The 234,529-nt window shown below is 39.7% G+C and overlaps 1 protein-coding gene across 3 annotated transcripts; it reads right to left on the bottom strand.

Annotated features, from left to right (window-relative positions):
• Window positions 1–28,160: 28,160 nt before the first annotated feature.
• Window positions 28,161–208,954, bottom strand: Dock11 (dedicator of cytokinesis 11). Of its 3 annotated transcripts, XM_085838173.1 has the most exons (55): window positions 208,583–208,954; window positions 159,527–159,643; window positions 159,353–159,442; window positions 158,302–158,384; window positions 157,136–157,205; window positions 156,696–156,791; window positions 143,305–143,439; window positions 140,637–140,814; window positions 140,192–140,271; window positions 138,943–139,026; window positions 134,941–135,081; window positions 133,562–133,774; window positions 128,079–128,201; window positions 126,663–126,745; window positions 123,825–123,947; window positions 123,563–123,639; window positions 121,646–121,830; window positions 121,493–121,558; window positions 119,349–119,441; window positions 116,789–116,912; window positions 111,438–111,559; window positions 110,907–110,993; window positions 110,080–110,169; window positions 104,450–104,568; window positions 102,063–102,132; window positions 101,851–101,976; window positions 100,288–100,359; window positions 97,456–97,602; window positions 96,005–96,088; window positions 94,711–94,822; window positions 94,180–94,218; window positions 92,371–92,549; window positions 90,167–90,283; window positions 89,319–89,394; window positions 88,660–88,769; window positions 85,435–85,546; window positions 77,304–77,370; window positions 75,649–75,696; window positions 73,217–73,359; window positions 71,239–71,354; window positions 67,634–67,771; window positions 64,102–64,284; window positions 60,418–60,531; window positions 58,166–58,381; window positions 58,020–58,077; window positions 53,055–53,161; window positions 45,076–45,198; window positions 43,439–43,552; window positions 42,318–42,464; window positions 37,666–37,876; window positions 36,886–37,076; window positions 36,304–36,404; window positions 34,753–34,891; window positions 28,772–28,789; window positions 28,161–28,607 (listed from the first exon to the last, which is right to left on the bottom strand). In XM_085838173.1, exons 1-54 carry the CDS (start codon window positions 208,682–208,684, stop codon window positions 28,784–28,786), a joined length of 6,147 nt encoding a protein of 2,048 aa, XP_085694299.1. In that variant the 5' UTR covers window positions 208,685–208,954; the 3' UTR covers window positions 28,161–28,607; window positions 28,772–28,783. The 3 variants fall into 3 exon arrangements, with proteins under 3 accessions (XP_085694299.1, XP_029329284.1, XP_021009691.1); XM_029473424.2 differs by lacking the exon at window positions 28,772–28,789; XM_021154032.3 differs by lacking the exons at window positions 28,772–28,789; window positions 94,180–94,218.
• Between the last annotated feature and the right edge of the window lie 25,575 nt (window positions 208,955–234,529).

The raw sequence follows: 234,529 nt of genomic DNA, 5'->3' as shown, positions 1-234,529 counted from the left end.
CCAAAGCTGCATAGCAAAATTTTATTGTAGAAGAGAAAAAAGTGGGAGCTTCAAGAGGTAACGCCTAGGATCTGGAAAGATGGCTCAGTGGTTAAGAGCACTGGTTGTTCTTCCAGGAGACCTGGGTTCAATTCCAGCAGTTCAAATAACAGCTCTAGTTCCAGGGGATCTGACACCTTCGTGCATATACATGCAGACAAAACATCAATCCATAGAAAAGAAAAATAAATCAATCTGTTTTCAAAAGATCTTGTTTTCGTTTTGGTTTTTAAAAAAGGTGATGCTGGCTTTACTGGCAAAAGAGCCTAGCCTAATCAGTGAGTTCTAGGCCAAGTGAGAGACCTTTATTTCAGAAAATGGAATGGGTTCTAGAGAAAGAGCCAAGTAGTCAAGAACACTGGCTACTATTGCAGAGGACGTGGGTTTGGTTCACAGCACTCATGTGGTGGCCCTCAACCATCCATAACTCCAGTTCCCGGGCACTAGACATGTACATGTTACACACACACATGCAGACAAAAACATTCATACCTGTAAAATTGAATAAAATAATAAAAAAGATAGCATCAGTGGAACAACCACCAAAGTTGACCACTGGCCTCCAAACATGCCCCCTATTGCACACACATCCACGCAAAAAGGGAAAGATTTCAAATGGTATTTTGCTTAAGGCTTCAGAACTACACTCCCTACTCCCCTTTAAAATATTAACTGGCTCATGTATCCCAGGTTGTCCCCCAAATGGCTATGTTAACTGGGCATGGCAGCACAGAACTTTAATCCCAGCACTGAACGCAGATCACTGAGTTCAAGGTCAGCTTGTTTGACAGAGTGAGTTTCAGGACAGCCAGAGCTATACAGAGAAACCCTGTCTTAAAAAACAAAAACAATCCAAGGAGCTAAAGGGATCTGCAACCCTATAGGTGGAACAACGTTATGAACTAACCAGTACCCCGGAGCTCTTGTCTCTAGCTGCATATGTATCAAAAGATGGCCTAGTCAGCCATCACTGGAAAGAGAGGCCCATTGGACTTGCAAATTTTATATGCCCCAGTACAGGGGAACGCCAGGGCCAAAAAGTGGGAATGGGTGGGTAGGGGAGTGGGGGGGAGGGTATGGGGGACTTTTGGGATAGCATTGGAAATGTAATTGAGGAAAATACGTAATAAAAACAAACAAACAAAAATAAGCAAAAAAAAAGAAAGAAAGAAAGAAAGAAAGAAAGAAAGAAAGAAAGAAAGAAAGAAAGAAAGAAAGAAAGAAAGAAAAACAGACAAAAGGTTATGTAGACAATGATGACCTTGAATTCCTGAACTCATAATCCTCCTATGCCACTTCCTGAGTGCTGGGATTGCAGGTCATCATACCCTATTTATTTTGAGTGGGGAATCCTCCTCCTCTTCTTCCTTTCCCTCTTTTTATCTCACTATGTAGCCCTGGCTATCCTGGAACTCACTATATAAGCCAGGTTGGCCTTGAAATCAGAGATCTGCCTGACTCTGGTTCCCAAGGCCTAGAATTGAAGATATGAGCAGATTCTAGGCCTTGAAGGTATGAGCCATCACCCACATCTGGCACACCCAGGATTGCTTTCTTTCCAGTTTGGCAAGCACTCTACCAATTGAATTGTAGCCCCCAGCAACTCTGCTGTTTATTTAAAGAAACCGAAAGTTCTGTCCTTTATTAGATCTGTAGCCAAGTATACCAAGACTAAGGGGACCAAGCAGAGGTTGCATCTTGCTTCAGAGCACTTGCTACAGTCTGTCTGTCTTCAGACGTGCACTTGCTGCTGCTCCCTGGCTCAGCCAGCTTCCTTCCATCACTTGCATGGCTCCTATTTGTTGCCTCCAACATTTCTTTCCACACAAATATGTTTTCTTGGCTCAGAATCCTTTCCCCTCCGTCAGATGTCACATTTTTTTTTAGTAACCACTTTGTTCCCAACTGCAATTTTTTTCCTGCTTCTCCTGTGATTGTTGCGGGGGGGGGGGGGAGGGAGGGAAACAGGGAGGGGGAGAGGGGAAAGGGAAGGGAGGGGAAGGAGGGAGACATGGAAAGAGAGGGGAAAGGGAAGGGAGGGGAAGGAGGGAGACATGGAAAGAGAGAGAAGTTTTTAAAAAAAAATTTGCCACAAGATTCAGGCTTAGCCATGTGACACTAGATAGTCTAGGAGAAGCTTTTTCTGGAGCCATGTGTACAGAGCAAGTGGCCCTTTCTTACTCAGATTCTTAGTTTATCTGAAGTGGCTTCTGGAAGACATCTTCTGGCACCACAGAAAATACACAGATGACTGTAATGTGGTTAGTAGCACATGCCATGCTCTCATTGCTCATGTTTAATTTAATTGAAAGGCCTCTCTCTTTAGCAAGTGTTTTTCTTCTATAGGCTTGGTGGAATCCACTAAAGGGATTGCTGTTTGTGAATGAGGCATCTAATGGGACCCTTTTAGTGACATTTGAGGCACAGGAGGCATAGCAGGTGCTGCTGGGTCAGTGGTCCTTAAGCCTAGAGACACCTAAGCCTCCAAACTGAGATAATATCTTAATTTATGAATAAATCACACACATTACATGCTATGAAGGATTCTATGCTCCTAGCATAAACTTTGAAAAGTTACAGAAAACAATTAGAAAAAAATCATCATCATAATAATAACATATAATAATAATAATAATAATAATAATAATCAAGTGAAGAAAGTAATTTGTCTATGGGTCAAGTTCAGAAAAAAAAGTTGAGGCAGACAAAAGTAGTAAGGTTCGCTTTTGGAGGCATCATAGATTAGACAGGAATTGAACTAGACCTTCAAGAAAGGAGGAGAAATGGCGATGAGGAGGAGAGCAGAGGAGAGGAGAGGGGAGGGGAGGGGAGGGGAGGGGAGGAGTCAGCTTGTATGGCTTGATCTGATAAACAAGGTTTCCCAAAAACCAGTGGTGATGTAGTAAAGTGATGTTTGTAAGGGCTAGCTTTCTAAGACGAGTTACTAAGAATGTTTATCCTTATCTAGAGGTCTGAAGTTAGGGGGATATTTGAGATATTGGCAACCAGGCACAGGGGTGCCTCAAGGCAAGTTGTGTTCTTCCCTCCAGTGACAGCCCAGGGGATGTAAGACCTATGTCAGAATCAACATAGTGACCTCCATTAAACCAAGCAGTGTTATTTTATACAAGAGTATACTCCAGGGCCACGAATTCTGTTCCACACAAAACAAAACAAAACAAAACAAAACAAAACAAAACAAAACAAACAAAACCCAGAACATACCCAACTCTCTGGCGTCCATTCTTCCCTATAGTTGGCCCTGTTCTGCTTTCTAATTCCTCAGTCACTGAAAGAAGAAGGACCTCCGAGTGTTAGTGTACACAGGACCTCATTTGGCTTCTGGCACCAGCATCATTGGCAGGAGTCCAGCATCTCAGCAAAGACCACCAGTAGCCTTCTCAGTTTCCCCTCTCCACTCCACTCTGCATCTAAACCCTTTCCTGGCCATTACCATTGTCAATAAACCTTTTTTTTTTTTTTTTTTTTTTTTTTTTTGGTCAGTGTAGCTTTTCATTTAGAGCCTTAAACTCCAGGCAATCCTCCTGCCTCAGATTCCCAAATGATGGGAAGTTCCAGTTCTGAATTATCATACCTGGTTCAAGAGCAGCCTTTAACAGCTGAGTTAGTGTATCCTCCCTGATCTCTTTTAGCATTGCATTATTATCCCAGCCTCAGGGTTCTGTGTGTTTAAATATTCAAGTAAAACATTTGCACATTTGAGTTCAGCTCCTGCACCTTGAAAGCTTCCCATTGTTTGCTCTGAAAAGGAAGGATAATAATATTTACATTTAACCAAATAAAAGTCCAGTTTCAGACCTCGGTCCACAAAGGTTCTCTGAGTAGGAGTTGGCATACCAGTAACTCTTCCCCAAGAGTCAGGGCTCTGATTTGTATATCATCTTAACTGCATCCCCAGGGGCCACGTTGCATATCTGCCTTTTGGATAGATTCCCTAGGCAAACATGGGAATTTGAGGGTTCCAAGTTGAGGGTTCACCTTCCACTTGGAAAATATCAGACTTGGAGAGAGGAAAATAAAAACCTATCACAGGGCATCCCCCACCTTACCCTCATCTTTCCCACATCCCTTCAGTGCATTGCCTATTTGGATCCTGGGCAATAGAATAAACTGACTTCCTCAACAGCACCCTTTTATGCGGTGTTGTGGCTACACCAGCTTAGCTAAAAGAGAACTTGCCAGTTTTCACTTAGAAGCAGGTCTCAGTTATTCCAGTCCTTTGCATCTTGAGGATCTATGATGGTAGCAGTCCTTGCGAAATTGATGAAATTTGCTTCATGGCACAATGTCTAGTTTATTACTTTAAATAGTCTATGAGTGTTTGAGGAAAATATCTCTTCTCTATTCACTGGGCCCAGTATTCTGCATGTGTCCATTAAATTAAGCTCCTGAATTATTTGTGTGTTGGTTGGTTGGTTGGTTTACTTATTTGCCCTTAATTTTTTTTTTTCTGAGACAGAGACTCTATATAGCCCTGGCTGTCCTGAAACTCACTATGTAAACCAAGCTGGCTTCAAACTCAGTGTCTTACCTGCCTCTGTTTTTGTTTTCTTATGACAGAGACATGATGTGTATAGCACAAGTTCACCTCAAATTCATTATGTAGCCCAAACTTGCCTTAAAGTCATAGTTCTCCTGCCTCAACCTCCCTTGAGTGCCGGTATTATAATAGAGATCTGCATTTCTTTGGTTACTTGCTTTTTTTCCCCCTGCTGGACTTAGTAATTAAGAGGAGGCAAGTAATAAAATATCCTACTATGATATTATAGTTATTGTTTGTTCCCTTTTAAATGTGTATTTAAAGGCTATTTCATCAGATACATGAAAATCTTTAGAATTGCTATTGGTTTTTAGTGAACCAGACGTTCATCATTCAGTTAAATATTGCATTTTGCCTTTAAAGTTGGTTTTGACTAATCTGACTATACCTTCATAAGCTTTCCTTTGGTGTATGTGCTTGGTACTGTATTATTAAATTCAATATTTGCTCTAAGAAACATTATGAAGTGCAAATTTTCTTTCTCCTTCCAGCATGAAATCATTGCCATTTAACTATAGAATTTCATTTATTCACAATTATTCTAATATTTATTTCTGTCATTTGATTTTATGCTAGTTGGCTCATTTTATACTCCTTTTCATTTTCATCCTTTCCTTTCTTGACTTTTTTCCATGTTGTGAGGGGATTTTATTAATTTTTACCTCAAGATATTTTTCATCACATTAAAATAGGCATAGTAGTAGTGCTTTCTAGAAGGTTTGTTGTATTAAATAATTTTTGAAAGATAAAAACTCAAATAAATGTTTATCCAGTACCTAGTACATAAAACACACTAAAATGGGAACTATTATTAGAATTTCTAGCATTCTTTCATATTTCACTTTATAGTTCCCTCATTGCTTATGGTTCCGCATCTGTTGTTCTCCTTTCTGCTGGCATTATCTTATTTGTTTTCGGTCCTTTTTCTTTCATTTCTCCTTTGCTGCCACAAAGTTTCCTGTTTTTTCTTACCCTTCTATCCCCAGACCAGTTATGTATACAAGCTGAGGAAAAGGGTCCCTGTGAAGAATCACAGGAATAGGCAGGCTCTAACCCACTGATTTTCAATTCTAAATGAAAAGGGTAGCAAAGATACTGGCCAGCACACATCTAACTATGGAGGATGCTCTGGGTTGGCCATAGTAAAGCTAGCTTAGCAGGGGATATCCGTTTCTGTAGAAAGATATAAAGGCAATAGAGCTTCCCAACAAGGATGCAGTTCAATTCCCTAGTATATTCCCTACTTAATGAAGAACTACTCCATCCTTACTCTCCACTCCTAAGTAGTCCTGCTGTGGGAGAATGGGTGTCACTCCACTACTAATTTATTTATGTTCAGACCTGGGCCTGGAAAGAGGAACCATTTGTACTCAAACACATTGTGGTCAGAGGAAAATTTCATCATCACTTTTGTAACAAAGCTACAGCTAAGCATAGCAAGTGACATAAATATGAATGTGTGTATGTATGCATGTGTGAATGCATATGTGTGTATTCATGTCAATTAACGAAAGCAGTGAACTTCCTTTACCAAAAAGCAAAAAGCTCCCAAACTGAGAAATAGTCTCATCCTCTTTTGACATTTTACTGATGTAGAGACTCCTTACTCCAATTGCTTCAGATCTTGGCTTTTCCTGTGTTTCTGTGGCAGGACATTCCTCTAAGACCTACTGTGCCCCTGCAGAAACACTGGAGCTATGGTGGAGTTTTGGGTGCTTTTCTGTTCTCTGGTGGTTTCCACAATCAGACTGAAATAAATAGAGGCACTTCCATATTTACAGCATGTTTTACTCAGATTGGACAATCTAACATTCTAATGGCAATTATTTTATCCTTCAGGATACATTTTGAATAATGATGTTAGTGTTTTTGGAACATTCTTAATTATAGAATTGAAACTTTACCTAATGGTGTAGACAAATGGACGATGTGGCTGATTGTCAGCACTGTTGACCACACAATGCCTGAAGGCTTAGAAATTCTAGAAACCAAACTGAATCTAAACTCCTAAGTATCTTCAAAATATTGTCTGTATATTTATGGCAAATCCAGGAACAGTTTACAGAAAAGATCCAAGGATGGAGTATGAAATATTCATATCCTAGAAGTGGTACAGAAAAAAAATATGGGAAGGGATAGAATTTGGGGGAAAAATGGAGAAAAGTGTAAATGTCTCTTTTATTTCCTCTAAGGAAGGGATTAAAAGTGTTCCACACCTAAGCTATGTGAATACTCAGTTTGAGCTAAACAGAGCATTTCTTTCTCTGTTTGACTTATCTCTAGGCCTAAACCTGGAAGCATATAACCTCTGTACAATTTATTCCAATCTGACTAATTCAATCCAACTTCTCTCTGCTTCTCACTGAATTTCTCTCATACTTGGCCTCGTACTAACTCTGGCAATATTGTTTTCATCTTCTGGTTCCTTCTCATTTTCTGGCTTATTCTGTCTTCACCTGTGCCTAGCTTGTTCTCCCTGTAACCTGTCTCTGTAAAGCTGTCCAACTAAAACTGCCACACCTCTCTCTCTCTCCCTGTGCTGCTCTTAAGTAGCCTTTCCTTCCTGTGCTGTTCTCACATGAGTTGGCATTATCTTATCTCTGACTCCCTCTGTCAGATCTTTCTCTGATTCATCACTTTGTCTGCTCCTCAATTAGATGTCACTTTCAAACATGGCTGCTTCCTTCTACAAACTAACCTTACCTTCATTGGTAAGGATTAAAGGTGTGTACTAAGGACATGTTTGCATTCCAGCCAGATCACATGGACCTAGGAAGTCTTTTGATAAGATCTCCTGTGAGACCAGCCATGTTGTTGGATTAAAATTTTTCTACAGAAAAGAGAGAAACAGAAACAAAAAGGGGAGATGAGACATGAGAGAGTGGGTCTTTTAGTCTAAATATCTAGATAACTATTTGATTTGAAGTGATTCAGAATTTTGCATCTTTTAGTATGCTTTAATGGTGGTTCTTAAGTGTTCTGATCAAAGGGCTCTTTAAATGCCTAAAAAAAAATATTGAGGGCTAGGAAGATGGCTCAGTGGATAAAAATGCTTGCTGTGTAAGCGTAAGGACCCAAGTGTGAATTGCTAGTACACATACATAATGCTAGCCATGTCTGCTTGTGCCTGTCACTCCAGTGTTGGCAGGTGGAAACAGGAAGATCAGGGAGGCTCACTGGCTGACCAATATAGCTACTGGTTCAGTGAGAGACCCTATCTCAAGGGAATAGAGAGACAAGTGATAGAGGAGGACACTGAATTTCCTCATTTTGACTCTCCATATGTAATACACAAGGGTGTATACTTACCTACTCTCATAAATGCAATATGCCACAACACACACACAATGTTGAGCACCTGAATACTGCTTTCTTTTCTTCCCTCTCATAGGACTCCATCCTCTTGTCACTCCTTAACATCTTTACAGGGAGTTGACTCTGGTTAACCTAACCTGTGACAAGTATTTGGCATTGTCTGCTATGGTGATGTTTAAATTTTTGAAACAATTGTTTTTTTTTCAGGCACAGGTGCACTTGACTTTAAACAAGCTAAGTTTAGAAATTTGTATATATGTGGGAATTCTTTCTTTCATAAACAGAGTGTTTCATTCTTTTTTTGTCTTTTGCTCTTGTAAGGTGTTTATAGATTATCTAAAGCAAGAAAAAAGACAAACTATAAGGAATAAACCTTGGGGCAGTGCAAATAAAACTATAATTAAAGATACTACTTCTCAACTGTTAGCATACCTACTATTTAGACAGTAAATTGAAAGCAAGTCTGGGATACATGAGGCTCTGTCTCAGCAACAACAAACCAGAAATAATAAATGTTAACTGGACTCGATAGTACACACATGCAATTCCAGCACTTAGGAGCAGAGAGCCTTTTGCATATAACAAGTTTTAGGACAACTCAGAGCTACATAGTGAGACTTTGTCTAAAAGGTCTCCCCAGATGTGCTCCTCCTGCAAAAAGAAAACAAAAGAAAAAAAAAAAGAAAGTAAAAAGTGTCTGCAAAGACAATGAGGTATGGTATCTCTTTATTCATTATGATGAGGATGTAAATGGTATAAGTGCTATGGAAACAGTATGGAGATTACTCAAAATATAGGCAGTGCTGGAGATGCTATTTAATTGTACTGCACCTGCTTAACATGTCTAAGGTGTTGGGTTCAATCTCCAGCACCGAAAATAAGCTAGATGTGCTACTGTCCTGTTATCTAACAAGTATACCCCCAGGTATGTACCCCAAAATATTAAAAGCAGGCAATCAAAAGGCATTTGCATCCATGTTCTCAGCAGCACTATTCACAATAGCTCAATAATATGAATAACCCAAAGATTCAGTAGTGGATGAATAAAAAAAAAAAAGGTTTATATGTAGAATAAAACACCATCCTGGCTTGTGCTACAACATGGAGGGACTTTGAAGCCACTATGATACATAATAATACCTCTTCTCAATAAAATAAAAATGATAACATGGTAAATTTTGTTTTATTTATCTTTATTAGCATAAACATTTAGGGGTTGCTCGGTTGGTAGAGGGCTTGCCTAGTATGTACAAGGCCCTGGGTTGAATCCCTCAAGATTCAACTTGGCAAGATGGTGTACTCTAATCCCAGCATTTGGGAAGTGGAGGTAGGAAGAACAGAAGTTCAAAAGTTTTCAGGTACCTATAATTGGATGACAGCCTGGGCTACATGAGAGCCCATCTTAAAGAAAAAGTATTACAACATGTTTTTTAGGAACTGGAGAAATACTTCTGTCAATAAAATGCTTGAGTTCTGTTCCTAATCCATGCTTTTTTTTTTTTAAAGCTGGTTTCAGTGGTGAAGGTTTATAATCCCAGTACTATGAAGGAGGCAGAGGCAGATAGATCTGTGTAATTTTGAAGCTAGCCTGGTCTACATAGTGAATTCCAGGTCAGCCAGGGTTACATAGTGAAACTCTTGTATCAAACAAGCAATAAGTAAATAAATAAATAAATAAATAAATAAATAAATAAATAAATGACTTAAAAGGGTAAATATATTAGAATTGCTTTCTAAAAGTTGCTCTATGCATATGGGTGTTGGCTAACAAGTATAACTGAGTACCACTTGTGTGTTTTACCACACATGCTGGTGGAGGGCAGAAAAGTGTATCATGTCTCCTAAAGCCACCATATAGAATGTTGGGAAGTGAACCTAGGTCCACTGGAAGAGTAGCCAATGTTTTTAACTGCTGAGCTATTTCTACAGCGCCAAATATCTGAATTCTGTAAATTAGCTAGATTACAGATAACTTTGGTTGTAGCTCAGGTGTTGAAGAATTACCTAACATGCCCAAGGACTCAATTTCCATCCCCTAGTCCCATAAAAAGGGTTGAGTAATCATTTTTTATTGTCCTACCATGAAAACATCATGTTAAGTGAAAGAAGCTATTCAAAAAAACTATATACTATGCTATTTCATTACACAGAGATTTAGAAAAACTAATAAACAGAGAATAATTTAATAGTGACTTAAAGATGTGTGAAATGGTGGAAAGTGACTCCCAGTGAGCACAAGAGCATACTGAGCTCCCTTGAACTTGCTAGAGCTATCTTTAATAGGGTTGGATCTGAGGCTAGAATCCAGGGCATCAGGCATGCTAGGCAACTGCTCTACCAACTAAGCTATATCTCCAGGTCTGAATTCATTATGAATGAGTAAATCATACTAAAATATATCTGCTGTCACTGGACATGGTGATGCAGTGGTTGTCATGCCAGTGCTCAGGGGCCGTGTCTCTGCTACATAGTCAGTTTAGAAGGTAGCCTGAGCTCTATGAAATTCAACTTCACCCTTTGCCTCTACCCCACTCCTGAAAGCTGCTATTGACAAGAAGATAGCCAAGACTCCCTTGAGGACTGTCTTCCCTGATTTGTCTCAGAAAGTAACCTTTTCATGCTTTTGTGTGGAAGATTAGTAGTACTGAAAAGCCACGAGCAGACAGTTCTACTAAAGTTGTATTAATGACCTACTAAAAATAGTTTCTATCTGCCTTTGTCTATTACCTCATGGAAACAGACCTACTTGATGCACAGCAACAACTCAAAATACCATTGCTGCAAAAGTACTGATACTGAAAATAAGATTTTGTTATAGTTAAGGGCAAAGGCTCTGTAGCCAGAATGTCTGGTGTGGAATCCCAGCTCCAGCACTTATTGTTAGTGTGGTTGAATGCAAGTTCCTTGAATTCTCAGTGCTTCTGCTTCCTCCTTTAGATAATTATGATGACTGTGGCCCTCCCTTTGGATGTTATTGGATTGAACGTGTTCAAACATGGGAAGTGCTCAGAACAGGGCCCAGAGCCTAGCAAATGATCAATAAAACTATTAGCTACTGTTCTTTGCAGAAAACTGTGGGCAATTTCTTTGACAAATATTGATTTCCAGTCCACTGTAAAACCTCAAACATATATGTTAAAGGTGCTAAAGCTGTGAGTCTTTTTTGGTTGAAGCACATATGTTAAGGTGCCATTCAGGAACTGGGTACTATTATTAGTTCATGGAATATTTTTCATTTATTTATATTTTTGTTGTTGTTATTTTTTTTTTTCGAGGCAGGGTTTCTCTGTGTAGTCCTGGCTGTCCTGGAACTCACTTTGTAGACCAGACTGGCCTCAAACTCAGAAATCCGCCTGCCTCTGTCCCCCAAGTGCTGGGATTAAAGGTGTGTGCCACCATGCCTGGCTTTGGATTTTTTTGTTTGTTTGTTTGTTTTCAAGACAGGGTTTCTCTGTATAGCCCTGGCTGTCCTGGAACTCACTTTGTAGACCAGGCTGGCCTCGAACTCAGAAATTGTGAATTGTATCTTGGGTATTCCAAACTTCTGGGCTAATATCCACTTATTAGTGAGTGCATGCCATGTGTGTTCTTTTTTTTTTTTTTCCGGTTTTTCAAGACAGGGTTTCTCTGTATAGCCCTGGCTGTCCTGGAACTCACTTTGTAGACCAGGCTGGCCTCGAACTCAGAAATCCGCCTGCCTCTGCCTCCCGAGTGCTGGGATTAAAGGCGTGCGCCACCACACCCGGCTTGCCATGTGTGTTCTTTTGTGATTGGGTTACCTCACTCAGGATGATATTTTCTAGTTCCATCCATTTGCATAAGAATTTCATGAAATCATTGTTTTTAAGAGCTGAGTGTAAATGTACCACATTTTCTGTATCCATTCCTGTGTTGAGGGACATCTGGGTTCTTTCCAGCTTCTGGTTATTATAAGTATGGCTGCTATGAACATAGTAGAGCATGTGTCCTTATTAAATGTTGGAGCATATTCTGGGTATATGCCCAGGAGAGGTATTGCTGGATCCTCTGGTAGTACTATGTCCAATTTTCTAAGGGACTGCCAAACTGATTTCCAGAGTGGTTGTACAAGCTTGCAATCCCACCAACAATGGAGGAGTGTTCCTCTTTCCCTATATCCTCACCAGCATCTGCTGTTTCCTGAATTTTTGATCTTAGCCATTCTGACTGGTGTGAGGTGGAATCTCAGGGTTGTTTTGATTTGCATTTCCCTGATAATTAAGAGTGTTGAACATTTTTTCAGGTGTTTCTCAGCCATTCAGTATTCCTCAGTTGAGAATTCTTTGTTTAGCTCTGTTTCTCATTTTCTAATAGGGTTATTTGGTTCTCTGGAGTCTAATTTCTTGAGCTCTTTGTATATATTAGTTATTAGCCCTCTATTGGATGTAGGGTTGGTAAAGATCTTTTCCCAATTTGTTGGCTGCTGATTTGTCCTATTGACAATGTCCTTTGCCTTACAGAAGCTTTCCAATTTTATGAGGTCCCATTTGTCAATTCTTGATCTTGGTGTTCTGTTCAGGAACTTCTGGGGGAATCACCATCTCTGACCTCAAGCTGTACTACAGAGCAATTGTGATAAAAACTTCATGGTATTGATACAGTGACAGGCAGGTAGATCAATGGAATAGAATTGAAGACCCAGAAATGAACCCACACACCTATGGTCACTTGATCTTTGACAAAGGAGCTAAAATCATCCGGTGGAAAAAGACAGCATTATCAACAAATGGTGTTGGTTCAACTAGCAGTTGGCATGTAGAAGAATGCAAATTAATCCATTCTTATCTCCTTGTACAAAGCTCAAGTCCGAGTGGATCAAGGACCTCCACATAAAACCAGATACAGTGAATCTAATAGAAAAGAAAGTGGGGAAGTGTCTCGAGAAGATAGAATGCACTTTTAAATTCAGGCTTTTCTGTAATAGTCTTGGTTTCAAAGCCTTCACTCCTTTCTCCATATGTGTGTTGTATTGTTTAGTATTTGCTTCATCTGAAAGTAACAATGCTCCAAAATAATAGTTCTATAAACAAGACACACAATCTTTTCATAACAGTTCAGAAAAAAAAGGCAGTGTGAGGCTGATATAAAGTATTTGAGCTCCCAGTGATCTCGGGCACTTGGCTTTCTTCTTCCATTTTATTATTCCTTTCTCTGTAGGTAACGTCCTGGTCTAAGATAGCTGCTGTAGCTTTAGATTTCATCTTCATGGTCCAGTTAGTTGTTCTCCAACTATAGTGCTCTTCCAGCTAGCCTAACCTAATCAATGAGCCTCTGATCTCAGTGAGAGATTTTTGTCCAAAAAATAAGTGAGAGGCTCAGTGGGGTTACATGGCAGCTCACAACTCCAGTCCCAGAGGCTCTACACCTTCTTCGGATTTCCCTGAGCATGCAGCAAGCACTAAAGACAAATAAACTAAACTCAGGTGAGAAATATAATGGACAGCTTCCGAGGAACAATGCCTAAGGTTTACTTGTGGCCTCCACATGCATGTCCATATACATTTGCATATGAACAATGCACACAGACACATGCACATGTACAAAGAATTAAAATATATTATTTGACTATTGAATTGACTCCAGGTGGTGAAGGGTGGAGGCAGGGAGGGAAGCTCAAGGCCACTGCAGTTTGGCAGGCGTGAGATGAGGACTGTTTAGGCTGATGTAGTAGTATGAAAAGGGGCTGGTTAGGTGTAAAGATTTTATAGGTGGAGTCAAAAATATTTTACTGAAGGATCAGAAGGTGGGAAATACAGGGGGAAGTCACAGGTACAACATTTTGACATTTCTGCTCTAAGGACATGTTTGAGTGTTGATGCCACTTAGCTGAGATGGGAAACTCTTGGAAAAGAATCTGCTGGGGAGACAGAAACTGAAGGTATCTCTAGGCTTTGCAGCACAGGCCTGTAAATCTAGCTACTTGGAAGGCAGAAATAGGAGGATCAAAAATTGAGGAGTATATGAGCTAGAGAGTAACTGTAAGGCTACCCTGGACAACTTAGTAAAACCTTGTCTCAAAAATAAAATACTTGTCAAACAGAAAATGTTCCAGAGGTTGTCTACTTCCTGATTATGACCAACTTCCTGATACTCCTGCTGTCAGTTCCTTGATATTTTTCCACTAGAAGAGACAGTACCTTCACATTTCGAACCAGTGTAAAGTCTTCCTTCTTTAGACAGCTTTCGTGCAGTATTGTGCAAAGTCAACAAGGATGATACAGCACTGCTTACCTTCCTAAGCCATGGCCTGGGGCTCCATTGCCAGATTTTTATCTCACAAATCAAACAAAAACAGAAGTGAAATGAAACCTGGGAAGGACATGGACTGTGTTCGTAAAGCATCTTTCCGTGCAGCCTTCATCTTTGCTTAACTCGTCCCACTCAGAAAGTGCAATGGACAAAGGCATGAACTAAAATCGTATAAATGTGGGTGAAGTGGGGGATACATTTAACAACGACTTAGGAAGTGAGCTACATAGGGTTTGCATGATTAGATGTAAGGAAGGACAGTGGATAAGTATCCTGGAGGGGGGGGAGTAGTTCATGTGCCAAATCTGGTTTATCTCTGTTTATTGGAGAGAGTAGCCCAAGCTGGCTCCAGATCCAATAAGTAGCCAAGCATGACTTCCAACTCCTCCCCATCTTGCTTCTATAATTCAAGTACTGTTCTGACAGTACTTGGCTGTACATAACATACTCTTATGACAGGAATACGTCATAACACCCATCTTTCATTGCCTTTAATTGGAGCACAGCCCCACCCATTTGTTACATATTGCCGATGCCAGCTCTTATCCTGCTACAGCAGAGGTGAATACTTGTAACAAAGACTGTATGGACTACAGAGCCTCAGCTACAACCTGCTATCTATTTCCATGGGTTGTGAATATGTGGAGCCAATGGCTGGGCGAAGATATTAAAAAAATAATTGCAGCCATGCATGCTGGCTCATATCTGTAATTCCAGTGCTCAGGACACTGGGGCAGGAGGATTGTTAAGAGTTTGAAGCCTGTCTAGGTCACAGAGATCTATAGCTAGCCTGGGCTACAAGTTTAAAACTATTGTACCTCTACTGAGAATGAACACTGTTTTCCCCTCATTATTCCCCAAATACAGCAGTAAAGCAACAATTTGCATAACTTTTCATTATAAAGAGATGATTTAAATATATATGGAGCTGAAGACATTATTCAGTGTTTCAGAGCACTTGTTTTTAGAGAAGACCTAGGGTTCGGTTTCTAGCACTTACATGGTTGCTAACAATAGTATGTAACTCCAGCTCTAGGGAATCCGCTACCTTCTTCCAGTGTCTGTAGGCACCAGGTACTCACGTGATACACAGACATACATGCAGACAAAACACTAATAAAAAGGGAGTTTCAATGGAAATACCCTGCATGGACAGGCAACAATCCTGCTAGAAGACATTGGTCAGTAAATGAAAAACTCAGTGCCAGGCATAGTATACGTTGTTACAAGTTATTGGTCAGGAGGCTCCAGAGTCACCTAAAACAATACAGGCTACTGCCATTGCTTTGGTTGTACACCTTCCACAAAACTCTAATAAATACATTATAAGTAATGATTCTTAATAATTATTACTAATGATTAATATAATTTAATAAATAAGTATTGCAAAAGGTAGCGAAACACTGAGCCACCTAATTTAATACAAGATGAGTAAGTACTACTTATGTCACCTTTTCTTGGTTTCTTGTGAGTCAGTCAGAGTCTCACTAGACATGCTAAGAAAGGCATTATTATTATTATTGTTATTATTATTCAAAGACAGTTATTATTTTGGAATAGGCATTTTATTCTAGTCATTTTGAATACAAGACATAGAGAAACTAACCTGTTGACTAGGAAATGCCATACTGGCTAGCTTACGTAGTGTCAGAAGGTGTAATTTACATTGCTAAGGGAGAAAAGACAGCAATGATCTCAACTAGCACTGGATGCCGAATGCTACCATCTTGACCTGTCCGGTAAGATGCACCTACCTGTGCAATAGTGGTTTTCTGATTGAATATGAGGCCTGCTCCACAGGAGAGATTTCCTGCCTGGCAATGTAAACCTGGTCAAAAGCTCATGACTTGGGAGATCATGAGTCCTAGGAGGAACCTACTGTTGTTTTGCTAAATGGTCATTCTGTCAAACTGCTTTCTAAATATTTATGTTTATATCTATAGATTTATGTTGCTTCTAATCTTTTTGACTGGGAAGCTTCTTTTTGAAATGGGTAACGATTAATGCAGAGGCTAGTAATTGTTCGAAGTGAAGATCTTTGAGTTCTAAGCTGTGAATTAATCCTCCCCCTATCCAAGGCTCAGGGAACATCTTAGAAGAGTGGGCAGAAAGAATGTAAGAACTGGCAGATAAGTGGGGAAAAGTGTGGAATGTTGATTTCTGGACTGGATATGGTTTTTGCATACCCCAACTCACAGCACATATAAAGCCAGTGAAAGTTCCGACAGGAGTGGGAGAGCAATGTCTCACTTGTGGCAGAGATGCTGTTGAATCACTCCCCTGTGGGGACATGACTGCTAATAGACTGCTCATACTTCAGTGGATGGCTCTTTACCCATGCACATATAGGCAGTACTCATTTGACTTGGAGGTTAGCAATAACAACAAAAATGTGGGTGTCATAAATTTTGTAAGAACATTTTGAGGGGGACACTGAGGAGAACTGGAGGATGGGAATGGTGGATATGATTAAAATAGTCTATAAGTATGTAAGAATTTCAAAGAATAAATAACAATATAATCTTGTAAAAGAGAAGAGGTGGAAGCTGGAGAAGGCATGTGGTTGGCACATGTGCAGGGGCCACCTGAAGAAAACAACTCAGCAAACACTTGGCTATGTGGCTTAGGAACTCATGAAGGAGGCCCTAGCTGAAGACTGAGGAAGTGGATCTTGACACTCTTCCCCTTCTCCAGAAATAGGTTTATAAATGTCCAGACTTATCTTTCCACCAACTTGAAGGATCTAGAAACCCATTTCTATCTTACGTTTCGATGTTTGATTTAGTCATAAAGGTTTAATGTCTACAGAATGGCACAATGATTAATGTTGGTTGCCAGGCTAACGGGATTTGGAATCACTTAGGAGACAGCGCTGTGATTGCCTGGGTGGTGGTTTCCAGAGAGGTTTAACTGAGGACGGAGGACTCACCCTAATGGTGGGTGGCACCTTTGCATTGGCTGGAGTCTTAGACTGAATAATAAGGGAGAAAGGAAAAAGTGAACTGAGCACTGGCATTTGCTTCACTCTGCTTCTGCTGTTTCACCCTCTTGTTGCCATGGCAGAGAGCTCCAGTGTCCACCTGATAGCCAAAAATAAACTCATCTTCCCTTAAGCTGCTTCTTGTCAGGTTATTTGGTCCTAGCAATGAGAAAAAGAACTAATCATAATCTTATTCTAAAATTGAGAAACAATGTGGATGAAGACGGGGGCGGGGGCTCTTGAGAATTTATTTCAGGGGCTGGAAAATGGAAAGGAGGGGTATAATAGACTCTGGAATGAATCAAAATTGGCTTTTATAAGTTACATAAATCCTGTTGGTAGAGGGGAAGTGTTGGTTAAATGGCACGAAGTTGCAGCTAGAGAGAAAGAATAGAGTCTGTTAATCCTCCTGACCATGACTATAGATTAATGCATTATATATTTCAGAATTACTGCAAGTGTGGGTATTAGACAATCTTATATAAGGAAATAAGTATATGGGATGATAAGTATGTTAATTTACTTATTTTTATTGCTACAATATATAAATATCAAAACATTACATTGAACTTCAAAGAATATATATCTTTTGTCACATGGAAATGAAATATATATATATATGTATATATTTCTAGTAAGTTTTAAATGTTAACTTGACAGATCACATCCCATAATTACTAGAAAGGAGAAAGAATCTCAACTGAAAACTGTATAAATAAGATTGACCTATGGGCATGTGGTGGGGGTTCTTCATTTTTAATTGATGTAGAAAGTCCAGCCCATTGTAGGCAGCACCATTCCTGGGTAGATGGTTCTTGGCTGTATATATATATATAAAAAAACTAGACAAGCATTAGCCTGTGCATAACCAAGCAAACATCGTTTCTCCATGATTTCTGCTTCAAGTTCCTGCTGGAGTTCTAGCGCTGAAGTCTCTCAATGATGGACTATGTTCTGTAAGTAACCAACCAAAAAAATTTTTTTAAAGAAATGACAATAATAAAAAGAACAAAAACGAACGAATTTGTAATGGAAGTGAAAACCTTTCTTGGCATGTCTATCAAAACTCTGACTACTCCATCTTTATCAAGATGGTAAGAAACCTAGGAGGAGCCTTCTCTGGGGAGTAGTAGTTATGGGTGGTAAGAAACAAAGAAAAAATAAGCAAGAAACCAAGGGAAGGTGCCACAAGTTGTAGCCATTTCTTTTCTTTTCTTTTCTTTTCTTTTCTTTTCTTTTCTTTTCTTTTCTTTTCTTTTCTTTTCTTTTCTTTTCTTTTCTTTTTTTCTTTTCTTCTTTTCTTTTCTCATCTCTTCTCTTCTTTTCTTTTCTTTCCTTTTCTAGACTAGGGGGCTCAATTTTTATTCCCATTTTGGTTTTTCTTAGAGTGTATTAAAGATGCCTCATCCTCTGTTCACTATTGTTTTAATTGCATTTCTTGAAGTTTTGGCTGTGTGCCTTAGTGTTTAATGGCTGAGTTCTGTCTCTCTGTAGCCTTGTGTTTCTTTAATAATAAAGTTGAACATCTGTTTATATGTTTATTGGCCATTTGTACTGTCTTGCAAATTGCCTATTCATATTCTTTTCCTTTCTTTTTTGAGACTGGGTCTTATATAGCTGCAAACTTAACTATGTAGCTGAGGATGACCTTGCATTTTGGATCCTACTACCTCTAATTCCCAAGTGCTGACTGAGATTACATGTGTGTACCAATGCATCAGGCTTTATGTTAGTGGAGAAGCAACTCAGGGCCTTGAAGATAATGGACTAACGCTCTGAAACTGTAAGCTAGCTCCAATGAAATGTTCTCCTTTATAAGAATCCTGTGATCATGGTGTCTCTTTATAGCACTAGAAACCCTAAAACAGGGACATTCAAAAATTATTGGAGATTCTTTCCTAAAATCAAGTAGGAAACATGGTGGCATACAGGCAGACATGGTGCTGGAGAAGGACCTGAGAGTTCTACATCTTGATCCACAGGCAGTAGGAAGTGATCTGATGCTCTTCCTCCAACAAGACCACACCTACTCCAACAAAGTCACACCTCCTAGTAGTGCTACTCCCTATGGACTTATGGGGAACATTTTATTCAAACTACCGCCTATCAGCTGAGCTACATCCCCAGCCCCACTTGCTTTCTTTATTGTGGATTGAATCCAGGGCCTCACATATGCTACTATACTGTACATACTCTGGAACTGTATATCCATCTATATTTTACCCATTTTCTTACTGAGAAATGTCATCTTATTGTTTTGTAAGGACTCTTGTTATAGGTCATCTAAAGTTTTAGGCTTTTTCATGTTAAAAATCTGTGATCAATTAAACTCTCAAATTTTGTGCAAGTGCATAGTCAGTTGCTCTGATATTATTTACTCAGCATTTCCAAAGTAATATTAAAATAAGACTTGTTTTTGAACAGGGTCTTGCTATGAAGCACAGCTGGCCCAGAACTTGGCATCTTCTTGCCTCAGTCCTTTGAGTGGAACAAAGGTCCGCACCACCATATCTGCAATCACTTTTACATTTTATTTTTTTCCTAATAAAATTAGACCCACTTTGTCAAGTTTAATTTTTATTTTGGAATTCTTATTGGGATGATCTTAAAATGATAGAATTTAGGAAAGAAATTTTACCTTTATGAGCAACGTAAAAAGGGTTCATATATCCCTTGATTCTAGACTTTGTAGTTGTTTTTAAATCTTTCAATAAATAGCTCTCCTGCCCCTACCTACTGCTTTTCCTTCAGGATTAATAGTCTTGGCAGTTTTTTCCTTCTGTCTTTTTCAAGACAGGATCTCTCTGTGTAGCCCTGGCTGTCCTGGAACACACTCTGTACACCAGGCTGGCTTGGAACTCACAGGGATGCACCTGCCTCTGCCTCTGCCTCTGCCTGCCTCTGCCTCCTGAGTGCTGGGATTAAAGATGCACACCACCACACCTGGTTTAAGATTAATACTTTTAGAGGCCTTGTTTCATTTCATTTTCGTAAAGAAGAGAATTGCTTTTCAGGTGGCAACTTGTCTAGAATTAGCATTGCCTGCCCTAGTCAGTGCAATGATGGTTGCTAGTAATGAGAAAGGCTTCACTTTCCTGGACGGTGGGAGGGACAGCCAGCCAGAGATTATGAAGCTAATCTTAGTAGCTTCTGGTTGCCAAGTCTGGCTAACCTGAAAGTGAAGTGCTGAGTTAGGAACAAAGGTCACGTAGATCATCACTGCTTGTGATACAGAATGGGATAGATAGTGGGGACTGACTGTAGAAAAAAATCCAGGCATGCAAAAGTTCAGCAAGGCAAACAGTCCTTCCAAGACAGTGTATCTCATCTTTTGTGCTCTTTGCACCATCAATTACTTTAAGGATTTATTTTTATTATTTTAAATATGTAGATGTGTGTATGCATGTGTGGGTATGTTCCCATTGAGCGCAAGTGCTTGTAGAGGCCAGAAGCGTCAGAGGTGGAGTTACACAATTGTGAGCAGCCTGTTGTGGGTGCTGAGAACTGAACTCACATCCCCTGAAAGAGCAGCCAGTAAACCACTGTACCGTCTCTCTAGGCCCAAGTCAATGTTTTGGGTGCTGAGAGGGACTGCCTGTGTACAATAGGATGTTTAATAGTATTCTTAGACATTGCCTGTTAGATGTTGGTAGCAACTTCTCCACTCAGTTATGGCAACAGAAAGTGTCTCTGGGCATTGCCAAATGTCTAGTGGCTGGTGAAATCACCTCTAAGTTAAGAACCACTGCTCCAAAATCTAAAGTCTTGGTTTTCAACCTTTCTAATGCTGTGACATTTTGTGCTGACCCCCAACCATAAAATTATTTTCATTGCTACTTCATAGTTGTACATTTTCTACTATTATGAATTGTAATGTAAATATCTGGTCTTAGGCCACCCCTGTGAAAGTGTTGTTTGACATCCCCTCCCTCAAAGATATCACAACCCACATGTTACGGTCCACTGACCTAAAGTAGCAATCACTCCTGAGAAAAATCATGGAAATGAGCACTCCAGATCAACTAGGAGAGCATCAGTGGGAATGATGGAGCAATTTAGAGTTAGTTGGCTTCCCGGAAAGGGGAAGTGCAAGGCACCCCACCCCCACCTCAGCCACATCCTGGTAGCCTGGTGGGTGGTGGCCTAACTGGTATCCCAGGGATGTGTCATGATCACAGCTGGAGGAGAAAGAAACTGACTAGGGGCCTGGTTTTCTCATAGTCTTGTGAAAGAAATATCTCCTGCAGAGCTTGGGGCAGGCAAGGGGGTGGGGCTAAGGTCTAGAGGCATTACTCATGAAGAAATTGTAGGTCATTGTGAAAGGAGACACTGTAGTCAGAACTACTTCAAGACCTAGTGGAGGGGACTGTTCAAATACTGTTAATTTGTTCCAGTCACAGACGCCTTGACTTGTTCAAATGCCATTAGGTGTAATTGGCTTGAAGTTATGGGGGCATAGTTGTGGGGCTGCGTTCTGCTGGACAGTGGAAGCTGAGTAGAACACACAGCATGGGAATGTGGGTGTATTCCTGGAGAAAGGAAAGAACTAAGGGATGGGAGCCATGTGGCTCAGCAATGTTCAGGGAAGACAGGTTAAGTGCTTCACCAGAAAGGGAAGGAGAAGATGTACCCCAACCAAATGCACACTATCCAAGGTTGGTATTACATATCTGCAAACTGGTTGGGGCTGAGTTTTTTCTAAAATGCTTGTTATACAGAAAAATGAACTGGCTGTGGTAGCTCATGCTCATAACCTCAGTAGTTTGGAAGGAAGACTCCTGTGAATTGAGGCCAGCATTAGCTACATAGCAAGGCCCACTTTCTAAAAAAAAAAAAAAAAAAAGAGGGTGAGGAAGGGGAAGTCTGAAAACCTTCCCTGGTTCAAATCAAGGGAGCCACAGGATAGTTATGTGAGAATTGTCAGGGTAATATGAACAAGAGGCCTACATTCAATTTAAGATGACTATTCATGAGAGTTTTCTCTCCCAAACAGCTGCTGTATCTTTCTCCCAGTGGAAGGAAGCCAAAGTACGTTCCAGTAAGCAGTGAAGCAGGTAGAAGCCTGTGCAAGCAAAAGAAAGATACCTGGCTTCTGTTCAGCTAGGATGTGTGGTGCTGGTTGGTAACAGCCAACATTTGTATGTGTTTGCTGGTACACACACACACACACACACACACACACACACACACACACACACACACACACACACAATTACATGCCTAAATGGGGGCAAAGAACTCCACAATCTGGTGAGAGTAAGGGACTGTAATATCAAAAGTCAAAACGGCCTGATCTTCATCTAACCATGGACCATTCCATTTAAAATGCATTGGTTAAAACCAGATAGTGAGAGTATGATGGCTGTCAAAATTCTCTTAAGCTTTAGGGACAAGATCAGTCATAGCTCACATATAATGTACCAATTAGGTAGATGTAGCAAGCACCACATTTTTGTGTATGTGTATAAGCAGTGTTCCTATGTGGCTGGGTACAACTATTACATAAGCTACTGTGAAGGTCAGAATACAATCTTAGATGATGTCAGTTCCTTGAAAACACCTTCCACCTTTTGAGACAGGGTCTCTCAATAGCTTTTAACTTCTCCAGGCATAGTGTGGCTAACCTGTGAGCTTTGGAGATCTGACTCTAGCACTCCCATCTCAGTATTTTTGGAATTATAAGCACACACTACCATGCTTGGCTTTTTATATGGCTCCTGGGGTTCTAAACTCAGGTTGTTGTGCTTGCAAGGCACAAGGACTTTAGTGACTGATCATTGCCCTATTGCCCATAGACATTATTTTCTACATATTATACATGGTAATTTATTGAGCCTTTAAGGGTATAAGTAAAATTAACACCTCCATTTTACAGGCAAGAAAATGTAGGCATAGAAGGATTCAATAATATATTCAGTGGAGAGTCGGGAATTCTGACACAGCTACCCTACACTGAAAAATGCCATGATCTTCGAATGAAAGAGGCCAGCTAAAGCCCTGGGCAGCAGAGGTTTGGGGATGAGTTTCCTTAAGTGCTCCACATCAACCAAACTGTGTCATCTAGAATCACAGGGCTTTAATGAAATCTATCCAGAGGCTACTGTGGTGATTGACAGTTCTAATTAGAAATGAGACAAATTACAAGAAAGTTTAACCTACTGGGAGATTTGAAAAAATTTTTTTCTCCCAAATACTGTATTTCCAAGGCTAAAACTCCATAGAGAATGTTATGATATATATATATATATATATATACATATATATACATATATATATATGTATGTATGTATATATATATATATATATATATATATATATATATATATATATAATGTGTCTGTGTGTGTGCGCGCGCGTTTTATTTTGCACATCCTAAGCAGTGGTGATTGGATTTAAAGACCAGACTTCATATTGGAATTCAAATGAAGTTAAACATTTTCCATTTCCTGTTTAAAGTTGTGCCTAGGGTTTACTCAGCCATTTAAGGTAGTTATTTACTGTTTCTTTTTTTCTTTTTGTTTTTTTTTGTTTGTTTGTTTGTTTTTTGTTTTTTTTCAAGACAGGGTTTCTCTGTGTAGCCCTGGCTGTCCTGGAACTCACTCTGGAACTCACCAGGCTAGCTTTGAACTCAGAAATCCGCCTGCCTCCGCCTCCCAAGTGCTGGGATCAAAGGCGTGCACCACCACTGCCTGGCTAAAAGTATAGCCCAGGCTGGCCTCGAGTTCGTGATCCTCCTGCCTCTGCCTCCTTCAGCAAATCCTACTGGCGTGTGCCACCACTACCGGCTACTATTTCTTCGAACTGCAATATGTTATCTGTTTTACAGAAATAATATTTCCTATCTCCTTCAAGAACAACCTCGCTGAGGGCCAGGTTCTCTGTCTATGTCATTTTGCTCGTTACAAAGGGCTCCGGAAGCGTTAGATCAGTGTCTAGAACATAGACTTCTTCCCTTGAGACTCTTCAAGTGCTTATTCTGTGCAAGGTTCTCAGGAAATACATGAAACGTTTAGGCACAAATTTCACACCCGTAAAAAATTAGAAGATGAGCTTATTTTGGGTTTTCCTGGAAAGTCACAGAATATTAATGTAAGACATCATAGGAAGGAGTATAGAGTAGCTGAAAATATAGAAGCAGGATACCTTGGCATCATATCTGACTTTATGTAAACTGGAGTCTAATTTCTTCTTGATCATTTGTGTGTTAATTTCCATATAACATATAGGGATTCTATGGATAATTGAGCCTGATATGAAACATAGGAAGAACTGAATCCGCGAGGATACAGATGCAAATCATTTAGAGGAAACTTCCTGCACTACATTTTAAGAGACCTACTAAAACTGTACAACTGGCACCATACTGAAAAGGACTGACACACTTTCCCCAGAGATAAGGAGTAAAATGTTTGCTCTGACTACTGTCATTTCACATTGTTAGGGAGTTCTAGGGAGGTATGAGGTACGAATATAAAACAAAAGGTAGCAAGATTAGAAAGGAGCCTGGGTTGTGGGTGCACACCTTTAATACTAGCACTTAGGAGGTAGGGGCAGGCAGATCTCTTGAGTTTGAAGCCAGCTTATCTACAGAGTTTCAGGACAGCCAGAGTGATACAGAGAAACCCTGTCTCAAAAAAAAATTAGAAAGGAGGATTATAGGATATTAAGTGGAGGAAACCCAAATTACCCACTGAATCTAATTAAAGGTCACAGAATTGTCTCTACAAGCTAGAAATGAGCAAAAGAAGATAATTTCTTATTCAACAGCATAAAAACTAAAAAGCCCAAGGAATTAAAGAATGAAATAAAACATAAATGCAAAACATAGACTTTAAAACTCCCTAAGAATTAAGAAGGCATTGTTGCTCTTGCAGAGGACCTGGGTTCAGTTCTTACCACCTACATGGTGGCTCCCAGCCACCTGTAACTTCAGTTCCAGTGGGTCAAGTGCTACTTTCTTGACCTCCAGGGTACCAGGAGGCACATGGTACATAGACATACACATGGGCAAAGCACTCATGCATATAAAATAAATCTAAACTTTAAATGTGATATAACACTGTTGAAAGAATTAAAATTAAGATAAATGGAAAAACATTTTAAATATCAAGTGTTCCTGCACCCTTAATATTTTAAGATGGCCCTACTCTTATAGTTATAGAGTTACAACAACTTCTACACAAACTCCCACTGCCTTTTCTCTTTTTACAAAAATCAATAAGTTTATCCTAATATCCATGGAGAAGGAACAGAATAGCTTTTGAAATCTTGAAACTGAACAAAGTTAAAGAGCTCATACTTTCCACTTTCAAAACTTACAACATAGAGAAAGGAATTAAGAGTGTACACCCATGCATGTGGGGACACACATGAACACACACACACACACAGAGGTGAGGGGAGAGGGTCTTTTTTTTTTTACAAAAAATAAACCCCAACTTTGCTTCATACTGACTCATTCTGAAATTCTGCACTGCGGTGCAAATCAAGATGTGGGCCACACCTAAGTGGAGTGTTCTCTAGCTGTCAGGATTCAGCTGTCTCCCGAATTGCCACTGACAAGCTGAGACAAGAATATTGCTTAAACCTAGGCATTTAGAACCAGCCCAAATGAACTAGTAAGACCCTGTTGCTTTAAAGAAAAGCAACAGGAGACATATTCAAATAATATATGTGAGATAGAATGTTCTACCAAAAATATATTTAAAGAAAAGCAACCTTGCAACTCAACGATTAACAGATAAATGACCTGATTTTACCCTACTAATGAGGTACATCGATGTCGTTTCAGAAAGAATGGAAAACTGGTCACTATCCATGTGAAACAATCCTCAACTTTGTCATCTATCAGGCGAATTCAAATACAAACCACACTAATCCTACTGGGATGACAATCACAGATAATACTGCTGGAGAAGCTAGGAGAACATGGAACCCAGTGCATTGCTGAGGGGAACACAAATTGCTGTTGCTGCTGTGGGAAAGTTTGGATAGTCCTTTAAAGGTTAGGGTTACCATGTGATCCAGTAATTCCATTTGCACATCTATGCCTAAGAGGACTGAAAATACACCCACACGAGCACCTGGAAACTCTTGTTCAGATTAACAGTGTTCTTAAGAGCTCTGTAATGTAAATAACCCAAATGTCCAAGACTAGATAAAAGGCAGTATACTTATCTGAAAGAATATTATTCAGGCATGGAAGGGAATGGATTAATGATTGATATACGTTATATGAATGTGCTATGGACATGGACACCTTGTGCTATGTGAAGTAATCCAGGCACAAAAAGATACGTTACGTTTCCAAGAGGCAAATCTATAGATTTGGAGAACAGATTAACAATGATTGCTTGGTGCTGAGGAGTTGAATGGTGGGGGTAGAGGAGGAATTGCTAATGCATATGGGCCTCGTGGGTGAGAGAAACTGTTCTAAATTTGTGTTGATGCTTGTGCAACCCTGTGAATGTACTAAAACATCAAGTGAACTGTGTACTTCAAACAAATGAATGTGTATGGTATGTGAATTGTATCTTGATGAAAAGAAGCACTCAGAAAGTAACTGGAGACGTTGTCAAATGACACATACAGGCAAAGTCCTTGAAGAATTTAGCTTCAGTTTCCATTAGGATTTAGATAAACAGGTATACTATTACTCGGAGTGACCTTTATGTGTTTAGGGATTAGGAAAGTCGACTAGATAAAGTATACTCTTACTGACCCACTCCCAGGGCAGGAGCATAGTCTGAGCACAAACTTACTCACACCTGCTGTTCTTTTCATGGTCCTTCCTTTGTCTTTCCGTAGTTGAAGTATTATGTTGTTAGAACAAGGTGGACTGGGTTAATGATCAGTGATATATTTTATACTCAACAGATCAAAGCCCAAGGTTCAGGATGTACATTCTCTCTCTCTCTCTCTCTCTCTCTCTCTCTCTCTCTCTCTCTCTCTCCCTTCCTCCTCCCCCCCCCACACACACAGAAGATAGGGGAGGAGAGGGTAGGCAGGGAGGTAGAGATATTAAATCTATTACTGGATCCTCCATCTCAGGTAAACCAATGATGACTTGTGTAGTTTATCAGCTAGTGAGTCATCCTGAGTTCTATGGCGTGTTGGTCATGGTTCAAAGGCTGTTGCTAACACTACTTTCTATTTCATTTAAAAAAAAATGTTTATGCTACTTGTCGAGGGAGCCAAACCATATAAATAATGTAACAATAACAATTCCATATATAGGCATGGTGCCATCTGTGGTGTGCTACTATGAAATTTTGCATGAAATGAGCTGTTTTATCTATGCTTTTTCTACTGTTAAAAAGCTCTTTACACCCTGGGTTATCCCGGATTACTGAAGAGATCTGAGATTCCTTTGTAGATACAAATATAGTTCATGCTTGCCATTGTTAAATCTGTGTTTCTACACTAATCCAAGACATGCTCAAGTAACTACCAAGTTCTCTCACAGAGCTTGCTAATTTTGCAACTGGAGAAAAGAATCACCACTACAGTCACCCCTTGGGCTTCCTGGACACCTTTGAAGCTACATAGGATATAGAGACTACAGATTCTCCAAGGATGTTTGTTCAGCTTCATGGACATCCTCAAAGAGCAAGCTCAGGCAACAAATCCCTCCTGCTGTATACAGGAGAGAGATCAGCCCTGATGCCGAGTGACCTCAGATCAAATGGCAAGCAGTAAGGCTGGTGGTGTTTCTAGGCGATCCTTTTCTTTCCAGGTATTCCTGTTAAAGCATGGTTCTGTTTTGTTTTGTTTTGTTTTGTTTTGTTTTGTCTTGTCTTGTTTTGTTTTTCACCCTGGCTTTAACTCCTAACAGGCAGCAATTCAAATTCACTCCTCAATTACCCATGTCCTGTGGGTTTTTAAAAATGTTTTCTAGCCCAAGGATTTATATGATAATGAATTCAAATTCTTATCAATGATAACCCTAAATTCAAAGAATTATTTCCTTCACTTCGAATTACAAATAAGTTTGTTACCTTTTATTGGGTTCCATTATACAATTTTACATATTCTCATTATTAGTAAGTGGTAACTAAGCAAATTGAACGAATGGTTTTGAGCTCTACTTTTCAGCATATAGATTTACCTAAAAAAGTACAAAGCAAGCACAGTGCTGCAATTTTTCAGGCACTTTCGAGTTGCTTAAATATTTACAGATACGTAAGCACCCTGTATGAAAGCATGACAATTTTGGTGTCAGGAGGCAACACTCCACACATATCAAATCTCTAAATGCTAACATTTGCACAGCTCCAAATATTCCTGAGAAAGGTCAGTCTCATTGCCATTTCCTTCCAAATCTCTTCATACTTCAGCGTATCTTGGGGAACCATAACCTCTGTTACTTGATGTACCACTAATTGCACAAAATACATGTAATGTGTTGTTCATCCAGGGAGAATGCATTGTGTCTTCTTGTAGTATCTGAAACAAAGAACAAAAGCAAAACCCACACAATTATCACCAACTGAAACTATTAGTGCCAAAAAAGGGACTGTGTATATAAAATTACAGGCATATTTGAATTTATCACTGACACTGGGCTATTTAAAATGACGAAAAGCAGAAAGAGCAAAGAATAACATTACCGGCTTTAGTCTTCACAGCTGAGTTACAAAGGCAGCGTATCAAAAAAGCAGAAAAGATCTGGTTACTCATTAGGAAAATAAAAGGTCAGGAAATGCAAAATTCAATTAAAAGAGACAGGATCTGATCTTTGAATTCTCTTTTAACTTGTCACCACAAAAGCTTTGATAAGAGTAATGGATCATCCATGTACCTTCTAACAGAGTTATTCTCAGAATCACCCAGGGACTTTTCAAGTGCTCCTTCCCTGCAGACTTGGAATAATACTAAATGAAGGTAGGAATCAAAAGTGCCTATTTGAAATATGATTATACAAACTAATCAATATAAACAAATGAAATACAAAATGTGAATATTATATTTCAACATGTATATGAAGGTATACATTCATGTTGGTATACATATTTTAAAAATTAGCCAGTTAAGGTGGTCAAAAGCCAAAGCAAGAAAGGTTTTACGCTTAAATGAAATAGACAAAGGAAAAGAATAGTATACATATTATATTCCCTCTCTTTGAGTCAGGTCTTAGTTCAGGTCTGGTTTTTTTTTTTCTTTTTGGTTTGATTTGGCTTTCTAATATTGGGTTTTCAAAGCTGGAAAGATGCTCAGTGGTTAAGAGCACTTCCTGCTTTTTCAAAGGACCTGACCAGTACTCTCATTGGGAGGCTCACATTGCTTCTAACTCCAGCTCCACAGGATCTGACACCCTTTTTTCCTTGCCTCCACACTGTATACATGAGGCAGACACACACACACACACACACACACACACACACACACACATCCCTCCTTCTACCACATAACAGATACATGCATACATATACACACAAATGGAAAAAAATCTAAAATATATTGGGTGTGCTGGGTTTTTTTTGTTCATTTTTTTATGTTTGATGTATAAGATACATTTTTATTTTTTTTATTTTTTAATTGGATGTTTTTTTCATTTACATTTCAAATGCTATCCCCTTTCCTAGTTTCCTCTCTGAAAATCCCCTATACCCTCCCCTCTCCCCCTGCTCCCCAACCCATCCACTCCCAGTTCCTGGCTCTGGCATTCCCCTATACTGGAGCATAGAATCTTCACAAGACCAAGGGCCTCTCCTCCCACTGATGTCAAACTAGGCTATCCTCTGCTACATATGCAGCTAGAGACCGAGCTCTGGGGGTACTGGTTAGTTCATATTGTTGTTTCTCCTATAGGGTTGCAGACCCCTTCAGCTCCTTGGATCCTTTCTCTAGCTCCTCCATTGGGGACCCTGTGTTTCATCAATAGATGACTGTGAGCATCCACTTCTGTATTTGCCAGGCACTGGCATAGCTTCACAGGTGACAGCAATAACAGGGTCCTGTCAGCAAAATCATGTTGGTATCTGCAATAGTGTCTGGGTTTGGTGGCTGATTATGGGATAAATCCCCGGGTGGGGCAGTCTCTGGATAGTCCTTCCTTCCGTCTTAGCTCTTTACTTTGTCTCTGTAACTCCTTCCATGGGTATTTTGTTTCCCCTTCTAAGAAGGATTCTGAGCTTCTGGGCTAATATCTACTTATCAGTGAGTGCATATCATGTGTGTTCTTTTGTTCTTTTTAACTGAATACAAGCTACAGTCATCTAAGAAGAGGGAAACTCAACTGAGAAAATGTCCTCATTAGACTGGCCTTTAGTGATTGATATGGAAGGAAGATCCAGCCCACTGTGGACAGTACCAGCCTGGGCAAGTGAACCTAGTATATATTAAAGTAGGCTGAGCAAGCCATGGGGAACACATCAGTAAGCAGCTCATGATTCCTTTCCTACATAATGGACTGTGAGAGGTATGTGTGGGCCAAATAATCCCTTTGTGCCCCGTGTTGCTTTTAGTCAGACTGTTTTAACACAGTAACAGTATGCAAACTAGGACATTAGGTTTTCAAGTTGGCGTTGAAGCTTTAGTAGTAAGCCTTGGCCTACAAATGACAGTACTGTGTTCTATCATTTGTGTTGTTATAAATAATAGGCTTAAAAAGATCTTAGAGGAATTTGATCTTACAAAAATCTTAACTCATGACACTAATCTAAAAGCATGCTACAGATTTAACTGATGACGAATCAATTATTCATGTCTGTCAGATGTGACAAACAAATGGGGTGTCCATTGAGGCTGTGTTGAAAAACCTACCAGATCCTACAGTGGCTACCACCGACTCCACCTAAATAAGAAATCTACAATTAATAATCTTAAATTATTCTTTAAAAAAGTTTTATGGTCACAAAATTAAGGAAAACAAAAGTTAAAGTAAGTATACCAAATAATAGGTATAAAAACTTATTTTACACTTTGGTGTACTGTAAAAAATTATATTGAAAACTGCCAAGGAATATTAAGGCCATTTCTTTTTTGAAGAAATCAAGTACTGGGCTCAATAGAACAGTTCTTATTTCAGTATATACTCAAATACACTTTGTCTATTTTGTGGTAGCATGATCAATTTCAACAGATATGGCTGTTTTTATGTTCTTTTACTCTAATAGATTATGGAATATATTAATTCATTTATAAAATTTACTATAAAGTTAATGGTTTACATAAACATGCAACACATAGAAACAAAAAGTTTTCTTGGTTAGCTAATGTTAGCTCATATCAAGGGCCTAAAATATTGGTATTCAGCTAAGAAAAATACCAATAGTTTAACAAAGTAATTGATATAAGCAGGTGGGAAGTAGCCACCTGATTTGAAAAATTCATGCTTTTAGTGGAAAAACCTGACAAAATGACCATTCTAAATATCTTGATCATAGTAGTGGTAATAAACTGAATAATTTGCCTTGAATTTGAATAATTTAGGATTCTAGACTAGGCAATGCAGCTGCATGCAAATGAAGTAACTGTCAGACAGTATACAGGCTTAAAACAGCATGTGCAATTGTTTTCTATCTTCTGTGAAAGAGTCATTGTTACTGTTTTTCCCCATGTATTATGAGAAACGAGATTCATCAAGCAGACGGCTTCAAAGAAACAAACTATGTACACCATTTACTAAAAGTCATGCCTCAGGAGAGTGATGGTGCTTTTGCTGTTGTGCTAAGGGGTGAGGGTGAGATGCAGTCATGGAAGCAGAAAAGTCCCTGCCTAGCATCAACAAATGTCTTGCTATTTACATTCAGACCTAATAGGCTAGTAAAGGTGGCAAAAAGAAGACAGAGAACACTGAAAGCCCCTCAAGTCTTCAAGGTTCCAGCTACAGAACTTGATAAAGAAAATTTTTGCCCTGAATGTCTGCTGAATACCTTTGGTTTCTCATCCTCTTTCTATATCAAAGGTTGTCTTAATAGCATGAGTTCTGAGGAGTGGAAGGATTTGCTCAAGCATGAGGACCTAAGTTCAGATCCCTAGTATTCACAGAAAAAGCTGGGCATGGTGGTACCCTAGCATTGAGGAGTTAGAGATAGGAGGATCCCTAGGACTCACTGGCCAGCTAGTCTTGCTGAATTGGTGAGCTTCAGGTTCAAGTTAGATACCCTGTAGCACAAATCCTTTGTCTATTTCTTGGGAAGGCTTTGCAAAAAGTCAGTACTTTGGATGAACAATTCGTGACCCCATGTATGTGTAGATTCTGACACACAAGCAAAAGCTCTGTCCTACTAAGACAGTATCACACCAACATGATGACAATAATGAACCAAACCTTTGAAGCTGTAAGCCAGCCCCAAGGAAATATTTTCCTTTATAAGAAACAACAAACAAACAAACAAAAAGAATGGATATGTAAGACACTGGACTTGACCTCACTAACCACTTAATTCTGGTCCACCCTGGTTCTCCATAGTGAGCAGATGACAATGATTAGAAAAGTGAACTCAAAGTCACACCCAGTGATGAAATCTCCCATAGCTCTTTAAATTAAAGCATACCAAAGAAATGCAAAGACCTAGGAGGGTTAACCGAAAGCTAGCTAGCTTTTGTTGTCTGACAAGTCTTTCTACCTTTCACTGGGCCATACTGTAAGATAAACTTCTGTGTTGTGAGAGTCTCCCGCATGGAACAACTGCCTTCAATCACTAAAACCCAGATTCTAAGACAAATGAACTCTTTTTCTGGGAATAGTTTGTGAGTTTTTTCCTTCCCTGGGATGGTGTCTTGCTTATATAGCCCATGTATATAGCCCATACTATATAGCATGTAGTCCATATGTAATTCAGGTTGGCCTTGAACTCACTAACCTCATCCTTCAGTCTACTAAGCTCTGGAATTACAGATGTAACACACCATGCTAGACTGTAAGAATGAGCTTTCCAATTCTGTTCTCTGGAGCTTAGCATGGTGGCTCATGCCTATAATTCCAGCACTTGGAAGGTAGAGGCAGGCAGGGAGATTAGGAATTCAAACCTAGCTTTAGTTTAAGGCCAGTCTGGACTCCATGTAACCTTGTTCAGAGAGAAAAAGTATTATTTATTCCATGTTTTCATTCACGGGGAAAGGAAGAAGGTGTTATGATAACCTCAAATACTCCCAGTGAGACAGCAGATCGTTATGCCACAACTTTTACAAACATGATAAAAAGATTTAAATGGTTAACAGGGCAATCCATATGCAAAGTATATGTAAACACAAATTCTAGGGCCCCAAGAGATAGTCTAGGAACATGATCAGGATTTCTATAAGGATCAGTGGCTATGTAAAAGTGGTAATTACTTAATGGTGACAGAATTTGCCTATGAGCAAAGGATCAGGTGTTGACATTTTTTTTTCAAGCTGTTTTCCTAAGGTAGCTGTAGTTGATACTAACACTCAGTGATTCAGCCTGTCACCTACATCACACTGCCTTGTTAAAAAAAGCTGTAATGGTATTTGCTTATGTGTAATATATGTATTTGTTTATATGGGTGTGTGCATGGGTTCATGTGGGTGCATACCAGAAGGATGACAATGGGTGTCTTCTATTGGGCTCTACTTTGTTTCTGGAGACAGTCTTATTGAACTCGTGGATTTGGCTAGGCTGGCTGACTAATGAGCTCCAGGAATCCTCCAGTCTCCATTCCACTTCAAGTACTGGGGTTACAGGTAGGTGCTGTGTATCTGAATTCAGATCCTCATGTTTGTGCAACAGGCACATTGCTCACTGAGCCATTTCCCTAGTGCCAGTATCTAACTTTTTTTTTCTTTTTTCTGTTTTTTTTTTTTTTTTTTTTTTTTTTTTTGGTTTTTCGAGACAGGGTTTCTCTGTATAGCCCTGGCTGTCCTGGAACTCACTTTGTAGACCAGGCTGGCCTCGAACTCAGAAATCCGCCTGCCTCTGCCTCCCAAGGACTGGGATTAAAGGCATGTGCCACCACTGCCCGGCCTAACTTCTTTTTTTTTTTTAAAATTCTTTGTTTTTTTATTTATTTTGTTTTTTTTTCAAGATAGGGTTTCCCACTATAACCAGCCCTGGCTGTCCTGGACTTGTGTAGACCAGGCTGACCTCAAACTCACAGAGATCCTCCTACCTCTGCCTCCTGAGTGCTGGGACTAAAGGCATCCACCACACACCCTACTGCCAGTATCTAGCTTCTTATAGCTAAGATAAGAACATTATCTAGGAACGTAGCTACTAAGTTAATCTTTTCACCCCTTTGGGATTCTCCCCGAGAGACTCTTGTCAATCATTAGATCAATTTAGACTTGCTTAGCTAGTTGTCTTTGATGTCATAGCATAAAGAATAAATGAACCCACATGATGGAAGGAAAAACTGAGTTCTGAATGTTTTCTTTTTATCTCTACTCGTACACACAGGACAGTATAGGTGTCGTGTCACATGCACACTGTAGCACATATACAACACATAGCCACCTATTCACCCACACATGTATCCATTCATACAAAGAAAATAAATTACAATGTAATGAAAATTAAATATAAACTAAATAATTTTAGAGCAATACATTTCAAACCAATATATTTTGTTAAGAAGTACTTTAGGGACCCCAGTCGGTCCTTACTTTTAAGGATGTTAACACTTGCCTGCTCATGGATAATGTCAGACAGTTCTTTTACCATGTCTCTGAAATTTGACTTTAGCCCTTCATGGTACTCAATTTGATCCTCTTTAATTAGCCGCTCATTTAGTTCAAGTGCAATGCTGCATGCTTGTATGAATTTTCTGTGGAAGAACATGAAGATACAAAGAAGAAGAAACGTTACTTACTCTTACAAAGTATCACCATCCATAAGTTTGACAATTTACTTTGACAATGACTTTCTTAAAGAAAAATTGGAATTTTCTGTTTTTTTCCACTATTGGTTATGGTCACTTCCTTAGTTTGAAATACATTCAAATAACCTTTCTTTTTTATCTTTCTCTTCTGGTTTCTGGTCTGTTTTAAAACCTGGCTCAGTGCCTGGTGCATGCCTTTAATACCAACACTCAGGAGGTAGAAACAGGTGGGTCTCTGTGAATATGAGGTCAACCTGGTCTACATAGCCTGTTCTGGGCTAGTCAAGATTATATAGTGAGACCCTGTCTCAATACAAAACAAAAATAATTTAATACCTAGCTCAAAACATATGCCCCCTAGGAAACTTAATGGAGTCATTTAATGTCATTCATTCAAACACAATTTATTTGGGGGCTTACTATTTGACTAGTAGTATTGTGTGTAAAGTATTTGGCCTGGTAGGACTAGGGACAAAGTAGAGGAACTGCCATAAAAGTCTTTTCTCCCATTATTTCATATGTTTAAGTTAAGTTTCTTCACTTATTTTTTGTGCGTTTAATGCCCAAAATGAAGAGTGGATACACAGAGTGGAAAAGTACCTCATTGCCTACATATTTTGTATTCCTGTCATAGCAACTAGTAGAGTTCTTTGTATCTGCCAGGCAGACACTATTAATAAATATTGGTAAATGAATGAGTACAGGTTACTCTGCAACCTGGAATAGATGACGAGTCGCAGACAGAAAAAGTAAATGATTAAAGTCAGGAGCAAACGAGCTTATAGGTCACTATCTTTCTCCTTAGTCTATTTTATTCTATTAGTCATGCTTTGTAATTGATTTCTATTTACATATGAGTCAGACTTTTCTTTTTCCTGACCATTCAGTGAAGCCTTAGCTTACAGAGCTACTCACTGCAGACAAAGAAAGGCATTCTCCAGAGCTGCAGAGTCCAAGTGGAAGTAACAACACAAGGACTAGAAGAAAGCCTGTGCAACCTTTGTAGCCCCACTGCACCCCTTCCTACATGGTCTGAAATGCTAGACTGCAAGGTCAATCAGGCAACGAAGGAAATCGTGTAATGAATATAGCCTTGTGTTTGTGTCATTTAAAATATCCAAAGCAATAGAGTAAGCTGGTATATTTAATCCCTTGGGTCACAGGAGCAGTGTTAGTGCCTCAGAGTATGAAACAGATCGTATGGTTCCTGACCACTTACTTAAAGAGCAATTTGGAGATCGATTAATCACTGCAAATGCAGAGAATACCCTTACTTAGTGAATATTTTGATTTCCGATTTTTTTTTAACAGAAAATAGAAGAAAAGAATAGAGGTATGATCTGAAGACTAACACTTACCTAAACATGTCCTTCAACTCATTCACTTTCTTAGGTGGATACTTGTTAGCTTGACTTTCATTTAAGAAAGCCCTCGCATATGCTAATGGACCAGCATTGACCTAAATTACACATGAGAGAGAAATGATAGTGTGGCAAGCATGTAATCAAAAGGAGAGTTTGCATTTTCCTTTTCATTAAAACCCCCAAGGGCTGAGGGGATAGCAGATACACAATAAAATACCTAAGAAACCCACAGCTTAGAGATCTATTTTTTTCTCATGAGAAGTTTGTGTGAAAAACATTAACTAAGGGGATTAATCTGGCAAAATGATACACCAATAAATTAGTTAATGATTTCTGATGTAATAATACAGGTCATGGCCAGCCTTAGAGGTTTATCGTAATGTCTTCTGATATAATACAAAATTCGTATAAATTAAATGTGATTTATTTCTTATGTTAAAACAAGAATATTGATTTTTTTTTTGCTCTCAATAAGAACATAACATACAATAGTAGTTAATGCTTGCTCCGTGCCCTCACAAAAGCAAAAGAAACATCAACAGCTTTTTGTGCTTGTTGCGCAACCAATCAACATACCTGCACAGAGACACAGCCCTGCAACTTTAGCTGAAGCTGAATCATGTCCACGTCAACAGAGGAGCAGAGCTTGTGTAGCTCTGCAGTTTTATCTTTGATTTCATCAGTAGCAACATCAATTGGTTTTAAATTCACCTGCTGTTCACAGGTTATAGGTATCCTCTTTTTTACATATGGAAATGAGTTTGAAGCTATGAAATGCAAAGACCATTTTTTAAAGTAGCAATGAAAGAATTTTTTTCTTTGTATTTATTCCTCTCTCATATACTTCCCTCCATTCACCCCTCTCGACCACCTCCCACCTCCCTTCTCCCCCAAATTCACTGCTCCTCCTCCTCCGTTTCTCTTCAGAAAAGAGCAGGCTTCGCAGACCAGACAAGGCCCAATGAGCTACAATTGGACCAGGACCTCGTCATACGAAGGTTGGATGAGGCAGCACAAAACCAATTTTAGAAAATAATTTATTCAGTAGAATTCTAGGAAAACCCAGAATCAACTTGTTTTATGCCTTCCCATGCTTTTCTTAGAAAAAAATCCTAAGGGTGCCAACTAGTTCCTCCTGCTTCAGGATGAAAGGACAAAGTTATCTTTATGAGACACCTCTAAGCAATTAGGAGTAACATATGGGAAAACGATGGTTTATTACAAGGACATGTTTGTATAAACTTGTAAAATAAATGATTCACATTTCAGACACATGGTCCTGCTGGCCAGCTGGTACTTGTGTATATGAGAAGGGATCAAGACAGATATGAAAGTAACATATTGATTCCTACTCACTGGTCAAGATAGTACGACGTTTGCACTGTTCTTCAATGCAACCTTGTTTCTTGCCTGATAATGTGTATGGGGCCTCAAAAACAAATCTGTTGATATTATGATTCCTTTCAAACTCCGTCTTTCTTTCTGTGAGTTCTTTGTCATCAAAATACGGCTTCACATAAGTGACTTGTATATGAGCAAATTTTGGATCAAGCTCTTTGGCATTTACCTATAAAGAGATTTTTTTTTTAATCAATGAAAAGAAAATGATAGTACAGCTTACCGCTTTGAGGCCACACAAGAAACATGGCATTACAACTATGCTCCTGATCTATTGTACACTTACTGGGAGAGATTATAGTTGTGTTTTACAGATAATTTATCTTTTATTATAAGGAAGGTACAGAAACCTATAGAGACTACAGAAATATAGGAGGAACAGAGAACACCACTGCAATCTTAGTCCTCAGCAATTAGTGTTTTCTACATTTCACATATTTCTTTCCAATTGTTTGTATGCATATATGTTCTCAAAATTGAGATTCACATTGAACAGTTTTGTAATCTTATTCCTTAAATATTTATTAAAATAGTTGTACAATATGTGAGGTCTACCTCAATAAAAACATGCTGAAACTACTATAGTTTCTACTGGAGTATTGACAATAGCGTTAACACTATTTATTTATATTATTTGAGACGGGGTTCCACACTTTATCTCAGGCTACCTTGGAATTCTCTAGGTAACCCTCAATAACGTTAAACTTGCAGTTGTCTTCCTGGTTTGGCCACTTCAGTGTTAGGATTATAGGTGTGAACCACAAGTGGCTTAATATGACTTTAATGGTTGAATGAACACACATGAATTATATTGGTCATTTTCTTACATTTTGCTATGGAAAATCATGTTTTGGTGAACATTTAATGTTTAATGAATTTAAATGGTGTAGGGTTTTTTGTTGTTCTGATTGTTTGCCTTAGGATACATTTTTAGAAAACAATTATTTAGTTCAAAGATTTATATAGCTTTAAGTATTTTAATATATTACCTAATTATGCAATAAAGTAGTATATCAATTTGGCTATCCACAAGTAGTGTCTGATATCACAAGTGGATATTTTTGAAAGATTTTATTATTTTTATATTATATTTTATGTGTATTAGAGTTTGTCTACATGTGGGTATGTTCACAAGGACATGTTTGTATAAACTTGTAAAATAACAAATACTTGTAGTTCTTGCCAAGGCCAGAAGTGAACAACAAAATCACTGGATCTGAAGTTAAATGTGACTGTAAACCAGTATGTGTGTGCTGGGAACTGAGGCCTAGATCCTCCACAAGAGAAGCAAGTGCTCCTAACCATGGAGTCATCTCTTCAGCCTTCAAGAGTAGTTGTCCTTACCTACATCAGTTTAATCCTAGCCAGCAGAGGAAAGGGATCAAAAGAAAGAACAGTGATTCTATGTTGAAGACATAAAAGGTGGAGTGCTGGTCTAGCATGTGCAAGGTATTTAGTTCAATCCCCAGTGACAACAGCAGCAGCAGCAGCAGCAGCAGCAAGATAACCCAAAAGTCTAGTGATGGTTGCTGGTCATTTTATGAGTCATCAAACTTCTATGCCAAGAATTGTTGCTGCTGTCCTTGCTGAAGGTTCACTTGTGGATTCTCGAACTCTCTAGCATTTCTCCTTAACTCCAGAGAAAATTCGGGATTTGCTTTCAGTGTCTTCTCAACAAAATCTGCCTAGTTTCCTAGGTGACTTGTTTACTAGCTTGGTTATTTATCAGCCACAATGGTCTGTCTAGTGAAAGAAAAGAAAGGAAGGAAGGGAGGGAGGGAGGGAGGGAGGGAGGGAGGGAGGGAGGGAGGGAGGGAGGGAGGGAGGGAGGGAGGGAGGGAGAAAAGAAAGAAAGCCAACAAAAATCCAGCCCCCTAACCAGTCTCTGTATGATTTTATCCTCCATATATGTAGGCATAAAGACAGGGGACAGTAAATGTCTAACACTGTTAACCTCTTTAAATCCCTCCTATTTACTTAGGTTGCTCTGGAAACATTAACCTGTCTTTCTGATTATACTTATTTTAGCCAAAAGTCCCAAAAATAATTCTCTCACGTTTAAAAGCTGGAGTTTTAGAAAAAGACCTCAGTCAAAGCAATTATTTGGCTAAGATGAAAACATCAATAGAAAATAAAAAGTTCAAGTGGGATGTCAAATCCTAAAATATTTATACATGCACATATTAAGTAGTATACCGTTTATGTATAAATAGCAGGAAAGACTTCTTTTCAGTGAAGATTCTAGCCCCATTTATATATGGAGATAAGTTTGTATTGATTTAAATGTTGGGCCAAAGGACACATACATTTAAGATCCGGGAAGACACTGCTAAACTTCTATTCAAATTGCCTGTGACTTTAAGCAGATTTTGTTCTTTGGCAAACAAAGAGTGGTTTCTTTTGGTTTTGGTTTTGTTGTGCTTGGCATATTAGCTTAGGTCCCCAGCTTCCCCCCCGTCCCCCCTGCCCCGCAAGCACACACAAGAATGCCTTCAATTCTACTGTTATATATTAAAAATCAACTTCCCTATAAAGAGTGGCAAAATTGCTGCAGAGAACCTAAAAATTATGCTTCTGCATCTTTAAAACCATCTCGGGATGACTTGTGATCATACTACAACATAAACGCTACGCAACTGCTTGCTATACTCTCTTACTTAGGGAACAGTTACAAAGAAAACATCTTGCAGGTATGGTAATGTATGTCTATAATTTCAGCACTCTGAAGGTGGAGGCAGGTCCTGCATTTCAGTCCCACCTAGGTCAGATCCTGTTAAAAAATGTTTCGGGAAAAATAAATTTTGGCTAGGGTGAGTGTTGTGTAACAATTTCCTATAAGGTAAACAAAGCCCTCCATCTTGGTCTCCAAGATACAGGATATTCTAAAGGGAGGTGAAACACTGCAATCTTCAAGGACACTCCTCAAGAGACACAATGTTCTTGGATATAAAATATTCCATCTTGCAGGGAAGGTCAGTTAAAGAAGTAAACTACTCAGTAGCCTCATGGGGTTCCTGAAACTGACCACATTCACTCTATCTCTCCTTTTCTAAGCATAAATAAGGACTGCTGAGATACGTTCACAGATGAGCTGAGTTGTCAGGAAGAAGCTCAGCCCATATTAGTTGCCTGAAAAAGATACTTTCTAATCTGTGGAAGCTGTCTGCTTTTGTGAGCTGTCCTTTATGCTAGGTTGGGCTTTTGGTTGATACAGAGGTTGGGCTTTTGGTTGATACAGTGGTCTTTGAGTCATTTCTATTTTACTAAGTAACTTCTTATCTTGTTCCCATTTTAAAAAAAAATCCTGAAAAAACCTTACTATTCAATAAATTGCACTTTGTGGCACCCTTACTTTGGACTGCCATTGGTTTTCTTTCTGGGATGAGTAGATGCTTGCTCATGTCTTCCTGAGAATACTGACATACAACACTGGGTGACATAGGGAATTCTAGACTAGTCTGGGCAACAAAATAAGAGCTTGTCTCAAAACCAAGGAAAACAAAATAACAACAAAAAGTCTGCAACTCTTTGGTACAGATGCAGTGTTTTCTGAATAATTTGGATCCATGGTTGGTTGACTCTGTGGCTGTAGAAGCCACAGTTATGAGGGGGGACGATTGTATTTTATATGGATAGAAATAGCTTCGTGTATGTCACCTATGAGAAGTATAAAATAACATCAGAAGTCTGGTTGCCTCACAGTGGTTTTTCAGTAGCATCTGGGGCTAGGTTTTTAAAGCAGAATGAAGAAGAAAGACACATGTTGTCCAGAGAGTCTCACTAACCATCACCTATGGAAATGAGCTGAGACTCTGGTTGCAAGGACAGGGAATTTTCTACTGTCTTAATTCAATGAATCAAAACAAAATCGGTGAAACTTATAGAGAGGTATTGCCAAATACTGATCTGGAACTAATCGTGACATCTACTTTGAAAGCTCTTAAGCCTATGTTAAAGATTATAAAACTCACAAGAGATACAGGCGTTTCTAGGAAATAAAGAGGTGAGACTTTTCTTTGTCAACTGTTGTTGAGTTGACTTTAGGTGCTTTGTTGAAAGTTACTGAATAAATGTAGGCACAAACTCTGCACTGCGGAAGTCCTTTCTACCTGGGAAATGAGCTCTCATTCTGGGTACTGTGAGGACTCAAACACTCTGGCTGTTATTTCCCAATGGCTGTCTAGAAGGATTAGTGCGTTTCCCACAAAACAGTTAGACCTTTTACACCTTGTTATGATAGGGCTTAACAGGATAGATAATATTTAGGGTGAGACCCAAACTATCTCTTTGTAAACTGACTTCATTAGAAATGCAAATCTAGCCCATACTGTAATCCAAAACCAGGAAAAACTGCAGGGGGAACTATTGTGAGTTTGAGACTAGCCCTCCCCCCCAAAAAACAAAAAACAAAAGAAAACATTGGGGGATCAGGGATTCAGTAACAGCCTTGCCAGTGTAGGCAGAAGGGCCTCGAATGTGACCTCTTGGGCAGTGCACGTCTGTAATCTTAGTCCCAGGGAGTTAGAGACAGCTTCCCCCTCACAAATCAGGAGCAATGTGCTAGGCCTGTGAGAAATGAACAGTGCTTTCAAATGCATGGCACAAGTTACCTTGTCTGAATCCTGAATTATTTTGACATTTTCAGTACCAAATTTCTCCCCGTAAAGTTTCACAAGTCTCAAGGAAATCTCTGAAAGGCCAGTGAGCTTGGGTTCCTTATAGATATACTCCTTTCCGTCTTCTTCTTCAAAAAAAGACTATTGTAAAGGTAAACAAATGATACTGTGTGAACAAACATTCAAGGAGAATCAGCATGACTAGTGACAACATATTTGAATATACTTAAAATAATACTTATTAATATTAGTTTTAATATATTTATGTTGCCTAGTTTATGACATCTTGATATAACCTAGAGTAATTTGGGAAGTTGGAACCTCAACTGAGAAAATATCTTATCAGATAAGGCTGTAGGGCATTTTTTGATAGATGTTGATATAGGAGGACCAAGCCCACAGTGGGTGGGATCACCCCTTGGGCAGGTTGCCCTGGGTTCTACAGGAAAGCAGCACCCCTTCGTGGCCTCTGCACCAGCTCCTGCCTCTAGGTTCCTGCCCTGCTCGAGTTCCTGCTCTGACTTCCTTCAGTAAGGGAGTGACTTGAGAGTTGCAAGCTGACTTAGACCCTTCTTCCAAAAGTTGCTTTTAATTACTTGTGTTTTAACACAAAAATAGAAATTCTAAGACCATATTAATATTTTAATTTTAGTATATTAATAATATATTAAATTCCACAAGCATATAGTCAACTTTCTAACTTTGAATAAGTTGAGAATTATCAAAGGCACAAGCATACAAACATTATTGTCTGGAAGGGGATGATGTTATATGAAAATACTTTTATTTTTTATTTATTGTATTAATTATTCCCATGTAATATTTTCCTGTGTGTACTCAAATTCATAAGTATATAAACATATTTTTCGTAGAAGGAGGAAACTAACATGTATTTTTTTCATGAATTTTAGTAATGAGAAGTTCATACCTTGCATCCCTGACCTAAGTAGAGAAGAGAAGCAAAGTGAACTGGAACATTACAAAATGAGCGCCCTGCTGTGTACATAGCAAGAAAGACTTCTAGAAGAAACAACTACACAAAGGCCATCTAGTAAGTCAAAGGAAAACATTTTAAAAGTCAAACAACTTGATATACTTTGCTAAAGTACACTTACCTGGCCATAAAAGGCAACTCTAAAGAAAGTACCTAAAAGTCGTTTTTTGGTGTGCATAACCTCCAAAATTTTTGTGTAAGCGCCATGGAGAGTTCTATAGACTTGAGTCAGTTTCTGAAAAAAAAAAATGAGAATAGAGAATTTTGTGATTTTGGCAGTCATTAAGTATAATCATCAAGATCAACAGGCAAGAGAGAAAAAACTATCAATGTTTAGTTTTTACTATTATTTTGTTCTTGTTCCTTATTTATTTTTGAGACAGGGTATTACTCTACCCACTACAGTACCAGGCCATCCTGGGCTATTAGCAAGACTTCACCTCAAAAGTTGCAATAAAGGGGATCGGGTTGCAGCTGAGTGGTAGAAAACTTGCCTAGCCAGGGTTCAATGCCCAGAAGTGCAAAATATTTTAAATTATATGAACATGTGAATTTTACCTATTTATGTATACTTATTAACTTTCCTTTTTAAAATGAATTTTTCTGCATGTGATATTTTGCGTGCATGTATGCCTGTATACTACAGAGGTCAGAAGACAGTATCAGATCCCCTGGAACGGGATTTTCAGATGATTCTCAGCCACCATGGGAGTGCTGGAAATTGGACCCAGGTCCTCAGCAAAAGCCACAGGTGCTTCTTAACCGCTGAGCTGTTTCTCCAGTTCTATTTGTCAATATCTTCAAACATTTTTTTCTGTTGAATCAATGAGCTTTATGTGGTTTGCTAATAGAGGTATGGGTGAGATAAGCTCTTATATGAGCAAAAATGACTCAAAGACAGCTGTATCATCAAAAGTCTACCCTGGCGTGACTCATGAAAGCCCAAGAGAACTAAAACCCTGGAGCACACTTGCAGGTAGCTTAACTGGTTAAAGACTGTCTGTTTCAGAGATCTCAGTTGATCTGAGACTCTTCTGGACAGCTCAGATGGTCTGAGAGTGTCTTCCAGTAGTCCTTACCATTTATATTGGAGAGGGAGGGACTTAGCACCTCTGGTCAGCTTCAGGGACTTCCCAAAACCTTTGAGTTTAAAACAGGTTTTTGTTTTTGTATGTCACCACACTCAGATCATCCCACATCTACTCTCAAAATAGCTTGAATCCCAAGCCAATTTCTTTCCCCTTTTTGTACAGATGCAGTGAAAATTATGATATGGGCCAAAAGACTTGTATATTAAAAAATTCTGTCCCATGCACATGGCAGCAGCTCTTCACTAGAATTTATCAACAGTTTTCTTGGCAGGGCACATTGTTAGACACTCACAGCTGGCTTATTAATGCCATCATACTGTTTCTTCATCATGGTCAGCCAGTACTTTGTAGTCTCTGCACTCAAGTTCAAAGAAAAGACTCATGTTTTTAGGTCATTCTTGGTGATATGGAGATTTGGTGGTTTTGACAGTCCAGGGAGGAATGTTACAATCTGGACTGAGTCTTGGAAACAGAGCAATTATGCTCAATGTCCTATGCACCCTGGCACAAACAAAAAGGGTAAAATAAGAATACTTATTCTGTGATAAAATTCCAGTATTTTCATTAGAAGACATCAGAGTAAAATGATAGGGACAACATGATATTAGTGTTTTAACAAGACCAAAACAGTATAGAAGGCAATGATGGCAATGTGTCCATCCCCTACCTCAAACTCACGGCGCTTCTCATAAATTGGAATAATCAACTTGGAAATCTCAGAAATTACTTCATATCGCTCTGCTTTCCACAAACCATCCACACACTGTTCTAGCAACTCCAGCAAAACCTCCTGCATTAAGAGAAATACTCAATGAGGCATTAAAAGCATCTTTAGACAAAACAATTGTTAACCATTTTAACTTATTTTTTGTTTTTTTCTTTTTTAAAAATATTTTTATTAGATATTTTCTTCATTTACACTTCAAATGCTATCCCAAAAGTACCCTATACCCTCCCCTTGCCCTGCTCCCCTACCCACCCACTCCCGCCTCATGGTTCTGGCGTTTCCCTGTACTGGGGCATATGATCTTTGCAAGACCAGGGCCTGTCTTCCCAGTAATGGCCAAATAGGCCATCTTCTACTACATATGCAGCTAGAGACAAAAGAACATACCAAATGGGCTAAGTTCAAGCAAATGCACAGAAGTCTATTTGTATGACCACATCTTCCCCCCTGTTCACTTCTTTCTTCTGAATCAGTAAGCTATAGAGCTCAGGATTCCTGTACTCCTACTGGTGAGCTTCCTGCCTTAGTCTTGTGATTGCTGGGATTACAAGTATGCACCAGCACTACAGTTGAAAATACAATCTCAGAACTGTATTTTCTTTTTTTTTTTTTAGATTTATTTATTTATTATATGTAAGTACACTGTAGCTGTCTTCAGACACTCCAGAAGAGGGCGCCAGATCTCATTACGGATGGTTGTGAGCCACCATGTGGTTGCTGGGATTTGAACTCTGGACCTTTGGAAGAGCAGTCGGGTGCTCTTACCCACTGAGCCATCTCACCAGCCCCCAGAACTGTATTTTCAAAATCAAATGTTACAAGTACCAGGAAATTAGAAATGTTTCTAAAATATGACATTAATGTCAACAGTAAACTACATGTGTTCTGTTAAAGTGAAAATAGAGACTTTACTTGCAGATAGTATCATGCTGAATTGAATCCTTTGATTCAAATTATGGGCTCAGTTGATCTGAAAGTTGAAGGGTGATTTACTACAGGATGGAAATCATGCCAGGGTGTGACAGGGCAGGTGGTAAGGGTAGAAGTATGGTTGGATATCATCAACAAATGTTGTATGCATGTATAGAAATAGCAATAACATACAGAAATATCAATGTGCACACATGTTTTAAGAAAAAATAAGTAACTAAATAGACAATGCAAAAAATGCTTAACAAGGTAAATTCCACTAAGCTTGTATACCTCCATTATTTTCTTTCATATTGAAATAATGCATAGAACATTAAAGACAATGTGACAGCTTTTCAAGCTGTCACAAGTGATTTAGGTCTTCATTAAACTGAAATAATCCAGAGAACGAATTCTTCCTTCATATGATTTGAACATCAGGGATGGGCTAATGTCCTATGACAGAGAGCTCTTTTGCCTGTGAAAATCATAACAGCTGCTTGCCACAATTTTGTGAAGTATCATCTCATGTTCTCAACAATAAAAAAAGAGTAGGCCAACTGCTATGCTTCTGGCTGAGTCTTAATAACTTGTTTTCCACTAGATCTACAGAACTGATTGCCAAAATGATCCGTCTTTGTTTCTTAGATGACTGAATGCATCCTGTAGATCTCATTGCTATATAGCAGGTGGCAATATTCTATAAATTCTTAGCTAGAAAATGAGGTGCAATTTTTACTTTATCCTGTTATGAACTGAATTGTATTTCCCAAAATCAGTGCTTCTCAACTTGTCAGGTGCTACCCCTTGGGGGTTGTGGGGGTGGTGGTAAATGAGCTTTCACGGGGGTCATATATCAGATATTCATACTATAATTTGTAACAATAGCAAAATTATAGTTATTAATTAGAAACAAAATAATGTTATGGTTGGGAGTCGCTACAACATGAGGAGCTGTATTAGAGGGCTGCAGCATTATGAAGGTTATGAAACACTGCTCTAAACTGTAAGCTAAAGTTCTTACCTGCCTCAGAATGTGACCTGATCCAGAAAGTGTTATAGATATAATTGATTAAGAAGAATATAGTGAACAAATAAAATAATTAACTAATAAAAAGATGAATATACTGATAAAGGGTGAACCCTCAAGCCAATATGACTAGCACCCTTATAAGACACTGCAGGTATTCAGGAAAATAACATGTGACTACAGAGACAGAAACAGAATCCATATAGCTGCAAGCTAAGGAATGCTGAGGATCAACAGCTATCACCAGAAGGCAAGGAAGGCTTCTACCTTCTATTCTATTCTTCTTAGAATAGTGGAGGTACTGACCTCCTAGATGTTTTTCCTGGTCCAGGTAAGGAAGGCAATTACAAATAACTTGGTTCGCATTTTACTAATCAATCGGGTAAATATTTATAGTTCTACAAAATTTGCACACTGTCTCAATAGCTGACATTCCTAATAAACCATGATTCTTTAGAGATGGGAATATAATTATTTATCTAGTTTTCTTCTGTAACTCATATACTCCTCTTATATAGCAGTTGCTCAATCAATGTGACTACTTGAATAAAGAGTCAGCATATTAACATTCAATATCTATGTTAAGAAGTTTAGCAGGCACATGGTGGTACATACCTCTTTAGCACTCAGGCAGAGGTAAAGGCAGAGGGGCAGAGGGGCAGAGGGGCAGAGGGGCAGAGAGGCAGAAGCAGAGAGCCAGAGAGGCAGAGGGGCAGAGGGGCAGACAGGCAGAGGCAGAGGGGCAGAAGCAGAGGGGCAGAGGGGCAGAGAGACAGAGAGGCAGAGGGGCAGAGGGGCAGAGGGGCAGAGAGGCAGAGGTAAAGAGAGAGGGGCAGAGGGGCAGAGAGGCAGAGGCATAGGCAGGGGGCAGAGAAGCAGAGAGGCATAGGCAGGGGGTCAGAGAAGCAGAGAGGCAGAGGGGCAGAGAGACAGAGGGGCAGAGGGGCAGAGAGGCAGAGGTAAAGGCAGGGGAGCAGAGGGGCAGAGCGGCAGAGAGGCAGAGGGGCAGAGGGGCAGAGGGGCAGAGGGGCAGAGGGGCAGAGGTATAGGCAGGGGGCAGAGAAGCAGAGAGGCATAGGCAGGGGGGCAGAGAAGCAGAGAGGCAGAGAGGCAGAGGCAGAGGGGCAGAGGGGCAGAGAGGCAGAGGAGCAGAGAGGCATAGAGACAGAGGCAGAGGGGCAGAGGGGCAGAGGCAGAGGCAGGGGGGCAGAGAGGCAGAGAGGCAGAGGGGCAGAGAGACAGAGAGGCAGAGAGGCAGTGAGGCAGTGAGGCAGTGAGGCAGTGAGGCAGTGAGGCAGAGAGGCAGAGAGGCAGAGGCAGAGAGGCAGAGGCAGAACTCACAACAATCTTCTTTCCTCTTCCTGTAGACTGCTAGGATAATAGATGATGTGTATTGCTGAATATGACTCATTTTAATATAACTGCTAAATCATTGTCACCTGTTTCAGATATGAAAGCATGAGGAAACCCTTCTACATGAGCCCAAACTGGTACTTGGTTGAACACTGTGATCAATTTATAAAATTAAATAAATAAAAGTATGTATAATTATTGCTATAGAGCACAAAATCCCACTATGTTAACAAGGCTATCTCTAGAGAAAACATACAGCTGCTGTTTGGAAGACAAGGATAAGCTCAAGGATATATGTCCTGTGAAGTACTGTGTGTGACTGGGGCCACATACTAAAACCAATGGAATTCTAAATTATATCTAAGTCTCAGATTGTGAAAAGTGAAAAGATTTGTTTCCTTTCTTCTCCTTTTCCCCTTTCCCCACTTGAGACAGGGTCTTGTTCTGTAGCCAAGCTGGTTCAGGAACTAGGTACACTAGACAATTTTCATGGCAATACTCCTGCCTCAGTCCTCTGATAACTTGGGTTATCAGATGCCTAGCATAGTATATTCCTAGTACAATTTTTCTTTGGAGGTAGAGTCTCCTTATGTGGCTCAGATTGGCTTGGAATTTGAGATCCTTTGTGCTTCTGCCTTCCAAGATGGAGATTACAGGCATTTGTTGCCATACCTGCATCAGCGGCAACTGTTAGAAAAAATAGAATTTTGCCAGGCAGTGGTGATATACGCCTTTAATCCAAGCATTCATGAGGTAAAAGCAGGCAAATCTCTGTGAGTTCAAGACCAGCCTCTTCTACAGAGCTAGTCCTAGGACAGCCAGGACTACACAGAGAAACCCTGTCTCCAAAAGCAAAACAAACAAATAATAAACAAATAAATACATATTTTAAAAATAAAAAATGTAATTTTGTGGGATGATACACCACTTCAATCTCGGTGAATGTCACATTTGCCTTTTTATAAAACTTTGCATCTAGAATTTTATTTTAGAGGTGATATATTTCATTTTAAAATATTTTTATTACTGTTTCTTTATTGTCTTCTATGAAGTCAACAGGTTTCTTTGTGGCATTACCATGCATCCCTATCAGGTACTCCCCTCTTTTCTTATTCTTTATCATGTAAATAGAAAACTTTCGATAGTTAAATTATATAACTCTTTTAAAGATATTTACTGGCATATGAATATGATGATATTCATTCATTGATTTTTTGCATGTATCTTCCACTAAAATATATAATTAAAGCTCTTTTTTTAAAAAAAATCTTTAAGAAATTGCACTTAATTGTGCTACCCAGAGAAACCCTGTTTTGAAAAACAGCAACAGCTGGGCGTGGTGGCACACGCCTTTAATCCCAGCACTTGGGAGGCAGAGGCAGGCGGATTTCTGAGTTCGAGGCCAGCCTGGTCTACAAAGTGAGTTCCAGGACAGCCAGGGCTATACAGAGAAACCCTGTCTCGAAAAAAAAAAAAAGAAAAAAAAAAAAAAAGAAATTGCACTTATCACTCTCCCTATAAATAGCACCTATCATTTCCCAATTCCCAAACATCTCCAAGATACCTACAGATCATTCCCTTTCTTAAGCAGCAGTTCATTCTTCTTTCCTTCCTAATGTTATTTCCTATGGATTTTGGTTTTGTTTTGCTTTTTAGAAATTGGATATTTTATTTATTTACATTTCAAATGTTATCCCCTTTCCCGATTTCCCCCCAGAAGCCCCCTATTCCATTCCCCCTTCCTGCTTTTATGAGGGAGTCTTGAGAGTGGGTGGGTGGGTGGGGAACATGGGCTTGAGGCTCTTTCCTACTTTCTCTTCTATTAGTTTCAGTGTATCTGGTTTTATGTGGAGGTCCTTGATCCAGTTGGACTTGAGCTTTGTACAAGGAGATAGGAATGGATCAATTCGCATTCTTCTACATGATAACTGCCAGTTGTGCCAGCACCATTTGTTGAAAATGCTGTCTTTTTTTCCCACTGGATGGTTGTAGCTCCCTTGTCAAAGATCAAGTGACCATAGGTGTGTGGGTTCATTTCTGGGTCTTCAATTCTGTTCCACTGATCTACCTGTCTGTCTCTGTACCAATACCACACAGTTTGTTATCACAATTGCTCGGTAGTACAGCTTGAGGTCAGGGATGGTGATTCCTCCAGAAGTTCTTTTATTGTTGAGAATATTTTTCACTATCTTGGGGTTTTTTGTTATTCCAGATGAATTTACAAATTGCTCTTTCTAACTCTATGAAGAATTGAGTTGGAATTTTGATGGGGGTTGCATTGAATCTGTAGATTGCTTTCAGCAAGATGGCCATTTTTATTATATTAATCCTGCTAAACCATAAGCATGGGAGATCTTTCCATCTTCTGAGATCTTCTATTTCTTTCTTTAGAGACTTGAAGTTCTTGCTTGGTTAGAGTCACACCAACGTATTTTATATTATTTGTGACCATTGTGAAGGGTGTCCCTAATTTCTTTCTCAGTCTGGATATGCTTTGAGTAGAGGAAGGCTACTGGTTTGTTTCAGTTAATTTTATATCCAGCCACTTTGCTGAAGTTGTTTATCAAATTTAGGAATTCTCTGGTGGAATTTTTGGGGTCACTTAAGTATACTATCATATCATCTGCAAATAGTGATATTTTGACTTCTTCCTTTCCAATTTGTTTCCCTTTGTCCTCCTTTTGTTGTCTAATTGCTCTTGCTAGGACTTCAAGTACTATATTGAATAGGTAGGGAGAGAGTGGGCAGCCTTGTGGAGTCCCTGATTTTAGGGGGAATGCTTCAAGTTTCTCTCCATTTAATTTGATGTTGGCTACTGGTTTGTTGTATATAGCTTTTACTAGGTTTATGTATGAGCCTTGAATTCCTGATCTTTCCAAGACTTTTACCATGAAGGGATGTTGAATTTTGTCAAATGCTTTCTCAGCATCTAATGAGATGATCATGCGATTTTTGTCTTTGAGTTTGTTTATATAGTGGATTATGTTGATGGATTTCGGTATATTGGAGCATCCCTGCATCCCTGGTATGAAGCCTACTTGATCATGATGGATGATTGTTTTGATGTGTTCTTGGATTCAGTTTGTGAGAATTTTATTGAGTATTTTGCATCAATATTCATAAGGAAAATTCATCTGAAGTTCTTTCTTTGTTGGGTCTTTGTGTGGTTTAGTTTTAAGTGTAATTGTGGCTTCATAAAATGAATTGAGCAGTGTTCTTTCTGTTTCTATTTTGTGGAATAGTTTGAAGAGAATTGGAATTAGGTCTTCTTTGAAGGTCTGATAGAACTCTGCACTAAACCCATCTGGTCCTGCACTTTTTTTGGTTGGGAGACTTTTAATGACTATTGCTATTTCTTTAGGGGTTATGAGACTGTTTAGATGGTTTATCTGATCCTGATTTAACTTTTGTACCTGGTTTCTGCCTAGAAATTGTCCATTCATCCAGATTTTCCAGCTTTGTTGAGTATAGGCTTTTGTAGTAGTTTGCTTTTTGAGGCAGGGTTTCCTGTAGCTCAGGGCTAGCCTCTTACTCTCTACATACCAAAGGTAGGCTTGAAATGAAAACTTCTAATCCTCCCATCATTACCTCTGAAGTGCTGAAGTATAGGCATGGATAAACTTAACCAGTTTATGTGTAGCTGAATATCAAACTCAGGGGTTATGCATGCAAGACAAGTCCTCTGCCAAGTGAGCTACATGCTTACCCTGGGCCTTTTACTATTCTGGCTTATGACATAATTGCCACACATCTGGACAATAAGATTGACCTTCCCCAGACTCTGTCTCCAGATTATATCTAGTCACCTGTAATCCAGCTCTCATATCACAGCCATGTTAATCTCCTTACCTTATACCTCTGATTTTGCATATCACATACCTATATTATTTCAATGACTGTCTCCCGAGCAGAACTTGGAGATCATAGTTCATCATTTTACAGTCCTTTTATCTCAAGTCAATAGGCTTGATCTTATGTTGGTGTGTAACAGATCTTTACTGATGAACAAGCAAAGCTGTTTTCTAACCATCTGCAGTAGGAAGCAGGGCACTTCCATTCACACTACTTTGTTACAAATACCGTGCCTATTTTAAGTAAAAGACAATTTTAACTCTAGTTTTCTGGAGTCCCTTTTCACATGCTAGGTGGGATCTGGTCACAGAGATCATGGTATAAAGATGGTCAATAATGTAGGTTAAAAATAAGTTTTATTCATTTTATTTATATGAGTATTTTGCCTACATGTATGTATGCATACCACTTGAGTGTATGGTGTCCATGAAGACCAGAAGAGGGAATCAGGTCTCCTGAAACTGGAGTAAGATGGTTATGAACCACTATGTAAGTGCTGGGAATCAAATCTGGCTCCTCGGAAAGAACAAATGCTCTTAACCTCTAAACCATCTTTCTAGCCATCTAAATGTATTTTGAAACAAGATAATGGGAAGAGTTACTGAGACAAGATTCTATCCTGCCAACAGGAATTCCTTTGCCTAGACAGTTTTATTACTTAAAGCTCACCAACCCTTAATCATTTTTCAATTTAATCCAGATCTAGTAACATAATATAAATAAAATTCAAAATAGGAAATTTCTATAAATGATGATGCATGCCCTGGGATCTTACTTCACTGTAATGAACATCCATCATTCCAGCATCTTCTTTCATGGCTCCTTCTTCATCTATATTGGGAGTAATTTTCTTGAACGCTGAACACCCACTAGGGAATAATTCTGTGCAGAAAACCAGAAACGGACCATATTTATTACAAAAAAATTTGGTAAATAACAGATACCCTTAAGAGGATATGCTATTTTTAATAACAGAAGTGACTTTGGGTCAAAGTCATAAGTACATGTTTCAGCTGTAAAAGTAATTTCATATATTCCTCAGATCTATCGTATTCTATGGTTCTTCTTCCTGTACAAAGTGAGCCCAAATTCATTATAATAAGTAAGTTATGGTTTTGGTGCACGATCTGCAGTGGCTGGTGTAGATGATTTCCTAGTATAAAAATTTATTAAAATGCACATCTTTTCTACATTTGCTCTGTACATATCATCTAGACAAGAGGGTGAACAATTTTTGTTTAACCACTGAATGACCTTTGGTAATCATCTCTAGTGTTTAAATTTCACTGAGACTTGGAAAGGGAAGCCAGTTAGTTATTGGAAGAGCCTAGCCCAGGATTTATATGACAGACAGGAAGTGAAACAGATGGCAGAGATAAAACACCCTTGGAGAAACTGAGTGGGACATAGATTTGAAAGTTAGATGAGCCTGTGTCACTGTATGAATTTGGATGTTTGTTTCTCTAGTATTTATAAAGTTTTCCATCATTAGTACTACCACCACTACCATTATAGCAAGAATAATAATAGAGGTTTGTGAGAATTGCATGAACACTTGCTTGGAATAGAGCTTAGTGTAAAAGAAGGACTAAATGAATTATTATTGCTAACTAAGCCTATCAATGTTTTAAAGTAATTTTCTCAAGATAAAATAAAACAACTGCTGCCAGCTGGAGTCCTGGGAAGTTGCGAGTAAACTGTAGCTGAAAAGAACTTTTACAACTGTGACCTAAATTGTTATTGTGGAGCGAGAATCGAGGTGGAGAAAGTCACATGGTGTCCCTACAGTCTGTGTTTTCTAGGATCTTGTGATTTTGAGGGGAACAAACAGGCACATTTCATATATTGCTGGCATCAAACTTATAACCATCCTCCTGTCTCTGCCTCCCAAGTGCTGAGAATGTGGGTGAGGTACACTCCACCTAGCTTTGACATGGAATCTTGATCTTAATGCTTCATAGTTATTGCTTCTACACTCCCACAAGCCATTCTAGAGAAATAAAAATGGAAGCAGTCCAGGAAGGCACAAACAGTTTGAGTCCAAGTGACCCTGTGAAAGGGTGAGTAGGATTTTGGAGGATGGGATTGCAGCGCCAATACTTAATAAAAAAAATGACTGGCAGTCAGAAGAAGAGTAAGAGGTAAAATCTTGAGGGGTGAGCATTAAAGGGGAAGCTGGAACTAGGAACAAACAAGGGAATGAAGTACTTTGTGAAATTTTAGCTATATGACACTGGATCCAAAGACTTAGGAATAAAAACAGCATTACCCTATAAGGAATGAGAAAAAGAGATGCTATAGAGAAGGGAAATCACATATTTTGGGCTTATGGGAGAATCTGAAGCTCCAAAGTCTTGCTGAACGAGGATGTTATGTGGTGGTACAAAAATGCAGAAAACTTGACTCTTGTTTTCCCAGGGGAAAAGTGTTGTGCCCTCTCTCAGGAAAAGAGAAAAGAATGCCAAAGTCTTTAGAGAGTGAGATCCAGAAAATGGCAAGGTTCTCAGACAAAATGAAAAGAAATTCTGACTTGTGTTGTATCTTATATTTGAGGACAAGAAAGAGTAATATAACAAATTCCCCATTATCACTGCTTCCACTGACTTGGGCAAAGGGAAGAGCCTGAGAATCTATCTATAAGCTATCTCTGGTACAAAGACCAGGGACCTGTTGGAAGGTGGGGTGGGGTCAATTGCCCCAAAACAAGGAGTTCAAGATTACAACAGTGGTCCCTCACTTAAGGTGACACCCCTAGGGGCCAGGAAACTACCTGGCAGAACAAACTTTATTTTTATTAAAAGAAAGTCTAAATAAATGATAGAACATTTGGTTCCAATATGTCAGCTAATTAGCATTCTATTATGTCATGATTAAGAATATTTTTATAGTGCATTTCAAGAGAAATGGCTGCAGGGCCAGCTGAGGGTATAACTCAAAATAATGGAGGACTTGTGTACTATGTACACCACCCTGAGTTCCATCCCAGAGCGAGGGAGAGAAGGGTTGGGTGAAATGAGCTGAAAGTACAGTTCTTTGAGATGTCAGAAAACAAACTTTTGGTGCTGCATAGCAGTTAGGGATTTACAATGTAAATACTCTTTTTTTTTTTTTTTTTTGTCTTCGGTACTAATGGACAATTAATTGAAAACAATAAGTTCTAGTGTGTCTTGATGATCATTGCTAAATGTAATTTAAAGCATATTTTGCTTGAAGAGTCAAGTCTTTTTTGGATTTTTTAAATACTGCTGGGTTGCAGAGTTCTCACATTAGATAGTGGCTATCCCTGGGCGCCAGGAAACCACCAGATAGAAGAAACTTTGTTTTTATTTTAAAAACTCTACATGATAGAACATTTGCTTACAATGTGTCAGCTAGGCAGCATCTTATTCCATTTTCATTAAGAATATTTTTATAGTATGCTTAACTGGTTTAGCTTAGTTAAGTATCTTGATACTACTCTCATAGTTTAAGCAGATAATTTAAAAAAGCTGTTTTGGATTCCTTTTTTTTTTCTTTCAATCATTAAAACTAAGGTGGAAAAACCCCCGAGGATTTCTACTCCTGCTGCCCTTTTAGAATAAGGTTTTCTAGTTTAAGATCGTTGATTTCTACAGGTTCAAAAATAGACAGCAGCCATAAATAAAAATATAAACAGCTCTCAAATTTAACATTTCTTTGTTTAAAATGCAAAACATCATTTTCCCCCTTAGCTCTTTGAGGTTAATGAGAGATAAACTTGAAAGAACCTTAGGAATATCATGAACTACATCAATGACAAGCTTGGGCTACATCCACTTGTTAAGACAGGTCAGATTGCTGATTAAGGTATCTGCCTAATGCTGAAATAACTAGAGCAAGATACACTTTTTCTAAACTTAAGGGAGAAATCAATCTTGGTCTGAAGGTCTTTATACCTGTGAATAAAACAAGATTCTTGGGAAGAATTTCTAATATAATTACCTGTTTTCAAAATCGAAAGGGTTTATTCTTAATAGGCCTGGAACTCATATTTCAAGTGCCCACTAATTAGAAAGCTGGGGTAGCAGGAAGCCAGTTTCTCCAGAAAGCATTTAAAACCAAAGAATGGTGTTTAAGAACCTCATGTGTGTCAATGGATATGGAATGGCCTGTGTGCAACTTTGATTTGTATTTTTAGGGCAACTTGACAAACATATCACTGTTCTAATTAAAAAAGATGAATTGGGTCTCATTTTGATCAATTCTTTCTCCGTTAGAACTACTTGTAGGGACTGCCTGGACAGCTTGGTCCAAAAGCACATGCTTATCGTGCCTGTAGCCACTTTATCAATCCCCAGACCCCCTCACCCCAACCAAGGAGAGAATGAAAACAATATATAGATTTGCTTTCTTTTTGATAAATCATTCTTAATTTTTGTTTAATATCAAGTCTTTGTACTTGTGAGTAAAACAAGATTCTCAGGAAGAATCTCTAATATAATTATGTATTGTCAAAATCTAGAGAGTTAATTCCTAATAATTCTTAATGAGTCTGGGACTCTATTTCTGGTTCATACTTTGTAGTCCACCTTGACTTGGAATTCATCATGTAGCCCAGGCTCTCTTGGATTTGTGCAGTCCTCCTGCCTTAGCCTTGATGTGCTGGGATTATAGACTTCACAACCCCTAGCTGAGTATAACAATCTGTAAACTTGATTATTCAGAAGCATTTCACTGTCAGTTTAAAATATAAGTAAAATGCTGAAAATGTTGCTCAGGTATGCTTGCTTAATTAGCATTCACAAAGTTCTGGGCTTGATCTCCAACACTGCATGAACTGAGCATGGTGGTGCATGCCCATAGACCCAGGAAGTAGAGGCAGGATTAGCAGAAGTTCAAGGTCGCTCTTGGCTACATAGCAAGTCTGAGGTTTGCTTGGACTATATGAAATCTTACCCCTTCTCCCAAACCTAAATACCATGAATGCATAGTTTAATCATTCTAGTCATATTTGGGAAGAATCTCCACAGTGTCCATTATTTTACATATGAAATGAAAAATACAGACATTCCAGAGATAATAACAAAACATAGCAAAAAAAAAAAAAAGAGCAATATGACTCCTTTAAGTTGCTTTCATTTTGCCCTCATTGTGATAGATAGCAGATGTCTTGATTGCAATCGCCACTGCCAATTAACTTTTAAACCTTACTCAATTGTTTTGCTATTTGAGTATTTATAAAACTCACCAATATTATTTAGGGATGGGGAAGCTTTCAACCTGATCCCTGAATTAGGAATCTTGAATTAGAAATGCAGAACTGCTGATGTCCTTCAAGGGCCTGATTCCCTTTAACACTCAGGTATCACTGCATAAAAATAGCTCTAGATACCTAGTTCAATGACAGTGGTTGGTGAAGTTAAGGATGAGGGAGGGAAAGAAGCAATCATAAATCTGAAAGAATTACACAGAGCTTCTCTTGAGCCCTAAGAAGAACTGAATTTGTGGCAGTCATCCAGGGAGATAGACTTGGGAAATAAATACTGGGCAGCAAGCCCAGCCGTGTACTATTTAACTTATTCTTGTAACCTCCCACAGAAGCCAAAGCCAAAATGAGCAATCTAGTCTTCTTTTATAACAACATCTGTTTAGCACTGAATGAGGCTGAAGGTAAACATATTTTTAAGAGCTCAATTCTATCCCATTCACAATTGCACACTGCAAAGATAGAGATTATTTTGCCAGCTGAGAGTCCTCCCATCTCAGAACAGAAAGGTCTTACTCTTTCGGTGAAGAAATTCTGCAACTAGAGCCGCTACATGGACATAACACATTGCAGCCTAGAAGTGGATGACAAAGAAAGAAGTGTCAGAATAGGTTCAAAGGAGTTTGAAGAGTTCCAGTGGGAGCAAAATTTTAAGTATTCACCTCAGAAAAATCTCCATTTTTTATATGAATTTTGGCCATGCTGTCAAGCCAAGTTTTCCTCAGCTCTGGTGTGCTGGCATAAGATTTAGCTAAGCTATACTGGAGATCAATTAGCATTTCAGGGTCTTTCTCATGTTCCTTCATTTGGGCAGTGGCCATAAGAACGGTGCGGATCCTCTTGGTCAAATCTTTGACTTCTGTGGGAAAAGCAGTTGCCTAATTTCAAAACAAAAGAAAACAAAAAAACCCACATATTTAGCAGTATTGTCAATAGGATTGAAGCATGAGCATCCAAATGTGGGAACTATAACATGGCTTTTATTCCTTATTAACAGTTGGTAGTACTATATTTCATATGGCAAATCTAAAGGGTTTTTAATTAGTTATTTTATTAAAATTATGCAACTAGCCAGGCTTTAAAGGCTTTTGAACTTGATGGCAATACTCAAAGCCCATAAAAACATGATCTTTGAGGTCAGACTATCTGGCTTTCATTGTTAATGCTACATGTTTGGTTTATTTGTAACAGTAACTGAAAGTTATTGACAGCACATAGGTACTGGGTACTGATCTGGGTGCTTTATATGTTTTAATTAAGTTCTCTTCTTATGCATTTCCACCAGTGGGAAAACTGAGTCCCAGAGCAGTTGGGAAGCTCAGCCACCATCTCATGGAGACAGGACCTCTTATCAGACAATCTGGCTCCAGAGCTAGTGCTCTGCAGGCAACATCCCATAGTGAGAAGCATGCCTATCTTGCCCACTGACTATAACACACACCTTAGTGAAAACCCTGCTGCCAACTTTCCATTTCCACAAAAAGGAGAGGTTGTGAGTCACATCACACTCCAGAGAGGTTAAAGAGAACATTAACCTCTCAAAGTGTTTCTGACTCAAGATGGGGATGGAGCAAGTACACAGTTAGGGAACTTAATATGAATATAATATACTGTTCTGCCTTTTTGTCTACTTAAAAAAATCATTATTAGATGCATCTAACCCCCTTGTGTTCATTCACAGAAATTCTACTTCCTGAGGGAAAGGCTAACCTTTTTGTAACAGGGTTACAGGTGACCTTAGCAAATAAAACTAAGTCATTCACAAACGAGTAAAGGGAAGGCCAAGGGGCTCTTCTTGAGGAGAGCTAACATCAGCCCTATTCACTTGGAAAACATCATGCTAATCTACCTGTATAATATGGCTTTGAGCATGGTAACAACTAGAAACATAAATTCTTGGAGCACGAGGAAAATAGCTGAAATAGTACACGTTGCTTCTGTGCTCCTGGGATTAGCTGAACTGTATACTGATCCCCTGGGAAACCCACAAAGCTGCTTGAAGGCAAACTTTCCCAGCCTGTGAGCAGCTGGCACTACTCAGTGTTTTGCTCCCTGTAAGCAGCACTCCTATGGGAATGGTTTTTTAGTACATAGATTCTACACGTCCCAAACATCTAGCACGTTGTGACTGTGAGCTTTTGATTTTTTAAAAAGATTTCATTCACTATTGTCAAATATATGAGAATATGACTTTTCCTGAGAATGTGGACAGTTCGTTCCCCTGGGAGCATCTCAGAACCTGTTTCCAGGCAACACAGTAGGCGATGCAGGATTTTTTTTTTTTTAAACAATGCCCTAGTTTTTAAGCATGTAGTGCTTAGAATCCTAGGTTTGATTCTGATGGACTGGTGTTGAAGATGGACAATTTTGGACTGTTACAGCAAGCCACATTTGGTTAGCCTAACTTTTGAAAGTCACAAACCCAACAAATAATGAAACTCTTCTGTTCCATTTCTTATCTGTTGGCAATGGATCTGTTAGCCATCCTGAGAAGTGAAATTTCTCTCAAATTTCCAACTCAGTTTTTAATTAGCTGGTATTATAAATGGTAACAATTGTTAAGAAAGAAAATAAATATTTCTTTTCCAATCAAGTTTAGAAATTAAGCAGAAAAAACAACACAGATTTTATTACTAACAGACACACACTTTAAAGATTTATTTAGTTACTGCTGAATATAATTGCTAGAGATCCAGTGGTAAGTGAAAGCCACCAACTCTTAAAGCACACATTCTATGTTTCATACTGACAGTCACTGAGAATTCCACCACGGTTTAAGAATATAAACTCCTTTTTTTAGTTAAAGTGGTTTTTATTCGTTATTTTAGTGTTGGAGATTAAACCCAGTGCACTGTTCATGGTGAGCGCCACTGACTCAGAATTCCAGCCAAAGTGGTTTGAGTTTATCCCTTACCTTCATAGGTCTGTCGCTATTTGCAAAGTTATTGATAATGAATAAAGACTCCTGAAATCTCGATCCTCCACTTAGTGCTACGTCAGCTATAAGCTGACTCACAGCAATGATTATCTGTGGGAAGAAATAAAGGTTACTTTTTTCAAAAGGCTTAAAAAAAAGTGCTTCGAGAGGTGGGGAGGGGTATCACTATACTGTGTCCAGGCTAACATCTAACTTGCTTCTGTCTTCCTGCTTCAGTCTCTTCAATAGCTCAGACTGCAGGCTAATGGTTGTTTCCTTATCAATAACCCTTTCCCTAGTAAAGGGCTCTAATGGAAAAGACCAAGGCAGTGGAGATACATAACTAGAGATTGCCTATATTACATAGTAGACTACTGAGCCAAGAAGTCCCCACTGTGTTTAGATTTTGAGTTGTTTCATCAATTAATCACAATGATATGAAGATGGAGAATAATTATCACCCAGTGTGTTCTCTGTGCTGGAATGGTGCCAGCTGCTATATGCTTTTCATTTTCACCCTCATACTCATAACAATATAAGATGGCAAATAGTTGGCCTCATTTTACAGATGAGCAATCTGGTTCAGCTAGATTAAGTAACTTGCCTAGGGTCACACACTATGTATGTAGTTGATCTATGAGTCCAGCACAAGCAGATAGCTATTTCTATAAGTTCTGTAATTTCCACAAAATCTTGAGATTAATTGCACTTCTTTGAGACAGGGTCTTGGTATGCTATCCAGACTGATCTTGGACTTGTGGGCTTAAGTGATCCTCTTGCCTTGGCATCTCAAGTATATGAGAGTATACAGGTGCAGGCTAGCACTCCCAGGTCAATTATTTTTTAATTCCTGCTTTTTTTTTTTTGAGACAGGTTCTTCTTGTCCTGTAGATCAGGCTGGCTCAAACACGTAATCCTTTTACCCTAATCTTGCACATGTTTGGATTTTAGGCATGTGCTATCATGCTTGGCAATCTTTTGTTGTTAAATAAAGTTTTAACTGGTGCAAGCAAAACAACCAGAATCACCTGCCATTTACTATCTAATAATCTTATTATCTAATCATCTTACTTTAGGCTCACAAAAATTCTGAAGTAGAGTTTCTCCTATATTATATTTGAAGAAACTGAGGTACAGAGGCAAAAGAAGTCACCTGCTCCATGTCCAGACTGTCATAGAATCTGAACTAGAACACGCATTCTTAAGACTTAAACTCTAGAGTAGCTTTCTCCAAGAGAAAGAGAATGTGAGTCACATATATAAGTAGCTACAATGAAAAAGAGATGGAAGTGAAACTTATTTTAGTTTTCATATTTACTTTGTGTATGTGTGTATGTGTTCCACATGTGCTGCAGCTATACATGCATGTGAATATCAGAGGACAACTGTCAGGAGTTTGGTTGTTGGTGCTCAAAAGCAGGTCATCGGGCTTGGCAGCAAGCACTTTTACCCACTGAGTCATCTTAATGGCCCCAAATTTATTTTGATATATTTTAATTAATCCCCAAATTTGATAAATTATTTCAATATATAAACAATATAAGACACCTTAGATGCTCTATTTTTTAATGTACTTAGTCTTTATACTTTTGACACATCTCAGTTTGGGTCAGTCCCATTTCAAGTGGCAGAGAGCCACATGGTCTGAGCTATGGCACAGAAAGGAAAATCCAGATATTGATTTCTTTTGCAGTGCTGAGACTAGAACCCAGAGCCTTGTGCATGTTAGGCAAGCATTCTACCACTGAGTTATAACCTCAGGCCTCTTTGTACTTTTTGTTTTGAGATAGTGTCTTTCAGGTTGCCCTGGCTGGCACTGACTTCACACTATAGACAAAGTAAGACTTGAAGATGATATCCACTTACCTTAGTTTTCGATGGAGCTGTAAATGTTGCTCTTTGTGGGGAGCAGAGTGAGAGGTGGGTGCACACACATGTTTGCAGGTACACATGTATGCCTATGTGTGGAGGTTAGCCATTCTTCAGTTGCTGTCTACCTTTCTTTTTCAATTTTTTTATTAGATATTTTCTTCATTTACATTTCAAATGTTATCCCGAAAGTCCCTTATATCCTCCCCCACACCCTGCTACCCTACCCACCCACTCCCATTTCTTGGCCCTGGCGTTCCCCTGTACTGGGGCATATAAAGTTTGGAATACCAAGGGGCCTCTCTTCCCAATGATGGCCGACTAGGTCATCTTCTGCTACATATGCAGCTAGAGACATGAGCTCTGGGGGTACTGGTTAGTTCATATTGTTGTTCCACCTAAGGGTTGCAGACCCCTTTAGCTCCTTGGGTGCTTTCTCTAGTTCCTCCATTGCGGGCCCTGTGTTCCACCCAATAGCTGACTATGAGCATCCACTTCTGTGTTTGCTAGGCTCCAGCATAGTCTCACAAGAGACAGCTATATCTGGGTCCTTTCAGCAAAATCTTGCTTGCATGTGCAATCATGTCTGCTTTTGGTGGCTAACTATGGAATGGATTCCCGGGTGGGGTAGTCTGTGGATGGTCCATCCTTTCATCTTAGCTCACCAGTCACACCAGTCAGAATGACTAAGATCAAAAATTCAGGTGACAGCAGATGCTGGCAAGGAGGTGGAGAAAGAGGAACACTCCTCCATTGTTGGTGGGATTGCAAGCTTGTACAACCACTTTGGAAATCAGTCTGGCGGTTCCTCAGAAAATTGGACATAGTACTACCCGAGGATCCCGCAGTACCTCTCCTGGGCATATACCCAGAAGATGTTCCAACTGGTAATAAGGACACATGCTCTACTATGTTCTTAGCGGCCTTATTTATAATAGCCAGAAGCTGGAAAGAACCCAGACGTCTCTCAACAGAGAAATGGATACAGAAAATGTGGTACATTTACACAATGGTGTGCTACTCAGCTATTAAAAACAATGAATTTATAAAATTCTTGGGCAAATGGATGGATCTGGAGGATATCATCCTGAGTGAGGTAACCCAATCACAAAAGAAGTCACTTGATATGCACTCACTGATAAGTGGATATTAGCCCAGAAATTTAGAATACCCAAGATACAATTTGCAAAACACAAGAAAATCAAGAAGGAAGACCAACGTGTGGATACTTCATCCCTCCTTAGAATAGGGAACAAAATACTCATGGAAGGAGTTGCTGTCTATCTTAATTTGGGGGCAGTGGCAAGGTCTCTCACTGGCTTAGAACTTGCCAAATAAGGTTAGGCTGGCTGGCTAGTGAGCCTGAGGTTGGTCTGTCCCCATTCCCTCAGTTCTCGGTTGACAAGTGCATCCCACCATGCCTGGCTTTAAAACAAAAATGATTTCTCTCTATGTGTATAGTTGTTTTACCTGCATCTATATCTATGCCTATGAGCATCATGTACATGCTTTGTATACAGGAGGCCAAAATAGGACATCAGATGTACTGGGTTGGAGTTACAGGTGGTTGTGAGTCACACTGTAGGTGCTGTGAATAAAACACAGGTCCTCTGGAAAAACAGCCAGTACTCATAACCACTGAGCCATCTCTCCAGCCCCATACACAGCCTTTCGGATCAAATTCAGCTAGTCATGCTTGCAGAACATGCACTTTACCAACTGAGCTAGCTATCTTTCTAGCTATAGATGTTGATTTTGATGGAGGCCAGTGATTGAAGAGAAAAATAAAGAAGAGCTTTGATTGGTGCTCACCTGCAAGTGTGTCCTCAGAAAGGTTTTCCTCTTGGTATATTCAAAGTTGTTTCTCATCAAAAGATACAAAAGTGCAGATGCCTCATTTCTGGTTGAGCTAATCTTTGAAGTACAGCACTTTAAAACCTCATAGCAAAATGCAGCACACATGTTTACTCTTCCTTTGAAAAAGGCTGAGGGAAACTAAACAAGGAAAATAGAAATGAATATCTGAAAATCTAATGAAATCCACCAAATAATCAACTGCTGACTGTATCCTCTCCTAAAACTCAGAGCTTTCGAGGATAACAAATCAATACGAGGGCAGATCTCTGTTCTGAAGATAGTTTGAACTTGTTACCATATAGACAAGCATATGCCAATGATAGAACAAGTCAAGTCAGTATAGAAGGTACTGCAATAATGTGGAGGTACTTGGCATAAAATACTATCAATCTGAGAAGAGCCTAAGATAGTCCAAAACATAATAGGAACATATTTGATGACACACTGAATAAATGAATGACTGAAATGATGAATGATGGCCCCTGTTCTAAGGTTCCACCTGCTGAGAAAATCAGTAGTAGTGAAATGGATCCTTTTTATATATATATATATAAAATGGAGTTTATGTGAAGTGTTCATATATACCTGCCTATTTTCTACTCCACAAACAGTCAGTTAAGACATATTTTGAAATAGAGAAAGAGTGCCCAAGTGGTCACTGATTTTTCAAAACAACCAAGTGGCCTGGTGCTTTGAGAATGTATTCAGCCTGCTGCTTTGTGGAACATAAACTATATATCTAGTGTGGGTTTATTAGCGCCTCCTATCCTTGAAAGGTGAGACAAGCAAGCTGCTTTCAAGTGCACAATGGCCATTTTTTTAGGACTTCTAAAGCTTGAGTGTCAGCTACTCAAAATGGCTTCTTGGAAACCTTGAATTTTAATCTGCATTTCAGGAATCCATCTGCATTATTTTACCTTTTTTAGCAGGTGCAGTGTTAGGCAAGCAAAGGGTGTGTAACAAATGCTTTCTGATTGGCAAATTGGGAAATCTCATAAAGTTTCACAGGATTAGATCGACTCTTGCTGGACAAGATACTCTAGTATAAAAACATTTGAGGGCAGACATGGCAATGTGCAGTTAATCCTTACAGTAAGTCCTCTTACATTACTTGAGACGTGAACAATGGCCAAAGTCATGAGCAACTTCCTCAATGCAAGTTCTAATGTGCTCCTTTCATCTCACTTGGTACTCTTTACCTCATGAGGATGCACATACTCTGTTGCCCCTTGGTTTCTGTGACACTGTCCATTCTTGACCATTAGTTTGTTTGTTTATTTATTATTGCTACCTCTGTCACTTTTCTTTCTCATCTCCTTTACAGTTTTCTCTTTCAACCCTTTCTGTGTTAGTTTCTCTAATGTTCCAATCCTGATCTCTGTTTTCCCTCCATATCCTTCCCAGGGGAAGTCCAGTCACTCTGGCGAGTTCCAGTATCCCTTTGATGTTGATGTTTTTGTTGGTGAACTGGTGATAAAGTCAAAAAACTCTTGTTACCAGGTATTCTATCTCCATAGCCACACACCAGCTCCCCTTTCCAGGTCCTCATCTATTTTTTTTAAACTGTGTGTTTTGAACTACTCACAATCTCTCTCCTCCCCTCCCCTGCCCTCCCCTGCCCTCCCCTCCCCTCCTTTCCTTCTTCTATTCACCCCTTTGTGTTACCATGTATCTTTGAAGCTCTGGCTGGCCTGGAACTTGCTACACAGACCAGGCTGGTCTTGAATTCACAAACTTCTGCCTGTCTCTGCTTCTCAGCCAATGTCTCATTTTAGAGAGGTTCCCTTGGTCATACTGATTCTCTTTTAATATACATTGTTTTACTTCCCTGCTCAAAATATTTCCATGCCTGCCTGTTTCCTAAAAGATGAAGTCTAGCTCTTATGGTGACGACACTGTTCTACTTGCCATTTATACTTTCAGTTGCATCTTCTAAGTTCAAGTACTACTGAAGGGAAACTTTGATAAGGTACAGCATATATTTATCATTCTGTGTATGTTTTCATATATAGCACAGTAAGCCCTCAGGATTACAAGCAGTAACTACCTAGCAAGTAACTGTTAAATGATTTTTTTTCTAAATGTATTTCCATCCATTTATCCTAGCACGCTCATACAGAACTCACTTCACTATAGATTCCTTTATTATTAAAGTATATTAAAGAATAGAAAACTTTTAAAGCTTCACATTTACACAATTTCTGTTTTACATACAATGAAAGGTAAGGCTTGCTTATTTGGTCATATACTGGCTGCTTATGGTTCATTTGCAAGATATTCTATAAGACTCCAGAGTTCTAAAAGTTAGTTTCTGCTTTCAAAGGGCTTACACACAATTTTTTAAACAAGCAAGACTTGTGCCTCATTAGTACAGTAGGGGGTGTGTTAGTTTTATCATATGATAAATAAGATAAAGAAAAATTGGTTGATGATTTTAAAATGACATTGGAGCTAGGAATGTGGTGCCCTGGGTTGAATCTTGAGAGAGACAAAAGAAGATGCAGAGGGATAGTCTTATGCCAACCTGACACACAATCTAGAATTATCTGAAAGAGGGAACCCTAGTTGAGAAAATGCCTTCATAAGATCTGGCTGTACAGAGGGGTCAAGGACACCACAAGAAAACCCACAGAATCAACTAACCTGAGTCCACAGGGGCTCACTGAGACTGAACTGTCAACCAGTTGTGTAGCTTGATCTTTTTGTAGGACTCCCAACAGTGGTGATAGGAGTGTCTCTGACTCTGTTGCCTGCCTTTAAAACCCTTTCACACTAGTGGGCTGCCTCGCCTAGTCTTACTACAACTTGATATGCCATGGCTCGTTGATATTCATGGGAGGGCTCCCCTTTTATGAAGAGACAGAAGAAGTAGATGGGGAGTGGGGTGGAGAGGGGAGCCAGAGGGGGAGGAACTTGGAGGAGAGGAGGAGGAAAACTGCAGTTGGGATATGAATAAAATAAAGCAAATTATGTCCAGCTGTTGATGAGGTAGAGCCCAGCCCATTGTGAGTAGAGCCATCCCTGGGCTGGTGGTCCCGGGCTCTATTATAAATCAGGCTGAGCAAGCAATGAGGAGCAATCCAGTAAACAGCACCACTCCATGCCTCTGCATCACCTCCTGCCTCCAGGATCCTGCCTTACTTGATTCCCTCAATAATGAACAGCAATGTGGAAGTGTAAGCTGAATAAATCCTTCCTTCCCAACATGCTTTTTGATCATGGTGTTTTATTGCAGCAATAGAAACCCTAACTAAGACAGAGAGGGAGACCCCTGAAAAGGACCTACTGAAAATGTGAAGGTATGATGGTAAAAGGAAAGCCTGTTCTGATTTTACAGGATTATTGCCTGGTTCTCTCCATGATTTTGCTATGCTGTGCTCATCCGTACAAAGGCTGCAGTAGTTATTGGCTGTTTGTAGATGTCAGCACAATGATCCCCAGTCCTCCATCTTCCCTTGAGCTCCTAGCACTTTCAAGTTGTTCTTACCTTACTGATGAAAGATCTCAGTGAGGCAAAGACATGCTTCAGTGACACTTCAGATTGTCCATTTTTAAGAAAAGCAAGGTGAATATCAAATACTTTTTTCATTAGTGGGTTGTGACCATCATTATTTAAAAGTTGGTTCTATAAAACATGGAAAAAAAAACAGTTTATAGAAGCCTTCAGTTTGTCCCCTCTCCCCGACATATAAACGAACTGATTTTACTGCATCATCAATATCTGCCTATAAAATTTCAATATTTTCAGGATTTTACTTGAGAATATTCCTGTGATCTTCAACTTGAATGGGACATCTCAAAATACCATACAAACTAGATCTAGACTATTGAAACTCAAGCATTTAAAAGAGCTAAAAAATTACTCTTTCAATAGAGAACATCAAACTTCAAAATGAATTTGGGAAGAATATTTCTCCTTCAATACTTCCTCCCTTTCTGTCTTCTTTCCTTTCCTTTCCTTTCCTTTCCTTTCCTTTCCTTTCCTTTCCTTTCCTTTCCTTTCCTTTCCTTTTTCCTTTCCTTTCCTTTCCTTTCCTTTCCTTTCCTTTCCTTTCCTTTCCTTTCCTTTCCTTTTTCCTTTCCTTTCCTTTTTCCTTTCCTTTCCTTTCCTTTCCTTTCCTTTCCTTTCCTTTCCTTTCCTTTCCTTTCCTTTCCTTTCCTTTCCTTTCCTTTCCTTTCCTTTCCTTTCCCCTTTCCCCTTTCCTTTCCTTTTCTTCTCTTTTTCTTCTTAAAGTTCTCTCTTTGTAGCTCAGTGGGATCTAGAACTTGCTACATTCAAAAGCCAGTCTAGTTCAAAGTCACAATTCATTTGCTGGAACTATGCGTATATACAGTCATGACTGGCTAGGAAATGTTTTTTAATTAACTTACACATTCAGAAATCTAAAAACAAATACACGACACCTGGCCTTTATATTTTTCTGGGGGAGTAATAATTAGCATAAATACTAATTCTTTTAAAAATTGATTATCTTACTAACTTTTGGAAATATATTTTGTATAAGATATATTTATGCACTGGTTATGCACTGGTGACAAATTGAACCCTCCATAATATCTCATGATACCATGAAAACCGATACCACAACTGACTGTTTAAATGCCTCTTGTAAATGGGCATTAATAAAAACAGTAAACAGTGCAGTTGTACAGAGATATCAGTTGGTTCATGAAATTTGCTTTAAAATAAATTACCAAGAGGCTACAGTGGGAAAATGTCTGTCTGCTATGAGAAGGCCTCCCTGGGAGGTCCTGAGTTCAATTCCCAACAGTGCAAAAAAAAAAAAAAAGTGGACAAAAAAACCCAAAAATAAAAACAAAAACAAAATAAAAGCACCAGGGCTGGAGAGATGGCTTTGTGGGTAAAAGTGATTGGCATGAAAGAATTTCGTTCAAATTCCCACAAACCATTTAAAATCAGTACACAAAAGCAGTAGCAGCTAGAGTCCTAGTGTTCCTATGAGAGGCAGGAGGCAGAGACAGAATTTCTGGACGCTCATGTGCCAGCTAGCCTGGAGAACACAGTGAAAAAACAACAGAGACCCTGTACTGACACCCAGCGATATCCTTGACCTCCACACCTGGATCTGCATTCATACACATGAATGCACATATTCATATACAGCATACATATGTACACCCACACACACACAGACATATACACATACCAAATTATATAAAATCAAAACATTGGTTAACTTCTCCAGTTCTTCCTTTTTGACTTTCAAGAAACTAAGCAGGTTATAACAATCCTGCCCACCATACAGAACTAGACAAATTGGTGACAGGCCCATTGGTGGCCAGTACCTAGAACCATGGACTTCCATTATGATTGGTGTAGCTATGAATTTTGATCCCGCCACCGACTAGCTGTGCAATATGAACCTCCCTGTGGGCCCTTATTTTTATGAGAATGATACTAAGGCTATTATTAGTATTAAAAGTTAATTCATGGGGCTAGTGAGATGGCTCAGTGGGTAAGAGCACCTGACTGCTCTTCTGAAGGTCCAGAGTTCAAATCCCAGCAACCACATGGTGGCTCACAACCATCTGTAACAAGATCTGACGCCCTCTTCTGGAGTGTCTGAAGACAGCTACAGTGTACTTACACATCATAAATAAATAAATAAATCTTTTTAAAAAAAGTTAATTCATTATTTGTATTTAGTTTATGGGTATATAATTTGGGTTTCCAAAATGTCATCAATTTTAAGAGTCTAATTCAGTTACTGTTACTAGTTTGGCACCGGGACTGAATAATCACAATTCAACTTCAGAGCGGTTTCACAACTTCATAAAGATCATATGTCCTCTTATGCCATTACCTCCCTTTATTACCCCATTCTTCCAAAGAAAAGGGGAGGGTAACACAGCACCACAATATGTGCTTTGCATGCATGAGGTCATGGTTCAATCCCCAGCATGAAAAATAGTAAGTTAATATTTGTAAAATGCTTAAGAGAGTACCCGAGTTTTACCAAGAAATACACAAATATCTATTAAATAAAAAGTATCAGAAAAGCAGGGAGGAACGGAAGTCTAGTCATGAGACTCAGATGTCCTGTCTACTGACATGATGAAAAATAGATGTGTGTATTATTTTAATTAAAACAGACCTAATATTTTGTAAGATCATCTACTACAATTGATTAGTATATTATTTGATTCTCCTTTATATAATGTTTTTGAGAAGCATGGGGCACGTTTCCATAGTCTATCTGGAAGCCTATAGCAATTGACTATATTACTTAAGACAGGGGAAAAGGCAAAACAAACAAGCAAGCAAACAAACAGAAACAAAAAGAATCCCAAATGATATATAATTGAAGAGAAACAGGAGGTATGTTTTCTCCTTTCGGGTTCTAATACTTACGATACCTTACACTATGCTCATATAGTTTTTACTTTCAAAGCACTCTCACATCTACTGTTTTCTTTTACCCTTCCACCAAGCATGCTCACTAACTGACTTTCTTTTACAAATCAAAGGAATGATGATTTGGGTTGAGAGAAAAAAAAATCTGAGAAAAACCTGGACATAGTCCTTACAAGATATCTTGTTATAATGGGTATTTTGGCTAACTGATTCTCTCATGATTTCAGGTAAAAAGTAGTAATTTTAATAAAAACATGAAAGAAAACACACCCTCCCTTCTTTCCTTCCCCAACTTCTTTCTTCCCTCACCTCTTATCTGTTTTCTATAGAGCCTTCCCTGACCGGGAACTTGTTATACAGATGAGGTGCCCTCAAATTTGGCACCCCTCCTGCTTCTGTTGCCCATGTCCTGACATTATAGGCACGTGTCACCATGCCTGGCAGAAAACTGAATCTAAAGACAAATTTAAAACAATAGAATTTAAGAGGCATAGGGGGATTAAGGACATTTTAGTAGGAACACTTCACTTTATGGATGACTGAGTTTCAGTGATTTCCCAAGGTTAGTTAGCCAAACTTGGCTTGTCACCAGTGTTTTCTCACCGCCCCTGCCAGGTTATTTCAAACCGAACTATTGTTCCTCAAACTAGCTAGCTATTATAGTTTTTTTTTCCTTTCTTGCAATTGTCACCGATTGATTTCAAACTCATCTTTACCTTGAAGCACTGGGTGAAAAAGGAGATCGTGTCTAGTACTGTCAGAGATACTTCAGTAGCAGTATTGCCTTCCAGAAGTGCCTGGTGGAAAATGTCTGCTTCTGTCGTTGCAGAACCTAAGGTCAGAGAAGCATATTAAACCATGCCCAACCAGACTTACGTTATCAGCACTAAATAACTTCCTCCCAAAGCCACAGTGAGACAGTCTTGCCTTCTTAGAAGGCTCTCACACCATCAGACCTAATGAGCTTCACTGCAGTGATACCTTATTGAGAGTCATGGTCTGTCTTAATCCCTTCCAGTCACTCCCCCCCCCCCCCCGCCCCGCAGCATGTATTTAGCTGTACCCTTCTTTGGTGATGTGATCTCAGTAATGAGCTATGGTGATGGAATTAGGAAATCATGTGGGAGGTGTCTTCAGCTGTGTTGCCAACATGGGTAAAAAAAACTGACAAAGCCATGCAAATTCAGCATCCTCCAGTCAGATGTCTTCAGTTCTGCCAGTGACAGAATTCCAGGCTACTTATGGGCCTATGGAAGCAGGTTTGTTGCACTTTTACAGCAAGGAGAAACTTGAAAAAATTGCATCCTCACTGAGCCATCAACCAGGCAGCACACACCAGCTGATAAGAGGCCCCAGACATACACACCACAGAAGGCTGCCTGGTCTGGCCTTAGTGAGAGAAGGTGCACCTAACCCTTGAAAGACTTGAGGCCCCAGAGAGTGGGGAGGTCTGGCAGGGTGGAGGTGGGATGGTGGAGACATCCTCTTGGAGACATGTGGTAGGAAAAGGAAGTATGGAGGAGGAATGGACAGAGGGCAGACAGGGAGGGGGGTTAACGACTAGACTGTAAAAAAAGATTAAGGAACAATAAAAAAGAAATTACATCTACAGTCTTTTAGCTCAGGGCCTATCTATGCAGGACATTTATTATTATAATTAGGCTTCACAAAGCCAGTTTTCTTGGCCTCTTTTCCTGTGACCTTTGGATTCCTGAATGAAAATGAAAGTGTTCTTCCTCTGAGTTTTTTTTTTTTTTAATTAATATGTGCTGTCAGAGGGTACTTCCCCTTCATCTAGTCCCCTAAACGGCCCCAGTTAGGCAAGATTTTTCTTCTTATCCTAGGTGCCTTCTCAATGCTTTAGCCCATTTAAATATACCTCCAACAACTAGTATTTAGAGGTCATTATTACTATTTGATGCTACTGGGTATTGAATATAAGGTCTCATGCATACTAGGCAAGAGGCAAGCATACACTCTAGCAGTGAGCTAGGTCCCCAGTATGTATGTACTTATGTATGTATGTATACACACACACACACACACACACACACACAAGCTTTTTATTGTATTAGACAAGATCAAATTTGCTCAGGATGGCCTTGTGAACTTTCTGCCTCACCCCCCTTGGTAGCTGGAATTATAGGCCTGAACTACTAAGCCCAGCTAGAGTCGACTCATTTCCGTAATTAGCACAGAACATATATGTCAGTAGTCACTAAATGAACAATAATGACTCTAATTGAATATTTTTATATGCTATTTTATTATGACGTTAATACTTTCTATTAAAATTTAGTGAAGCTAAAGAGATGGCTCACTAATAAGAGCACCTTTTGCTCTTCCAGAGGACCTGCGTGTAAGTCCCAGCACCCACATTATGACTCACACTCATCTGTAACTCCAGTTTTGGGGGATCAAGCGCCCTCTTCTGGCCTTCACAGGTACCAGGCAAACATGGCACACATACATAGATTCAGGCTAAATATTAATACATATTAATTAAATAAAATAAACAAATATTAAACAATTAAAATTAAAATTTGACAGACACATTATACACATACACTTGCACCCACACAATGCTCATATCTGTATACACATCACACACATATATATACACATTGAATTAAAAAAAAAGATTAAATAGCATTACCATGCTATTTGATATGCCCTTGATCCAAGATTACTTACTGTGATTAAGTGTGAATGAGCTTTCTAAGCTGCTGAGATGTTGAAGCCGAGCTTGCATCACCCCTGATCTGTTTCGAAGAGCTGGCATAGTTTGTGATTTTCTATCTATTCCAAAGTGTTTGGATAGCCAGGCATCATGTACCCTAAAATAAAATTTTAAATCAATAACTGAAGTAAAGCCAGGCAATGATGGCATATTCTTTTAATCCTGGCACTTGGAAGGCAAAGGCAGGTGGATCTCTGTGAATGCAAGGCCAGTTTGTTCTTCATTGTAAGTTCCAGGACAGCCAGGGCTACATAGTGAGACCCTGTTTCAACCCCCCCCCCCCAATAAAACAAAAAACAAACAAACAAAAATACAATAACAACAAAAACTGAAGTGTTCCAACAATATACATCATTGTTTGATTCTTTTAAACTAAAATGTGATTTTTGTTGATGTGTTTCCAGATAAATATAATATGCTGCTCAAAGACTCTATCAACTATTGCTTTGATTAAATGAGGTATATTAGAAATGGTGAGCCATCTCTCTAGCCCCTAAATTATAAATTTTAATGGATCTTTAAAAAAGCATATACCAGCCAGGCGTGGTGGCGCACAGCACACGTGTGCCACCAGGCCTTTAATCCCAGCACTTGGGAGGCAGAGGCAGGCAAATTTCTGAGTTCGAGGCCAGCCTGGTCTACAGAGTGAGTTCCAGGACAGCCAGGGCTACAAAGAGAAATCCTGTCTCTAAAAAAACCAAAAAACATATGCTATTAGCTAAGGTATTTAGAAAGAGCCTTCTATCCTTCTTCAAAACAATGGAGCTAAGTAGACAACAACACTCTAATAATATTCAAGTTTGTTTTTTTTTTTTTTCAGGAAGTGAGGAAGGAGAAGCAAGAAGACAGACACTGAAATGGGAAGGGGCTGGCATCAGGCATCAGATATTCAAGAATGAATATCAATCCAGTTTCTTTCTGGATCACTTACAGCTGTGTCATGTGTAAACTCAGGAAGAAGTTTGTCCTCTTCTAACCATGAGGTCAGAGTAACAAAATCTGCGATGCTAAGGTCTATGGTGCTAAAGATCAGAGCAGCTCACAGTCACAGGGAACGATGGTAGCCACTGGAACATATATCACTTGAGATTTATTACTAGGCTGTTCCAGAGACGCAGTAATAAACCGAAGGCAAAGGCTTCAGTCTATGGTACTAAGCTTGGCATGGTATGCTTACATTTCCTATAATCCCAGCCTTTGAGAAGTCTAGGCAGGAGGATCAAAAGTTCAAGGTCCTCCCTGGAGACAGAGCAAGTTCAAGGCAAACTGGGGCTCCATGAGATCCTGCAGCCAAAACCCAAACCCAAACAAAACAAAGAAAAGAAAGAAACTGCTATGGGCTTTAACTTTGGAGAATAAACTATTTGGTGCTGGAAACATGGCTCAGTGGTTAAAGGTCCTTGCCACCATGTCAAACAAACCTGACCTGGATCCCTGGGACATGGTAGAAGGAGAGGACTAGGTCCACACCCTGTCCTCTGACCTTAACACATTTGCATGGCACGGGCATGTCCAAGCATACACACAAGCTTTTTTAAAGACTATATTTGGATTCCTTTAACTAGTAGTTCTCATTCATATGCACACAGAAACACTCATAATTAAACTAAGCAAGACTTTCTTTGCCGTCAACCATTTGCCTTCAGAAATTCCTGGTTGTATTTTTTCAGTGTAGGGGATTGAACCCAGGGCTTCAACATATGCTACAAAAGGACTCAGCTGCTAAGCCATATTCCAAGAACAAACGTATTTTCCTTGTTTTTTCTTTTTCTTCCTTTTTTTCTTTTTTTTGGAGTGTGTGTGTGTGTGGTCTTAGGAATTGAATCCAGGGCCTTGTGCATGCTAAACTAATGTTCTATCACTGAGCTATGCCCTAGAGCCCCTCAAACATTTCTTCATAAAGATATAAGAGGCAAAAGAATAAATAGATAATATATAATGTATGTCCTAATTACTGTTGAGGGTTTTTATTCACCTTAGTACTTGGGATGTTAACAGACTGCAGGCAAAAGTGACACATTTTATAGCCACCTCTGCCTTTTGATTTCTGCCTACTCTTATATTTAGCCCTTACTTAAGTCCTCCAGGAAACACAAATATCTGTTCAAGGTTTAGGGAGATCTCAGAAGGTATAAACCTTCTTTATTACTCTAGTCACTACCCCTTTGAAAACATAGTATTCATTTACATTAGTTTTAACTTGGAATTGGGATACACTGAATAAGTCACAGCTGCCTTTACATTAACCTAAACTGCCTTTACATTAACCTAAACTGCCTTTACATTAACCTAAAGCCATTATCTTAGGTTTTACATGCCACCGATGGGATTGCTCTTTGTTGGAAAAGAATGAAGAAATAGAATGTTGTAGTACCACAGGAATTACCTTGCTATGTTTCTTTTCCCCATATATCGGAAGTGAAACAAACATACTCTAGAAAGGAGAACAACAGCACATTAGTAATATACCTGGTGCAATTTGACAAGTAATGAGTAGAGGGTCATATGTTCCCAAAATCAATTTACTCAGATGATACTACAATAGCATTCATTTCCACAGATAACTACTTATGGGCTAGCCATACCCTACCTTTTCATTTATATTTGCTATAGTTATACTAGCATTAAAAGTCCCATGTCTTTACATACTAATGTACTGACAGGTTAGAAAAAAACTTGCCCATGTAAATCAACTTTTGTGCACTGTACCATACCATAGCAAAGGTCTCTAGTGCTCATTAAGACCAAACCATGTTCGTTAATTATAGAAGTAGAGGCAAATGCTATATTTTGTACAGAGGTATTAAAATGTTTTATATAATATGTTTTATATAATAATCATAAACACATGGATATAGGAAAAATAACATCCAAATCCCCACATGTTCATTATTTCCCAGCTTCACTAGCTGTCAAGAACAGTTTTGTTTAAGTTCCATGAAAAGTAAACTAATCTTCCTCCGTCCTCCCATTCATCTTGCCTCTTTTCAAGCAAATTCTCACCACCAGTTGTTGTCATTGGTAAATATTTCCCAGCATCTTTATACTGTTTACTACAGCTGGGGGGGGGGCATCAAATTAAAAAGGGGACCATGAAAAAAAAAAGAGGACTTCGGGGAGAATAAGTGAAAGGGAAAAATAGGAACAAAATGCAATCAAAAACAGGCTATGTGAAAGGGAAAATGGAGCTAATGGAGAAATGGGGTCAGCGGGAGTGGGAGGGCTGAAAGGATGCGGCAAGAGAAGATCAATAGAAATGATTTGTAAGAAAATGCTATAATGAAAATCCCATTATTTTGTAATCTAGAAGTCTAAGAAATATATATTTAAAGACCCCCTTGAAATCTTAACTGCTAATTAGCAGATATTTTCTATGATTTTTTTAAAAGTTGTATCAACTGGTTATATATCGATTATCCTCCTTGTATTTTATATGAGCATATCAACTGTATCTATAATGTGTATGTACTATTTATGTAAAAAAATTCCTACATTTCAATCTGTTTATAATTTTCCTTTTAGTTTTTGATAATGATAACATAGTAGCTTATCATATAACGCCTTTCATTCACCATAGTTGGTTTCCCCAAGTGTTTTAAAATACAGGTAGATATATATTTCTATATAAATCCATACAGCTACATCTGTCTGTTCCTAAAGTGAGTATTTAGAGTTACTCAACTCTAAGAGCTCAACATCTAAATTTTAGCTGTGCATCAATCAGCATCTGGTTCAAAAAAGTGACACAAGCTACCTGATACCATTCTAGTTTCCTCATTTTCAAAGTCATAGGAAGATTCTTACTCACCTGGAAGACAGTCTATTACTAGGCAAGAGGTTTCCTATGGGATCATAAGTATTCTACCACTTTCCTTTTATCACTGGGTGAAGAATGCTAGACTCTAGATTATTAAAAATAATTAATTTTCTACAATAATAGCAAATTAACTGTCGAAAACAGAAAAACAGTAACATCTAATTTCTTTCAACCAACTTTTTTTTTCAAGGAAGTGGATTGTTTAGGAAAATAGTGTAACTTACTCCAGAAGTACAAGAATGTTTATGAGCTCCTGAGGAGACACTTTATTCCAGTAAGTCAAGAGAGTATCTGAAAATAGGAGAAAGAAAGTGTTAGATCTGGGAACAAAGAGCCATCACCACATACTTTATCCCTATTTGTCTTCCCATTGCCCACAGCCACACATTCTATCTTTTTAAAGGTTGACATCAAATCCACTATGCTACTGTGTATGATTCCTTATCCTCTTGCCTCTGCCTCACAGTTCTGGGACGATAGGCTTGCACTACCAAGGGAGCGGGGGTCTTCTTTCTTTCTTTCTTTCTTTCTTTCTTTCTTTCTTTCTTTCTTTCTTTCTTTCTTTCTTCCTTTCTTTATTTTACTTAAAAAGAGTACATTGTAGCTGTTTTCAGACACACCAGAAGAGGGCATCAGATCCCATTACAGATGGTTGTGAGCCACCATGTGGTTGCTGGGATTTGAACTCAGGACCTGGAAGAGCAGTCACTGCTCTTCTCCAGCCCCAAGTCTACTCTTCTCTCTCTCTCTCTCTCTCTCTCTCTCTCTCTCTCTCTCTCTCTCTCTCTCTCTCTCTCTCTCTCTCTCTGAGACAGGGTTTCTCTGTATAGCTCTGGCTGTCCTGGAACTCACTTTGTAGACCAGGCTGGCCTCGGACTCAGAAATCCGCCTACCTCTGCCTCCCAAGTGCTGGGATCAAAGGTGTGCGCCACCACCGCCTGGCTGTCTACTCCTTTCTTTAGGCAGGATTTTACAGATTCCCAGGCTGGTCTTAAACATGTGCTCAGACTTTTTACTTCCTGCCTTACCTCCTGAGTGCTAGCATTCCAAACGTGTCTTGTGTCTCATCACACTGCACTCAAAAGAATACACATGCATATTTTCTTGTATTGATTTCAAATGAATAATGTAATCTTTATTTCAGATCCTAATCTTTTTATTTACTTTATAGATGTTCTTTTCAATGGTTAGTTCTAATCTTCCTACCATAGCTGAAGATGAAATAAGGAAACTTTTGTTTATTTTTTATACCCAAGGCTTAGCCAACTCTAAAATTTTATAGTGGCAGGTTTATGGGCAGTTTTCTAGAGAGAGTCAGGTGCTTTTATCTGCTACTTGAAGGGCTATGTTAACCAAAATATTTTAAGAATTTAGAGAAAGAGATTATCACCTTCCATTTTCTTCTTTGGATAATAACGCTGATGGTGTAGCTATGTGTCCAACTATTTCAGACGGAAGAATGTCTTAAACCTATCCACGTAAGTTTAACACATTTCTTTCATTTTTCCAAATAGACCCTGTATCTACCTACAGGGGGTTATTTTATTTGTTTTAGACAGGGGCCTCAGAGTCAAGGTTGACCTTGAATTCCTGATCCTCTTGCCTCTACTTTCCAAGTGCTGAGATAAAGGGAATGTACCACTCTGCCCAGCTCTGGCTAAAAAAATTAAAAAAAGAAAAAAATATTAATTTTTTGTCAGATAGCTTTCTTTTTGTACTCCTCTTATATACCTACAGTATTGGCTACCCTATTGTAAATGACAAAATCTTTTGTCATAAAAAGTAGAAAAACTACTGTCTTTTCTTTCACCAAAGCAACAGCCTTAGGTAGACAAAGATTGAGGAGACAATGCCAACCTTAAGATTGAGTGAGGAAGGATGAAGGGGTTCTGATGTTGCTTCTCCCATTTTTTAATACATTTTTTTCTGATACTGGGATCAAACCTAATACTCTATATGTGCTTGGAAAGTGCTCTATCACACAGCATATCACCAGTTCTTAAAAAATAATTTTCATTATTATATTTATTATTACATTTATTGTGCATGTTGGGAGCATGTTTAGAAGTTGGAGGACAACTTAAGTGTTCCATTTACACATATGAGCCTCCGGGACTGAATTCAGGTTACTCGGCAAATGCTATCTCCGTGGCCCGGGTTGAAGATGGGGTCTGGGTAGAAAATGTAGCCCAGACTGTATTTAAACTTTCCATTCCTTTACCTTTGCCTCTCACAAAGCATTTTCTTAATTTTATTTTTAAGTCGGGGGTCTAGAGTCTCAGGAGGTTGTAAAATGTTGGCCTGGAACTCATGATCTTCTCACCTTGGATCCAGCTGGGATTACGGCATGGGTCAGTGTCCTCACCTTACGCCAAAGTGTTTTTCTTTTTTGTTGTTAAATCAAACCATGAATATCAAACAGGTTTTAATGATTCTAAGTTATTAATCACTCATAATCAAAATGTTTTTGATATGAGTTGTTCTAAAATATCATTTGTTCTAAAAGATTAAGCCAACGGCAATTTCTCTCCTCCCCTCCCCCCCCCCCCCCCCGCCCCCTGGCGTCTTGGCGTCTCCGGAGGTGGGTGGGCGGGGCTGGCGGGGTGCGCATGCGTGCCCCCTTGATAGTCTGAGGGCCTTCCCGCCTGGCCTCAGAGAGCCTCCGCGCCATCTTAGGCGGTGGTGGTGGGTTGTGGTTGCTCTCGCGCTCCGGTTGCTCTCATGCTCCGGCATTTTTTGGTTTTGTTTTCTTTCGGCCAAAAGCCTTTAGTTTCTGTCTAGGGCAAAAGAAACCGGGTCTTTCCGTCGGTCCTCAGCACCTGCTCTGCTGGACTGTGCCTTAAGGTAGCTTCTCGGCAGGTCTGTGACGGGGCGGCGGGCGGTGGGCGGCGGCGGGCGAGGCCTTCGAGGCCTTCGAGGCCTGTGAGGCCGCGGCCCCGCGGCGCCTGTTGCCTACAGGCAGGGCTGCCAGAGCTGCGAGTGCTCAGGGCTCACGGAGACGGGCCACGGGGGCTAGTGTCCTTCCTGTTAGAGGCTCCTCTCCTATTTCCTTGTCCCCCCCCACCCCCCTTTCTATTTTGTCACTGGCATGGCAAGTCGCTGGCCACAGCTCCATAGTTAAAAAGCCACCCGTGGTCCTGCTGGTCACTAGCCAGTGACAAGTACTCAGCAGACGCTCTCTGGCCATTTTGTCAGTGGTCCTGCCAAGGCGGGACAGGACTTGCAGGGACTCTAGGTTTCCAGGATGTCAGACAGGATAGAGGTCAGCAGTAGTGGGAGCGAAGACAGGGAAGACAGTAGAAAACCCACGCGGACAGGGAACATAAAGCTTAGCGTAAGTGATTTGGGGTCTGATGACTTTAAAAAGGTGTGGCTGACCCTGAAAGCGGTCCATGATAAAGAGCTTCACCGCTTACAGGTGAAATTAAGCAATATGAGAAAGGCGCGGTTGACAGAGGGAAGACGGTTTGGTGGCCCGGTACCAAAGGGTACTAAAACACTATCACAGACACTAGCACAGGCACTAGCACAGGCACCGACACAGGCACTAACACAGGCACCGACACAAGCACTAACACAGGCACCCAAAGCTTCCAGTTCAAAAGCTTGTGAGCGCTGTCTGGTGAACGAAATGTATAGGAATGTGCTACAGCAAGAATTTGGTAACATGCAACAAAAAAATCTAGTGCAGATTGCTGAGCTCACTGTAGAAAATATCAAATTAAAAGAAGAGAACAGAAAGCTTTTGGAAAGGCTAAAACCAACTCCTCCACGTGTTCAGTTGAGTTTTTCAGATAGTGATTATGAGGATTTCGTTGAAAGTACTCAAATGAAAATTAAACATGTGTATACAGTAGAGGAGCCTCCCCAGTCGGTACAAATAATGCCATATCCTAGGCATATTACAAAACCACATGATGAACAAAAAAAATCTCGATCTATATTAAAGGTAGTAGAAGCACCTCCACCACCAGATAAACCAACTTCACAAAACAGTCAGGAAATCCAGGTGGTCTCGGAGACTTCTTTTGTGGACTCTCCCTGTGTTGAGGAAAATGGTACCGAAGAGACCAATATATTACTGTCATGTACATGTTCTGTAAAAGCTGCATTGGATCCCTCAAAGAAAGATGAATCAGATACTTTATCAAAACCCCCTGAGGGAAAAAAGACTACTTCCACAGAAAAACGTGGACAGAATACCTTGGCTTGTAGCTTTTCCAGCAGTTCCTCTGGAGAACCTATAATAATAGTATCTGAAACTTCAGAGGAAAGTATGCCTTGTAATCCTAGTTCTGCACTGGCATCTTTGGAAATGAAAAGAGGGCAAAGTAGTACACAGGGGTTTCCTGTGGACTTCACTTCAAAATATATTCCAAAAAGGAGATTAACACACTCTGGTAGCAATCACAGTACTGATATTGCAGTGACATCTGGTCATGCTCCTTTGCTTTCCAGGGGAGACACTACTCTGAAAAGCACTCGTGAACCTGAAAGTATAAGACGTTTTGTAAAGAGGTCTAAGAGTGATTCGGAGAGATTTTTTCAGATATTGGGTTGAAAAGAAAAAGCAAATAGGAAAAATTGCAGTTTCCCTCCGGGTTTTCTTCTAAGGAAAATGTGTGTGTGTTCAATAAGATAGTATTCCTGTAAATTCAGACTATGCAACTAATAAAGCAATAGGACTTAAAACTCTGATTCATGCTATTTAAGACCCTAAAACAGTGAATTTCTGATACTAAAATATATAGACAGAGAAGGAAACTTCAAAATCCCCCTGTCCCTAGAACGATTGTGTATACATGGAGCAAAATTTGACATTAAAGTTACTAATTTTATAACAAAATTTTAAAAAATATGAGTTCCTGAAGGATATAAACTCATGAGAGTTCAACATTCAAATATACATAGAGTAATGAAAATACTATTAGACAAAGTCACTAGAACTAACACATTAAAAAGTATCTAGAAATAAATATTTTTTAGAAAAAAATGAGTATGACTTTATGGGATGCAGTGTGGCTTTAAACATGTAAGAGATTTGATGCAGACAACATATGAGTTGCTGAAATTGTCCTCTCTGAAACTACAAAGAATAGAACTACCTAGTTAAAAAGGGAAAAAAATATTTGGCAGACTAAGCAAAACCTATATTTGCAAGAGAAACTATTTAGTTCATAAGAAATAAAAGCCGTAGCTTTATCTACAACATCAAAACATGTATCGAGACTTGTCTGACTAGCAAAGTATGTGGTGACTGTACATGTGTGTACATTGGATTGGAAGGAGAGAAGTAGCCAGACGTATCTTTTCTCTCCCTCTTTTTTCTGTCCTTCTACTTTCTTTGTGCTCAGAGATACCCATTTTTACATTTCCCCCACGTATCTCTTGAATATCTTTTTTATTGTTGGCTCTTGGGATAGGTAAATTAATGATATAGGAATACTCTTGTTAAATTCATACAAAAAAAGAATGAATTTAACAAGAGTATTCTCATACTATAAAATTTTATTTAAAAACCAATACAGTATTTTTTCAACATCACAAAACTATTAAAATTGTTATGAAATGTTTTAGAATATTCATGGTTCCAGTAAATAAATCCCATAAACATCACAGAAACCCCATTAGTATCACAATCGGTTTCCATCTTCTCTCATTTTTTATCTTTGTGGGAAGGCAAAAAGCATTGTGTTGTGGTTGTTATTAGGTAATCTATTATTTCCTGAAATGAACCTCTGATTTTAAAACTCATTTTACTTCTTTTCCAAAACATGGAGGCCCATCATAGAGCTTCAGTCTTTCACTTCAATATAATTTTGAAAGTTTTATCCTAAGTTGTATATTCAGGAGACCAATGGATTGCAGTTATTTGTATTATTTTTCAACATGAGATGGTAGAATTCCAGCCTTTAGGGGGCCGAGGAAGAAAAATTTTGAATTCAAGGTTAGCCTGTTTGTTCTAGAACAAGCTAGGCTAAAAAGATCCATCTTAAAAAGAAAGAAATACTATTTTTGAGTTGTATTAATTTATTTAAGAGTTTCTTATTCATATGTGGCTAAGGGCTTTAATATTTCTGTAGCTAACTGGCTATTATCTAATAATCTGTATTATTTATATTATTTTGTATTATCAAAGAAAAACAAGTAATGTTTGCTAAAAATTGTTAAAGATAATCCTGGGTGTGTAGCACCAGAAAAAAATTTAAATGAGAAATAGTTGGGCATGCTAGCAGCAACCTCTAGTCCCAGCATTTGGAAGATTGGCAAGAAGATTGTGACTTTAACACTATCATTGACTATGAAAAGAAAAAGACTGTTGTATTGTTGTACTCGAGAATTTGCGATTCCTATCTGTTATAATGTTTCTTGGTCACAAAAATAAAATAATAGTTTTTTTTTTAATTTAGGGCATTTTTCTTTTTTTTTAAAATTAGGTATTTTTTTTATTTACATTTCAAATGTTATCCCTTTTCCTAGTATGTAATAGTTAAGAAAAATGTATAAAATAGGCTGGGAATGTATATCTCATGTGCTAGGCCCTGGGTTCATGTTTCTAGTACCCCCCCCAAAATAAGTGTTAAAATATGACCTAGGCATTAGCTTGACAGTGAAGCACTTGCCTAAGCATGTGCAAAGCCGAAGCCCTAGGTTTGTCATCTGACACCAGGGTATGTGTGTGTGTGAAACTGCCAAGTGTGATGGGAAAACAAATGAAACAGCCAAGTGTGGTGGGAAAACAAATGAAACAGCCAAGTGTGATGGGAAAACAAATGAAACAGCCATGTGTGATAGGAAAAAAATGAAACAGCCAAGTGTGATAGGAAAAAAATGAAACAGCCAAATGTGGCATGTACCCTTGTAATTCCAGCACTAAAGAGGCTGAAGCAAGAGGATCAAGAGATTGAGCCATCCTTATATATAGTATGACCTTGTCTCCAAAACTTACATAAATTGGGGCTGGAGAGATGACTCAGCAGTTATGAGTACTTGTTGCTCTTGAAAGGGCCTGCGTTCAGTTCCCAGCACCCACTCCGTGGCTCATAAAAACTCCAGGTCCAGAGGATCTCATGCTCTTTTTTGTGACCTCTGCAGGCACCAGGAATATATGTGGTACATATATACATAAAAAAGTAAAACAAGCAGGCATGATGGTGCATGCCTTTAATCCCAGCACTTGAGCAAAAGAGGATAGCCTGGTCTACACAGCGAGTACCAGGCCATTTAAGGTTGTATAATGAGATTCTGATAAAAAAAAAAAAGCCAAAAAGAGAAATAAAAAATAGTAAATCTAAAAAAAAAAAGTAAGTAATAGAACATTTGCATAAGATAGTTTTATGAGAATGATGATTAGAATTCAGGTGCTATTTTGAATTTATTTTAAATTTACCTACTGATTTTTGCAGTGCTGATAACTACTTTTGCTTTCTGTTTTGTATGTGTACTAGGAATTGAACCCAGAGTCTTACATATGCCAGCCACGTGTTTTACTATTGAACACTCCCCTTCGTTTACATTTACTTTGTTAACTGTCTATATTCATGAGGAAAAATATAATATTATATGTGTACACTGTATAATGCCTACTTAGGTAGATTTTATGTTCTTTAGACCTGCATACTTTTTGAGCAAATATAGAGAAATGGAAGAAGAGGGTGGGAATTTTGTAAATAAATGTGGCATTTGAGGAAAAGGTTAATTTTATTTTAACTCCTGAGGACATGACTTTAATCCCTTGTTTATAGATAGTCATATAAAGAGAAACTTGTAATGCAAGCAGATAATAACATTCTTCTCCAAGAAGAGAAGCAGGTTGACAGCCTGACTCCAGACAACATCAGGGATGCTGCAGAGACAATAACTGATTCCAGACAATGCCAGTGGTGCTGCAGAGATGACGACTGACTCCAGACAATACCAGTGATGCTATAGAGACAATGACTGACTCCAGACAACACCATTGGTACTAAAAAAGGCAATAGTAGCAACCCCTACCTTCAGAAAGCCCTGGTTTTTTGCTTCTATTTTTATGTTTTTCAAATCCTGGTTCAAATAAATGCTAAAATGTTAATTTTGTATTGTGATTATTTCCTTCCTGTGACATTAACTGCTTAACATATTTTATGATTTGCCTAAAACCCCTTAAACATTGTTGCATAATTTTTGTAAATTAATAGTTTTAAATTCTTTCAGACATTCAGATCCTAGAAACTAATTTTAATGTTCATCTTAAGGGATATTTTATGACTTAAATCTTTACAGAACTATTTCTAATATGTATGTTCTCAACTTACAGGCCTGATCCTATGAGGGGGGTATCTACTACAGTTCTTGCTGAATATGCCAGTCTCTCACCTTCAGAAATCATCTTTACTATGTATAAGTAGCACATCAAGAGGTTTCTGATTTCATACTGATCCAGACGATTATACTGGGATACACTACTCCTTGAAGAACTCTGTCGTGTCTGTAAGATAAAAGAGAGGAGACTTTAGGAAATAATATGGTAATTTTACACAGCCTTAAACTAAATTATTTTGTAACCACTAGTCCTATTGTGGAAAACTATAAATTTTAATAGTATATCTTACAGGTAAATGGGCTGAGTCTTCATTGCTACAGTATCTAGTGATATCACTAGAAATTATTTCAGGGTCTTAAAGATAGAGCCATTAATGATATATCTATGCTCTATTCCAATATGCTTTGTGTTTAATAATAAAAATCTAAAATACTCAAAAATTTCAGAAAGAATAGCTATTATGTGAAGGAGGGATTTGAGGTATGTGAAAATATAACAAAACTTTTTAGGGTTGGAGATAAAGTTGAGAAGTAGACCATTTGCCTATCATATGCAAGTTATGGGTTTAATTCCCCATCATCCTAAAAGTTACACTTTTAAATTTGAATCTCTTCCTAGAATTAATCAATATTCAACCCCCAATCATCAATTAATCTATTTAAAAATGGGTTGACATAAAATACAGGTGCTATGTTATACTCCACAGACCTAAAGAAGCTTAACAAGAAGGAAGGCCCAAGCAAGGAAGCTTGAATTTCACTTCGAAGGGGGAGGGAATGGGAAGGAAGGGGGTGGGGGTGGGGGAAAGGCAGATGGAGGGAGGGAACTGGGAGGGAGGGGAATGGGGGATTCTGGGTCAGGTATGGGGAAGGACAGGAGAGATGGCTACATGGCCATGAAAATTAATGGAAATCTATAGCTGACTCAGGTGAGGACATGGAGGGCATCTCCAGGAAGAAACAGACCCTGGGATAAGGGAGGCACCCAAGAGTCAATGGAGGTGACTTAAGCTGTGACTCAATACTTGGGGGATATGGAACCTGAAAAGGCCACCTCCAGTATCCAGACAAGAACCCCAGTGGAGTGATAGATGTACCAACTCACCCACAAAACTTTTAACCCAAAATGTATCCTGTCTACAAGTAATGCAGGCATGGGGAAGGGAGCAGAGACTGAGGGAATGACCAACCAATAACTGGCCCAACTTGAGACCCATCCCATGTGCAATCACCAATCCCTGACACTATTAGTGGTCCTCGGGTATGCTCGCAAACAGGAGCATGTTGTCCTCTTGAGAGGCTCCACCCAGGAGCTGACTCAGACAGATAGACACCCACAGCCAAACAGTGGGTGGAGCTTGGAGACTTATGGAAGAATATGAGGAAGGATTGTGGGCCCCAAAGTGGATAGGAACTCCATAGGAAGACCAACAGTCAACTAACCTGGATGCTTTGGGCCCTCAGAGACTGAACCACCAACCAAAGAACATACACGTGCCTCCCCGCTCATATGTAGTAGAGGAACAGCTTGACCTTCATGTGGGTCCTGAAAAAGCAGGGGCTATCCCAAAAGCTGTTGTCTGTATGTGGGATATGTTCTTCTAGCTGGGCTGCCTTGTCTGGCCTCACAGAGAATTGAAATGCCAGGGTTGGGGAGGGGATAGGGCCCCCATCCACTCAGATGAGAAGGGGAAGGGGGAAGAACTGTGAGAGGGGGTGACTAGGATGGGGGCAGTGGGTGGGATGTAAAGTGAATTAGTAAAAATTAAAATAAAAAATGTGCTGATACAATAATTAAGGAGGACCAGGTAATATTTCCAAATTAGATCAAAGTAATGTTGTTAATTGTTTAATGAGGTCTGTTTAAATCCCAAATAATGGCAAGATCTCATTTATTTGAGAATTTATATGAATAGAGTAACAATAATACAAAGTTTTACCATTGCTAATAAAATAGAGCTGAGCTAACAGGGTACATAAAACTAAGGATTTACTAAGGACTTTGAAATAGATTGAAACAAACCTTTGTTCTGATTGCTTGTCAGACATGTAATTACTAGTAAGTTATTTAGTTGCTCTGACCTTATCTATGATGGTGTCATCACAATTCAAAATAGTGTGAAATAGGAACCTTTGTGAATAAATTACTATTTACCCAAAGGCTCAAAGATGTCTATTCCAGTGGTTCTTAAGGGGTGCTTCCTACCAGCAGAATCAGCATCACCGAGGACTTAGAAACACAAATTAGCAGGCCCTGTTTCAGACCTACTGACCCTCTGAGGGGGGAGGTACAGCCATTTTAAGCCCTCCAGGTGACTGATGCACATCAAGTGTGCCACAAAATAGGAAAAATCTTATTTATAAACATGCATTCAGGTATGGCTGGCCAAAGTCAAAATTCCAGTTTTACTTAAAAACCATGAGTGGGGGGTTAGTATTTTAAAAAAATTTACAGACCTATCTAAGTAATATGATTCTATGACTTTACCTAGTGTGACAACTTTACTGTCTAGGATGTGGTTTGAAACTCAAGGCAGACACATTTTACATTTTAATGTTAGGCTTGAAACAATTTAATGGAAGAGTTGGCATACTCTAAGACCCTAAGTAATGCTGGAACTCTGAGAATATCAACTGGATGACCTAAAGTTTCCTCCAAATTAATGCTATTTTTTAAATAGAAAGAATGAATTAGCCATGCTCTGATATGTTTTAATTAAAGTGCAAGGTGGATTAGAAATTTTAAACTGGAACCACCCCCTCTAGATTACAGTGAACTATAGCAAAAGAAGGTAAGAGTTAGACTATGTGAGGATAATTGACTTATTCCCTATAAACAGCTTTAAGACAACGAGGTAAACTGGGCATCATGGTATTTTCCTGTCATTGTAATTACTCAGGAGGATGAGACAGGAAGACTGCTAAAAGCCAGAAGTTTGAGATCAGCCTGAGCAGTAAATTGGAGGAGGAAGCAGCAGGAGATTATGAGTTCAAGGATTGTCTGGGAGACATCATGAGCTTGAGGCATGCTTGAACGTTGTTGAAAAAACCCCTTCTCAAACTTCCACTAAAAATTTCATACTAACTATGCTTAAGGGAGAAAAAGACATCCAAGTAGCAGCTGCAAGGGTAGGAAAGTACGACTAAAATATTCAGGAATTGTGGGGTGCATTTTATAGACCCAGAAAAGACTACAAGAGCAGACAGCTCCATGTTTATTTTTTACAACTGTGGTAGCCCATTATGTCACCAGGTTATTCTATATGTTTAGGTTCTTACGTTTTCACTAGTGCACCCAGGGTCTGGAAATCCTGTTGCTCCTTCAGGAATAAGGGAACCTCTTGAATCTTCCCTCTTAATTCCATGACCATTTTGAAATGACCCATAGGCTGGAAAAAAGTTCAAGTCCTTGTTAGCAGCAGGAAGAACCATCAAAATATTTTTAAAACTACGTACTACATTATTTTAAGCACATATATGTTACAGGGAATAGATCCTGGTCTTCTACAAAATGTTAAATCCATAGATCAAAATGCTACAAGAAAACAAGTAAATGTTAAGTGATTTTCCCCTCTCAAAACAATTTGCTATGCATTATAGTTCCTTGGAAGTTCATGTAATAAAGCCATGTAATTCACAAAACAGCTTATTTACATTATAGATAAGGAAACACAAGCTTAGGAAAGTGGCTGCCCAATATTAGTGAAAGAAAAGAGGAAAGGAAACCAGTGTCATTTGTTTTTCCTTATCTTCTAGTTTTCCTACTGTACCTAGCCATCTTGTTTATGTTTAAATAAATTAGAAAACGTGACTGCATGTGAGTCATATTTTATTTAAACGTTAGAAGAGATCAGGATTTATCACAGAATATTTTAAAAGGAATAGAGGTTCATTCCTAAACATTTGTGTGATACATAAGCTTTAAAGTGATTAATTACCTGTGTCTTTGTCACTGGCCAGGCTCCCTCTGTTTGTAGGTGAAACAAAACCACATGGAAACTCATCCCTAGATGCCTGCAACAGAATATGATGCCGGAGTCATTTAACCATTTTTAAAACTAGCACCAAAAAAACCTGAATTAGATTTTACCCTGATTTTCAACAAAGCTTACTATGAAAGTTACATCAAGTACTATTAGTAGTTAAGTGGCACATCTCAAAAAATTGGCTGTTAGCTTGTTATAGTAATAATCATAACCTCTGACTATATATATATATATATATATATATATATATATATATGTACAAGAGCAGACAGCTCCATGTTTATTTTTTACAACTGTGGTAGCCCATTATGTCACCAGGTTATTCTATATGTTTAGGTTATATATATATATATACATATATATATATATGTATATATATATACACACATATATATGTACACACACATACACACACACACACATTTATCACTTCTCTTCCTTGGAGCCAGTGAAAATACTTGAAGTGTAACAAAAATATTTTTAAGTGAATGTGAGCTGCAAAAGAAGAGATACAGAGGCAGCTAAAGATTATTAGACACACAGACTCTGTACTTTGGCACTGGAGCCTACTGACAGAGTCTGTACTTTGGAACTAGGGCTTACTGAATTAAGATTTGTGTTCTAAGGCATTCTCCACATTATAGTTTGAGACACATTGCTCTAGGAAAAACAGTAGCAATGTAAATTGGACTAAAAAGTAAAATTCATAGGATTGAGATCATATAGCAGATGATGTCAATTCCACATGCATCAGATAAATCAAGATACAACTTGAGGCAGAAATACATTAACACACTTACAGAACTAGGCATGGCTGCACAGGAATACAGAGTATCTCGGCCTGCCAGTCGCTGGATATTTTCCAAGAGCAGTCCGACAAATGGGAGGTACAACTGCGCTATTTTGGCTTGCTGGTTCTGAAAAATATCAAAGCTTTATTGATTAATAATATGTATATGCTATAAATGAATGGGGTTGACCTCATATATCAGATTAAAAGACTAAAAGTGAGCTAATAGCTCCAAAACTTTGAGGTATGAGCTAATAGTTACAAAAATTGTCTAAGAACTGTGTTGCTGTTTGGACTTACTCAAAATACAGAGTCCAGTGACAGCTTTCAAACATAACCACATAAAGGAAAAGGTTGTTTGCAAGATCAGTACATGTGTTATTTACAATTTGGCAAAAATATTATCACAAACTACATAATATAACTTATATCTTAAAATGAAAGATCAATTTACCTCCAGACAGAATCATGAAAAAATTGGCAAGATTTGTAGATAAAAAAATCTTGGTAAATGAAAAATATGACATGGTAAAATGATAGGAAAAAAATCCACCTGTTAATCAGTTTTTCAAATTAGTCACAATAACAAATTATATCATAAGTTTGTTTAGATTTGAATATTAAAACTTTTGGATATATTATCAAACAGGAAATACTATGTTTCCTTGAGTTTCTCAATATTAGGAAGTAATTTGGGGTTATTCCAAATCCATTCAGTTTGTAGTTTAATTTTCTGCGCCCTTAAACTGCAATGTTAATGACTTTTAAATACATATTTAAGTAGTAGCAGACATCAACTAGAGCAATATAGGGCCACACATAAATAATGTTAAATGTATGTAAGATTTACAGCCACCTCCATGGTTTGACAATTAAATATTATCATAACTTTCTAGTATAAAGAAAAATTCATATTACATATTTTATATATGATATACTTTATATGTCTTATTAAAGAAGTATCAATATCATATTTATTTAGGGATATGTGTATATATTTAAAACATTACATTTGACCGCATGTGCATGGTAAAACTCTATATGATGTGTGTGTGTGTGTGTGTGTGTGTGTGTGTCCATATGAATGAAGGTGCCTTAGGAGGCCAGAACTATGGGATCTCCCTGGAACTGAAGTTACAGGTAGCTATAAGCTGCCAGATGCAGGTACTGGGAACCAAACTGCAGTCCTTTGCAAGAGCAGCAAGCACTCTTAACTCCTGATTCATCCATTATTCTAATCCCTGTAAGACTTTTCAAAAATCCTAGTTTATGGAATAAATAATGAAAGAGTTTGAGTGGCCCAAATATGTATATTAAATATAAAAAATACATAAAGCAACCTAATCTCATTTTCATTGCCATGTAAATACAGATCTTTATATATATTAATTTAAAAATATGATTTGAGAAGCTGGGGATACAGAGCTCAGTGGTAGAATATGTGGTCGCTATGTGCAGGACCAGGCTTGTTTCTTTCCCAGCATCAAATTATTAAAAGATGGTTTGAAACCAACAAACCCAGACACTAGGCAGATGCCAACAAGAGCCTGCTGACAGCAGCCTGATATAGCTGTCTCCTGGGAGGCTCTGCCAGTGCCTGGCAAATACAGAAGTTGATGCTCACAGTCATCCATTGGACAGAGCACAGGGTCCTCAATGAAGGAGCCAGAGAAATACCTAGGGAGCTGAAGGGGTCTGAAGCCCCATAGAAGGAACATCAATATGAACTATCCAGTACCCTCAGAGCTCCTTGTAACTATACCACCAATCAAAGAAAACACATGGTGGAACTTGTGACTCTAGGTGTATATGTAGCAGAGGATGGCCTAGTCGGTCATCAATGGGAGGACAGGCCCTGGGTCCTGTGAAGGCTCTATGCCTCAGTATAAGGGAATGCCAGGGCCACGAATGGGAGTTGGGGAACAAGGAAAGGGGGAGGGGATAGGGGATTTTCAGAGGGGAAACTAGGAAATGGGATAACATTTGAAATGTAAATAAAGAAAATATCTAATAAAAAATAGTTTGAGAATATGTTTTCCTTCAAGTTAATTTGTATGGCATTAAAAAAAAAACTTAATGGCCTGAAATGGGAAAAAATTGGTTTAAAAAATTACCTCTTCATCGATAACTCATACTATGCTCCTCACTGTAATCATCTTGATTGAAACATCTTAGTAGAAATTGACTAGTGTGCTACTGTACAGACAGCTTTACCTTGTGCTGGTATCTAGTATCAAATGCATGTTTGATCAAAAGATTCTTTATGACTGAGATAGCTGTATATCTGATCTCATAGTTGTCTTGAAGAGCAATGGAAGTTTCCCGCAGAAGTAGACCAACCAAGAAGTGATGCTTGCAATACTCATCTGATAAACTGTATTCAAGATTGGAATCTGCAGTACAATAAAATTTGTAGTTTTTAATACAAAATAAAAAAAAATTATTAGACAACTAAAATACTATAATTATTATTTGATCATCTGTGGCCAAGCTAGCAAGAACTATAAGATTATATTATTAATCAATGTAAACAATTCCTCTGTAGTACAGAATGAGCATGCAAAATTTTTCCTAATTAAGAACACTCTTAATTAGGGATAGCTGATTTATTTTAATTATTATTTCAGTCAGCAAGATACTTTCCCCCATAATTATTTCAAGTCTCAGTAAAATTACAATAGATTCTAGAATGAGATAATTCTGTATTTGGGTATCTTTTAACATATTTCTTTATTATCTGAAGAGATTTAATCTTAATTATAAGCTCAACTTCATAGATTAATGCTTGATTTCCTTATCCATTTAGATTTATAAAGTGGGAAAAGAAGAAAACAGGATTATGCCAACAGTATTATATATTGATTATTGTACTAATCATTACATACTGGCCTGAAGATTCATAGTAGATACAATGCTAATACAGAAAGCCACCAGATCACACATCAGTTCAGCATCAGCATCACATCTCACATCAATTCACCATCACATAGATACAGACCTTCCATTTCATAACATCACCACTGCCAACTGCATCTTTCACACCTTTTTAGACCTTTTGATCTCCATTAAATCCTCCACATTAATACTGTGGGACTTACAATAAATCAGAGGGGGGTTGGGATCAAATTTAGTAATTTCTGTAGTAGACTCTATTTCCATTTATTTTAGATAAAATGCCTTTCATTTCTTTTCTTTCTTTGGTCTGATTCAGAATGTAATGCAGTACAGTATATTCAGTTAGGACTGTTAAATGTTGCAAATTCTCCAACTTATTCCTAAATCTCAATGCCCTACCCACTCTTTCTTCCTACTGTTTTATCATTATCAAAAAGACAGGGACAAGTATGTGAGCCACACATGCTCTTAACTTAGTAACAGGTAGTTAGATAGTAGTACTATGGTCTTAAAATATTTTCCCATTTTGACTGGCTGTCATTTCACCACTTCTATACCCACTAACCCTGAGTAGAGACTTCCTTAAAGACCAAGACATATGACTCTCCTGCATTCTCATACTTTTTGTGAATTCCAATCATTTTCAAAATCCAAGGACAGTGTTGAATAACCAAGGTGGACTTATATGGATAGATTTTGTAAATGGCAAGTGATTTTTTTTTTTTGCTTCAGTGACTTGAATAATTTCAGTTTGGTGAAGCACACCTTCAAGACTGGCCAAGTAGCCGTTCAACAGGGTGATAGAGAAAGCAGCAAGCCTAAGGGAGGTGACAAACACTTAAAACAGACATTCAGCCCTTCCCCTAGCCCCAAGCTGATTTGTAGCAGAGGAACTTGCTTTCTAAGGACAGACATTTGAAAGTTGATTCTTCAGACAGCACTGAAGCTCATTTTTTCAGGGTAAATAAGCACTTGCCTTTAAGATTTGTAGGTACCAGAAACTGAAGGCTCACTTTGGCTAGGGAGGATTGGAAAAGCAAATAAAGCCCCCATTCATCTTGGCCATTCATCAAATCAATTGTGTTTAAACACAACATACTACTTTAGAGTGAACCGAGTTAAACCTACCTACTGAAGTCAAACGGTCCACCGCAAATGAAAAAAAATCTAATTAATATATGAAAAGAAAAGGGACAAATAAAAAACATAATAACATAAGAATAGTGCTATACAACAAAGCATTCAATAAAACTAGCAATGGAGATTAAAACTGAGGCATTTCATAAATTTACTGCACAAAAATTATCATTTTACTTTTTATATTTATTTTTGATGCTTTCAGCAGAGAGGCATTCATATACTTTCTCATTTCCTCTTAAATAAAATTCAGTACACTGTTATTATAGAAAGAAATTTTACTAGTGTCTGACATCTGTGTTTAGCAACAATATATGTAGCATATCCAAATTTTTCATACTAAGACTATTGCCACTGATAGAATGAAGGAAATGCAGAATGCCATTAATGAGCCTATCTTTAGATAGTAACAATTCTCAAGTTACCGCAAAGTTAACTGGTTTCATTAGAAAACATTATGCTACACTAGTACTATCACAAAAGGAATAACAATCCCAAACAACGGAAAATACAAATACATACCTTGAACTCTCTGTAATTTAGGTTTTGCAAATGCCATTGGCAAGTTCAGAGGAATGTAATGTTCATGATTGCAGATTGTTTGGAGAAATTCAAACTTGTATTCAGCAAGAACCTAAATGGTAAATTATATATCAGCTCTCATTTTGTAGGCATTTATTTGTTGATGATTGAAAAATACGACCTTAAGTTTCCTAACAGAAGTGAAGTGTTTATCTTCCAAAGTATACTTGTAGGTGCAATCTATACAGGAAAGAGTTAACATAGCCGGCCCTAGAGTGGTAGATTTAAAAAGGCCTGCTGCAACACTGATTGGGGGTCATTTGTAAAAGAGGATTCTGACATGTTCCCTCTGTGATAAAGTTGTGTTTCTTTCTACCAGTCTACTAGGTCCTTATCACAGAGGGAACATGTCAACCTCTGTACTTGGGCCAGGGGAAGGCCTTGCTATTCCTATGGATCAGGGTCACCTGGGGTCCTTGACATGGCTGTGCTCATGTCAGGAATGCACACGTATACAGGGGTATACTCACTTCCCACAGTTCTTACAGTAGAACTGGCTTTGTGTTAAAGCAGATCAAAAATTCTAGACCATCAGAAAGTAGAGTAGGTGTTCAACATAAATCACTGGTCTGGAATTTTGATTTGCAGAGGTTGACAGTGTGTGCATCCTGCATGACTACATCCTGAAAGTGGTCCCCTAAAGTGAACCCCCTACCTCGTCCATGAATTGTATATAATAAGCTTGCATCCCCATTCAGCTGTAGATAATAAACATACTGTGTTTCTAGACTTTTGGTATGTCTCCATCATGGCTCAGCCAACCCCAGGTTTTTCTGTATGTTTCTTCATTCCTGATCTCCACAGTTTGGTCAATCTCAAAGAACCCTAAACTCTAAAGAGAAATACTGCAGTCTTTTACTGTATTCTCACCCATAGTGGGAAAGTATGTCTTCATAAGAGGGGAAAAGCATGAGATGTCTCCATGGAGATCACCACAGCCTTCACTTGCTATCTTTTTCTTTCTTGATCCGGCTGGGTATCCATATCCTATCACTCTAATCGATGTTAGGCAGAATTAAAACTGTATGTTGAATTCTGTTAGTAAATTGCTGAATCTGTGGGTGGTCTTGGCAGCTCTCCTAACACTACTCATCAATCCTTGCTTTTAACAATACTTAAAGTACACAAATGAAAAGAGCAGTTCTGAATCCTCTAAAAGAGAATATAACTGTCACCTTCCACTTCATGCTTAAATGTCCAATAGGCTAACTACAACTATATCCTTAGAACTTACCTTAGGATCCTTAGGGCTAAATCCTGATATATAGTCATTTATCAAATTGAAAACAAATCCTCTGTCCATCAGTGTCAAGCAGCGCTAATAAAGCAAAGAAGGAAGATTAGTTATATAATTTTAAGTGTTTCTTATCAAGATGTTAAAGAATTTAAAAATCTGTTCTATACAAAGGGGATATCATTTTTATGGATAATATGAGAATAGCTGTCAAGATTTCTGGGTGACCTTAAAGAAAAAGAGAAAAAGTAAATTATCTATAGAATCAAGACTTACGGGCCTCAACTGTGTAATTTCCAAAACAACACACACACATAAATACATACCCACATGCATTACAATAAAACAAAAAGTAAAAAACTGACATCTTTTGTGAGTATAGGGATTTTTTGTCACCTCTCAAAGAACCTTACTGAGCAAAACAAATAATTCCTATGTATATGCATTAGCACATGTACCCTGTGCTGACAACAGCAAATAGGTAGGTACCTTTAGTTCAAACATTCAAAATTTGGGGCATGAGAAATGGTTCAGGGAGTAAGAGCCCTTGCTACACAAATAAGAAGACTTTAGTTAGAATCCAAACAGCTATGTAACAAAGAGCTGGGCATGGCCATATGTAATCCTGTACCTCTAGTGCCCAGTGACATGTGGATTGTGAGAGGCAGGAAGATTTCTAGGGCTTTAGGGCTGCTAGCCTAGCTCTAGGTTCAGTGACAGGCACTGTTGCAAAAGAACATGGCAATAAATGACAGGTGTGCTGCTCCAGTTCTCAGGGCGTATGCAATGGGTACATCTACACGCACATACACTCACACACTCACAACACTCTCTCTCTCTCTCTCTCTCTCTCTCTCTCTCTCTCTCTCTCTCTCTCTGTCACACACACACACACACACACACACACACACACACACACAGAGAGAGAGAGAGAGAGAGAGAGAGAGAGAGAGAGAGAGAGAGAGAGAGAGAAGATAAACCAAAAAGCCTATCAGACCAGAAAAATGGTTTAATTGCATAAAGATGTCAGAGTATGATAAAGAATGATGAGGACTGGCTGAGCCAACAATTGCTCCACCTAACAGCATTCCAATTGAAATGTATTTAAAATGTTTTGTGAAACAAGCATGGCCAGTCTTCTGGCTCAGACAGAGCCTTTTAATTAACTAGTTGCATCAGTGGGAGGGAGAGTAAACCTGGATAAACTGATCCATCAGTCCCAAGAGTTATTTCAACAGCCTTGAAAAGACCTAGTTAGAGCCAAGGGATATAGCTAAGGAGTGCTGCATTTTCCCAGCATGCAGAAGACATAGGTTCAATCATCAACAATGGGAAAAAATAAGTCAAACACCCAGCCTTTCCAGGAGAAAAGAGAACTGTTATTCCTTGGTCTTTCCAGATCCTGTCGGTGAAGAAAGCTCCTGAACATGTTTTGGCTTCCTTTAACTCACCTTTAGAAAGCTGGCTAAGCTATAATTCCCATTTCGGGACTCATCAGGAATCTCTGCATAGCGAATGGTCACATGGGGAATTATTGCAAGAAGCAGAGAATGTAAGACGTGATGATATGCCTCAGGAAACCTTTGGCCCCTGGGGAGCTTAAATACAAACAGAAAAAGAGTCAGAGGTTAAAAAAGTCTAAGGTAGATCAACTGTCATTTTACTTTCAAACATGTTCCATCATGGAAATGCCTTTAAAAAGTACATTTTTTGTCTTTCAACTAAAAATGACTTCAGTATTTGTTCAAAGTAAACTTTATTCTAGAGCAGTGGTTTTCAACCTTCTTAATGCTGTGATCTTCTAGTACAGTACCCCAAGTTGTGGTGACCCCAACCATAAAATTACTTTTGTTGCTACTTCATAACTGTAATTTTTTAAAGATTTATTTATTTATTATATGTAAGTACACTGTAGCTGTCCTCAGACACTCTAGAAGAGGGCATCAGATTTCATTACGGATGGTTGTAAGCCACCATGTGGTTGCTGGGATTTGAACTCGGGACCTTCGGAAGAGCAGTCGGCGCTCTTAACGACTGAGCCATCTCTCCAGCCCCATAACTGTAATTTTTCTACTGTTATGAATCATAATGTAAATATCTAATATGCAGGATATCTGATATGTGATGTGAAAGGGTCATTAGATCCCCCAACTGGGTTGTGACCCACATACTGAGAAACATTATTCTAGACTCTGAACTTATAGGAATGATCGGATTCTCTAATAATATAAGTGTCTGAAATTATTATTAGGCATAGCATGGATCAATACAACCCAGCTCTGGAACCCAAGCTCCTGCGATGCAGGCACACTTCTTTATTTTATTTTATTTTTTTAATTTTTTCTGGTACAGAACATGAGCATGTATCCCAATTTCCGTCAACTTATTCTATGAAATTCCTATGAGATGAATTTTCATTTCACATGCCTCAGTGATTTCTGTAACCAAGAAAACTTCTTTGTACAGGTTGTTTCTCGTTGAAATGCCTCAAATCTTAAGTGTTCGAAAACCTGAACCTGTCTGAGACCTGACTCTACACATGGAAAATTCCACACCTGATGGTGTGTTACTGATTGAAGTCAAAACACAGGTGCAAATGTAAAGCATAAAATTGTCTTCAGGCTATGTGTATACAGTATCCATGACACATGAATGAGTCTCATGTTTAGACATGCATCCTGTTCCCAAGATACCTATCTCAATGTGTATATGCAAATATTCTGAAACCTGAAAATGTCAAAAATCTGAAACCCTTCTGGTTCTAGGCATTTCAGTTCCGGAATTCTCAACATGTATCTTTAAAACAAAATTCAAAACCAAATAAGGGGCCTGGAGATTGCTCAGTGGAAAAAACTGTTTGCTGTCCAGTACCTGATGATCTGAGTTTGATACACTGAACCCACACATAGTGAAGGAGAGAACTAACTCCACAAAGTCCCAAAAATTCTCTGTAGCTCACACGGGGTCCCATCCATACACTACATATATATAACAACAACAACAATAACAATGACAAATAATATTAAAATAGAAAAAAGCAAGTAAATGTACACACCAAATTTTAGAAATATATTTCATATTATTACACAATGCAGAAATATTATACATGCAGAAATATACACATGATATTAATATTTGTCTAACGTACTTTTCACCCTTTCTTTGTTTTAATACCGAATATTTATTTAGTCTTAATACACACTAGACATGAAATAGCACATAGGCAGAAACAGATGTTTTCATTTGAGATGTATCCACAAGATACCACATTCATATAAACAAAAACAATAGTGATACATTTCAAAAAAAGAATTAATGTTGTGTTTTTTTATTGTTGTTCTAAAAATGTGTGTAACTGTTAGGAAAGGTAAGATTTTTGTGAATAATAGAATGAATTAGAACAGAATGCTCATGTGTGTATTCGCATGTGCCTAGGTTCAGATGTGTGAATAATGGAAATCAAAAATCCACCTGAGGTCTTGTTTGACAGGCATTATCACAGAACTCATGGAGTAGCCTAGGCTGGTTGCTTAAGAGCCCTTTTCACCCTTTCTATTATATACCTTAATCCTTTTTAATAGACAGAACAGATCTGATTTGCTACTTTTCTCCTCACTGAATCTTTTCAACAAAGTTTTATTTGAAAAAGTATATTTTATTTATGTGTATATGGAGGGAGTGTGGGGGTACTTGTAGAGTTCAAAGGAGAGTAACATTCTCAGAAGCTGGTGTAACAGGTAATTAGGAGTTGCCTGACATAGGTGCTTTGAACCACACTTGGGTCCTCTGCAAGAGCAACAAGCACTAAGCCATCTCTCCAGCAATCTAACATTGACATTGTTAAAAAGAAATGCAAACCATCAAAGTCAATGCATTTCGTATAGTAAATAACTGTAGGATATTACCTATGTCCTACCATAATTATTTCTAACTATTTAGGAGATGCTGCAAATTAAACTGTAAGAACACATGAACTGTGGGAGCTTAGATTTATGCAAACACTCATTGTTTCTATAAGCAAGACTTGAAAAGGGCAAGAATCATTAGAAAAAAAGATTTGTATATTATTGCTATGTGTAAAGCGTAGCTTTCTTTATATATGCTATAGGTTATTCTCATAAATATGTGCAATTACCGTTTATCAATTAAAAAGAGCCTAGTGTGATGGCTCAAGTCTATAATCCAAGCACTTGGGAGGTTGAACATGGGTTTGAGACAACAGGCTGTTTCAAACATAACTAATTCATTAGTTAATTAATTAAATGATTATTGAGCCTACTTACCTTAATTTTATTCTCTTCCAATAAGTATGTGGCCATCGACTTTGCAATTATTTCAAAGAAAAACCATGAGTACTGGAAAAAAAAACGCACACATGCCTTAATATACCCAAATATTTGAGGCTCTGAAACATAGGATAAGTTAACAGACATCTTGTTTCCAAAGTTTGATAACAATTCAGGTGACCCCAATTCACTATTAAATTCTTACAAAATACTTCTCAAGTGTTTTAGACAAAGAAAAGAAAGAAATGACACTGGATTATGGATTATCAACCATAATCCAGAGCAAGACCCCATTCCCAGGAATAGTTAGCTAACACAAAATACGCTCAATGTTTCTATAAGCATGCACAGTGGGAGAATAGAAGGGTTGCTTCATGGCAGGAATTTTTTACCAGTGATATTGTTTGGGGATGCCCATGGTTAGTGATGAGAGCAAGCCACTTTTAGTTATTTTTATTACTTCTAAATTCTCTACAATGAACACTTAAATGTCTTTATTAACATATATTAATTATATATTAAATGGGCTTAATGATGGCATTTCCATACATATATATAATATATTTTGATCATATTCACCCCAGTGCCCTCTCTTGTCCCTCTTTCACAAATAAAGGATAATCAACTTTGGCTGTGGTACAATACTGGCAATGCCTATATGACCTATATGGTTGGCCATATCATATAATTTGAAAGCTAGCATCAAGTCTCTGGCTATATCATATAATTTGAAAGCTAGCATCAAGTCTCTAGCTAACTCATCTCAAAAGGTCTGTAATAATTCTATCACCAATAAAGAAATAGTAAAAAAAAAAAAGAATTAGAATAATAGTTAACTGTTTATTGAGTACCTACTACCTGTTAAGTTAGGCATGAGGTAACACTGGCCCGGAGCTGGTAACTAGGCAGCCCCAGGTCCACAAAGTATACACAAAGTATGTAATAAACACAAGATTCTGCCTCATCCAAACTTTATCTTTTACATATTTAATTCAGAGCAGGGGGCGTATATGGAACAGGGAGAAGGCTCTGAAAGATACATATAAGAGAAGGAGGGAAGGTCTGGGACAAAAAGGATAAAGGGGAATAACATTTGAAAAGTAAATAAATAAAATAACCAATAAAAAATTGTTCATATAAAGTTTGCAAGTCCAATGGGCCTCTCTTTCCAGTGATGGCCGACTAGGCCATCTTTCGATACATATGCAGCTAGAGACAAGAGCTCCGGGGTACTGGTTAGTTCATCATGTTGTTCCCCCTATAGGGTTGCATGTCCCTTTAACTCCTTGGGTACTTTCTCTAGCTTCTCCATTGGGAGCCCTGTGATCCATCCAATAGCTTACTGTGAGCATCCACTTCTGTGTTTGCTAGGCCCCGGCATGTCATATTTTGTCCACTGAGCCAAACATACCAGATGTCTTTAAATAAAAGATTTAGACAGCAAAAAAAAAAAAAATTGTTCAATACAAAAAAAGGATATTAAAAAAAAGGATAAAATGAAAGATCACAACCAAGTATGGAGAGACTGGTTTTGTGTCCAGCTGTGTCCTCCATCCTTACCTTTAGAAGTTTATTTATGGCTAGGAAATCTGCAGACTGTTTCAATATTGCAATCATAGTCGTAGCCAGGGTTTCATGTATCAACTGGGCCTGAAGAGTGCTTGGTTTTTCAGGTCTGAAGCTATACTGCAAACAGAACCAAGTAAACCATTAGACACAACTGTCCTGGGAAGCAGGAAAATCATCCAGCAAGAAAGCCTTACTCCACAAACCTTTATGAAGGATCTTAAGTAGCTCTCCAAGCCTTCTTCATGACACTTAGACACAATGTGTAAGAGAACCCTGAAACAACATTAATGAAAGTCAGTGGGCCATGCTTCAATTCATGACTTTAGTGTGATTGGCACATATGAGCAAGTCTAATCCCAGAAAACAAAATAAAGCAAACAAACTGCCTGAACGACAACAAGAGGTGTAAGAGGAGAGATGACAGTGGTCTAGATCTACAAGAGTCCACTGCCTAACACACTTGGCGCTTTGAAAAATGTACTTCCTGGTTCAAAAGGATACTTTACTTTGGCAACCCAGATGTTTCTTCTCCTTTCTAAATCTGTGTATTCACTGAAAAGTAGGGTCATAGCCCTATGTTGTAAAAGAGCTCAAGTAAAGTAAATACTCAAATACCTTCCAGTGAAGATAAAAACAACAACAACAAAGATACAGTGGCTGGGAAAGGTGGTGCATACCTGTAATCCCAGCACTTGGGAGGCTAAGGCAGGAGGATCACCGTGAGTCTAGTCCTGTCTGGGCTACAGAATGAGACTGTCTCAACAAAAGCAAACAAACAAAAGACAGCATGAAAACTGTGTCAAGGGGAAAGGAGGGACAGAGCAAGGGAAATAGGTTGAAAGGTGGAGGTAAACTTAAGAGACTAGCTGTGTCTCAAACTTCAGCAAGCAACAGCATCATCTGGAAGGCGTGTTAACAGGTTGCTTGGCTCGTTGCCTAGTGTTTCTGACTTTGTAGGGCTGAGGTCAAAGTTCAATGGTTAACATTTTGATAAACTTCCTAGGCACAGTACTTCTGGGACATGCATGTTGAGAACCATTATATTAGAATAATGCTCCTTAAACTTTCAATAGGACTCACCCTGACACCAGATATGGGCACAGGGCAAGAAAGTGTTTGTAGACTAGGGTCTATGGGAAAAGGCAGTAAGGGCAGCAGAGCCAAAGACAACCAGCACTGAGCACAGCAGTTTTTCAAGTTAACTATTTTCATTTTGAAATGCGAGGGTGTTTTACCCACTACCTTACAATGTACCTTTGTTTTCATACAGACATAGCTTATTCTTTCAAATCAAAACTCACGGTTTTAATGACACATTCTGCTCAGTATGAGAAACACGGGTTATGGGTGAGTGACTATATTGGTTAAAACTAAAATGAACTGAAATTCAATATTCATTTCTTGGAAGAACTAGCCACACTTGCGAAATGTGCTAAGTGGCTACCGTATTGTACAACACAAATAGAACATGACTGGAGAAAGGGCAATTGAAATTTATGTTTGTCTTATAAATAGCACAGAATAGTAAACAGCACAAGAATAGTGTAGGATTTCAATATATAATTTTCAAAATGGATGGATGAACCAGACATAAAATCGGGAAGCAAATATTTGACTTGAACTATACTTTAACAAACTATATTCGTATACAGAACACATCTCATTCAACAGTAAAAGAAGACACATTCTGCTTGTGTGCACAGAAATACTCTTCAGGATTGAACATACATTAGGTTATTTTAAAAAGTTTTAATAAGATTTAAGAAGACTGCAACCATTCTAGATAAGAGTTTTCAACCACAGTATGGTGAAGTTAAAATCAGTAAGAGAAGAACAGTAGAAAACGAAAACAACAGTGGAAAGGAAATGCCATGCTTCTGAACAAGCAGTCAGGAAGAAAGCAAAAACATAGACAAAAATAAAGGTGAAGTTACAGAAAAATGAATGGATTCCGAATGTATCCTATTCAGTAAGGTCACACAATCTCAGAACGAGACTAGCCATGGTCTCTAGCACATGTTGAACCTAGCCAACATCATGTGTATGTATGTAAAGTAATCTGCCTGTGGGCTCAGTATAACATGTATGAAAGAACAAGAAAGGCTGGTAGAGGATTAGAAAGGACCATCAAGGGGAATGAAGCACATCATCAAAGAGGCTAGACAGCTAACTTTTTCTAGTTCTAATTCTGCCATGGAGTTGTTGGTTTTAGTGATGGTTAAGTGCATAGAAATATGATAAACAGGGAAGTTCCATAGCTTCCATTCTGTACGGCATTTTGACTGCCTAGAAGTTCACTGAGATGCACAAACTTTGGATTTGGTTCATTTAGGTGTGTGTTGTTTATTTTAGTTGCAAGTTGCTTTTTTTAAAAAACAATAAAGTTAATCTAAAATTCTTTAGAAGAAAGAAAGAAATCAAAAGGTAAGTTAAAAAAAAATCTTTCAGACAAGTGATGATGAGACAATATGACCAAACCAATGGAATAGAACAAACACAGTTTTAAGAGCGAAGTTTATAGCCATGACAAAAGATTAAGAAAGAAAAACCGGAAGCAAATAGCTTCTTTCATTATAACACCGAAACTCACATGGTGCAGTTGATGGGAACGTCATCTTCATGGGTCATGTTTGTGAGAACTCGGAAGAGTTGCATAAGAATTACAGGTAGAAACTGTATCATGACTTGGATCTCCATGGCATGCAAACACTAAAATAAGTCATTATTAGTTATGGAAACAAACAGAAATATGATCTAATTTGCAAATGTGAAACAATAAGAAAATTAAGTAATGAGCGATATACTGGCTTGGCTATATGCTTGTTGAAATGTGCACTTTCAAGACAAGAGACTTGCTAAGGACTCAATCCACCGCATTCTTTTGCTATTTGGATTCTGCAAGTTAATTAGACATGAATGCCTAACTCAAGATATCAAGTACAATTTATTTATGGGCTTCGTATGAAGACAATTGGCCTTTGGTAAATCTATACTCATTGGGGGCTGGGGGTTGGAAGATCTGCCTTCAGGTACCATCCATTCTATATGTTTTCTATGACAATCTTAGCCTCCAGCCAGCCTGATGGTAAGTTAAGTGAGCTTCAGTAAAGAACATGTCTGTACATAATCTGCCTTATCCCACAGCATCTGTCAAACTGAGATAGTTTTATATTTTAACATTCTTTTAAAGTTTTTATGTTTTACTTACTTTTGTGTGTGTGTGTGTGTGTGTGTGACCATACATATACATGCACGTGGGAGCCTATGTGCCACAGTGCATGTGTGTGGTCAGATGACAACTTGCAAGAATCAGTTCTCTCTTCTATTACATGGGTCCTAGAAATCAAACTCAGATGATCAGGCTTGTCACCTTTACCCATTGGGTCATCTGGCCAGTCCTCAACATTCTTTGAATATATTTATTCCACATGCTTACACTCTGACTCTAATAATGGTATTACAAACATCCAAATGTAGTGCTGATATATATTATATACTCATGTATACATAGAAATGTTACAGTCCTGCTTGCTACATTCCTTTCTTCTTTCCATAGTCACTTGTTCCATCACTCCATCAGCCAAGCAAAAAGAAAAATCTAACTTTGCTGAGAAATTTTTTACATCTCCACACAGTCATCTTTTCTGCTGCTCCTTTCAGGATATCCCTTGACATTTTTCTAGAACATCTATAGTTTCTCCTCATTCTCAATGTACCCAGTACATATTTCCAAATTGATGCCCACTCACCATGGATTACAGTAGACTACTTTCTACCAAAATGGTTTTCATCTTCTTTTTTCTATTAGTGCTGAAGATGTGACAGTTTCCCACATGCTAAGGAAGCACTTTCCTATTGATCTACATCCTCAGCCATCTAGAATGTGATGTCTTCCTGTTACTGTGAGTAGTGGTCCTCATCAGGGGTCACATGGTCTCTGTGAGAGATTTAGTGATTTGGGGGCTATTTTTGGCTCTCACAGCTCGTGTATGCATGTATGTGCTACCAATTTCTACTAGGTAGAGGCCTCGAGCTTTGCTAAACATTCTACAACAAACTAGTGACATTCTCCTAAATGTCACTAGTGCTGAACTTGAGGAATCCTGAGCTATGGAATTAAGTTGAATATACTGAAGACCTAGCCTGTATTTTTGAATCTTTAAATTGACTACTGTTCTTTAGAAAGCCAAACTAGCATCACCATTGCTCTTTAAATATACCATATGCTTTCCTTAATTTTGTTTTGTTCACAGGTTTTAGCCAATTCCCAATTACTCATCCAGGGCCAGTTCAAATCCGCATTTCAGTGAACCCATTTCTCCTTCTCATCCAATGGAGCCGTACTGGATTTATTTCTAATAGCCAAACAACAGAGAGCAAACCAAACAACGTGAACACAGCTCCTACCATCAGAGAGTTCACTGTTGAAAGGGCAAAACCATGGAACTAAATCATTGCGGTACAAATAGCAAATAGTAGGACAGGTATGTGCACCGCATGTACAAAAGAAGTGGCAATAGAGCCACAAGCAAATGTGAGCTAAGCAGGAGGGAAATACCAGGCAGACAAGGCAGATGTGCATCCCATGTAGGATGGAGCTCCCTGCTACCACTAGATAGCTATTATCTTCTATAATTTATTCTCAACAGTAGCCAGAGTGTCCTTTTGACATGCAAATTAATGCCATCTTTCCCTTGTTAAACACAAACCAAACAAAATCACTACAAAGGCCATCAAGGGCCTCCACGACTCATACAATCGTCAGGCTGAGCTCCAAGCAGCCTCGGGCCCCCCTCCCCAACTCCCTGTGTTCCAGCTATGCTATCTTGTGCCTCCCTGTAACCACGCAGGTATAGGGCACACACACCCGCTGTAACAGTCTCGTCTCACCTATGGCTGTCAGCCTTCTTTCGGTTACTCCTTAATCTGAAATTGGCATTTCCACAGACAAGCCTCTCCTAGAATGTTCTCATTAACCTGTTCTTTTTTTCACATCACTCATTTTTCCCCTAAAGTTTATAATCTTCCTACCCACACAAAACTAGTTCGGTCCACATTTCCCCCAGTAACATTCCCAGCATCCAGAACAATACCTTGCCCATATAAGATGCATAAATCTTTGGTGAATAGCTGAATAAATGATTAAGGCAACAGACGGCAAGGCAAAATAGGAGTCCTTGCTCTACATGGGCTTCTCAATGATCTGAATCTTTAATAACTGCTGTATCAAACATGTAACATTTAATCACATCTGTCCTCTGGCAGTTCTGTGCATTATGAAGAAGTTGGTAGCTAACTTACTTTTTGCACTGTCTTTGCTTAGGCTGTAATATCCATGCTGACAATGTCTCTAAGTCATCCTCTGTGCAAGCTCTATAGGAACTACATACATAGCAAAGCTCAACTACCATTTACAGGGCTAACAGATACAAAAGTTGGCTGGGACGCTCATAGGACTAGGCATCAAGAGATGTGTCACAGACTCGGCTCAGCTAACAAGTAGCTGGACCTCTGTAGACAAATCACCTTTACTTAAGACTTCTGTGTTCTTATCCTCAAAAAGATACTTCTGTATAACCAACCCTTTTCTGCACTATTTCTGCAATTGCATGCCATTTCACTTATGACCACCAGAGGGCGTATGTGCATTGTATAACTTGTCATTCCACACGCTCAAAAACAAATACATTTTGTTCCATTTGAGGAATACCAGTATTTGAAAATGATGTATCTAACACCACTTTGTGAAAATTCTCACAGAGATACCTCTAAAGGACAATCAATGAGTTTAACAGATAAACTGTCCATCCATATAGCTTGAGTATTCCTAGATAGTACTAAGAACTGGATTTGAAACTTACATGACAAGAAAAACTTAGGAAAAAAAAAAAAGTAACATGACTATTATAGTCCTTAATGCTGAGGCCCAGAGTCACTACTGATTGACTGTCTCTCTTGAATGAAAATTAAACATTTTTTTTAATGCGGTAGGCAGAATAGTACTATTAAAACTAAAGTCAAGCCTGACCTAGTAGCTCTGATTTATAACCACAGTCCAGTCTGGTTCAGTGCAGTCTGGGAGGATAAAAAGGAGGACTACTGGCAGTTCACAGCCTACCTGGGCTATATAGTGAGTTGAAGACCAGCCTGGGCAACTTAACAAAAATATCTTTAGAAAAATAAAATACAGGGCCGAGGAGATAGCTCAGCGGGTAAGGTGCTTGCCAGTCAAGCATGAAGACCTGATTTTGATCTCCAGCACCAGCATTAAAAATCTGAGTATGGTGTTGCCAGCTTGTGATTCCACTTGTAGAGAAGATGCAGCGATAGGCAGATCCCTGGGGCTCGCTGGCCTACACTAGCCTACTTGGTGGGCTCAAGGCCAGTGAGAGTCTGTCTTAAAAACCAAGGTGGACAACTCCTGAGAAACAACCTAAGATGGACCTCTGGCCTTCACATCCATGTACATACATGTGCATACTCATGCTTACACACACAGGTACCCCCATACACGAACAGACACAAATACAAAATGCCAGAAAGTGAGGCCATAGCTGCATGGTAGGGTGTTTAAGTACCTGGCAAGCATGAGGTTCTGGGTTTAATACCCCCCCAAACAGCACATGTCCCTCTCTGTCCAACTCCTGCAAGACTTGCTATTTGACTTGCAAAAAATAAATAACTCTCCTCACTACCCTCAGAAGCTCCCCAGATACCCTGAGGGCATGCCTTCCCAACCTCATACACCAGCCATATCACAGTCCTTCCTGCTCCACAATACAGCAAACCAAGCTCCTTGGGGTCTCTGTACAGACTGTTCCCAGCTCTTCCCCAGCCACTCAGCTGCCATCGTCCTTTAAGGAGCTGGTCAAATATCACTTTGCCAGAGGCATCCTCTCTGGCAAGACAGAAAGTCTACCACATTCCTGTCTCCCTATAGCAGTGGCTCTCAACCTCCCTAATGCTGTGACCCTTTAATACAGTTCCTCATGCTGTGGTGAACCCCAGCCTGAAAATTGTTTTTGTTGCTACTTCATTAACTGTAATTTTGCTACTGTTATGAATCGTAATGTTAATATCTGATATGCAGGGTATCTGATGTGTGACCCCCCCAAAGGGGTCGCAGCTCACAAGTTAAGAACTGCTGCTTTATATAGTATCAATAATCATCTGAGGTGGCATCTTTATTCGCTCATTTCTGTGTTCATTCCCTCCACAACACATGAAGCTCTTTAGTAAGATTCTGTTTTCTTTGCTTAGATCCCTGATGTGGGCTTCCCAGGAAGCACTCCAAAGTTAGTGTGTCATGAACAATCAGGACCCAGAAGATGAGGTGTCTTCTTCAAGCCTCACAAGCAGTGGGCATTAATTACTCTTATCCCAATGTGACAGCTGAGAGAAGTTCAGTGACTTGGTAAAGGTTAATTACAGACCTAGTAAATGACAGACCTGCAGCGCAAAATCAGATTATGATTTCAGACCCATAGGCTCTATCTCACACCATACCTATCTCTCTGCAAGACAGGGTTTCCTTAGATTACTGTTAGGCAGCAGCCAAATGGGTAAAGGGAAAACCTGTAGTAATGAAATAAAAGTGTCTCATATTCTCCACGGCCAACCTTACTAACAAAGTCATGGAAAGAAACAACTGCGGCCAGGCAGGTCCTAGGATACACCCCACAGTCCCCACACAGAGGAAATAAGCCTAACATTAGGTTCTCTGACTGCTACAGTACAGTACCCTTAAGACTCCTTAAGACTCCCTCCCCTGCGCTACATGGAGGCAGACAATGTCTCTAGTTTTAGTGGGCCCTTCTCCCACTAATGGATACAGGGCCATTTCACATTTTATTATAAGGAAACCTGTTTTTATTCTTTCCGGCTCTTCTCCCACTACAACATGCTCTTCTTTTAGTGGTAGTTAGCAGGAAGAGCCGAGACACCCCCTCCCGCTAAAGCCAGTTCTGCAACTAAAATCAGAGGTTTCTAAACCATGATGTCAAATTTTGGCTCGAACATTTTCTCCCTAATGCAGCCGTGCTGCTGCCTGCTTCTGAACAGCCAGTTGATGGAAAAGTAAAAGGAGAAAGTGCCCTCCTAAGGCCCAAAGTGTTTTCAGGTGTTTTCCTGGTACTTGTATCCCACGTCAAAACTGTAGCAGCAGAAAGCCACAAAAAAAAAAAAAAAAAATTGAACCTTTTGCAGAACCTGTTCGTTTACCTTTAAATATTTAATGAGTTCCCCTGGAACTTCTTTTGAGCCCGACTGAATCAGCTGGCAATGATGGAAGAATTTGTGCACATGCAGATCCTGGAACACAGATGGAAACAGCCTTGTGAAATTTGATTCATTATTGTCAAGCACAGGCTCCCCAGCTCTCCCCAATCCAGCATCCTGAAGGCCTATCTAGCTAGGTATTCTACCACCTGGATCCCCGAGCCATCTATGGCAACTTGACGTCCTCTTGACCTTCATATAAAGCACCACGGCCAGGTGAACATGGGATGTACCTGAACACACAGAAAATTGCCAAATATGCCCAACCAGGTAAGCACTTATTTAAGGCTTCAAAACAAAACAAAACAAAACAAAACAAAACAGAAATAATGTATTCTATCCAATTGAGTTGCTTCTGTATATCAATGAAATGACCAGGAACAGAGCTCTGAAATGACAGGTGAAGAAAATGTAGCACCAGGAATTTCTCTGGCCAGTCATTTCTGGTATTCAGTACCCAGTTTTACCATGACACTCTGCTGGGAAATCCAATTGTCTCATGAAGTCTGTACAATATGGGTCACATCAGGAAGTGGAAAAGCTCAATATGTATTTTGAACTAGCACTCATTATTATTATTTTGTGTCTCAGGGAAGCTATTTCTCCTAACTTAGGTTTAATTTTTTTTTCATGTTTAAAATGATGATGATAGCTTTTACATGCCCTTTAAAGTACAATTTCTCCAAGGCAGTGGGAGATTAAAAGTAGTCCAGTTTAATGAGGAAATATATTCCAGTACTCAGATGAGAAGTTTCGGTGCTGTAACTTACCTGAGTATAAATGGTTGATTCTAAGTGGGTCTTAATCTTCAGCAAAGGCTTTGCACCATCTACCCACTTGATATCCGCATTTGATTGCTGGAGAAAATACAGCCATGAGCATATATATTAGAGAGAGAGATACATGACAACCTACAATATCACCCATGCATTTTAAGAGATTTCAGAAAGGAATGTATTAGATTCATCCAAAGGAAATACTGGAGAAAATAAGTGCCCTTTAGAATAAACATGTCCTAAATAATTTTGGATTTCCAATCCTCTCCAGATTTACATAATTATCATAAAATGAATTAGTTAAATATATGAGGTTTTTAAAAGTCATACCCCAAATCCAGTTTTAAAAGATACTGAAAATCATCAACTGTAAATACAGAACAGTCTTTCCTGCTTAACTTAATTGTGAAGGAGGACCAGCCTTCAGACCATACTTTGAGAATTCCTTTCCCATCCTATAACAACAGAATTCTACTTTTAAATATATAAAACAGGACTAATTCTCAAACGCAGATATCCCCCTACCCTTCTTGATTCAGCATCATTCACATTCAAGTAGCCTGGAGGAAGATTGGCTGAGACTGGCAGCTGCTGCTCCAATGTGATGACCCTCCCATCCTTCAGCAAAGGTACCCAGGCAAATCCCACTGCCAAGACAATAATCAACCGTAAGAAATGAAATTGCAAATACAATTAGCTACACAAATGTCTGCAAGCTGGGGAAGCAGGCAGGATGGTGCTGTTTCCAGGGATCTGTATGTGGGAACCCAGGTGTCAGGCAACTGTGGAGCAGGGAAGGAACAATGCATTTGGATCATTTCCTAATCCCAGCCTATCCACTAAAAAGTTATTAGCACTTTATCTTTGGCAATAAACATGGGAGCAACATAGCCCTTTCAGTTAGAATTGAGGGACTGGCCTAAGATAATTGATGAAAATCTTTAACTGTCTCAAATATGCCTCAATGTCACTGTTGGGGGCTGCTTGGGTAGACTCATGTTTTAGAAGGTTCAAATTCCCCTTATCTATCCTTCTATTTAGAGTTGACACCACCTCCGACAGCAATCATGTCTTCTAAAACTTCTTATGGGAACCCTGGGGTATTGGATTATGGAAAAATTAAGTTCATAAATCAAGGTAGTAAATTTGATACAAGGTAGTAAAAGAGTCAAACATTTAGATAGGCAGAGGTTTCCTGCCTGGAGGTCAAGGAGTAGAATGAGAACACAGCCAGGCAACAGTGTTTATGACTTCAGTCCACTGAGAGTTTTCCTGCCATCTCTACATTTCTTAACACTTCTACCCCCAAAGGGGGATCTTGGCTTTCTATTAGAAAACTCATTATGTTTTGCTATACTAACCAGAGCCATCTGTGTTGCTCAAGTTCCGTCATGTCGTGTCAGTCTTTCCATTATACAGATTACTCTGGGCTTTGAGTGTTTATTACTTAGCTATAAAATATAAAAGAATTTAAAAAAAAACCCAACCTTGCTCTTGGCAAATGAAACGGGGTGTTGGCTGAAGAGCACTTTGGAAATCCACTGCCTTCTAAGTCTTGAAAATTCTTTGCATGAATGCCTATGCACGTATGTGCATGTGTGTGTTTATACTGTGAACTCAGAAGTCAACACAAATCTGGTTATAATGCTTTCATGTACATGTCTAATTTGGCAAATGCTTTCTGCTCTTAGAAGACAACCATAACAAACATGGCCTTCTCTCAGTAGAGTGAATGGCTTTAACAGACACTGTATCATGTCTGAAGAGCATCTTCTCTGGCGACACTTCAAAAATGCTTTCCCCAGACCTCTGCTCTCAGAAAAAGCAGGAAAGTGATGTGTGCAGAAGCACCACTAGCAATGACAATGTCAGGAAGCCCAGGAGGCCCCAGTCCTACACAAAGGACTATAGCAGCTAAGGAATGCTGAGAGAGGAAGAAATAGTCTTCCCCAGGGAACATAGCACAACAAGAGGTTATTAACTACCAAATGGTCAGCCCTTAAGATATGCACACACACATACACACACAATTGTGTGTGTGTGTGTATATATATATATATATATATATATATATATATGTAAATGACAAGTATACACACACATAAGTAACATTGAATCGAGCAGGTTATATTTAGGAATGTATATACATATATGCATGTAACGACAATTAATTTAAAAAAAAGAGGCCATGAATCTGAAAGATAGAGAGAGGGAGTAATTATCATCTCAAAAATAAAAGAAAATTTAAAATATGAGAAACAAAGAGATGATGCTGTTGATGCTGTAAAAGTGAAAATTTGAGCAATGGGGGTGGGGTGTCACGAACTTCCAAACTAGAAATGAGAAAAACCTATTTCTTGTTCTTAGACAACACTTCTCCTCATAGAGTTTTTATGAGGTATAATCTATGTAAGTTTTTTCATGTATTTGCAGTTGCTCCATTAAAAGGAATTATGGAATTTTTTTTCACTGCTCCAAAAAAGAAACTCTAACACATCACTCCAACTGTCTTTTTCTTCCTACCCCAAGAAACCATCAATCCACTTCCTGTCTGCATGATTCTGCTTAGGTGACACTTTTGCACTGTGAATTATCAGAGCATGGCCAAGCGTTTCCCTTAGTTGAAACTCAGAGGCAGCACTTGGAAGCTGTAAAGGTATGCTATCAAGCATGCCATCTGGCTCAAAGGTAGGAAGCCACTTAAAGGGAGGACAGTTAGAATTGATGAGTGACATGAAGAATCACCATCTCATGCTTCACTGAACACCTTGCCCATTTCAATCTAGAATTTGGATGAGAAAACTGCAATTTATCACTCAGGTGGAAAGTACTTGCATGGATTCTTATAGTTCTGTCTGGTTTCATCTCATTTCTCCAGGCTCCTACTCTAACTGTAGTTTTAATGAGCCCCGCTGCCTGATGGTATCCTGCCGAGAGAGATCTCACTAGTTCCTCAAACACATCAGTCCTGAGCCTGCCACAGACTGCTGTATCTTCTTTGTGTGACCACCTGATTTTGAAACCTCAATGGTTACTCTCAATCATCTAGCAATTAGTCAGCTATTTGCCAGGTACAAGATACTGTCATCCCTGGGAATTCATCTCAGAGACACTAAAATTTGTGTATGTTTAATTTACCTATAAAATGGCATAGTATTTACAACATGTACCCTACATACATCCTCCTGTATATTTCAAATATTCTTTGATTACATATAATATCTGCTGAGCATATATGCACTTAGTAAAGATGCAGTTTTTCATTTTTATATTTATTTTTATTTATTTATTATTTTATTTTATTTATTTTTATTTTTCTGTCTCCAGAGTCCTGACTATCCTGGAATTAGCCAGTAGCCCAAGCTGGCCTCAAACTCACAAGAGATCCACCTGCCTCTGTCTCCCAAGTATTGGGATTAAAAACATATGCCACCAAACTCAGCTTCAGACGCAGTTTTTAAGAATAACATTTACAGGGGCTGGGGAGAGAGTTCAGTTGGTAAAGTGCTTGCTATGCAAGCATGAGGTCATGCGTTCAAACTTCAGCACAAATCTTTTAAAAAGCCAAGTGTGGTGTGATGTGCAATTCCCAGCTCAGGGCGCTAGCTAGCCCAGCCCAGCTAGCCCAGCCTACTTGCCAAGTTCCAGGGCACTGAGAGACCCTGTCTCAATAAGACTGGGCAGCACCTAAGGACGACACTGGAGACTGCCTTGTGGCTTGATGCATGTAGGTGTTCATACACAGTGAATATATACACACAAACAAAATAATATTCTCATCCACTTATGGTTGAATATATTCATAAGGAACCCACACAGGTTTTTACTGAGAGGACATAAACCTTAAAATTTTTTCTTTTCCTTTTTTTTAAAGACAAGTTCATACTATAGCATAGCCTAGCATTAATCTCACAGCAATCCTCCTGCCAGACTCTTGAGTGCTACAGTTACAGATCTAAGCCTTCAAACTTGTCTTTCCTTTTCTGTATTCTTCCTTCCTGATATGGTCATAGTTTACCCTCTTCCTTTATATAACCTTTTAAATAGGTCTCCAACCTGTATCCTTCTGTCCTTCCTTCCTTCTTCCTGCTCTACCTCACACTGCCCTTTACTTTGCTTCCTGGCCCATTTTTCTCCTAAAGAGCTCACACTAGTGTTAGTAACCTTTCAATAGTCCTACACTGGTAATAAGACCAAGTTAGATCCACAGCCTGGCATTCAAGAGTTTTCCACAATGCTTTTCAACCACATCCTGTGGTCCCCTGCCCAGCATCCTGGGTCTTATGTTTGTTAAGTACATATAGATTTCTGTCCATATCCCCTTAATCCTCTGACTCTGTAAAAGCTGTTCCTTCAACTCAGAATGCCCCACCTTCCTACCATCATAGCACTCTAAGCTCAATCCCTTCCTTTAAGACTTCATTCAATGCCATCTCCTGAGAGCCTTGCCTGAGTCACAACCACTTGTCCCACTAGCTGAATCACTCACTCATCTGTGTTCACATGTCACAACCTTTCCAGTGCTCACTATTATCTATCTTATATTAGATAGACTTGTCTACATAGGACCCATGAAGTTAACTAGATTATATGCTCAATGATGATGACCTCTGACCTGGTTGGTTTTTCTGTCAACTTGACATAAGGTAGAGACATTTGGGAAGGACTCACTGTCAATTTTAAGATTGCCTCCATAAGACTGACCTATAGGCATGTCTATCAAACATTTTTTTTTGATTAATGATTGATGGGGTGAGGGTTCAGGTCACTGTGGGTGGTGCCATCCCTAGGCTGGTGGTCCTGAGTGCTATAAGAAAGCAGGCTGAGCAAGCCATGAGGAACAAGCCACTAAGCAGTCCCCTTTTGTGGCCTTCACGTCAGTTTCTGCCCTTAGTACCCCTCTGTGTTCTTTGCCTCAGTTCCTGCCTCCAGGTTCCTGCTCTCAGTTCCTGCCCTGTCTTCCCTTCATGGAGGACTACAAGCTACAAATTGAAATAAACCCTTTCCTCCTCAAGTTGCTTTTGTGATCATGTTATTTTATCACATCAATATTAACTCCACGACAAGCTCGATATTGCATTTTTTACTACATTCTCTGTAGTATCTACTAATATAGTTCACAAAAATATACATAAATATCTGCTGAATGAATGCATCCTGAGGCAGATGACATTTGTAAAGTGGAAATGACACAAGCTATGCTCACAGTCCTTGGATGGTCTCCTAAAGCTGTCTTCTACTGGTTTATTTAAAGCTTTCATGACATGGGATCAGAACTGGTGCCTCACTGCTAAAGCTTATTCAACTTCATTAAATCTGTTCTCATTAGCAACAGGCAGTCCCCAGTCTCCCTCCAGCTCACAGATGTCCCTGGCTCTGGGCTTACTTTTCTCTTCCTCAATAAGCAGAACTGGAAAATTCTAGTTGCTGGGCAATTCTCCATAAAAGAAATAACAATACTGTATTATAATATGTGTTTCTCCCCAAGAACAGCATTGTTACTTGATGTTGCTTAAAGAACTTTGTCTGGACAAAGATATTTGATATGCATGATAATAAAAATCAATGTATAGTTTGTCTTTTGTCAATGAACTGTTTTCAGATGAAACTTGTTTTGCTACGCAGGCTGGTCTTCAACTCCTGGGTTCCAGCAATACTTTACTTTTAGCCTCATAAGTAGTTGCGACTACAGGTATACACCAATGTGTTTGGCTTAGCAATGAACTATAGAACTCAGAAATATAATTTTTGGTCAAAGAGTGAGGTAGTTGACAACTTGGTGAAATGAGAACTACAGAAAGATTATATGACCCTGAGTCTGATCCCCAGTACCCCCCCCACACACACACACACACACAAAGAAGCAGCACACATACCTGGAGTTTCCACTGTGTCTTGCTTTTTGGTTGTTCCTTTTGTGTTGATTTCACAACTCACATGATAAAAAGTAAAAAGCAAGTGATGCTTCTGGTGCAGGTGAATGGGAAGCTCAATTTTGATCTGAAATGGCAGAGACAGTACATACAACATTTTGTTTTGCTGTCAGACATGCAGCTCAGTTTCACTATACTGTTCCAAAACTACCCCCTGAAGGATAAGCCAAGTGGCCAAATAGCAGGAATCATTTCAATCGACTTCAGATATTTTTTCTGGTCAGTTTCAGTTTGACAGTACTATCCTCATGGCCAGAGATGACATAACTCAGTGCAATCTATTTAAAATGAACATTAAATATGAAAAGCTATATTACCTAAGTTGTTGTTCCTCTGTGCATGGAAAAAATTAAAATCTTACAAATAACATGCAAATATCCACCATCACATTCAGTACCCTCAAAATCAAAGTCATAAAACTTTCTCTAGAAAAAAAAAATGGAACAGACAAAAAGATGTCACATGTGACTCCAAAAATTAGGTACAAAAGATGCTTATAAGACTCATTCTCAAGTAATTTACTAATTAGAAACCAATTGTATGCTTATGTCTCCTATTAGCAGGTAAAAACCAAATATTTAAATTTGATACATAAGCCCATATCCATACAGATACATATGAAAATAACTGTTCTCTGTCTTTCCTAGTCAATATACAGTGAATGAATAAAAAATCTATTATTTCAGACACTCTGAAAATAACCATGTCACATTTATTATGTTCAGATCACTGCACTGGTTGGTACTAGCTATAGAGAGGCAACAGTATGTCGATGGACATTTGGTCCAATTATCGTGCACACAAGGCCATGGTTGGGAGTATTATCACCAAGGTCTGTTATAGGTATATTCATTACCGAATATGCCTGTTCACAGCATCCAGACCATCTGGGCATCAAATGCTCTACTGCACATAAACATGGGCATACTCTCCCCCCACCCCCGGGTAGCAAAAATGTAAGACATTATTAATTCCTTCTCCACTCCCCAAGAAACCAGGGGAAGTGCATTGAAAAAAGAATGTGTGGGGCCCAGAGCTGGGGCAGGAGGGTCTTTATAAAAGCAGGTGGATCAAGAGAAATCCTGACAGCAGGAGGGATGGTTTCAGACCAAGCCAAGAATGGAGACTTCAGGGCCTAGGCAGAACCAGCAGAGCATCTGGTTCAGGATGCTCATTCAAGCCACATGCAAATACAGCCTGTGGAGTTGGATAAGCAAATACACAGAGGCTAGATGAGGTTGTGACTAGCCACACTGGGCAATACAAAGAGATACAGGGATAGACAAGAAGCAAGAAAGAATGAACCAGAGAGACTAGAAGGGAACACCAGGCCACAGCACTTCCCTTTATATCCCGTCCAACAAGGTGGACAGGGCAGCAAGTGGGACTTTGGCACCCAGCTGTACAGTTTTCTCCCTCCAGTGCTTCACTTATAAACAAGCTGGCCCTTACTAGTTAAAACCATAGGAGGAAAGAGCTAGCTGTGCCTTCAGAAAAGCTAGTCTGGATGTAGTGAATTTTATTTGTTTCTGTTTTAAAATTAGCAGCACTTTGAAGTACTAAGTTTCACTATGGCACTTTCAAAGACAATTTTTGTATAGCTCCCCATGTCCACCACTATGTCCCTGCTGCCTGCCTTCTATCATTCTACCATCACCCCTATCCCCTTAGCCTCATTTTGACTTCATTCACAGGTATTCACTATTGCCCATCCCCCTTCCCTCCTCCTCAACACCCCTTTCCTCTTTCCTGGTAGTCTCTTTTCTCATTTCATTGGCTACACCCACATTTATGTAGTTAATTATTTAATTTCTGGTCCTGGCACTTGATCTTAGGGCCTTATGTATACTAGAGAAATTCATTACCTGAGAACTACATCCCCAGATCTGTTTTCAATAAGTTTTGAGACACATTTTCATAAAGCCCAGGCCAGCCTCAAGCTTGCTATGCCACTGAGAATGACCCTGAACTTTGGACCCTCCTGTTTCATCATTTCAAATGTTGGGATGACAAGTGAATAACAACGATTGGCTTATATTTCCCTTTTAATGCTCATTTTGAGATACCCCAATTAAGTTGTGCAGACAAGCCTTGAACTTATAATACTCCAGAACAGCCAGGATTCCAGGCCAACTGCACCAGGCCTGGCTCTGGATTTGTTTGAATGCTGAAGAAATGGTGACCCCCAAAAGCGACGGTGACTTCCTCATTGAAACAGAGCCAGTCTGAGAAAAATGTGGAGGGCCAGAGTTGCAGGTCCTGTTTGAGATTTGTGTACTATCATCTTAACCAGAGAAGCCTTTCACATTGTATGTAAATCTCTCCCTGTCATCATAGGCTATCATGAGGGCATGAGCCCTTCCTTTCGATGTGACATTTTCAATTTTCATGGGACAAAACATTCAGGGATTGCATGGGCAAATGAATGGCTTGAAATTAAAAAAAAAATGAAAGGAATTAGCAAGCACTGAATTTTGTAAATACTGAAATGTCAGGGTTTTACCTCATCATAGAACTCCGGATTTTGGTTGTGATGCGAGACCACAGCATAAGCATTTGTGGTAAAAACAGACCCTGCTGGTTTTCCATAAATGCACTGTAAAAGATAGGAAACAGAGTCACCACTCCTAACCCAGGTCTTTTAACAAGACGCTACCGACCCACATACATTTAGAAGCAGTGAGTGTAGGGGGTGTGGGTGAGTCCACTCAGCTGCTATCATAAACCTGAAAGTGCCCGAGCACCTAAAAGCAGTTGCTGCAGACAGCACTCCAGAGAGTTCCTAACTCAGCTGGCCTCAGAACACTTTCCAACATCTGGCCATCAAAAGGATGCTCTCCCAACTAGCTGACAGTAGGATGCTGCAGATATTTTCTCCTTTAGGAGAGAGATGCTCTCTAAAATCTTCTAAATCTTCTAAAATACTTCAGGACAGATAGCTGGACCTTTGCAAGAGTTTTCTTTTTGGATGTTCCTGATTGAGTGCTTTTTTTTTTTAAAGGTGTGTTTAAAAAAAAAAAACCAAACAACCTAAAAATTAAAAAAAAAATCAAATGTCTATTAAGCTACAGACAGATAAGCTTACTGTTCTCTTACATCATAAAGCTTTGCTTGTTTGTTTGCTTCTTGAGACAGAGTTACACTATGTCGCCCTGGCTGGACTGGAACTCACTATGAAAACCAGGCTCATCACCAATTCAGAAATCTGCAAGCATAGCTGCCTCTGCCTTTCAGGTGCTGAAATTAAAGGTGTGCCCAGCTTCTCTTACCTTTTTTTAACCTACCACTTTATAAGGCACATTTTTTTTTTAATCACTCGTTTTGTGGCATCACATGTAAGGCTTTCTGTGGTTCCTTGGAATGCTCCCATTTCACAACCACTCTGATTTACTTTGACTCCCATTGGCCCAATAAGCTCCGGGATGAATACAGAGCCAGCATGCCAAGTTACTAACTGCTCCACTCTTACTGTGGAGTGAGCCTCCAGGCAGCTAAGAAAGGAAATTGAGACTCCACAAGTCCACAGCCAATTCTCCTGAAATACAGTTGTCAAGGCTCTCTCTCTCTCTCTCTCTCTCTTTTTTTTTTCAAGAACTACTGAGAAGTAACCTAAGGGTTTCTACATGATACTCAAAGGATATTTTAAGGAGGAAAGGGAACTGGTTGTTCTCATCCCTACTGAAGAGACAAGCAGAGGGAGGAAAAATTCCACTGCATTTGAGCCAGCTAATCCTTAATTGAATTTAATGTTCTCTTTGGGAGAGAGGGAGTGCCTTTCAAACATAGTGGCAGTACAATATTCAACCATTTAGTTGGGAGTGCTGGGGTATCTTTCTCTAGTGGGTTACAGTATGACTGCTTTAGATTGAAGCTAGAAGCACGGAACCATATACACACTTTGTGATGGCTACATTGGGGCTTCTGAACCAGATTTCTGATCACTGGGCTCAAGAAGAAGAAGTTTATAGTAAAACCATAAAGGCACTGCATCATAATGGGTATTCATGGCTGCACTGCATGCTACTGAGACTCTGCCTTGCAGAGATCACAGCTCCAAGTTTGGAGGCACTGTTTGACCAGTTGTGGAGCAAAAGTCCTAGCTCAGATCAAAGCCCTCATGCTGTGCTCCTGTCAGCTCAGCAAGCCTGTTCAGGTTTCAAAGAGAAAGGAGTTGAAGGTCTCCTAATAGTAACACTATAAGGCCCCCTGAAGGAAACATTATAAACTATTTAGTCATTAAAAAATGACCTTGTGATTGAGCCTCTAAGCAATGCAAATTCAAGTGGAATAAATGTCAAAAGGGATTAAGGAAACCTCATCCACTTTCTCATTTTCAAGATGGAACCCAGGGACTTGTACATGCTAGGCAATTACTACAGAGCAGCACCATCATATAGATAACCATCCCCAGCACATTCACCCATCTTCTCAGCTGCATATCCACCCTACCTTGTAATATAGATCATTTAAACAAACCCTTTAGTTCACATGTCATAGTAGGAAATGAAATATTATCTTTGTCACTCCAGCATATTTTCTTGTTGAAATATAAAGACATTAAACTTATAGCATGACACCATCAAGTACTAAATTTTCATCTCCACAATCTTTTCCAAAAAGACACACAGATCACCACCATAAACAAACCTTTAGCGCAGATGCATCACTTTCATCCGAATCCCGGAATTCCACACAGACAGCAATGTTCCTAGCCTAAAATCATTAATCAGCCAAAGTGAGTCACGCAGTGAGCAGATGATCAATAATGTTGCACGCTCCAAGAATGTATAGTTTTCTTACCTTGGCAAACGATTTCTGGCTGTCATATTTTAATTGCAAGGGATATACATACAGATGATTTTTGTAAATAGTGAATGGATAACAATATTTTGTCATTTCTGGAACAAACTCTTCAACCTCCACAGTAATATTCTGACAACTCTTTTCAAAAGGCTTCAGGGGCACATATGAAGAGGTAATACAATCTATGGTAGGACACAAATAAGCATGTAACTTAACAGTCATTAACACGTTCCTGCATTTATAGAAATACATGGACTGTGTTTGCAAAGAACAATTTCAAAACAGAATTCTTAGTTGGTGACAAAAAGTTAAACAACTTTAAGAACCCGAAAAGGACATAGTGAGTGCTCATTTTACCCTTTACACCAGACATGGGTTGTGATTTCATTCTCAACGCTGAATGATTTGCCAAATGTAACACATCATAATTTGGACAAATTCAAACTCTGCGAAGAAACCCACTGTATTTTCCCTCCTGTGGCTGCAATTTTAGCTTTCACTGCAAGTTTTTATTGGTATCCGGGAAAGCAATGAGAGAAAATTTATGCTTCCAATTAGCTCATGGCGAATCACTTTTAAAAAGGTAACTTGGTGCAGGTGCAAATTTTCACTACAAAATAATGGAAGTTTCTTTTGAAATTATAGACCTTCTGATGTGTTACCATAATAAAATAAAACACACAAAATGTCTGAGCAATTGAACCATATGTGTTTCTGAAGCTGCCATTGTAGGAGAGGTCAAGAGCCATACCACCCTTTCTTTATTGTCCAGCCATGTGGGTGGAAGGAAGACCCAGGCTAAACTGAGCCTAAGGACACAGCATTTTTGTTATAGTTGTTTTTTTTTTTCTGATTACTAAAACAATGTATGCTAATAATAGAACCTCTGGAAGCACAAATTAAAGATTTACAATGGCAATCAGTCATTGCATTGTACTACCACAGATAACTGGCATGGATATTTGCCTGTGTTGTCTTCTAGTCTCCTCTCTATGCACATTTTTACACAGCAAAGTTAAAGTCCCACGGTGTGTACACAACTCAATTTTGATAGTTTATCTGATATCTCATTGAACAAATTATAAACACCAATTTCAATCATTGCATCCAGTTTTATGGTAATGCTGTGCAATAAGTCCTCGAAGCACACTGAGCCTAACAATTCTGTTAGCTTCCAAGTTCCCTCTAAGTTAAAGAACATTGTAAAAAAAAAATCTGTGTGCATATGCGTCAACTCCTGCCTATATTTCAATGATCTTATTAAAGATTTCCTTGACTCTGTGTGTGTTTGTGTGTGTGTGTGCACTCATGTGTTTAGGTGCCTGCAGAGGCTAGGTTGTCAGATTTCCTAAAGCTGGAGTTACAGGTGGTTGTGAGCAGCCAAATATAGGTGGAGGGACCTGAATTTGGGTCCTCTGGAAGAGCAGTAACTACTGGGCCATTTCTCTATTCCCCTCAATGATTCTTTTTATGAAAAAAAATCTATTTCACTCTTGCATATTTTTAAATGCACATTGGGTATTATTCCCTGGGTGCAATCCTTTAGTGATTTCTCACTGTTCTTAAAATAAAATACAGATCTAAGGGGTTACCAGTCTATACAATTCTGTATATTCTTTTTCTACTACCATTTCCTGTTCCATTGTTCCCACCACATCCTACTATGGAGCCACACCAACTTCCTCTCTATTCATACAAATTAAGACTGCTTCTATCTCAAGGTTTTTACAATATATAGGATGTCCTCAGTCTGCAGCATATGACCCCAAACATCCTTTGCTAGCTAGCTCCTTCCCTTGCTGGTCCGCAAAGCTCTAGGAAATTAAGACTCTGTGCAAACCTGCAGTAAACTGTTAAAAGATACTCAAGTTCTGATTACAATTGTCAATTGTATTGTTTGTAATACATCCTTACTTGGTAAATCTACAGGAACACATTCCACTGTGATATTCAGCTGTCCAGGGATAATCTGCAATTTTGTCTTTTCTGGCCTAGGTAGAAATCAATAATAGTTTAGAGGTAAAGTATGATGACTGTTACATGCATTGGTTACCTGAATTCCAATCTCAAATTTTTAAGTATTCAATTTTGCCCATATATAACTCATATTTATTACTTTAGTAATTCATTACTTTATCCATTCCTTTCATTTAGTATAACAATAGCACACACTTACTTTTTGTATTCTGAGAGCAACTTGAGAATATCTTCATTTGAAAGCTTGCTACTGTCTTGTTTATACAAAGGGGAAAATCTCCCATCCAGATCCAGAGAGCCCTGAATATCTTTGAAAATGGGTCTAGAATAGCAACAGAAAGGCTTTTAAAACAAAATTTGAAGTACCAATAAACTCAACTTGTACTTGTGTGAATGCGAAACTGTAAACATGCATGACAGTGCTCTGGTGGGCTCTCACAAAGTGAAGCACACACCACCTACCCTACAGCAATGCCATTGTAGTTCTCGGCATGGTTCCACATGCTACCTGGATGCTCACAGCAAATTTACTCCAAACTGGTAATACATCAGAAGTTGATCCAGTAAATGAATGAACAAACTGGCATATTATGCAGTGGAATGCCACCCAAAAGGAATTCTACACAATAGGAACGAATCTCAAAAGCATACTGAGTACACATAACCAATTCCAGGAACACATGCTGCAGTTCCACTTTAATGATGAGTTCAGGAGAGACAAAATTTTATCCAATGATAATCAGATGGCTGTTTGCCTGGGTGCCTAGACAGGGCCATGAGGAACCTTTCTATCTATATTGTACCAGTCATTGTTAAAGTGGTCGTTATATTTGTGAAAATTTATTAATGTGGATATATATATATATATATATATATATATATATAATTCATTTTATCTTCATAAAACTGATAAAAATTAAAAATTACATTGGCTCCTAAACATAATTTTATATAAAGTTTACTACATATATAGTCATATAATTTTGAGAGGCTCTCCCCAACTCTTTTTTTTTTTTTTAGACAGGGTTTCACTTGGTAGCCTTGGCTGGTCTGAAACAGGCTGGCCTTGAACTTAACAAAGATCTGTCTGCCTCCCTCTACTTCCTAAGTGCTGGTATTAAAGATGTGTGCACCACCACACCCAGCCTCTTCTACCATTTTAAGCAGCTATTTTGCTGCTAAAATGGAAAGTAATATAGGAGCCCCTAATGCACTGGAAGTAGCAATAGCCAGAAACCCGACACTCCTCAGCAAAGCCCATTGCTCCTGCTTTAAAATATTTATTTCTAGTAACAGGGGCTTATCATACCCTTTTTAAATGTCCTGGACAAGACTTAGTAAATCCCCATACTGCAGCTGATGGAAAAAAAAATCCAGGAAGGAGAAAACAGCATAATGCCTCACTAGAACTGGCGATCAGAGTTTCTCTCTGAAGTTTTCAGAATGAATTAACTCACCTGGCAAAAGAGCAACAGGCAGTTCCTGTAACTGCCTAAGAGCAGGAGAGTGCCACAGTGGTCTAGAGTCAGTGCTAATTCAGGATAGCCCATATGCTGATCTCCACTCTGCTACATGGTCTAAAGTTTAGATGTGGGTTTCATTTTCTTTATCCTTTCCTTCTGTGTCTCCATTTCCTCATCTCAAAGATGGGGCAGTGGTACCCATCTCTTAAATGTATATTTACACATTAGGCCCAGCATAAGAGTGCATGGCTGTGATCACAGCATTCTCAAGGCAAAGGCATGAAATTGCTGCAAGTTCAAAGACAGCCTGGTCGACATAATAGTGAGCTCTAGACTAAGTGGAGTTACAAGGCAAAAAAAATGTATTAAAAAATAAGTAAACAAAATATGCATTAAGTACTTAGATAAGTGAGTATTCTGGACAGAGTTAAACTTAATTATTATTAATAATAAAGAGTAGTAGCAGCAGAAATGGACTTTTAAGGTAGATATAAGTAAGTATATGTGTATATTTATAAGCCACAATTTCCCTTCTAGAATACCAGCCTGCATTAGTTTTTGCCAGTCACCTATCCTAGGCAATCATTTGTTTTACTAGTATGAGAAACAAGGAAAATAGTGCCTTTTCATTTATTAGCACATGATATATTTTGAGATCCTTACCCCAAATGAAATGGTTATAAATAGTGACAGAAGGATTGATTCACTTCAAATCTCCTACCCTGTGCTATTCCCTAGCACCCAGAGAACATAGTTGATTGAATTATTCAGAACATGCTGCCCTTTCCCAAGAACTTCCAGTCAGTTGTACAGGCTGTACCACAAACAAGCTGATGAATTTACACTTCAAAGTGGGGATAAACAAGAAACAAGCTTCAAATCCTCATTGCCTGTAGATTTGCAAGATTTGGATAAAACACTGTCATAAGCTACTATAACGTAAGAATCTTAGAAAATGTATGTTTCCAAATACATGATTTCCAAAGGATTCACCAGAAAATCTATTAATTATAAGTTTGCACTTCATGACTGTATTCTTTGCCATCAAAAATTTTAGTACATTTTCCCAGAATGATTCTGACATATTTTTCTTTTGGTTTGATTTTCAAGACAGGGTTTCTCTGTATAGCTCTGGCTGTCCTGGAACTCACTCTGTAGACCAGGCTATCCTTGAACTCAGAAACCCACCTGCCTCTGCCTCCCAAGTGCTGGGATTAAAGGCGTGTGCCACCACTGCCTGGCTGATTCTGATAGGTTTTAAAGCCATAAATTCAGCCAACTCTGAAAAACTGGACATATTGTATATAATTTGTTATATAATCTAGTTCTCTAGGGAAAATTAAATAGTGTCCATCAGATTAACCCAAACCAAAAGAAATTTCCCATTACACAGGCGGAGTTTTGTAAGTGGGTCTTAGATGCATAGCAAAGTCTGAAGAAGCTTTCCATCCCAAGTGTCCCAAGACACAACTAACTAGCCTGCCAGAAACGGACCACTGAATTGCTGGTAAGGACATTGGTCCCCAATTTAAGAGAACTACAAATAGAAGGGTCAGGATTGCATTTACACGAACCTGGCTGCCCAAGCAAAGGGCATTCTGTATTGTCCAAGGCGACTACACACTTGTTTAGCTGTCCTGTGTACCTTCTGGGCTGTCTATGGTCAGAAAAAAAGATGAGTTTAGATTTGTTCGATCTGCCATGGATTCATCTTTAAACCTCCCCCCAATTCATCATTATAATACACCAAAAATCCTGGAAGGAAACAGCTATAAATAAATATTAAAATATATCTTTGCTACCCATTTTCAAGGCTAAAACTAAAGCATTTCTTTTTAAATTCTATCTCTCTGTCTCTGTCTCTCTGTCTCTCATTCTCTGTCTGTCTCTGTCTGTCTCTGTCTGTCTCTTTCTCTGTCTCTGTCTCTCTCTCTGTGTGTGTGTGTGTGTGTGTGTATTTTATGCTGGAGATAAAATCAACAGCCTTATACTCTACCACTGAGCCACATCCCTAGCAAAAAAAGTAATTCTTAAAGGTATATTGTTTTCTCCCTAAAAACTCTTTTCTTCATTTCAGAAGACAGACTAATGAGATATTGGACTCCTTTGTACCACAGACTTCTGCTAGGAACACTTTGAGTAGTGTTAACGTGTATTTCCTTCCACGCTGCTGGCAGATACTCATTATTCACAGGGGAAGTTTGTTCTAGATACAGTTGACCTTCTACTCCCAAGATAAGGCACAAGTGACAAGAGTCAATGCAATTAGTCTCATGTGGGCAGCAGCTGCTGTTTGAACAGGCAATGAGAGATGACAAAGAGGATAAGCTGCCTATAAGGCCTAAATAGGCGTCGAAGCACTGGCTGGATGCTTATCCCTGGGGATACAAAATGCTAAAGGATTTTGTGTACACTGCAAATACAGTCCCCCACCTATTAGTCATGCCTCCTCAGCATCTTCCACTTAATAACTATTACGTGAGCACAGTAAAATCTAACATTCAATAGATTGATGGCTCTTAAATTGCACAATAACTATGGTGCTATGAATTAATTGTTCCACAAATCCTTCCCTTCCCTAGGTCTGAGATTTCTCATTTATTACACGAGAGGACAGGATTCAGTTTCTAACCAGTCAGATGTCATGATTTAAGAATTTTGATAATGATAAAAAATGGCACACTTTTAATTTTGCCATTTAAGAACACTCAGGAAAAAGAAAATGGAAAATTCCCACCATGTACTATGTGAACACATCATGAAAGAAATCACACTGAAAAAGTCTAAAGGGTGAGATGGACTTTGAAGTCAATACATTGATAATAAACTCCTTGGAGTGGATATAGGTACAGCTTTCCATAGTAGACAATGTAAAATAGTCCTCAGAGAAGATCATTTTTCATCACAAAGGTCTCTGACAATGCTATTTTAAAATACCAGAAAAAGGTGAGTTCTCTACTGAGCAGGAATATGTACCAATTTTAAATTACCTTTATCGGATCTGAGTTTTTGATGTAGGGTTCTGCACAGTGTGTGATGTTTCCCTGCAGCACCTTTTCAATTCTTACAACTAGAAAAATTTCAGGATGTGGGTTCGTCACTGAGAAGATTCCCTAGGGGGAAAATGACTTCTGTTAGATATTTTTATGTAACATACATATGGCTGTTTGGCAACTGATATCTTGTAGTGTGGAGAGTACAGAATGTTGATATTCAACATAGGATCATGTCCAGGATTCCAGGAATAGGTAGAACATTTTTGTTGTTTGGGGTGTTTTCTGCTTTTGAGACAGTCTAGCTATACATAGCCCAGGCTAGGTTGGAAATTGAAGCAACCATCCTGCCCCCTGCCACCTGAATGCTGGAGCACTAGTACCCTCGGTGCACCCCACCCTATCCACAGGGTAGTGGTGGCTGCTTTTGCTATAGATTCCAAAGCTTCCAAAGAACATATCTTTCCAAATGCAGTTCCTATTTCGTCATTAGTGTCACCCTATGTATGCATCCAAGCTCCTTCTCCGTGGCTGTTTTGCAAGGTGAGTTCTTAGACCTAATGAACACAATAGACATTGTTTGGTTTAATTGGTATATACTAAAGATACCGTGTCTCTCAAGTAGCTAGATCTACCAAGCAATTCACTCACAATTCATACTGAATACAGTGAAGAAGGAAGAACACACTTCCACTGCTTGCCTAACATAAAAACTCACCATCTGGGGCTGAGAAAATTGGCGGTGTGATCAAGCATTTGACACACAAGCATGAGCACCTGAGTTCAGCAGTCACAGAAAGCCAGCAGTTGGCCTGTAATCCCAGTGCTGGGGAGAAAATGGGTAAATCCCTGGAGTTTACTGGCCAACCAGTCCAGCTGGATGCAAGAGATCCAGATTCACCGAGAGATGCTGACTCAAAAATAAATAAAATTTAAAAAGTGGAGGAACTAGAGAGTTGCCTTTTGCAAAGGCCAAGAGTTCAGTTCTCAGTTCCCAGCCCCCATATTGGGGGTGGGGCTAACAAACACCTGTATCTCCAGTTCTAGGAGCCTAACAGTCTTCTGGCCTCTGTAGACATTCGCACACATTTGTCCATATATGCATACTTCAACACACATATGATTAAAGCCAAATAAATAAATAAATGAAAAATTAAATTTCTTCAAAAAAAATAAGGTAAAGAGTGACTGAGGAAGATACTATTGTTGAACTCTGCCCTCCACACCTGCATGCACATTTATATACATATACTCACATGAACCCATACAGGCAATACACACACACACACACACACACACACACACACACACGCACACACAAACCATCATATGGAAAACTCTGCAGTTTAAAAGCTTTGGTGCTGTCAAAGTAAAAAGAGGCAGCAGAGGCTCTAGAACTTGCCTAGTGTCTCCATCCTCTGTTTAAGGGCACGCATGTGGATACAGCCAAAGTGACATCATTTTATTTTTGTCTTTCCAAAAAGAGAGAGAGAGGAGGGAGGGAGGGAGGTAGAGAGGTAGAGAGAGAGAGAGAGAGAGAGAGAGAGAGAGAGAGAGAGAGAGATTCTCTAAATATTGTGTCAGTGGTTTTTGTCGCATACTTGAAGGAACATCAAATGAATTTGTATAAAATAACCCATCAGTGGGTCTTTACCAAGTTTTCTTTTCCTACTTGGTGTATTACCAACTTTGTTAATATTGCTTTCTAGTTTTCAAAGCATTGCAGACGTATTATCTCATGAATTCCAAATTGAAGCTTCAAAGTTTGACAAAGCACGGCATAAAAACAGTGTGAGGGGTTAGCAGTGTCTTCTCCCCAGCCAATTCAAAGAATTTATGGCAAGTCTGGATGATGGATTACCAAGCAACAAGCACAAACAAACATGGAACAAGGTAAAAATATGGTTGAGGAGTTAGACTGCCTGGGTTCATTTTTGGCTTGGCCATTCCTACATCTCAGGTTTATACATCTCAGGTCCTATGAAGTGATGGGACTGAGAATAATATTGGTATCAGAAGTTTCTTACATGGGGTAATGCAATAACACACATTAGGTGTCTGATTATCACTAGGGTGGCCTATCAAACTATGCCATAGTCACAGAACCTGGTTTCTGGTATTGCTGGAAAGATGTTTGATCTTTTTAGCTGGGCTAAAAGATTGTCCATGCTGCAATTGCAGAAGGTGTGTGCTCAGAACTGAAACTTGCATTCAGTCCTTTCTATTTTGATTATTGCTTTTATCTTAAGGGTATAAGAGACAGTTGATTCTGGAGCCAAATATGGGCAATCCTCCCTCCCTCCCTCCCTCCCTCCCTCCCTCCCTCCCTCCCTCCCTCCCTCCCTCCCTCTCTCCAATTCTTCCTTCCTCCCTCCCTTCCTGTCACATACCCATCTTGCTATGTTGGCTAAGCTGGCCTGGAGTTCCCAGGCTCAAGCAGCTGGTATATACTATCATGCCCAATTAAGTCTAATTCATGTCAAATAATTTATGCATAACCATGCCTAACTGTATGCTTTATCTTACTGCGCTTTCATTTTCAACATGTTTTAATTGGTTATTTTATTTATTTACATTTCAAATGTTATCTCCCTTCCCAGTTTCCCATCCACAAGCCTCCTATCCCCCTCCTCCCTCCCCCTGCCTCTATGAGGGTGCTCACCCACCCACCCAACCACTCCTGCCTCAGAGGCCTAGAGTTCCCCTATTCTGGGTAATCAAGCCTCCACAGGACCAAGGGGCTCCCCATTTGGTGTCTGCAGATGGGATGGATCCCTAGGTGGAACAGTTTCTGGATGGCCTTTCCTTCAGTCTCTGCTCCACTCTTTCCCTGCATTTCCTTTTGACAGCAGGAATTCTGGATTAATATTTTTGAGTTGGGTGGGTGGCTCCATCCCTCAACTGGGGGCTGTGCCTATCCACTAGATATGATCTCTATAGGTTCTATCTCCCCTTTGTTGGGTATTTAGGCTAAAGTCCTCCCTGTTGGGTCCTGGGAACCTCTTGGGTCCCTTGCATCTGGGACTTTCTAGTGGCTACCCCAAGTTCCCCCTCCCCCAATGCTACACACCTATTTTCAAATTCCTGACCCTCTGTACTTCCTCCCCCATCTTCTCCCATATCTGAACTAGCCACTCTTTTTCCCTCTCCCTCCTCTCTCCCTCCCAAATCCCTCTCTTCCTCTACTTCTCATAGATTATTTTCTTCTCCCTACTGAGTAGTAGTGAAGCCACTAGTTATGTACACATTTAAAGGATTCAGAAACAAAGGCTCAGAGATACTTATATAGTAAGGAGACAGTGAAGAAGATTGCATCCTGGGCTTCCAAATGGTCCATGCACCAGTATGTCACATGATGTGGACAGGTTAGAATAGTCAAACTGACCATTGGTATTGCTACCTTTCACTGAGTACCTATTATTTCCCATTCCAGCCACCTTGGAATTTATCCACACTAAAGCCAGCAATGAATGTTAAATTTTAATAATACTTGGCAATTGATAAAAGCACATGTTTTCCCTCCTTTATCTAAGATCACTGTTATCAGTGCTACCCATAACAGGCACACTGCATTGAGAAAAGGTGTTGCATGGAACAAGGTGGGTGTGCCTGTTGCAGAGTGCTTTCTAAGGATAGTACATCTTGTCTAACCCCCATTATGGCTATAGGAAGCAGGAGCTATCACTGCTCTCACTTTAGAGGAGAGGGTAGTGAGGCACACAGAGGTTCATTTATTGTCTATATGTATGTATGTGGTGTGTGAAGATGTATGTGTTCCTTAGAATGTACGATACACATGTGTTTTGTGTGTGCATGTGGGAACCCAAGGTTGACACCAGTTGCCTTCCTCAGTGGCTTTCCATTTTAAACACTGAGGAAGGGTCTCTAAGTGAACCTAGAGCTTACCATGTTGACTAGCCTGGATAGTTATCTTGCTCCAGAATATCCTATCTCTGTTTCTGAGATCCTTTGTCTGTGTGCTGAGATTATAGAAGGACCACTAAGCCTTCCTGGCTTATATGCATATTTAGAGATCTGTTCTGGTCCTCACACTTGAACAGCAAGTACTTTACACGGTGAGCCATCTCCCCAGCTCCTAGAAGTCCATTTTGTTTTTACTGACAAGGGCTACAATGCAGGAGTAAGGCACACCCTTTGGGGTTCTGCATGTGACCCCATAACTGTCTAGCATCTCCCTGTCCCTTGATGTAGAAAGTTACTAAAGAAAGCCCGTTGTTGGCTGAGACTTTGGTCCTCCGTGCCAAAGGCTCTAGTCTAATTCTTTTTCACCAGGGCGACACTTAGCCATTTCACAGCCACCTTCTTCTAAAGAATATATCAACATCCTCACTCCACTCCTAATACAATTCCCAGGATCCAGCAGTGCTTGTGGTGATGGTACACATCATACAACTTAATTACATGGCATTCTTTCTAATATTATTGCTTGAGATCTTTCAGATATAGGTTCAAATCCTATCTTTAGCACTCTTAGCTATGTCATGATGGACAGCTTACCCAACCCCCAATCATCAATTTGCTTGCCTGTGAAGGAATAACACTTATGTCATTCCACAAAACTATTTTGATTACGCAAGACCCCAGTGGAAACGTTAGCACAAAAAGGACATTTTTTTAAGTGTTGAGATTAGGTATGGTGGCCTAAACCTGTAGGTCCAGCTACTCAGAAGGCTAAGGCAGGAGGATATCTTCAGTCCAGGCATTCCAGACCAGCCTGGATCAATACAACCTCATCTCAATACCAAAATAACAACAATGATGACTTTCTTCTTGATGTAGATTACTGAATGCCACCCGATCAATCACCTGATCCACTGAAGTTCCTATCCCAACATCCAATATGTTGAAATAATACAATAAACAGACTTAAGACTACTTATTCGGCATTATGTCAGAAACTAGAAACATAGAATTCAATATCGGGTTCTCACATACTAATTAGTAATGCTGTACTTTGTCAACTTCTCTTTTGTGAGCTTTTCCCATTGTTGGTGAATGTTCCTGCATCTGGCAACTATTGTCTAAAGAACAAGCAAAGAGGCTACATGGATTTTAATCTATGAAAAAGCTATCACAGACCCAGAGTCCTTAAAAAACCTATAGCAATGAGCATATCTGACCCTAAAATTCCCAATGTTTTGGCACTTATGCAGAGGAGGTATGTGTGTGTACATGTATTCACATGTGTATATCTGGCTCTACATTTGCATTGGACTTCCCAAAATATTTCCATTGAATTTCCTACCAGGGTTCCACCTAAAAATGTCACACTACCAAAATGTGACTAACAAGTTCATTGCTTTTCATTTCCCCATTGCCAACCTTAGTCAGCAAAAGACCAATTGTAGATAGACCTTCTAAAAGGTGGAGTGCTGTAAGACAATTGCCTGAAACCAGGAAATAAGGAAAGAAACTTCTCTCTCTTATTCTGAAGTTACTGCAAACTGATCAACACTCACCTGCTTTATGAAGCATAACTGAGACTCAGCAATTCCATGGATGAGAGGCTCAGATGAATAGCCCTTTGCATTCCCATCATTGGTCAGTTGAGTCGAGGTACCCCACAGCATTTCACGGACAGAGGGTGGGTTCAAATCTACATGAAAGTCTGCTGAAATTTTACAATTGTTCTTTACATCAAATAAGGCAAGGTTGATGAAAAAGGGCTCAACCTAGGAATGAAGACAGTTGGCATGTTAAAACTAAGACTTTTGGAGAAAAGTTGCATAATGAGGTTTTTTTTTTCCCTTCAAGTTTGAGTTTATTGTGTTATCTTCTGAGTTTAGTATTTAGTTAATTAAAAGTGCATTATGCTTGTTATGCATCGAATAACAGGAGAGGCATTCAGAAATAAGACTTTTAATTTTAATTTTTAAATTAAGATAAAAAGTTAATTTTGTCAGGTATAAATTTCCAAGGTATGAATCCACAAAAAATAACAAGTTATAGTTTTTAAAAAAAGATGAACAAGATTCAAAAGTTTCACCTAAAGAAAATTTGATCTATGAATACATTTACTGACATGACTCCAAAAATTGCTACCTTATAGATTAGAAAACAATTACTTTCTGGTATACTGCAATGTACTAGACTATACAATTCATAACAGCCAGCATCAGTCAACAGTGAACTACTCAAAAAATGCTCTGCCCCATCAGCAAATTTGGAAGACATGATTCCTCCTTACAGATGGCATTTGAAAGCTGGTCACAAAGAGAAATTTCATGCCAGATGGCATAAAGATTAACCCTTTGCAGGCAGGAAAGTACTCTGATGTGTTTTAGGTACTTTGTGAAAGAACAGCTTTACTTGATATTTTTGAAACTGGAAACCCAAAATAAAGATGAACATTAAATAGTCTCTCTGAAGATTTGAAATTTACAGTGGCAAGTATTTCAGACCACGTCAACTCATGATACCTAATATTTACACAGACCAAGAATGAATTTCATTCTAGAGGATAATGAGTGAGCCTAGCAGACTGAACAGCATCTATGTCTCACTAAGGCTTGGGGAAACTAATTAATTTCTATGAGCCAATTTTCTAAAAGAAATCCTATTCCTTAGTCAAATCCAGTGTGAGGGCAGATTTTTTTCCAGCCTGTCCTGAAGAGAGCACATTCTCTATCTGCTACTCTGAGTAGGTAAGATTTGCAGGAATGATGAGAAAACATTTGTATTTTGGCCAAAAGAAAGAGATGAAATTCTTCATGTCAAATTTATCATAATGTTTAACACTGGAATTTTCATCCTGCCAATTAGTCCTTACTTATAAAAAAAGAAAGGTATTTCTTTAATAAGGTGGGTCCAGCACAGTAGAAGAAAGGGTCATACATACATTTGTGGGTGGTCCTTTTGCATTGTCTCCAATGTGACCCAAGATATTGAAAGTTAAATCATGGCAATTCACCATGAAACGCTTGTTGCACTTTTCTTCAAATGGCTTTACATCAGGCTCAATTCCTGAAAAGTCTAATCTCTGCAAAAACAGATAGTATGAGTTGTTTGACAGTATCCATAATAACACTGATAGATACAGATTCAGATCAGCATATTAGAATTGGCAGCAGAATCCAATAGCTCTGTCCATTTGAACCCCCCCCCCTTTAATGCCTTCATTCAACAAGATTTGTCAGAAGACTTTATAGCAACTTTTGAGAGCTGACAGAGAACTCTTGGAAGGAGATGATGAGAACCTGACCTAAGGCAATGAACACATCAGAAATTCACACCTGGGCATCCAAAGCCCTACCCTCCACAGCATGACTTCTGACTCTCATGTCCCATGCTGTGACCTTGTTCTTTACTCATTTTGCCTTTTCCCATCATTCTACTTCTCCAAACCACAGGTCGATCCTTAGTTATTTTTCTACTACATCTAACAGCTCTCTCAGCACAGGGTCTTTATGCTTGCTCCTCTTTCAGGAATCCTACCCCCAGAGAATGGTCTGCTTTGCTCTCTTCTTTTCATTCAGGTTTCTCTGATCAATTTGCATTTCTGAAGAAAAATATTTCCCCAACTCCCTGTAAAAAATGCATACATCCTGACAGTCTATATGTCCTTCCTTAGATTTATCTAACATTATTTTTTAGTATTATTTAATTGGTTCTTCTTCTCCTGCTCCTCCTGCTCCTCTACCTACTGCCTCCTTCTCTTCTTATTCATAAAATATATCCTCAAAGCCAGTAAGATCTGTTTCCTTCAAAGCTCTTTAGGAGGTCAGACTAACAAGAATAGGTTTAAAGGCAACAAGAACAACAAAGTGGTGTCAGACCCAGGAGATCACAGAGACACTGAAGTCAAAAACTTCATTGTGTCATACATATGAATGACAGATTTGGGGGTAAAGGTGAATAGAAATGAGCAATTCAGTTAGGGATGTTTTGAGTTTGAGGTAATTACAAGGCTGGAAAACTGAGAGGTCTGGGTTGTTGGTAAGGATTGGAAAGTCATTGGCATCTAGGGTGAGAGGCAGCCAAGGCTGGAACCCAGGGTAACCATCTACATTTAAATGATGAAGGGAGGGAGCCAGGGGAGGGGGAGAAGGAGAGGGAGAGAGAGAGGTTTCTTCCTAGAAGATAGATAAACTTGAGCTCAGCTTATAACAGAACTGAGGAATGTGCCCTAATTACCACAAAGGATACAGTTCTTTTTTTTTTTTTTTTAAGTACTTGCATTTCAAGATAAATACAATTTTAAAACAAAAGATACTGGGAATCAGTTCTGAGTAGGGTAGGCATCTGTGTTTCCTCAGAGAAAGCTTCCAGTTCCCAAGGCTCACATAGTCTAAGTACCTTTGTCCATTCTAGTTGCAAACAGAAAGCCAAGTGTAGACTATGGAACAACTTACATTTTCATTAAGGCCATAGCATGGTAGGGGAGAAATGACTAAAAAGGAATTTGATCAAAGACTGTTCGCAAGAAGGAACAATCAAGCCAAGAACTATAAGTTTTTTTTCCTCAGTTACTTCATCAAAACAAGTATTATACCTGAAGAATCTAAATAAGTATAGCTGTCTTGACCCAGCCTGCCTGTGTCTATAATAAAAGCCCTACGTAAAGAGTCTAATGTGTAAAATTTGTATCTGAATGTATGGTTTCCTCACTCTGACTCTATCTACAAAAATAATTCAAGTGTGGGACTAGGCAGAGCCCTTTTAAACACTTATCTATGGGGCCAGAAGAGGCAAGCCATTGCCATGGAGATCAATTCTAATTCCTGCCCATTTATCTGCTCTATTTTCTGTCTTCAGAATGTGGACATTGGAATGTGAAGAGTAATTGGCCCAAAGCACCTCTTCCCCCAAAGCCTTTTCTTTCTATGGGCCCTAGGTATAAACGTTGAGCTATATGGCCTTCCCCACAGTTTAAAGTTTGATCCACATCCCTTCAGTCAAAATAGCATTTCATTATTCCCTTAAGGTCACAGGCAAAAATCTCCTCTCTCTACATTGAAATGTGACTAGAAAAGGAAGTTGAAATTAGGGGATAGCATTTCACCTTTTCTACTTAACACAACATTATTCCGTGGTGAGATGACCTTCCACAATCAACACTAAATTCTTAAAGATGGTCCTTAAAGATTCATCACATTTGTGGGTTTTCTCTCACTGGAGCTCACTGATAAACAAAATCAGTTCAGTTTCATGACCACAAAAACACTACATCATAAGTTTTTAAAGATACTAGATTTAGTTTCAACCACCATCAATTGCCTCCTTTGTACTCAGTCAAAGAGCCTGACATGTCCAATTACAGCCCAATCACTGAGGGCAATCAAAGGCTAAGTCATGCTTGCAACAAGTAGTTTTCTGAATGAGTATGTATCTCAGAGCTGCCATCTCTGAAACTCACTGATCTATGTTTTATTACATTTACTTACTTAGTGTGGGGGGGGGGTCTGTGTGTGTGTGTGTATGTGTGTGTGTGTGTGTGTGTTGGTATGTATAGAATAGCACATGCACAAGGGTCAGATGACAATTTTCTAGAATCATCTCCTTCCACCTTTAAAGGGGGTTCTAGGAATTTAAGTCATTGGCATCTTTACTAACTAGACCATCTCACCAACATCTATATGTATATATCATATAATTGACATTAAAACAATATATAAAATTGCTATGGGCAAAATAGAAGTTGTTTTTTAAAAAAATAATTTGCTGGCATTAAGGTCACTGGCTAAAGTGCTTACTGTGCAAGTATGAAGACCTCATTGGGAGCCTCCATATCCACAGGAAATCCTGGCATAACACGGTACCCCTGTAAGCCCAGAGCTGGAGAACATGACAAGAGACAGATGGATCTCAGGGGTTTGCTGACAAGTCTAGCTAAAACAGTGAGCTCCAGGCTCAGTGAGAGATCCATTCTAAAGTATAAGGAGAGTGATAGGAAACAATATTTCAAGTCAAGTTCTGGACTTCACAGGTGCACAGAAAGGTATGCACATACCCTCCCCGAATACACATGCAAGAACCACACATGATATCAACTTTACATGGTAATTTCATCAAAGTATGCATTATACATACACACTATGTCAATATCAAGCCAAATTTAAAACTCAATTAGAGTACTCTATGAAGCACAAAAAGAAAAAACGAAATCATCTTTTTCTCAAAGTATTTTATATTCTCTTAATATGCTTTTACTGAGCTAAATCCTGCTGTGCTCATACAATATATATTTTTTTATTTAAAACAAAATCAAGATGACTCAGCGGCTAAAGGCACTACCATATAAGCTAGAAATTCTAAGTTCAATCCTCAGGGCCAATTAAGGGGTAAAGTAAAGGACCAAATCCACCAAGTTGTCTTCTGACCTTCACATGTGTGCCACGGGATACAAATCACACACGCGCGTGCGCGCTAACAACACCAACAATAATAAACTTTTCAACGGGATTTCATATAGAAAAGGGGAAAAGAAAACAAAGAATTCACTCCTCCAAATAATTTTGTGAAATATTCTTTATGAGGGAAACTCTATACACTACATTACACACTTTTCATACACTACACACTTTTCCTGTTCTTGATACCAATATCAAATGGAGAGAATCCTTAGTTCATTACATTCAGCACTCTTTACTGTGGATATTCATTAACACTAGATGACAGGTGTACTTAATGGATCCAGAGAATACTGAAATTATTGCTATGCATTATCTAATTTATCCATGGTGAACAGCAAGATGAAAGGACTGAGAAAAAGATATATACATTCAGCCCCATGCTATTAACAGTCTTATTAAATGAAGATTCAGTCAACACACAAGTTCAAAGTGAATAAGACAAATCTAAAACAATCTCAATCAAGTTTGAATTAGAAATAGATCAATACCTGAACTTCTGAGTCGAAAGAAAAGAGATTCTGTCTTCCGTCTCCTCTACTGAGTTTGTTCAGCTGTTCTGTTTCTCTGCCATACTAAAATGTAAAAAGCCATGTAATGTTGCTACTTTCCTTCAAAACAATGCTAAATACCAGTTAGCCATGTCATTTATACAGCTTCATCACCGCTGTATCACATTATTGAGACTCATAATAAGAAACAAATCTGATCTTTATATATTTCCATAAGATCTAAAATATTCTACATTTAGTACTCAGTGTAAAAATGTAAGTCTAAAAGACTTTGGATGCAAACAAGAAATAAAAGAGACCAATACCATATCTGACATCTCCATAGTGCTTTTCACCTGTTATCATATACAGTGCTGATTCTATCGTCTTAGCGAAGATAAGGAACTGCACAGTCTATTATGACTGAAAAATATAAAAAGGATTCGACTAAAATCCACTAAAGCATAGACAGCAATGAGGTCATGAGTACAGTGTAGTAATTTAAAGACGTTTTAAATTTTTAAAGAGAGGGCTAAATTGAAAAGAGAAAAACAGAAATAAGTTTGTATCACCAGGCCAGGGAAATGAATAAAGTAAAAATGTACGTAGACTCAGCAACGATTGAAACAAATAAGTGGTTTTGTCACTTTCAATTAATTATAACATAGAACACAGAGTAAGATACACATGGTAATAACTGTCTACTTTCAAGATTTGTTCATTTCAAACTCCACAAAGAAGGGTAAAAGAATACAAACAATAGCTGCTCACCGAAGTCTTTATCTGAATAAGTTATTTGCATAATTTACAAAAGAAATTACCATGTGTCTTTGGGCTGAATATCATTTGCAGGAACTGCATCATTAGCCCATTGAAAGAAGAATATTTATTTAATTATATATCAAATCAAATTGAATAAAAATAGACAAAATAGGTGTTACAAAAGCTTAGAATGCTTTTTTCTTCTTTTCTCATGTGTCTATAAAAAGAAAGAAAGAAAGAAAGAAAGAAAGAAAGAAAGAAAGAAAGAAAGAAAGAAAGAAAGAAAGAGAAAAAAGATTTTCCACACTGAGAGTGGACACTTTCAAGTGCATCATTTAGACTGCGTCTTTTCTCTCTACCTGTTTAACAAGTTTGGTGGGGTTCTGAACTTGAAAGTGACATTTCCAAATGAAATCTAGCACTAAAACCTTACTAGCTTGCCCTGCCTTGTGTCAGGGGAAGGCGAGCTGCCATAAGAAAGATATACCTTCATCAGTTCCGGATGCATGCTCCTTTCCAAACTGGCCATGATGTTCTCGGCTTTTCCTTGGCTGCTAGTTTCCTCCTCTGCAAATTCATTAAAAGCAGATGTTCCAAACCATACAGACCGTTACTAATTACCTAAGAGGACTCTCCTGGCTCCCACTCCATCCTTTCCTACTAGATTTATGACAAAGAATTGGGATTATGAAAGCACAGGAGAAGCTTTAATGGACTTTTGAAAATCTGGTGCAAATTTCTTACGAGTGTGTTTTAAATGTCAGGTCCTGTGCAGTACCAACTCTTTGAAAAACCTCTTCTGAAGCCACTGTTCATAAAGAAGCAGGTTAGCCTTCAATATTAAGGTTCTATCTTCACCTAACCCAAAGGATGTTTCTATGGATTAAAAATGAGGGCTTTACCTCAAGAGCCAATCATTTCCAAATCCTTACCTTGTATTGCCTCGACTGTGTCCTTTTTCTCTTGCACTAAACTGTCAGTATTGATCTGAATAATCTTTTTCAACGTTATCAACCATTCCTCCATTTCCTGCTCCGTTTCAGCTGCCAGATAATGGCTATACTTATCTAACATCTTGAGTTCAAAAGCATGACGGCGCATTTTGGGGCACTAGAGAAAGGGAGAAAGGAAAACACTTGGTCAATTAGATAAGCTGCCCTCTTTAATATTAAATGCATTCATTTGTACGTTACTTTTACGTCAGCTCAGCCTATATGTATACCAATACTTTCACAAAATCATTGCTTCTTTCAATAAGGTATACAAACTCCCAGACCTCTTCCCAGTTTGGAACAAAATGGAGTAAGGGTGAAGTTGGCATCAATCATTTAGGGCCTTTGGGATACTTCACATTTAGAAAACCAAACCACCACCATTCAAACAAGAATGCATTTTGCTATCTTCACTCAAAATTTTTTTCATGCTTTACTTATAGATTTTCAAAACTCGGTGATAGAAGCAAGTGAAAATATGACCTGAAACAAATACAATGCTTCCTTTATATTTTCTCATTATTACACATATGCAATTTATTTCAACATGAACAGTATCAAATACATCACTAGGGTAAAAGAAGGGCATAACGGTTTCACATTAAACTGTGACTCTAATTAAAATATGTGGAGTGGTCCACACTACATATTAAAATAGAAGGGAAAAAACCCATCCTGTTTTCAAACCCAATAACACATTTTTTTCTTTTATCACCTTCTCTGTCATGACAAACAAAGTGGCATAGTATCCCCTCCAGAGCCTCAGCAATCATGTCAAGACTCATAGGCCCATAAATCAATAATTCTCTACTGCATGGTCATTATTCAAGAAGAAACCAAGGAAGGTCCTCCTTTTCTGTCTTCAAGGCATAGGAAATGATGAAATTAAACCAGCGTAGCAAGTTGTAAAGGTTTATGCATTGGAAAATACTAGGAAGAGGGAATCATAAATGGATGTCTGTGGGAACAATACAAAGAAAGGGAACTAGATCAGGGCTAATTGAGAAAATCTAGAAATCATGTGTGCCTGTCTTTTCTTTTGAGTGAAATTCAAAGGTGTGATTATTTTGTATTTAAAAAGCACCTTTGGACTGGGGCTGATGCTAAGTGTACTTAAGACCTGAAGTTCCAGCCTCGGCACCATGCACACTAAACAAAACTAGATAAAAATATGTTGAATTTACACAGATGCTCGCAGGTTTAATTTCTTTGCATTTGCACCTCATGGAATAGTACTGGATAGAGTATGTGGAGCTCATTAATCTAACACTACAGTTTTGAAAATAAGGATTCAGATAAAATAAAGTTATTGAACTAATCAGCACTCCCTCTTCAGCAGCTCAAGGCTCCTTCCCACTGTCAATTGACTTACATTCAAATATTTCCCTGCACATCTCTTTCCCACCTGACCTTTGTCTATAGCTCCAGTAATCCAAATCAATAAACATTTGCTACTCCCTAGGGTGTGCACAGCCTTATTAATTATTGTAGGAGATACAGGAATGAGTGAGACAGGGGTTTTGCAACACAACTCCAAAAGAGAACAAAACACAATTTAAAGTATGATTTTTTGATAAAGGTAAGAGCCAAATGATAGCCCAGGGGACATGGAACTGGATTTGACCTGTGGATATGAGAGTGAGGAAGGAAACAGAAAGAACTTTAAGGCTGAAATGGAATTTAAACCAAGTTTTAAAAGATAAGGGCAATTTAGCAAGGTTTTGTGTCAACAGTAAACATTGGCTACAAATATTGCCTAGCATGCACAAAACTAAATTCAATTCTAAGCATCATAAAAATAAATAATAAATAAGGAAGCCATACACATGCCTTAATTCTACAGAATACACTGTGTGTTGTGATCAGAACATGGATTTATATAGGAATGAAACGGAATGAAATTAGACTATAGGCTAAAGGAAAACCCCCATGGGCCTTGAATTCTTTAAATCTTCCCCTGTGGGACAGAAAATCAAGATCCAAAGGTTTTGAAAATACAACTGAATGATCCATTGTATGTCTCAGAAAGGAAGATGGACTCACATAAAACAGCAAATTGGAAGGTGGGAAGGCAAGACTTAGGGATAGAGAGATGGCTCAGTGTTTAGTAGTATCTACTGTTCATTCGTAAGGCCTGAGTCCAGTTCTTAGTACCTACCTTAAGGGGGGTATAAGTGCCTGTAACTCCAGCTTCAGGGGAATCCAATGCCCTCTTCTTGCTTCCATGGGTACCTGCACTCATGTGCACATACCCACATTCACAACAAGTACTCATAATAAAAATAATGATAATAGTAGAAATCTCAAAACAAAAAAGAAAGCAGAACTCTAGGACAGGCAATACAAGGGATACCCAGAGAAAAAGCCCAGAAGTAAAAGATAATATGTATCAAGAAGTACTTTGGAGTCAGACTCAAATGGGTTTTATAGACCTTTAAATACTGGCACTGAATGAAAGTGGTGTACTTAGAAGATTTGGAGATTTTTAATATAGGTGTTTGGGCATGGGGATAGCATCAACCAAGAAGGAAAGAATGCTTAGGTTTTTAATTGTTCATCAACAACCTGCTTAGCGAAAGAGAAAGAATGATTACTGCAATAGCCTTACCTGAACAACATCAATGCAGGCATCCAAGTAGATGCAACCTTTAGACTCTTTGGAATTTTTCTCATCTTTATAAGAATTGAGAATATATGAACCATCAGGAAGTTGAGTCAAATAAAAATACCGTCTCTTGAACACCTATAATGAGAAATTCAGCAAATATCCACTTGTAACATAAACTCATAACAGTAGGGATGTTTATTTGAACTAAAAATTTTAAACGTCTTGCCAGCTACCATATCTGGACAACAGTCAATCTCCAGAAATGTTTAAGAATCAGGTTTCTGAGCTGGTGAGAAGGCTCAGGTTAAGGGACTTGACACCAAGCTTGTTGAACAGATTTTGATACCCAGGACTCAAGCAGTGGAAGGAGAGAACCAACTCCTGTACATAGTCCTCTGACATTCACACATATGCTGTTGCAAGCCTGTACTCATACATACACCCAAGCACATATATGCACACACACCCTCCAAATAAATAAATAAATAAATAAATAAATAAGTTTAATTTTGATTTTTGTTCCTTGTTTCTTTAAAGGTAGTATGTAATTTACCCTCAGATAAGGAAACATATAAGAAATGGTGAGTATCTAACACCTTAATATGTATGAAGTACTTTTACATATGAATCACCGGCCTCTTCACCCAGCATCCCTTTTCATCTAATTGCAAGCTACAATTGGATCATTTCCAACTTTGTTTTATCTCCATCCATCCAAGCATAAAAAAGAATATACATTTACATCACCTTTACCTCATATGACACTTATAGTGGATCAGAGATCTTGCTCTCCAAAACCCTACATACAGCTTCCTCCCAGGGAAGCAGAGAGAGCCACGAGCTGTCAGAGCAGTTGTTGGATGCCTGCAATGCTGAAGTCTGGATCAATATGCCCAAGAGGACTGTGCTATGAGATCAGAGGTGGGACTAGTCTTTTGCTACAACTCACAGCAAAGCCCCCAGGAATGAGGAAAAAGAGGAAGACTGCCTGAATTCCTTCATGCTGTCCCTTTCTTTCTCCCTCAAAACACTCCCATAGAACTCAATGAAAGGAGTGAGCAAAGGGCATTTAGGAACACTTCGAAATTTGTATGCTGTTGTTGTTGTTGTTTTTTTTTTTTTCTCAATAGGTCAGAAACAACAGGCTGTGTCAAGCATTTATCACAGTGAAAGGCAAACTTACTCCAGTCATAATTTCCCAGGATAGTGTGTCTAAAACCACTGCAGAATGAGAATGGTAACAGAGACAGAAAAAAATAGACTCCAAGTAATCACAGAGGACATACATGCTTATGTGTAATGTCTTACTCACAAAAGCTGGCCTTAAGATTTAAGCTTGCCATTTGCGGATGATCCACTATGATCTTTGATCTGGTATTTAAAGGACTTTAATTATGAAAAGAACATCATTTGGCTGGATCATTTCTGCCAACTACTTAAGCTTTTGGCAAAGAATTTCGAAACACCAACTATTTATTTCTCTATAGCATGAACCAGTAAAATTATACAGATTTGTTATGGGCTGTTTCATTTTAGAAATAAAAAGCAGTAGGATAATAATAATGCTTAAAGACATTTTGGACTTAAGTGCCATCTACTTGTGAATGAATACATAAATAAACCAGTATTAAGAACCCCTTACCAAGTTAGACGGATAAATGCAGCAGCTTCTATTTCAGGTAGTAGCCATATGGAATATATTTTATCAACAGAAGGGAGACCAAGAAGAAAACACCAGCTTGTTTTTTAGTGCTTCAAATAAATGTTACTTTATTGAGACTCAGAAATACAGAAAATATGCTTGTATGTGCATTTATGTTTTTCATACACTTATATACAAGTTGAATAGCCTTTAACTAAAGTGCTTGGGGCCAGAGAAGCATTTTAAAAGAATACATCCTTAATCCAAAAATCTGAAATCAGTGAATATGGGATTTTTTAGATGGGAGGTACTCAAGTATTTCATTATATATGAATGCATATTTAACAAGTAATGATTATACCATTATATATGTAACATTATACACACGTGTGTGTGTATATATATATGTATATGTATATGAAAAATGTTAAACTAAACAAAAATGGCTACTATAGCTGGGCAGATTGGCACATGCCCATACCATAAACCCTCAGGAAGCTGAAGGATCAGGAGTTTAAGGCCTTCCTTGGCTACACGGTGAGTTCAAAGCCAGTCTGGGCAATATGACATCCTGTCTCAAAAACAAACAACAAAACTGGTGATGATATTCTTTCCATTTACAGATTTTTCATGACAATGGTTCACATTTCTTAATAAAATATTGGAACCAGAAAACACTAAAATTATATACCGAGCTTGTTTGTAGTGAATAATTTACTGAGCAGTGAGATTTGGTGCAAATATGACTTTTTAAAAAGTTATGACATTGATCTCATGACATAAAAAAAATCAGAATATTTCTGGGCAAACTTAATATGATTAAAAAAAACTTGCAACCTAATTAAAATGTTAAATGTTACCAAATGTAAAACTCAAAGTATATAGATTTAGAGATGCAGCTGGCCAAATCTGCTTGCAGGGCCCATAGAGAGGCCAGAGAAGGAAGAACAAAGAGCAAACTATGTGTAGCCTAGAGTCAAATTACAGTCTGCACAAATGCTTTCACATACAGCTGTGTCACCAAGCAAAGACATTCTGCAGCAGCCACCACCTTCCAAGATTAGCAACAGGATATGAAATTGTAGGAAATGACTCCCTGCAACTTAGCAATTACTCCTCACAGTAATGCTGGAGGTAGTTCACAAATCAGAGAGAGCATCTGCCTAAAAGAGCAGTTGAAAGAAACAGATCTGTCAAAGTCTTAGGATCTTGCCCATCATTCAAGGCCTCCTGTGACAATGTTTTTCTTTTAGTCTCCTGGCTTGTAACATGGTTGGACCAGATCAGATGATTTTGAAAATCATTTTGTCAGACTCCACAATCACTTCACTGAACGTGAATAAGTTACACATTAGCTTTCCTAGTGACAGTTATCTCCCCCTAACACAAACATACACTAGCAGGTGAGATGCTCCACAGCATGAAAAAAGTTCACTGAACAAGTTACATATTAACTTTCCTGGGCTGAGATACACCCCCAATACACACAAACACTCGTGAGCCCACACATTAGAAGCACAATATTTGCACAGCAAGGAATTATTTAGTTTGCTTTTTTTTTTTTTTTTTTTTTTTTGAAATGGAGGTCTCACTGCATTGCTCAGGATAACCTTTTATTCCTGGGTCAACTGATCCTCTTGCCTCGGATACCAGAGTAGCAATGACTACACAGATGTGGATTAGGATTGTTTTTAAGCCATCCTTGTGTAGACAACAGTTTGTGAGTGAACAACAGATTGGGAGATGGCTATGATCTCTTCTAATTCTAAAATTCAAATTCAAATGATGTACCTGTTTTTGAAAATAATTATTTAAATCATTTTTATGTGTGTGGGTGTTTTGCCTCCATGTATGTATGTATGTACGTGCACCACTTGTATGACCACTGCCAATGGAGGCCAAAGAGGGCATCAGATCCCCTGCAACCATAGTTGCAGATGGTTATAAGCTGCCACGTGGATGCTGAGAATGAAACCCGAGTCCTCTGCAAGATTAGCAAGTGCTCTTAACCACTGAGGCATCTCTCTAGAACTGCTATATGTTAGGGTTTTAACTTCTATAAAGTTAGGAAGTCCATTTTTTCAAAGAAGAAAGGAACATCCTAACTCAAACCTACAGAAACAAGAAGAAATCAGAAGCCCAATATCTTAAAAATTTCCAAGATGTAAATATTTAGTTTACAGGTAAATACTTTTGTACATTTCAGAAAGAAGATAGATGTTAAAATAATAATTCTACATCACAGCTTTCATTGAAAGGCCTCTAGTCCTTGGATATCGATAGATAATTATTTTACAGGATATATATCCACCTACTTTGCCTAACAGAGGGACAAAGAACATATTTAAGTTCATAGTGGTTACTACTTAAATTGGAGTCAGAATCCTGTGACATCGACAAAGAGAGTGTTTCTCAAACTTTGCATTGGCTTCCCACTAATGTTAGAGCAAAATCCAAGCTGTGGAAGGTGCAGAGGAAAGGCAATGGGGGAGGGGTCATCAGTGACAGCCAGAGAGGAAGAAGCAGCTCTGGGGTGCTATTACATAATAATGTGATTATGAAATGTCCTGCACACTTCAAAAAAGCAAGGACTGAAAGTCTTCACAATAATGAGAATATATGCTCAATCAAATTTAAACATGATAAAATGTATATCTGTTTCCAAAACTCATGTTACCTCATTGACATCTAACATGTTTGTACGAAATAGTTAAAAATTGCTAAATATTTTGCCACATACCTGTAATCCTAGCACTTGGGATGTGGAGGCTGGAGGATCAAGAGCTTGATACCAATCCTGCCTCCTTGAGACCCTGTCTCAAAAAGACCCACAACAACAACAATAATAACAGATTTTAAATAAATAACATCTGTACCATAGCTTAAAACATGGTACATATGGCCACAGGTCACTGTGTGTCTTTGTCTGTGTGTATGTATGTGTGTATGTTCGATTGCTCTCCATCTTTATTTTTAAACAATTTGTAAAACAATTTATTTATTTTATAAATGTGAGTACACTGTCACTGTCTTCAGACACACCAGAAGAGGGCATCAGAACCCATTACAGTTGGTTGTGAGCCACCATGTGGTTGCTGGGAATTGAACTCAGGACCTCTGGAAGAGCAGTCAGTGTTCTTAACCGCTGAGCCATCTCTCCAGCCTTCTCCATCTTTTTTGAAGCAGGGTCTCTCAGTGGACCTCAGAGCTGGGTGGATTAGCTGAACAGCAAGCACCATGATTCCTTCTATCTCTGCCTTCCTGGTTCTGGGATTACAAGCAGGGCAGCACTTGGCTTTTATATATTACTTCTGGGGGATCAGATGAAGCTCCTCATGCTTGAAGGGCAAGCAGTTTACCAACTAAGCCATCTCCTGAGCCTGTGCCTGTGTATCTAATCACACTACTCCATCTACACTGGTTTATGTGTCATTAGTCAAGAACCCCAAAGGGATTCCTTTAAATCATTTCTCTTCTTGCCCTTAGCCTGGAATTCTCTTGCCTGAATAGTCACAGAATCTCCTTTCCACTTTCTTTCAGGACCATACTTGACTGGTTTTTCTTTTTCTTTTTTTTTAAGATTTTATTTATTATTATACATAAGTACACTGTAGCTGTCGTCAGATGCACCAGAAGAGGGTGTCAGATCTCATTATAGGTGGTTGTGAACCACCATGTGGTTGCTGGGATTTGAACTCAGGACCTTCGGAAGAGCAGTCAGTGTGCTTACCCGCTGAGCCATCTCTCCAGCCCCCTTGACTGGTTTTTCTGTAAGTACCTGTAAACAATGTAGCACTCTTTTGCAGTGTGAACCCTATCCAAATATACCTCCATTTATCTATCTCTTAAATTTTACTGTTTCTTTCCAGACTGTTAAGGTCAGCTTTTGTTTAAAATCCACAATAATGCTTATAACACATACATGTTTTTCAAAAAGAAAAAAACCATGATAATTCATCCTCCAGCATATTATCAACACTTTCATGAAATAGAATGCTACTTCTCTGTAATGCCCACATCCTTCTCATGTCCTTGGCTTTATTATTTTTCTTAGTAAACACAGATGACAATTCCCCACCTTAGCTAATGAGAAGCATGCATCCTCAAGACTAGCCTATCTCAGGGATCATGTCATACCAAGTCTTTTCAAGCCCCTGAAATGTTGGGAAGTTACATTTTAGACCTCTTCTGGACCAGGAACAAAGGTTGTCACTCAGTTGCATCAAAGATGGAAGATGAGCAGGAAAGGTGGACTGCCTATGCCTACTACCCTGCTTTCCAATTAGGAAAACCTTTTACCGTCTTATATAACAAACCGCAAGGGTGCTTACCTATATGTGTTACCTAGAGTGTGGGTACTTCCTCTACACTGTATCAAGCAGAAGTCCTAAGAAGGAATGCTCTGGAGAATAAGAGACAGAGAAGGAGGGCCAGCAGCAATGTAGAAATGAGGTAGGGGCTTCTATTTAATGGATGTGTTAAACTAAACAGAATGGCAGGATAGCATGGAAAAGGAGAAAGCAGGATCCTAGTACTGGTGAGACAGAAGTGAAAGGATTACAAGTTAAGGGCCAGTCTGGGGTTGCATTTTGAAATTCTTGTCTCCAAGGAAAAGGGGGAAGCATGAGTCTCAAAATTATAATGGTGGAAGGATGCAAAGATGGAAGGAACAGTAAAGAAGAAAACCCCAAAACATTATGAGAAAACTAACTTACACTTAGTTATACTAGGATGGCAAAAGCATTGTCTTTCTGGAGATCCCCTTCCAGAAGGCTGGCACCCTATCACTCATCTCTTTCCGTATCATCATACACTCCTGTCCCATTTTAATAGATTTAACAAGTAGATTTTAATAGATTTCATAATTCTACACTATGGGAAACTGGGTTGAAAATAAAGTAATTTTTTCTCTTTTCCTGAATAATTCTATCATAGCTGAGCACTGGAGATTTTTAAGATGAATTTGAAGGAAACCATGAAAGAAGGCAGTTACAATCCTCCATTGTCATTGTGGACACATTATTTTCTCATACTTATTTCAACGGTGGTCTTGCTCAACTTCCTGCTGTCCTTGCCTCCTGTTTCTTCCTCCTTCTCCCTCCCTCCATCCTTCCTTTCCTCCTCCCCTCCTTCCCTTCCTTTCTTCCTTCCTTCCTTCCTTGGAGACAGACTCTCCCTCTACAGCCTAGACTAGCCTCAATCTCACGGTGATATTCCTGTTCTAAGGTTCCCAAGTACTGGCCTACAGGCAAGAGCCTACAAACCCAACTTTTTTTTTTTTTTTTTTGATGGTGCCATGTTTCTGGCATGATCAGGCTCATGTGTCAGATCCTGGCCTCTTATAATCCTCATAATATAAAATAACAATGACTGGCATGTTTTCCTGCCTTAGTGTCTCTTAGTGTCTGCTCATGTCCACTCACACAGTGCTATGTGCTCATCACTATCTTTATCTCCACATCAGAAAAAGAGAAACTGACGCATAGGAGGATACTCAGGAATCAATCAACTTAACCTAGCATGGCTACCAGTGCTCATCTAGCACATGATTTTTATATACCATACCCACACTTACTCTCCTTAGGGATTCCCTTCCTTCAAGGCCTGGTTTTATCAGACCCTATGCTCATGGAGTTGGTATTGGGGCACCCATTAAATAACTATTTTTATGCTGTGTCTTACATCTCCAACGAGGACCTTAGCCCTAAGGGTCACATGTGATACTTCTATCATCCAGAATGTATAATAAAGTATTCCTTGTATATATGGTGATGAATTTGATGATTCCTAAGAGTGTCGGGCATACAGGAAGCATCAAATAAGTGGATTTTGAGCAGTAGTCAGCAAATGAGTAGAAATTAAACAGAAAAGCAAATCAGTCAGAAACCCCCTGCCTATGATAAACAAGTATTAATCCATTTTGTTTACTGTAAGGTGCAGTCTAGTAAACTGGAGCATTCAAATGGAGTAGCAAATCAAAGTAATAGATCTTATCCCTCTTTTGTTCCAATACACACAGTGACCTTGAACTCCTAGCAATTACTTTCATATTGGATATGCTTTCTTGGATGAAATCCTCTTTTGATTTGCTGCTTTCTCCCTAGCAAGAAGAGAATTATCCTTCAGCAGTCAAAGAGTAATAAAGACTTCTGGACTCTGGATGTATAACAAATGGCTCTCTTTTGTAGGGAAAAAAAAAAAAAAAAAAAGGAAGGGCACCCGAAGTGAGTCATACATCAGACAGTTGAACTTGCAACCCCGATAACACAGCAAGGCACTTCAACATTTAATTGCTGAGAATGGGGAGTAGAGAGCCTAAGGAATGTGATCAAAACTGAGCCAAGAAGATGCACAAAGGTGGGTGTCCCAAGGCTTAGCCAAGAATATGCAACTCTTTTAAACTAAAAACCACCCTCAAGATCAAATTTTTTCCTTATTCCATATATCATTATGCTTCTTAGGAAAAATAGTTCTAAATACCAGGGGAAGGCCATGCCCGATAGCGCAGCTATCTAGTCCACATTAATTTTACTCAGTGATAGGGAACAAGTTGAATAAAGCAGATGTCTCTAGCAGCTACTTAGGAAAGATAATCCAACCAAATAGGCTCCTCTTGGGACTGCAGTTTCTGCCTAAGTGATCATGGATTCTCTATGATTATCTTCAGCTTCTCTCCAGTTCTTTTCCAGGAATTGAAATGGGGTGGTTTCTCACTAGCTAGAAAGCACAAACTGAGGAAATTGCTCACTGTAATAAAGCGTGTCCTGTCTTAACATGACTGCTCACAACAAGGCAATTTACAAGTGCTGGAAATTAAAAAAAAAAAAAGTCACTGTCTCCAGACAACAATCAGCACCTTTGCCTTTGCAAGAGCTGTGTGAGGCCAGCATCCTCTTTAAGGAGAGGAAATGCTTGGGCACTGTGACTCTGTAGAGTGACTGTGTCTCACTGTGAAGCTAGATACATCATTAGCACCTCTTTCACTGCCTGTATGTCTCCGTGATACTTTGTTGGCAGATAATGAGGTTACCCAGAAAGCACTTTGGGGAAGATAATGACAATTGCAGTGAATGGTATTGACTAAACTTAACTGTTCTGGGCTGGTGTGGGGGAACAATACACTGGGGAAAATATAATTTTTATTCCAGAATTAAGAACTCAGCAAAGTCTATATGCCAGCCCTTCTTTTCTGTAGGGTCCATCACAATCAACTTGAATGATGTGACAGAGTTCTGGCAGTCACAACAGGAGGTTTAATTTTTGAAAGTAGTCCAGGCATAATTTGCATTGGCTGCGTTGTTGATATTGCATAAGGCTGCATGGTTGCTTTCTCAAATGATCACAAAAATAACTAGTTTTCTGATTCCTTTTGTAAATCAACTGAACTATGCTGGGTATCTTCTGACCTTTTTGCATTTTCCTCTTATACCTTCATTCATGATTCTCTTATTTGTGACAGCTCAAAGGTCTTAGGAGATCTTTTATCCTAGGGCTTGGGACAGAGAGACAAGTGGATCTCTGAGTTTGAGGCCAGCCTGACATACAGTGTGAGTTACAGGACTACACAGAGAAACCCTGTCTCAGAAAAAAAAGCAGAAGTTATTGTGTATAATTTCAAACATCCTAAAGAACTGATTCTACATAGCACTGCTCCTGATTTGATTGTGTGAAACATCATTTCCCTTTATATTCCAGTCTGGCCTTGAGATCTGTCCACCTGCAGCCATCTTACAAGTGCTGGGATTACAGGCCTGTGCCACCAGGCCCAGCTATTCAAACAGAATTTTTTTTTTAAGATTCAGAATTTTTTGTTTGTATGGTTTAAAATGAATTTGAAAACTTTTGAATACATAACTTGCCAGAAGAAGCACAACTGCCAGCCTCCAGGGGCTACGCAGGCTGGGGTGAGGCCACAGCCCATCACGGAAACGCTTGGCTTCGGTGGGCTGTTATTTGCCAGTGAGTCATGATGAATACCTAGGCCCTTCTGCAGCAGTTTCCTGGCTTGCTGGGAGTTAGCAAGGACTCTCAAAACATTGATTTTCTGATCAAAGAAGATTCTCTGGGGGTCAGTTCTGTGGTATTGGTTGCTAAACCTTCCATTGCATCAGTACAGAAAGAGGCCCCCAGCATGCAGGAAACTCTGGCTGCACCTAGGATAAACCTGCCTCCAGTACAGGGAAATGTACTCAGTTAACCGTACACTGGAATAATCTTCCCATTTGCTTAATGAGATTGATTAGTAGTCTTTATTTGGAAGAGTCACATACTAGAAGCAAACAGAAGCTTTCCTCCCAGCACACCTCTAATTCTATGAGCCTCTGGCTTTAGTTACACCTCTGCCCCTCCTGACTGCAAGAGCTGGGCTGGCTGCCCTCCTGAGCTGGGAGCACTTAGCTTCTCATTAAGCCTGAAGCAATGCAGACTTCAGAAGAGCTTCTTCCCACCCTGTGATAGGACACCTATGGTTGTGAGGGCAATGTCCCTTGGCTGGTGGCTTTAAGAAGAAACAACCTATTTGGGGGTGCAATTCATTGGGGAGAGTACATAACTGGCATGCATGAAGTCCTGGGTTCCATCCATGGAGATAAGAGGCAGGAGGACCAGAGTTGACATTCATCCTCAGCTACATAGCAAGTAGATGGAAATAAAAAGAGACAAAGCAAAGGACCTAGCTCAACGGGACAAGGTCATGGTTGGTTAGCTGACAAAAAGTAGCAGCTAACCTCTTCGCCTCACCCATGTGGTCCCCAGGTTACCTCAGACTTACACTTCTATGCCATGAATTTATGGCTCCTACCTTGTCCCTGTAAGTGTGGGAGTTTTCAACCTCAGAGATAGATTACAGCCAAGCAGAACAATCAATCTTTGGCTGACCGTATTAGTTTTCTAGTGCTATAATAAATTACCCCAAACTTGGTGGCTTAAAACAACACAGATTTGCTACATTATATATAGTTCAGTAGGTTAGAAGTGTGACTGGTCTTACTAGATTAAAATATAGGTTTAATCCACTCCCTTGCTTTCTTTTTAGCTTCAAGAGGATACCCATCATCTTTGGGCTTGTAACTCCTTTCTCCATCTCCAAAATTAGCCACAAAGCATCTCTCTGCAACCCTGCTTCTGTTCACATCTTTTCCTCTGACTCTCCTTTCCTGCCTCCCTCTGTCTTCCACGTATCAGGAGCTTTGTGCTTATTCTGGGCCTGCCTGGGTAATTCCAAATCGTCTCCCTATTGGCTTATTAGCAACTTGAATTCCCTTTTGTCATGTAAGCAAACATTTACAGGTTCTAGGGATTAAGACATGGGCATCTTTGGGGATTCGTTAGTCTTGCTACCACATCAGTGTATATTTTAAAAATTATGAAAGAAGATATAAACCATGAACTGTTTTACAGGCAACTGGAGATTTTTTTTTAACCTAAAATAATGTCTTCTTAAGAAATTGAAAAGTTGTTCGTAAAGCCAATGGTAATTCAGTGTTATTTGAGAAATAATTTAAAAGTCTTCTGAATTGCTTAGTAAATATTAATTTCTTACTAATATCTTATGAATCCAGTTTGCCATTACAGCATATTTACTTAGCTCTGTGCTAAACCTAAGGTACAGGCAAAACAGCTTAATATTTTGAGAATATTAGGGGAAAGGAATGGAGTTTAATCTATAGCACACAAGGGTATATAGTCAGATGGTGAGAATAATTTCTACAGCTTAGTATAGTACAGATGGCAAGCATAATCATATTATTTCAAAAGAGCTAGTAAAGATTATTTCAAATGTTTCCCCCCTCCCCCCACAAGCACATGCAGGAGCACACTCATGGATGAACATACACATGCATTCATGAGATGGTGATACATATTTAGGCTGATGAACATGCTAATTACATGAATATATTCATTGTTTATTATGCTTTATATATGTATTGAGAGCTTACATTGTAACATATAAATATGTACATTATGAATCTTTTAAAAAGTGTAAAAACCCAGACCCATTTTCTGTCCATCTGTACAGAGCTATAACCTCCACACGTGTGTTTCTGAACCTGAAGACAGGACATGCAATGTGGCATTCAGCGACTAAGGATGACAATGTACTGGCCAAGAGAATAGATTGTATAGGATCAAATCCTACTTCTGAAAACTTAGAGCTCTGTTTATTTAGTTTATATATATATATATAAGTGTGTGTGGTGTACACACACATGCATGTGAAAACGTGTGTTCTGGTGTATTCACCCGAGCATTCACATGCACAAGCTAGAGGATGACATTGTCTTCAGTGATCATTTTCAACCTTATTTTCCATAACAAGGCCTCTTGGTAAAGATGGAACTCCCTTTTCATTTACCTTGCTGGCCTGCCAGCCCCTTTGATCCACCCATCTCAGCCTACCAAGTGCTGTGACTACAGATGAAGGTAATGTTACCCAGTGGTTTTGTTTATGTGGCTATTGGGGATCGAAACTCAGGCCCCCATGCTTGCATAGCAAGCACCTTACTCTCTAAGCCATATCCCCAGTCCTGGAACTCTGTTTAGCCATCAGATTTCACTATGCCTATTTTACCATATCTGGAAACTAGAAATAATAATAGCAGTGCTCTCTTCATGGAACTGCCATTCAGATTAAATGCAGAATATAAATATGAGATGTAAAATAAACTTGGTATGGTGCTTAGAATACATTGATACCCTAGCAAGTGGATTTGAAACAATTCTCTTATTATCTCACACATGTAAAAATCTCATGCTTTGATATAACAGATACATAGGAAACATCCTACAACTTGGATTCATTATCTTAGGGGCTGGAAAATGAAAGTGAGAACAGGATATGGCCACTGAAGGAAAAGCAACAGGCAAACTATTAAATTAAGATAGAATTTGAGTCTTCCTTTGGTAGACATCCATGGTTTCTTCTTTCAGGCTATGTGAAAGCTAGAATGACCTTCAATACTTAATGGAACTGTGAATCATACTCAGGAAGCCACATGATCTTATAGTGAGTATCTGAAAGAACAGTTATATTTGGTATCAAGGAATAATTTCTCTGCAGTGAATCTTCAAGAAGCTCATTTATTTTTCCTCTACATTTTAATGGCCCTTCGCTGCCTCCCAAACAAAAGCCTTTCAGTGTTCTTGGTTTTATCTCCCACAGTCCCTTACATAAATTCACTATCTAGTCAAACTGCTTCATTTTCCAAATAGGCCTGGCCACCCTAAGGCACTATTTTATGTAGGTCTTAATGTGGTAGGTTTCTAACATAATTATGAAGCTACTGGACACAATGGACTTCCCCATCTTAGATGTCAATATATTTCCCCACAGTCACTAGTATTAATAAGCGCCAAATTCATTCATTAAATCCATTTCCACATAGGAACCTCTGGTGGCTGGTTTTGCAGAGCTATTTCCTTCATTCACCTGGCAGCTTCTGTCAGACATTAAGAGCTTCATTATCTGTCTTTAAAAGGTAACATTTCTAAATTTGTTCTGAGGTTGGAGCTTTAAAATTCCATGCATCTGTTAAGATTCTTTCATTAAAAACTTTTTGGTAGGGGAACAAATGAGAACAAAGTATTATGACATATGTGTTTAAATAATCCATAATGAAACCGATTATTCTACATTCTAACTTAAAACAAAAGATTTTTTATGAGGATTCATTAGAAAACAAACATGTCTTCAGATTCATTATATATGTCAATATACTTCAAATGATAGATGAATATAACTATTTCCTACCTTCATGGTTACTGTGATGGTGCTATTTACATTTGCTTTATGCAACCAACCTTGTTTTATCACACCACCCTTCTGAGAACATAAAGAAGATGAATCCTGAAATAGAATAAAAACCATCAGTAGAATAGCAGTCATCCAACTTAGTCAACATTTAGCAGACACAGAACTAGACCTGTTCGCATTTCTTAATTAAACATGAAGTTAGCACTTTTCACAGATATTTAAAATATTGACCATATATAGAACGAAAGGTCCAATGGTATAAACACAGTAGGCACTCAATAGTTATTGAAGTGTAATCACATTTTTTATGTGAAAAACATTCATTGGCTAGAAAGGTGGCCACAGGTACTCATAGCCACTTGTTTCAGCAACACTCATCTTTCCTTAAGGAATTTCCTTTCAGCTTAAGAATGGCATACAGCTAGCCCCATCCTTACCTCATCTTTCTCGCAGTCTTCATCAATCTCAAACACATGATTAGGAATCTTTTCAGGTCTCAAAGACTTGCTAAAAGTGCAAGAAAATTAATTTAGACTCTGAACATAGCCTATAAGCATCACCAACAAACAAAACCTGAAGTCAACCTCATTCTCTGAAAAACAAGAAAATGCAAGGCAAGAGATGGAAAAGTACGCTCTTTTTTTTTTCCCAAACATAGGCCTTATTCCTGAATAAACACGCAAGCTTCTGTTTGCTTGTTTGATTTCTGCTAAGCAAAAACTCCTGACTAAGCTATTTCCTCAACCCTGCCTTATTTGTATAGAAGGACTCCCACATATGCAGCCAGCTGCAAAGATAAAACAAAGACCAGATAAGAGTCAAGCAGTGCAGAAGTTGCTAAGGAACCTCTGCCAGAGCTGTCAGCAGTGGCAGAACTCTACCTTTCCATGGGTCAGAAAGCAACACTGTGTCATTTCAGCTTTCTGTTTTGTTTGCTTTGGGAACCTGGACTGCTAATGTTAGTAGCTTCTCTCCTAGGAAAATGTTTTTGAAAGCTACAGAGGGCTTCACAAATGTCTCCCCCGACCCCACCCCCATATTTCCTAGATGAGATGCTGTGAGACCAGCAGTCATGCAGCAGAGAAATGGGATTGACAGGAGAGCTCAAACAGGTTGACTGGATGGTTCAAACCTAGCCAGCTAGGAAAGAGCAGAAAGACAACTTGGACCATGACTACTGGGTCAGTAGTCCTCATGACAGTTCTTCAACTTCACTGAGATTATCCCCAAATCTCATCCAAGGGATATCAGCAGGTATCAAACTGATTTAAACAGCTTCCAAGTTCTTCACCGACACCACTGGGAAAACTGTCCGTATAGTTTCCAGAATAAACTAAAGATTATCCTGTAGTCAATATGGATGTGTCCAACTAAGTGAGCTCACACTTACTGGAAAGAGTGTCAATGAGCACACTCAAAACATACTCAACTGGTCAAAATACTGCATGAGCCAAATATGCTGCTGTTTGAGGTCTGACTCATTATAAATTATAACAGGAGTTTCAGAAGAGTTTTCTAAAAAACTAAGTGATAACCGTAATAATAATGATGGTGATGACAATAATAATAGAATTCTCCTATTTCCCTTAACTTCTAAACTTACCATGGCAACATCCGAAAGTCCCCAGAGAAATCCTCATACTTATAGTTCACCACATGCCAATCTGTGCTGTAGGTCTTAATACACTGGAAGAAAGTAGGAAAATCCATTTCAAGCATAGAAAAAGAAAACAAAGAAATATAATTTTAAATGTCCGGTAGAGCTGAACAGGGTGGCACACACCTGTAACCCCCAGCATTCAGAGAGCTGAGAAAGAGCGTGAATTTAAGGGCAACCTCAAGTCCAAGTCTCAAACACATAAGCCAAAGTCTGGTGAAATACCCACATCATTTTTTAATTAATTGAGAAATGTTGGTATAGGCATCTTGACTTGGGGATCAAGTATGATGGTGTCAAATGACCCTCTCACAGGGGTCACCTAAAACCATCAGAAAACACAGATGTTTACATTATAATTCATAACGGTAGCAAAATTATAGTTGTGGAGTAGCAACAAAAATAATTTTACCATTGGGGACCACCACATGAGGAATTGTTATTAAAAGGTCACAGTATTAGGAAGGTTGAGAAGAAGTGATCTAGCCCAACTGACAAGGCCAGACCCTAATTCACATGTCCTTCTAAAAACTCTTTCTTCAAGTTCATGACAAAGTACTCAAATCTTAAAAAAAAAAAAAACAACAACAAACAACAACAACAAAACCCCATATACTACTTATAAATGTTTAAGCTTCTGCCTTACATCATACAGATTTGTTACACAGGTTAAGTTTAGTAATTTTATTTCCCATTTATAAACTAAATTTGAATTTAAACTTCATAAATGATATATGATATATATACCAAAATCATCTGGCAGGTGGCTGGAGAGATGACTTGGCAGTTAGGAGCATGTACTGCTATTGCATTTGATCTAGGTTTATGTCTTAGAACCAATATCAGGTGGTTTACAACTGTCTGTAACTCTAGTTTCAGGGAACCCAAAAAAGGCCAGTGTGGGCACCTGCACACACATGGTGCACAAAATTAAAAAAAAAAAAAAAAAAAAAACAAATGGAAAAAAGGCTCTTTGGCTGGCTATTGTGCCCCTTACCTCTTTGACAAATAAACTCTGGGCCCTCTTTTCAGCATCTTCTGGTACAGTAGACTGCACTGTTCTGCGCTGACGACCAATAACTGAGATCTAGAAATCAAATCACACTCTTATTCTAAGAACTGGTTTGGAAAATAAAGTACTTATTCCTTTTAAAAGCACATGTACACTCACAGATATGTCTTCCATGGGGAACATAAGCAGATCTCTGAGGGGATCACTGTAGATCTGGGTTTTCCGTTGAGTGATAACATTTTCATAGTCCAGGGGTTCAACTAACTTGGCCTTTTCCTTTGTAAGAGACAAAAAAAAAATGTTACTGTCAGACTCCCAGAAGAAGAAAATTCCATTCTGTGTAGTAAAGGTTCACTATTTCACAAAATGGGAATTGTTACAGAGGTAGTGGCTCATGTCTTTAATCCCTGTACTCCAGAGGCAGAGGCAGACAGATCTCTGTGAGTTTGAGGCCAGCCTGGTCTACAGAGTGAGTTCCAAGACTGCCAGGGCTGCACAGAGAAACCCTGTCTCAAAAACAAACAAACAAACAAACAAACAAACACAAAAGCAAAAAGGGTGGGTGTTGAGCTAATAAGAACATACAGCTGCTTTAATAAGAGAAACCTTTTCCATACATATGTATGGATCCAGACATATATCAAACACATGTGAACACCAAGCACATGAACCTGACAAACCCCTCCTTGCTGTAGATAAGAATTCTAAAGAAAGAGTACCACATTGTTTATATCTTAAAAAAAAATACCCTGAATTTTAAGTCAAAAACAAAAACAGTATATTTAAAAGCCTATGACAGATTTAGTGAATGTGCTCTATTTGCTGGGAAACTAAAGTGGAGAAAATATGAACATTCATGTGTCCTCCCTGTGCCAAATACACAATCCAAAGACTATTACATTCCAGCTTTGCTATGGCAAGCAAGAGTCCTGGAGATGCTGAATTCTGCCGACATGGCATTAAAGGGTGAGGTTTCAGGAGGTAAACTCTGTGGCCTCCTGTTGTACAGTTAAGTGAGCTGACCACTGATAGAAGAGCCCCAGCCTAAGGGTCATGTTATAAGGAACAGAGCCAATAAAGACGAGAAATCAAAAGATGATATAGGAAGAGGAGTAATACTACTAATAATGATAGCATCAAATGGGTTCTTTTAAAGTACTGTATTTACTACTTATTCATGCATATAAGGTGTTTTGATGAAGTCCTCACCCATTCTCTCCTTTCCAATTCTTCTCCCATCTCCCCCACGTCATCTCTTAACTTCCTGTTTAAAATTTCACTGAGTCCACTTAGTACTGCCTAATATGTGCATGGGTGTGGGACCATCTTCAAAAGCATGAAATGGCTTCTCAGGGCTTATGTCTCTGAAAAAAAAAAGCAACTCTCCCTTGCTCAGCAGCCATCAACTTTGCTAAGTACTTTCTGTATATGTTCCAATGCAATGCTCTAACAACCTATGAAATAGGCATAATCAATTCTCCCATATTAGAGTTGAGAAAGAGGACTTAACTAAGGTTAAATAAATCTTCAGAGTCAAAAGTCAACCCTAGGTCTGTGCCTGTAAAAGACTCATTCTTTTTCTCTCATGCAGTCTCTTCCCCCACTCAAAAATACAAAAGGATATTAATATGCAAGGACTTGAACTTAGATTATTCCACTACGTACCTGCCTATCATTTTCTTTCACTGAACATACCATGATCTATTTTTACTTCTCTGACTATTCAAAGACAGGGAGCTTCCTACAATAGAAGACCTAAGCCTGTGAATCAAATGTCATCTCTATGATTAGTAAAGGGAAAAGGACGACCCTACCTTTTCCTCCCAGCAAGATTCAGTTGTGACGTGCTAGCACCAGAACCAAGGAAAAGCTGTAATTTGTTCACTGCACATGGTAGACATCCAAGCATTCATTATATAACGAGCTTTGAGATATTCAGACTCACTTAGAACCATGTCTTGACATGCATTCTAAGTAATTACACATTAGTTGTTTAAACAATATTTGTTAATAATTTCTACTAAGGATGTTTTATTTAAATGAAATTATTTAACTTGTATTAATAGAAACTGAATACAGATTTACGATGTTGTAAATTAAGTCTAGATAGTTGGCTCAGTGGTTGACAGTATTTGTCTTGCAAAGGACCCAGCACCTTCATAGATGCTCACCAGTTCTTCAGGCATCAGACTTGCATGTGATGCAAAAAAACACTTATATAAAAAATAATAAAATAAATCTAAAAATATTAAAGATATATTAAATCCTCACCACAAAGAAGTGACATATGAAGAAATAAATATGATTAACATGGTTGAAACACATATAATATATACATTTTAAAATATTACATGTATCCATTAGTATGTACAATAATTTCCATGGTTTTGTGTGTGAGCTGGGTGTGATGGTGCATGCCCTTAATCCCAGAACTCAGAAGGCAAAACCAGGCAGAATTCTGAGTTGAAGGCCAGCCTGATCTTCAGAGTGAATTCCAGGTCACCCCAGGCTATATACTAAGACCCTGAAAAAAAAAAAAGCTGAAAAGGAAGGTTGCGATATCAACCTTCATTATGTCAATGACAGAGCATTTACCTAGTATGTAAATGGCCCTCGATTCAATCCTTACTACTACAAAGTTAATTAAAATAAAAATATATTAAAACTAGTCCAAATTCAATGTGTAACCTGTTGAATTAACATCTATTAACTTCTCTGTATAGGAATTTCACACACACCTGCTTCAAGCAACTTAGCAAAATAACAAAACAAAAAGAAATTCTTTTGGCTTTTTCATGTCATGTTAATATAAAAAACCCTATGACAAACGGAAGCATGTGTTTAGATGTAAGCTATATGCCTTGTAGAAATGAAAGCAACAGTTTCCCCACATTTTAAAGGACACTTTTAAAAAAAGGTTTTACTTTTCATTTCAAACTGATTCAACCTAAGGTTCTGAGTTGTCATTTCTATTTCCTCTGTCACTAGGCGCAGGATATTTACTAGGAAAATCAGAGTAACTATTCTGAGTACCCCAACACAATGGCTCTCAATTTGGGGGTCACGTATTCCATATTCTGCCTACCAGATATTTTTATTATAATTCAGAAAAGTAGCAAAGTTACAGTTATGAAGTAGCAACAAAGATAATTTTACGGTTGAGTGTCACCATAATATGAGGAACTGTACTAAAGGGCTGCAGCGTTAGGAAGGTTGAGAACCGTGCTCTAACAGAAGTCCTGGACCTTTGAAAAAAACGAGAGGCAACTGAAACCCTCTATTTCCCTTTCCAGTGGGATTAAGTCATCATAGAGAAGGAAAGGTTGGATCTATGGGTTGAGTAGTAGTTCTCCCCAGCCATCATAACCTTTATTGAGTTTGCTTTTCATTTTTTTTCAATCATTCTATCATTAGACTTCTATGGTTATCAAAGAAAAACATCTAACTACACTTACAGACTTTTCATGGGGGTGGGTTTGATCAAAACACATTGTGTGTGTGTGTATATATATATATATATATATATGTATGAATATTCATAAAATATTTTAAATTAAATATTAAAAAAATGAAAGCTGAGTAGGCCCTTAATCCCAGCATTTTGGAAGGGAGAGGCAAATGGATCTCTGAGTTTGAAGCCAGCCTGGTCCATGATGAGTTCCAGGCCAGCCAGGGCTCCTGTCTTCAAAACAATAAAAACCAAAAAAAAACAAAACAAAAAAAAAAAACCAAAAAATAAATAAAAAGGAGAAGAAGGAGGAAAGAAAAAAGAAACAAAAGAAGGAAGGAAAGAAAATGGACTTTTCTTTCATGTTTGTGATTTTTCCTTTTAGTTTGGTTTGTATAATAATTAGCCTACAAAGACTTTTTTTATAACCCCAGAAACCTGCATTATAATGAACAAAACTTCACCAATCCTTCAAATAGCAGCAAGGCCCCACTGCATGCTCCTCTACAGTTCTGTAACAGTGTTAAACAAAAGGCAAAGGCATTTATTTATACAACCTGGAGTGAAGTGAGCACATGTTTCAGTCTTGCCTTCCTGAGGAGTGACAAGAAAAACTGCAGCCTAAATCTGGAACCTACTCAGTTTTCACCAGGGAAAAATAAAGCGATCTGTCTGTCAAAGCCCTTATTCACTGAGCCATAAGTTCCCTTGAAATAACTTGGTGGTAGTAGTCTTGTTTTGTTTTGTTTTCCTTCTGTTCATTTGAAGATCACTTTGCATCATTAAGAAAGCACTTGAATCTGCATCCCACTGACCTGACAGAATGTCCATCATGTACATACATAAATTACTATCATTTTAACTTTATACGTGAGGGGAGTGGCTCAGAGGCTCATCATTCATCAGCAGAATCATCATTATAACCAGTCAAGTTCACACTCCTTCTTCTTGTCAGGCTGGAAATGGGACTTTGTTTGTGGCGGGCAAGTGCTCTAGGACTGAGCTACACTGCAGCCCCAAACCATACCTTCTAACTCCTGATCCTGTTTTCCTTTTCTTGTCAGTGTTGCACAAACTGGATGTATTTGTATACAATCCTCAAATCAAATATGTTCATTGAGACTGGAACTGTAGCTCGGTGATACAGATATACAGATATAATATGGTATTATGTGAGACCCTGGGCTCAACTTCCACTCTAAAAACATCTCCATTGAGATGCATTTATTTACTAAAAAGCCTTCTGAGACTTCTGTAAAAGACAATAAATCATTTACCTAATTCTAGTATTTAAAAAAAAAAACTTTCAGTAATCATTTTGGAACCATGACTTGAGATGTATGTAGTTCATGGGTTTCATGCATATTTAAGCTGCCTAAGTGGAATTCTTGATGGCCTTCAGTGTGTAAATCCTAAAACTAGGAAGAAATGCACAATTCTACAAATTGAGACCATCTTATCATTGTTAGTACGGGGGAAACAGGGAAGTCATCAGTATAGATTCAGCTGCAGTCTTGGTAAAAAGACTGGAAAGAATGGACCCCAACCAAGGGTCTCTCTACAGCAACACAACTTGGACATTCTTCTTTGTGGCAGCTCTAACACATCCAATGTGCTGTTCTTTCATCGTTTTAACTATACATGTGCAAAATACCAAGTCTGTAATCCCCAAGTGAGTAAATACAGATGTTACCACTATAGTAGACATTGTGACTCCTGATATTGACAACTCACTCACTGAATGTTGCCCAAAATACACATGACTAGTTAAGTATATATAATTTACCATTAGAAACAGAAGCACAAGCTGAGCGTGGTGGCGCACGCCTTTAGTCCCAGCACTCAGGAGGCAGAGGCAGGTGGATTTCTGAGTTTGAGGCCAGCCTGGTCTACAAAGTGAGTTCCAGGACAGCCAGGGCTATTACAGAGAAACCCTGTCATGACCACCCCCCCCCCCGAAAAAAAAAAAAAAGAAAGAAACAGAAGCACAGATCCATCCATTTAACATACAATAAAGTGGCCTCAGAAATGGCTCAGCAAGTGAAGCACTTGACACTCAAGCTTGACCACCTCAGATCTGGGAACCCATTCAAGGCGGAAGAAAACAACTAAAACCTACTCTATGGAGCTGTTTGTTCTCTGACTTGCACATGCACACCATAGCACATATGAACAACCGGCCACACACACACCATGCATGTATGCAATAATCACAATAAACAAGGATAAAAATTAAAAAAAAAACAAATAATCTCATGTTTCTCTGGAAACATCACAAAATCAGCCAGACTTAACTTCTGCTTAGGTATTATACTAAAGGTCATGAGTTTACCAGTAAATCTTCTATTTTAGAAACCAGTTGTCTTGAAGAATTCAGAGAATGTGTCTTCGGCAAGTCTAAAGTGAGCACTGGCTGCAGAGATTCCCTTCTTTATCAAACACTGGGAGGGAAAGCAGAAAGCTTAGAAATGAGGGTGGAATGGGGCCAATTTCAAACCTTCACCACCAACAAGCCATGTTGCACACTAGGTTTCAGTTTAATAAAGACCACAGCAACAACTGGCTTAAGACAGTGATTTTTGTCCAAAATTTCTTTTTGTGTGTGTGATTTTGAGACAGTGGCATCTGAGTTGTATGGTTTTGTTCTTTTGTTGTTGGTTTACAGAAAAGGGTCTTCCTCTGTAGTCCAGGTTGGCCTGAAACCTACTAGGTATCCCAGGCCAGCCCCGAATTCATGACACTACTCCCAAGTGCTAGAATCACATTCTCTTATGGATGATGACAGTGCAAAGGAAGAAGCACCATATTCAAAAGGAGATAAGTCACTCCATCCCCTTCACTTGGAACTTTCTACACTCCCCTTTGTCATTCTGCTCTTCCTTCCTTTTAGCCATTCAACAGCAGTTTCTAGTGTTCTCTCTTGAGAATATCTTAAAATAACCCTCTGTACTCAAAATGGCCACTGGGGGAAGGCAATTTCCTTCCAGCAGGAGAGAAAACAAAGCACGTTCAAGTATGTGACATATTAATGGGTCCCCACTAAGGGCTAGACACTGTGCTAGCTATTGGTGATGTGGACACAAAAAGAATTGGACCTCACCCTTAAGAATCCTCTTAACTCACTGTGCAAGGCGGATAAACCTAGACATCTGACTTGATCCTAGAAGCTGTCTTAAAGCCACACTTGGTTTCTGCATACCTTCCAATGTCTAGTGTAGCTTCTAGCAAAGTGCTGGCACAAACCACATTACACACATAAACATGGGAATCCATCTATTACCATTTATTTCAATCAAAAGCCTTCATTGCATGAGGGTATGTAGTATGTGATCAGTTTTTGCATTTCTACTTTTGTTCATAAACTCAAGGAGAAAGCCAGGTGTAATGGCACCCCTGGCGTCTTAGCACTCAGAAGGCTGAGGCAAGAAGATGGATGCATTTGAGGCCAGGCAGGAAGTCCTTATCAATGCGCGCATGAGCGCGCGCGCGCGCGCGCGCGCGCACACACACACACACACACACACACACGGAAAAAATACCCAACAACAGAAAATCAGATTTTATCAATTTATTATTCCTATGGATGTGTATTCATTTGTGTATGCTTGTTCACATGTGCGGACACACTTGTGTGTGGTGGTACAAGTGCACATGCATGTAGAGGTCCCATGTTGACATCAGGTGTCTTTCTTGATTATTCTCCACTTTATTAATTGAACCAATTCAGCTAGTCTGGACAGCTAGCCCCTTGGGAATCCCAGGTCTTGGCCTACTGAAAGGGCTGAGGTAACAGACAGGTCACTAGACTGCCTAGCTTATATGTGGGTGCTGGGGATTCCAACTCAGATCCTCACGGCTGTGTGGCAAGTGCTTTGCCTACTGAGCCATCTCCCTTAGGCCTTACTATTTTTGAGCTAGCCTAGCCTGCCTCTTCTCTAACCCACAGTACTCTTCCCATTGATTGTGGAATGCACTTAGACACAGCTTTGCTTTGGCACTCAACTACTTTGCGGTTTAGTTTGCTCAGCAGAATCTTCTCAGCAGAGATGATGCCTTGCACTTTGCTTCATAGACTCAGCACCATTATGCAAACTGTTAAGCACTATATGTCTCTTCTTTTAACTCCCTGAAAGAAATCCCAGGAGCTTTTCTTCTTTTTTATGTACATTTTACATATGAGGAAAGTGAGGTTTAGTACAATATTGATCTTAACCATAATATGTACCCAAAAGCCTGTGTGCTCTAAACTCAACAGATACTTAGTATTTCTTCATTCTTGATCTTACCTACCATGTTTTGTTTCGCTCAATGAACTTTGCATTTTATAATTTTCTAGAACTTGGAAGCATGGGATTTGGGGGATTGTTTTCATTTTATGTTTGTTTGTTTTGAGACAGGGTATATCTTTGTAGCTGTAGCAATCCTGGAACTTGCTCTGTAGACCAGACTTCTCTTAAAGTACAAAGACCTGTGTGTGTCTGGCTCCAGAGTGCTGGGATTAAAGGCATGTGCCACCATGAGATCTTCCCTTCTGACCCTGATGATGCTGAGCATGGCTGACTGGGAGAGCTAGAATTGTAATTGGATAAGGAGTTTTGCATTTCTAGGCTGTTGCTTCCAATTTAGCATTTGTCTTCAATGAGTAGGGATTAACACCTTGGATCTTTTACTTTGAGGAAAGGAGCTGGTAGATTCAAGTGGGGAAGAATCAAATTACCAAAAAAAAAAAAAAAGTAAGATATTGTCAAGGGACCTGTATCTAATTCATCTCAATATCCTCCACGGAACCTAGCAGGAACCTAGCAGAGCGGTGAGAACTCCAAAGCCAGAGGCTTTTGTGGTTCCTGGGGATAGCCAGCTGTACAACACAAAGAGGCTGGTCTTCGGTACAAGCTTTCCAAGCCAGAGGGACAGGATGTCAATATGAATTTCCACCCAAGAGGACAGGAGAGCCAACAGTCTTCAGAACTGATTTTCAGTTTCCAGCTTTAAGGAACTACTTACAACTCTAAAAATCCACAAAATGAGACTTTGAAGGTACTTAAAACTGAACATAAAGACAACTGGTGAAAAATAGGCTTACCTATCCCTCCCTATTTTACCCCAATTTTAGAACTTTAACACGGGAAATTTTTAATGCAAGAGTATTTCCTCTTTCCAAGTCTACTTGCTATTTGTTTTGAGAACTAGTCTGAAAAAGTAAAAAAAAAAAAAAAAAAGATTTTATTCTAATGAGACAACATGCTCTATGAGAGGCTTAGCTTGCTTTACAAATGTTTTCTTTACTGCTAACTCAGATATTATGCAAATAGCCCATATTCTCTCCACAGGAGTAAGCAGAATGCCAATGAACTCTCTACCCCAAAACTTCACTGTAGCCAGTAATTATACCTTAACTCAACCCACTGGCTCTCAGGCAAGAACTGATTTGGATTCAATTCCTCCTGACTTGGTATTCACTTTGTGCTAATAAGTTTTAAATGACTCAAAAGCAAGACAGGAAGAAGGGGAAATGAACAGAAGGGCTTGAGGGAACGGAGAGGATGTCAATATGAATAATACTATTTTGATTTAACACCATTGTTGATAGGAGAAAAATGCACCTTGCCAAGACATAACAACTTTTCGGAAAAATCAAAAAACAAGTTCTCAAGACATACCCAAATATGACAAACAATCTATTCAGTGCTTATCAACTAATTTTAACCTGCCTGGATGTCTGTGATCACCACAGAGTTACTAGGAGCAGGGAGCCATCTCTAACACTCCTGACTAGTTGGGAAACTGAGACAGAACTATGTAAGCCCTGGAATTCAAGGCCAGTTTTGACCTTTAAAAATGTTCTCACTAGCCATGTGCTGGTGGTACACACCCTTGATCTTAGCACTTGGGAGGCAGAAACAGGTGGAACTCTGTGATTTGGAGTCCAGTGTGGCATACAGAGTTCCAGAACAGCTGGGGCTACACAGAGAAACCCTGTCTGAAAAAACAAAGCAAAACCCAAAACAATAAAATAGAATTCCCTCTGACCTTCCCCTTACTTTTAAAGAGAGTCATGGCATACTTTGCATTCTTCAGTAGAAAAAAATCCAAATGTACAAATGTTCCATAGATTTACTGTCAGTAAAATAGTGAACACCTGAACATCATCTGAACCCTTTAGAGCATGCAGCCACATGTCATTTCCTACATGAGATTGCACCAGAGATCTGTCCACTTCATTAATTTGGCCCTGACAACGAGTAAAGACAACTGAAAGGTCCCAGTTTGAAAATGAATCTTGGGGGCTGGTGAGATGGCTCAGTGGGTAAGAGCACCCGACTGCTCTTCCGAAGGTCCAGAGTTCAAATCCCAGCAACCACATGGTGGCTCACAACCACCCAAAATGAGATCTGACGCCCTCTTCTGGTGTGTCTGAAGACAGCTACATATAGTAAATAAATAAATCTTATAAAAAAAAAAAAAAGAAAATGAATCTTGAAAAGGAGAAAACGGCATCTTGTAGCAAGTCTTTCCCATATTGGTCATCTTGGATCTTACTTCCCTCCTTCTTCCTTTTTGTGAACCCCTCCCACTACTAGAAGTCTGTACCGCTACATGGGATGCATGTACACAGTAAAAGCTTCTTAGAGAAATAGAGGCAAAGTTTACATCTGTAAAAAGTTGGGAACTTCTCTATTTCTTACTATTACAGGACACAGTGACCCAGTCGACGTTAATCCTATCTCTCCTACTATAACTCAATATGCACACCTGCCTCCGTTTGGCCCTGCATTTCCCTAACCTAGTGACCTGTACACACACACCCTGGGCAGATTTATTATCATACCCACACTGTTTTAGCCTAAATTAAATACTTCCCTACTAATATGTTTGGTTTGATTCATCTTACAGCTTATAGCCCATCATGGAGAAGTCAAGACAGAAACTGAAGCAGGACCATGGAGGAACGCTGCTTAGTGACTTGCTTCCCACATGGCCCATTCAGCTTGCTTACTCATACACCCCAAGGCCACTTCCCCAGGGGTGGCCCCACCCACAATGGGCCAAGCCCTTCTAGATCAATTATTAATCAAGAAAATGTTCCACAGGCTTTCTTACAAGCCATCTTGATAGGAACAGTTCTCAACTGAGGGCCCCCTTCTCAGATGACTATTGCTTGTGTCGAGATAGCAAAGCTAAACCAACACACAGAGAAAGGAGACTTGGAATATTATGAGTCAGGACCTATGAAGCACTTTTTAAATACCTAAAGTATACTGTGGGATGATGAAGCCCAATTTCTATGTATGCCAAGATTAACAAAACTTAAAAAAGAAAACTAAAAAAAAAAAAAAATTACCTACCCAGTTTCACTTCCTTGTACATACAGAAAGGTAAAAACCCAGGGTCTCCTAAGAGATAGGTTCCCTGTACAGAAACCCAGTTGCTCATTAGCACAGTTAGATTTTGATGTCTGAGGAGATCCTACACCTCACTTAAAATTTTGTTGACCAACCTGTTACAAAAGTGAGGCTCCCTCCCTGGTCAGTCATCCCCTGAGAATTCTTCTAGGGCACTGATAAAACAAAATGCAAAATATTTAATTTAGTCACATGTACTAACCAAGCATCAGCCATGGGCCAGGCAGTGAGCTACAAAGTGCTGAAAGATGGACAAGACGCAGATGGGGCTCTTAGTGACCTCATGAACTAGAGGGGCAGACAGCCATGCTTTCACACAGAGAGCATGGCAAGGGCTATGATGGTAGCATGTTAACTTTTCCTGGGTGGAGATAAATATGTATTTATTTCAAGTAGGACAACAGTGACAGAACAGAAAATGGATACCACTAAATTCAAGCTTGGTGAATCAAATGAAATCAGTTTGAGTTACCTACAGGAAGGTGGGTGAAAAAGCCCAGTTCCTGGCAATATTTAACTAGTTATATACCCTGGAGACAGAAAGCAGGGCCTTGGGACCCTCTCCTGTACAGCCACAGGAGCCCTCCTTCCACTCAGCGAGGGAACATTAGCTCCTGACAGTCTCATGTAGGTAATTCCAGCTGTTCAGATTTTAATACCGCAAGGGCCATGTTATGGTTGGAAGGTAGGGCTTCTCAACAGATAGAGATATACAGAGAGTAGTAAGGGAGAGATTCATTCTGCTGGTGAGGGAGAAAAGAAGCAGTTGAGCTGATCCCTGGATGACAGGAGATCATCATCCCAGAGCAGGCAAGGTGAATACAGGTAGCATGTGGAAAGCAGTAAACAGAATGACATTGAGTACAGAGAGCTTAGAGGGCTGTGTTTGTGAGTCTGCTAATGTTCGGCAAAGGGGAAGATGGATGAGATGAGCTAGAGATGTCTGTTTATAGAGAGCCACATTCATTAAGAACATAATCTGTGACTAGTTCCTCATGTAGAAGTGGGGAGCCAGCAAACAGTTTTCTATTTGATTGGTTGGTTTTTTTTTTAATTTTTGTTTGTTTTGCTGCTGTTGCTGTTGTTTTTAGCAAGAGAATGACATGGACAGATGTTTTGCTCATATTTATGCACTGAAAACCAGAAAGTTCACAGTAATGGAAATTAATCCATAAAATGACAACATAGCCTGAACATGTGCCCTACTGTATTTATTTTTCAGGAGCAATACACTGAATCATGGGAGACTGTTTATTAGAGCTGTGTACACAACTCTAGAGGGAAAGCAAATGGGAACTTTGCATGAAAAATCTTTCTTTTAAAGGACACCAAGAGAGTGCTTGCACCTATCTCCCCTGTGACAGACTAAATTAACCCAAACATTTTATTTTGAAAAGATCAACTACCAATCTGTGACTTATTTTGTTCCCAGCACCTCTTTGATGGCTAATTCGATTCAAATCTGTTAAACTTTTCCCGAGATGAAGGTTGGTTCACAGATTCCTTTCTTTACACTCCTTCCCAGAACCTACAGAACAAGACCCAGACTGCCAAGAAGTGTGCTAAGACACTTCATGAGCTGGCCTCTAGCCCTATTCTCTAGCATATGCCCTCTAACTACAGTGGACAAAACTCTTAGTAGCTCACAGGATCTCATTTTTGTTAATCCCGATTCCTCTGATCAATTTTCTCCTCCACTACACTGGGAAACCTGGTAAAGATAACTGATGTATCCAGGTACATGTGGCCAGCCTCTAATACCAATGATACTCACTGGATCCAATGATACCCCTTAAAGCATAGAACAAGTATTTTACTTCCTTTTCCATCCTAGCCCACCATTCAAAGGTTAAGATGCAGTTAGTACTCATCAATTTTCTCCCTTTCACTCCCTACCAAGAGAAAGCTTTGTGATTGTAGGTTGTTGGCCTTGGTCACTGCTGGGTTCCAAATTCCCCCACATTATATCCTGAATGGGTGAATAAGCAAACTGCAGATTCACTGCCAACATCTTTCTAACGCTCAGCAGTACAACTGTCCTTCTCTTGCAGTCTTCTCAAGATGAGCACTCACTGAAAGGCACTCATTAGTGCCTGCCCCACCCATCTGAATAGCATGAACATCATTCACCCATTACTCTCAGTATACATTCATAGTACTATATATGAAGTTCTCAGAAGACAAGGCATACCTACACAAAGAAACCACATGCTGGGCAGTTCCAAATGATGTTGTCTGTTTGAGCTAAAACTGAGAGGGAGACTATGATTTGAGCAAAAGTCCCAGATGTAGTGCCTTTCTTCCACCTGAACAATCAAGCAAACAATCAATCAATCAGTAAGTCAGTCATTTTCTATGTTTCTGCCTCCTGCTCTCTCTCCCCCATGTTGAGTTCACATTTAGTCTGTGTGCTGAATGAACATGCCCACAAGAACATTTGCTGATTTCCTCTGGCTAAAAGCACTCCAAAGGACAGTCATATTTATTCAGAAAGCAAAGAAGGCTTTTGCTACAACAAACACTCCATCATGCCCTTACCTAAGCATTCCCCCTTTGCAGTGCCCACCCCACCCCTGGCAAATTCTACAATGAGGACTGGGGATATCTAGAGGCCTCTGCCTATAGCATTGACAGAAATGCTATCTCAATGACAAAATACTGTCCTTGAGAATGCTCTGCACCTTCTCTCTTACATATCCTTTAGCTAGAGGACATAATTGCCATGCTTTCCATGTGCATTAGGGTCCTGCTTTTATTATCAGTTGAACTGGAGCCTAAAGGCTGACAGTGCTCTCATTTAGCTGTTGTCATTTTTAAACTGTAGCTACTGTTGACATTGCTCTAAGACCAAGATCAGCCTCCCTGCTGTCTTCTCTTCTGTGCCCTATTCCTAGGGGGAAATCTCAACTTGGTGTTCACAGGCTTCCTCAATGATTCCAGTTCTAAGCTTAGCCCAAGCTTTAATTCCTTCAAAGTCCCCTATACTCTAGGCACCTGTGACACCAACCTAAAACAGAACAGGAAAGAAAGAGCTAGGGGATCCAGCTATGACAGCGCAGTTGTCTAGAAGAATAGGAAACTTGAGGTTTTGTGAATGGAGAGAATTCACTGACAACACCATGTGTATAACACCCTTCAAGAAGGGTCTGAACTTTCAGCAATTTCAAAAGAATGTGAGACCCAAGAAAGGTTAACCCCTACTATGCTAACTTTCTTATAACAAGCTGCATTATATTATGTGAGAATTTCTGATTTTCCATGATTGTAAAAGTGATACACGTTCACTGAAGAATTTTTTTGTTTGGACTTTTTGGTTGGTTTGGTTGGTTTGGTTTTTTAGAGAAAGGGTTTCATTGTGTAGTCCTGGGTGTCCTGGAACTCACTCTGTAGACCAGCCTGGTCTCAAACTCACAGAGATCCGCCTACCTCTGCCTCCTGAACATTGGGATTAAAGGCATGGCTCACCACTGCCTGGCTCACTGAAGAGTTTTTAATCCAAAAGTACAACTTAGAAAATAGAAGTCAGCCGGGCCATGGTGGCACATGCCTTTAATCCTAGCACCTGGGAGGCAGCGGCAGGTAGATTTCTGAGTTTGAGGCCACTCTGGTCTACAGAGTGAGTTCCAGGACAGCCAGGGCTTCACAGAGAAACCCTGTCTCAAAAAAAACAACAAAACACACAAAAAAGAAAGAAAATAGAAGTCACTCACTCACTTAGAAATTCTCCACCTCTGTGCTCACACTGTTTGCTGTTCCTCTATTTTATTTCTATTGGATTTCAAGTTGGTATCAGAGAAACTTTTAGCATAAAAGGAATTTGGGATGAGTGTTCAAAAAAAAAACCCCTCCCTTTAAGTTCCAAGATACATCCACGAACACACTCACTATGTGAATGCCATATGTTAGGCAAGTAAAGGGTATACATTTAAAAATTCAAGGCATTATGGTGGGCATGGAAGTGCTCCCCTGTGATTTCAACCGTTGGAAGGTGGAACCAGGAGCAACACAAGTTCAAGGGGTGTCAGGGACACTTAAGGATCCCTGTCTCAAATAAACTTTCTAGGATTTCTGTAGGCTATGTGAATCCCTAGCCTACCAAATAGAATAGTTTCACTTAAACTGTCTGGACTTGCATCAACTGGGGGAAAAAACAGAGACAGATGGTAGCAATAATCCAATTATAGACTTGGAGAGAAGCAATTAGACTAAGACAGTTTTGTTAAAAAAAATTAAACATGCATTTTATTATTATTGACTGATTGATTCTATTGAAAGAGAAAGAGTCCATCTCTTGTGGTTAGAAACTGGTTCTTTCCTTTGAACATCTGGTTTCCAGGGATGTCAGGCTTGGTGACAGGATGTCAGGCTGCCTAAGCATCTCATCCACCCAATGCTCCTATATTTTAGAGACAAGTTATTTGTGTATGTGCGTGGCCCATGTGTGGAGATCAGAGGACACCTTGTACAAGTCAATTCTCTCTTTCCACATTCTGGGTCCCAGGGATCAAACTCAGGTCATTGAGGCTGTCAGCCAGCAACTTTCCTTGCCATGCCATCTCAATGGTCCATAGAAGTCAAGTTTTAAAATGATACATTTCCCTTTACTCCAGAAATGCACTCATGATAAAACATACAGTATATTTTGTGAGGTAAGCCCCTTATTTCCATCAGTAATATTAGGGAGTAAGTGTATGGCCTCCTGTGTGGGTGTCTTTTAGGGATATCCATTTGGTACAGTTAGTTCACCAACATATTTCACAATCAATATAATTCTGCCAAAAGAGGATTATTGATTTTCTTGGAGTAAGTGAGAGATTTATTGCCATTTATGTCTAAGTTGAGATTTCCTCTCTTTTCTCCCCCCCCCCCATCACCTTCCCCTCCAGTTTGTAGTACTGGGGAGGAAATGCAGGATCATGTGCTTATTGGGTAAGTTGATCAACAAGCTACACCGACAACCCAATAGTACCCTATTTCTTTCCTTTTTTTCTTTTTTTTTCTTTTGGTTTTTCGAAACAGGGTTTCTCTGTATAGCCCTTGCTCCCTGGAACTCACTTGGTAGATCAGGCTGGCCTCGAACTCAATACCCTATTTCAAGAGGACTGGCAAAGACAGTCCTTTCCAAAAGTCAGGCAGTGCTCATGCAAGTGCTGGATACCTTTCAACAACATTCAGCCCATTCCCCTGCTAAACTGTTAGTCTTCCTTCCTTAGACACCAGGCAGTTTCTCTGAAGAAGAATCCAGAACTCTGTCAGAAATAATTCTAAAGCACTGGGGAACCCAGCATCACCCAGTGTAGGCACCATAGGCCCCAGCCAGTTCAGGGACTTACCCTGCTTTCTCGTGAATTCCAAGACCTGACAGTGAGCACTTTCAATCAGTCACAGGCAATCAGTCTCCTTCTAAGGAGACTTCTAAAGCTCCAGAAATAATTTTTCCTGGCTCAGAAACCCATTGCCAAACTGTCCACTAGAAGGCCCAGAGAGAAACACAGGAGGGCACAGCAGAACCACTCAGAGCTGAAAGGATTATTAAGAGTCCTCAAAGACATGTGCCTCAGCTGCAGGGCCCTGTGTGTATTCTGACAATAGTCAGAGACTCCCTGACCCTGCTATACACTGTTCATGCTATTCTAGCTGGAGCCAGCCTTGCTGACCCCAGCTTCTCTGCTCTTCCTTGCAGCTGCTCCCATGGTGTGGCTGGAGCCCAAGAACCACTGCTGCTGAGGACAGCTTTAGTGACAGAATGCCTGCTGTGGAACTGTGTTTGCCCCAGCTCGGAGGCCTTTTCTATTTTTCTTCTAATAGGGGATGAAGACTGGGAAGGCTCAGTAAGTAGATGTCAGCATGCCACTTGAACAGGAAGTGGTAGAAAATGACTGTTAACCGACAAAGGCTAAGTGGTTAAATAAAATATGGAGAAATTAAAATAACAGCTTTCCTTAGAGTTGTGGATGTGATGTGATGTGTTTTTTTTGTTTGTTTGTTTGTTTTGTTTTTCCTTTCAGTGTCTGGTTTTCCCTCAGAGACTTCTAATACTATGTATTTCTGGCATAGTCCAAAGACATACAAGGACTGGATTTGAGGAAAGATTATTGTGGGGAATGTCTATATACTGTTTAGTTTCCATTTTCACTCTTTTATGGGCACATTTCAGTGGCAGTAAGTACATCCCATTGCCATATGCAGTGACGCACATCTCTAACATCAGCACTCAGGAATATGAGGCAGGGGATTTATGAGGTTGAAGCCTCCCTGGGATACATGGTGACACCTTATCTCAAAAACCAAATTTTGAAAATAGAGTACAGTCTTTTTTCTGCAGTCAGCACTACTAATTTCCATACGTTAAATGGTATCAAACAGAAACTCCATATTCATTAAACACCACCTCTCTGCTCTCTCTGTTCCTCCTAACCTCTGATGATCTCTATTTTCTATTGCTATGTATTTGCCTTGTCAACATATCTCATATAATTGGAATTGAACAAAATTGGTCTGTTTCTGTCTGGTTTTGTATCATTTGAATAATGCTTTCAAGATTCACCCATTCTGTCATTACATTAGAGTTTCACATTGTGATTAATATTACTTTCTCTCTCTCTCTCTCTCTCTCTCTCTCTCTCTCTCTCTCTCTCTCTCTCTCTCTCTCTCTCTCTCTCTTTTGGTTTTTCGAGACAGGGTTTCTCTGTATAGCCCTGGCTTTCCTGGAACTCACTTTGTAGACCAGGCTGGCCTCGAACTCAGAAATCCACCTGCCTCTGCCTCCCGAGTGCTGGGATTAAAGGTGTGCACCACCACGCCCAACTTCTCTCTCTCTTTATACACATACACATACACACACACACACACACACACACACACATATATATGAATACATATACATATATATTATTGTGGTATATATGTATGTATATACACATACATACTTATACATACATACATTTTGGTTTTGTTTCACCTGCCCATAGGCATCTGGGATGTTTCTAACTTTTGGTGACTATGAGTAATGCAGGTCTGAACCTTAATGTACAGATATCTTTTGGAGTCTCTGTTTCAGTTCTTTGGTGAGAAGTTCCTAACTCTATATAGAGGCAATTCTATATTTAAATTTCTGAGGACTACTGGGTTATTTTCCACAGAAGTAACAAACACCATTTTTAAACTCTCGCCAGTACTAAACAAGCTTCCATTTGCACCATATCAGATTTTTGGGTGTCACCAATCACCCAAATATGTGTGATTGTAATTTTGCTTCATATTTCCATAATTTCTGAGCATCTTTTCAGGTGTTTGCTGGCCATTTGTTTAATATTCCTAAGAGAAATATCTATTTAATTCCCTTTGTAATCTAAAAACAAGGTTTTTCACCATTTTTTAGTTAGGGGAGTTCTTCACATATTCTGGATATTAATCCTTCTTCATACACATATTTTTCAAATATTTCCAACCATTTTGTGGCTCGATCTCTAATGTGAACAAACCAAGTGCTGAGTTTTGTTTTGAAACAGTGTTTTGCTGGGTAGCCCCAGCTGGTTAGTCCAAACTAGTGTGACACAGATAGTGATCCTAATGTGTCCACCTCCTAAGAGCTACGATTACAAATGTGTGCCACTAAACCCCAGTCTTTTTCATTTTAGAAGATGGGATCTTTACAATTTTTACACAAAAAACTGAGTGCAGATTTCTAGAACTTCAACGTCCTTAATCTATAGGTGAGAAACACACATCAGGTTTTGAAATTTTCTATCTTAAAAAAAAAAGATTTATGTGTATATGGGTACCTATATGCACAGAGGCCAAAGAGAGTCAGAGCTGGAGTTACAAGAGTTTAGAGGATGCTTGGGTTGTCACATGGGTGCTAGATTCTGAAATCTAGTCTTCATGATCACACAAGAAGTATGGAGCCTTATTTTCAGCATCCCATAAGCATGAGGAGTCAGCACATTAGTAAAAGCCAGGGAATCCAACACAGGGGATTCCTGAGACAAGCTGGCTAGCTGTACTAGTTAGAATTGGCCAACTCTGGATTGATCAAGTAACCCTGCCTTAATAAACACAGCTAAGCTAAGCATGATCAGTAATGATACTTGACATCAACCTTGTGTGCATATTTTCATAGACCTGCAAATATGTGTACTCACACATATTTAAACACACACACACACACACACACACACACACACACACACACACACACACTGCTGGAGCACACACAAAACAGTACTGTCAATTACAGATGAGTAACCTACCAAACTGGTTTTCTTTGTGTTGATTGGGTTTGGGTTTGGTTTGGGGGAGTGTTGTTTTGTTTTGTTTGAGACAGGGTCTCAGTATGTAGAGTTCTGGCTGTTCTAAATCTCACTGGCCTCAGACTCACACAGATATACCTGCCTTTGCCTCTTGGGTGCTGGGATTTAAAGTGTGTGCTGTTATGTTTGCACCACACCTGGCTCCAAGCTAGTTTTCAAAAGCAGAGTAACATCTGGGAAATGTTTCACCTTATCTACTTTTTGTTTTGACACAGGGTCCCACTCTATAGCTTAAACTTCCTGGGAACTCATAATCATTCTCTTGAGCCTCCCCAGTACTGGGATTATAAGTGTGTATCATCTCTCTTTGAAGTAACACAAACCAGAACACTAAGGGAAAATTCTGAATTTTTCAAGCATGTTATCATGAGCTTCACCCTCAAAACCATTTCATCATGGGTAGAAATAAGTAAAGACAAGGTGGGAAAGAAGGAAAGAAAGAACCACTTCTGTGCTGACTCTGGTGTCTAGGAAAGCTCCTTTAGCACCAAGACTAAGCTGGGATGTATTGCATGTGTCATCTCATGCAATTCTAGCAACAACCTAATGCTACCATGACTCATATTTGTTAGGAAAACAAAAGAAGAGAGCTTAGGCAAATTGTCCAAGTGACTGGTGGAGTTGGTAGAACAAGTGGAGATCTATGATGCCCTCTAGTACTGTTCTATGGTCTGTCTGCCTCAATTACATGTAAATGGGAACTGTGACTATTAGGAAATATTGCTCTCCCAAGTAGGTTACCAAACAATTGACCTCAAATTCATCCAAAGGAGACCTGACCATATCAGATGATCCCTCAAAGATGGGCAAGGCTCATCTTGAAAAGAAAGAGTCACCTGTTGAGTTTGGATCAATAGACTGCCATGTAATATGACAGGCTGGGACTGACACTGTTCTTTGAGAGTTGATGGAGGCTGACAACCAGCAGGCAGCAAATGGAACCAGTTCCTACAACTAACCACAAAGAACCAGATTATGCCCACCCTGAACTAGCTTGTCTAGTTCTGAGTCTCCAGATGAGGACCCCCACCCACACAGTGCTGCCAACATCTGTGGACTCAGGAAAGCACCTCCCCTAATGCCCTGCCCATGATACTGCTCCAGAGAAACAGGAACTAGTAAATGTGCACTATTTTAAGTTTCTAGGCTTGTATTAAGGTGCCATACAGTAATAGAAAGTAATTTGTTAGGGATTCAAAGCCAGGGCTGTCACACACATATGTGGCAGACGTGGAGCTTGGTCTTATTGTGCATCCCCCAGCAATTGGAGTAGGGGTTATAATCCCTAAAGCTGTTGCTGTCTGTGGGATATGTTCTTCTAGCTGAGCTGCCTTTTCTGGCCTCAGTGGGAAAGGCTGTACCTAGCCCTGCAGAGACTTGATGTTTCAGGGTGAGGAGGATACCCAGAAGGGAGGGACTTCCACCCTCTCAGAGTAGAAGGGGAAATGGAAGAAAGTGTGGGAGGGGGTGACCAGGCGTGGAGGCAGTGATTAGGATGTAAAGTGAATAAATAGAATTTAAAAAAAAAGCCTGGGCTGCTTAACCATGGTGTTGAATTCTTAACCACTACACAAATTTTTGTAGCACTTTTACAAATTTCTAAACATTTCAAAGCTTTAAAACCAGTAGAGAAGGTGTACAAAACTTAATGAAAGACCATTTGCCTAGCAGTTGTGAGGCCCTGGATTCCATCCTGAGCTGCAGGGGGTAGGGGAATAGAGGTAGAAATAGAGAGAGAAGCAATGAGAAAAATAATCCATAAATCCATGGGACAGTAATGTTTATCATCTTTTCCTTTTCTGATGTTTTCCAAGTTCACAAATTTGGGGGCCCATACCCTAGCCCATAAGTACACTTGCTGCTGCTGTCTTTGAGATGTCCTGAGAGAATACACATTCAGTGGAAACTGTCCAGATATAATGTAAGACTAGATATGCCATGAAAACTGAGCAAGACAGAAAACATAAGTTTATATTTACCAAAAACACCTTATTAGAACGGACTTGGCTTTTGCTAGAGCTCCAGGCTGTGCTACTGGCGAATACTTTCCTTCTGACTATTGGACGAGCTTCAAAATCTGTCTGTTGCTTGCAAGCAGATGACAACACAGTACTTCTTTTCACAGAGCTCAACTAAAAATTGACTGAATGTGAGAAGCCTGTGGATTCCCAACTGGAGTTAAATATGGTAAAGGTGGAATTGCAAAACCTAACACTGTGATGGCTTCCTGGAGAGCCTCCATCTGCAAGTAAGATCTCCCTTTCCTCCTTCACACCAAACTACACAGAGGCAACTCAGAGAAGGACTATGTGGAGAGTTTCCAAGGGATGACCTCATTCAGAGTATTATTACTATTGCTCCTGTTGTAGAAATAAAGAAACAGATGCTAAAGTTAACTTTCTCATATTCTATAGATAGAAAGTAGTTTCCCAACCCAGACTCCAGAGCAGCCATTCTCAGTCACTTCTGGGTTACACATTCTGCTCCTACTCTGCCACTAAGGTTTTCTGCCATTCTTCAAAGTACCTAGAAAGAAGCCTTCCCACAGGAATGCACACTGATAAAGAACAAGGCCAGTGCCCAAGTGAGTAGGGCTCACTCAAGGTCACTCATCATTATGAATATATCAGGACTCTTGAAGAGTAGAGAAGGCAACATCGGATAACGGGAGATAGCCTGGGGACAGGACCTATTTTGTGCTTGTCATTGTAAAAGTAGATGAATAGGATCTTACCACGGAGAACCCCAAATAAATGTTGACTAACCACAAATGAGAAGAACTGACTAACTCTGGCTCTAAGATCATTTAAAGAAAGAAAACTAACCCAGTTTCCAGAGTTGATTTGTTCCTTTTGGAAAAGTTTCTGCTACACATCTGGAAATGATTTTCTAACACACTAATTCCAATGAGTCATCTGCAATATTAAGCAACGATTCCATAGGGTGAACCCTTATCATATTTTTCCATTAAGTAGCATTCAGTGAGGTCAAGGAAAGACAGTCTGACAGTCTTGGAGAAGCTTACCTTCAACAGTCCTAGCCTCGACTGTCAAGAACATGTGTTTTAGAGGTACAGAATTTTTTCTTCAGGCACTAATGCAAGACACACTGATACTCCTACTTCCTTTACACTAGTCACACACAAAGTTTGGATCAAAAGACTTCTTGAGAGAGAAAAACAATCATGCAGACACAAAGCTAGCAGAATATCACTATGGGGACATGGAAACACAGGACACTCCAAAATGCATGAGGTCCAGGATAGGTTGGGCTCCATAAACAAAAGAGGAAAGCAGGGAACAGTACACAGTCTTACTAGGGCTCAAGACCCATGAGGCTGCCAGAAAGAATTCCCCAAAAGAACAATCTGCAAATGGCTGCCAGTACACCCCTAGCTCTTTTCAGCCACATCATTAATATAGTGTGGCTCCAACCACTTACTTTTTACCCATATCACATGAGCTTCCTAATATTTAAGACTTCCAGCATTTATATTTAGAAGCAAAATGTAAATCCTTTTCATGGTGTCTTCTTGTCCCTGGATTTCTTTCAGGTTTCAGTGAAGGAATAAATCATGTACTCATAGGACTGGCAGGCAGTTATGAGTCAGGTATGGTGGTGCACACCTTGTAATTTCACCACTTGGGAGGTTGAAGGCAGAAGGATAAGGAGTTCAATGCCAACCTTGTATAGAGGAGAGGTGGAAGGACCTGGGAGGAGTGGAGGGGGGGAAACTCTGGCACGGATATATTGAATGAGAGGAGAATTTATTTTCAATGAAAGAAATAAAAGAACAAAGGAGGGGCTACATTACTTAATTCTCAGAAAGAAACCAGAAATGACAATTGATTATATTTCCTTAACACCAAATCTCATTTTAGGAGAACCTAGAAACACATCTTACCTAAATCAGCATAATCACTACCTACACTCTAAACATGTGTACTAGAACCAACAGATAAGTGTAGTCCTTACTCCTTATCAAGGAACCTTTGTGTTGCAACAGGCAGACATAACTACAAACCCCACAACCAATCAAAATGCAGAATTGTGAGGTATTGTACAACTGACAATACCCACAGAACAATTCCTACACCTAAAGCTAAAAGGACACTTTGGGAGATGGGGTGGAACGAGTGTAAGAGACAACGAACTGGGGAGTTTGCTGTGAGACTAGGACTCCTAGGAATGTCAGAAGCTACACCCATAAAGTTTTAGCAACATGACTGCTTAAACATGAGCTGAACCAGAACAACAACAATAGACATGCTCAAATGGACAGGGAAATGCCAACAAGGCCTCAACCCTACACAAAGAACCACAGACAGCTAATGAATGAATTCCAAGAGTGGGAGGAATAGCCTTTCCCAGGGAAGAGCACACCAATCAGTTATTTAATAACAATAAAATGTATAGCATACATATGTGTCTGTGTATACACATACATACATGTATATAACAATAGTTAATGAAAAAGAGGCCATGGATGTGAAAGAGAACAAGGGGGCTTATGGGAGGACTTAGAGGGAGGAAAGGAATGGGGTAGTGGTGTAGTTATATTACACTCTCAAAATAAAAGAAAGAAGAAAAATCCTTATAATGCTCAAGATCTGAAAAGCAAATGGATGGGAGCCTTTAATCCCAGCATTCAGGAAGGAGGTACAGGAGGATGTCTGTGAGTTTGAAGCCAGTATGGTCTACACAGTGAATTCTCTTCCTGGCATGGTTATGTAGTGAGACCCTCAAAAACAATCACAACACAACAACAGGAATGGAAAGGTGGACTGCTGAAGTGGGAGCTTTGAATGGAAAGGCTTGTCTCTGACATTTAGGACACTTGGATCATGGTGGTGCTTGCCTCTGTAAGCAGCATCTCCTTTTCCCTCTGCACTTGTGTGCCATTTTCCTTACTAGCGTGCACATCTTTGAATGTGTTTCTTTCTTCTTCTCTTTGTCTAGCTTCTTTCCACTGCACTGCCCATCCCAGCCTTTTCAAGCAATACACTCATTATAATATAAAATGGACATAGAAAAATATATTTGTATTGAGTTTTGAATACTTAACCCATAACTTAAAAAATAAAGAGGGATAAGGTAATAGTCAGAACATAGGATGTTTAGTCTAGAGACTAATGGTTGTTCTATAGTAGAGGTAGTACAGGTTTGTACTCATAGACTATTTAAGATGAAGAGTAATCCCTAATATACACTGTACACTTTGGTTGTCACATCAGTTTGGCTTTATTTGTTTCTTGTTGTTCTTTTTTGAGTTAACTTTCATTTGTAGCATAGCATGGCCTTGAACTAGTCATCTTTCTGCCAAAGTCTCCCAAATGCTGGGATTATACCTAGCCATTTTTAAAATTAAAATCTTTTAATATTACAGCACATCACCTTTCTTTTCCTCCTTCCAACCTCTCTTCTCCTCCCATTCCATCTCAAATTGATGGCTTATTTTTTAATATACATATATATGCATAAATATATAAATCTGACATTCTGAGTCCATTTAGTATTGCTTGTGTTATGTGATTTCAGAGCTGACAACTTTGTATTGGATAACCAGTTAGGGGATTCATCCCTGGGAGAAGCTAATTCTCCCTCTCTCAGCAGTCATTGTCTACAGGTAGATATATAAATAAGTTTTGGAATGCAATTAAGAATTTTGGTAGTACAGTAAACTGGCTATATAGAAGGTTCCCTTCTAGTATCCATGACATCAGTAGCCCAAGGTAGCTGGCTAGGGTTCTAGTACCTGGCATGATTTGCCTCCTACTGTAAGTGCCTTACAATGCAATTAGACAGCTGTTGTTTAGCAGCAAGATATGAGTGCCACTATCACACCTTTAGGGATATCTTGTTATACTGACCATTGTAGTTTGAAGGCATCACTGTTGGATAGGACTATTGACTGCCTCTCTCCTCCCTTGGTAGCTTATATAACACTTTATGGTAAACTAGACTTAAGGAAGGAGGCTTTCAGATTAGATCCAGCTGAAATCTTTCAAGATCACTGAAGACCTGGGTCTGCCTTATGTGCTGTCTTAAGACAATAGGGTCTTGCCCTCAACCTCTGAGAGACAACCAAGTGCAACAGTGATAGTCTACATTGTTTTGACAATCACTTGGAATACCCTTTCCAACTACTTGCACAGAGGTTTCTTCCGCTTGGTTGCTGGCTAACAGTTTCCTCTGGGATTGAAATATTCCATCCTGCAGGGAAACTCCTTAAGCAGGAAGGTAAGTCACTCAAAAAATAGCTTCAGGAAGTCCCTGAAACTGACCAGGTTCAACAGACCCTTCTCTGCCAGCATAAGCAATAAAAGCTGAGAATCCCTCTCAGATGAGTTGCAAAGAAGATTCTCAGATGAGCCAAGCTGCAAAGAAGACTCTGAAAACAGACCAGAAGCCTGGAAGAGGTTTAGAGCAACTGAGTCACTTGGGAAGGAACTCTCCAAACTGTTGAGCTGCCCCAGGCTGTGCACTGTGTTCCAGGTTCCCAGCTTTTGTGAGATGTCACCCATGTTTATGTAGGCTTTGGTGATATTCTCTCTCTCTCTCTGTCTCTCTCTCTCTCTCTGTCTCTCTCTCTCTCTCTGTGTGTCTCTCTCTCTCTGTCTGTGTGTGTGTTTGCTTTATTTCTGCTCCTGTAAGTAACCTCTCACCCATATTCCTGTTAGCAATACCACTAAAACTCATTGGTCCTCCAAGTTGGACTTTGATGGTATCTGTTCTTTGGTCTGCCATGGGCTCCTTATCCAGGGTGAGTAAACATGAATACAGCATCTCTCCTCAGAAAAAAGTTTGACACACAACACTGGTACTGAGGCTGTTGTTGGGAGCATAGTAAGCGTAAAACTTTGTGTGTTTTTGTGAGTGTGTGTGTGTGTCTGTGTGTGTGTGTGGTGCCTGTATGTGTAGTCATGTATTTTTGTGGGTGCACTCAATTGTGTGTACATGTGTAGAGACTAAAGGTTGACTTTAGCTGTCTTCCTCTATCCATTTCCACCTTGATTTTGAGACAAACCTCTCACTGTGCCTAGTACAGGAACTAAAGATCTGCTTGTCTCTGCCCCCACGAGTTGAGGTTACAGGCCAGTGCATAAACATGCCTGGCTTTCACTTAGTGTGGAGGATCTGAACTCAGACCCTCATGTTTACACAGCAGTCCTTTACCCGCTGAGCCAACTGTCTAGTCTGCTATAGACATCTCCTCTCTATTTTTAAGACAAGCTCTCTCACTGTATAGCCCAGATTGCCCTCCAATTCACTATCCCCAGACCTCAACCTACCAAGTGTGGGATTACAGCAGGCCTGTGTCACCACTCAATATAGGTTTTGTTGTTCTTGTTGTAACACACCACTTTGGTGCAGGGTGCTAATGAACAGAGGCTGTGTAGTGGATGAGAAGTGAACTCCATGCTTGCTGTTCTGCTTTGCCTCAGACTTTACACTTACTCTAAAAATAGTTCCTAAAATATACATAAAATATTATATTTATCTCTCTGAAGATAAACCAACTGTTATGAATTTCTGCTGTATTTCCTGTTGTCAGAGGACATAGCAGAGAACTAGTTTCTTCTGCTGCTGGTAGTTTGGAAGGTTGCTTTCCTAGTTCTCTTGCTGACTCATGTGGTAGAATTTTAGGGAAGCAAATGTGGATTGAGCACTTTGAAGGTTTTGAATGAAAGCTACTAGGTAAAAGCCAAGCAATTTTATTATTAATGTGAGGGATTATGTATTAGAAATTATAACTTATACTCTTCCCTGTGTGACCTGGGTGGTAGTGTGTCCATAAAATGGGTTTGTGAACAGCCCAGAGTCATAGCACATAGATAGCTGCCAATCACTGTTCCAGCTTTGGTACAGCTGTGTTTGCACAATGCAGACTGTAGTGAAGTTAAATTTGAGGGAAATTATATCATTTAAGCATACATTTATTCTTTTTGTTTTAAATAAACTCTATTGACATGTTTTGCAAAGTCACATGTAATTTCTAAGACAGGGCACTCCTATGTCAAAAGATCAAAAAAAAATGTTTTTAAATAAAAGAACCAAGACACAAGCCTAGTTAAAAAAAATAAGAAAAATCACTGCTTTAAATCCTTCTAATTATAATGCATGTAAACTACTAATGAATTTTATTTGAATTTTAACCCCCCACCAGATATGGTGGCTCACAGATATGAGCGCCTGAAAGGAAGAGACAGGAAGATTTCAAGTTAAAGGCCAGCCTGGTCTATATGAGTGCACGGCTAACCTGTGCTACAGAATAAAATCCTGTCTCTCTCTGAAAATAAAAACACAAAACGACAACAAACCCACATTATAAAGTGAGATGTGCTGACACAACCTGTAATTTCTGCAAATGTAAGACTGAGACTGGAGGGTCACAAATCCAAGGCCAGCCTGAACTACATAGTGAGATTTGTCAAGAAAGGCAGACTCTAGTTCTTAACCTGTGGGTCAAGACCCCTTTGGGGGTTGACCAAGTTATTTCACAGGGGTCGCCTAAGACTGTTAGAAAACACAGATATTTACATTACAATTCATAACAGTAGCAAAATTACAGTTACAAAGTATTTGTGAAAATAACGTTATGGCTGGAGATCACCACAATATGAAGAACTGTATTAAAGGGTCGCAGCACTAGGAAAGTTGATACACACTGCTTTTGAGACACAGAATGGGAGGAAGGAGGCAAAGGAAGTAAAGCATATTATGATGAAAGCTTGAAAAAACTGAGCAAGCAGGAATGAAAGGGAATAGGAATCAAAGGCTCTAACATCCAGACCACGGAAAATTCTCTTCATTGAACAGAGAACTTGAGATGTACAAATCACTGGGCAAGGATCTGAAGGTCTGTAGAAGAAATTGTCTTAATACTTGAAGCTGGATGTGATAACACATGCCTTTAATCCCAACACTCAAGAGGTAGAGGCAGGTGAATGTCTGTGAGTTTGAGGACAGCTGGTCTATATATTGTGTTCTAGAACAGACAGAGCTACATAAGAAAGGGATCCTATATCAAAATAATAATAATAATAATAATAATAATAACAATAATAACAATAATAAATGGGACTGGAAATGGCCCAGTGATTTAGAGAACTTACTGGTCTTCTAAAGGCCCTGAGTTCAGTTTCCTGGCACCCATGCCCGACAACTTACAACTGCCTGTAATGTAGGCTCCAGGGGATCGAACACCCTCTTTACAGCCTCCATGAACACTCTCATGTAAAAACATGGAAGACATTCACACACATAGACACACACCACACACAAACACACATGTATGTACAACTAAATAAATAGTAAATTGGAGATGGTAGAGTATGCCTATAATTCCTGCATGTGGGAGCCTGGTACAGGAGAATTGCCAGGAGTTCTAGGCCAGATTGGGTTACATAGCCAGTACCAGGTTAGGTAGAGGTACATAGGAAAACCCTGTCTAAAAATATTAAACATATAGGAAATTACAGACAGTGCTATATAAGTGTCTGTCATATAAACATAGTCATTCAAAAGTACAGTTCTTGTCCTGAAATCTACTTTTCTGCTTTTAAAAATTACTGTGATTAATGTAAAAAATAAAGGTTTTAAAAACAGAAAGCATGCCATGAGTGTTGGTTCATGCCTGTTATCCTAGCTCTCAGAAAACAGAGCCAGGAGGATCACCACAAAGTGGACACCTGCCTGGTCTACATAGAAAGGAGTAAGAGTTAGAGACTACCTAGTGAAACTCTGTCTGAAAATACAAACAAGCAAACAACCCCAAACATGGTGGCACATACATACAATCCTAGCACCTGAGAGGGAGAGGCAGATGGATCTCCATGGAGTGTGGCTCAGCCTGGTCTGTACACCAGGCAGGGATACACAGTGAGATTCGATCTCAACCAAAACCAAAACCCAGAAAACATAGAGCAAGAAAAAAACTGATCCACAATACCACCATCCAGAGTATACACTCTTAATATCCACAAGCACATATCCATTATAAACACACAAATGTCCCACAGACACTTTCTTTGAGAATATCAATAAATTCAATGTCTATATTAATTCAGTACTTCTTCTGTGCTATGCATTGTTGTAAGAATTTTACTGTTTTAATTAAGTGTCACAACATTCCCGTTGTAGTCTACACCAGCATTATATCCATATTGCAGATGAGGAAACGAAGTTGGGGAGCAGTTAAGTAGCTAAATCCACACCTACCAGATGTGTATTAGTCTACAGAGATAGGATGATACTTTATATGCAGTTCCATAAGTGAAACCTTTTATATGTGAATCATATAGTGAGAAGTCATGTCAATGCCTGCATGGTTTTCTTGTGTATGGGTGTTAATTTGCCTAGCCCCTTACTTTAAAAGATTCATTATTATATTTGAGTGTGTGTGTGTGCGCATGCGTGTGTGTATGCAGAGACCACAGGCACTGGATTCCCCAAGAGCTGGAGTTTCAGGTGGTTTTAAGGCTCCCTGCATGGATCCTTTGCAAGTGTAGCATTCATTATTAACCACCGAGCCATCTCTCAAGTCCCTACCCCTTATTTTTGAACACTTGAATTTGTGTTTCTTTTGGTCTTTACAGTTCTGCCAAGTCCCAAAGACAATGTTATTCTTTCCCTTTTACAAATGACTGCATGGAAGTTCCCAGTGTTAAAACAAACTAAAAGTGCTATGCTGGGTCCTCTGGCACATGGACTACTTACTGCACATTAGCTTTTGCTACTCTCCTGCAGTCCCTTAAGGCATCAATATTCTAATGGAAGAAAAAAGTTATCAACAGTTTACACTGATGAGACAGAATGAAATCAATACACTCTAAAACCTAATACTAGTAAGATGATCTGAAGAATGGCCTCTGAAACACGTACCCCTGTCTAAAGCTTGGAACCTTCTAATGTGACATTATGGCAAAAAGGCACATAGAGATGTGGTTGAGTTAAAGATTTTGAAATGAGGAGATCAATGTGGTTTATAAGGCCAGGCTCTAAATGTGCTATTTCAAGTGTTCTTTAATATAAGAAAAGAGCAGAGGGAATTTGTCTTGATTCAAAAGATAATGTGTAGCAGACCTTCAGAGGCAAAGACTAGAGTCATCAGCCTTGGACCCAGGAAGCTGGGAGCTAACAAAGCTGGCAGGGAAAGCAATAGACACCTTTCTGAAGTCTTCTGATGGGATGTGGCCCTGTCATTCTGATTTTTGGACCTCTGACCTCCAATACTATGAAGGAATAAATGTATTGTTTCATGCCACTTAGTCTACAGCATGTTTTTGGATGGATGCTACATACCTTCAGAGAGAAAAAACAAAACAAAACAAAACAAAACAAAACAATATGCTACTCAGTGAGGTGGTAGTGTTGAAGATGGCCATTTGGTATGAGCCCTGTAGGATGGACAGGTCTCCCTTTGATAAAAGAAGGGTGGAGGGTCATTTCAGTTTAAGAGGGAGGTTTAGAAATGCTGGAAGGGGAGAACAGATAGTGTCTTTTTTGGAAGCAGTGATTGCTCAGAGAGGTTGGGGTTCAATCTATAGGTGAGGCTGTGTGTGGTGGGGGAAGATGGGACAAAGGTAAGCCTATATACTAGGCAACTTGAAGAAATTCTGAGTGCTTCCTTATAGGCACATGAAACCAATGCAAATGGAGTTGGCATTTTTCTGGTCTTAGGGATTTTGTTTCCCCTTACCTTCATGAGAAGCAGCAGAATGATGGACTACTTTCTATGCATTTCAAGAAGATTGCTTTTTGGAGAATTGTCAAGATAGTCACCTTTAATTTGTTACAGCCCTCAGGGATATGCAAGCAAAACCCTGCCCAGGTTATTTCTTCAGGGACGAAGCAAGACACATGAGGGTGGGGTTCATCTACTCAGCTCCACCTAGTAACATCTGGGAGGATGCTCCCCTGCCCCAGGAGACCCACTCCAGTTGCTCTGAAATGGAGCTGGCCTTTGCCAAACAATGACTCCAACAAAGTGAAATCCTCAATTAAGCTGAGCTGTGAGAGATGTATTTGTTTCTTATGTAAAAGGTTGGACTCTAGAAGGTCCTAAAAAGCCAAAGGCTATGATTTCCCAATGAAGCCCAGCAGCACAGAAAAAGAAAGTGATGTAAACTCGGATGTTCAGTTGTAATGACTGATTTCATCACGGCTAAAAACCTCCTCTTCTTTCACATGGACCTAAATTCAAAACCAGGACATTTTGGGGAACGGCTTTTCCAGATGTGTGGTCCCATGACATTCCCTTGGCACTCCAGTTACTAGATTTCCAGAAAAGGCACCTAGCCATCACTAACTCAGGCCTTTGGAATTTTCCACCCTTGGCTTTAAAAAAAGGTTAAAAAAAAATAAACAAAGTAATGTCTCTGCCCCATGGTGAGCACTTTGTAGTCAAATAGGAGAAAGGACTCGGGGAGAAAAGATGAGCAGAGAGAAGTGGGAACTGGATGTGATGGTGCCTACCTGCCATTCTATCATTAGGAAAGGAGAGAAGATGGAGAGAGAGAGAGAGAGAGAGAGAGAGAGAGAGAGAGAGACAGAGACAGAGACAGAGAGACAGAGAGACAGAGAGAGACAGAGAGAGACAGAGAGAGACAGAGAGAGAAGGAAGAAAGGAAATAAAGTAGGCATGTGTCCACCCTGGGATGTTAGTTAGCATGTTGGAAAGTAAAGTAGGGAGGCCATGAAGTGGAGCACGGAGGATCTAGGGTCATGGATTTGCCTAAAATGTGGCAGTGCAGGGATGTAAATACCAGGAACAAAAATCATGGGGAGTATGCATGCAGAGAAAGGGCTGGGAGTGTAACTCAGTGGTAGGGTGCCTGCCGAGCAAGAGGAGCTATGAGGAGAGACCAGTTAGTGTTGAGTAGAAGTTAGAAAGAGAAAAAGAAAAAAAAAGTGCTGAGAAAAGAAAGGAAATAGTAAGAGGAAGCCAGACCCGGTGGGAGCTGTTCTTGCAGAGTTACAGTGGTTCAGAGGCAGTCTTCATTTGCTGCCATTCCTGTCCAGCCGGGTTTGCTGCCTCAAGAAATACAGGTTTGGAACAGGTGTGAGGTATTGCTATTCAGGGCTAAGAAAAGCTAGGATGAAGGAAAACAGGGTAGGCATGTCTGGTACCCAAATCCCCCCTCTACCCTGGGGTCCCAAAACACCTGTTGGTGTCAGGTGGTCAGTAAACGGGGACCTCAATTGGATTTGGACAGTTGGTTTTCAATTCGAAATTCCTCAGCTACTTGATTTGGGGGTCTTGACTCATTCACTGTCTTCAGGCATTTGTCTGCTCACAAAACCTTTCTACTTACCTAGCACAAGATTTGAAGCTTTTGATTTCTTCCTCTCTAGTTCTCTAAATATAGGCTGCTAACCTCCCTGCCCCTACACAGATTTTGAATACTGTTAGTATTTTAATCTCTAGTCTTTTCGACTATTGTAACCACACACACACACACACACTTCAATTCTCTCAGATTATATCCTATTGCCTTCTCTTATGCTTACAAGTTTGCTCTAAATAGACTTAATCCATTATAAGGAAAGCAGCAGAAAATGAACCTCTGCTTCTGTTCAGTTCAAGCAACAGTTCTAAAAGCATGCCCCTTGCGATTTTAGCATCAACTGAATGAAAGTATCTGTATTGATCATCAGCCAAAGCAGCTATCAACCACATCACAACATCCCTTTCTCACCAGTTAACACCCTCTCCAACAATACATTGCTTTCTACTTTTCTGCTACCTACAACAGGCCAAGACATTCCAGGCATCTAAGGCATCATGTTTGTCCAGAAATTTATCAATGTAGTGTACACTACCAGTAAGTCATGGAGCTCAGTGGAAGGCAAGCAGAAAGGAGGAGGCCCCAAAACAGAGATCAGCAAATTGGGAAAACAAACTAAAAATTAAAGGCCAGTATGAAGGAAAAGAACCCATAACTTGGAGAAAATAAATGCCATCTTAGAAGTCTCTCTAAAGAAGTCTCAAACAGGACTATAGTTAATAAACTTGCATGATTAAAAATTAGTGGATTACTCGTATATAACAGCAGAACACTTAATACAACCCAACTGAAAATATCAGAAGATTTATCTTATGTTAGCTTAGCAAAAGAAAGGAAATTATTTTCCCAATTGAAGAGTAAAAGAAAAGAACATGGAATAGAAGAAAGTGAAGAGAGTTGCTGGACATTTTGTAGCTCCAGATTTTGAAACAAAATCTGTGATTTTCCTGGACCTTTTCATAAGGATTTTCAATGCACAGCCAGATCAGTTACCCGAGGACCTGTAAAAGGATAGGTTAAGCCAGGGAGAAGCGTAGCTGTGGCCAATTGGAACTGCTATAAAAATAGCAAACACAACCCACTATGATAGAGTGCTTCTTCAGTGTCGCAAGGAGCTTTGCCATCAGACCACTGTGGGTATTATACTGGCCAGCATGAGGAGGCTGAAACAAAAGCAGCCAGAAAGGAAAGTGTCGATGGTGTGGCTCTCTGAAATGGCAGGGACTGCCTTCTATAGGGAGAGGAAGTTTCGATTTATCTCTCAGTTAAAAATCATCATGACGTCAAAAAGGAACTCAGAAAGTTCCCTGTCTTTTCCTCTACCTTCTACAACCATGTGTTTTGGAAACTTTACCCGGCAAGGGGGTCCTGCAATTTCCTTGAAAGTTCTGGAGGGTGCTGCCCCATCTATCTTGACCTTCAGCCTAAGTGAAGTATCTATTACAAAGGACATGTGAGAGGCATCTTGGGACTTGTGAGCCAGAGTGAAATCATCCTTTTCCCTTTATCTACATCTATCTACAGTACCCCACAACATACACCTGCACACCCTTACTGTTTTCCCCTTTTCCTTAGCTGAGAGTGGAAAATTCCATAGGCCTGGACTGGCTAGGTGCCTTCATGTGTCTGGCCAACTTGTATCCTGAAACACCTTAAGTCTGAAAGCAGCACCCTCTCTATAAGAAATCCAGACCAAAGGAGTCCTCTGTTGGGGAAAATAATTAATTATAAAGAATTTCAGAAAACAAGCTAATGAAAATCACAGATGACAAGCTTGCATTGCTTTCTTGAAGCTAAAATTCTCAAAAGGGACTGTGCTTCTTCACTAGAACGCTGGGAGATTCTGTTCCTCTTCTATTTCATTATAAAGTCAGGAACCCATCTAACCCCAGTAGCCCACCAACTCATGAGCCTTTAGTCACTCTTCATGGATTTTATGTACAAAAAAGGTTTCCCAAACATGGCTTCAGTTCAGTCCCTAAGAATTTACTTTATTCATTACAGGAAACCACAAATGTGATTAAATTAAGGTTTTTTTTTTATAAGGTTTTTGGTGGTTTTTTTTTTTTTTTTGAGATGGGAAGACCACACTGCATTATGCAGGTGGGACCAAAGTCATCACAAAAGTTCTTATATGTGGCTGGGAGCATAGCATAGTGATGGAGCAGTTGTCCAACATGTGCAGGGCCATGATTTCAATCACAAATACCACAAAAACAAAATAAAACAAAACAAAACAAGGGATCTTATAATTGAGAGATGGAAGGAAGCAGGCTAATCAGAGGCAGAGACGAGGATATAAGGCCAGAAGCAGAGGCAGTATGCTATGATGTGGAACATGGCCAGCCACTGCTGGGTTGAAGATGGAAATAGAGGTACCAAAGAATGTAGAAACCCTCTGGAAACTGGAGAAGATGGCAACATACAGGATTCTCCTCTAGAGCTCCTGAAAGGAGTATAGGTTTGCCAAACCTTGGTTTCATCCCAGTGAAACCTGTGTCAGACTTACAACCTCTAGAACCAAAACTTTCTTTGTCCTTTCTGGAACTAGCTAGGCTATCCATCCAAGGGAAAAGCAGATACTATTGTTCTGTTAAAGCAGCAGTTCTTAACTTGTGGTTGGTGACCCCCATGGGGGTCACATTTCAGATATCCTACAAAGTAGATATTTACATTACAATTCATAACAGTAGCAAAATTACAATTATGAAATAGCAATGAAAATAATTTTATGGTTTGAGGTCAGCACAACATGAGGAACTGTATTAAAGGGTCACACCATTAGGAAGGTTGAGAACCACTGTGCTAAAGGGATGCAGCAATAAAATGATTCCTAATGACATTCTGCTATACTCATAGATCAGTGCCCTGCTCAGCAACCACCAGGACACTTCCCCCTGCAGTAGATTCAAACAAAATTAGAGACCTAGAGCCAGACAATGTACAGAGAGTGAAAGACCTGGGACACTCAATCCTAACTGGGATCTCTCCAACAAATCCCTCCCCTCAGGCTCAGCCAGAGGAGATGGAAGACACCAAGAAATCAAGGCTTTCTACTTCTAAACACATAACTGACAAACATGTGAACTCACAGAGACAGTGGCAACATGCACAGGACCTGCACAGGTATAAGCCAGATGGGAAGTCAGCACTGAGACAGGGAATGGACACAAGCCAGCATCCCCAACCCAGAAGTTATCTCTAATTGACAATCACTTGCAAAGGAAAAATTTGTTTTCTCCAAACAGGGAGTATACAGGTAGGTACCATGCTAAACAGTAGATGCCCAATACAAAATCAACTCAAGAGTATTTCTGGAGGATTTTTTTGTCTCCTAATAATTTGTCTGGGTGTTGTTTGTTTGTTTAACCTTACAGGTCCTTTGCTTACTGGATTTTGGGTTGTTTGTTTTTATAGAATTTCTATGTATGTGAATGAACGTGTCTCTGCATCTTTATGTTTCATGAGTGCTTTTTCTGTGGCAATTTTTCCTACTAGTTATATTGTCTTATTATTCTGGTTTGTTTGCTTTTATTTTAGGGTTTATTGTTATTATTATTATTATTATTATTTTACACCTATTTGTTTTCTAATGAGCAAGAGAAAAAGAAAGGATTTGGATTTGGGTAGGTAGGAAAGTGAGGAGGCTTTAGGATTTGGGGGAGGGAAACCATAATCAGAATATATTGCATGAAAAAAATCATTTTCAATAAAATAACTAAATAAATAAAAGTCTGTGTCCTTTGAAGACACTAAGTTTGTGTTAAGTAAGGAGTGGGAAACTGATGTACCATATGTCTCCCTAGTCAAACTTTCCATGCTATCTACCTGCTAGACCTTCTTATCTGGGCACTCAGTCTCCTGTGAGTTTGCTAAGCAGCCCCTCCCTCTCTCAGTATACTGTTCAGCTGAATAGAGGCTAAGCTGAGCAGCTGTAGAGTCATGGTAAAGGCACAGCATCCCTGCTCAGGAGAACTAACAGTATGACAAGAAGCCCCTTGCAGAGGAGCTGGTATCCTGCCAGGAAACCAAGTAGGGGCTCAGATATGGATAGGCAAGAGATCAGATTAGGGACATAGGAGCTGGAAATGTAATACATGGTATATTACCTGCTCAGTGTATGGGAGTCTTTTGGTTCCATCTAAGAGTACACACACACACACACACACACACACACACACATTTTTGTATTGTTTTTCAGACAAGGTCACATTGTGCAGGCCTACCTAACCTGGAACTCACTATACAGACAAGACTGGCCTTGAACTTAGCGAGATCTATCTATCTCAGCCTCATGAGTGTTGTGCTAGGAGAGACAGATTAGTTGGTAAAACGCTTCGATGAAGACAAGTGTGGTCTTGAGCTCCAGAACCCTTGGGAGATATGCCAGGTGTGGTGGTAAACCCTTGTAATCCCAGTTCAGAGGAAGTGGAGACCAGTGGAGCCCTGGGCTCAAGGCTCAGCCAGTCTAGCCTACTCTGTGAGAGATAGTTGGTTGGGGTGAGGAGAGAGAGAGAGAGGGAGAGAGGGAGAGAGGAAGAGAGGGAGAGAGGGAGAGAGAGAAGTAGATTATGTTTTCTCCAAACAGGGAGTATACAGGTAGGTACCATGCGCTCTTTTTTGTTTGTTTGTTTGTTTTGTTTTTTGTTTTTTGATCAATGTTTTAATATGAAAACTCAAATCTATATAAAATGTTCACAAATAGGAAAATAAATGTCCATTTACATTTCATCTAGACTCATCAGTGGTATGCTCTCTGTATTAGATACAGAAATACACACACATGCATTCTATTCATGTACATATATACATATACTGATTTTTTGCAATTGAACCATTTAAAAATTGGCCATAGACATCACTACATTTTACTTCAGTATGTGTCCCGAAGGACAGGAACATTCTATACAAACACATCATGATTGTTACAATTTTACAATATTGTCATCTAATATACATCCAGATCCTAATTTCTCCAGAACCAGTTATGTCCTTTACAGTGGCGTCTTGAATTCTGGCAGACTATTTGGTAGGGACAGATAGACACCAATTTCCTCTGTGAGCAGTCAGTCAGGTCAGTCACTAGAAATGAAGGAACAAGTCACTGTGGGACATGTTTGAAAGGAGAGCATTCTTTGCTTCCGGAGCAATAGAGCATGCCATAAACACTCTGACGGACACAAATGAGAGCCACAGCCCCACCCCCACCCCACCCCCCACCCCGCTTAAATAATGATTCTGTTCAGTTTATGCAAGAGTTGATGCCAAGTCTCTTTGGACATCAGTCATTTCTTGGTGGTAAGTAGACACCGTGGATGGTGACATTCCTTCCTTCAGGTCTCTCCGAAGCCATATGGTGCACTGAAGCACTGGGAACTTGTTAGCCTGTGAAAATAAACTGGTTGCGCCAAGAGCACTGTTCCATGTACTCATGAGCACTGTGACAATAGGCCCTATAAGTCAGAAAGTCAGCCAATTTTCAAGTGAGAAAACTTAACTACTAATATAAAAGGCATGGAAAGAAATATAAATGGTGTTGTTTTTGGAGAGAACTAACCAACTTGAAAAAGAAAAAAAATCCTAAAAGAAGTTCCAGGAAAATGATCCTAGGTACGTCTGCAGAGCTAAAGTTCTGAAATGTTCTTTTTCTGTATATTTATTCAAATAGTGAAGAACGGAAGAACAGCTGACAGTAACCAGTTCTCAAATCATAAAATAATAATCTTGTCCGTAACTTCTACTTTCCCACTATAGAAACCAAGCTTGTTTGGAAATAGACATGGCTTCCTATATACGTCACCAAGCTACACAGGAAGTTCCTTCCCCTGATTACTTGTGGATCCTGGGAGGCACACCACTGTTGTTTTTTCACATGACTACTCTGAAGGAGAAGAGACAGCTGGAGTTCATTACTGGTCCTATCATTTGAAAGTGATGGATGACCTATGGCCTGCCTCACTAGAACCCACACCTCTGTTTCTCCATTTATAGCATAGGAGTGATAGCAATCTAATATATGTTTAACACTGACCCACAGCCATATGACATCAGAGACCTAGCAGCCCTTTTAACTCTCCTTCAAATCCTGGCTATAACAGGAGTGGGGAGATGGTTCCACAGTTAAAAGAACTGGCTACTCCTTTAGAGGACCTGGGTTCTATTCCCCAGCACCAATCTAGCAGCTCACAATTGTCTGTAACTCCAGTTCTAGGAGATATGTATATGAATGCAAATGAAATATATATACGCATATAGTAACATAAAAAAATCCCAAAAACAAAAATTGGGGTTATGGAAATATAAGGCCTTAGCATCATCTGAAAAATATTCCGTACAGATAAACTAGCTGGCCTTCCATCACAATGCACCAAAAAGCTTCAAATAAAGATATTGTGTCACAAGGACTTCAAAGCACACTGGCAAAGTATCTCCAGTTGTATCTCACTTGGTAAAATACCTCTGTCATTAGAGAAAGCACCATGGGGTGGGGGAACTAAAAAACTCTGAACACCTTCTAATGCTTCCCAGCAACTTGAAATATATGCAGTCCAACACAAGCTGTCAAGAAAGCAGGAAGAGCCTTCCTGTGGATGATAAACTCTGTAGGCAATAAAAATAAAGTGGCAAAGAATCACAGGAAATCATTAAGAGCAAAATTTAGGTGTGATTGTGCAAGGTTTTGCATGAACAATAGAGAAACCACGTGTAGCAGTGTTTCCCGACAGACTTGACTGGGGAGCTGGATACGCCACCCTTAACAGAATCTAGCTTGTTATTACAAAACCTGAATGGCAGAATACAAAAGGACACCGGGACTATGGGTGTAGCTCAGTAGTAGCATGCATGGTTAGCATCTGTGAGGCCCTGGGGTTTTATCCCAATAACACAAAAAAAGGACATAAAGCCTTGGAATGATACTGAGAAGCAACAAGGCATTGTTTGTATTTGTGTGTGTGAGTGTGTGTGTGTGTGTTTCCATGCACTTGAGAGCACAGGTATACTCAGGAAGGTATGTGTGCTCATGCAAATGGAAGCCAGAGAACAAGTATGTGCTTTCTCGGGTTCATTCTCAGTTTCATATTCTCTCTCTCTCTCTCTCTCTCTCTCTCTCTCTCTCTCTCTCTCTCTCTCTCTCTCTCTCTCTCTCTCTCTCCCTCTCTCCCTCTCTCCCTCTCTCCCTCTCTCCCTCTCTCCCTCTCTCCCTCTCTCCCTCTCTCCCTCTCTCTCTCTCTCTCTCTCTCTCTCTCTCTCTCTCTCTCTCTCTCTCTCTCTCTCTCTCCTCACCCCAACCAACTATCTCTCACAGAGTAGGCTAGACTGGCTGAGCCTTGAGCCCAGGGCTCCACTGGTCTCCACTTCCTCTGAACTGGGATTACAAGGGTTTACCACCACACCTGGCATATCTCCCAAGGGTTCTGGAGCTCAAGACCACACTTGTCTTCATCGAAGCGTTTTACCAACTAATCTGTCTCTCCTAGCACAACACTCATGTGGGTCATATGTTCTAATGTGTTTCTTAATGCACTGGCCTGGTGTCATCCTGCTCGAAAGCAGTTGGGTGATTTGCTTCCAGAGCTCAGGCTTTTCTTAACCATTGCTCTAGCAAGCATGAGCTTAGGGGCAACAGCAGCTTGGTGAGACTGCTCCCTTGCCCCACTCCAGTTTCTGCTAAGGAAGCCTCCAGGGTGGGGCTGTGCAAAGAATCAAAAAGGCATCTGGCTCCAGACTAATACAAATGGCAGACCAATGTTAGCCAGGAATTCTTCCGCCTTGCTGGCAAAATCTATAGGAAATCAGGAGATCAAAATCCCAAGAAGAAATGTAGTCTAAAGGTACTCGTATGGTTTGTACACTGTAAAACAAAACAGAACAAAACAAAAACCATAAGAAAGGAGGAACTGCTTGAGCTCCCTCTCCCTCCCGTGGCTTCCGGTTCAGTGGTAAAAAAATACAGTTTTCAACACATCTTCTCAATGACTGTATCTTAGGAGAAAAATAGAAAAACGTCAATTGGGTGAATTAATCTTCTGTACTGAGTTGTAACACTAAATGGAGTCAGTAGGTTGTGCATCTCTGTGTGTGCATGCCTGTGCAAGTGTGTGTGTGTGTGTGTGTGTGTGTGTGTGAGTGAGTGATAATTAAAGAAGAGGTCAAAAATTTTGGAGGAGATGGGAGGAAGAACTTCGAAAGTGAGAGGAGGTAAGAGTTATGGTAATGCACTGCTCAAGTATGAAGTTCTCAAAACATTTAAAAACTACACATTTTTTAAAGCAAGCGTGGGACTAGTAAGATGGCTCACCAGGTTAAGATGAATCACCAAAGCCTCCTGACCTGAGTTCAATCCCAGACACCTACATGGTGAAAGGAGACCTTCACAAGCACATTGTGCCATACTTCTTTGTGTGTGTGCGCACACACTCCAAACACTAATAAAAATTTTAATATAGTAAGTTAATTAACTAAAAGCCAGGAGTGTAGAATTTTGGAAAGTAACAACCACTGATTAGAGTCCACAGAGGTCAAGAAAGGGAATGACAATGTGAGCAACACACATATACTACAAATTTCTCACCATTCCATGTCACTGCTAGCTCTCACCATTCCTATAAACCATGGGGGAGGGGAACTCCATAGGAAAGTCATACAGATTCACAGTGTTCCTTAGTGAAGGCCTATTCAGTCTTGTTAAGGCCAGAAGAGATTAAAGTCTAAACAAATGTAAAATAAAAAAATCAGAAAGTGTCAGGGATCTGGTACAAGGGTAACAGGACTAATCAACTGAAGACAGAAGACAAAATTATAGCCTCATATCTATTTTCCATCTTCTCTACATCATTTATTACTGTGCATCCCATCTTCATGTCTGAACCAGGAGTCCCTTAAGGGTAGAAACTATTACATTATTCTTTCTGGGAACTCAAAGGAATCTCTCTAGCTTCTCATTCCCAAGATCTACTAACGCCAACTGCCAGAGCAAGATCTCCCCACCCATGAGTATGTATATGTGTGTGCGCGCATATGAGAGAGTGTGTGTGTGTCTATTGTGTGATAACTTCTACTATCATTCTAATGGGTAGTCTAGGGTTAGCCTCTAGATTATCCTTCCCTATCCTGACTCCTCCTTCCTAATCTTCCCCCAAAAGGTGCAAGCCTCCTCCATCAGCTAATCACTCACTACAATCTTATCTTTGTCAGTTCAGCTCAGCCCTGGTCTTCTCCTGGTCCTTCATCCCTTTCCTGATTCCACTTGGAACACTTTCCTCTCTGCCCTCAAGAACCTCAGGCATTTGCCAAAATACAACCCTACATGCCCAGCCTCCTTTTAGAAGGTTCTCATTGAAACCTGGCCTGACCCTCACAATTCTTTCAAATAGAGAGAGCATGCTCATTTTCTCCTCCTTTCTCTATCACATTCCTCAGATTCACCTAAGCTGTAAAAACTCAAAATTAGCTTGACTCCACCTCCCTCTTCCTCCCTGTTGTTTCTCTTCCTCATGTTCCCACTACCCCTTCAACATTCACCACGTGCTTTAGATTTAATCACGGAACTGGCTCTTATCTCCATTCTCACTTTTTTCAGTTAAGGTCTCTGTTATCATTTTCCTGGACTATATGTTTTCACTAGATTCCTGCCTTTAGGCTCTTCTCCCAAGACTTTTAAGACTATCCCACAGCTATGCACAAAATGCAAACTGTGCACCTACTGCATTCCAGGCACCCTATGAAGTGTTCATACCTCCAAGGACTAAAGAATAATACTGAGGTGTTTAGTTTCATTGCTGTTGTTTAACACTCTCTTTACTGATTTTTTCAAATTTTCTTTCTCTCTCTCTCTCTCTCTCTCCTCTCTCTCTCTTTAAGTTCTTTGTGTGTTTCACACAAAGTATTTTGGTGTTCTGATCATATCCACCACAATCTTCCCTGCACACTCAACTTTGTGTCTTTTGCATTTTAAACCAATTAAGACCAATTTGTGTTGCCCAAATGTTCTTGAATCTGTGGTCTTCCACTGCAGCATGGTCAATGTAGTACCAGGAATACTGTCTCTCTCGGGACCTTCATTTTAATACTGTATGAACTACCTGTCCACCAGTCTTCATACTTTACTTCTCACGAGGGTGCTACTTATGTCTGTCCCCATTCCACAGACAAGGTTACCTGCCTTTGTTCACAGTGCAAGTAGCAGCAGAAGTTGGACTTCACACCAGGGCTCACTCCAGGCCCAGGCTCTGCCTCTTCTGTTCAGTAGGAAACTGAACACAAGTCAAACACAATGATCATGGTGTGGAAACTCTTAAAACCAAGTCATGTGCAAAATGAAGGAAAGAAACAAAGGCTCTCTGACCTGGTGAAGAATGAAATTTTAAATGGCCTGGTGGTGATCTCCACATGTTTCAAGGGTTGTCAGATGAAAGAGAAAGCAAGCATTCCATGTGGTTCCAGTCAGGAGGGTTTGTTGCAGATCAGCACAGAACTTAGCATAGTAAATTTCAACCCAAGTTTCCCAACAGAGCCTCCTAACCTAAAGAGGGCTTTAAGGAGAATCTAAACGAATCCTTTTTCAGATGTATCTAGGGGATATTTTCGCCTGGAGTATGAGTGGCCCAGATCAGCCTGGGGGTAACTTTAAAGAACATGGATGTGTGGCCCGACCCTTGACTTAGCCAAACCGAATTGTGAAGGGTTGAGATGAGTATTCCAAGAATCCAAAACAAGGAAACAAGTCTGAGTCAAGGATCCCAGTCCTTAAGTTATATGTATGGGCCATCAACAAAGGAAACATCATTCGATTTCAACAATAATCAAAGAAATATGCATTACAACATCATTGTACTCTTTATAATTTACCAGATTACAAAGATGAAGACTCTTAACCAGTGTCAGCACAGGAGAGGAGAAATATATGCTCTCGTGGTCTATTGGTGGAGTACATTGGAACAACTTTCTGCAGAACAATTTAACAGAATTGGTTTGGTTTGGTTTGGCTTGGATTTTTAATAGGGAATTGTTTGTGGTGCTGAAGATGGAGCTCAAGGCCTGGCATAATGAGTTACATCTCTACCCCTAAGAGAAAATTTCAATCCTAAAAATGCATATGGACTTTGAACAGGGAATTCCATAGCCAAAAATTTAATCTACGGGCAAAAATCTAACAAATCTGAAAATACCCTCTCAAAGCTGTTTGACTCAGTGCTAACAGAACTGCAGTGGTGGAATGGAGTATTTCAGCAGCATCTAATACGGTAGTCACCAACCACATATGGCTACTAAGAAGCTGAAATAAGGCAAGGGCAATTTAGGAAGCGATTTTAATTCATTTAAAGTGTCAGGCACAGTAGGAATGCCTGAAATTCCAGGAGGCTGAGGCACAAGGATTACAAATTCAAAGCCAACTTTGGCTACAGAGAAAGACACTATCTCAATATACAAAATAAAGTGAAAATCTATGTATCCATGACACTACACAACTCATGTTTACAGCAGCATGAAACTAGAAACTACTGGGCCAGGGAGACAGCTCAGGTAAAAGGGCTAGCAAAGCAAGCCCGATGACCTGAGTTTAGTCCCTAGAACACACATAAAAAGCCAGGTGCAGGGGCCTGTCATTCCAGCCCCCCTCCCCCCTGAGAGATGTGAGGTTGAGACAAGAGAATTGCCTAGAAGCTTCTGGGCCAACTAGCCTGGAGTATACAACTCACCAAAACCAAGAGAGGCCCCACCTTAACAAAGCAGCAGAGAAGTAACTCCTGAAAACTGTCCTCTGACCTCCACATAGGCACTGTGATGAAAATGCCTAAATGCACACCTGGACACGTACACACACAAACATACATGCATGCACACACACAAAAAAATTTAAATCTAAAAACTATGAAGAATAAACCAATGAAGGATGCTTTATCTATAAAAACTCCTAATAAGATTGTTGGCAATTCTATTAAATATGCTTATGCAAGAGTAGGTTGGCTACTATGAGCAAATATAAATGAGATATAGATAAAAGAAAAGTTACTTAAGGGCTGGCTAGAGGTTTTGCATAACCACAAAATAAAAACATTTAAATATTTATATATAAAAGTCAAAATACATACATTAGAATATTGAGTTCCTTCTGACATAGTGACACTTTTATTTTTTTTCTCTTCTAAGATTTCTTTAATGAATAAGTATTTTTAAGTGGCAAAGCAATAAATGTTTAAAGAAAGATCACTGGTAATCAGGATATGGAAAGTCTCAATCTAGAGAATGGTCTTAATATGCTAAACTTAGAAAACAAATTCTAGGACTGGGGAGACAGAAAAGTGTATAAGAATACTTGCTGTTCCAGTATGAGTATTTGAGTTTACGTCCCCAACACCTCGTTAAAAAGCTAGGTGTGGCTGTGGGCATAGTGGAAATGGGGTCCAGAGACAAGAAGATAGATCAGTCTAGCCAAAGAATGGCTAGTTCTGGTGACTGAGAGACCTTGATTCAAGGGAATTAGTTGTCAAGTGACAGAACAGGACACTAGTGTTTTCTGATTTCTGCATGCATACACATGCACACACACACACACACACACACACACACACACTTGCACCAAAAAGAGGGTGTAAAGATTCTATTTGCTGCTTCAGTGAAGGCTCAGTGAGATGGCCTTTGGTTTTCTAAAAAACTGAGTTGGTCCTTTGGACAAACTTTAGAGGAGTGTGTCATCCCAAACCCTTCTAACAAGAGAAGCTACCAAAAGGAATAATAAGGGATTCTTATGTTCAGGTGCCAAGGCTGTGGCTAACTATCTCACTCTCAGCTCAATAAGAGCCCAACTAAATCTTTGAACTGTAAAGGCATGCTCAAGAAGCCAAAATTGAAGCCAGGTATGGCAGTACATGCCTGTAAGCCCCTAGCATTCAGGAGGCTGAGTTAGGAACATTATGAGTCAAGTAAGTAAACAAGAACAGCCAAGTTGGGCTAAGAGTGTGGCTATGTAGTAGATTAACATCTAGCACACTTCAGAGCCATGAGTTCTGTCCCCAACATCAGAGAGGGGAAAGTCTAAGTTGAATCTCACTTTATTCCACGGTGGGAGCGTCACCTCCTTCCAAATGAAGCTGTAGATTTTGTCCTACATTAAGTACTTTCCACAACCCCCCTGGGAAGAAGGAACAGAAGAGCTGCTGAGTTTTTCAGCTCTCGCCTAAAGGCAAGCAAGACAGCCTCTCTGCTCAAAGGCAGTTGTGAATGGCGGATGGAGGAAGTGAACAGCTGCTGACCCTCGTCAGCCTTTCTCAATTCTAGAGAGCTTGATACTCTCATTTAAAATCCCTTGACACCAGCCAAAGGACGTATCCAAATTACCTTGCCTCAAGTAATAATATCTAACAACTTTTTGGTGATCATAAGTAGCAAGCACTACTTAAACCCCTACTAGGAGATACAGCAGGTTTCTCAGATGTTTTTGATCCGCACCAGACACCAAGAACTATAACCTGAAGTATAACAAAAACCACAGAACGCTACACTTTAAAAATGCATGTATGTGAACATTTTCCATTAGCCTCTGCTCACTGGTGGGTTATCTTGCCACTCCCCAAGTCTCTCTTGAGATATCCTAGTCAATGGCGATTTGATAATTATTCCCTTCCCCGGTTTAAAACTGATCTTCATAAAAATGCTGAACTCACTAGAACATGCAGCCATGAAGCAGCCTCTCTTTCTCTGCTCGTTTCATTACATAGTTAATAGATTTGTGGAAATACTAATAATGACATGCTATATATAGCCAGGGCCCAAGCCTTGTGCATTTTTTTTTGAACAGTGAGCAAAACTGAATGACATTATGGGCATGCCAACAAGGGTGTAACTGTAAAAAAGAAAAAAAAACTAAACAGGAAATAGTGTATATTTGTTCAGCTTGGTAGGGTTTCCAAGTTCTGTCAAGAATTACATGGGAAGAAAAGTGTGCCCTGCTGTGCTAATGACTCCAACTTATGCTGAAACTCTAATACTATCTTGGATTTATGGCAGCAAGTGTAAATCCCACCTCAGCTGTCCCTCAATAAACACTTGGGGCTTACATCAGAACTGAACCCAGAAGCTGCAGCAGCTGCAGCATGGTTGTTTTGCTCTCCAGTCACCCCCAGCTTTCCTACCTCTGGTTAACAGGCCTATGAAGTAAACAACAACAACAACCAACCAACCAACAACAGGAAACAGGAGGGAAAGTAATACATGAGAGTGAATATACTGTTTAAAGTTATTTATCTCTTAATTGACAAATCGCATTATTCAAGACCCTGAGATCGATTAGTCTCTCTCTCTCTCTCTCTCTCTCTCTCTCTCTCTCTCTCTCTCTCTCTCTCTCTCTCTCTCTCTGACACACTAACACACACACACACCCCTTAGATTGGAACTAAATAAATGAATAAAAGGTCCTAAAGCACCTAACATCATGTCTTGCACAGTGTAAGGGCTCAATGGATTGATTTAGAGCACAAGAAACTTCTCACTCAACTCGCCCTCCCCTCAAGTCTTAATACACATCACATACCAAAGAAATGAGTAGATTTCACTCCTCTACATTCCCTTGCATAAAAGCTAAAAAAAAAAAAAAAAGAACCCAAATAAGGTTGGCTGACCAGGAAACCCCGGCCATGGGCTGTAGCTCCAAGAGTCTTTCTCTCTTAATAGATTTTCTTTTCCAGCATTGTCAAGAATGGAGAGGTAGGAAGAAGCCACTGCACCTGTGCTGCACAAAAATTATAGGTGGCACATGTCTGTAGTCCTAGCATCCAGTAAGCTGAAGCAGGAAGACTACCACCAAGTACAAGACCGAAGTTCAAGCCTGGGCTACAGAGTGAGACCATGTCTCAAAACTGAACTTTTCAGAGCCTAAAACTTCAGAAAGAATAATAACTTTTTACTGTTGCAGGAGGCAGGTCAAATACTGGTCAAATACCAGCAGAGGTTGTCTGTGCCCCATTTATTCTCTTGATACCATCTGTCCATCTTCCCTCTCTCTTCATATGCTGTGGTAGGTGGCCAGCCACTCCTTCTCAGAGAAGGTTTTCTTTATGATTTTAGAAAAGCCATCCTTGTGCTAGGCTGTCTGGATCACTTGCTAATAACCACTGAAGATGATAGCCTGGTATAAATGCCTTGCACACAGCTTGTGGTCCTCTCTCAAATGGCCCTGATGACAAGTGAGGTTCTGATCTGACCTCAACAGGTTCTGGCTCCAAATCTGGGTGAAATATACAATAAGCCAAATCCATTAAAACAACATTAAAGGTCTGGGTTTAGCTTCACCAAGCAGCAGGATTAAACTTCAAGGGTCCAGCCACGATAAAGACATTTCTTTAAAGTCCCTTGGCTCTGCACAGTTGCAGCTATTAGAAATCCGATTTTTATCTCAAAGGTACATATTTTACCTTTGATCCTCTTCCAGAATTCCCACTAATGTCAACTTTCCCCACTGTTAGGATCAGGCCCCTTGCCTTGCTTTAATGTTGGTTTTATTGCCGATTCTACAAGATCAACATAAAAATTACAGGGAAAAGCTGCGAAGTTCCCTTCCCAGGATAAGTTGTGCTAACAAAAAGCTCTCTCTTAAGTGCGGAGATTTAAACACAGCAAATGATATGAAATAATATAGGAGTGGAAAGAGACAAAAGCCAGCAAATCTCCTGCAAAACAAAGTAACAAAAAGCACGCTAATGAATCAGTCCCACTGCTTATTTAAGGTTTGGTCCCTAGTCCAAAAAATTGGCAATGGAAGCCTTTAAAAGCAAAGGAGCAAGTGCCCCTTACCATCCAAGGCTTCCCTCCAGATTTAGACAATCTAAACAGGACTGATGAGGGTGCCCTGGCGTGCGGGGGAGGGGTGGTTCCCCGAGGGGGGTGTCAGAAAGCTCTCCAATCCCCATCTCCCAGCTCTACCCGCCGCCAAGACACCCCCAATAGTCTGCGGTAGGCGTCTGGTTCTAGGGTCTTCAACCTTACACAGCAACATCCAGTCTTTCCCACATCCTCTTGCCTCCAATCGCTCACAAGTCTTAAGAACCATCCTCTCCCAGAGGATACAGACTCAAAACCCACTCAGGCGCAGACCCACCCCCGTTGTTTCCAATCCTCTCCCTCTGTCTTAGTTGGCAGTACCCCTCAACACCCATCACCACCCTCCCTCTCCCCAGTAGCAGGAGGAAGTCGCTATGCTTCCTCTGTCCACATCGCCCGCCAGAGCTTGGGCGCCCTGGGCTTTTGGGTGGGGTTTTTTTTGTGTGTGTGAGTGTGTGTGTGCGCGTGTACTTGATGTGTATCCGCACTCAAGTATGCCTGTGCTCATCGCATCCTTCCGCCTAGGCTGCCCCAGGTGCCCTCTTAAAGGGATCCGGATCTCCTCGTGCCATAATCTCCAGCTCTTTGTGCGGGGGTCCGGGGGAGCGGGAGGTGCGATCTGAAGCTTTCAGCCGCCCCCGCTGGGGTGGAGACCCCCCACTCTCCGTCCACAGCACTGTGAAACCCGCTGTGGTATTCAGCTTCCAGCCCAGCGCAAGCTGGTGGGGTAGCCAGAACGCTGTCCCGTGGCGCCTAAGACTCCCACCCCCGGGCAGCCGGTTGCCAGAGCGAAAACTTAAGTAGAACAGAGGAGAAAGAGAGCTCCTAGCGCTCGACCGCCGCTGCGCCCATCCTGCCCGTGGTCCCCAGCGCGCGCGCGGGAAGCCACCGCGCCGCTCCCGGTGTGAGCGAACCCCCCAGGGACTCCCCGTCGCTCGACCACTCACCAGCACCACGGAGCCCCGCACGGCCTCCGACACGCTCTGGCGGAGCTCGGCTGCCGTGCCTGGCTTGCTCAGCCGCTTGGTGAATTTGCGCACTTCGGCCATGGCAGCGGTGGCGGGCAGGTCTCGGCGGGAGCGCTCAGTGCCCCGGGCCGGGGCGGCCGCTGCTGCTGCTGCTGCTGCTGCTGCTGCTGCTGCTGCTGCCTGTGTTTACACGCCGACGGGCCGGCCACATCTCAGCTCGCCGCCCCGCGCCCAGCTCCCGCGGCTCCTCCTCCCGCGCGCCGCTCCTCCCTCTTTCCCTCCTTTTTGCTCTAGCTTTTGCAGGCTCTGGGTCCTGCCGGGCGGCGGCGGCTGCTCCCTCTCACCAAGGGCCCCGACCTGAGTGGCCTAAGAAGGAGGGTGTGTCTCCTGGAGGGGGAGGGAGTGCTGGAGGTGGGGGCGAGGGTCACGCGGGAAGAGGGGGAAGTGGCAAGCACCCGGGCTCCGCCCGCAGCTGATGTTGCTGGTGCAGCCGCATCCGGGAGGCGAGATGAGGCTGCTTCTTTTTCTGAGTGTATGGCGCGGGAGGGGGTCAGAGGTGGGTGATGAAATGTCTCCAAGACTAGGGTGTGCTGGGGCCTCCAGGGACCTCTGCCTCCCTTAAGACTTCAGGAGCAGTGAGGCGGTGGGAAAAAAATCTCACTTGCCCCCAACCTGCAAGCCCCTTGGTCCCAGGCGGCTAGAGGCTGGGAAACAACATGGAAGCAGCATGCCTCCTATTGTGTACTCAGCCTGGTTGGGTCTGCCCTATGTCAAAGGAAGGAAGAGCGGGTTTGCTGCAGGAAAGACTTGTCTGGGTCTGTACCCAACCCCCTTCATTTCCCCACCCAGGCATCCACTTCATAGGGCAACCAGGGGACAGGCTTCTAGAAGTGAGTCTTACCCAGGCAGGGATAGCTGGGTGGTGAGAGACCTCGGAGCCTTTGATGAATTGTGTGGTTCTGCAGTGATTCCAGAAGGAGTGGCCCTAGTGCTCACTGGGAAGGCTTTTGGAGAACCTATCAATCCTCTAGCTTTTACCTGTGCTCTGCAACCATCTCACCCTTTCCTTAATTTCCCCAGCTTCCAAGAATCAAAGAACATCTCACTAGGTGTAAAGCATGCATGCTTAGACACAAACAAGGCAAATCTTGGAGTGCCAGTGACCTTGCTAAGCCTTAATTCTGAAATGAAAGGCCCCACTTCATTTTTTGTTTGTTTGTTTTGTTTTGTTTTAAGTTTGAAATGGCCCATCACCAGGAGTCCAATCTGCCTTTTTGAGGATTTCTACCGGTGCCCAAATGGCATTTTCCACACTTCTCAGGCCTTCAAAGAGCAAACAGTCAAACACCTACACAAGGACTTTGTTATGGAAACAAGAGCATGGGAAATGGACTCCAGGAACCCAGAAAAGAACAAGTCTCCTAGCAGCAAGCCCATTTGGCGACCTTCTCATTGATCCTGATAAGGCACAGATGGAGGGTTCCTCCAGGACCTGGGACCTGGAAGAGCTCTAAGGGACAGGCATTATCCTGCATGTTGACCTCACCGTGTGTGTGTGTGTGTGTGTGTGTGTGTGTGTGTGTGTGTGTGTGTGTGTGTGTTTGTGTGTGTGTGTTTGTCGGGGGTCGGGGTGGAAACTGTTACCTGCAGGTGGATCAGCACAAATTCATGCCATGTGTTCAATGAATGGTGAATATTTGTGTGTCTGGCTCCTAGTTGTTGACCTCCAGAATACTCTAGCATGTTTTCCCTTGCTAACTCCAGATTCACTGCTTCAGGTACAAGGCAGAGGCACGGGGTTTAGGAAAGAAAGGTAGTGCTCTAGGTACTGATGAATCATAATTGGTGAATATTAACCCATGTTCAACTCTCTCCTCTACTGTAGGATGGCATAGAATCCTACTCAGTTTGGGACAATAGGTGTAAAACAGCAGACCAAGAGGACTCCTGGGTAAGTTCTCCACTTTGACAGAAAGAGGTGTTTATTTCCCAGTCTATAGGTTCAATGTTCAGATCATGGAGCAGAGTCTAGTCCCCTCTGAGAATAAAGAGATGGCTTAGAGGTCAAGAGCACTCGTTGCTCTTGCAGAAGCCATGGGTTCAGTTCCCAGCACCTGTATTGTGGCTCACAATGACCCTGAAGTCCAGTTACAAGGAGATCGCTCCAGTGCTTCTAACCTCCTCAGGCGCAAGGCACTCATGTGGTACACATACACACATTCAGGCAAAACATTTATACACTATTGCTAAAATTCCTTCCTTGGGCAAGATGTAAACATCTATCCCTCCTGCTAAAGTCCCAATGACCCTCAAAGGTACAGTTCCTCCAAAATTCACCTGGGGAAACAAGGACCTTATTAGACTTACTTACAAAGCAATACATGAGATGTTAATGGCTGACATGAAAACAGTAACATTGAAAGGTCTGTACCCGTCAGGGATGATAGCTTAACCCAAGGCAGCAAAGTAGATGAAGCCCCTTCCTTACTTATATCCTATACCTCTTCTGAGAGCTCCCAAGGCCATGTAAAATTAGGATACAGTTGTCCTTATATGTGAATTAAGGGGGTGGGGAGGTGTCTCATGAGTGGAAAGTAGAAGCAAGAAGCAAGGGCAGTGGTGGCGCAAGCCTTTAATCCCAGCACTTAGGAGGCAGAGGCAGGCTGATTTCTGAGTTCAAGGCCAGCCTGGTCTACAGAGTGAGTTCCAGGCCAGCCAGGGCTATACAAGAGGATCCCTGTCTCAAAAAACAAAAACAAAAAAACAGAACAACAAACAAACAAACAAAAAAGCAAGGGGCCTTTACATCTTAGTTTGGCTTGGAGGGTAGTCCTATACAACACACATGAAATACATAATATGTAAATACAGAGAGGGGGAGAGGAGAGAGAGAGAGAGAGAGAGAGAGAGAGAGAGAGAGAGAGAGAGAGAGAGAGAGAGAGAGAGAGAGAGAGAGACTTGTATTCCTCATTCTTCTCTAGAGTGATGTATTTTTGTATGTGAAGAATCAACCCTGGGTAGCTGTATTGTAAACAACTTCAAAGAAGCCAAACCAGAATTCAGCAGTGTTGATCCATCAAATCTACTTTTATACTACTTAGCTCTGGATTTCTTTTCATGGACAGAAACTTAATACTTGAGTCAATCAGTCTCACTCTGCCTGGCTGCCTTGACACTCTCCATTGTAACTAAAGCTTGACTTGAACTCACATCTGGTAGCTGCAGTGCTGGGAATCACACCAAGGACTTTGTGCATGCCAGACAAGTACTCTACTAACTGAATTATATCTCTAACCCTTTATGTCATTTTTAGGTAGTCAAGTGTTGTGTTTCCTTTAGTCAAAAGCATCCTTAGTACCGAAGGCTCTTCTGAGCCACAGAAGGTACTCAGCTTTGAACATGACAGAAGTCCCTCTTCCCATGGAGCTGAGATCCCATGGAAAACAAATAAGCATGTTTATTTCAGCAAAATAAATTCCATACAGAGAGTTAAAGTAATGTGATAGAGTCAATGGACCTGGGGTCCTAATATGGACAGTGTGGTCAAGAAAAGCCTTTTTGGGAGGGGGGCGCTGCAGGTAGAGCAAGAATGCAAGGAATGTCCTGAAGATGGAGGCAGAGGTAATGTATTCAAAGATCAGAATTGTTAACGACCCCCCCCCCCCCGGAGGTTGAAGGATTGAAGTGAAAGGTAAGAGATGGAGCCAGGAAAGTAGCAGTTTCTTCATCCTTGTGAGCCATGGGAAGTGTATGTCACGTTGATGGTGTGCAAACACCATCCAGCCATTGGCCATTGTGTGGACTCCATGCCCATTCATGAGAGCATAGGTTTTACATTTTCTGCTTTAGCACTTCTCTTTAATTACTTACACATCGATAGTGGTTCTCTCTACTGGGCAGGTGATAAATTAATGGCATTGTCTGTTTCCTTAATGAAAAAAAGTGGAAGTTTAATGAGAATGTGTTTGTGGTGCAGGGTAGTCTGTGATAGGAGCTTATTTTAAGTTTTAAAAAAGCGATAGAAAGCACATCTATGGAGCACTTCTGAAGGAGAGGCTATTAGAGCTGGATATTGAAGAATGAGTGGGATGCAGATAGGACTGTGCTCCCATGGTAAAGAGAAATTGTAGTGGTGGCTCTTCAGCCTCCAAAAGGACATTTCATTAGGTCATTTCTTATCAACATGTGTTAAAATAGCTTGGATGTTTCTCATAAATTCACCTGTCACGTTAACATCATCTTAGCCAGGCATGGTGGTGCATGCCTGCAATCCCAAAAGTCAGAAGAATGAGGCAGGAGGATTGTGACTTCAAAGATTGAAGCTACCCTGAAGAATGTAGAGAGTTTGAGACCAGCTCAGACTGTCAAAAAGAACTGGTCTCAAAGAAACGAGAGGAGGAGATGGAGGTGGTGTTGTGGAAGGAGAAGAAGCTGTAAAATTATATTACTTAAGAAAAACAATGCCTATAATTATATCCTTATATGTAAATTAAGAGGGTGTGGAAGTGTCTCATGAGTGGAAAATAGAAACAGGGGGTCTTTACATTTTATTATCCAACTGGGACTGCAACTGCGTGCACTTAAACCCTGCTTGTTTGTATGTTTAAGAATATGTTAATTAAGAAACATAAATGCCATTCCTCCAACATGTGAGCCACATTTCACATGCACAACAGTCAAATGCAGGGTAGGCTTAGAAGAAGGTTCAGCACGTAAAAGCTATTTGGGACAAATTGTGTGAGCCTTTTTCAATGAGAATTGATAAAAATAAAACAGCATAAACAATTGTAATACTGTGCCCACCTTTTGAGCATTGTTGACATCTTTATAACCCTTGAATGGTCATTGCAGGGAGCTGAATAGTCTCTACACACTCATATCCATATCTCTTTCTTTTTCATCGTTTTAGATTTATGTATTTGTTTATTCAATGAATATGTGCACTCTGTTCACATGTATGTATGTGTACTATATACATGGCTGATGCCTACACAGGTCAGAGGAGGGCATTGGATCCCATGGAAGTTGAATGATGAATGATTTTGAGCCACCATATGAATTCTGGGAATCGAACCTCACTCCTTCTCAAGAGCAACAAATCCCCTTAACCACTAAGCAATCTCCCTGCTCCATGTCCATATCTCTTTGAGTCCTTGGAACAAGTTTGAGAGATAGACAGATTTAAGGTAATTTTCCCCATTTTATATTATGTATTATATGCCATATAATGTCCAGAAACCCAATTGTTCTGGAGAAAAATTCCATCATACGTTATACATTGTGAATACATTACCACTAATTTAAACTGACAGTGTCAGGTTGGATGTAATAGTAGGTACAGTATAGGAAGGCATATATGGAAAGGCTTGTTGCAATTGTAAGACATTTTAAATAATAGAAACATTTCTGAGAGAATTTATTATTGGAATGTTTGCATCATTTGGTATAATGGGAGATTTCTTGTTTTCCTAGACAAAGCCACAAACATTTCTATATTTTCTAAATTCACTTTCTTCAAAGGGTACTATAAGGATACACTCCAGTGAACCATGGTGATGCACGCTTATCTCAATACTTAGAGGCTGAGGCTGGTGAACTGCCCTCAGCTACAAAGCAAAACCCCATCTTAAAAGAATAATGGATAATACTCTTTATGAGAAAAATGCTTCATGCACACTGACACATATGCATGTATGCATTCTCATGTTCCTATCTATACACACACACACACACACACACACACACACACACACACACACCAAAACATTTTTAAAAAAGGAAAATGTTCTCTACACATAGCACTTTGGGGATTTGAAGATGACCTCTAATGTTTTAATTTTCAAAGACCTATTTTTAATGATGGTTTAAAAAATGTTTTAGCTTAGCTTCTAGCCTACCACTCACCAGAGGTAGTAGAAAAGAAGTTATTATGATGTGGGGGGAGTGGACCTGTTTAAAAATGGTTCTTTGAAGCAAATCTTATTTGTGTTGTCAGGAAATCAGTAGTTCAGTTTATAGGTCAGTAGCGGCAGCTTGATCCACTCGTAAACAATTTACAGTTTAAAGATATATTAGCAGTCCAATTCAGTAGTGTCCGGGTTAGCAGTAGCAGTGGCAAGAACTAGCAAGAACAGCTAGGCCTCAGTTGAATTGGCACGAGTCAGCAGGAAGGTTTAAGACCAGCAGGGATGTCTGGAAAAATACTCTATACATAGTACTTTCTGGATTTAAAGATGACTTCTTATCTTCTAGGAATGCACTAGTAGGTCTATGAAAATGCCAACGTGAGCTTATTAAATATTTCAAATGTTACAGAAAGCATCAGAGATTGCTTTTTCCAGTGTAAATGCAAACTCCTGAATGATTGTCCAAGCCATGGAGGGCAAACTAGTAAGCAGCACTCCTCCATGTCCTCTGCTCCAGTTCCTCCCTCCAGCTTCCTGCCCTACTTGAGTTTCTGCCCTGGCTTCCCTCAAGGATGGACTATGGCATGGAACTCTAAGGAAAATGAACCCTCTCCTTCCAAAATTGCTTTTAGTCATGATGGTTATCACAGCAACAGAAAACAAACCGAGACACTAATCCTGGGGCAGAGTTGAAAAGAGCAAAGGACTTTCAGGAGCCTGTGTGGAAGAGGCACATTGTTCTAGCTAGGATGATAACAAGAAGAGGACAAGAAAGGTAAATATGTAAAACGTGGAACAGACCCTTGACATTCTATTGTGACTAGTTGGGAGGGCAAAGTGAGTGTTTTTGTACAGAAGCCAAGGCTGAGTTTCATCTAGATAAGGGAACACAAACTACTTAGCAAGTGGGGCCATCTTACAAACCAAGAGACAAGGATGGAAACCTGCTTAGTAGTTATATAGCCTTCATTAGTGAAGACAAAAACCCTTTACTCATACCCCTGAAGTGGAAGGTTATAGCAAGGGAAAGGGAGGAGGTGAAAGCTTACTGGACCTCTATTATGAAACACACAGTACAATAACTTATGTTGTCTAGCCACTCTAAAGACCAAAAATGGACAAGATCCTCATGTCTAGGACCAACTGAGGTGGCTAGCCAACATGAATAGGTAGTTGATAATGTAGTAAGTGCAGGAGTAAGCAGTAGGTGCCAGAGTGACACTGTACTTACTGGGTAAGTACTTGGTTTACATGATTAGGGAAGCCTAATGAGGTAAAATGGTCCACACTACATACTTAAGGATTAATTGTGGTAGGTTGTGTTCCCCAAAGGCACTTGCAACAATACCTCCCATCTCATGGGCCCTTCTCACTGTGGCTCTGGCATTTCTCCTTTCAAGGCAAAACTGGCTATAAAATCAGGATCAGGGAAAGTGAAAACGCAGGAGCTCATGTTCACAATTTATTACAAATTTCAAGAGCATTAAAGCCAAGTGCAGAGACCTTGTGAGTAAGAAGCCCCATGGGACTACACATGTGGCACACCCATAACAGTCCTGCATCCAGAGGGAAGAGTCTTCCTGTCCTTGTTTGAGTCTGGATGGACTTGTAACTAAGTTGGACTTGACACGGCATAACTTCTGATACAGACAGAAAGAGTGATGATATAGTACCTGCGTGCTCTTTATTGGAGCTGTCAGTCTGCCATATAAGCAGCCTAGCTAGCCACCCTGAATCTACCATGCAGAAGTATAAACTACCTTTGTGGTAATCCCTGGTGAAGTGAGGTGAAGGCAATGCAAACTCAGCAGCTTTGGCAACTGTTCAATTCCAGTTCCAATCACCATCTTGCCAGTGGTATCTGTGATGCTGCAGTAACCAGCCCCCCTCTCCTGGACACAGCTAGAGCCAGAGGGAGTTGAAAAATTCATTTTTCAGTCAGCATGGCTGGGCTATCAATTCATTAAGTGTTTTTGTTTACTGCTTATTTTATATCATTTCATTTCTTTTATTTGTATATGTTCTGTGGAGTTTTGTTTTGTTTTGCATATTACTCTATTAGGCTTAAGGATTGTTTGGTCACTGTAAGCAGATGGTAATGCAACACACACTTGGGCTGCAAGGAAGAGAAAAATTAATTGGGAACTGATTGGGAACCCATCTCTGCTGGCTAGCTTCCATAGTGCTGAAAGGTGCTATGTGGAATGCAGGTCTGGGGAGAGACATCAAAGGCCTTACACAGAACTAGAAGCTGCAGCTGCATGCTACAATATCAAATAGTGGCAAGCCTGTTTGTGGAGGCAACCAGTTGATCTCTTGATTATATGTGAGGCCCACTCAACAGGAGGGATTTCATGTCTGGTATTGCAAACTCAGTCAAAGCCCATTACAAGGGACATCATAGGCTCTAGAGGAACCTGCTATTGTCATTTTGCTAAGTGGTCATGTTGTCAATTCTTCTTCTAAACATTGATGTTTATACCTATAGTTAAGTGCTGCTCCCAACCTTGCTCAGGAAGGTTCTTTTTGCAGTGGGCAGCAGTTAATACAGAGGCTCATAAGTGGTCAAAGTGCCTGCCCAAGACCAAGGCAGTCAAAATTCCAGCATGGGTGGGGGAGGGGCTCCCAAGGCCTTACCCCTACTTGAGGAGATACTGGCAGTTGTTGGCTGCTGTGAGGGACTCACTTACCTTTGTGGATGTGGTCACTGGTAGGTTGTCCATGTGGCAGCGGAAGGACTCACATTCACGAACATGAAGGCAGCACTAATTTGACTTCCTTCCTTCCTTCCTTCCTTCCTTCCTTCCTTCCTTCCTTCCTTCCTTCCTTCCTTCCTTCCTCCCTCCCTCCCTCCCTCCCTCCCTCCCTCCCTCCCTCTCTCTCTCTCTCTCTCTCTCTCTCTCTCTCTCTCTCTTTCTTTCTTTCTTTTTAAAGTACTGTCTGGAGAGATGGGTCAGTGTCTAAGAGATTTGGGTGCTCTTCTAGGGAGCCTGGAATCAATGTGTTTTCAGTGTAATAGTAGCCACATAGTGGTCCACAATTGAGGATCTGGCACCCTCTTCTGGCCTCCACAGAAACCAGGCACACACATGGTACACAGACATTCAGACAAATCACTTGTGTAAATAATATTTTTAAAAATTAAGGGAGACCACTAGATGTTGGGAAGGGGACATGTTGGGAGGTGGGTCTGGAAGAAGTTAGAGTAGGGTGTGTATATGATCAAACAACATTCTGAACTTGTGTGTAATTCTCAAAGTACTATATTTAAAAAGCCAAAAGTAGGGAGCTAGAGATTTGCCTCAGCAGCTAAAAGCATGTATTGCTCTTGCAGAGGACCCAAGTTTCGTTCCTAAGTAGCCACGTGGTAGCTCAAAACCACCTATAAGTTCATCTCCAGGGGTTCTGAGTCCTCTACTGAACTCAGTGTGCACCAGACACAGGTCCATGCATGCAGACAAAACATTTAAACATACAAAATAAAAATTTTAGAAGCCACATGCTGTTGAATCTGGATGCATGAGAAGTAACACAACTACCTTTCCTGGTTTTAGATTGTATAAAAATTTCCATGGTAGAAAGACAAAAATTACTTGTAAAACTGTAGCCATATGACAGCTTTTGTCTGTTTTTACTTTTCAGTGCATCCTGACAAACTTTTTGGGGTCTGGAGGATGAAGACACTGCCAAGGAATCCAGAGTGTTTGAAGCAACATGGTAGAAGGGACCACATTCGTATAGTTCTTATTATGTAGTCACCTGGCTCACAAGATGCTGTGTTGCTCCCTAGAGCTCTTGGAAGTCCATGAGAGGAGCAGGGATACAAGCTCACCAGGAACCACTTCCCAGCTCAGCTTTGTACTGAAACGGATTACCCTCCCCAACAACTGCGGTTTCGGAGGTACATTTTTCAGAATGCTGTACTATATTGTATGCTTCTAGAGTTGTCACAGGGATCAAGAGAAGGACAGTCACACTACAGCCATGTAAATGGAACCTCATGGATATTCATAGTCTGTCAATCCATATACAAATGGTCCTGTGTTTTCTAAATGCCTTGCCTTATTCTCATTCTCCAGGATAGTTGACGGCAAAAAAATAAACGAAACCAGAATTTGTGGTACTCAAATTGTATCTGAATAATAAATAGAATAGTTAAGATGAATGTAAATAATTTGATAAAATATAAATGTAGTAGACTGCTGGTTATATGTACATGGACATATAGAACAAACTTTGTTTATCATGATAGCTCAATGCAAATCAAGTGTGATATGTATATAAATTCCTAATGAGGTGTCCATATTTTTGTTTATAAGACAGGGCGCCTCACTATGTAGTCCAGGAAAGGCATGAAACCACAGGAGGCTGTTGCAGCCTACTGAGTGCTAGGATTGCAAGTGGATGTCACCATGCCCACTTCACATCAGTTAATGCTCAGAAACTTTCTCTACCTACTAGGCTTATTAAACCTTTTATGCTACTTTTAATTCTTCTTCCACAGGTTACATTCAATCCATAAAAGCAAGCAAGCAAGCAAGCAAACAAACACCCTGGCAGCTCTACCTTCTAACCAAAACACCAGTTCTCACACTGCCACTAATGCTAGGGACCAAAGCCCCATTGTGTCATAGAAGTCGGCTCAGAAACTGCCATGCTTCTCATTTCACTAGGCAAAACCGCAGGTCCTTTGAACGACTCTGTCCTCTCACCTCCTGTGATCTCTGTGCTCTCCCGCCCCGGGGGGAGTCTCTCCTTAGCACAGTTCCATCAGGCCTACTAGCTTCCTTGCTCTCTCTTCAATCTGTCAAGCATGCTCTAGCCTCAGGCCTTTACACTGATTGCTCCCTCTGTCTGGAATGCAGTCACCTCAGATAGCTGCAAGGCTACCTTGACTCCTCTCCTTTACCCAGATGCACTTTCTCAGCCAGGCTTGCTCTTCTCACCTTCTTTAAAATTGCAACCCGCCCCTTCCCCCTGAGGCTTGCTGGTCTAACGTGCTTGCTCCCCACAGCACATACCACTTACATTTTTTTACTGACTGATTTCTTTTTCCCAGCTGAGTAGAAGCTCTGGGTGAGCAGAGCCTTTTTTTCCTGTTTCATTTAGATAGCGCCAGCACCTAGCACTGTGCTTAGCATAATGCCAGGCCCAGGGCAGGTGCTCCATGAATATGTGTGGGATGATATGGGTGACTGAACCCATAACAGTTGTCCCTAATGTTCAGAAAACTTGAACTGAGAAAACACAAGGGCACTACTTGCCTTTGTAAACCTGCTTCTTGTCTATAATTATATACATATACATATCCTCTAAAACTCAACATGGCTGAAGTTAATACATTTTAAATAAAGAAGCTAAAGGGGTTTGCAACCCCATAGGGAGAACAACAATATTAACCAAGCAGGACCCCGCAGAGCTCCCAGGGACTAAACCACCAACCAAAGGGTACACATAGAGGGACCCATGGCTCCAGCTGCATATGTAGCAGAGGATGGCCTTGTCAAGCATCAATGAGAGGAGAGGCCCTTAGTCCTCTGAAGTCTTGATGCCCCAGTGTAGAGGAATGCCAGGGTCAGGAAGTGGGAGCAGTTGGGGGGGGGGAGAACACCCACATAGAAGCAGGGGGAGGGGAGGGGATAGGAGGTTTGTGGAGGGGAAACCAGGAAGGGGGATAACATTTGAAATGTAAATAAAGAAAATATCCAATAAAAAATATAGAGGCTAACATACAGAGAAAGACATGTTAGTAGCTAAAAAAACAAATGAATATCTATCATTAGGGAAGTCTCAGCATATGGCAGGTATAAAAGGCTACTGTAGAATTAGACACTTAAGCTTGTCATTTAATCTTGGAGTGTTTACTCTGTATTCAAACTTTAAATACTGTAACTTAAGATATACCTTTACATATTAGGAGGCATTTGCATTATATAATGTATTTTAAATTTATAATTATGTGTGTATAATTATTGTTTTGACTTTCCCTTGAAAAATAAATGAGAAAGAAAAAAATCCTTCAATTTTTTATATATGTTACCTTAGGTGTTTTGATGTCTCAGAAAACTTATAAAACAGAGTAGTAACTTTAATAGTTTTGAGGAATAATTCATTTGCCTATTTTTTGCTGCTTGCCAGTCTACTGTAATTAAAGTGAACATTGTGTGTTGAGGTGTTATTCTAGCTGTATGTATTAATTGCAAGGCTGCCCCTAGCCAGCTGTAAAAAGTCATGTATGGAATCATAGTACTTCAGAGGCTGAAGTAGGAGGATCCCAAGTTCTGGGCAAACCCGATTTTAGTAGGGAGTAATAGGCCAGCCTGGGCTACACTGTGAGACCCTGTCTCTGAAAATCAAAAAAGTGGATTGGCAAGGTCTGAAAAGATGACTCATTGAACAAGTATGCTTGCCTACAAAGGCTGATGATCCAAGTTCATTCTCTTAGACTCGCAAATGGAGAAAAGAGACTCCTGTAAGTTGTCCTCTGATGTCCACATGCATGCTGTGCCATTCATTCAACCACACTTCGAAGAAATAAGCAGGTGGCGAATATTTTAATAAAATAAATGATTGCCCCTTGGTGCTGGGGAAGTGGCTTAGTGGTAAAGTGTTTGGATTCCACTCCAGCACTGCCAAAGGGGGATGAATGGGCTGCACATCTGGCTCTGAGTTTAAGAATGCTTACTGCTTTCACAGTTTTGTTCCCAGAACCCATATGGTGGCTTACAAGCAGGGGATCTGATGTCTCTTCTAACATCCAAGGGCTATATATACTTGGTGTATATACATCCAGTCACAAACATCTATATATATATAATTAAATAAATTAATATTTTAAGAGGGGAGGGGAAGGAGTATCCCTTAGCCTTATACCTGTGAGAATTGTTGCTAAGTCTGTTATTCTGTGAAAATACTTCTCCATCTCCTGACTTCTTTCCTGTGTTGTCTGTCTCCCTCCAGCTCAGGGGACTTCATTTAACCACATGTTCTTTTTGGTACCCACCTCTCTCCAGATGTTGCTTTTCCATTAGTAGTTAGGGTGCAATTCTCAAGTCTTCCCTATTGGAGGATGTGTTGCTTTGAATCTGATTCTTAATGGCTATTGACTTCGGTTTCATATTTCTTTTGAAATGGCTGACTGTCTCACAGTTGATGTTTACCTTGTTCCTTCTCAACAGTGAGGACAGTCCTAATGAATAGCTTTCTAAGACTGACTGTATCATGAAATCATAGGGCCTGAGATCATCCCAAATGCAAAACATCTACAGCAACATATATCATTATGTATATTTCACAGTCATCCATATGTAAGGAAATGTATTTGTTCAGTGTGAGAGACTGTGGAGGGCATAGTAATTAGTATTATGAGTGAGGAAAACATATTTCACAGTTTACACATATATGTACATATAAGCATATATACAATTTATGCATATTTACATACATGTGTTTTCTTGTACATGGTCTATACTTCCCTTCAGTATAATCATTTTTACACTTTTACCAGATACATACATATCCGTAAGTAATATGTAATGTTGCCCTCCTTCTCATTGCCCATGGTCTAAAATGAATGGTCATTAACACTTTCCCCATGGTGTCACTCAGCCCTGGAGCTCTCTGTCCCCTAGCTTGTTAGAACTGTTAATCAGCAACCTTTCCTCTCAGTTCTCATTGTCTGAGCTCAATCATTGGTCCTCCCTTCTCCTTCTAGAGTCTCTTTGCTGCTAAATGCTTTTCTGGCCTGGCCCTTTGGACACATGAGATATCAGTGCTCACAGCGAATGACCTGATTTGTCACTCACTTTTGCAAGCCCATTTCCTGTTCTGACCTCCAACACAACACATTTGTGCATCTCTGCTCTATTATTCCTTGAAGCTTATCATGTCTGACTTCCAACCCAGCATCCTCGGAAAGCGGGCTTTTGATCTTTGCTCTGTGTCTCTGACATCAGCACCACATACACAGCCTGACTCATCCCTGACTCCCTTCCTGACAGCACACCCACAGTCTGTTAATCATCCCATCCCCCTTGTTGATTCTTTTAAAAAATGGTTTGAATTGATGAAATATTTCAAACACATGGAAGACAGAATAGATCCCAGTTATGCTACCACTCAGGCTTGATAACAACTATTATCAATGCATGTGAAGTCTATGCCCCGCCTTCTTTGAGTCCCCTTCACTTCTCCACTGTCTTGGAAGGAATCTCTATCTTCTTTCTCTCTCTCCTTTCCTTTATTTTTCTCTTCCTCTTTTCCCTTCTTTCTTGCCTCCCCCACTTCCTTTCTTCCTTCCCTGCTTCCCTTCTTCCTTTCCTCCCTTTCTCCCTCCCTCTTCCTTCTGCCATTTATCTATCTATCTATCTATCTATCTATCTATCTATCTATCTATCTATCTATCTATTTATTTATTTATTTGAGACATACCACAGCCTAGGCTAGTTCTAAACTTGATTTTCTGACTTCAACCTTCCTAGTGCTGGGATTACAGGCTTATGCCATTTTGCTTACCTCAGAAGATACCACTATCTAATGTCTGTGTATATATTTTTTGAGCAAGATTTTATACTTTTACTACATATGCATTCGTCCATATAGTATACATAGTTCACATTTTAAAAGGTTCAGGACTTATTTAACGTGTGTGAGTGTTTCACCTGCATGTATGTATGTATACCACATCCATGCCTGGTGTCCACAGAAGTCAGAAGAAGGTATCAGATTCCTTGGAGCTCGAGTTACCATATGGTTATGAGCCACAATGTGGGAGCTGAAATCAAACCTGGGTCAACTACAAGAGCAACAAATACTCTTAATCATTAAGCCATCTCTCCAGACCCTTACCATGCATTTCCTTTTTTAAAAAAATTTAACTAATTTGCTTATTTATATCCCAAATGCTGCCCCCTCCTAGTCCCTCCTCCCAGTATTCTTCACCCTATCCTCCTCCTCTTCTCCTATGAGAGGGTGTTTCCCTTGTTGCCCCCAGACATACCCCATCCCTGGGGCATCAAGTAATGGTTTCAGGGATTGATGCCTGCCCATGGGATGGATTCCAAGTTGGGCTGGTGTCCTGACCCTGACAGCCTTTTCTTCAGTCTCTGCTCCATTTTTGTCCCTGGATTTCTTTTAGACAGGAACAATTCTGAGTTAAAAATTTTGAAGGTGGGTTGCTGATCCCATTCCTTCAGTGGGGGCCCTGTCTATCTACTGGCCCTGTCTATCTACTGGGGGTAGTCTCTTCAGGTACTATCTCCCCACTGTTGGGCATTTCGGCTAAGGTCACCATTTTTGAGTCCTGGGAGCCTCTCACATCCCAGGTCTCTGGGGATTTCTAGAGATTCCTCCCACTCCCACACCCACCCCTGGCAGCCTCATATTTCAATTCATCCTCTTGGCCTTTAGGCTTCTCTCCTTTCTCCCTCCATATCTGATCCTGACCACCTCTTCCCCTATCCCACCCAGATCCTCCCCTCCCTCTGCCTCCTGTGATTATTTTTGTTCCCCCTTCTAAGTGGTATTGAAGCATCCTTACTTAGTCCTTCCTTTTTGTTAAACATCTTGTGGCCTGTGTGGTGTATCATGGGGTATTCTGTAATTTTTGGCTAATATACACTTATCAGTGAGTATATACCATGTATGTGCTTTTGAGTCTGGATTACCTCACTCAGAATGATATTTTCTTTTTTTTTTTTGTAGGGGGGGTCTTTTTTTTTTTTTTTTTTTTTTTTTTGGTTTTTCGAGACAGGGTTTCTCTGTATAGCCCTGGCTGTCCTGGAACTCACTCTGTAGACCAGACTGGCCTCGAACTCAGAAATCCACCTGCCTCTGCCTCCTGAGTGCTGGGATTAAAGGTGTGTGCCACCATGCCCAAAATCCTTGATGTCCTCATTTTTAATAGCTGAAACCCTAGGTCCTCTGTAAATGCAACAGTTGTCCTCTTCAGACACTCTCTGTGTATTTCCTTTTTTTGCATAGCTTATTGGGAATACCATTCTGTAATCTGTGCTTGTGGTTTAGCATAATAATTTGTTTGGGCAGGGCAAAAAATGACCTTGTGCTTGCTGTGCAGGTACTTTACCACTGAACTATCCCCATACTCTTCATAAGGATTTTTAGTTTCACAAAAAGATTTTATGTTTCACATAAAGTTGTGTGACTTAACCTGGGGAGAGAGAAACAAATGTCTTTTTGTAACAAATATGGCACTAAGGACAGAACAAAGAAATCAGTTTATCTAAGTTTGGGTTGGTAAATAGGTAAATTTATTGGGGTTATTTATTCGGGTTATGCTCATTACTCAAAAGCAGCTTCACAACCTGCAGGCAAACCCTCCAGAGCCCCTGGTCCGGGAGTGACTCTTTACTGCTTTTTATAACCTTGGAGAATGGCCTTGTGAGTCAGACAACTTTCTAAGATTCCAAGTTTTGTAAGCTTCCTGGCTTGTGAGCCTCTAGTCCTCCATTTGCAGAAGGAAATATTTTATTTCAGAAGAAATACCTTAACAGTTAATTAATACATTACATCTAGTTTGTTACTTTGAACTTCATTTCATTCTGGTTACTTTTCTGCTGTGATAAGAGAACATGGCCAAATGTGACTAAGGGAAAGGAAAGAGTTTATTTCAGCTTACTGGCCACAGTTCATCCCTGAGGGAAGTCAGGTCAGGAACTCAAACAGGAACTTGCAATAGAAACCATTGTGGATTGCTATTTGCTGGCTCATTCTAAATCATGCTTAGCTAGCTTCCTTATATAGCCCAGGGCCACCTGCACAGAGAATGGTGCTAACCATAGTGGACCAGGCCCGCCTACAGCAATTATCAATCAAGACCCACCGGGCCAAACATGACCACAGGCCAATCTGATTTATGCAATCTCTCTCAATGACTAAAGACCGTGTCAAATCGACAGTCAAAGATAACTAGGCCATTTTTATTATTCAACAAATACACTATACTTACTGGAATTCTGCATTCCTTGTGCACATATCTGAGAGTCTTTCTGGGTTTGTTTTGTTTTGAGTAATTAAATATTTTTATTATTTATTGTTTAATAGTCCAACAATGATTTCAAGATTATACATTCTGAGTTATTCTTTTTTAGCAAAAGAAAAGAACATTTTATTGTCAAAATTTGGAACTTCCAAGCTAGAACAAAAGGAAATACTGGTTTACATTCAAAAGTATAAAAGTAAATATCCAGAAACTCTATGTTTCAAACAAATAAATTTTAAATGCTCGAGTGATATCAGATAAACTCTCTTGGAGATTTCCCAAGATTCCATGTGGAAATTCCATCTTGGAGGATATAATATGTAGTTCTTCTAAACATGTGTTATAAATAAAAATCTAATTTATTTAAAATCTAATGCAAAATACAGATTTAGGACATTCTGCAAGGTGCAATTTGAAAAAATAAATTTAGAGTATTTTAAAAAATAACCAATTAAATTTCCTGGAAATACTTTTTTTTATTACTTTTGTTTTCTTTTTTTCTTGGGTATTTTCTTTATTTACATTTCAAATGTTATCTGCTTTCCTGGCCCGCCCACCAGAAACCCCCTATCCCTGCCCCTGCTTCTGTGAGGGTGTTATCCTACCCACCCACCCACTCCTACCTACCCGCCCTGCTATTCCCCTACACTGGGGCACAGGATCAAGGGCTTCTCCTCCCATTGATGTCCAACAAGGCCATCCTCTGCTACATATGCAGCTGGAGCCATGGGTCCCACCATGTGTACCCTTTGGTTGGTGGTTAAGTCCCTGGTGGTTTAGTCTCTGGGTGGTCTGGTTGGTTGGTGTTGTTGTTCTTCCTATGGGGTTGCAAAACAGTTCCTTCATTCCTTTCTCTAACTCCGCCCTTTGGGTCCCCATGCTCAGTCCAATGGTTGGCTGTGAGCATCCACCTCTGTTTTTGTCAGGCTCTGGCAGAGCCTCTCAAGAGACAGCTATAACAAGCTCCTGTCAGCAAGCCCTTCTTGCCATCCACAATAGTGTCTGGGTTTGGTGACTGTATGTGGGATGGATCCCAGGTGGGGCAGTCTCTGGAGACCACAAGAAGCTCAAAAAGAAGAAAGACCAGAGTGTGGATGCTTCAGTCCTCCTTAGAAGGGTGAACAAAATACTCACTGGAGGAAATATGCAGACAAAATGTGGAGTAAAGACTGAAAGAAAGGCCATCCCGAGTCTGGGTTTTTTTTTTTTTTCTTTCCCTTTCTTTCTCATCTGTTGTCAAATTGTTCTTCAATATGGCAGTATACTGTATAATTTTTAAAACTTTCCATTTCCATTTCTCTCTATCCTCATTCTCCTGAGTGCTATCATCAAATTTCCAGAACAATTCTTTTTAAAGTATCCAAGTGTTTAATTTACCTGGGTATATTTGTGTGCACAGCACATGCTCATGATCACATATCTATCTCCTCTGAAAACCAATTGTTCTGGCATCATTTCAGTCTATCATTTCATATTTGTGTGTGTGTGTGTGTGTGTGTGTGTGTGTGTGTGTGAGCTTTACTAGTGAGCTATCTCCCCAGTCCATGTTTTTTCTCTTCTCTTCTCTTCTCTTCTCTTCTCTTCTCTTCTCTTCTCTTCTCTTCTCTTCTCTTCTCTTCTCTTCTCTTCTCTTCTCTTCTCTTCTCTTCTCTTCTCTCTCTCCTCTCCTCTCCTCTCCTCTCCTCTCCTCTCCTCTCCTCTCCTCTCCTCTCCTCTCCTCTCCTCTCCTCTCCTCTCCTCTCCTCTCCTCTCCTCTCCTCTCCTCTCCTCTCCTCTCCTCTCCTCTCCTCTCCTCTCCTCTCCTCTCCTCTCCTCTCCTTTTCTTTTCTTTTCTTTTCTTATTTTTGACGTCACTTCTGTCATATACCAAGTTTCCACCTTGGGGTAGGTCTATCCTTGCTTCTGTGATGTTCTCCTGTGCCAGTGGATCCATTTCTTTATTGCTATACATTTATAATAAGGAAAATGTCCTTATTGTTCTTTAAAATGTATCGTTATTGGCACCCTATCTCTTACATATATATTGGACGATTAATATAATAAATTTCACAAAAGAACTGTGGATATTTTGGTTGGGTTATCAGAGTTTATATATCAGTTATAAGGAACATCATCTTTCTATTAGGCTCTTTTATCACTAAACATACAGTACTTGGGATTTTTTTAGAAATATTATTTTATAATAAAACACACCACAAAAGTTTTACAAATCTTTTCTTAGATTTATTTATCAAAAGCTCATAATTTAATAACTTCTGTTCTACTATGAATATACTTTTTCATTGTTTTAACTTACTGTAGATATATAGCACCTTATTTCATTTTTTAAGTAAGCATTTATTTGTGTGTGTAAGTGTATGTCTCTATGTGTATGTGTGAGTGTGTGAGTTTGTATATAGGGTAGGACTAGAGGACACTTTATCAGAATTGATTCTCTCCTGCTACCATGTGGGTCTCTGGAATTGAACTATGATTCTCTGGCTTTGTGGCAGGCACTTTTATTCAATAAAACTTCTCCATCTAACTTCTCCATCTGCTGAATTTTTGTTTGTTTGGCTTTGTAAGATAGGGTTTCTCTGTGTAGCCTTGGCTGTCCTGCAACTCACTTTGTAGACTGGGCTGGCCTTGAACTCACAGAGATCCATCTACCTCTGCCACCATTTTAACATTTACCATAAGCCTAACAATCTTGCTGAATTCTTGTACTTTATAGTTTGTATATTATCTGAGTGTATTGAGTTTTCTAAGTAGAATTTTTTTCTAAGTAGATTTTATTCCTTTCCTTTCAATTCTTATATTTCTTTTGTTCATCTCTTACTACACTGCCTAGATCAGCAAGTATGGCACTAAAAATTAAGGACAAGTCCTGAGTAAGAAAACTATTACAAAGTATTGTAAACATTAAACATTACATTTGGATAGGGTTTTGGTAAGTGCTCTTTGTCAATTTGACGGTGCTCCTTATTATTTCAAGCTTGTTTACCATAAATGGCTGATGAATTTTATTGGGTATAATCTTCTTGGATGTGTTGATATGGTTACATATTTCTGTTTCTTATTCACTGACTGGTAATTCATGTGAAATGATTTTGTTTTCCCTTTCTCTACTCCTACTACCTGGAACCAAACAGAATCTCACTCTTCACACCTGCTACTTAAGGGCTCTATCCCCGAGACCCTACTTCCCCAGCTCTTCTTTTCACTTTTTATTTTGAAAGAGGGTAGTCTTGAGGTTGTAACTAACCTCTCTTAACCTCTTGAGTATCTGAACTCAGGTGGCTTTAAATGACTTTATGAAGCTGAACTCTTGTTGAAACTCTGGAGTCATCTGGTTCTTTCTGTACAATGTGATGTGTCTACTTCATTTTTTTCCATTCCTATTCTTACAGATCTGTTTCTTGACTTTAGCTCATTCCAACAGGCTACACATTGCCATGAGTTTAATTTTCTTCATGACTATTTTTGTGCTTTTAAACATTCATAAGTTTCCCATTGTCTAGAAAAAAAGTCAAAACACCTTTAACCAAATTTCAGATTTTTTTTTCAAATAATCTGTATCATTTGTAAACTTCATTCCATCTGGAATCATTTACTCACTATCCTCCCCTAACCCATTTGCCTTTCCTGTTTCTATAGCTATGCTTTTTCTCACAGAGAGCATACTTTTCATCCAGAGGAGACACTATATATATATATATATACAGACACACACACATACATACATATATATATTAGTTTAACTCATTTAATTTTTTGAAAAGTAATTAGTCATTGAAGAGTCATAGGCAAATATTAATATAGTACATGTACATGTTATTCTATGACTACCATAACTTCTTTGTGAGGAATGAATTTAAGGAAGCCAGAAATGGAAGATCAAGGTTAGTGAGATGGCTCAGTGAGTAAAGGTGCTTGCTGCTAAGCCGGACAACCTGAGTTTGATCCCTGGAACTCACATGGTGAAAGGAGAGAAATTACTCCTGATAGTTGTCCTTTGACTCCCAAACCCATGCTGTGTCACACACACACACACACACACACACACACACACACACACACACACATACACACACAAGCGCACATGTGCATACATGCACTAAATCTATAAAAATTAAAAGTGGAAAAATTAGTTAAGTAGCAATTACAATAGCCCAAATAAAAGATATGGAAACATGGACTAGAGTGGTAGCTATAAAGATGAAAATATTTACACAGGATATGGATGTATGTGTGTGTGTAAAAATATAATATCTATATCTATAATCTATCTATCCACATATACATACACTTTACATATACACACATACACATATACATATAAAAGAAAATGAAAATGAGATTTTGTATCTTGTGATTCATGTAAAAGAGTTGTCTAAGAACCTGAGGCCTGGGGCAGAAAACAAAGCAGAACAGACAGGGCTGTTGTTAAGACATTCCTAAGAACAGCTTGATTGTACAAGCAGGGCTATCTTGTCTGGGTCAACACCACCTGGCCGGAACCTCCCCTCTGTCTATTGCCCCTTGACGCCGGGTAAAGTCATACATCAACTGGTTGCTATGTGAACAAAGATAAGCCCCCAGCCCACAGGAACAAAGTCCTGATGCCCTGTAATCTTTCTGTTAATGTTTGAATAAGCCAATAGTGTGTCACTATGCTGAATTCAACACCCCTAAGCCCCCTACCCCATAAAAACCCCTAGCTTTCAAGCCTCGTGGCCAACATCCGTTATCTCCTGTGTGGGATGCGTGTCGGTCCGGAGCTCCATAATTAAACGTCCTCATGTAATTACATCAAGATGGTAGTCTGTTTGTGATTCTTGGGTGCACGCCAAATCGGGAGTTGAGTGGGGGTTTCCCCACTAGGTTCTATCACATATGCATACATGTATGCACTAAGTTCATGCCTGAATCCCAAGGAGGTCAGAAGAGGACACATGATCCCTTGGAAGTGGTGTTAAAGATGGTTTTGAGATACCATATGGGTTCTGGATTTGAACCCAGGTCCTCTTGAAAAGCAACAAGTGATCTTAGTCACTGAGCTATCTCTGCAGCCAACATTTGTTGCTTTAAGAATGAATGTCAGACTAGCTACACCTGTAGCAGGGGATGGCCTAGTCGGGTCATCAATGGGAGGAGAGGCTCTTGGTCCTGTGAAGGTTCTATGCCCCAGTATAGGGGAATGCCAGGGCCAGGAAGTGGGAGTGTGTGGGTTGGTTGGTGAGCAGGGGGAGTTGGGAGGGGATAGGGGATTTTTGGAGGGGAAACTAGGAAAGGGGATAACATTTGAAATGTAAATAAAGAAAATATCTAATAAAAAATAATAAAAGAATGGATGTCAGGACCAGGAAAGAAGAACTGAGGACAACTCCCAGGCATGGGGCTTTTAAAATGGTCTGGATATGTAGGACTGAAACTGTCTAGACCCTAGATTCTAGGGGATCAATGGAGACTAACAGGAACTGGCAGGGAGAAAGAAAATAAGGGGCAGAGGGTTGAGGGGAGATATGCTTAATACATACCTGTATCCAAATTCATTGTGCAATGAATATATTCAACGAAACTTTAAAATCGGCAAGAGCAGATGGACTTCTTTACTCCTGCCTATGAAGTTCATACAGTCACACCATTATATAGATTTCCTGCCTCTGCCTCCGGAGTGCTGGGATTAAAGGGGTGTGCCACCACGCCTAGCTAACACCACAGCTTCTTGAACTGTGGATTGTGAACTGTATGGAGTCACACATCTGGATGTAGGTGTTGCAAAGAAAAAATGCCAATAAGAAAAGGTTTCTGAGATGCAATGCCTGAGGATTAATTTGAAATTGTATAATGAATCCAAGGTGGTTTGGGGGGCAGCAATCAGCCATGTCACATTTGGTGACTTCATTGCAGACTTGTTTCTGAACACAAAGTTCATGCGTTTTGCACTGTATGTGCTGTCAAGACACAAACACTACACAGGGGAAAAATTCCTGAATAGAACAGCAATGGCTTGTGCTGTAAGATCGAGAATTGACAAATGGGACCTCATGAAACTGCAAAGCTTCTGCAAGGCAAAAGACACCGTCAATAAGACAAAAAGGCCACCAACAGATTGGGAAAGGATCTTTACCTATCCTAAATTAGATAGGGGACTAATATCCAATATATATAAAGAACTCAAGAGGGTGGACTCCAGAAAATCAAATAACCCCACTAAAAAATGGGGCTCAGAGCTAAACAAAGAATTATCACCAGAGGAATACCGAATGGCTGAGAAGCACCTGAAAAAATGTTCAGCATCCTTAATCATCAGAGAAATGCAAATCAAAACAACCCCAAGATTCCATCTCACACCAGTCAGAATGGCTAAGATCAAAAAATCAGGTGACAGCAGATGCTGGCGAGGATGTGGAGAAAGAGGAACACTCCTCCATTGTTGGTGGGATTGCAAGCTTGTACAACCACTCTGGAAATCAGTCTGGTGGTTCCTCAGAAAATTGGACATAGTACTACCAGAGGATCCCGCAATACCTCTCCTGGGCATATATCCAGAAGATGTCCCAACCGGTAAGAAGGACACATGCTCCACTATGTTCATAGCAGCCTTATTTATAATAGCCAGAAGCTGGAAAGAACCCAGATGCCCCTCAATAGAGGAATGGATACAAAAAATGTGGTACATTTACACAATGGAGTACTACTCAGCTATTAAAAGGAATGAATTTATGAAATTCCTAGGCAAATGGTTGGACCTGGAGGGCATCATCCTGAGTGAGGCAACACAATCACAAAAGAACTCAAATGATATGTACTCACTGATAAGTGGATATTAGCCCAGAAACTTAGTATACCCGAGATATAAGATACAATTTGCAAAACACATGAAACTGAAGAAGAATGAAGACCAAAGTGTGGACACTTTGCCCCTTCTTAGAATTGGAAACAATCACCCATGGAAGGAGTTACAAAGTTTGGAGCTGAGACAAAAGGATGGACCATCTAGAGACTACCATATCCAGGGATCCATCCCATAATTAGCCTCCAAACGATGACACCATTGCATACACTAGCAAGAATTTGCTGGAAGGACCCTGATATAGCTTTCTCTTGTGAGACTGGGCCGGAGCCTAGCAAACACATAAGTGGATGCTCACAGTCAGCTAATGGATGGATCACAGGGCCCCCAATGGAGGAGCTAGAGAAAGTATCCAAGGAGCTAAAGAGATCTGCAACCCTGTAGGTGCAACAACATTATGAACTAACCAGTACCCTGGAGCTCTTGACTCTAGCTGCATATGTATCAAAAGATGGCCTAGTCGGCCATCACTGGAAAGAGAGGCCCATTGGACAAGCAAACTTTATATACCCCAGTACAGGGGAATGTCAGGGCCAAAAAGTGAGAATGGGTGGGTAGGGAAGTGGGGGGGGGGAGGGTATGGGGGACTTTTGGGATAGCATTGGAAATGTAATTGAGGAAAATACGTAATAAAAAAATTTAAAAAAAAAGACACAAACACTAGTGAACCCAGCATAGAATCCCTCAGTTTGGATTTGTGAATATAGTATGTTGTGGACTACAGCATATGATGTTTTACTGTTCACATAAAGTTTCCTGTTCTTAAACTAATATCATAGTTGTTGGGGTTTTGTTTCTGTTATTGTTTTCAAGATGAAGTTTCTCCGTATAGCCCTGGCTGTCCTGGAACTTGCTCTGTAGACTAGGCTGCCCTAAAACTCAGAGATCCACTTGCCTCTGTCTCCTGAGTGCTGGAATTAAAGGTATGTGCTACAACTGCCCAGTATAGTTTTATTATACAAAACAAAGACTTCCAATATTTTCCTACTACTAGTGATTCCTTATTATGTAAATGTAAAACCAGTGTATCTTTGTATTGTATTGTGTTAGAATATTTAATTTTATATGTTGCTGGTTAAGTTGCTGACTTGAATCTCATTTAAAAAAAACATCATCCTTAATTTTGACTTGGTTTTAGGACAGAATCTCCAATAATTTCTAAATATCCTCATCTTAGTTAGGGTTTTTATTGTTGTGAAGAGACACCATGATGGCAAACACTCTTATAAAGAAAAAACATTTAATCGGGTTTGCCTGATACTTTTGGAAGTCTAAGTCCGCTGTCATCATGACAGGAAGCATGGCAGCATGCTGGCAGGCTTGATACTGGAGATAGAGTTCTACATTTTGATCAGAAGTTAGCAGGAGACTGTGTGCCACACTGGGCATAGTTTGAGCACATGAGACCTCAAAATCCACCCCCAGGGATACACTTACTCCAACAAGGCCACAACTACTCCAGCAAGGTCACACCTCTTAATAGTGCCACTTCCTATGGCTAAACATTAAAAAGGCATGAGTCTATGAAGGCCATTCCTATCAAACCACCACAGTCCCTAAACATACTTCTTCCATTTTACACTAAATATTTAGGGGAAGTACTGTCCTCAGCATTGGCAATTATAAAATCAAGCTATCAATGAATTCTGAGAAACATTCCCACAGAATCAAATAATTTATCTAAAAATAGCTACATTGTTTATTATCTAATAATAAATAACTACATTTATCTTAGTATGTAAATCCACTTTTAGCTTTAATAAGTGGTCAAATTCTATATATGCCAATATTGTTTTAAGATAAACTTCTTTATAATTTATTTTTTATCTTAAAATGTGTTTTATAAATTTTAATTTCTTTCTTAGAATCCAATGCTTCTATATTAAGTTTTCTTTACAGTTTATTATTAGCAAATATTTATGGTTGCATAAACAGTTTCTAAGGCAGAAATTGGTTGCACCTAGAAAAAAATTAAGAAGTTCTGCTGTAGAGTGTCAAATAACAGAGAAAATACATTTATAACTACTTTTATTAGACATATAAACCTCATCAGAAGTTATGGCTACTTTTCTCATTTCTTCCCACAATTCCCCGCTGAAACATGTGGCCCTTAGTGACTTCTTTATGGTAGCTACTGATTGGTCAAAGGCAGGCACTTATGTAATCAATTCACATACCAGGTG

The sequence above is a fragment of the Mus caroli genome, unplaced genomic scaffold (assembly GCF_978045245.1).
Source record: "Mus caroli unplaced genomic scaffold, Mus_caroli_1 scaffold_5, whole genome shotgun sequence".
In the NCBI taxonomy this organism is placed as follows: Eukaryota; Metazoa; Chordata; class Mammalia; order Rodentia; family Muridae; genus Mus; species Mus caroli.
Note: the sequence above shows the minus strand (reverse complement) of the source record. Positions and strands in the feature narration are given on the sequence as shown.

Coding starts and splice junctions, on each gene's coding strand:
- Dock11 (XM_029473424.2), bottom strand. CDS start 208,684: ATGGCCGAAGTGCGCAAATTCACCAAGCGGCTGAGCAAGCCAGGCACG. Junction 159,443..159,526: donor TCCCCATGGAAGACATATCT/GTGAGTGTACAT, acceptor TTTGATTTCTAG/ATCTCAGTTATTGGTCGTCA. Junction 58,078..58,165: donor AAAATGGAGATTTTTCTGAG/GTGAATACTTAA, acceptor ATCCACTTCTAG/GCTGCAATGTGTTATGTCCA.